The 288,358-nt window shown below is 39.6% G+C and overlaps 7 protein-coding genes across 11 annotated transcripts; 3 read left to right on the top strand and 4 right to left on the bottom strand.

Annotated features, from left to right (window-relative positions):
- Positions 1–54,985: 54,985 nt before the first annotated feature.
- Positions 54,986–75,498, bottom strand: SUCLA2 (succinate-CoA ligase ADP-forming subunit beta). Its single transcript, XM_032677789.1, has 11 exons — positions 75,318–75,498; positions 73,777–73,960; positions 65,094–65,193; positions 64,732–64,894; positions 61,931–62,059; positions 61,373–61,511; positions 59,952–60,113; positions 59,728–59,870; positions 57,229–57,349; positions 56,861–56,949; positions 54,986–55,797 (listed from the first exon to the last, which is right to left on the bottom strand). Exons 1-11 carry the CDS (start codon positions 75,402–75,404, stop codon positions 55,723–55,725), a joined length of 1,392 nt encoding a protein of 463 aa, XP_032533680.1. The 5' UTR covers positions 75,405–75,498; the 3' UTR covers positions 54,986–55,722.
- Positions 75,499–81,715: 6,217 nt separating this feature from the next.
- NUDT15 (nudix hydrolase 15) lies at positions 81,716–84,268 on the top strand. Of its 2 annotated transcripts, none has more exons than XM_032677792.1 (3): positions 81,716–82,126; positions 82,206–82,396; positions 82,654–83,097. In XM_032677792.1, the coding sequence occupies exons 1-3, from the start codon at positions 81,972–81,974 to the stop codon at positions 82,719–82,721; spliced, it is 414 nt and encodes a 137-aa protein (XP_032533683.1). In that variant the 5' UTR covers positions 81,716–81,971; the 3' UTR covers positions 82,722–83,097. The 2 variants fall into 2 exon arrangements, with proteins under 2 accessions (XP_032533683.1, XP_032533682.1); XM_032677791.1 differs by having other exon boundaries at positions 81,851–82,126; positions 82,987–84,268.
- Positions 84,269–86,823: 2,555 nt separating this feature from the next.
- On the bottom strand, positions 86,824–93,937 carry MED4 (mediator complex subunit 4). The gene is made up of 7 exons (XM_032677790.1): positions 93,776–93,937; positions 91,570–91,636; positions 91,037–91,207; positions 90,600–90,657; positions 89,560–89,646; positions 88,677–88,808; positions 86,824–87,582 (listed from the first exon to the last, which is right to left on the bottom strand). The coding sequence occupies exons 1-7, from the start codon at positions 93,874–93,876 to the stop codon at positions 87,410–87,412; spliced, it is 789 nt and encodes a 262-aa protein (XP_032533681.1). The 5' UTR covers positions 93,877–93,937; the 3' UTR covers positions 86,824–87,409.
- A 28,822-nt stretch (positions 93,938–122,759) lies between these two features.
- Positions 122,760–150,059, top strand: ITM2B (integral membrane protein 2B). Its single transcript, XM_032679077.1, has 6 exons — positions 122,760–123,037; positions 139,898–140,026; positions 142,033–142,239; positions 144,194–144,304; positions 147,905–148,055; positions 149,334–150,059. The coding sequence occupies exons 1-6, from the start codon at positions 122,939–122,941 to the stop codon at positions 149,420–149,422; spliced, it is 786 nt and encodes a 261-aa protein (XP_032534968.1). The 5' UTR covers positions 122,760–122,938; the 3' UTR covers positions 149,423–150,059.
- Positions 150,060–157,025: 6,966 nt separating this feature from the next.
- Positions 157,026–228,368, top strand: RB1 (RB transcriptional corepressor 1). Its single transcript, XM_032679336.1, has 27 exons — positions 157,026–157,159; positions 157,401–157,518; positions 165,022–165,134; positions 166,713–166,847; positions 168,061–168,099; positions 168,757–168,824; positions 170,370–170,480; positions 172,658–172,806; positions 173,529–173,606; positions 176,869–176,978; positions 178,416–178,493; positions 180,742–180,829; positions 181,288–181,404; positions 182,080–182,136; positions 182,223–182,254; positions 182,332–182,408; positions 182,625–182,827; positions 220,169–220,287; positions 220,661–220,806; positions 221,486–221,631; positions 222,195–222,299; positions 223,329–223,442; positions 223,527–223,693; positions 224,588–224,618; positions 224,946–225,088; positions 225,372–225,421; positions 226,413–228,368. Exons 1-27 carry the CDS (start codon positions 157,071–157,073, stop codon positions 226,484–226,486), a joined length of 2,757 nt encoding a protein of 918 aa, XP_032535227.1. The 5' UTR covers positions 157,026–157,070; the 3' UTR covers positions 226,487–228,368.
- LPAR6 (lysophosphatidic acid receptor 6) lies at positions 198,914–200,650 on the bottom strand. The gene is given in 2 exon segments (XM_032679337.1): positions 198,914–199,075; positions 199,078–200,650. Coding segments are annotated over 2 exon segments (924 nt in total). The 5' UTR covers positions 199,955–200,650; the 3' UTR covers positions 198,914–199,028.
- A 1,647-nt stretch (positions 228,369–230,015) lies between the features above and the next one.
- On the bottom strand, positions 230,016–264,189 carry RCBTB2 (RCC1 and BTB domain containing protein 2). 4 transcript variants are annotated; one of them, XM_032679637.1, is made up of 13 exons: positions 264,014–264,141; positions 255,242–255,302; positions 252,584–252,742; positions 251,956–252,106; positions 249,749–249,915; positions 248,906–249,064; positions 247,260–247,367; positions 245,164–245,306; positions 243,206–243,396; positions 240,048–240,174; positions 236,884–237,020; positions 236,174–236,304; positions 230,016–234,486 (listed from the first exon to the last, which is right to left on the bottom strand). In XM_032679637.1, the coding sequence occupies exons 2-13, from the start codon at positions 255,278–255,280 to the stop codon at positions 234,346–234,348; spliced, it is 1,653 nt and encodes a 550-aa protein (XP_032535528.1). In that variant the 5' UTR covers positions 255,281–255,302; positions 264,014–264,141; the 3' UTR covers positions 230,016–234,345. The 4 variants fall into 4 exon arrangements, 3 of the variants coding, with proteins under 3 accessions (XP_032535528.1, XP_032535530.1, XP_032535529.1); XR_004355336.1 differs by lacking the exons at positions 230,016–234,486; positions 236,174–236,304 and adding an exon at positions 238,105–238,276 and having other exon boundaries at positions 236,912–237,020; positions 264,014–264,186; XM_032679638.1 differs by lacking the exons at positions 230,016–234,486; positions 236,174–236,304; positions 236,884–237,020; positions 240,048–240,174 and adding an exon at positions 240,181–242,783 and having other exon boundaries at positions 264,014–264,189.
- Positions 264,190–288,358: the final 24,169 nt, after the last annotated feature.

The raw sequence follows: 288,358 nt of genomic DNA, 5'->3' as shown, positions 1-288,358 counted from the left end.
AGTGTGAACAACCATTCATTTTGTCACACTGGCTCTCTCTTGACTTTAGTCACTACTGATTAAAATCGAAGTCATTGAAGCCCTTCAGTGTTTATTCGCTTGTGTGACTGCCTCTGTTCACCAGTAACATGTTAATCTCCTTCCACCACTTCTCTCCCGAAACAGAGCAGAATTACAAGATACTTCAGAAATGGAGAAGCCTTTCTTCCCTCTGTCTCTGCAAGTGTTGTCCTTGTCAAATCAATTATCAATTCTGCTCCCCTCTTGAGTTTCTCAAGCCTTTTTACATGCTTCTTGGAAGAATAGGCAGGTACAGACATTTTCTTACATTATAAAACAGGGAAACATTGCTAGAAAATGGTAGTGAATTCCCCTAGTAGCTTATTGTATGGCACTGTAGTATCACAATGGAATGTGGGGAACTTTTTAGAGGGTTAGAAGATGGCTGCTTAGTAGCATACCAAGATCTACACTGACAAATATATCTAAAAAGTATCTTAAGAACTGGCAATGAAAATATACCCTCATAAGCATACTTCTTACTTTACAACCCACTTTACCATTCATTTAAGTTTACACCACTGTGAATGTTCAAGGAGGTGAGAAGTCACACATGCATTTCGAGTATACACCCCTGGGCCTCTGGCTGCTGATAGATGCAAGTCTTCTGTAGGTTTTTTTGCCATTTGTCTTGGGTTTTCAAGGGCATCTAAGGAAGCACTACATGCTCATGTCTGGGCACTTGTTTGAGGCACTTGTCTCATATGTAGATATTTTACAATGTGCAGCACCACTTCACTATTTGGTTATTTGGTTATTTGAGCATTAAGTACATGTTTACAGCTGCTGACCTCAATGTACCAGTGCCTTTCTAAAAGATTTCTACATGTCTCAAAATGCCTGGCTGAACTGAGATTCATGAGAACCACGTTATCCGAAAGTATCGGCAATAGGTTTGTTGAACTGTTTCAACAACAACCGGCCATTAAAAGCCCCATAAACAAGTCAGGAATGCAGGAATAAACTAACAGTTCACTTTTGCAAGTCCATGCACACACTTCTTTCCTCTCCTGTTGGGATGTCTAGAGCGTCACATAGTGGAAGCTTGCAGCCCACAGAAGTCACTTGCAGTCTAGAATTAAATAACCAGCTAATTCCACAGGCAATGGCCTAGCAGCAGTTGCCTGCCCAGCACATGCAAACTTCCAAGCTCTTGCCTAGGGACACAGGCAGATGTGACAGCCTGCCCCCAGCGACAGTGCTGTGACTGCCTGAGTGAGCTACATCAGGAGGAGACTGAGTCTTTTTCCAGGATCTGCCATCTGATTCTGGGATAACGGAGGACATTCACTCTCATTGGATTTGCCTGTGTGGAACAGGGCACTGAAAAATGCCATCATTAGGTACATTTTCTACTCAAAAAAAATCTCTTCCATTTATCCTCTTCTTTTTCCTTTGAAGTTCATTTCCATTTACTAAATACCGTAACACTATTTTGCAATGCTGAGTGCTTCAAACCTTTGACTTTGAGTTTACATGTTAATTTAGCACATCAAAGCACATGTTTTCAGCAACTGCAAAGTTGTAGAATTTCTTTTACAAATGTTGCTCAGCTGTCTGAGTGCTGGCCATGTCTCTTATTGCTTTGTTTTATTGCCATGGTGCTGGCAGCAACACCCCACCAAATATTGGCCACTCCATCATCAGTCAATGCAGCTATATAGCAAAAATTAATTCCATTCTGGGAAGACATCATTCAGCCAGGCAGTATGGTCTGGGACTTTTTTTTCTTATAGATAATCGAGAGTCTGATGTAATGCACTGCATCTATCTCACCTCCCAATAAATTGAAAATAGGGATGTCTTCTTGTTCTGTGATTTTTGTGTACTGCATCTGTGCTACAAATGCACTGCAGAGATGCAATAATTTGTAACTCGAGGGCTTTAAACTACAATAGATTATTTTTTTTAAGGGAAGAAGCAATGCTGGGAGCAGGATTTGTTTCACCTATCTCGAGTTTCACAGACATGCAGAGAAAGGCACTTGGTCAGAAACCCACAGACATCAAGAGAAAAGTGGTGACTACCAGCATGCTCCATACCAGCTGGTTAAGACTAAATATTAGGTAACATTTCAAGGCACACAGGGAGAGCTTGAAACCCCTGCTCATGTGCCAGGGGTTTATAAGAACTGCTTCTGGGAAATGCTAGAGTGGTCTTGCAGAGGAGTAGCAGTGTGAGGGCTGAATGTCAAAACCACTGGGGTACATACTGGGAAAAGCCAAGTGAAGGGAAGTATAAAAGGAAGCTTGAGGTATTATTAGGTGGGAGGAGACATCAGACTTATTTAAACAGATACCAAGTGAAATAGTGTAGACAGAGAAAAAGTGGTGTACTTGCAGACATGAAGAGCAAAGGTTATGGCTCACTCAAGCCAACATGCACACTGCATGTTCATTTTCTGGTCCAAATGTGAACTTGGTCTAAATGGTCTAAACCAACACCTCAGGGCTAGAAAGGCCCTGTTGAGATAGCCAAAAAAAAGACAGGGGAAAAAAATCTTATGTTTTCTCTATTGGTTCCTTCTCCTTATCAAATCCACCATCACCATAAAGTCATAACCTACATTTTAGAGTACATAATCTACAAACCAGGGCCTCTGAGTCTAGTACCGTGTCACCTGGACAGCCTGCATAGCTTGATCAGATAATCTGAAACTTGAACCATGAGAGACTTCATACAGTTTCCCACAGTTACAACTTCACTTTGCACAGGGCTGACTGAATAACACAATATCTGTCTCTGTACATGCAGAGGCACGTTTAGTTTTTAAGCCCTGAGAAGGTAAACCAAGAGTTTAGATAGTCTCCTGCCTCTTATATTGTGTTAAAAACCTGTCTGTTTCTTCCATACAGGGGTTTATATACCTGCAGGCATTATTTATAACACTGGGTCGTATTGCCTACTCATTCCGACAAATGCAAAATAAATAACACATTTCTCCAAAAAAGGTTTTTGCTATTTTTGGAAGTGAAAGTGTAGGGAAGATTCAGAAACTAAAAAATACAGTGTACCCTTAAGGATAAAAATTAACTAGCTAGAATAGAAGTGCAAAACCACAGCTTTAAAATAAATGGATAAGGGAAAAAATATCTTGCAGAAAAAGACCTGTGAAAGTCTTTAGAGAATGTTAAATTAAATTCCCTATGATCTAACGTATAAATTCAGAAGGTCTAACTATACTAAGAGAGTTGGTCCCTTCCTTTTTTCAGTTATACTGTGATACTTGTAAAATTCTCAAGCACTGTGAAAGCTGATTGGAGATGATCATTTGATTAATTAGCGATACAAATGCTCTGTGGTGAGATAATGAAAGGAACTTGAAATATGTAATTTTGACTTCACTGTTAATAAAATCTTTTCACTAGATCTTGGCCAATATAAGGAATCACAGACTCCAATTAAGCAAGAGATTTGGATGTGTATGCCTAACCTGGAGATATGAATAGCCCTATTAACTTCAAAGAAGCAATCTGATTGAAGAAAGTTATTAATTGGCCTAAAGTTAGGTATATGATTATGTACCTTACTGGATGAGGGCCACGGCAGATCTGATGTGTCCCAGGATAATACTATATGCAGTAATAGACTTAAGCATGGGTTAGCTCCAGACCAACTTACTCCAGCATATTTTTGAGGCTCACAGATGTGAAACCACCATCTCTATTTCAGCACATGAAAATAAGCTGTCCCTTCAAGATTCAGGGAGCCCCAAGAAACTTCAGACTCAGATTCTGCATTTCTTGTGCCATCTTATACGTTATTTGAACTTCTAAACCTGTTCTGCCACAAAGAATGTGACAGTGGTGGTCAATGCTTGTAGGTACAGTTGATAGATATTGTATTACAATGGGAAGAGGGCTTGTACAAACACACACCTCCCCTCCAGGCTTAGCTCGGTTTAGAGGCAGCATCCACTCTAGAGTTTGAAATGCCTCTTATCAGGATGGGGACAAAAGGGATCAAATTCTGCCTCTGAAAATCCTTCTATAGTAAAGACCTAGACCTGGGCCAGTGTGGAGGGGAAAACAAACAAACAAAACCCAAAACCAAAAACAAACAAACAAACAAATCAATAAAAAAACCCACCAGCTCACAGATCCATTGGTATCTGTGGAATCAAGTCAATTTGTTGCCCTTCATGGTCTGACCTCCACTCTCTAAGAACACAGTGAAGCAGGACTAGGCAAACAAATAACACACATGCTTTTCCACAAGCAGCTTCTCCTCTTGGACTCCTGTCTGAGAATGAGGCTTTCATCCTTAAAAAATTGCTTTGTTTTTCTGGAAATATGCTTACTTGTATGACAGAAATACTTGTAAATGCTGTAACTACATCTAATTGCCTCTAAAAAAGGGGTCATTTAGTTCCATTTTATGTTCTAGTTAATGGCATAAGTCTTCAAATGTCACTTTCCTTGTAGAAAACTTTAGAAGCTATTTTGCAGTGCTAATTAGCCCTAGAAAGCCTTACCCTTGCTCCAGTACAATGACATACCATACAGGGCAACTCTTCTGTCAGTATAGAAATTCAGATTGGGTCTTGAAACATTATGGCATTTGCAGATTATTGCAAAGTCATTTGCGTGGCTCACTGAGGCTTCAGGAAATGAGACAAAGCTATTTGTTGTCAAGTAGCTATAAGGTCTATCAGGAGGAAAGCTCGCACTGATAGGAGAAGAGCAATGATACGAAACAGTTGGAAATCAAACCCAAAATCTAACATTTAACCCCAGCAGTTCAAAGAGAATGGAACATCTTCAGTGTCCAAAAATAACAACGTTCCTATCACTCGTGATTTTTAAGAGAAGGAAGAAGTAACCATCTGTTGCTAACACTAAAGATAATCCTAGCTATGCCATGTTTCAACAAGCAAATAAACCAAACGCCATTCCTCTTCATAACTGAGTGGAAAAAACTCCTTTCAACAACAGTGTGTTAAATAGGCTCCCATCCAAATAAAATAAATGTTTCATAGCATAAGCAAAGCACAGATAATAACAGGACATCACATTTCTGAAATGATTATCAGTAAATCTATAGCATGACAAGAAACACGGTCTGCAGATCTATTTTAATCCACACAAATGCACAAGAAGGTAGTCTCTGGGACATTGGATCTGGAGTTTTTAAATAGTCATGTATTCTTCTTGTTCATTTTATTTTTGGTCCTTTCAAGAGGTGGGATGCAGACATGAGGCAAGCACAATTATGATTTAGTGCAAGGAGGGATACCCACAAAGCGGGGAGAAAGAGGGAGGCAACAGAAGGTTCCAATGTGGAAAAGAGTAGTGAAACCCGGAGAAAGAGAAGCAAAGGGCAGAAATCTGAGTGGTATTTGAGACAAAATATTTTTCTGATTGCATGTGGAAAGAAGTTGTAAATAATCATAAGGAGGGAGATTTTCAAATGTACATTGCCATCTTGCATTGGCTGTTATGTCAGTGATTCAGGGAGAGAAGAGGGAGGAGATTCACTAAGAGAAGAGAATACCTACAGTCTAGGTGCACATAGAACCAGCTCATTGCTTCAAGTGAATTTGTTAACACTGTGGATGGCTGTGCTAATGAAAGTCTTGGCTGGCAGTAGGAAAAACAGTGATGCTCTAAGCCTCTGGGACAGAGGAAGGTGGTAATTACTAGAGCTAATGAGTCCTGGCTCTGATTTCAGTAGCATGTTATTTTGCTGGCATATACCCCAAAAATGAGATACAAACTGGGGAGAAAAACATGAAGCAAGAAGAACAGATGCAGGAAAATAGCTGTTGTATATGAAAACTAATAAATGTAAGACTACAATACCGTTTACATAATTAACAGCAGCACAGTCATAAACTAAGATAAATCCAGTAATCTAAACATGTAACTTTGCAAGTGCGTCATGTAAGCAGGAGTGTAAGAGAAGTGAACAGTAAAGACAGTTTCCTAATGGAACTAACTGTGTAATTCACTTGAAGAGCTCATCAGTTCACACGCGATTATCTTCTCTGCTGGATCTAAACATCAATTTGTCTCAAATTCATCTTTCAAAGGGAAATACAGCTTATTCCTGCAAACTGAGGTGGAAAAGTGATAATTTGGCTAATCAGTCAGGCAGAAAAGGTCTTTAGATGGGTATGAAAACCTCAGCAAGCAGAGGTCCAGAGCAGCGTAGGTACATGCAAGATTTATTCACTTACTGCTCTGTCCAGGGATTGCTGCAACATGCTATCCCATTCTGCTTGCTTACATTAATACTTTCTCAACTATTTGGAATATAATCTGGTTTTAAGTCAGAACTAACTCTTTGTATGCAACTTGGACCAGGTTGGATGGGGCTTTGATCAACATGATCTAGTGGAAGGTGTCCCTGTCCATGGTAGGGGAGTTAAAAATACTTGAGCTTTAAGGACCCTTCCAACCCAAATCATTCTATTAGTGGGACAGAATCTTGTTCTAAGAGTAATAGTGCCTTTCAAAGGCAGCTCTGCAGGGCTGGCACAAAGGGTCCAATGAGGATATATACTTTTTCAAATGCAGGGAAGGCTGTTCAAATGGTACTTACTGATGCCCTTTGAACATTTGGCAAAATGTGGTGTGTTTTCTAGGCACTGAGGGGGAGCTGCACACACAGCACTTGACACCAGCAAAACCATGAAAGCTTCTTGCAGCCATCAGTGAACCATTTTACTGATATAAAACAGAGGATGAAATAGTCTTACAAAAGCAACCACCTTATGCTGAAAACAGGCAGCCCGGGTTCAAACAGCAACATAGTCTCTGGGAGCAGGGTGCTTGTGACAGCTAGCGTCCTTACATGGCTTTTTGGAGTCCCCACCAGCCCTGTACTGCAATCACTAGGATGTGAGCTGGCTAGCTTGACACTGCAAAAAGTTACCTGAAGCAGACACAATCACAGATTTTGTTCATGGAACTCAGAGAGAAAGGCCAATTCTGAGGCAAAACATTAAGCTTTTCCCTAGTGTAGCCAGATTTATTCTCACTCTGGAGTATGCGCTCAAATGTGGAGCTATTCTGAAACTCCCTTCCAAAAGACATGTGCAGGTAAACATGCAAAATAATTTCTTTTTTTGTCAACCAGGTTCTTAGGAGTAAGAAATTACCCATAATAATGTAAATCTGAGACAGAGGTAGTCAGACAACAGAAGCAGAGAGGCTCTATGATATACAGTAGGCTTTTGTCCACTGCCCTTAGTAGAATACATACTTCAGCTTTGTAATTTCCCTTCTCAGGCTGTTCATGGTTTGCTTCTGTTTTATTGTAGCTCTATCAAGGGATATTTGAAAGTCCCTGACAGGAGGAGAGACCTCTGTGAAATACACTGAGGTACAAGCATTAGGGAAAGTTTGGATGACAGAGCAATAGTTATAAGACATCTCATATATGAAGAGAGGAGAGGGATCAAAAAAAATTTGTATTCTTGATGTTTTAATAAAACCTCCAGCAGAACTGAGACAGAGATTCCAAGGTCTTAAGCAATAGCTTACTAATTTAATCACAACAGTGTCTTCTCTTTCACTGACTAATGCATCTTTTGAAACAGAAAAAATTATGTTGTTACAATGGCAGATCCTGGGGCTTTATCCTCAGATCCATTTCCAAAATTACTGCTGGAGCTGAAAGATAATGTCTAAAGAGTAACAAAGAAACCCAGACAGTTAATCAAATATTCAAAGCATCTACTGATAGCTAAAGTTACATGTTTTTCTGTTTAAATCTCCCACTTTAAGATATTTTCAGGTTTAGGTTAAATATTTCTAACCTAATATAACTAAAACAGCACTAAGTGACCAGGTGAAAATCATCAGCTGAAGTTACATGCTTCAGAGCAGGCTGCCCTCATTCTTCTTAGCATGAAAAAAAGAAGGATGCACCTAATCTAAAGAAGGCCAATGGCATCCTGGCCTGTATCAGCAATGGTGTGGCCAGCACGACCAGGGCAGTGATCATCCCCTTATGCTTGGCACTGAACAGGTCACAGTTTGAATCCTGCGTTCAATTCTGGACCCCTCACTACAAGAAGGACACTGAGATGATGGAACATGACCAGAGCAGGGCCACGGAGCTGGCGAAGGGTCTGGAGCACAGGTCTTATGAGAAGCAGCAGACGGAACCGGGGTTGTTCAGCCTGGAGAAAAGGAGGCTCAGGGGGGACCTTGTCATTCTCCACGACCGCCTGAAAGGAGGTTGTAGCCTGGTGGGGATCGGTCTCCCATGTAACAAATGACAGTACAAGAGGAAATGGTCAGAGAAGGTTTACATGGCATATCAGGAAAAATTTCTTTAGGGAGAGGGTTTTTAGACACTGGGACAGGCTGCCCAGGTTGAGTCACCATCCCTGGAGGTATTAACAGATGGTAGATGCGGCACTGAGGGACATGATTTAGTGCTTGGCTTGGCAGTGCTGGGTTAAGGGTTGGACTTGGTGATCTTAGAAGTCTTTTCCAACCTAAATAATCCTATGATTCTATGATAATCCCAAGAAGCGGTCCTTCTGCTTCTGTTTCATAAGGGTCACATTATGCTACTCCAAGCTTAGCTCATCCTTTAACTGGCAACAACACTGCTCCAAAAACCACAGAATCATAGAATAGTTTGGGTTGGTCATCTAGTTCCAACCCCACTGCCAAGGTCAGGACACCTTTCACTAGATCAGGTCTCTCAGAGCTTCATCCAGCCTGACCTTAAACACTTCCAGGGATGGGTCATTTACAACTTCTCTGGGCAACCTGTGCCAGTGCCCATGCAGGGCTACAGCCATCAAAGGTTTCCAGCCCTGAAATACTGTTTTAATTATGTATTCAACTATAGCGAGTCTGTACAGGGTCTTTTGTATTGTAGGGGAGTGTTTTTTGTACTTATAGCTCCAGGACAGAGGTTAGTTAGCTGGGCAGGGGGAATATTCCTCTAAATTTCCCACAGTGGATGAGCAGCTTTGTGTTAGCTCATGGCTGGCCTGGGCGCCAGCGAGTACCATGCATGGCTCTATCACATGGGCTCAGGGGTCACTGGGCCCATGTGATTTAGGATCATACAAAATCAGAGTTAGATGCATGGAAGATTGTCTGTCTAGTAGTGCTGAGAGGTGCTCGTTGTGTTACAGTACAGTGACTGTTGGTGTAGCTATAGCTGGAGAAGTAACCTACTTTGGAAATATTTTCACCAGGAAATTCTCAGTCTGATATCTCAACCAAAGGGCAGATCAAAAATAGCAATCAGCACCCTGTAAGCTCTCTTGTTTGCATTTGATAAACTTATAGTTTCTCGTAGTACTAAGTGTAGGGATGGATCCGGAATTGGCCAAAATCTCGACAACATTACTTAAAATTTTTGAATGTTTAGCACAATTTTCACTTGCTACTAGCTAGTTATAAAGTATGTAATTATATCCCTTGGTTCAGCAAAGTGAAAGATAGTCATTCCAAGAAGACATTAAAACAATTCACCTGTATAGCTGTGAATAAAACTGCTTCATTACCCAAAATAGAGCAGCAGCTGTAAATTGATACAAATTGTTCAGAAAATGACCAGGTTCTTGTTAAAATTTAGCTCCAATGCCTGTCAGCAAAGTGAAAGGCAACTGCATTTACAACTCACATGCCAGTCCAACAGTTTGCTTCTTCCTTTAACATCCTTCATTCTTTGATGCCTTCTTGTGTTCCAGTAATCCAGTTTCAGCGATAAATAAAATCTAAGGGATCAAAGGCAGAGAAAATTTCCTGCTTTAATTGTATTCTTGAAGCATGTAAAAATACTACATTTCTTCTTTAGAAAGTATAGTAAACCCATAGCAATTGCTTACTGTATCATTTAATTATCCTAATTGTTGCAATAAAAAAAAAATCCTCTTTTTTCCTAGAAAATAATTAGGTAAACTTAAAATGCCAGGAAAGAGTTGGTACTTAGATCTACACTGATGAATCAGTCATAGCTGGAGTTTTGAGGTTCAGGTATGTTCTTCAAGAGACTTGGGCATCTCCAAACTCCATTTTGAGAACATAGCCTAAAAGGATGTATATGCAATGACATGTGCTAGCTATGAATACACAGAGCTTTCCAAAAATATGTATACATATTAAAGGATCTAGAAGGATCTGTTAGCTTCACATTGAGACTGATGGAGACTTCAATTCAGGAAAGCACTTGATGTTGAAGTTTTGATTCAGCCATGTACCAAACCAGCTGAATTCAACACTGCTCAGGAATGCACCCAAAGTTTAACCCATGCCTAAAATCTTGCCACAGACATATTTTCCACTGCTGCCATCATAGTGATAGATTATCTGGGCGCTGGCAGTGAACTGAAGAACTGTGAAGCACAAACTGATCTCCAAAGGCTGGTGACTAGTTTAAATGAACAAGGAGTGTGGAAGTGGCTGCTGGATATGCATCTAAGAAACAGAGCTCACCCACTAAAGGCATAGAAAATGCTGATGGATCTTTTTCTAAGTGTGATTTTAAAGTATCTTTTAAAACAAGGATGTACTTTTAAAAGTTAATTATATATAGAAAATATAGAAATAGAAATTTATCTGTTCTAGTGGGATGAAGTATTATCCTACCAAAAGTATGACTAGTATTTTGTTGAATATTAAGAAGAAATAAATACATGTTTAATATTCAGATCATTAAAAAGAAAAGTAAAAATCAATAGAGTTCAAAACTGAAAGCCTGAAAATTTGGCTTCTAGTACTCGTGACTCCCTGTGTTGTGGTCTATATTGCAGTAACAAAACCCCCAGCTTCCTCCACATACAGATGAGTTTGTCAGAGTCAGCCCAGTTGGCTATCCCACAGTGCATGTAATCGTACTTGTCCACCTTCTGTATAAAATTATATCACCTTTATAAAGTTAAAAATCCTTATAGCACTTTATCTGCCAGCTGAGGGCTAGGTGAATCACACTTCTCCTTAAAGAGGGTACTTCCCTTGAAACATATTTTGAGGAAGGAGCCTATCATAGAAGAAAACTGTCAAGGGTCTTACAAGGCACTCACATCTTATACATACACAAAGAATAAAAATTGTTATATTTTTACTGTTGCTTCCCTCCCCTCAGCAATGTTGCTTAAGACTTCTGCTGAGAGGGAAGGAGGCAGATCTACTCACATACAACTGAAGTTATGCCATTACATTGAGATGGGCTTTTTGATACCCTCCATCCAGGTTCTTTTCCATTGTTTTCTTTCTGCCTACAAAGAAACAAATCACCTATCCTGTCTTTCAGGCTGTTTATCTGATTTATCCTGATCTTCACAGAATCACAGAATATGCTGAGTTGGAAGGGACCCACAGAGATCATCAAATCCAACTCCTAGCCCTGCACAGGACTGTCCCCAAGAGTCACACTATATGCCTGAGAGTATCATTCAAACACTTCTTGAGGCTTGTTGCTGCGACCACTTCCCCCGGGAGCCTGTTCCAGTGCCCAACCACCCTCTGGGTGAAGAACCTTTTTCTAATATCCAAACTAAATCTCCCCTGACACAGCTTTAGGCCATTCCCTCCAGGGTCTTTTCACTGGTCTCCACAGAGAACAGATCAGTGTCAGCCCCTCCTCATCCCCTCACGAGGAAGTTGTAACTGCAATGAGGTCTCCCCTCTGTCTCCTCTTCTCCAGGCTGAACAGACCAAGTGCCATCAGCAGCTCCTCATACGGCTTCCCCTCAAGACCCTTCACCAACTTCGTTGCCCACCTTTGGATGCTCTCTTACAGCTTAATATCTTTCTTACCACTCTTCAAGTCCAGGCTGCCTCCAGACCCTTAGGTAAGGCAAGGCGAGATGCTTTTCCTGGCAGAGGACAATAAATTCATATGAAGAAAGAAACCATTAGAACTGCTGTTTTTTAAAGTGCTTTCTGCCTTTGAAAATTTGTAAACACAGTATCCGCTAAGATAATCACTGCTGTCTAACTGAAACCTGCAATGTGTTATTTTCAATGTAACTGGAATTTTTTTTCTGATCTAGCTTTGAAGTTAGCCCTCCTTTGAGCAGGAGATTGGACTTGATCCTCCCAGGTCCAAGCTGAATTATTCTGCAGCTCTATTTGTTTGAACTTTGCCATTAGAAGTATCAGAAAATCTCATGGTTTAACCCACTAGCTGCTCACTTACTCACTACCCACCTCAGTAGGACAGGACAGGAAACTGGGGGAGGGGGGGGGAAAGATGTAAAATTCCTGGGTTAAGAAAAAGACAGTTTAATAGTACAGAAAAGGAAGAGAAAATAGTAATAATAATTATAAAACAAATAGAATACACAAAGCAAGTGATGCACAATGCAACCACTCACCACCCACCAACCAATGCCCAACTCCCTGAGCAGGGGCCCTGGGACAACTTTACCCCAATTTCTTCAGTGAGCATGATGCCACACTGTATGAAATATCCTTTTGGGTAGCTTCGGTCAACTGTCCCAGCTGTGTCTCCTCCCAGCTTCTTGTGTCCCCCAAGCCACTCACTGGAGTGAGAGGCTGAAAAGTCCTTGACTTAGTGTAAACACTGCTCAGCAACAACTAAAACATCAGTGTGTTATCAACATTATTCTCATATTAAATCCAAACCACAGCACTGTACCAACTACTGTGAAGAAAATTAACTCTATTCCAGCCAAAATATCTCCAGGACAGGAGAAAACTACAAACTATAGCAATAGGAGACTCCCTGCTGCAGAGGACAGCAGCCCCCATCAGCTAGGGATCAAGGACCGTTACAAAAAGATGGGATCTGCATAAATGGGGCAAAAGTATCTTTGCCAGCTGGCTGATTGACATAGTGAGGAGAGCTTCAAAATTAAGAACGACAGCAGAGGGAGATGATGATTAAAGTTAAGTGAGGTGGTGGTGGATGAGCAAGAAAAGAGTTCAGAGTATTATGAGCAAGACACCTTCTATCTGACAAAACCGGGCTGAAAGGATCCCACTCAGAGTGTACACACACAGATAGGGAAATGCCTACAGGCAGCATCGTGCAGAAAGTTCTCAAGTCTGAAATGACTGGGTGTCTCTCTGAAGTGCCTGTACGCTAAGGCACAAAAGGTGGGAAACAGAGGTGGAATTACAGCCTGTGTGTGATTAAATGGCTACGATCACCTTTGGACCACAGAGATGTGGTGGAATAGCTCATGTGACTGGAGTGCTGTAGTGGATGGATACACTTTTTATGGACTATGGGATGGTGAGAAAGGGGAGTTGCCCTTTATGTGAGAATATAATAGAATTTTTTGGAGCTCTACCTAGTGATTAATGAAGTCCTAGTTGAGTATTTATGAATTCGGATTAAATAGAAGCACAACATGGGCAGTGGTAGGACCTGGGGACAAAGGAAGTGGAAAAGTCTGAGGTACTCAATGCTTTCTTCACCTCAGTCTTTACTGTTAAGACATGCCTCAGGAATTGCAGGGCCCTTTCTCCTGGGAAAGCCAGGAGGAAGGAGAACTTACTTAAAGATCATCTAGTTCCAACCTTCCTGACATGGGCAGGGATGCCACCCACTAGGCCAGGTTGCTCCAAGCCCCATCCAAACTGGCCTTGAACGCTGTCAGGGATGAGGCATCCACAACTTCTCTGGGCAACCTGTGACAGTGTCTGACCAACCTCTGAGTAAAGAACTTCTTCTTAACATCCAATTTAAATCTCTTTTAGTGTAACACTGTTGCCCCTTGTCCTGCCCATGTAAAAAGTCACTCTCCCTCTTTTTTATGAGCCCCTTTTAAGTGCTGGAAGGTCACAATAAGGTTTCCTCAGAGCCTTCTCTTCTGCAGGCCGAACAACCTCAACTTTCAGCCTGTTTTCAGAGGAGAGGTGCTGTTTGTGTCCCTCCTCTGGACCCGCTTCAACAGGTCCATATCTTTCCTGTGCTGGGACCCAGAGCTAGATGTGGGGTCTCACAAGCATGGAGTAATGGGGCAAGTTGGCCAAGCTGCTTTTCATGTAGCCCAGGATGCAGTTGGCTTTCTGGGCTGCAAACACACTTTGCTGCATCATGTCCAGATTTTCATCCATGAGAATATAAGAGAAAGCAAGTTGGAACAGGATAATTAGGTGAAGGTTCATTTCTGGTTTGATAATTATAACAAAGTACATATTCTGGAGCATAAGAAAATAGTTCAACAGCACTGCTGAAAGACAAACTGGAAGAAGTACTTGTTCAGTAATGCAATAAGGATGGATGAGTGGTACAGAGTTGGAAAGCAAATGTTTGTCCTGCCTATGGACTGGCCATGTCAGAGCTTTGAATTAGTGCTGATCTTGCTGAAGCCACCAACAGGATTGAACCTGTTTCAGATATGCTTTTTTGGTGGATCAGATAGATGAAAAGAAGTGTTTATTCTAAGCAGGTCTGCACTAAGAAGAGCTAGGACAAAGACAATGTCACAGCAACTTGCAAGTTGTTGCTAGACCTATGTCAAGAAGGATAATATGCAATGTCCAAAGTGGGACTGTTATGAAATCTTTTCCAACCCACTTAGTCTCTGATTTAAATTCTTTTTGTTATAATACAGTTACATTTCATCCATGGTGGTTTCCTGCTATACTCTTTGGTCTTCATGAAAAATTACAGATAAAGCCCAAAAATAAACTTCCTGAAGAAGCAAAGTACTTTCCTCTCAAATTGTTCACTAAAATAACAATACAGATGCTGCAGCATTTAATGAGATGGGAAACAAGACCATATATGTCCCTCAGGTCTAATCTCAATCATTTTTAATAACTCTTTTCTGGGATACATGGGTTATGGTAGAACGCACCATCCTGCCAGCTAGTGCTTTGCAGTCCATTCACAGGCACAGACTCTCCTGTTAAACTAATATTATTCCCTCATCTTTGTCTTCCCTGTCTCTCCACATTTATCCCTACTCTAAATCTCCAGATAGTGCAATGCCCAGCATGCTTTGGCACAGCTGTTATATGGCAAAGAGAGAAGCGTTTGTTGTGTGTGCAGGCAGCACTGTGAGAAATGTGACACAGCGCATCCCCCTCCTTTCAGACATCATCTGTCATTCAGTGGGAAAAAGCATCAGCAGTAGCTGGGAGGCAGAGAATAGAGCACTGATGGTCTGTAAGTGTTAGCAACAACATGCACCTGATGGGTCCTGCATTCTCATTCTCAACTAGGGAAGTTCCCCACTTCCATGGACCTTTAAAACAATGGACCATCAGCTTTTTTAATCTTTTGTGCATACTGTTTCTTTCCTAATGTGCCTGAGTTCTTTTAACCCCTCGCTCAAAACCTCTAATGAAAAGTGCTGTGGTGTGAGAAACCCCCAATATGACATTAAGACAGGGAAAGTTCATCAGACCCTCTCCCCTCCCTGCCTCAGCTATGCCCTTGACTGTAAATGCTGGCAGAGGAACCCAGGATTTCAAAAGCAAAAAGTTTCAAATGCAATTCTGCTGCTTTTTTTTATCCTGGGACACTGCCAAAATATCATATGGGAAGCAAGCCAGTAAATTGCTTTCCTGCTGCAGGTACAAGGAAGAGGGGAGAGTAAATTGACAGCACCTATCACCATTTCTGTCACCAAATAACCTCTACATAAGGTGCAGCCTTCACACGTGCTCCTAACCTGACATCAGAATTGATTCTGATTAGGAGATTCACAATTATTTTATGATGCAAAAAACAGTTCAGTCCATTGATACAGGGTAATATGTAATTAATGACTTCAGGATGTGCTGCTTTTGACTGGGGTAGAGTTAATTTTCTTCACAGTAGCTGATGTGGGGCGTGGTTTGGATTTGCAACCAAAGGAGTGTTGATAACACAAAAATGTTTTCATTACTGCACAGTGTCAAGGCCTTTTCTGCCTCTCACCCCACCCCACTGGTGAGTCGAGTGAGGGTGCACAGGATGTTGTGAGAGGACACAGCTGTGATAGCCGACCCCAAATGACCAAAGAGATATCCTATAACATATGGCATCATGATCAGCATATAAAGCTAAGAGGAGAAGGAGAAAGGGAGAGGATGTTTGGAGTGATGTCATCTTGTTTTCCCAAGCCACTGTTATGCATGATTGAGCCCAGCTTTCCTGGGGATGACTGAACACCTGCCTGCCAATGGGAAGTGGTAAATGAGTTCTGTTTTGCTTTGCTTGCACTTGCGGATTTTGCTTTACCTGTTAAACTGTCTTTACCTCATGCCATAAGTTTTCTCACTTTTACTCCTCTGATTCTCCCCTCAGTCCTCTGGAGGAGGTGTGACTGAGGAGCAGCACGGTGCTTAGCTGCCAGCTGGGGTGAAATCATAACACAGGACAACCAAAACCTTTCCCTCATTCTTCACAAAGTCATCTCCGGCACCACCCACAGACTCTGCACTTCCCCAGTGCTAAGAGGCGAAGGTTGTCCAAAGCCAGGGAGATCTCACTGTACCCTTGGAGGGGCCACAGGCCTGTGAAAGGTCTTAAAGTACCACACATACGTTCCGTTTTCTCAAACCCAAGTTATCGTCTCTTATAAGGATGTAGACACTTGGAAAAAAAAACCCTTCTGTGGTCTGGAAACTTTTCCCACACATGTATTTACATGCTTATAAACAAATACAACTGTTCACACCATTAATATAAACTTTGGGAGAAAGCATAAAATACTGGGTATTCAGTTGTGTTAAAACTTCCTCCCTGAGGAAGCTTGTAGACTATTCTCTGTGGTTTCAGTATGGCATATACTATGCCATGGCATTTCTGTTTTTCCCTTTCAAGTCCCCAGGAAATAACCTACAGTCTTAGTACATCAGAAAAGTTTGGGATATGGCAAAACAGATTGGATGGGATTAGGATTGTTTATGAAATGAAGTGCTCAAAGATAAACCCTTGGCAGGGCAGTGCAATTTATACTATTTATTGGGTAAGCAAACTTGGAATAAAATGCTGTTTGTGTCCCAGTCCATAGAATGGTCTTTCACAGAAATGTCAGCAAACATTTTCATGCCAGGTTTTTAGCAACTGCTTTGAACTACACCATAGAGCAAGGGACATTTTAGCTGTTACCCTGAGTAAAGTTACGCTTTGTACCTGCATACTTTTGCCTAAGCCATTTCACTTGTGAGTTGATGACATGAGATAATAGAAAGCATGTATTTATATGCACATATTAATCCTGCAAGGTCTGCACTTGATGTCTTCTGAATGTGAATGCCACTGAGATTTGCAAAATAGACAAATTCTTTAAATAAAAGTGTAAAGGTCAGAAAAGGCCACAGAAGCAGCACAACTTCATCTGCTTCTTTAACACTGAGAGAGAAATGGATGAGGTGGTGAAAACTTATTTTCAGTTACTGCTTAATATTATACAGTAGGACAAACAACGAGGAAGAATCTCTGTGCCAATAAAAAAGTGTCACTTCAGGGAAGGCAAGATCCTTCTGCTATTTCCAACACTGCATATTGCTGAGTCATCTTCTCTGCTGTCCTGTCCTTCTCATTTGCCCCTTATGAGCTCCTAACACATTTGCAGAACCCATTGTTTTCATCCAGTCAGAGGCTCTGCCATGTCCGCCTTGGCATTCGTATTTGTTTCTCACTTCTGATGATTTTAGCAATCCTATCACTTACCTTTTCCTCTTGCTTGCAACTGCCTCACTATAGCCTATGGTGACATGAGGCTAGACTAAACACCAGTCCAATGTACTTAAATAGAGAGGCAGACTTCCTTCTTTACTCTGTGTCCAGCAGCTCTCTGTCTGTATTACTTTAGGGTTTATGCTCTAGATTTTAGTCCCTTCTGTGGTATCTAGATAACAATACTTTAAATTTGTTCTCAATGGCATTGGAGTCAAAACCACTTCATCTCAAGTACAGCTGCCATTAGCTGCCTATGCTATGCAACAGCCTCAAACTATTTCAGTGAACAGGGGGAAATAAATGAAAATATCTAATCAATATAGCAGGCTGAACTTGAAGCACCCATCCTTTATTTAAGCTTCTGTGTTGAGAGTCAGTGTTTTATTAATCTTAATCCTGAGAACTGTAGTAAGTTGAAAGAATGTAATTACTAACATTCACCACACTTAGCCAGGAAAGTACTTCCCTGTTGGGAGTTCTACAGGAATACAGACATAATCTGAGGAACAAGGAGTCACCAGTAAAAGATATTTTTCATTAAAAAAAGTAAAGTATCAGGAATGAAAACCAGCATCAGGCTGCAAATAACCTGAACGTGGTGAGACACATGGGAACATGTCCCATGCTCAGAGGCTGTGTACAGCCACAATGCTGCTTCCAGCCCTACACAGCTCCCCATCTGGGAAATGTTGTTCTTGGGATCAGACCCTGAAGATTAAAACAGAGAAAAATGGCAGGCACTCAGGTGCGTAACTTCTATCCAGGTGCTATGTCAGTTCAAGTTTCTCTGGAAAGGTGTGAAACTACCACACCAGAGGTGGGCAAACCTAGAAGTAAGTATTTGTGCAGCTTATGTTTGAAAGTAAGAAGGCTTTTTATCACTCTTCTCTTTCTTCTCAACTGTGCAAAAGCAGAATAAGGTCTTCATCTAGACATTTCAGCCCATGGAAACACAACCTACTCCGTTGTGGCTCAGTCTTGAACATAATGTCTCTCATAATAATGAGTGGAGGGATTGCTGTGTGTGGCTACAAAACATAATAATTCCACTAAATATCAGTTTGCAGAGGAGATGTTCCACACTGTGATTTGTTTCTCCAGAATATTAATCTATTGTGGTGCAGCAGAAATGCTTCCAAAATAACCAGTTACTTATCATAGTCATTTCCACAGGCAGCTAAGATACAGGATTAGGAAAAAGCTGAAACCTGGATGACCAGTGGCATCACTGCCATAAACCAATAAGATTAGGTCATCTATGAAATAATATAACAACATAAACAGAGAGCCACTGCTGTTATAGCCCCCCACCTCTGTCACTGTCTGTTTGGGATAGTTAGATTTTTTTTTCCTGGTGTTTCTGGGCACTGGTGCCAGGTATTTATTTACCACCGCTGCGGCCCGGGTTCGATTCCCGGTCAGAGGAGTCCCCCGGGCAGATGGAGCTCGTCAGCCCTGTAAGGCCATCCATCTAAGAGAAGGTCACTCTAAACAAACCTACGTCCTGAGGACCTCACTGCCACTGTCCAAGCTTGCTCAGCCCCGGCAGATGAACCTCAGGATTAAAGGGTGGGCTCAGCTCAGCGCACACTGTGTCTCACCTAAAAAATCCACTGCGCAGGCTCGAAGGGTAAAGACCTTTCCCAAATCTTCGTTCGCGAAGACTGGCCATACAATACAGAGCACTGACTGAGCCAATGCTCCAGCACTGGTTATGAGTGTACAGGGGTAGAATTTAAACCGAATACCTTAAACACTGCTGGAAGTGCTTTCAGTTATGTTTGTCTCATGCCTTCATAAGTGATCTTTTCTACTTTAATAACACTGATTTTCCAGACAAGTTGGAAGTCACGTAGAGGAAAGAAGGGGCTGTCTTTGCACACCTATAAGCACAAGGAAGCATTGGTGCCCATTCCTTTTCATAGCACAGCCTGTGGTACTCCTGCTAAACTGTGACTGGTGACAATCTGAACAGAAAAGATGCTGAATGATTTGTATTCCAAAAGGATCTTGAAAGCTTGAAAGATGTTACACATCCTTTTTGTATGGATGTGTAACAATCCCTCAGCTGTTATCCTAGTGCTCATTTCTCTGGTAGTACTGAACGCCACAGCTTGATGATCAAAAAATTCCTGTGAGCACTGAGCAATCAGGGATGGAACAGGTTCTCTCCTGTGTGAAGTCTGTCAGATGACTTCACCCCATGCAGGACTTCTGAACTGCTGGAGCCTTCAGCCACACAGAGCTCGAAGCCTACATGGCTGAAGCCTGCTACACTTTTCATTCTTTCCATCCTGTAATCATGAAATATAACTATTTGTTATTGACACAATATTAAGAATAAATTCAAATATCTCTGATAGAAAATATAAAGTCAGATGGCTTGTTTCCTACAATACAAGGCAGCAAAGCAAAAAGGAATCCATCCCTCTGCAATTGCCATGAAAACTGAGAAATCCTTTCCTGGTTGGAAGTCCTAAGCAAGGATGTGTGTACTTTGAGTGCCAGAGACCCATAGAAAGCCTTTTCTAGAAATCCCTTTTTTTTTTTTTGGATTGCTAGTGGAAATACATTCCCATGCCTAGATACCTGGGACTGGGAACCAGCTAATTTCACAGAATTCAGTCCTAGCACCACAGCTGTCTTTGCAACACAAACAAAACTCAGAAGCAGGGAACAAGATCATCAAAATTCAGACAACCTTTATTTGTTTTGTTTCACTGTGGAATTCATGTTTATGCATTTGAATGCAACTTGAATACTGTCTTTGGAAAAAGGTCTTATTCAGTGTCCTACTGCTCCTGGCAAAGGCTGGTAAATAAACCTGAGGGCTATGTTGAAGCAGACTCACAATGCCATACCCACAAGGAGCTTAGTGCTGCAGTACAGTGCCATACAGCTCTGCTTGTGGGATGCCGAATTCCTACCTTGCCTGTCTGCATGCAGCTTGCAGGGCTAGGAAAATACCTCCTCCATGGGATGCTGAAGACACAATTTTCCTTCTCTCCCTATTCTAGCTCTCCACATGCTCCCACTCACATTTCTCACATTGCGCTTACCACCTCTTCTCCATCTCACTGCTGCTGCCGTTTCTAGTTTCCTGCCTGGTCACACCTGTAGGAAGAAATATTTAGGCTCTTCATTAGCACTTCCAGAAGCCAGATCTATGTATTACCATGGGTGTGAAGTACCTCACAGGATAGTGCATCTGAGATCCTGGAAAAAGGATGAGAGCAGCAACAAAGACAATTGCCATGCCTGCAACCTCATCCATATGTCTACAGACTTCTGGATTGCAGAAACCCAGCCCTGGTGTTGATCAGTATTCCCTTCACTCATTGCCTAATCCCACAAGCTTCAAAGAGTAACAAATCTCTTTCTCACTTCCACTGTACTAATAATTCTGCTTCTCCATATGCTGAATGCTTCACACCCATTCTGGGATTCAGGAACTAAGAAATGTGACACATATATAAAATATCACACAAAAAAAGTTGGAATGCCACAGAAGCCAGAGCACAAGAGTGCCCTTCTTTGACTGCCATGGGAGCCAGGAAGGAAATGTGAAGCAAATGTAAACTTTCCAAAGTCCCACATGCCGCAAAGTGAGCCAATTGCTCTATGGGGAAGCAAAGCTAAATTCAATTGCAAATTACAGGACTTCCTGGAGGAGAATGTGATGACACTTTACAGTATCCGGTGAATAGAACTGCTTGAAACACCGAACCTGATGCTTGTAGAGCAACCTGTCACTGATGCTTCATCCAGTTCATCATCATCATCATCATCATCATCATGTCTAGGTTTTGCAAACGAAGATTTAGGAAGGGTCTATCCACATTTATTACAGGTACACTGGTGGCTAATGAGGCCAATATGAGATAGACATGTTTGATCGCAAAAGGCACAGCAGAAAGACTCCTTAGGTGGTATATTCTGCAAGGCACGATTCTTTCTGCGTTGTCTTTTCTCCTCAAGAGTGATCCTGTGTGAGTTCTCAAAGGAAGCAGCAGCGTTATAGATGGTGTGTCTCCAAGCCTCCCGATTTGAGGCCAGAGTAGGCCAGTTATGGTGATCAATATGGCCAAGGCTGAGATGTTGTTTCAGGGAGTCCTTGTATCTTTTCTTCGGGGCTCCTCTCTTGCGGCAGCCAGTGGTAAGTTCACCATAAAGCAAGATCTTAGGGAGGTGGTGGTCCTTCATCCTTGAGACGTGTCCTGCCCAACGCAGCTGTGTTCTCAGCAACATGGCCTCAATACCTGTGACTGCTTTCTGTTCCAGAACAGATGTATTAGTCACATAATCTGACCAGCGGATGTTTAGACCTTTTCTGCTCACAGTATCGAAAGCCTTGGTGAGATCAGAAATGTTACAAAACATCCTAAATCCTAAATCACAGGATTTACCAATTTCAACCTTATTTTGCTTCCTTAATGACAGTGCAAGGTGCAAACTCATTCCAGCAAGCTCAAGTCTTTTTAATTAGCAGGCTAATGAAAAAGCATGAGGTTCTTTAAAGGACAATTCAAATCTTCACTGAAGTGAACTGCAGTCCCTAGAGGGGCAGAAATAGCACAAGCTTTCATAAAATCTCCTGCAACAGATTAGGAGCTATTGTCTGGAAATGATCTAACAAATTCACCACAAAGAATTGTTATCAGCATGAAATAAAAATGTGATAAGAAAAGCTATAGTAGCCCTCAGCATGTTTATGTTTAATATCTCTTACATCCCTACTTGCTGATTTTATTTTTGATTCTAAGTCCTTTTTCCTTGTCTCCCTCTTCCCCTTTCCCTCCTTTCCTTTCTGACACTCATTGATTTCTGTCACTAAATGACTCTCCAATTTCTTATGTTCTCAGACTTGCCTCTCTCCTCCCCTCCTCCTTCCTTTTGCTGTGAAAGCTGAGGGTCTCAGCCTGAATGCCCCTCTTCCTTGTGAACAGTGGTCTTTGGTAATGTACACTAGAGAATACACATTCCCCTTTTACAAAGCACACACGTGGAGAATGAACAGGAGTTATAGGTAGAGGTGCAAGATGAGAGGTAAGCAAATTTTGTTCACAGCAGTCGGGGCTGGTGTCCTATCCATTCACTGTCATTTAGCCTGAAGCATGACCTCTTCATAGTTCAAGAAGTAGATTCTCCATTTTTCTGTCATTCATGTCCCACCTTTCTCATCTTCCTACCCAGTCCATCACACTCAAAGAATTTCTGCCAAGGCATTACAGGCATGCATTTATGCAGGATCCCCACAGAGCACCAGAATACAATGAATCCAGTTCAACTGTTCATCACCAACATCTAGCCACTCTGTGGGAATAGCTTCATTCTGGCAGGCCTTGGACTTGCGTCAATACCATCAGCTCCTCTTTCTTTATGGCCTATAAAATTAAATCAGATGGGAAAGATCTTCTCCTTGAGGAATTTACAGACCACTTCAGGGAGTAGAAGGTGAATCAAAGCATCCGAGGGACAGAGCAGCAGTGCTGTGGACAACACCACCTCTCATATCAACAAATAAGTGGGTTTTGATACACACAAGCATCCTGAGAGTAGGCAGGTCACATCAAAGGAGCAGCGACTGGAAAGCGCCCTCACTATTGTAAATAGATGAGCTCAACCCACACAGAAATAAGGGAAGAAAGGCAGTAAGGCTGGTCATATCAGTGGTAACAATGGACACAAACTAGAAGGAACAGGAAGAAGGTGGAGAAGACAGAGACAGGCATGTTGATGGTGAAGCTCTCAAAATTGTTGCTTTCAAGAAGGCATGCAAGGAAGGGAAACTCCAGACTAGGTCTATCCCACAGGAAGAAGAGTCTATTCATAATATCACTGTGTACTATATGCTGATGTTAATAGTTACTCCATCACTTCACAGAGTGGTGTGACCTCTTGTCTTAATTACTTGCCAGGTGCTACTGATTCCAGTGCAACAGAGGGAAGATATGAGAGCCTGTGGTTAGTGGGGTAAAGATGTCTACGTTCATTTGCCTCACAATGCAATAGCCACCGTGTTTGCCAGATGGACAGACATTTCTCCCTGCCCTCTCAGCTTATAACTAGCACATCCCAGGGAGAGCGCATAACATCTCTCCTGGCAATGTCTGTGAACTTACAGAGGGATCCTGCAGTTCCCAGCAGCTTTGTGCTCTGCACTCCTCAGGAAACTCCCTAATCCCATCTTGGAAGAGGGTAGGAGGCAGCATGTCCCACATACTGATCATAGTTGAGCCTTCAACAAGAAAAGCTGTTTGAGGAAGCATTGGCTGAACTGGGTTTTTGCTACCTTCACTGAAAAGCCTCACCATGGCATTTGCTCAGGCTACAAGTCATAATGGAAATGATCAAAAGGGAAGAGCTAGCAGGAAATTATCCATCAGTACACATCAAAAATAAATGATCAGGAAAAAAAAGCTTACCTCTTCCAGTGAGAAAATAATGATGGATGGTCAGAAGAAAAATGAATAAGAAGACAGAAAAGAAATTTTCAGTCCCTTCTGCAGCTGAGGAGTCATAAGTATTCCATTAATTTTAGTAATAGAGAGATGATGTATTAATTAGGTTTTGCCCAAGGCATGTCACTTTAATTAAATATCTATTCAAACTAGGAAAACAGGAAAATGGTTTATTTTCTTTCCTAATTCCTCATCAAGAGCTGAATATTTTCTTACATAATTTCAAAGAATAGCAAACAGTTCTTATTAGGACTAAAGCCTGAAATTCTTAATGAGGCATGGAAATTAAATCAAAGCACAGAGTTGTATAATATATGGTTTACAAAGATTAGTCACATATTAGACTGACAAACTCATCATCATGGCTAGGCTTCACAAACGAAGATTTGGGAAAGGCTCTATCCACATTTATTACAGGCACGCTGGTGGCTAATGAGGCCAATATGAGATAGACATGTTTGATTGCAAAAGGCACAGCAGAAAGACTCCTTAGGTGGTATATTCTGCAAGGCACGATTCTTTCTGTGTTGTCTTTTCTCCTCGAGAGTGATCTCGCGTGCGTTCTCAAAGGAAGCATCAGCGTTACAGATGGTGTGTATCCAGGCCTCCCGATTTGAGGCCAGAGTAGACCAGTTATGGTGATCAATATGGCCAAGGCTGAGATGTTGTCTCAGGGAGTCCTTGTATCTTTTCTTCAGGGCTCCTCTCTTGCAGCAGCCGGTGGCAAGTTCACCATAAAGCACAATCTTAGGGAGGTGGTGGTCCTTCATCGTTGAGACATGCCCTGCCCAGCACATCTGTGTTCTCAGCAACATGGCCTCAATACTTGTGACTGCTGCTTGTTCTAGAACAGATGTATTAGTCACATAATCTGACCAGTGGATGTTTAGGATTGTACGGAGGCAGCGTTGATGGAAGCGTTCTAAGAGTCGCAGATGGTGGCGGTAGATGACCCATGATTCGGATCCATATAAGAGAGTAGACAGCACTATGGCTTTGTAAACACTGATCTTGGTACTTTTCTTCAACTGTTTATTATGCCATACTCTTTTATGGAGTTTTCTAAAAGCACTATATGCCTTTGCTAACCTGATCTCTCCATCAATCTTACCATCCGAGGAGATGAGGCTACCTAGGTAATTAAACTGCTGGACTGATTTGAGCACTGATTCACCAATGGTGATATGGGGATGATGGAAGACTTCCTGAGGTGCAGGTTGATAGAGAACTTGTGTCTTCTTTAAGCTGACTTCCAGCCCAAAAAGCTCAGCAGCATCTGCAAAGCAGGATGTTAAACGCTGCAGAGCTGGTTCTGTGTGGGCAACAAGGGCGGCGTCATAGAGCATAGAGCAGTTCCCAGACAAGATGTTTTAAGGTCTTAGTGTGGGCCTTCAGTCACCTTAGATTGAATAGGCTTCCATCAGTACAGTATCGAATGTAGATACCGTCCTGATCATCGAGGTCTGCCATGGCCCTTTGGAGTATCATGCTGAAAAAGATTGTGAATAGAGTTGGTGCAATAATGCAGCCTTGTTTCACACCATTGGTATTAGAAAGGGCTCAGAAAGTGCATCACCATATCTGACTTGGCCACGTTGATCCTCATGAAGTGAGATGATCATTTTGAGGAACTTGAGGGGACATCCTAAACGTTCCAAAATCTGCCAGAGACCTTTTCTGCTCACAGTATCAAAAGCCTTGGTGAGATCAAGAAAGGTTACATAGAGACCTTTATTCTGTTCCCTACACTTCTCTTGCAGTTGTCTGAGAACAAATACCATGTCTGTGGTACTCCTGTTGGCTCTGAAACCACATTGGCTTTCAGGTAGAATTCCTTCTGCTATAGCAGGTATTAATCTGTTCAAAAGTATTCTTGCCAGGATTTTGCCAGCAATGGAGAGCAGAGTAATACCATGGTAATTTGAACAGTCTGACTTAACTCCTTTCTACTTATACAAAGTGATGATGACTGCATCACAAAGGTCTGATGAGAGTTCACCTAGTTCCCAACAGCGCACCACAAATTCGTGAAATTTAGCATGGAGTGCTTGGCCCCCATGTTTCCAGATTTCAGGTGGAATTCCATCAACCCCAGCTGTCTTGCTGATTTTCACGTGCTGTTTGGCCTTAAGAGTTTCTCCCAAAGTAGGGGCAACATCCAATTCATTCTTCACTGGTTGATGTGAGATGGACTGAATTGCTGAGTCTTGAACTACACAGTTGGTACTGAAGAGAGTGTGAAAGTGTTCAGACCATAGATTCAAAATGGAGGTTTTATCTGTCAGAAGCGTTTGACCATCTGTGCTGAGTAGAGGGCTGCTTTTCTTACGTGACAGGATGGCAGCGCAAGGTGTGCTTGGTGAGCAGTTCTCTTCTTCCTCAACAATTCCTGGATCTCTTGATTGTTTTCATCAAACCAGTCCTTGTTTTTCTTGAAGGAGAACCCTAAGGATTCTTCAGAGGATTGCAGGATGCTGTTTTTAATATGGTGCCAAAGTACTCAGGAGAGGGATCTATAGAATCTATAGAATGATTTTTGAACCTAGGTTGAAGATTTGCCTGGAATTTGTCTCTCACTGTGGCTGATTGGAGATTATTAACTTGGAATCTCCTCCTTGGGATACCACCCCTTTTAGGTTTGAACTTAAGATGGAAGTTAAGTTTGCAGGGCACAAGTCAATGGTCTGGTATTCTGCGCTGGGCATCACAAGGGTGTGATGGACATCACGGACATCTCTCCATCACACCAAGACATAATCAATGAGATGCCAATGTTTAGATCTAGGATGCACCCAGGTTGTCTTCAGACTATTTTTCTGTTGAAAGATAGTATTACTGATGGTGAGCTGTTGTTCCGCACAGAATTCTAGCAGAAGGCGACCATTATCGTTGCAGTTTCCAACAGCATGCTTGCCTAATACTCCTTTCCAGGCTTCAAAGTTCTTTCCTACTCTGGCATTGAAATCACCAGGGATAATGGTCTTATCATCTGTGGGAACCTTTTGGGTAAGGCGGCACAGGTCGGTGAAAAATTTATCTTTTTCGGCAGGGTCAGCTTGGAGAGTTGGGGCATATATACTGAAGAGGACAACATGTTGCTTGTTGTGTAGTGGAAGGCGTAAGGAGATAATGCGGTCAGAATGACCTGTCAGCAGATTTTCGAGTTTAGGAACAATAGAGTTTTTGATCATGAAGCCAACTCCTGAAAGATGCCTTTTGGTTCTGGGTTTACCTGACCAAAAGAGTGTGTAACCGGCACCATGTTCTCTGAGGCTGCCTTCCTCGTGGAGACAGACTTCACTGAGAGCAGCAATGTCGATGTTGAGACGTGACAGTTCGTGGGCACTTAGGGCAGAATGACGCTCAGCACGTTCGCTATTCACAGAATCAAGCATGCTTCTGATGTTCCAGCATGCTAGAGTCAGTTTGGTTACACCTTTGGAGGCAGGTGTGTGCCTTTGTCTTTTGATCTTTGTGTGACCACATTAGTAGAAGATGCCCGTTGGCAGTGGTTAACCAACCAGCTGAAGGGGGAGATGAGCTTTGTTTAGGCCACCTTTTCTAGGCCCTCTCCATGTGGAGCAAGCAGTGCTCTCCTTGAAAAGGCGGCTTTGTCATTCAGGGTGCTGCCCCAAGAGACTGTCATCTCCAGTCAGTCTCAAATGACCAATATCCTGAACCACCTGCATGCAGGGTTGGGTCTGCAGCTTCCAGTGCATCTTTCACCTACCGTTTTGACCCTTGCCTGTTGCTACAGGGCTTTGTGAATGTGGGTAAGGCCTTCGAGCCTGTGCAGTGGATTTTTTTAGGTGAGACGCAGTATGCATGGAACCGGACCTACCCTTTAATCCTAACGTTCATCTGCCAGGGCCGAGTGAGCTTGGACGGTGGCAGCGAGGTCCTCGGGACACAGGTTTGACTAGAGTGTCCTTCTCTTAGATGGATGGCCTTACAGGGCTAAGCGAGCTCCATCTGCTCCAGTTTGGGATTAGAGTTGCCCTTCTCCTAGGATGACTGCCAGAAGGCTAATGAGCTCATCCTGCCCAAGGATGTATTGTATCTGGCCCTACAGTTTTGACCTGTCTGGTATGGGCAACCCTACTGAAGGCACGTGCCATTGCCAGCATAGCTCACAACCACATAGGGTTACACAGGCTTCATTCCTATTAAAACAATTAGGGCAAGTCTTACACTTCCTACTTTTCTGCCACCTATCTATATTCAATCCCAAGGAAGTACCCAGGAACAACCCTTTGTCCTGACCACCCTTTCAGGATGTAATGAATATATCCAGAACATACCAAACCTGGGCAGTAGCCGCAGGTGAGTCAAAAACAAATGAACAAAACCAGCCCCCATACTCACCCAGGGCTCTCAAGGCCCTAGCCTGGCTGAGACCCCCAACCCCCCAGAGGAAACCATTATCCACCCTGACCTTATCCTCCCCCCACCATGTTACCACATATCTTCCCACACACTGCTTACCTGCGACACTTCATGCAGGGCTGCCTCGTCCACCCACCCACCGGTCCGAGGACCCCCACGGCCCGCCCAGCACCCTTCCCCTCCCCCAAACCGGACCAGCAAACCTCTGTGTGCTCCGAGCCTTCCCCTCTCCTCTCTCACAGGGGCGCAAAGCCACACTGGCGAAGCTCCCTCTCTCCTTTCCCCCACCAGGGGCGGCCCCACACCACACAGGTTGGGGGGAGGGGGGCCCTGCAGCCACCACGCAGGTTCCTGCTGACAAAATACTAGCCTGTTTAAATAGTTCTATATTTTATATTTGACATGAATCGAAATCTCCCACGTGTATTTGATATATCACAGTACTTCCTGTGAGCCTTGATTTGAAGAATTGCATAATGATTGGTGCCATATAAATGCTTCCAGGAGGACCTGCTTCAAAATAACAAGGAGACAGCTTGCCAGGTAGAAGCAGAGTTCAAATTGCCAGGATATGACTCAGCTTGTTAATTCCTGCTGCCCTTGGCTATAAATACAAAAGGAGTGAAGCAATCCATTTCACATCGAGGTTGTAGGTGCTTGAACTAGCCTCCCAAACTAAATGCCAGAGCTCCCAAACTAGAGAACACACAAAAAAAAAAAGCGTGTATCAGAGTCAGGTGTCTTCAAAGGTCTTCAGAGGAAGAGGATTATGCCTACACATGTCTGTCTTATCCAGCACTGCCATCACACAGAGGTAATATCACTGAAGATACTCAAATTAGAATATTGCTTGATCTTTGGGACTTCCCCAATCCCTTTGCAAGAGTACTTTGATATAATCTCTGTTCAGCAAACAGAGAGAAGAGTGTCTCTGCAAAAGCAGCCTGCCCAAAAAGGCTGTTCCTGCCTCCCTTGCCCTATACACCATGAGATACTGAATAGTTACATATCCAGAATATCCAGAAGTTACCCAGGGGGAGAGGAGAGGAGAGGAAGACACCTGTTCAGAGGAATGTAATTGCGACAAAGGCAGTATGTGCACAAAGTGCCCAAAAGCTAGACTGCTTCATGAACTGCTCATCGGGTTTTGTTTTGTAAACTAAGAAAACTGTTTTGTCCTCCTTTGATTTTACACAGCACCTTGTGTAATGGAGCCAGGAATCCTACATCCACATGAGGTAAGCAATGAAGTCTTGAACCTGAACTTTCGCTGAAATTTTCAGTTCACTTTTAACATATTTCCACTGGCAGGACCATGCAAAAATTTTAAATAGAAAATAAATGTGCTTTCTGTCTGTTCTGTTCTCAGGAAGAAAAAGAGAGGTAAAAAAAAAAAAATAAAAAATAGATTAAATGTAGAAAAATGACTGTAACTGGGTAGAATAAGACTCTTCAAAATGAAAGCTGAAGAGGGCCGATCCAAGGATGCTGGTTATAATGCATGTGATAAATCGCATCTTTTCCTACTTTGTATTTGTTTTTGTAGTTTAACATCATTCATTTGGCCCTGGCTATTCATGCTTTTCAAGTGGCAGTTTGATTATTTGTGTTTATTTCTGGACAGGGGGACTTCAGTAAAGTTCATGAAAAAGAAACTAATACAGTGGGTTTTTTGAATAACTTAATCAAATCTGTTCTTAAAAGCTATGTATGAAAAAAACTGGCAGCTCAAAGCTTATGAAGAAGATTAATACATTTTCCTCAACACATCAACCACTGACACTTTTCCCATGCATCTATCAGTAAGGAAGTTGCACAAAATCTTTTTTTTTTGTCAGTCTTATTAAATCAGCTAACAAAGAAGGTCACTTGTTAGCAATGCAGATGAGCTCCGAAACACTCCGTCGCCTTCTCCAGCCATTGCAGTACTGTGAATTTTTGCAGGAATTTTCATCCTGAAGAATTTTAAATACATATATAAAAATACTTGTTCTCAGTAGTGCTAACCATATGTTATTGTGAAAAGAGAAAAGCAAGCAATACCTGTTCTCTCATGAATTTATTGTAGAAAGACATTTTATATGTGTTTGGTGCATATAATGGTACAAAGTCACACCTCTGCTCTTAGGTTTGTTCAGCTCAGTTGTGTAGAGCACAAGAGCCCCAGAAGCACTTAGCCAGCAAGTTAACTAGGGACAGCTGTCCCTATTTCTTCAGGCTTTTGGTTTTCTCCTCTTTCTCTGAACTTCGGACTTTTCAGATTGGTGAGCAAATCAGTCTCAGCACTGCTCTCATCTCTCTGACTCCAGGACTAACTGGTCCGACAGAAAGACCCTTCTGTTATTCTTCATTCCTCTTCTCTCAACTACATCCTACAAAGCATCAATAATGACAAAATAATATAAGACCTCAATAGCATTGCATATATCTTTAGTCAAAAGAAGGAGAACAACTGAGAGCAATGCCCATGTAGAACATGTTTTGGAGCTCTGACTAGTGCAGAGACAGCCTGGAGTTTTCTCAGGGAATGTTTGGAATCTGCTGGAGGGACTTCCTTGGGAACATCTGAGAGAAAAGTGCTTGTGACCTGTCCTTCAGGTAGCAAGCCAGGGAGGATGCACAAGTGGACAGTGACACCAGGGATATTCCAAAGCAGATAAGGTTAGGAGCCAATAAAAGAACTTGGAGAGTTCCTCACAGAAAACTGGTGAAGGGCTCTTGTGGGAAGGGGTGAGGTGGTTGTGTGACAAGCAGCAAATGAAGAGAGCTCCCAAATGGCCCAAAATGGCAGAACAAGGGATATTTGAGCTGGTGATATGATATGGTTCCCATGAAAAATGACTGGCTGCAAAACATGGCCACCTACCAGCATAAAAACAGGTACAAACCGTAGGTGTGAAAAAAGATTAATTATTATTCACTTCACATCCTGAAGTGTCATTTTCTAAAATCTTTCGGTAGCATACACGCATGCAATAAATCACTAAAGTTACTAAAGATATTGTGCCTACCTGGGATCTCAGTGGGAACTCATACCCACATGGCTTTGCCCAAAACACCTTGATTGCCATTTCCAGTGTTTCAAAAAGTGCTGCAAAACTACCATGGCTTTCCTGCAAGAGTGCTGTTTTAACACGACATCTTTTCAGAAGGAGGAAGGACCTGGCCAGCATGACAGGACATCAGTTAAACCCAGAAGAGCTGTTCTGCACTGCAAAGTGAACTCAAAGATTGATATTCAGTGCCAACAGCTGCACTCAGCTTCAAAGAGGATTTACTCACCTACTCACAAAATCATTGCATTTGTCCTCTGGTATAATTGTGTGGGTGATCAATGCCAATGAAAACCCAACAAGATACCATGAGAACAAGCGTGTGAGAACTTGAAATTGAGCAATCTCTGAGTGAAAGAAGATAAAGCATCTTCATTTTAATCATTTTAATCTTTGAACCTCACCAGATGTGGTGAGAAAAGGCTAAATTGAGTGTTGGAAGGTTTTCTTTTTCAAAGCTGATTGATCGGAAAAGTGTGGAATTGTCTCATAGAGTTTCCTGTATTCTTTTTTGTTCTAAAAGCAACATCCTTTGGAAACAACTCTCTTGGCAATGATTCAGTGCAAGGAATTGCACAGTTAGGGATATAATTGTGCTCTCTGAAAAAGATACAGGGAAGAGGGAGAAAGATAACTCTTCTCTTTTGCTTAGAATATCTGCTTTTAAAATTATCTACTATGTATAATCAAAAATCTCTAATACAGAATAGCACAATAGTCCTAGAGATAATAGTGCTTACCTCTTGGGTTAATCAAACCAGGAATGCTTCCCACTGAGTGAAATATAGCAGAAGTGTGCCTGATATTTGCAGAATTTACTTGGACTTGACCCCATAGATGTCTTAGGCTTATAATAAGAAATAGATTGCTTGCTAGAAACTACATAATACATCAGAACTGCTTTTCTTACTGGGCACTATTCATTACCATATATAATCAAAGCTGCTTCTTCACACCAGATGTACAAGAATGCTCCACTTCAGATGTATAACTTGAAAAGTGTTAGGGATCCAGAATCAAACCCACTTTTCTTGAAACAGTTACCATCTATTCCTTCACCTCGTAAGACACAGTTGTCTCTTCACATACTGTCCATCTCTGAGCACCCTGTATTGAAGTAAAACAAATGAAAGACATGGCATGTCCTGCAGCATTTTTCCCCTAGTAGGGGTAGGAGTTTTATTGTAGAGATGTGAAAAATTTTCAAGAGCATTTAATAAGCACGGCTATCTTGTTTTTCTGTGGCCAACTCAAGACATTTCTTACAATTCAGACCAGAACATTTTGCTTTAGAAGTCAGCCTCTCCAGCAGGTCACAGGTAGGAAACATAACTGGTGCAATGGAAATACCTGCTGAATGGCAATTGTTGCTGTCCCATATGCTTGTCCACACTTCTGCAGGGAAAATGACCAGTCTCAACCATAACAAAGAATTCTTTTTAAAGAATAATCAGTGAAGGAGAAAAAAAAAGAATGAACAAAATTGTGTCCCATATGAAATTGATGTTGACCACAATTTTAGAAGTAGGTTGGACTAAAGAACTCCTTAAGTCCCTTCCAGCCTGCATCATCTATGATCCTGTTCATAGTTCCTAGTGATACCTCTGCTCAGCTCTCATGGATATGAGACACAAAATGGAAGAAATTCACCTCAAATAAGCTCAGAGCAGCAACTCTTGCTAGGCACAGGACTTACCAATGCAAATGGAGAACTGGACAGAAATGGATGAGATAATTAAGCCAGGTTATGGAAAATCTATGGAGCTATGGAGATCTCAAGAACTTGAAACATATTTCCAAGATCATCTTGCATGAGTCCCCTGACTGGTAAAATAGTCAAGGGAGAGACAGAAGAGAAGAAAGACTGCCCTAGACAGTGCTTCAAACTCTAACACTGATTGACACCTACCTCTAAATTTCCCTGTGAAGGGCAGGTGCTTTGTCTTAATTTGGCACTGCTTAGTGATCTGTAGTGCTGACCTCTCCAAAGAGTGAATTTCATTTCAGTAACAACTAGCTTAAAGAAGAGAAAATAATCAATATGCCTTTATTTGAACACAATACATCTTCCCGAACAAAAAAGATGATTCCATAAAATCCATGGCTTTACTGCGGGCTTCATGCTGCTCTTCCACTTCAAGTTCTGTTTTACTTGTTTAAGTTTCATCCACTGGAGAATAAATATGTGTTTTAAGTGAGGTAGAAATTAAAGTAAGGATTATTAAACAACAAGATAGCTTCTGATTTTTGTTCCAATCAATCTGAAGAAGGATGAACACCTATGTGAATACTTTTGGTGAGAAAGCTTTCAAAAGGAAATAACTGAACATATCTGGTGCAGTTTAATCCCAGTTAGCAATTAAGTATCATGCAGCTGCTCACTCACTCCCCCCATGCCCTCCCCCAGTGGAGAGGAGACTCAGAAGGAAAAGGTAAACCTTATGGGTTGTGATAAGTGTAATTTAATAACTGAAACAAAATATAATTATTATAGCAAAAGTTGGAATGATAAGAAGAAGGAAAGAGAGTAACAGAAGCAAAACAAGTGATGCACAATACAATTGCTCACCATACGTGATGGTGATGCCCAGCCCAACCCCAGTGATCAGCCCTCTTACAGGTAACTCCCCCAGTTTATATACTGGGCATAATGTTCTACAATATGGAGTATCCCTTTGGTCTGTTTAGGTCACCTGTCCTGACCATGTTCCCTCCCAGCTTCTTTTGCAGCTCCTCATTAGCAGAGCATGATACAGTGAAAAGTCCTCAAGATAGAATAAGCCCTACTTAGCAACAATCAAAACATCAATGTGTGAACTGTTGTAGTCTCTTCTTGGAAATATTTCTATAGAGATCTTTTGGAGCAGCCAGCATGGCTTAAAAAAAAAATTAATTATTTCTCCTATTTTAGTAAATCTCTCTTTGTGCCTGGGCTGCAGGATGCAGATGCTTCATGCTCTGTTATGCCAGAGAATGCAGAAAGGATGCATGAGCATGTTTCAGAATCAGTCATCTGAAGCTGGGGCCCATCAAGTACTGCAGGTACCACACGTCTGCAAAGTGAGGAACTGATTTGCAATCCTGAAGGCCTCCTTGACAAAAATATGTCAAAAGGGCATCATAGAAGATTAGAAAAATTTTAAGAAAAACTTCTGAGATATCATAAAAATATATACATGTTGGTTTTCTTTTTATTTTCCTAATTTTCTTCCCTATTCCACCTCAAGGAGTTGAGCAGCTAAAGTTCAGGGTGTAAACTAAAGGGTATAACAGGGCTATCTCAAGGATACAGCTACAGTGTAAAGCATGTTTGGCTTGGAAAATAGCTGAGGAATACTAGTTTAGACCATCAAACTCATTTGGATGCATACTGAGAAACAGTGATGGATGCATCAACCTGTGTGCTTTGTCACAACAGGCAACAGAGAGAAAGTCAGAAAAAAAGCCTAGGTCTTATATTTTCTTAGCTGCCTTGATTGCTGTTCTTCTTCTGGTTTGTTATTAGAATTAAGTTAGAAAACTCCATTTTAAGTGTGGGTTGCCCAGACAGTCCAATCTGCCCTTGAATTGGTCTGGTAGCAGAGTTCACCTGTTGCAAGTGAGGTGGACACCCCATGAAGAGATTACTCTGATATCTTTTTCCAGCATCTTTTTGAAAAGATGTTGATTTCAGAACGGTACCTGGGATGCCAATGTGTATCTGACAGCTCAGGCAATGGTAGAGACATGTCCCGATTTGCTGGTGATGTCAAGGATAACTCAAGTTCTTATCCCTCCACTTATCCATGGACCATGATGGCTTAGAGCCAGGTTATTCCTTTCCTAGGAAAAAATGAAACTTATTCTTAAAGTGTTCCTTTGTTATCATTAGTAGTATTCACTGTGGTACTCTAGTAAACATTTTAAAAAGCATTAAAAATAGAAAGAAAACTTGTAATTTCTAAAATAGTCAAACTATGACAGTGTGTACTGTAGAGCATCATTTCAAAATGACAAGTCAGTAAGGGCTGATGCATAGGGCCTCGTGCACTCTTCCATCCCATCCTTAATGAGGGACAAATCTTTACATCTGGCTGCGACAATATCTGTCCTTTTTTTGTCCTTTTCCTTGAAGACATACTGCAAAAACAGTCCATTTCCTCCTCCTCTCTTAAGTAGTGTTTCAGAGCAAGTTGTAGCATGGTGTAGCTTTATAGGACAGCAACTTTAGTGAGAAGGTTTACAGCAGATGGAAACCATGAGCTCTTTTCCTTTTCATATCCTTATTTGGAGATTCAAGAGTCTTGCTGTAAAATACAAAGGAAATAATAATCCAGAAGAATTTAGTCTTGTGCCATCATGGTGACTGGGAAAAGGAAAGAGTAGCAAAAGTCACCAAGGTGAAGAAATATACAGTGTTTTTATTAAAAAAAAAAAGACTTCAGATGTGAATGGTCAAAATAAAGTCTAAGACCCATATACAATCATGCAACCATCTGTTTGTAGCCATAAGAACATAGATGAAGTCAACACAAAGTAAATAAAACCATAAACTAACATCAGGGCACACTTCACTTCCTCAAACGCCTGTTATTGCCCTGAGGGAGAACAGCCAGGGAACATGCAGCAGCATCCTGGGGGAGTTGTGGCAGATAACACAGCAAAGACAGCCTTGTGCAGGCTGCATTTTACCCCTCCTGTTTACCTGTCATGTTAATATTTAATCAAGAAAGTTTATGGGGCTTTTTTCACTTCCCTCACTGCACACACTGGAAGGTGTTCAGCTTATGAACAGCAAGTCAACGTGTTGTTCTCTTCCTGTTGCCCTAGGTTCACTCCTTGATGCACAATGGAGTTTTTAAGCCCTCCTCTGATGACCAAGATGTTTGTATGGACCCATCATTATCATATTAATTTCGTCACACAAAGCCCCTTGCTTCAAGGGAGCGTTTTCCCATTTCACAGCTGGGAGGAAAAGCCACAAAACAAGCACCAAGGGATGTTTGCAAATTCTGAGTCCTCTGATTGGGAGATCCAGAGTTAGACCTTTGAGCAGTTGGTATTAAATAGCACTTTAAATGCACAGTCCGAAAAAAAAATCTCCCTGACCAAAGTTTCAGCTCTTAGCACACAGGCTCTGAGTCACAGTTCAGCTATCCAGAAAATAAGGAGCATGTGAACAGGGAAATGCTCAACTAAAAACATTCATGTGTTGCATCTATGGCAGAGGCAGAGTCAGGATTCAGCTCTCCAAGGAAGCCCTCAGGTTGTTGCTGCATGCTCCCTGCTTTGCTCATTGCACACCAGCCAGTGTCTCTCACAAAATGTAGTTTATAATCCCAAATTTGTAGGCTTTTCAGAAAGCATTGCAGAGATTTTGTCTTCAAGGTTTTATATGCGAAATTTGGCAGAGAGATATAAGCATCTTCTTTCAGTGATGGCTGCTCAGTTCTCGCAGTGAGATGATGTCTCCTAGACTGTTTAGAGATGGAAAGAATCTTAATGTCCATCCTGAAGACACTTCAAAGTCCTCTCAGCACACAGGCATTTGGTACTTCTGTATCCAGCAATCTACCAGTGTTTGAGTTAAAAAAATGAGGCAAGTGATTACACTTCTGCAATAACCCAAGATTTGACTCTTGCCTTGGCAACTGCAGGAGAGTGGAGGCTTTGCCTGGACCTTAATGTAGTTTTTAAGTTGTGCAGATACCCTGGGATTTGTGTGCTGTAGTAGATCACTTATTTGTTCATCCATTTGTGTGAATAATACATGAGTGAAGGACACTTGAGGGTCCTTGTGCCATAATGAAAATAAGTCCATTATAGCTTGCTGATTGATTCTTGAATTTCAGTCCGACAACCCAAACAAACAGGGTAAACAGTGCAAAAACAATACCAAAGCTCATCAATTGGTACTCCTCCACTTCCTGCCTCCCTGAAACAGTGCTGACATGTATGATTATTGCTGCAAGTCTCTCTCAAAGCCCAAATCCCAAATTATTATGTAGACTTCTGAATGCTTTCAGTGCTGCCTTATTATTCACAGAATTAACTACTGAATAGCATCCTCAAATGCCATTGTATGAACTTTGCATCTAAAAGCATCTATTTATTCAGTCCAACAACCCACATAACAACGCCTATCTTCCCGGGTTCGCAACAAGAGAGACACAGGAGAGTTACTTTGAACTGTCAGCCTTGGATTTCCATGGCTGCTGTAGAGTCCTAATATGAAAGCAGGGAATTGTATAATTCATGGCTATGAGCTGTCTCCATTTGGAATTTTCTCCTGAGGACACTACTCCAAAAACAACAAAAAAGACAAAGCAGTTGCTGTTGCAAGAGCTCATCTCCAGGCTGGATGCAAAAGGTGCTGATCTCCCTCACTCCCCAAACAAAGGAATGAACACACAGAAGCTGTGATTTCTCAGGTCCTTGCATGAGCCACTTGCACCATAGGTCTTTGTCCAAAACAAAAAGGACCCACTTCCTAGTCATGTGATGTGACTTTTCTAGCTACTCCACACTGATTGCATTCTTTGGCAGGATTGGTATCCAAAGCTGCACACCTTAAATCAAATCATGCTACATGACCAATAAATGAAAAATAGCACTGAGCAATGGGTCAGTGAGCCCACAGAGCATGCTGTAAACTAAACATGAGTTTATAATCCTTATGAGTTGCAATTGTGTAACATGTTTCTGTTTTGAAGGTACAGTCATGCAAATGCTTTCAAGCACAAGATGCTGAGAAGCCATGGGCACTGCAGAAGTGAGTCATTAACTACACTCATCTCACCTTCCAGTGGTAAATTTCCTGCCTGCGAAAGCAGGCCAGCGTATGGCTGCATGTTGTACCACCACTTCTTTGATCACCCACAGCCAGGTTGCTGCTTTTCAGTCAAATATTCTTGCCACAGGATGCTCTTTGTTTAGAGGGAGCTTGGTACCTCAGGAAGACAAGAATTGCCCTGTACACGGGATCCTTGCAAGCCTGAGCAACCAGAAAAGGGCACAGGAGCTGCAAATTTGGGAGAATCTCCCAGCGTCTGCTTCTCCCTTGTGCCAGCAGGTACCTGCATCAGGATCAACGCTTCCAAGCAGCTGTCAGCAGTATCTTCCTTCTGTGGAAGTGTCCAGCTTGCAGTCATGCAAGGCAACAGCTCCTGCTCAGGTTCATAGCAGCTCCTGAGCCAAATCCTCATTCCAACACTGTACCCTGTATCATATTCTGTGGCTCAGTCATCCTGTTCTACATCCTTAGAACTTAGAGCCTTGAGGTTTTGGGTTAAACATCCTGATGGATATAGATGTTGAGGAAGGTCTGGTCTTCGTTGATAACACAGAAGAGAGTAGATTTCCTGCAGGCAGCTTTTGTCTCCTGCTGTCACAGGTCTCCACCTCCCGAAATCTCTTTATAGTTGCAACATTATCATAATGCAGCCTTTGGAGCCAGCCTTTCCATGGGGTAAATGGCTAGCCTCAAGTGGATGTTTTTGCAGTTATTGTTGTCTAAAAGTTTTAGCAAAGATGAGAAAAGGACAACATAGTTTCAAGTCTTTTCAGGTTAAAGAAGAAGAAACCATGTATCTTATTTCCTGAGCAAGAATGCAAATAAACTTTACTAATACAACCTTTTCTTACATCTTTTCTTCTGAAGAGAAGAGAAGGCCCCAACTTATATATATCAAAGAGCAGGTATAAATACAGCAGTAGCAGGTAGACGGTTATTTCAGGAATATCTTCAGTTCTTTCTCATTTCCCCACTCAGACTGATGTAGGATACTAATCCCACTCTGAGGCACCCAGCTCTCCCTCCTTCACTGGTTAGGTGCCACCAAGCCGTGTGAATTCCCCTCCTGGAGACAGCAGCTCTGTTCTGGGCACTGCAGCACTCAAATATCACACCATGACAGTCCGCTTTTCACACCTTTCTTCAAACAGCTACAGGAACAGGGTTTTATTTTTGATGCTAAAGATGCTCTAAAGGCTTCTGGCTTGAAGCATGTTGGCAAGGGCTACCAACCTTCATGGTACAGGGATACCAGTATAGAATATAAAAATGCATGAAGTTGCTGAGAACTAGAAAAACTGCTTTAAAAGGAAATGAAGAAGCTGGTCTAGGAGAATTCCCTAAACTCTTCTGGGTGAGTGGACTCTTGCTGCAATTTTGAAAAATGCAAATTTTAGATGTAATTTCCAGATGTCAGGAAAATAATGTTGTAAATGTTAAGACTGCTGACCATGAATGGGGCAGGTGGCAGAAGGAGGTAGAAGAGGGAAGAATCAACAATAATCTTTTTATCAACAATAACCTTCAATAAACATAGCAATTAAGAAGCAAGGACACCTAATATGCTTATTTGAGCTCCCTTTCTCTCTTGTGCTGTGTTACAGCATAGCTGCACATTTCCTAATGATTCCTTCCTTATGCACTCCTTTTTAAATAATACTGTCTCTACCCCATGGTTTCAGTTTTCATTAATTTCCTTCCTTTCTCCAGAGGAAGTTACATTCCCACCGCCTCTTTTCAAAGCATGCCTTGGGTTATTGTGCCCATAATTTTGTATTGCACTAGTTCTTTTGGACCGTGACCCATAGCCCCCCTGGAATGGAAGAACTCTTTCAACCATGTTATTTCGCTTTTGCTTGGCTGCACTTAAAGAAAAGAACCCAAAAGAGCACTCAGTCTTACCTCATACCTTATGTAGTATTTCACTGCATTATTCATAAATAACGACCTCCTGCAGTTTGGTCAGGAGCAGAGCCGTACAGATAATCCTGAGATGTGCCATAATGGAGTAATAAGGCTTCAGCACCACAACCTTTAGAAAAACTTTTAGGAGGTGAACTGGAAATTTGTTCATGGACAAAACTGATAGGGGGGAGAATAGTAAGAATGCTAGAAAGTGAGATAACAGGAAAACGTAATGAATTAAAATTAATTCACTGGAACATATAGGAATTTGATCCCCCACATTTGACTATTTCTTTCCAAGAAACCAGACACCTAGGACTTCTCATTTCTTTTACTAACTATGGATCTTTTACCAATTGAACAAAAATTACATTGACTTTATATACAGAACCCCAGAAACCCTGTGTGCCCCGTAACTCTAGCAGAACAGGGTAAAAATCCTCCAGTAATACTAGACATATTAAAAATGGAGATTTTACTGAATAAAACATGACAATGAATAATGTAGTCTGCACGGTATTTCTTGTGCTATTAATTTGATGGTAAGTTTAATTAACTTAATGCTGCCCTAAATTTTAATTTTCCTTCTACTGCAGAATCTTAGGCTAGAAATGCCAAAGGGCATTACAGAAGCTTTACAGAAAACACTGAGTATTAGTGAAAGTGAAGAGGGGATGGCTGGAGTTCTTGGGAATGTAAGGCATGGGCAGCTGTGCAGGAGAGTGGAATACAAGCTTTGGTACCTGAGTCTTCCAAAATCACCAGTAATTAGACAAAATAGGAAGGCAGGGAGACACACACCACAGAATTTATTTCGTCCACAGGCTCGAGTACGCTGGGGCACAAGGTAGATTGGCAGGATATGGAGTGCCCTGTGAGCCTATGCTTAAAGAGGGTTACCAACTGAGATGTATGTCATTAGACTCACATAAAGGTTAATTTTCCAATGAAAATTTAAATTTTGGAGCTCAGTTTGGTACTGACTCATCACGTACTCCATAAAGCTGGCAGGTGTTAACAGGTAGCATAGAGGAGAATCTCCAAAAGTAAGCATGATCTAGCAGCAAGTATTATCATTAAAATGGTCTCTTCCTTGTAGCTTGGATGTGAGCATCCTGCTGATGAGGCTCCTGAGCTCTGAGCAATGCTGTGATCTGACAGGTTTTATTCCCCAGAGGATTTACCCACAGGGCTTCAAGCATCTTCCTGCAGCTGGCACTGGTGTCTTTGGGTACTTACATCCAGGCATTAAAGGTCTGCTGTAGGGAGGACTTTTCACTAGCTCTACAGACAGTGAGATGCATTCCAGGAGGAGACATTCAGGAAATTACATTTTATCTACACATTTTTTTGGTAGGGCTCCAGGTATACCAGTTTAGAACCAGTATACCCTCACACGAAGGGCAAGAGCCCTTTATGTATGTCTTACATACAAGAGGTCCAAGGTGGTCCAAGGGCTGGCGCTCATGAGAGAAAGGACTAACATAAATGCAGAGTTACTCTGTGTATTCTAGCTACTAGATTTTGTATGGTTCAGTAAATGCAAGTACACAAAATATATTTCTGTGATCCTTCAAATTTTCCTCAGATTTTCTGTTGCAAGAAGGAGAAACACAGCCTGCTGTATTGCAGACCTGCTTTCTAGCAAACTTTGCCCATTTCTTCAAAGTTTTCACTGGTAAATTCAGAAACTGTTCTGCTGGCCAGCTGCCAAGCTGCTCTTTTCATTCACAGCTACAAAATGGGATCCTCCTAAATAGGAGCTGTCACTGACAGTCAAGAAATTACTTTCGTCTAGAAAACAGCACATTTGGCTCTTTGAAGAACCAACCTTTTTGCCCTGTTTTTCCAGGTCGATGGATTGCAATTCCAGAATTCTCATGCACATCTGCCTTGGTGGGTTTTGATTCCCACCCTTTATCCTTCCAGCATCAGAGCAAAGATACTCGATCTTCAGTCAGATGGTGGGTCCCTGTCTCCCAGGTCTTCCCAAGAGGAGGACCAAGACTAGAGTTTCACCATGAAGGAGAAAAACCACCACAATTCTCTCCCTGTTCTCTTCTGTCATGGTATAACTCCCTCCGAGACAGAGATAACCTGCCAAGAAATCACTTACACCCAGCTGGTTGCTGCTTCCATGAGCAACAACATGCCTGCTCTCAGCCAGAAACTAGTAATAAACCACTCACATGAATTTCTTGTATCAGGCATGACTGACATCTTGGGTACACTAATTGGACATACAAGTTTGAGCGCTTAGATATGTCTCACTTTGCTATTTCCATCTCACCTTCTCAGGGAGAGAAGAATCTTTCAAGTCTTGCTGGATTAATTATTTGTTCATGATGTCATCAAGATACCTAGGCGATCTACACAGGAGTATGAGCACTTCCCATATGGAGGAGGCATGACCTTAAACCACCAGAAGCTGATGGTTTCACTGTCAGTAGTGTAGTTGAAAGAGGGAGCTGGGGAAGATTTAAATCCAAAGGGGATTCCATGAAGACCTCAAAGAAGGATTTAAATACTAGCATATTTAATCAGTCTTGGCAACGCAGAGTATGAAGAAGACATCATCTTAGAATAAAACAGCTAAATTTAGTTTTCTCTTGTTTTACAAATTTATTTTTATAAATCCATATGACAAATTTCTCTAGTTTAGGTCCATTAACTAGCTATTTTTTATTTGCTTTAACTAGAACCTGGCTTCACTTTTAGGGAATTTCATTCCATCTCCATCAGCAGAGAGAGGAAGTAACACTTTGAGGGTGTTCATGCAAAGCTCCTGAGGTCTCTCCCAGACATCCAAAGGCATCACATTACATCTCCACCCAGCTAGATGATCCTTAGGGTTTACCCCTGCTCCTGGTATTTGGTGTTCCCTACTTCCAGTAAGTACCAAACATTCCTTCAGTAACTGGATGGAGTTCATAGTAAAACCAAGAAAGAGCAAAGGCGCCTGTCTGTCAAAGATGCTTAGCTACCCAAGGAAGTTGCCAGATGCTGGTGGTTGCTGAAATCAAAGAGAAGCATTACGTCTAATGCTGACAGTCTCTCACATCATCAATAGAGATGTTCTTCTTAAGTGCAGACTTAGAACAGGGGCCTGACTTAGGAAATCTCAGACACATTTGGAAAAACCTGAAATGAGGCTGCTCCTGCCCTTGATCGATCTCAAATTTACCCCCTGATTATCAACAGAACCAGGCACTGGCCTCTTGCCACTGAAATTAGCTTTTTGTCTCTTGATCCTCCCAGTATGGCAACTCGCAGGTACAGGCAGCAATACACACTACAGCTCTGTGCAAAAAGCCCTCACATCTTGAAAGCAGACTTCCAAAATCTGTAATGAATATGTTTTAACTCAATAACGTTTAGGCTCACTCCAGTACTAATTCCAGCAGAGGCAGAGTTCCTTCCAGAAAAGATCTACTCATAGCACAACTTTGCTTTATGTATTTCAAACTATTCTATTTGCAGAGTTATAATAGCACTGGTTTTCCTTAAAACAACTGACTGTTACTTCTTTTAAAATTTATTTTTTTCATTTAGTTCCTCTTTCATGAGGCTGGTGGATATTCCTTCTCCTCACCACTTCCACAGGAAGGTGAATAGCTCCCTCAAGTGCCCCATTCAGTCCCTCACACGACAGAAGAGTAGAGCTGACGTTTTCCTTGGGAATCCTTCTGTCTGTTCTACAATGCAAAGTGCTTCTTATAAGCCATCAGAGAGAATATGAATCAGAAACACAGCTCAGGATAGCAACTACCATCCAAGCTTCAGCCTTTCTCTCCCTCCCGTTTACATGCAATAAAAACAGGGAAAATGCTCATACAAAAATATGGAATTTTGCAGAAGGAGAATCGGTCTCTAGGTAGGCAAAAAAAAAACCAACTAAGAATATGTTTTAAATAACTGTTTCATTGCAAGCTAATACTGGGGGAAAAAAAAAAACAACACATTAATCTCATTGGAAAAGTATTCTTCATTTCAAGCTCAATTTGCCAGGATGCCAATAACTATCACAAAGATTCTTTTCACCCAACAACCTCAGAGGTTTCTCAGTATATGTCCTGGCAGGTTTTTAATATCTCCAAGGCTGAACCTCTCTGGGTAACCCGTGCCAGTGTTTGACCACTCTCACAGTAAAAAAGTCTTCTGCTCAAACAGAATTTGCTATGTTTCAGATTGTGCCCATTGTCTCTTGCCTTTTACCTAAGCACTAATTAGAAGAGCCTGGCTCTATCTTCTTCACTCCTCCCATCAGGCACTCATCCACATGGATAAGAACCCTCAAGCTTTCTCTTCTCCAGGATGATGCCCCAGCTCTCTCAACCTCTCCTTAAATGAGAGATGCTCCAGTCCCTTCATCATCTTTGTGGCCCCACACTGGCCTTGTTCCACTATGTCCATGTCTCTCCTGTACTGGAGAGCCCAGCACTAGATTCAGCACTCCAGACGTGCCTCACCAGTGCTGAAGAGAGGGGAAGGATCATCTCCCTCAACCTGCTGGTGACCCTCTCTCTATTGTAGCCCAGGAGGCTGTTGGTCTTTGTTGCAAGGGCATGTTGCTAGTTCATGGCCAGTTTCTTGTCCAACGGGAGGCCCAGAGCCTTTTCGGCATAGCTTTCCAGTCAGGCTTCCCCCAGTGTGCACTGGAGAATGGGGCTGTTTCTCCACAGGTACAGGACATCACATTTTGCATTGCTGAACTTCCAGAGGTTCCTATCAGCCCATTTCTCCAGCCCATAGAGATCCTTCTGGATGGCAGCACAACCACCTCAGTTATCAAATGCTCCTCCCAGTTTTGTGTCATCAGCAAACTTTGGAGGGTAAGGAGCATAAAAGCAGGCAATCTCATGTCAGTCCAATTCAGAGCCAGAGGGAGGTCCTATGCTTATTTCATTGACTGGTGTGTATGCGGCCACAGGGGTTTTAGGTGTGCTGTAGGGGAGTTTTCCTGGAGCAGGCATAGTTGCATGCTGTTCAAATACCCCAAATAAGGGGACAAGATATGTCTCTGCTTTTTCAATTTGTTCCTAGCTGCTGTGTGAACTCAGGGCATTTGTGTCATTTTCACTATCACTCCCAAAGATAGTCCATTTGCTCAGCATGTGCATGGGAACGTCTCTATGGATCAGACAAATGTATAATATCACGAAAAGGCAGTTGCTGACAAAAATCTGACCTTGGAAAGTGATCAGAAGCTCAGTCTTGAATTCAGTCAAGATTTCAGATATTTGAACAAGACAAAAAGATGCAAAGTAGGCAAGTATCAAAATTTACTGCTTCTGGCCTTAGTCAGCTTCAACATTTATATCTGCTAACATTAAAAATTCATTGGAGTAGCATTGTGTTTTGAGTTACTCAGCATCATGTCATCTCAACTCTTGTCTTGGGGTCAGAGATTCTCTCTTCACAGCTGTCATAGTTTCACCCCAGCTGTCAACTAAGCACCACGCAGCTGCTCGCTCAATTCCCCCATGTCAGAATCAGGGAATTAGAAGACCAAAAGTGAGAAAACTCATGGGTTGAGATGAAGACAGTTTAATAGGTAAAGCAAGAGATGTGCATGCAAGAAAAATAACCCAAGGAATCCATTAACCACTTCCCATCAGCAGGCAGGTGTCCAGCCATGTCCAGGAAAGCAGGGTGCCATAATGATGACTTGGGAAGACAAATACCATCACTTCAAACATGCCCCCTTTCCTTCTTCTTCCCCCAGCTTTATATGCTGACCATAATCCTGGGATATCCCATTGGCCAGTTGGGATCAGCTGTCATGGCTTGTGTCCCCTCCTAGTTCCTTGTGCACTCCCAGGCCCCTCGCTGGGGAGGTGGAGTGAGAGTAGAAAAGGCTCTGACTCCATGTCAGCACTGCTCAGCAGTAATGAAAACATCAGTATGTTATCAACACTGTTTCAGTCAAAAATCCGAACCATATCTCCACATGAGGTACTGTTAAGAAAATTAGCTTTATCCCAGCCAAAACCAGCATAGCAGCCTACTCGATTCCTTCAGGATGAACTTTTAACTCCATAACGCTGCTTATGTATTTCACCCTGGCCTGCAGGAAGTGTGGGATCCTAGCACATAGGGCTTGCAGGATGGCTGCCCTCCCAGCAGGCTGATGCTGCAGACAGAAGTGGTTTGATAGCACAGACCTTCCACAAGATACAGGCTGGCACTGTCAAAACTGTTCTCTGCAGCCTGGTTTCTACTGCCAAATACTCTGTTAGGTTTCTAGGCTTCATCCAGCTGAAAAGGAAGACAGCTTTACTTATTCCAAAGACCTATTGCCATATACTTGGTGTTAGTTCATGCTTGGATCAGGAGGTATGGCCTGAAGCCACCAGAAAGCTCCAGGACTTGGACAACTTCCTACTAACCAGCCACCATGAAGTCCTGCAATACCTCTGCCCTCTTGAAATGGGTAAAAATCTTTAGAATGGCCACATACTGACTTGTCCAAACTAAAAGAGGACATGAAGAGCTGGTGAAAGTGGAGGAAAATTAACTCTGAAAATAGATAAGAGCCTCAAATAAAGGTGTGGCTGTGTATTAATCTAATGGATGAGATTATAAGGTACTTCTGAATGTTAAACACAACATCACACTGCTCCAGCAAGTTTGGGCTGATTTAACTCTCTCAGTGTCCATGCCAATTAGTGAGAATCATTAAATGAAGAAAACTACAAATCTGGTACAATAAGCTGTGCTAACGCTGACAATACAGGAGTCATGTAATTACAGGCAGGGACCAGTAACACTAGGATACATCTAACCAAGTTGCACTTTTCCAAGCAATGTGAATGGGTAGACGTGTAGGAAGCCATGTTAGCCTGTGTGAAGTATGCAAGTCAATGAGAGGGCAAATGGATACCACAGAGCAGTGCAATAGAGATGGTATAAAAGGGGGAGCAAACCTCTCAGTTTTTGGACTGGTAGCTGATAGAAAATGATATCATGTTCCCCCTGCCAGTGCTCTTGATTGCATGCAGCAATGCTTTGCACGCCAGGTGCACTACTAGAACAAGGGAAACCTGAGCCCAGCAGCAGTGCTGTCTGGAAGGGTACATGACCAGAGAGAGCTGAGGGCAGAGGCAGGTCCTAGGGCAGAGCCAGCTGCCCTCAGGCACAGTCACGGCTTTCCCACAGTGAAGGACAGCAGAATAAGGTGAGCAGGAAATAACCTTAGTAAAACATTTGGACAATACAACCCAAATACAGTGCTGTTAATCCCAAGGGTCATCCAGCTGTAGTTCCAAGCCCGCTCTCCTCAATTTTTAATGCATTATTTTCTTTTTACCATCACAAAGATGTGAAAGAAATTAGTATCTGATGGTGAGGGCAAGCATATGAAAAAGAAGAGAGAAAACACTCCTAACACCATACCATCTAAGTCTGCAAAACTCAGGCACAAACTGAGATGGGCAGGTCATGTTCAAGTGTGGATCAACTGATATGAAAATAAGCAATTCAGATCTTAATGGCTCCGTCTATGCCAAGTCTGAGGTCAGGGGAGTTAAGTGGTCATTTTCCCTTGAAATACTCAGCCTGTGACTTCAAAACAAATAGGCAGCACTTGTGTCTAGCATTTTAGCCACTTTACAAAAATCTAGGTGGGAAACAGGCATCTTTCTCTTGACCTGAGGATCACATCAGCAACGACTGTGATAACATAACAATTAAAAAACAAAAAAAACCCCAAACACAAAACCAAATCAAACCAACCAACCAACCAAACAAAAAAACCCGCCACCAAACCACACCAAACTAGGAACACATTTCAAGTAGGATCTCTCCACAACTACATAAGCATTCACACAGCTGCTTGCCCAGTCCCCCTCCCCAGCGGGATGGGAGAAAGAGCAGGAAAACCAAAAGCAAGAAGACTTTATGAGTCAACATAGAGACAGCTTAATGAGTGATGCAAAGGCACTCACTCACAAGCAGACCAATGCCCAGACAGTCAAGGAGTGACAGTCAGCTTGGAAGGCAAAATCTCCAGTGTTGTTTTTGCTTAAGCATATGTCATATAACATAAGATATCCCTTTGGTCAGTTGGGGTCAGCTGTCCTGGCTGTATCCCCACTCCACCTTTTGTTAATTCCCCTACTCGCTGGGCAATGCAGACTAAGAAATAGTCTCCACACTGTGCAATCGCTGCCCAGCAATTGACAAAACATCCTTATGTTATCAATCACAAATCCAAAGCACAGCATTATATGGGCTGCTCTGAAGTTAGCTCTATCTTAGCCTAGTACATCTTGATAACAGCGATTTTAGTTTAAAAAAAATCCTTTGCATAAAGAAACAATGCATTAGGTACCACCTAAGGATATGTATGCAAGGATTCCCTAACCATCGAAAGAGGCATTAGTTAAGAAAGTGGGGTTATGGCATTACTTGTAATAGACTTGATGTATGAAAGCACTGCTTGACAGACAGCTCTGGAGAAAATCAATCAGCAAAGCAACACAGAGGATGCATAGAGGCAAACTGCCAAAAAACAGTGGAAAAGTCAAAGGACAAGCAAAGGAGAGTAGTCTGCTTTAAACATCCAGAACATGCAGCTAAACTTCCCTAGATGCAAGAAACCAACACCAGAAAATAATAATATGGGAGGGGGGTGGGAGTAGAGAAGTTTTTCTTGTTTTCCTTTTTTGAAGCAGAGTAGTATCAAGCTGTCAGGGAGTGTGTCTGACATAAGAGTTGTGCTGTACTGGCATTAGTTACCTGCCAAGAACACCAAGAACAGGAGCTGCTTTAAGTCCGTTTTCTTTGAAATGGATTTGCTCCAGGTGATTTTTTTTTTCAAGGACTCTGCCTGATTAGAGGTCATGGCTGCAATTGCTCTTGGAGGAAAGGAGATGGCAGGTGTCAGAGGTAATCATCTGATCACTGCAGACACCGGTCATGGGGCTGCTATAAACTGCAATAAACCTGTCATGGCACTGATAGGTTGAGGTCATGCCAGGGAGACCAGGAGGGCAAAGGGTACATTAGTTTTGTGACAGCAGTGAGGGCACTATTCAGTATCCCACAGCTTCAAGTTTCACTAGATTTTGCTGCTGCTTCTTTTTTTGTTGTTGTTGCTTCTATTGCAAGGACAATACTGCAGCTTGCTTACCTTTGGGATCATGGTAAATTAAAAGGAATATAAGAAAAACATTAGAAGCATACTTGCTATTTCCCTGAAGAAGTTAAGATGATTAGTTCAGAGAGCAGCTAGTGAATACTGAAAATTGCTCCTGGAGCTTGCCAGCCAGGAAGCAGCTGTGGGCCTTCCATCATCAGCCAACTTTGCAAGGACCAGAAATGCTCTCCACTTGCCAAGCCATGGGTGGGTAGACCCAGCCAATCCACCAGATCGTCTCACATAACATATCTGGTATAGGTCCTTTTAGTGAAAAGATCTGATGCAGTCTAGTGAAGGAAAGGTCAAAAGTGTGGAAAAAGAAGAGGAAAGAGTTTTCTTACCGGTAGATCATAAGACTGAGTCCCCCCACGTCCTGGTGTTGTCCTTCATGTATGATGTTATTTTCCAGTGAATGCATTCTCCCTACAGCCTGAAATTCCCAAATGCTCCCGAAGCTACTGACAGCTCTGCCTACCCACACCTTCTGCGAGCAGCATTTAATTACATAACAAAGTTAGTAGTAGCAGAGAGATGCAGTGCAACAATCACCTCTCTCTCATAGGTAATGCCCAAAACAACAGGCAATACTGTCTCCTTCCCCCAGTCAATAAATCTTTTCTGTTGAAATGGACCACGAATAATAAGAACACTTACAAATAATATAAACTGTACATTGTACTGCAGCAAACTCATAAACTGTTCTCAAATTGATATATATTAATCTCACTCTCAATATGTTTAAACATACACATGCACAGACACACGTGCACGTACATACACGAGACATACACATAACTATAAAATTACTGGCATGCTCTCACTGTCAGAATCTGAGTGAAGTACAAAAACAACAGAAAAAATAAAAACAGTAGTTTCAGTTATTTGCTATACTCATTCAGGTCCCTTCTCATTTCCCTCGACACGTTGCAGAAATCAGCCATCATCGCAAAGGAAAGGACAGACTGGCGAAGATTTCAAGCAGCAGCAGAAGCTACAGCAGGAGACAGAAACTGTAGGAAACAGGAGTACCGATAAGGCCCTTCACAGTGTTTTTGAGCTCTGGTACAGATGGAGACCAAACAAGATCCTTTTAGTCCAGAGCATAATACAAGTTCAAAAGAAAGTGAGAAGGGGAAATCAAACCCAAATAAAACCCACAAATCAAACAAAACAACCCTCAACTTTGCAGATTTCCCTTAAGGAAACTGAATATGTTGGAGCATCTAATACACAGGACTTCAGGCTCTCCTCCTGCACTTCAAATTTCTGCTTCCCTAGAGCAAGGGGATAATTACTGCCTGTGAAACCAAAGACACCATTCCAGAAATAACCTGCCCTGCAGACACAGACGACCACAACTCTCTTTTAGGAATAAACTATCCCCATGGCTGTTTGTCTATTGCTCACACACCATTCCCTCTATCTCTTAGAGATCTGTAGAGTTTCTTATATTTTAACACATGAAATTTGGAGCCAGGTAAAACCAAGTAAACATAAATACTTTGTCAAAAATCAATTCTCAGCAAGTTCTGTCTTTCAGATTTTATTTTTGTGAGTAAAATTGTTTACCAACCCCATATCAGCCACCACAACTAAGTAACTTTACTTCTCTGTTCCCTGTTCCTCATGGGATAAAACACCCGACTGCCTCAGCATTTCCTGCTTATGGAAGTAAGTTGGCCCAGTTAAATGGAACAGGGTTAAAAAAAAAAAAAAAAAAAAATCACAAATACAGCAGTAGAACCATGAGTATAGGCCCTTCATTAGGTTTCTTGCACCTTGAAGAAAAATTTCATTACATTTTAAGGAATGCTTATTTATAATATACCATCTTAGAAAACTAATTATCCCAATTGTCTTTAAGAAGTGTAATTTGGCTTGCAGAGTATTTCAGCTACTCACCTTAAATGAAGACAACCACACCTGATGTTCTAAAGCACACCTGCAGACTAGGAACTGCAGGGTGCAGCCACTGACAGTTTTGAGTAGTTTTGCCTCAGTTGTGTCTACCTCTGACTAAAAATACTCCAAACCCCAAATCACTGCTGACTGGGAGAGTGTATTTGTGAGGCATCATTGTTATTTACCCAGATCGAGTACCTTTGCCAGGCATCCCCTACTAGGTGAACATTTACATTTACATTCCCCGTCATGTAGAACAGCAGTAACTGAATTTCAGTGATATTTACAGTTCATATTAAATGTTTTGCAGCCAGTAGGTACCAAGGCTGTCGATGTCTATCCAGACTGGCTGAAACAGGATATTAAATCTAGGAATAAACTCTTCTCCTATTTCTTCCTCAGGTACTTGGTACTTCACCTGACTTCCAGGTAACTTCTTGGGAAGAACAGTAAGTTGATGCCTCCTACTTTCCCACTCTCCATTCACTAGGGAGATTGAGCTGCACTTTTTTCTCCTCCCTATCTGCCCTCATGAGAAGAAAACCTTATGACACATCTTTCTGGAGACACCATCCAGTACAGAAGTTTTCTTATACTGAAGCCTCCTGTGACTGGGATATAGCAGATATTAAAGACACCACCTGCAGTGATTAAGAGGTTCATCAGGCAGATTGACATAATCATTTAGAAGCAAGCCTTGGTACAGAGGCACAGGTTCCCAGCTACAAAATAGCAGCAATTCACTACCTTCTGCCTACAGCCCCCCCACAGCTCACAGGTGACCTGTTGCCTCATGCACATCCTACATCAAATTTCTCTTTTGCTGGTAACAGCTTGATATTTAAATTTAAATTTAAATGTTTTACAACAGTACACTCTTAGCTTGCAATTAAGCCTCCATTAAATCTGGGACTACTTTCATCTGCGTAAGGTAAGAAGTTTAGCAGTTTCCCTTTCATGAAACTGGAGTTTTTCTCCTTGCTGCAGGGAGTTCTTCACGGTGTTACTATACAGGCCTTCCTCACATTAAATGCATCAGACCCATAAGTAATTTGAAACACAGCTTTATTCCTGACTCCTTTAGAGTTTCATTTTTTACTTCTTTCAAATTGTTCAACATAGAAATGCTAGCATAAGAAGTGTTTTAACCAAATTTGATTACATCCCCCAACAGTATCTATATTAATACTACATAGAATCCTATTGTTTGTTTTTCCATGAAGGTCAGCTATTTCAGCGAAGTATCTCAGTAGAAAGTGGTTTAATATATTAAACAGAAACTGGTGGAGTAGATAATACATAAAATATTATACTTAATATTTTTAAATATTTATGGAATAATTTTCACCCTTAACTTTCACCAGAGCTGTCCTCAAGCACGCTGGCCACAAGGTGTCCTAACACTTGAGGTTGATGAGGAAAACGAGACTAGCAAATTTCTGAATTTCAAGACTGGTAGCAGTTATTTACACTACTCTAAAAAAGAGGCATTTGCTTTTATGGTATGCTAAAAACAGTTCCAAAACCCTGCTTTAATAACAAATGCATCAAAAGGCAGTCAGTCATCTAATATAAATTCCTGTCATTAAAAATCCTGCTCCTTTGAAGCTCTCATCTGTAAGAGGTTGTTTATGCATTTTTCATGTTTTGTTTACTTTGTTAGAAATTTTGCTTTTGTCTGTATAGACTAATTTCAGCAAGACTCCATTCTTACACATATTTTGATTATTAATATTACAATACAGTATGGGTAAGGAGGTTGTCTACAAGGCTTTAAATAGATTTAGATAGTTCTTACATGAACTTTGGGCCTTTAAATTATCAACTACACACCAAATGGATTTACATTCCTTGGTTGCAACATCCTTTGATTTAGGCAAAACAGTTTGAAGGATTATTAAAACATATACATAATTAAAAGGTTCCATAGCACTCTTGTACCTTGTTAATTAAACAATCTCCATGTGCCTACTTACTTTAAGATACTTAACATAAATCACTCAATCGCTAATTCTGTCTCTTCATCAAGTGAAATAACACAAGAAATAACATTTCCAGACCCCTGTCTTTGGAAAGGGGCATGACTCCCATCTATATATACCACCTCTATATGCCATCCTGCTCACAATCCTTCATATTACTGTTCACACTCCTCCCATGTCTCCCATCCTGTCTGTGATATCATATTCAACACCTTACACTCAGCCAATTCCAACGGGAAATTTTCCATTCTTTTCCTATTAGGAAATACTTGGATTACAAAGCCAAAAGCATTGCTGAAGTAACACTATTTTCCACTCTACAGATTCTTTTAGCCATGAGAGTGATTTGTTACTTTCTGAACACTCTGGTCAGCAAATTGTATGCAGCTACCTTCCTATGCCACACCTATTCTTCATCTGTTGTTCAAGGAATACTGTGGGCTTCAGAATTCCCCTAATGGCAAAACGCTGTTTTCTGCCATGTCTGTTATGTGTAAAGACTTCAGTGAGAATGTCAGTATTTTACATTCCTCTCAAAGATGGACTTGGCTCCCTCTCCCCAACTCAACTATATTTAACAGTTCAAAAAAGGTGTAAGCAAATTCTGGATCGACAGCCAGATCTATTTTTGCCCACACTCCACACCAGGTTTGTACAAAAAGACCATTTTCATTTGTCATTTTTTTCACAACATCAAGTCACTTTTGGCTTGTATGTTTACGTATGATTTTTTAAAAAAAAAAAAAAACCTTCTTATGAATGTTTCTTACCTGGAATATTATCAATTCACACAGATTTAAAAGTAAAAAAAAATAAAGCTAGAAGCAAACCCACATACTAAAAATTAATTCTCTCCTCTAAATTATTCAGTGCTTAACAAATGTATTCAAACTAGTTATGTTCACAAATCAATTCAAGGCCATTGAAGAGAAGCAATTCCTAGCATACTCAGAAGCCCAATTTAGCATGATGGGTCAACAGCATACAGTACTCAGTTGTAAAAGACCAACTAGGATCAAAAATAACCCAGTTTAAATTCAGAGGGAATTCAATTTCTGCCGATTTTTTTTAGTACTGCCAAAAAATTACTGAAATACACTGTCCTAGTATAAATTTTCTTCATATATTACCCCACCTACCTCAAAAATACATTTTATTCATGTTTCCTGACATGCCTGTGAGTTTCCCTACATTTTATACAATCCTTCCAAGCCCTTAGTTCGTGACTATATGATTTCCCATTCTGAAATCCCACCATAGACAAGGCTTCATTATTTACAGATAAAACTACACTACCATTAGCCAAGAAACTAACATTTTAAACAAAAGCAGTACAAAACACAAACAAAAAATGAGTACTGAGTAAACAGATCATCATCCAAGTTCCAAGTTCAATGTAATGACAAAATCAACAGCACTGGTGGTGTAAGTAAGGTGACAAAAATTAATGTTTAATATTAGATTTGTTAGAAGTAATATTTCCCCAAAAAGCAACACTTTCCTGCATATTTATTTGTGCAAAGATCAGTTATGGACTCTTTAGTAGGATGTTATATGCATGATATCTGTCCAAGCTTTTCAACAGAAGTTCACATGGTTTTAATCACACAGTGCATTTCAAGGAGGAAAAAAATTAACATATATGCCACTGTAACTGTACTCCTAAAAAGCTTTTAGTTTGCTATCTTAAATTATGGTTTAATCCATGAGTATACGCAATTTTTCAAAATGGTAACAAATAAAGAAAAAAGTCAGTAAAAGTTTTGGGAGATATTTTATTAATGTACAATTTTATTAGCAATGTACAAGAGACATTTTAATTATCTATGTATCCTGTCTCCCTGAAGTTTGGTAGATGCTTGTTCATATATAAAACTACACAATGCTTTTTTGCGAAGACTGGAAATTGTGAAAATCTAAGTGCTACAGTATATTTTGTAGTGATTTAACACGTTGTCCAGAAGAGTTACCAGTTACTTCAGTGAAGGACTTCTAAAAATATTTCTGATCAAGTTCAAATGCATCTGTTCATAAATAATGATTGATTTGCTCATGTCTATTGTACTGCTAAGTACAACTGTCTCCAACATAAAATACCGTTTCAATACATTTCTCCACATGGACAACTAGAAACTCCAGTCATATTTACTTTTAGCCAAGTCTAATACAAATTTACAAGTAAAGTAACTTCAAAATTTATTCAGAATAATTATTTTTCAACCAGAAGCTTTACTTTGGACAATGCAGAAGTATATTGCAAGTGACATTCTGCAGCAAAAGCTGGAGGCTTGAGAATAACAATGAAGAGAGACTAAGTATCAGCAATACACGCTTTTACAAGAATTCTGACCATTCTGAATGTTAACATTAAAGACCAGATACTTAAGTTTGTGCGCCTGTCAATCCATACCTCCACAAAAAGAAAAATTAAAAATATCCCACAGAACACAGTATTTCAGAGAACATGTTAGACACTGGCATGACATTTCTCAGATCAAATTGGCAACTGAAATTTAACATCCACCTGAGCTTGCTTTGCTAAGGTTACTATTTCAGACAGCTTCACCACCTGAAAAACAGAAAATAATGACTTAATTTCAAAACAATCCTAACTTGACTGAGCTGGATCAATCTTTTTAAACAAAGTAATGCCAGAGAATCATCAGTAAGATCTTAAAGGGGGAGGTGGATGTAGGATTATTACCTAGTTCAGTACTTCTTAACCACTTTTAAATGAAAGATAGTCAGGTCTTCCAGAAAACATCTGAGTTAATAATGTTTGTTTCTCATTTACAACCAAATATCTTGATAACATGCTAAAAGTTTTAAATTTTATGTGCCACCCTATTATCCAGGGAGCTCACAAGAAAGTCTATATATCTAGAACTATTTCTTCTCTGAGTTCTTCTTATTGCAAGCATTTCTGGACCTTATGGAGCCTCATCTTCTCTTGCATAACAACTCTAAATCCCTCTGAATTACTTCCTGCTTAGAACGAATTGTTATAATTGAGTAAGTGGTTCTGCAGAAAAAAAGAAAGAAATGTGTTTCCCCATGATATAAAATCCACCAGATGCTTTCTAACTTTCTGCAGATCAAAAATTTTCATCTTTCCTGTTGCTACACATTCCTAGTGTGATTTGCAAAAACAAAGCAAGGTAAATACACCAAAAAAAAAAAAAATCACAAACAATGTGTCTGCATGTCTGACTTTCTAATTATCTTATGAGGCAACAGGATGATCAACTCCAGTTTTAATCATGCACACTGAAATATAGTGGTGTATCAAAGGAAGTGCTACACTGCATTTTTTCATCCACCTCAATTTACATATTTTCTCAAAATTAATAAAGCTAAGCTCTTAGCCATTCCCATACCAAGGGGAGCGACTGATCCGATCACCGGTCTGGTTTTCGTTTGTGGGGTTTAATAGCTTCTGCCTGCATAGTTGTTTCCCTGACAAACTATGTACTTACCAAGTTGTTAAACACTTGCTTCAGGTTCTGATAATAATAACTGGCACTGTGATTTATCCTAAGCTACCTTAAGTTGATTGAATGGAGTTTCAACTTTTCAATACTCTGCAACAGATGCTGTGTTCTGAAAAGAATATTCATAACCAGCTATCTTACCATTTTTGCAGCTTCATCCAAGTCATCACACGCAAGGATTTTGAGGCCGCTAGCTGTTATTAAAGCTTTGGCATCATCAACTCGTGTACCTTAAGGAACAGATAAAATGCCACTCATTGAACAGGAGAGTACTACTACTAGGGAGCCTCTTCCAAAAGTTAGTGAATAAATTTAGAAGACACCTTTAGTAGTTTCAAAGCAGGAAATCTCTTTTTATTAACTTGCCAACCCTTACCATCTAAACTCAGGGTTTGCCTTATTTTTCCATAGACTTCAACTTACAGGCAACTTGCTACACAATATACAAGCTCAATAACAGTTGTCAATATGGACAGAAATATATTCAAATATATATGAAGCACGCTCACCTTGCAACCGTACCACAATAGGGATTTTTAGCTCCAAATCCTTTACTGCCATAACAATGCCTTGTGCTATAACGTCACATCGCATAATGCCACCGAAAATATTTACCAGAATAGCCAGTACCTACAGAATCAATGACAATATTCCTGTTAAAAACGGCCAAAGGCACATCAGATAAAAGCAGAACTCAGCCTTTCAGCCTAAGAAAAATTCAAGCTCTTTAAATGTATTAAGGGACTCTGCAAAAGACACGGAACATTTCTGTTCTAGAGAACACTGGCAACAAAAGTACAGTTCTATAAAGTACAGCAAAACATACAGTATAACATAGAGCAGAATAGTTGCTTCAGGAAATCAAATTTGTCAACTGCTTGTCATTCCGTTTCTAACAGTACTCCAGCAGAGGTACCTCCCACACCAGTACCTCCACATACTGAAGAAGCTGTGCTAAAGAACACAGAAAATTTAAAAAATTCTTACACAAGGCAATGTTTATACAGTTCACAAAAAAAGCTAGCATGCTTAGAGTTAAGCTATCTGAAATAAATTTTATTCAGGAGGACTAAGCCAGCAGCTAAGGGATAATCTTTTTCCTACTCAAGCAGTGGAAAAGAAGGGTAAAAAGATCACAGTCAATGGTGAAAAAATGAAATAAAGCAGAAGCCAAAATGGATAAACAGCCTTGGAGGACAGAATAAACTTAACAAGACAAAACATTCCTGTGCAACTGGTTAATACACAGAAACTTGGTTCTCATTATCTTGCAATTAGACTAGCTCATCTTGTTACATCGTTATTGCTCCTGCTACTGATGGGCAGAAGCAACCGAGACTGACATCCCAGAAGGCTGTTCCAAACTACCCCTGAACTGAACCCTGAGTGCCAGTCAGAGTGCAGTCCACGACACCAGCAGGCTGCACTGCTTTGACTTTCAGCACCAGCAATACCAGTTATAGTTTTTTGATAAAAGAGTGAGCAGCTGAAAGAAGGCAGAAAGGAAAAGTTATATTAAGTCTGTTTGGACACCCTCTATCCATACATCAGCAGAAAACTGGCATTGCAAAAACTGGTCCCAAATCACCAACCCCCAGATTCTTCCTTGTTTTCTTCTTTTCTCTCTGCAATTTAGATGTTCTGCGCCTGTGTCCCTCACTGTTCCCTCAATTCGCTGGGAGAATGTGAAGAAAGAACAAGTCTTATGAGGAGTGGCTGAGGGAGCTGGGGTTGTTTAGCCAGGAGAAAAGGAGGTTCAGGGGGACCTTATGGCTCTCTACGACTACTTGAAAGAAGGTTGTAGTGAGGTAGGGGTTGGTCTTTCCTCCCAAATAACAAACAGTAAAACAAGAGGAAATGGCTTCAAGTTGCACCAGGGGAGTTTTAGATTGGATATTGGGAAAAATTTCTTTCCCTCAAGTGTTGTTAAGCATTGGCACAAGCTACCCAGGGAAGCGGTTGTCCCCAACCCTGAAGTTATTTAAAGGACTTGTGGATATGGTGCTTAGGGACGTGGTTTAGTGCAGAATTGGGTAGTGTTAGACTTCTGGTTGGACTCAGTTTTCAAGGTCTTTTCCAATCTAAATGGTTCAATGATTCTAAACATTCTTGCAGAGTGTGTCAGACTCTGCATTTGGTAATAAAAGTCTTTCCAATGAGGCAGAGACTAAGCTCCTCTGTTAAATCACTCACTATTTGTTTCTGGTCCCTTCCAAAGATGAGCAAATGGTGCCCAACATTCTGGTGCAAAAGTAGCATATCATTACCAGGTTCTGCAAGTCACTCCCATCTTTTTCTGTTACCCCTTTTTTAATATTTTTCTTTCTTTTTAAGAAGTCCCAAACTGCCAAGTTCCCACTGAGATAAGCACCTCTTATGCAGACCATCAATCCAGTTCTCACATTATATTTCTGGGATAGTACAGCTCTTCCTCTAGTTTCAACCAATTTATTATTTTAATAACATGCAAACACTTCTGATAAACTTTTAATAGGATGAAACATTAATGCCCTTCCAAGCCCATTACAAAGTTATCTTATCTTACATTACACATAACCAGTACTTTAGAAACTTGTTTGTGCACAGCACAGCAAACTTTCATCTCTACAGCTCTATGCACGAAGCAGACTCAGCTGCAAAATGGGTCCCAGAGAAAAAAAAAGTGGAAACCCATCCAAATACTGCTTTCTGTTTGTGGGCTGTGGGAGTTTCCAACTCCAAGATTTCTGGAAAGATTCAAATACAACTCTAACTTCAACCAGAAAACACAAAACTGTCTACTCAGTACACAGCCAAAGAACCTATTTTTTAAAAAGGGAAAAAATGCAATAGGTTTTCATGCCTCCTTCATCCGCACCAAGATTAAACTAACATCTCCATTTTTTTCCCCTTTCTAATTATATTCTTATAAAAACATGTTTTCTGGAGAGCATGCACTAAGCATTGTCTTCCAAATCCCAGCCTGTTTACCACTGTGTAGGACCTTGATATGCCAACTCTTCCCTCACCTTTTTATCAGAGGTAATAAGCTTAAAGGCTTCTGTCACTTGCTGCACTGTAGCACCACCACCAACATCAAGGAAGTTTGCTGGAGTTCCGCCGTGAAGTTTAATTATATCCATTGTGGCCATAGCTAAACCAGCACCATTGACTACATGAGAATAAAGATAACATTTAGGACTTCAGTTTATAAATCCATTAGGTCATTTAACATTCATTAAATAGAACATACCTAAGCAGCCTATGTTTCCATCCAATCCTATATAATTGAGATCTGCTTTTGCAGCATCCTTGTCTCTTTGGTCTTCCTGTGTCCAATCCTGCATATCAAAGATCTTCTTCTGACGATAGGCTGAATTACTGTCAAAGTTTATCTTTGCATCCATGCACATCACTGAAAGCAAAAAAAAAAACCCCACAACTAACCATCATTTAATATCAGAATAACAGTTCAACTGCTACATGAATGTGTTAAAGTATGTTAAGTCAAACTAGGCAGCTAGGTCACACAGTCCAAGCACAAAGTTTTACGGAAAAGACACACTTAGCACTGCAACTAAACACAAGATTCTCTCCAGTTTACCCATGCAATCAGTTAAATACCTTTAGCTGCACAAAAAGGAGAACAGCTATTTCTTGAGACACTCTAAAAACAAAAAAGCTTACAACAAGCTGTTTGATAAATCTGGGCAAATTATGCTTCACTAATTAGCATATAATTAATCACTACAGAAGATCTCTGGTTTGAGGTTTTTTTAATCCCTCTTAGTTTTTTGCTTTTAGATTAAATATATATAATGTGGGTGCATGCATGTAAGCACACAGAAACACAATGAAAAAACATGTCTGAGTTGGAAGAAAAGGTGTTGGGAGAAAACACAAAACTAAGTTTTACTTAGATATAGCAGGTGACGTGGAAAACCTAGAGTATTCTTTACCTCAGAACTAAGTTTCTGTCTGTACAAATGTATCCCCTGATTTCTGTCCCTCACTACAAATAATATAAAAATGACAAGGTACAAGAAACAGATGGGAGAGACTGCTCCATACCATTAATTTAATTAATTCTCTACAGATTTATTTTTTACTGAGAGGGGAATTGGCTGTGATTGAATAACTATTCTGCAATTGCATATGCTAAAAACATGATAAACATCAAGATATTATTTAAAACATCAATAATGTCTTTCAATACATCAAACTCAATCATTCAGTCATTCTGATGCCTGAATAGTAAAGGCAGGAGACTTCTAGAAGGTGCTACTATTCTGGTTACCTTTACAGTACCCATTTGGATACAGGAGATGGGTCTAGTTTCAATTCATGAATTTTGAAAAGACCTAATTTCCACGAATGCCTTATCCTGGGTAGTCACTCAAGAGTGGAAGATGTGTTCTTAAAAAAAAAAAAACAAACCTTGAAAAATTAAAAAAGGAAGCTACTTAAACTTAGGATCCTACTTAGCAATTTAGAGCAGATATCTACTATGTTTAGATTAGTCAAATTTATATGCTTTATAAATTTGTTTTTCACCACACCATGTTAACACTAAATCCTCTTGTTGTATACAGCTAAAGTTTTAGCAGTGCAAAGCAGGTAAGATTTACAAAAACATCAAGGTTGTACATGAAGAATATGAGTAAGAAACATTACCAACTCCTGATGCATCTTCCACCATAGGATTTATTTCTATCATGGTAGCATCATATTTCAGAAAAAGATTATATAACTTGATCATATTTTCAGCTGCTTCATCCACCAGATTAGGAGGAAATCCCATTTTCTGGGCAAGCTGAAAGAAAAAGATTGGTTATCAGTTAATTCATGTTAGAGGTGTCTCAGTTTAGCTATTATTTCAGTGTCAATTGAATTTACAGATGCAGAACCTGTCCTGTCTACCTGGGGTAAACAAAAGAGTAACTCTTAGGTTTGAAAAGATTGTTTTCAATCCAAAACACTGCACTTATCCTAAAACACAGCTAGTAACAATTTATCATCACATGCCTTTACAAACCCATATAAAAGCTAGATAAAGCACTGCCAAGTAGTTGGATTTACACTATTACCTGAAAATACTCAAATATCTAGTTCAAATCTGTTTCAAAAAAGGGTTTATGACAACTCAGTAGGTTGAATGCATACACACTTTACAAAATTTAGAAGCAACCCTCCCATCCTTGATAATGTGTACTTTCCCACATTAACAATTACCCTAACAGCTTGCTCCTTTTTTATGCCTTCTACTATATCAATGGGTTCCTTAATTATCGCATCAGGATTCTCTGCAGCAACATCTTCAATATTAACACCACCCTGAGAACTGCCTATCAGCACAGGACCCTAGAACAGAGAGGGGAAAAAAAAAGTATAAGTAATTTTATACCACAGAATTGAAACTCTGCCCTTCCCATATGATACCTCACAGCAATAAAACCTTGTTAGAACTTTTTTTTTTTATTTGAGCATTTTACTTGTATGCTCTGAGGAGAGTGTTGTTATCTACTCAATACTTCTATATAAAATCTTTTAATAATACTGTCCAAGTTTTAAGGTGTACATTGGGTCTAATTTCTTTTAAAAAGGAAAACTGTCCTTTGTGTCCACTGTAGCAACAGAGCAATTAACACAGACATACTAGTTTTAAATTTTGATAGAAAGATTCAACTTAGTAATCATATGAATTTTATCTTTTAGGTTGTCACTAGAAAAAGAACAACCTTCTCATCTCCATGTTCTCCATTAACCCCTATACAAACACTGATCAAACACCAGGCACTCATTTATTCATTCTGCCATGCTCCAACTTCAAGGACAAATGTAAGTGTGCAAAACCTAGTGATAAATTACTGCAAACCATACCTGTTCAGCAGCTATAGCCATCACTGAAAGTTAAGTCATGGAGTTCTGACAAAACAGCACTGAATTATTCCATAATAAAAGAACCTAAGAAACCAGAATTGATAGCATTTGCAGTAGTTTTGTTGTTTGGGGTTTTTTTAAGCTGTCTAAATCTCAACAAAAGCATCAAGGACTTGGTATCATCAAACCTAAAAATCTCTCCTCTGGTTCACAGTTAAAACATACTCACTTGTAGCACCTCAACCTACCTTCCCTTATCAGCACCCATGCATTGATTATGACCAGGGGTGTACTAAACCATAAGTGTACTTATCAGCAGAGGTCTTAAATACCTTTATAACCGTTGACAATTAATTATAGAAAATGTGACTCTGGTACAGAGAACATGCTTAATAACCACACCACTCTCCTCCCATTACCATCCTTCCAAATGGAAATATATAGCTGGCAAATTATCCTGCATCTAGTAACAAGGTTCAACACAAACACATCATAAAATAACAACCAAAGTGAACATTTTTGCCTAAAGCATAAACCCCTGTTGGCGAATAATATCCACGTCATCAAGTTCCAGTTTCAGCTGACTATTTTAGTCTTTCCCCCCCCACACTTAAAGGAAGAAGTTTGCAACACCAGGAATAAACATTGTGTGCTATTCAATCCTCACACTTCCTTCTTTTGAAAGGCATTTCCTCATCATGAGCATCCTATGCATGTTACAGCAACTACAAGCACATCTAAAAACATAACTTATAAAGTCAGCAGTAAAAACAAAGCACATTCCTATCACAAGGCAATAGCCCACATTATACTCAATATACACGAATAAGATTTATTTTTTTATACAAGAGCAAGAACAAGTCAGGAAAACATGTTTCCCTTCTTTATCTAATTTGCTTAAATCAGTTACAGGAAATTTTATTTCCACAAGGATCCTTGCTTGTTGCTTACACGATTTTAAGATTCTAAATCTGTTAATTTACAGCATTTTAGCGCCACCCTGTGGCAAATCTGGGGTTCGTACAGCAACATTTCGCTCTTCCCTGCTCTATTACAGCAAATATCAGAATGTAGGTGCCTAGGCCACATAACTGTACTACAATCGAACACAACGGATACTTTCCTACCAAAAAGAACACTACAGAGGAAGAGAAAGAAGCAAATACAATATTTAATTCCTAATACTGTTAAAAAAAAAAAAATTAGAATACAACTAGTTTTCTAATTCCTCCACAGAATATTATTTCATACTCACACCAGAAATACTCCAATTACCAAAACCAGTGCCCCTGCAAACACTTAAGCATCTGAATAGATGCATCTGAACAAAAACCCAGTTTTTGTTGAGCTTCAGAAAATAAAGTTCCAAGACCTGTTTTACCCCAGCTTCATTAAAATTATTTACCAATTCATGCTCTATGCTCCACAACAGAACACTTGTCTGTCAGAAAACACTGACTCACTTCAGTAACGCGGTTTGAATTGTAGCCTAAAAAACCACATACCCCCACACACAGAGCTCATACAGGGAGAAAAGACTGTGGTATTCATTTTCCTGAAAGCTCTGAAGACAGACCTCTAGGCCCAAATCTTCTTATCAATTCCTGAAGAGCACTGGCATAAGAAAGCTACCAGCACACTCAAAATTGAGGGACACACCCATACACCTCTAGAACCTTCCCACATTAGAGAAAAAGGATGTTTGATTTATACAGGACCATTTGCTCTTCCACAACACTTTTACTTATCTTGTTCCTGACACTCTTAAACAGTGTGTACATGTACATGCACACATATAGAACTTACTTTAAAAATATAGCTAATATGGGCATCCAGTAGTAAGTGCAAACTAAAACCGAAGTGAAAATAACCCCCTCGTTCCACCCATCTCCTCTTCAGCCATGTGACTCTGAACTTCAGTTGGGACTACCAATGCTTATTTATTATCCCGTAAATTTAAATTGTAGCATTTCAACTTAAAAACTGAGGCAATCATATAGTCAGAGATATTAGAAAACAATTTAGCTCATGTGCAGTTTCGATTTTCAAAAGCAAGCAAGTGAATAAACAGTACAATAAACAGTTTTGTTGATTTTTTAAAAATTCAGTTAAAACAAGTTAACTATCTTACTTCTATTTCTCATATTACTCACTTGAAAAGACCTTTCCATTGTTATTGCAAAATAGTATTCTCTCCTGGGATATCTCCGCTCACAGATAAATACTTGATTGCATATCCTGCCCTTTTCTCCTGTCTGCTTGGTAAACAACTTCTTTCCAATCATTTTGGAGGAGATATCTTTCGCTTCTTCTGGACTAGAATAAAAGAAGCTCAGAATGTGACATAGAAACTGCTGAAAAAACAGAAGTAGCATTAAAAAAAAAATCTTACCTAATTTTTGTTATTTTAAGGTTAAGAATTAAAATACTTGTTTTAAAGAAAGCAATAGGTTCAATTCATAATGTGAAACTGTTAAGTTTTTCCACTTGGTTGGATAATTTAAAAACAACTTACGAAAAAACTATTTTCACTCCTCCTTTGAGGCCACCTTCAAATGTTCCTTTTCCTCTACCACCAGCTAAAACCTGTGCTTTTACCACAAGATCCTTTGTACCTAGAACAAAAGAAAACCCAAAAATTTGTCACGTGTAACTACTAAAACAAATTGCCCCAAGTAGAATAATAAAGGCTGCTTTAATTTTATCCCGCCTTCTCCACTCCCACCATTCAAAATACAACCATGTAAACTAAAGACTGTATTGTAGCTCACACAGATTATTCCAAAAGTCTCAAATAATCCACACATTGCAGCTTTAGGCTGCTCTGTGAACAAACCTTGGTGAATTAGTATTCAAAAGTGTTGGTACTTTGACTGTTCTGATACATCTTTAACATATGTTTGAATCACAAGTGATTAAGCACCTAGTAAGAAACTGTTAGCATCTCACAGACTATTAACATGAAACTGAATACCTGACACACTGTAATCCAAGATTTTCCTCAATCAAGTACAAATACCCTATATCTGTAACCACTATCTTCCCACCAATGATGCGTAACTATAGCACTTATTCAAGTCAGCTTGCAGGTCTACAGCTTTCAGCAGAGCACTGATGCATGAGCTTGAGTGCTTTGCAGAATGCAGAGGCCTAAACAAATCCACTGCTTTTCCAAGAACAGGCAGAGTAAGCACTTTAGTTGGCTTTAACTGTTTAAAAATCCTTTACAAAATATTCTTCCAGGTAGGGGAGACTGTGCATTTGGGTTTAAAAAGTAAAGTATGAGAATATAATTAAAATGGAACTGGGATATTCTGAAAGATTAAAGGCAAAAAAAAGAGTTCATAAAGTCATTTAAGGTGATAAAGGAAGAAAAACTAAGTCCTGAGTTATTATTCAAGTTCACTTAGAGTACAGAGAGCAACTACACGGCAAGATGTTAAGAGCTGGCCCATTCACACTTGTTCAGCACATCCCATCTCTTCTCATGACACCATTAGTTGAGCCACTCTGGTCTTTCTGAGCAAAGAAAGAACTTGCTGTTCTCTTGGATGTGAAAAGGGAACCATGGAAAAGCTTAAGAATAATTACAGTACTCAGGCAAAACTAGCCACTACACATATTGAGTGGCAGTGGAAGATCATGGCAGACATAAAGAAGTTGTGTTGATTCCTATTTTGACCTGCATCCTGCTTGGGCAGGTAAAATTAAACTTGCATAATATCACAAGCTAGGGAGGCTATAAACAAAGGGAATACTCAAGTTACTACTCCCAGCTAGCTACTGGTTGATTTTCCTTCTTGACTGTCTACCTATCAACAGACCTCTGAATTCACAACTGATTTAAAGCCTTTTTTTTTCCACAAGAAGCATGAAGGTTATGAACACACAAGTATATGTCAACTTACTACAGTCTATGATTCTAACATTTAATTCAGTTCCTGAAGATAACCATTTTTTTATAGCTACCAAGTATTGGCAATCGAGTAAGATAACAATACTTGATAAAAGCCACACAAGACTTAATTTTACGCAGCTACTCTAAGTACCAAGCCTGCTTTAGGAAACACTAAGTGTCATGTATGAATAAGACTGTAAGTAGCAGCTTCATGGATAAATGAAGCCATGTACTACAATACGCGAGATTAAAGTTCCATCCATCTGAAAACAATTTACCTTGTATGTACAAGGAGCACGACTTTTCAGTGTTAGTATAAAAGAGAGGAAAATACTTTCTTATCTGTGAAGAGGTTAACAAAACCCACCACCTCACACTTGTTCCCTTGCTCATAGAGGACTTAGCAGGGCTCCTCCACAAGGATCTGAAGTGCCTCAAATATTTAAGATCTAATATATTCACAGCGTTATTTTACTATTTTGAGGTTTCCATGGAAGATCTGACAATGTTTCAGAAGCAATATACTTATCAATCAAGACTAAAAGATTTAACTTACAGTCCACTAGTAAGTTCAGAAGAGAGGGTCCTATTTCTCCGCTCTACTTTTCATTTCCTACACAAGTCCAGAAGCTAAAAAGCTGCTACTACAGAGAAGTTTTCAGGAAAGCCAAAAGTTCACCCACAGGCACCTCTTTGTGGTGGTTATTCCTCCTAGCAATAAAGACCAGAATCTGAACAAGTGAAAATTAGATCCCAACTAATGCTCTGGCAAGACCTCAGCTGGAATATCACACTTAGCGTTGGGCATAGAAGTTTTTTCTGGCTACTAGGATGATCACTGAAATTAAGAGATACCCTCAAAAGAAGAAACTGAAGGAGTTTAGCACTTTAAATCTATCAAAGGAGAAGAAAGCAAGAATACAACTACTGTCTTCAGCCATACCTGTGCAGGATAGAACAAGAACACACAACTGTGGTGTGACTCTTGGGGATGGTTCTCTGCAGGGCTAGGAACTGGACTCAATAATCCTTGTGGGTCCCTTCCAACTCAGCATATTCTGTGATTCTGTGAACTACATGTACATCATTCATTCCAGTTGCTGTTCTACACCAGCCAAAAACAAAAGCCACCTACCAAGGGAAGTCAGTTTTAAAACGGTGCAAGAGAAAAAGACCCTTCTTTACACAAAAGATAATGAAGCCTGCCAGGAGATGGGAAAGAAGAACAGAAGAGTCAAAAGGAACTGGGTAGAGATGTTCCCTCTGATATTTCTAAGACAACAAATACGAATGCTGAGGGGAAATGAGGGGTAATGGACAGCAAAAATAGGCAGGCTAACAACTGCCCTAAATACTACGTTCTTTTGTCCTTAGGTAGAGTATTGGGCTAAATGCATCACTGCTCTGATTCTGTAAGATGTTTCTTTAAAATGTCATTATTATGCATTATTAAACTTTGTCAACATCTGAAAAAAAGTGTGAGAAAAAACAACTTTTAACTTTTCACAATCAATTTGGCCGTAACATCATTGGATTATCCCTTATGCAACAACTGTGTCATTAAATGAGCAGGATATTAATGATTTGTAAATTGTTTTCCTACAGCACTCCAAGCAAACTGCTTAATTGCATAAACACATAATACTTAAAGGTTTATTTAACCAGCTATGTTTACAAGCAATTAAGCTGCACAAATGTACCTGAAACAAAATTTAAGATAACATGTCCCAAGGAAACCATAACTTAAGCCATCATGCAGGAAGTTTATTGTTCAATAAACATTTTTTCCCACAGCTCCTATATAAAATTACCCTAAAACTAGAGGACAGAAATGTTTGCTCATACACCCCATGTGCAGTGTTAGAGCTGCAGCACTGTCACAATCTGACACAGAGAACTGCTGATAAACGGTAATGCAAGGAAAAAAATTGGAAACCAGCAGCTACTATCGTTTTCTGCTCAGTATCAACAGCTGTGCCCTTGTGTTTTGCTTATATGGCTTTGAAATACTGCTAGGCTTTTGTTTCAATAAAATACAGCAGTTTCTGCCCTAGAGCAGGCACCCACATACAAAGCCCGGACAGTTTATGTCAGCAAACACAATCCCACAGAAGTCCTATACTGCCTTCTGTCTTCAGCTTTTCACTCCAGTCTTTTCTTGTGCCAGCATAAGCATTTGTGTGATCATGCCTTGAGAAGAGCGATTCCCTGAAGGTAAAAGCTCATACAGCAGACAGTACTTTTGCAGACTTATGTGCCATGTGCCATGCACATGCACAGGGGCACTTCAGTGAGCAGGACTTCAGCTTGCAGCAGCAGTAACACACCATAAAGCCTTAATACAGGGCCCCAGAACATCAGTACAGACAATGTCCCAGGTAAGCAAGCTACAGGCCAAGGCACAAATCTCAGAACAAGCATTTGTTAAGCATCATGTTTCCATGTTAATGGCAGTCAGCACTAAACACACATGTAAGTAGCACAGCCTGAAAAAAAAAAATCAGGAAATGTTTAGAAAACTAGGAGTAGATACCAATGAGGACAGGTGTCTGAAATCAGCACAATGCTGACTTAGCACTAATGTGTTCAGGACAAACTGTACAAAAACGTTCTGCTTTACAAGTTTCCATTCTGACTTTTGTCAAATCGCATTAATAGGCACTTCTCTGCCCAACACTAACTGTAGCAGCAGTACTGCATTCCACATATTACAGATGCCTTCATGATAACTATGCAAGCCTGATCTACTCTGACAAGACAGACAACAATAGAATGCAGTGACAGGTTAGTAACACAAGTGTCAACCAAGTTCTCAACTACCATTCAACTGCAAACTTATCCTGGGAGAGAGACAGAGACACATAACTTTTGCCTCAGCTAGTATTTCAAAGTTCTTGTACCAGAAAAAGTAACTCTTCAGTTATAACACAAACTATGTTTTTTATTGCACAGATACAATAACAGCTCTAAGTTTAAACAATATAGTTTATTTACTGGCATTAGGAAGCAAAAAGATGGGCTTGTAACTAAAACCAGAAGCATCAACCCAAATAATATGCTGACCCTAACTCTGTCAACAGAGGCAGAGAATCTCTTCAGATATGCGGTCTGCATTTTGTTAGTAAGTACAGTTATTTAGAATTCAAACTTAAAAATCACATTTTTTTCAGCATTTGAAACTTTTGAGTGTTCAAAGACTCATTGCACACAAATCAGATGTATGATTATTGAAATAATTATGTGCCAGGAATCTTCAAACTTTCAGTGAAAGGACCATACCAGTCAGGAGAGCAAACAGATGTTTTGCTACTACAAAATAGTTTCTACTCAAATACTTCCTGACATTATTCAACTGCATCAAGTTCGTCATCAGCTCACAAGACAGGTTTGGTTTCGACAACAGTCTAAGTCAAGCAATTAAAATACAGAGGTCAAAATCTTAATCTGCTGGTTAGACAAGTTTATTTTAATTAGTGAATTATCATCAACAACATGTTTTGGTATTTTAACTTCAAAGGAGTAAAGCACTACAGAAGAAAGCAAAAGCTATAGCAAAATGTAAGCTTCAGATGCCAAAAAGGTAACATTTGCCAGAATTTAGGTACATGTTTGGTTTCTAGACTACTACCTGCTACTGCTGGTTATCTAGAGATTTTGACCAGGTAAGTAGAAACATAACTGCATGATTTTTTTTAACACCTGGGAGATTTCTGCACAAATTTGCCACCTTAGATCATCATCCATGTCCTACAGCATCTAAATAAACACTCTGGAGTTTCAGACTCTACTATCTAACGTCTTTTAGGTTGTCTGTAGAGTCAAGCAGGTAACTGACCAACGGGGAAAACTGATAATGGCGAAACAACCAAAAAAATACCAGGAACAAAATCTAGACATGAGCTTTCAGTATGCCACAGAACATATAAAAAACCCAACAACTTAACCACAGACTACAAAGGAAGGTGTGGCACACACTAGGGAAGAAAACACTCTAGCTTTTGTGCCACAGTGCCTGGAATACCTTTCTTTTGAAGACCTAATAAAGAAAAAGCACTTTACCTAAAAAAATTATTTTACACATTGTACTACACTTTGATTTCTGACTAAATCAAGCCTGAGAGAAAAATTTCTATTTATAAATCTACCCAGGTTTACACATCACTATTTTGTTGTTTTGTTTTTTTTTTTAAAACAGATACAGGTTGTATACTTAAGCCATAGACAGAAAAATAAATAATATCTAAAAGAACTTAAGAGGTTTCAATAACATTGAAAAGACCTTAAGAGATCTGAAAAAAACCATCTATTAATCATGGAACTTTCAGCAGGAATACAGCCAAGCCAATTATTTGAGTCGTTCTGTAGAAAGCATACCAAAAATAGAACATTCTTTGTAAACCACACAGATATGGAGCTGCACTAGATCTCTTAAACTGCAATAGCAAAAGCAGCAGACTCCATTGCTTTCAGTCTCCTTTCAAAAACTTTGAAGTAGGAAAGTGAAATGTTATGCACTCAGTTCTTAACACCTCCTCCTATTCTGTACACATTTTTGTTTTTCTAAAATTTGACACTGCCATTAACATAAAGCTGTGGGATTCACTATCTGAAAATTCGACAAAACTACTGGAACACAAAAGCTTCTTCAAGATATTAATGACTTAAAAAGTCTTACTTCTCAAATCATCATGATTAAAAATAAAAGAAAAGCAGGCTTTGCTACAGGCATACAATATGTCACTCCTTTCCACACACCCGTTACCGGAAGAAGGTGTCAGGAAGCATCAAAATCTCAGTTACAGCAATACATACACTTTCATAGGTGCTGTCTTAGCTCAGTAGAACACACTATTTGAAATGTATAACATTGCTGTTTGTTATCTGCTATCACACTGACAAAGTATATGTTCTTCAAGAAATAGTCTTTAGGTTTATTAGTCATGTTCTTGATTACAAACACATATCAGCTTCTAAATCAGAACTGCTCACAGTGCTAGCTGGAATGCACACTTGGCTGAGAGCAAACCATAAGCTTGGAGGCCATCATCAAGACGTGCTGCAGCCTCTTATCAACACTCAGGAACAGAACTCAGCTCATTTTTTCAAAATTTAAGCGAGATGTTCATGTAACACTGATTTAGCTACAGCCACAGCTAACGATGATAATCACTGTTAATAGGAAGTTTGTATTTGTTATACATTGGATAAAAAGTTACCCATTTCTAAGTGAAGTATTTGCAAAAGAAATCCAATCCCAAACTCAACCTTTAGTCAGAAATCTGCTCTGTGTAAATTTATCAGGAGCATGTGGTTCAGCACTAGGGAAACAGAGCAAAGAGTATCACCAACTATCTTTGTAACAGTCTAGGCATACATTTGAAAAAATAGTTTTAACACAAAAAGAAACAAAAAATGATTTCATATCTACTGGCAACTACTCTTATACAACAAAAATAAACAATGAGCAGGTGGACCAAAAAAGTGAATTTTTTTTCATTCTGCTAGGGATTTGGTTTGTTTGGTTTGGGTTTTGTTGGGTTTTTTTAAGTACATACTAAATGAAAACTGGTGGGTAAATGGCAACAATAACAAAGAAAATCAAAACACTGGAGCAAAGGATAATCTGTCACCATTCAGAATAAGTTTATGTTTGAGCAATGCCTCAAAAATTCAAGATCTTTCAGTGTGTTCTTCCTTTTGGGAAGTCTTCCTTTCCTCCTCTCAGCCACAGTGTTGAATACACACTAACTTCAACGAAGTATTTGGCTGTCAACCAGAAGCCCCGAATTCCTTTACTGAAGGATGCTAACTCACACACGGCACAACTTCATTTTTCTGATCCACAAGAAATTGCACAGAGTCACATACTCCAGATAAGAGGAATACCTGTGACATCACATGGATGACACAGAGCTATAAACCAGCAGTTGGACGTACCTACTTTGCTACAGGATTCCACTCCAAACAAGGAACAAAACAAAGGAACCCTGACCTATGAGTTTCTGGGCTGTTGATTAAAGAGCCATAGACAAAGATGGTCTGTCTCATGTGCCACCAGCAAGAACTGTGCAAATATTAAAGTAGAGCAAAGGGGTATGCCTGATTTGTGAAGTTCTGATCATGCTACAAGCTCACTCTTGACAGAAGGTGAGGATCTGAATTTCAAACCATTCTCAGAAGTACTTTAGCATCTTCCTTTCATATTAATAAAATTATTATAATTTTGTATCATTTACTCTCTAACAGAAACAAGATAAAGAAAGCAGGTAGACCATACTTGAATTTCTGGGACATCAGATCTAAAGGAAAATCAGCTTTTCAATTCCTTACTATATAACAAAGTAGCATAACTTGCTCTAGAAGAAAAATTACCTTCTTTTTCAGATTTCATTTCTTAAATTAAATCTACACATGAAACTGAAATTAATCTAACAATACCTATAACCTCAGGAATTACTACAAATATATCTATCTGAAGGTGAAAAGAAAGTTGGGCATGTACATAGGGGAGTAAAATACAACAAGCAACAGTCTTCTTTAAAACTATGTGACAAGCCTACTACACCTTTCTGAGGGAAAAAAAAACCAAATTTTAAACTAAAAAATAACCCAAACACGTAAATCAACTAACCAAAAAAAACCCCCCACCTATTAATGCCTCACACAATAGAAGTTGATTCTATATTACATTCAAATTAAACAAAAAAATGTTACTAGTACACTAGTTGGTAAAGTGGCAAATTAATAGGCAGAGTCAAGTCCAAATTAAAGCTCAGCCTAAATAAGGTATTTAAGCACCAGGCAAATGAGACTGGATACTTTTTCCACCAAAAATCCAGGAAATAAGTGTATAACTACAAGCCATCAAAGTGCTCCCCCCCATATGAAGTAGGTGCATTCTGCCAGAAAAGCACGCTCACAAAGGACAGGATTTTACTCTTCTTCTGCAGCCTAAAGGTAGGTATGTTTTGCATCTTCTGCTCTCTATAACATCTTGTCACCACCACTGAAACTCTTCACACAAGACTTCCTTTAAGCTTGCTTGAAAGCAGAAAGAAATCCAGGATTTGCAGAATCTATTACTCATCTCAAAGAAGGTTAGATAGTTATATTAGTCTAGGCTACTACAATTTATACCTGACCTATTCCTTCTTAAGAGGAAGGTTGCTTCACAGGAAGGGTTCTCTTAAAGAGAAGGTATATTCAGAACTCCAACGAATGCCTTACCATGAAAGAGAAAAGTAGTTACACCTTGTATCAATCCCATGCCTATTTGTAAAAGTTCTCTTTAATAATATACCTATTTCTTTTGCTATTTTGTAAGCTTCGTCTGGCGTCTTGGCAACTACTCCATGTGGAACAGAAATGCCAGCCTCCTTCAACAGTCCCATGCTCAGGTATTCATGGAGCGATAGCCTCCTCTGTTGCTGTTGTTGCACTTGAAATCCATGATTGTTGAGTATTCCTGGACCTCCACCAAGTGCCTGAAGGAAAAGAATTAAAAAAAGAAAACAAAACCAACAAAGAACATGACTGTTGTGAAAAACTGCCCTCTTTGTTTAGGTTAAAAAAAGTCTACATATTAAACGAGTACAGTTCAGTGTCCTAATGCAAACACCTGAACACTTAATCCTACCATTCCACATTAGTCATTCGTGTCCAGTCAGGTATTTGGATTTGAAGGCTTTATTGGGCAGTGGGAAAGAGCTGGTGAAGCTCCTAGCACTGACAAGGACTGGCAGGGTTAAAACACCCTTGAGTGTGCAGTTAACATTTAAGTACTTTAAGGAAAACACCTGTAAGAAAAAGAACCTCGAGGAATTTCAGAAGCATATTGTAACACATAAATTAGTAGCAACAAAACTGAAAAACGTTTTCTGCTTTTTCCGTATTTCACTACACAGGAACAAGACCTTAATTTTTTTACACACACGAAACAGCAAGCCCACCGAATTCTGCTAATCTGTGAACAGAGATCACCTTTTTTCATGGCAAAAAGAGTACAAACTTTTCCATTAATTTTAATTTTTTTTTAGCATGCACCATTGGCACAAGCACCGAAGCAAAAATCAGCTTCTATTAGAAAGTTTCTAACAGACCGGATTTTTAAGGGTTTTTTTTGTTTTGCAAGTAGACAACACAAGAGCTTTACTACGACATTCCAAGTTAGCGAATCGGCAAGGCCTGTTTAATCTCCAAAGGATTCCTCCTGTAAGCAGGAGGCCCTTTCCTTGGCACAGAACCCAAGGGACAGGCGCCGACTGACCGCCGGCCCCGGGAGGCCGCGCGTAACTCGAGAGGGGCGCTCACAGCGACCCTCCCCCCTAGGTGGCAGGAGGAGAAGGTGGCACCGAGTGTCACCCACTGTGTCACACACGGCAGCCCCCGGAGCTCCTTCGTTTGCACCGCCTGCCAGGGGTGCTGCAGCCAAAACCAAGCCCGCGCCCCGCAGTGGCACTCACAGGAACCAAGAGCAGAGGCTGGCGGAGATGCGAGCTGCAAGAATTTAACTGGCACAGCCCGACCTCTCCTGTGGGCAAGGTGACGGCGGAGATGGAAACACTGGGTTTTCCAAGCAAGTTAGGGGAAGGGGACGCTGAAAAGGAATGGAAATGGAAGCACGCCGGGAAGAGCTGCCACGCGCAAGAACAGCGGCTGCGGGGGGGCGAAGGTAAGCACAGGGCTGCCAGCCCTGCCAGCACCGCAGGGCAGAACGGCGGCGCGAGTGGGACGAGACGGCCGCTCCTCCCGCCGGCGCTACACAGGGAGCGACCGCGATCCCCACCCGGCTCTGCCTCGGCCCCGGCTCCGCCCGCCCCGTCTCCCGAGCGGCGGCTGTACCTTCCCCGCGGCGGAGCCCAGCGCGGCGCGGAACCCACCGCCCCTCAGCCCGGCCGACGCCCGGCTGCAAATCATGGAGGCCGCCATGGCCGAGCCCCTTCGCCCTCGGGTGCCCCTGGCAGCGCGCACGCGCCGCTCCCGGCGGGGGCGGGGCAGGAAGCGTCTGGCGCGGCGCCTCTCCCGCGGTGACGCCGCGAGGGGAGGAGCGGTTCTATGGCGTCCTGCTCGCCCACTTGTTTTTCAGCTGTTCTGGTTTTAATAAAGGTTACTTTTTTTCTGACAAGGTTCCTAAAAAGGGTTGTAATCCACCAAAAACGTTCTTACCGCGTCGGCTTCGGCTGGCACCGCCTGTGTCAAAGGGGAGGAGAGGGGCACAGCCCCCTTCTGCCACCCCACCCTACCGGTTCAGCCTCAGAATGGAAAATTTTTCTATATTTTTACTCTGAGGAATTTTTTTTTTTTCTACTTCAGGGTATTTTCATGCAACAACTCAAACGCACCCATTATTTGATAGGACAAGAGGAAATGGCTTTAAATTGATAGGGGGCAGGTTTAGATTAGACATTAGGAAGAAATTCTTTACTGAGGATTGTGAGGCACTGTCACAGGCTGCCCAGAGAAGCTGTGGATGCTCCATCCCTGGAAGTGTTCAAGGCCAGGTTGGATGGGGCTCTGAGCAAACTGATCTAGTGGAAGGTTTCCCTGCCCACTGTAGAAGGGTTGGAACTAGATGATTTTTAAGGTCCCTTCCAACTCAAACCATTCTATATTTCTATGACTGCAGTCCCAGTCTTTCTAGGTATTTTGCAGCCTATCTTCCCCCCGCCCCATATCAGGCCTCTCCCCCACCCTACACCACAAACCCCATTTCTGCCTCATGCAACTCCAAGCTGCGACTCCCCCTCTGCGATTCATGGTCTGTACCTTCGTGGCCTTAAGTTGGTCACTGAGGAATTGAAGCAGAGGACAGGCATCTCTGCAGAAACTAGTGACCAGACCTGTGATTCACAAGGAGGTGAAGCTTTTTCCTTTAAAACAAAATGGTAATTGGGAAAAGAGTAGTGGCCTAGGATATTGGAACAAGAATGTCCTCTACCAATAATAAGGAAAAATGCAGTTATTTCTGTATGTTATAAACATCAAAGCTAGATCTGATTTAAAGGAAAGCCATGCTGGAGCTATGATTCTCCTGAGTTTTGTAGCTGGAATTATCCATTAACTGGACAAGTTACCTCTTTTTTGTTCTGAAACTGAAAATGCACTATCATAACTTCTCCCTGGGTGAGTATTGCAAAAGATGGAGTTACCATGGTTCAGTTATTTCACTCCTGATCCTCTGCTGTCCTAGTGTTGTCACCCCTTAGCACTGCAGTGAGCTCAGCAGAATGGTTAGCTCTGCACCACTGTGTTCAAACATGCAAGGTAGGAGGATATGTCACTGAACCTGTAGGCAGCTGCAAAATTTTAATAGACCATCCAAAATTTTCCACCACAGCTGATAAAATACTTCCTTCTGCCAAGGGCAAGGGAAAACAAAGCACTTAAACTTTGTGCTCTTTCTCTCCTCTGTACATACAGTGGCTCTTCTCTAGTCACTGGGCCTGCCTGCAGTTCCATCACAGGACTACCCATATGCCATTTCCCCATATAAACTTCAAGAAAACTCATAATTCCAGGAGAGTCCCCAGAATGACCTCTACCCTGGAAAGAGTATGCAACAAAGTTTACAAGACCATGTAACGAAGCTTAGCAAAACTTTAGACCTTAAGCTTAAAAGCTCAAAGCTACTGTTCAGAGAAGTACTGGCTGCAGGTCAGGAAACCAGACTTATATCCTGACTCAGTTACTTGCTACTGCAAGAAAATTGGTCAACTATCTCTAGGCTTATAATTAATCCTTGCCTTAGCAAAGACTGTAAGACATTCAGAGTACAATTACTACTGTATCTTCTTCTCCGTACAGGTGACTTACCTTTCCAGTTTTAAGATGAAGATGGTTTTTACCTTATACATCAAAAGAAGAAATGTTACATGGTTGACAACACTTCAGGACTTCTAGAAAGATTGATGCCATTGTCTTTAGTCTGATACACAGCTGTATGGAGAGATGTATCGTCCAATTTCTTTCCAGCTGTGAGAACTGGTTTAACTGGGATGCACTGAAAAAAGCATGGATTTCTGTCTGATCAGCAGTGCCACCATATGGTTCAGACTGTCAGCACAAGGTGATTGGAAATTGGTACAACTCAAACCTTAAAACCAACAGTTCTTAGAAATGACACATTGACCATTTCTTCACCTTCTTAGAGAAACAAGAAAAGATAACAATCTTGACTACAAACAGACAAATTCCTAGTGAGTCCAGTTCTTCTAACTCGGGTTTGTACAGGCTCAGTCTAATTCAATACCTATACTGCAAACACAGAGATTGTGCAAGGAAAGGGAAAGTAGTATTCTGGTAGACATCCAGATGTTTTGCTAAATCTCCAGAAATAGATTCCTTCCTATTCTAAGTTTAAAATTGTGAGATTTCTTGCTGAAGTCAGAGTAAGCTTTTTAACACAGGATAGAAGCCCTCTCTGAAGCTGTATTTAAAACTATAAAGAAGCAAGGAAAAGGTACATTGCAAATGAGATAGAAGGAGCCAAGATGTTTTAACAGACAAACAGCTGCTTGAGGCCAAATAAAGCATCCCAGAAGGCTCAGGCATTAAGAAATAGATATTAATTCGCTTTATTATGGATTTACCACATCTACATAGTGACAATGGGACAATTTGATTTGTTTCCCAGACCTTGTAAGCTCTACTGGTTGATATTTAAGTTGAAAAACATTAGGCAGAGGGTCTTGCGAGAAGAACATCAGAGAAAGCCAAAGCCTCTGCCAATGACTCTGACACCTCTCCTAACAAACAGGCATTTAATGTATGCAGTCTCAGGTCTGAATGGGTGCAGTTTTCTACAGGGGACAGTATGAACATTAAGAACCAGCCCACCATCTCTCCCAATAGAAGAACTGTGAAACACCAGGGGAGGCTGGTAGGTGAAAGGTTCAATGAAAGCAAAAGGATTTTGTTTGCAAAAGTGATTCTTCACATAGTTAAGCTGTGGAGCACCTTGCCATGGATGCTGAAAATGATGGAGGTTTACATCAAGAGGAGTCTTGGTGGGTTTAAAGAAGAGAAACAAGAAGAGGGTTAGTAAATACATAGAAGCCATCTCTGCCTTGAGAAGTCACTGAGCCACAGATGGCTGTAGAATAGTAGTCAAAAGCTCCATCATGGTTTCCTGCCTATTATATTCCAGACATCCACTCTAGACTGCCAAGTACAATCCTAGGTAGTACTGGATTTTTGTTCTGAGCTAATGGATAGTTTTATATTCTTCTGATTCGGTCTCCCCTGGGATTGAATACACCCAGAAGTTTCACAGAAACTGAAGCACAATCCATCTTCTCCAGTTGTCCAAGGTCACTTAATATGTTAGTGGCAGAGCTACAAACAAAACATTTGTTTCACCACCTACACTAATTCTGATGAGTCAGTCATTTCTGTACAAATGAGCAAAGGAGAGGAAAGAAATCATTAATGAGCAATGAAGACGGCACACCTACAGCACAGCTCTAATTTGTCCTATTGGTCCTGCGATCAGAACTTATTTACATTTTAGCATAAAAACAACGCATCGTACATTGTCTGATTTCCACTAACGTCTATAAAGCTGTAACATTACAGCAAGGAATGAATTATTGCCAAAGACAGCAATTTAGTGGAAGCATGAGGTGTCATGGAAATACTTCTGCTAAAATACAAGTGAGGAAACAGTTAACAATGTTAAATTTTCAGTATCAAGGTTTAGCACAACAACCAGCTGCTTGAATGCAAGTGAAGGAAAATCCTCCGAGCTCAAGTTTCAGCAAGGTTGCTGGCAGGACTTTGGTGCCATGCATTGCTGTCACATTCCATTCAGCTTCTGAATGACAGCTTTCCAATGTAAAATATTTAAATATAATCCTTGCATCTTCCAGTTTATACTTCAGCTAAGCAAATGTGAATATATAGTAAGTTCCACAGCCAGGAAACCATGTGCATTAAACTCTCAGTAAGATGGATGTTTTGTGGTTGTGTGGCTGCTTTATAAGAAGCTGTTGTACACTGTGTGCTTTTGTGACCTGCTTTCTCTATGTGTGTTCTTCTTAGGGAATGGCTGTGTAGTCATTCTAGGCCGTATAGTCATTTTAATGCCTCTTAGGCTGTGTAGTCATTTTAATCTGACATAAATCTGGCCTGTCACTGACATCCTTAGTCCCACCATTCTTTTTCTCAGCTGCTCCTACTTGCTGCCTCCCTCATTTATGTACCTGATCTGTAAATCGCATCAGGGAACACATCCCGCTGAAAAAATAGTCTGTCTCCCAGTGTGCTGAGTCAGGTTTGGCTTTGTGCTACGTTTAATGTGATTAAACTCTGTCCCGTCCCCTCTCTGTGCCCCCACAGAATGCTACAAAACAAATTAATTTAAAAAAATGGGTTTTCTAGATCCAGATCGGTTTCACTCATCCCGTTCATTGCACAGCAACTGCAATTAATAACAGTGTTAGCATAAGGGACAAGGGATTGGGCCTGAAAAGTAGGTGCCTCCCTTTCAATAGCCACCTGGACACATGCGGGTTTAAATACACTGAGCTGTTTGTCTCACAGAAGTATTTTGTCAGATGAAATATTAATAAACAAGTTACAAGAGCATATAAATCATAACCTTGCAAGCTTTTCATCATACTCCTATGGCAGAAGATGCACCTTACCACTTTCTCATTCTTGCTTATTCTTATGTCTTTCTTCAGTGGATGTCTGTTCACTGTCAAACTCAGAAACACCAGCCTACATTTACTCCATAATCTGCAAAAGCTGACTGCACAGCCATGTCATAAATAAATCCTAGACTTAAACCAGTTAAAACAGATTCAGTCAACGAAATGTTTATTTTCATACAATATTCTTTATGATAATGTTTACAAATGTAAGGTGAAAAAATTGAAACAATTATATCTAAACATCTGTATACAACCAGATTTCAAAACCTTAACAAAAAACCAGCTATTTTAAGGTCCTATAAAGGAGTAATATTTCACATCCCTGTTGTGATCAATAGGATACTAGAGAGAAAGAGAAAATCTTAGCCTACTGATAAAAATTACAGTTGTTTATAAAAATATACTTTTTACATTCTTCCTCATCATCTTTTTGTAATATTTTCATTGAATTATATCCTGCTAACATTCTAAACAAGCATAATGACTGTATTTTTTTGTATTTAAAAATGTATCCGTAGAATGACAGTGGGTCACCCTCAGTCTTGTTACTAAATCCTGTTTGGCAAAAGGTATGGGAAAATGGTGTACACAGGAAGTAGAATGTTTTTATTGTTCAGATGAACAGCCTTGTGGTGTTTTAATGTATTGGACCAGAATGAGCTTCGTGGCTGAGGAATCTTTCATAAGATTTGTAAGATGTAAATACAGAAATGTAAATGTAATGTAACTACAGAAGTGACATTACTGACTGATGTTTCATCTGGAGATTAAGATACTCCAGCTGTACTGGGGGACAGATACAAGTGAATGAGCTTGGCTTACAAAAAGTCAGTTAGCTTGTTAGCTTGGCAATTTGCTTATTATCATCATAATTTGTAACTAATGTCAGTAATTTGGAGTGTGGACTGACATCTGCTAAACAGCAGAGGCAGCCACTGCCATAGGGCAGCCTTGCTTCTAGCATGCCCAGCCAATCACTTCTACAATTTCCTTCATGTCAGCATTGGGACTCATCTGATGCTGTACTGAGCCAGTTCAGGCAATTAAACCTCAGAAAACTAATCCTACAAAAAGTAGTGATTAAGCTTCAGCCGTTTGGCCCTGTGACCTTCACATGTAAATAAATACATCTGTACATAGGTATTTTAAAACCTTACAAAACACAACAAAAAAACCCCAGTACTATTTGAAAGGTCTGCAAATAAGAAACTTCGTATCCATTGGGATCAATAGGCTGAGGAAGGGGAAAATCTGACAAATTTTACAGTTGTGTGTAGGAAAATGAAAGTTTGTATATTCTACATATCTCTGTAATTTTAAAAAATGTAAAAATCAGGTAAATATTTGCTAGCAGAAACTCTTTATTTCTTCTTTATCAGCCAGGAACTGTTATTCTGCCTCTGGAGCTCTGCTCAGCTAAGTTTGTAGCTTCCTTTTTAAATAACTTCAGCGGAAACTGTGGCCTAACCAAAGAAGGGCCGCTTTTTAAGACCTAAACAAATCTGTAGTCAGAGACCAACTGGCTCCACGACCTCCAAGAACCCGAGCTGGATCTTCCTCGTTTTCAGCTGCCCCTCATTTGCACAAACGCGCCTTCAATTCTCGGCGCCTCCCCAGTCCCTCTGCGTTCAGCGGCCAAAGAACTCCACACAAACAGAAGCACCGCTCCCTCCCCAGCCTGCCTGGGAAGCTCAGCGATGCCACCACCACGTGCACCTTGCGCGCTCCCGACACACCCTCCGCGCAAGGGCCTCCCAAAACCGGCGATCCCAAAGCCTGATTGGCGGAGTCGCCCTCGCCCGCCCGCGGAGAGAAGGAGCGTCCCCAGGCGCCCAGGGCTGCCATGGGTGAGGAGGTGGCGCAGCCCCGGCGGCCTGGGATCGGCGTGGGGGTGGTGGTCACCAGCGCCGCGCACCCCAACTGCGTCCTGCTGGGCAAGAGGAAAGGCGCCGTGGGGGCCGGCACCTACCAGCTCCCCGGAGGCCACCTGGAGTTCGGGTAGGAGCCCTGCGCCCTCCCCTCCCCGCCCTCGTGTGCCGTGCCGTGCCGTGCCTTCCCTTCCCGTCCCGTCCCGCAGGGAGAGCCTGGCGGAGTGCGCGGCGCGGGAGACGCTGGAGGAGGCGGCGCTGCCACTGCGCCACGTGCGGTTCGCGTCGGCCGTGAACGCGGTGTGCGCGTCCGCGCGGTACCACTACGTCACCGTGCTCATGAAGGGCGAGGCCGAGCCCGGCGCGGAGCCGCGCAACCAGGAGCCCGACAAGAACGAGGGTGAGTAATGAATGTGACGTAACAGAAGGGACTGGGTGGAAAGGGACCCTAAAGATCATCTAGTTCCAACCCCCCTGCCACGGGTAGGGGCACCTTCCATTAGATCAGGTAGCTAGTGGAAGATCTAGGTCAGCTCTATCCAGCGTGGTCTTGAACTCTTCCAGGGATGGGGTATCCACAGCTTTTCCGGGCAACAGAGAAGTTGCTCGGACAGAATGACTCTGCATGCAACTGAGAACTTGGGTTTATGTTGGTAGTTTCTGCACGATCCACCCTGACTTGCAGAGGAAGAATTTTTATAACACAGAATCACAGAATACCCTGAGTTGGAAGCGACCCACAACGATCATCAGAATCCAACGCCTGGCCCCGCACAGGACAACCCCAACAGTCCCACTATGTACCTGAGAGCGTTTTCCAAACGCTCCTTCAACTCTGTCAGGCTTGGTACCGTGACCACTTCCTTGGGGAGCCTGTTCCAGTGCCTGACTACTCTCTGTGTGAAGAACCTTTTCCCAAATTCAGCCTAAACCTCCTGTGTCTTAATTCTATACTCTGATTTTTTTCCTCTTCTTTTTTTTCCCCTGCAGGCTGGGAATGGGTTAAATGGGATGAATTTCCTCCAGCAGATCAACTATTCTGGGCCTTACGCTGCTTAAGAGAGCAAGGTTACAATCCCTTTACAGAAGAGCTTGATCATCTAAAGGGATACACAGGAAGTCACCAACTAGGGTAAAACCAAATTGTACATATGTAACACACTAAAGGACAGAGCTGCTTTTTTCGATGTGAAAGAAAAAACGGGTTTATCGTGCTCATGCTGCCCATGTGAAAATATTACCCTTTCCAAAGCCAGAAAGATGCCAAATGTTTCAGTGCTTTTACCATATTTCACACAACAGTGGTCTCTCTTTCCAGAGTTATTTCTAGCTGTAGTGGTTAACAATTAATATTTGCTTTTATAGCAAACTCAGAGTGTTTTGTATGGTTAATCTTTATACAGATGAACAGCCCTTTGGAAGTTAGAACTAGCCAGAGAAGCTTACTCGCTTAGAAACAGTTGCAGCATCAGGCCCAAGAAAACTTACTTGTTTAAACCACTGCCCTGCTTTATATGTAAACTTACTTTGTATGTCATGCTGCTTTCCTGTAATTATTGGACCACTTTTAAAACTTAGCCTTGTCTCTTAACTTTAGTTATGAAGTTACTGTCATGAAAAAAAGTTACATTTCACAGACAATGCCTCATTCTCCTGCAGACAGCAGTGTATACTTGAAAATCAAGGGTATTATAAATATGAAGAGGTTATGATGGCTTATTACAGGGAATGACATTCCCTGATCCTTATTGTCACTTGCTTTTGTAACAGTTCTGTTTGCGGCCTCAGATACATTCAGTTTATCTGTAAAAATGTCACAGATCTCTGCAGTTGATCTGACTTAATGTTACTAAACTCTTATAATGGTGCCTACAGTGTTCTACTAGGCTGACGTAAATAAAATTATCTCATTTATAGGTGTAGCTCAATGGCAAAAGTCATACTTTTTTGCTAAAGGGAGTAGTCAGTATTAAACAACTGAATTGGTGGTGAAGATACATACAAAAGATACATACAAAACCAATGCATTTATATTTTTAATTTTTCTAGAATCTGTAACCAAATTTGGTTATTTTCCAGCTGTAGTCACTAGTACATCAGCAATTAATTTTAGGATATGACTTTTAAAGAAATCACTAATTGGCTCATTTTTTTTCTCATCAGGGTTCTTTAACACAGTTCTTGTCTGTTTCTTTTAGATATATTCATTGTACAAAAATGTTGTGAGATATCTTTAATTTCTTTTTAATAAAACACAAGCACAATATTGAAAGATTAAAATTGTCTGAAATTATGAGTTGACTCTTCAGTTCTTAAATAAGCTTGAAGGGTTTAAAGCTCTTCCTTACTTTACACGTACATTTTCTTAAATGGAGATGACTCTTTTTTGCTGAGAAGCAGGCACAGTGATACGAGGTATAAGCACACTACTCCCGATGGCAAGCCTCCTGCTTAGAGTTTGAAGTATTACCTATGTGCAATTTTCCTTGCGACAGACACCCTGTCTCTGAAGTGAAGAAAGAAGATAATGTTATACAGCAGCTTTGGAACTGGACATATCACCCAAAATTCCTTTGCCACTGTACCTGTATAAAGCTTATTTTTTTCTATTCAAAAGTGGAGATTTGCTTCCTGAAAGCAACCTTATGTACACTGAAAATTATTCTACCCAGCAGTCAACAAAGAAGCTGTACGAACAGTTGACAGATGTCCTACCCATCTGTCACAAAGAATAATGAGGAAAAAAATATTTAAATTATTTAGTACAATTTTAAATTTTAGAAGGCCTCTAGCTCCTAATGAGAAAACAGTGGCCACTGTAAAATGCCTTGTCATGCAATAAGTACTTTCTTACCCTATTTTGTTAATGGTTATATTTATTCTGTCTCTTTTAAATACACAAATAGTTACTGAAATGAGGACACAAACAGTATCTCCATATGTCAGCCTTTCTGTATCCTTTTTAAGTGGACTGATTAAGTGACTACAATGCATTACTGCAACCAGCTGTCAGCAATCCCCAACTTAAATAACCGTCTGTACGTATCATGCATTTGTATTTCCCATCCCCACCCCACCCCCCAAAATCTGGTTTAGTAGATTTTAGCTGCTAAGACTCAGTTCTTTCAACTAAGTCTTCACTTTGCTTTTTGGTACTTTTGCTTAACAGAAAAATATGTACATATCTAAACCACTGAATAACAACACTCTGTTATAACTTTGTGGTTCACTAAACTGCTTGTAACAGGCAGAATTCACCTAAAATGGCATTATACTTAGCCAGAGTTGAGAAACATACTCATGAACCGTACACAGTTTGGAGCACTGATGCAAAAAAAGTGATTAGAATGCATCTTATGCCCAGAGTCTGTTTTTATGCTAAGTGAACTGTGGGCAGAGCTGTTGTCTTACCTATTTCTTAGATGTAACACATTGGTCCCATTTAATCCTTTCATAGAGTAACACACAACCCAGAAACAGAAGCAGTCTTTGCTTCAGTTCCTTCCTTTCCTGTCTGGAAACAATCACCCTCTCCACAGTATTTCAGCTAGTGAACTACGATACAGCCATAGAAGAGTTTTGGGTAGGTTGCAACATTACTCTTTGCATGACTTAAGTATCTATTTTTGTATTTCATTCCAAGAAAATGTCCTTGTAAGTTAAAAGATAAAAGAGACTAGTGAACTGTGTGTGTCATGTGCTGAGAGAGACATTTAGAAAGAAAATGCTAATTCAATGATACAAAGCATTAAGAAACTCCATTTTGCAATATTGTGTGTGATTCTGATCACATGTTTTAAGAAAAAAAACCATGAACGGTGTAGGTAAGGTTAACTAGGATGACTGAGACAGGGCATGTGTATTGGGATTAATGTGAATTAAGGAAGTAAACATCTAAGAGGAAAATATGATACTGAATAAAGGTTAAAATATAGATGCATACGAATAGTTTTAGATTGTGAAAGAGGTGACAGTTTAGTAACTCTGAAGATACTTCCAAAAGGAACAGCTGAGACAAAAACAAATTGCCCATTTCTCTTGAAACAAAATACACTGCCCCATATTATGTGATTGAACCTGACTGAAGTCCTTTTCCTTTCTGCATCCCTATGGGATTTGTACATATTTTGGTCATATGTGGCAGCATTACAAAGACTGTCTGAGCAAAGGAGGAAGTACCTGATTCATCAGATACTTCTTGTAAGGAATCTACAAAATGGAAAAGTGAAAAGAACTGTGATCTGTGCTGCAGGACAGAAACCTGTAACTGCCAGGGGTAACAGTTCCCATTAGTTTTCTGATTTGATCAGAAGGTTACCAAGAGAAAAGCAGCTGTCACAAAATGACTCCTTACTCAAAATAGAACAAGGAAAGGCAAGCCAAAGGAAGTGCTTTTGGAAAGACAAAATAACACTGTAGTTGAGGCAGGACATGCAACTGACCAAGTAAACAAATTAGCAGGTTCAAAGAACTAACAAAAATTACAGATGACAAGAATAAAAGAATCTGTGAGCACTTTGAATGGAAAGGAGCTGAACCCACAGTGTGCCTCCAGGGTCCCAGGACGCTTAGCCAAGTGTTGGTGCAGCCTTGTGAATGGGCCCTCTGCTGCCTCAGGGTCTGCCCAGCTGCATGTGTACCTGATAGGGCTCACCCAAAAAGGACAGGCTTTCTGTTTCTGACTCCTCCTCAGCCGCTTCTAACACTGAGTGGGCATTTTGCAAAGGCAAAAATGGAGTACAAACTTCTGAAACTCAATCAGAATTCAATCACGTGCTGGGATAAAATGTTGATGTTACAAGGTAAGTCAGATTCAAGTTTGGAAAATTAAAGTTAGATCAAAGCTGAGTTTATTTATAACAAATCATTCATTATATAATACAATAATTACAAACTTTTTTTACACCTTATTGCCGTATTTTTGTTCTTGGTAAACAGATGATCAAGAACATGGATTTAGGCAGTAACAAAAAACCAGATACTAAAATTACAAACTTCATGTCTCATTTCTGTGGCATAGAAAAGGTTATCATCAAAAGATTAAAGTTACTAACAAACATACAAGGGGATTCCCCTTACACCTTTTTTCCCAGGAACTTTTGTCATCTAATGTATAGTGAATACATATATATATACACGTGTCTCTTGCAAACATACACATTCATACAATCACTGAAAATCTTACATCTCTCCCCAGCAGAAAGCTCCCAGTCATTTTACCTGAATATGTAACGGAAAAACAAAATCTACAGTCTGTGGTTTTAAATTAGTCACCCTATTTCTGAGCCAGCTGTTATCTTCTCCCTACAAAAGGTTGCCGGCGTAACAAAAGGACATTGCAGTTTGTGACAAACAGCATCCAACCTTCCTTCACCACAGGAAAGGTCTACTAGGGATACTGTCCCTCTTGTACCTAGTCTGAGTCACTGCTGCTGCTTGAGGAGTCTGTTGACATAACTTCTACATCATCTTCATTCTCTTTATTGTGTCCTGGAGGCTCCAACATGAAGTCATTACTATGATTAGGAGGTAGCATGTTCATTGACATATCACTTGACTGCCAAGGATACTGAGGAGCAAGCACATCTGGAAAAAAAAGGGCATAACCAACCAAACTATCAGTTTTGTATATCAAAAAAATTCAACGTGACAGCTCAACCAGAACTTCAGTTGAATTTTGGACAGATAAAATCCTCCGGTAACAGCTGGAAAACATTTCATGATGGAATAATTCTCTGACTGTAAAAGTCTACTCTGCCAGAGAGGCCCATTTATGTAGATGGCTCTTGATCTCATCATCCCACTTCAAAACAGTATATATTCATACAGAGCTCAAAAGAAGAGAAAAGACACGTGGACCCATCCTCAGCATTTCCCTGGTGGGTTGCTATGGACAGATGTCGGGGTACTACTCCTATTCAGCTCACCAACCCATTTTATCCAAGGTCAGAGGTTTACAGATCAAGCGGATGCAGAATTTCAAGTCACTTCCTAAGAGGTGACAATAGAATTAAGACAGATGATCAGAAACACAAAAGCCAAGTTTACTATTTCTCCAGTGGAGTTGTAATAGTTTGGGTTTTTTTAACAAATTCAGCATAATTTTTGAAAGCAAGCTTTCCATAATGCCTGAAAAAGTGGCTTAAAAGACAGGTAGGAACTGTTTGTGATCTCCTATGAATCCAAACTAAGACATTTTCCACAATTTAGTCCAATCATTGTAGATTAATACTGAACACATACAGACCAACTGAAGTCTTGATTCAATTACTGTAATTTAGTGCTAAATTCTATTTTAGCATGAATGAATGAATCCCACTGAAGTCAATGGAAGTGCCTATTTCACTAAGTAATTAAGGGATTCAAGCTCAGTTCCTACAGTCAGTTGTCCCTTGCCATGTCTTTTCAATCCAGAACTTTTAAGCATAAACTTAAAGAAAGGCAGGGGATAAAAATAAACCCCTTTTCTTCCAAATACAGCTTTCACAATTCCATACTTTGTCATCACTACTAAGAAAATGTTGCTATGAAAATGCTTCTTTCTAATATGATTTAATATCACTTAGTTTAAAGCCATTTAAAATAAATGAACTCTGATTTGCCTTTGCTAAGGGAAATGTGTAATTGCTGTGACTGTACAAGGAATAAAGAAAAGCAAAACAAAACTGAGTTTCTCTTACCTGGCAGTCTGCCCGCTGCAAGTGCATCCCCTGGTAAGTGTCCGTTAACTCCATTGGTGGATGGGTTGTTCATCTGACCCAAGAGACCACTCCTCATTTCCAGATCTGTAGGATATGGCCTACGTGGGTCCCCTTAAAAAAAATGTTTTGAAATATTTAACAATTGTCTTGCAGACATTAGTTTTCTCTTCAGTGCCAAGTTTAATGACCAAAAAACCCCATACTCTGCTTAGTAAGCAACAAGCATCACACCTGTTTTATTAAAATCCAAGCCTGGCTTTCACTTAGACTTTCTTTGGTCATTCAAACTTGGCAGAAAATGCACATTTAAAAAGAAAACAAACAACCCCAAACAACTATAACCAAAAAACCCTACCACGTTTAGAAGATATCTTTGCTTTCCCTGGTACTTTATATCTAAATGGCAAGGACAGGAACAGGATCAAACACATTTTCATTTTGGACAACAAGGGAGTAGTACCCAAAACTGAAATAGTCCTGAATGAAAGTCCTGCTTCTGACTCCATGGATTACCAATATCCTCTGAAAAGAATCCTGTAAGGGGCAAAAGGGAACAACCAGGCATGCATAAAAGCCTTTAGCATACTTGGGTTTAACTTACAATCCGGGCCAACATTCAGGGGAAAAAGGCAAAGGAGAGCAGAGGATGCCAGTCAGTTAATGGAAATACATAGTTCCATAGCCTTTTGAATACATGTGAAGTGGATATCCATTTTTGTTGAAAATATTAGCTATAACTGCTGAAAACAATATTACTCTAATAAACCCCAGTGGTTTTCACCATATAAAAACATTATAAGAATAGATATTAACCATGATTTATTACAAAAAAGAAATCTATTGTCATAAACACGATAGTTACCTGGTACCCATGTCAGAGGGGCACAAACAGCATTGCTAGCACTGATCCTATGGGCATATTTAATTATTTCTTCAGAGGAAATGGCACCTGGAAGAATGGAAAAAAAGTTGCTGCATTCTCAAGAGATTGCATCATTTAACTATTTCAGAATATTGGACACTAATATCTAAAAGACTAGGAATGTGATTTTGCCAAACATTAAGAGCCTGGTTCAAATGCAATGACAGTTCAGAAGATTCTCAGACTATGCAAAGATGAGCTTTGCAGTGATTTTACAGCCACAAGTTTGGTATACCTTCAATGTCAACAGTTCTCCAACCTTGTGAAAAACACAAACCAATCTCTTAAACAGTGTACTTGACAAACACAATTTGTAAGACTTCAGCACCTGATTTTTTATGGAGTCTTCTGTAGTATTTTTTTGTTTGTTTGTTTAGTAATTGTAGAGCATACCTGTAGGAGTCCTTCAGAATACGTGCCTCTATGAGAGTAATAGAAACTTTAAAAAAATTCCTTGATTTTTTTCAGATGAAAGAGGTGTAACAAAAGGATAAAATACACTGTAAAAAAAACCAAACCAAAAACCAGAGAAAATGCCTCCCTCTCCCAAGAAAAGGTCAGTTCAGCTTGGCAAGTACCACAGTATGGCAGGAATTGCTACAAACTAGTATCAGCAGCTAGGCAGTCTTTCAAATACAATGCACATACAAACAAACATTCTCTCCCTCTCCTCAACAGACTAATTGAGGCAATTTGGTGAGACACTTAGATAATCACATATACTATTACCAGTCCAAGAAGACTGTTGAGACACTTATATTATTAAGATGTTTCCCCAAAAAATATTTATTTCCTGCTTTTTTATTCTGAGGAAATGGTTATAGTTTCATAATGAAATGGAAATTTGTCTACATATAAAGCATCCAAAATCTGTGATAGCAGAATTAAAAAAATAAAAACTAAAAAAGCCCCAGTTTGAGCTCACAAGCAACTTTCTTTACAACTGCATTTATGTAGTATGTACAATCACTGATACTCACCTTTCCGTGCCTTTTCAATTGATTTCAGTTTTTCCTTTGCTTGATAAACAGCTGTTGCCTAGTTGCAAAAAAAAAAAAAAAAACAACCACAAAGTAAACCAAACCTTCAATGCATCTTTAATTTGTGCACATCTACATAAAGTCAGCTCTGTGAATAAACCCCTTAGTTTAATTGCATTTGAAGAGAGAAATTATTCAGTGAACATTTTCAAAATATACAGAATAAAGTAGGTTTAGAAGAAAATTAGCATTATAAAACAAAACTCAATACCATGATAACTAAACAGCGTTTGACTACTGTGAAAAAACCCAAACCACTAAGCTCTTATGAAGTTTTAAATATTTAAATCTTCTCAAACTAACATAACACCACTTTCCCCAGAACCACCTTTTCCACAAGTAGATGCTCAAAAGAAAACACATCATTATGAACTTACCAGTATGTGCTCTGCTTCTTTTAGTTGTTTCTGCAGCTGCTGAATATCATTATCCCGCTTTTCTACTACCTTTTCTAAAAGCTGCATTTCGTGATGGATTTTTCCCTGATCAACTGCCAACTTCATTAGCTCTTGAAACTCTCCATCTCTCTGAATCAGCAGTTCCAGGATCTATTGAACAAGAGTTTTGTAGAACTTTTAATTTGGCTAGAGTAAATACGCACCCTCAGCCATGCTACAAAGAGGAGCAAATGACATCCATAGGAGTATTTTTGTTTGAATGAAAACTGAAACAAAATTTCTTTCTGTTTGCAGAAACAGCCTATGAAGCATACAACAAAGGAACAACAACAGGAGAACCAAGAATGCCTTTGTAGCAGGGCCAAAACCTCATCATCAACATTAGCTTGAGTATAGGCAAGGACAAAGGGAGAAAGAAAGAACGAACAAAAGAACGAACGAAAGAACAGAAAAAAATTAGAAGTAAGGCATTAGGTTTACCCAAAGAAACACAGTTTAGAAAGTCAGCTTACCTGGCTCTCCTCTCCCGGTTGTGGAAGCTTTTGGTTTCTCGAAATTGCCAAAATTTCTATTAGTTCCCTGAAAGGAGAACTCTGTTAGTGCAATTTTCTAGGGTATTATCACATCAAGTCCTCATAAAATTATCAGAGTATAATTACAAAAGTATTCATGGACTTGAGTATTTCAGAGTTTTATAGTACAGTGTAGGTAGGCATGTCTCAACCAAGACAGCACATTTTCTTCTTTTTTCTTGGAGTTCATGAAGTACTTGGATATTTGTACTCAAGAAACGTGCTAAGTTCCTGTCAAACTATAAAAGACATAAGCAGAAGCTGAGAAAAGAAACAGTATAACGAAAGTTGTCTTCACCATTTTACTTCTCTACTTTTTCTCCATTTTTTTGTCAACTGAGCAAGTTTCACACGTGTGTTTAGAGCAATTAAGTCCACACTGCAGACTCTGTTGTGAAACTACTTTTACAAGTATTTCCACAATGGTATATTAGTTGTGTATCAAACACACAAAAATACCAAAAAACTAGTAATATTCTGGTGGTAGGTTAGAAGTGCTTCTCCAACAAACCTCTTGATCACACTTCCATGTAGCCAGCTACTTTGCCACTGTTCTGAAAAGCCAGTAAGAACCTCTGAGGGACCACAATACAAAAAGGCATTTTCTGTAAATTCAGCAAAGTTAATTAGCTTTTAAGGCTACGGATGGCAATTCAACCCTATGCATGAGTAACTCTGAATCTGAAGACACTGTCCTTGGAAGGACTGATTCTTTGCTTGCTCCACTGTCAGCAGCTCAGTAGGATGTATGACTGATACAGCAGTGGGACCAGAACCTTAAAATGAAAACAGGTACTTTTCAAAATGTCTGAAACAACCCTCACCAGTAAAGCTTTAAATAGCACCTTGGTCTATGTCTCTTGCTCATTCCTGAACACTACAATGATTTTAAACAGTTAAAGAAACTTGCCATTGTCACTAAAGCTTTATTCTACCTGGCCAATACTGGGCAGTACCAAATTAAATCTGTTGCAGGTAGGTCAACTACTGCCATCAAGGCCGATGTCATGGAGCACTATAATTCTGCCCTGTGTTAGCCAGACATGCACAGACACAGATTCAAAAGTATATGAAGGCCGCACATTAGACATGTTGCTTTATTTTTGCCCCCCCCCCAACCGATATTGTGACTGTGAAAGGCCTAGCTCCAGGGTGCTGCAACACTTTGCTGATCGACAGGAAGATTCAGTAAATGCTGCTAAGGGTTGCTCTGTATTCATTATGGTAGAATATTAGTTCCAACATTTAAAAAAACGTTTACATAAAGAACAAGTGTTTGTTTTTCCCAAAACTACATGTTCTTCAGCAACCCTTGTGTCACAATAAAATCTAAGACTGAGGATAAAACCTAACTAGACACAACAAGGGCAACTGACCAATACCTTGTCCTACTAGTAGCAATCACAGAGCAAGCCAGCTATATGGATAGTATTATTCCCTCTGAAAATGTTTTCCTAAGCTCCTGCTCTCCTTGAGAGGTGGAAAATAATTAGTTGAACTTCACTGCCAGCAACAACGGTGGACAGCTTGGATAAGGGCTACCAGTCTGGCCTCAAGAGCATGGACTAAGTATCTAATCTGAGCACTTATAACACTCCAAAGAGGAGCCCTGCAGCCTACCTGGAGTCATTTAACACTAATACAGGCAATGAGCAGAACAGCTTATTTCATGCAACACCATCTACGCATTTCTGACTTCAGCATAATTTTTAGTGACTAATGCCTAAAATCGGTGTGTGACGGTGCATTTCACAGGAAATGCAGGTGTCAACCAAAAGAGAATGACAAGTGGGAGAATAAGGAACCTCCCCTTCTCTCTGAAAATAGGAAACGAAGCATCGCCGGCGCTTTCCCACTGGAGTGAGTGCCGGGGAGCAGCGCAGAGCGGGGCCGGGCCGTGCCCCCGCGCAGGACCAGCCCCTTTCCCGGGGGAACCGGTCTGGGAACGGCGGGAGAACAGGAGAACGTGTACTCGAGCCGGACCAGCGGTCGGGTCGCGCCGATCCCCTCCCACCCCAAGCCCAGGAGCTCCCGCTCCTACTGCCGCCCCCGCCGGAGGCTCCGCGCACGCATGGCGCCGGCCGCACTCGCCCCACCCCCGGTGCCCCGCCGCCACCTGAGGCCGACGGAGGGCCGAGGGTGGTACCTGGCCAAGAGCTCCAGGTCCTCCAGTGCCGCCAGGAGCCGGTCCCGGGTGCTGCTCCGCTCCCCGCCGCCCCCACCACCAGCTGCCGCCGCCGCCGCCATCGCGCTCTGGGCGCGGACCCGAGCGGGACCCGCCCCCCGCGGGCTCGCGGCAGCGCCCCCGCCGGCCGAGGGACCAACTGCAGCCGCACGGGGCGGCGCATGCGCAGGGAGGCTGTGGGGGGAGATGGTTCCCCCCTCTGCCGGTGGCGCCCGTGAGGCGCGGCGGGACGGGACGGGTGGGAAGGGCCTGCGAGGGCGAGCGGGTCTTGCAGAGAGCCGTGGGCGAGAGGCGGGAGGAGGTAGCATCGGATGTGGTGAGGCCAGATGAGCGTCTGTGAGCGCCCTCTCCTGCAGCCGGGTCGTTGCACGAGGGTCTGCGCTTGTTGCTCTTGGAATCACAGGATCAATTAGGTTGGAAAAGACATCTGAGATCGAGTTCAACCTATGACCGAACACTGTCATGTCAACTAGACCGTGGCACTGAGTGCCATGTCCAGTCTTCCCTTAAACACCTACAGGGACGGTGACTTCACCACCTCCTTGGGCAGCCCATTCCAATGTCTAATCGCCCCTTCTGTGAAGAAATTCTTCCTAATGTCCAATCTAAACTTCCCCTGGCACAGCTTAGGACATTGTTCTGTCATTCTATTGCTAGCTGCCTGGGAGAAGAGGCCAACCCCTACGTAGCTACAATCATTCCAGCTGGAGTGCATTTCTAGTCTCCGGGTTTCCACTACGAGCCTCCAAATGAGACTCAGACATATGCTGAAGACACAGAAAATAGGCTGCAAGGAAAGGGCATGCAACTGAATTACATCTTGGATTTTTCAACTCAACTTCTGAGTGTCTTGGTGTCAAAACATCCCTTAGGAGCCTTCGATCAGATGGAGGATGAAATCACAGAATCACAGAATGGGCCAGGCTAGAAGGGATCACAAGTCATCTGGTCCAACGTCCCTTCTGAAACAGGGTCGTCCTAGAGCATACAGATTCTTGAATATCTCCAGTGAGGGAGACTCCACAATCTCTCTGGACAATCTGTTCCTGTGCATGGTCACCCACACAGTAAAGAAGTTCTTCCTCATGTTCAGGTGGAAATTCCTGTGCATCAGTTTCTGCCCATTGCCTCTTGTCCTATTGCACGGTACCACTGAGAAGGGCCTGTGTCTGCCCTCTTGGCACCCCCACTTTACATATTTATACATGGTGCTTTACTGATGGCCAGAGAAGGTTAAGTGCTTAATACTGAAAATGTAATAAAACTCCAAGCTTTAAATGAGACCAAGCCAAGGGCTTTACCTGGGCTGGCTGTCCCATGAGTGACCGAAGCCAGCAGGGACCCATCTGACACTGCCCATGCAGACCTGTATGGCTGAGGAGGCTAAAGGCAGCTTGGCATCCATCACAGACCTCCACGCACGATAGTGAGGCAAGTAACAGGTGCAAATCCTGCCCCCAACCCTGCCAGCAGTTGAGTTAAAAAATATTGTTTTATTGTGGGGGATTTTAATGGTGCTGTATATGGGCTGGTGCTGTAAATAGGCCTCTTGTTCTGGGTGGGGTCACATTGAAGCCAGTGGAATTTTATATATTCATGGAAGTTTCAGTAATGTGAAAAGACACTGAGAGGCCAGGATGGAGGGCAGATGAGGAAGTATGGAGAGAAAGCTAATCTGGGGCCAAGGTTTATTAACTGAGGCAAGCACTGCCACAAAACAACTGGGACCCCCAGACCCCGTGTCCTTCTCTGTCAGCAGGCAGCTGCAAGGCCTGCCAGTAAATAGCAACTCTCCCCTGATTAGAGAAAGCACTAGATGAACAATAACATCCCTGACTGTTCCTATATTTACTCTGATTATCTTTTACCTTTCACAACAAGTATATTCCTGAGAAATTTACACTTATTAAAAAGAAAAAAAAGGCAAGAAACTCATTAGTCAGTGTTTCTTTGAATTGTGGTTTAAATAAGCGACTCAACATTATGAGATTTGTGATAAAGCAATAAGATTTGGCAACTCTGACAAGAAGAAAACTCTGCCAACAGGAGTTATTTAAAGTTCATTTACAATACACAACAACTCCCAACATTCTGACTGTAAATAGTTTGGGAATTCTCTTTAAACAGCACAGTAGATAAAATCTCATCAAACAGTTCTGCCTTTTGAATAACTTTTGCTTCCTTGTTTTTTTCTCTCCTATATTTCCTCACTTTTGTTCAGGGAAAGATGTAATCAGTGATGCTGTCTGGTTGTGCATCCAGTTCACTGATTGGTTAGTGCCTGTATGGGTGCATGAACAGAAAGAAATAGCAACTTCGAAAACAAAGCAATCCTTCCGCTAAATCACTTTCTTCCTCATACTCATTTTGACATCTGAATTATTTAGATCTGAAATACTTCTGATACATTTCAGGGCAATAATGCTAGTTTCACTAGAGCTAAAAGCTTGCAGCATTAATAGGACCTCCAAAGTTGACAGGTGTGGATATTGGTTATAGGAGGCTCCTGTAGGCTTATCTTTCCTTCTTCTTGTGCCCAGGAACTTGTTCCCTCCCTTCCTCTTGACAGCAGTACTACGCCCACCCAATCAGGCCAATACCACCAATCTTTCACTGGAGCAGCCACCCTTCTCTCCCAACTTCTCAATTTTCTGCCCCTTTTCCAGGCAACATGTTCATCTGTCTGCTTTCTACTGCCCAGTCCTTCCCTTCTAATTGTCCTGGGGATGTAGCTATGGCTGGGAAGTGCAGGGGTATAGGCAGAGGCTTAATTGTGCTTGTGCCCCTGTGTGGGAGGACAGGGTGAGACCAGAGGCATCAGGGAATGCCTGCCCATGCCAAGACATAGAAAGTCATTCAGACTATGTCAGAGGGGTCATCTGCTTCAGGGCAAAGGGAAAGGCTGAGTGAAATGGGCTCATGCCCCAAACTTGCCTGATGGGCTGATTGCTTTAAGACTGAGTAGATAATTTGCTGAATAGACTTCTGGAACACTCGCCCATATAAAACAACACAGCCTCTGTTTCTCCACTGTTGGTTCCTCTGTTTCCTCAGTTCTTTAGTGCTTTTGGCCTTCTTTCCCCTGAGTAAACTTTTTTTCATAGTTGTGTTGGTTTTGAGCCAAATCTGCTTCTTTAAAGATCATGCCCCTTCTGAATAACTAAGCATTGTTCCTCATTTTTTTCAGTAGTCTGAGAATGTTTTAGATTATGTGGTCATAAATGTATCTTTCCACCCACAGTGAGATTATTAGACATTTCAGAGCTCTTTCATGTCACATTGTCTTTTCAGTAGTATACTAAATGTATTGTTAAGAACCTGCTAGCACAAGCAAAAATAGCTTATTTTATCCTGTTCAGTTGAGTCTTGTCTCTTCCAGAATGGGCCTTGAAGTGATGATCTCCTCTAGACAGATCCATGAGCAGCTGAGCTGATCTAATAGTTCACCAATGCTGAGAAGCTGAGATGTTGCTGACTCCTCATCTCCCAACCACAGATTTTCACTCTCTCTTATCCCCTTGGTGTTTGCCATATGCTTCCATAAGCCACGTCAACTCAATAACAAGACTGAGGAATATTTAATTTGGGAGAGGGTGTTCATTTCCTTCTGGGTTAGTGAGTGAACTCAAACCTCATCATATAGAACCATGCCTTCAGGGTGCAGTTTTAGTTACAACTAATTTAGTATGACTGTGGGCTAGTGCTGAAAAGTGCAGTCTTCCCCATCTCTCTTCAGCCATGCTCCCCCCTTTTATGAGGTCCAATGACTGTGAGACTGCAGAATGTATCAAGTGAGCAAATGTGTTCAATGGAAATCCATCATTTTTCTGGTGGATTTGTCTTCTGTCAGATGAGCATGTTGAAGTCGTTGAGTTCAGGGCTGGCCATTGCTGGGTCACTAGACATAAGGGAGTTTGTGGCCAGGGGAGCAATGAGCGATGCTACTCTTACTAAAAATGAAGTGCAATTCAGACCTAGGTTTCCTCTGGTGCAAAGCCTTTTCTTCCAACATACTATTGTGATTTCTTAACTCCTGGTGTTCCTACCTTACTTTTCATGAACTAGAGGATCACTTTGGAACTTGGAAGTTGAGCTGTAGAGAGTCATCTAAGAAGCCCAAAGCAGATATGTGTTTCAGTTAGTCTGTATCTTTTCCATGCTACGGTGCTTTTCAGCTATCTTCTTATTTATACATTCCAGACACCAGACATCAAGTGTTCAGTTGGCAAGTGTTGGGTATAACATACCTTAAAATAATAAGGAAAAATACTGACTACAGAAGATACATAAGTCCCGAAAGCTCTCAGGACCATGTGTAATAAAATAGTGCAATCACTACAAATAAAAAGGCAGGAGAATAAGCAAAGAGAGCAAGAAGAAAAAGGACATAACAAATTCTCATTTCCACTTCCCCTAAAAAATGTAAAAATAAAATCCTTTCTGTCAAATATCAACTAAAATAGAAATCAAACATCTTGAGCACTGCTTGGAAGGATTCCACAGCTGTACTTTGGTCTGTGGAGATGAGAATAATCATCCCTTATTTGTCAAGCTGTCTTTACACAATTAATAGTTTGAAATGCCTCTGATAAATCATCCATTTCTTATGGCTATTTAAAAAGAAATTTTTATTTCCTTGCTCACTTATGTTAGATAGTGGGTTTAGAATGAGATGAGAAAGGAAAATAAAAAAATAAAAAAGTAGCTTTGCTTAGCCAGTGTAATTCTAGAACACATTAAAGATGAGGTAAAAATATATAATACTGTGAGCCAAAGCTTATTTTTTTTGGGGGGGAAGGAGTGTGAAACACTAGTACATATGGCCAAAACTAGCGTGTGGTGCACCATTCCAGACTGTTCCAGAACAGAATTAGCTCTGCTTTGAGCTATATTAAAACTGAGTTACACTGATTTCTGCTGGTGTAAATTTGGGCACAGAGCCCTCAAGACAGGAAGTCACCCAGGCAGAAAGCAGTCCAGGCCTTCAGTCTGCTGGAGGGCTTGTGGGGACCAGTACTGCCTATGAAGCAGGAGGCGTTGAGTGGGAAAGAGAATCAAAACTGGCCCTGCATAGTGAGGGGAGGGAAAAAGGAAAAAAAAAAAAGTCCTTTGAAAAGGGAAAGCTTGTTTGACAATTTGGCCACTAGAGATATTCACAATCCTGCCAAGTGTTCCCAGGAATAAAGGAAAATTTGGGGGCAATTAAATATGAGATCTTTTCCCTCATCAAGCTAAAAGTTAATGCTGACTACTTCATGAAATAAAACATCCAATTAGGGATAATGAGACTCCTGGGGTAACCCCCCAACACATATTAATTTTGAGTCTTCATTAAGTTAAATGTGTTTATTTGGAAAAAAAATCTCATTTTCCTTGCGGCTCCTGCTGCAACCTGTTTACCAAAAACTACTGGGACACCCACACAAGCTTCTGTAGAAGCCAGGGTGAAATTTAGAGTTGTTTACTTCCCCTCACAAAAAAATCCAAGGGCAGTGATGACAGCAGCAGTCCCTGCTCTCCCACACGCTGAATTCCAGCTAGGCTGATAGGAGCGGTAATCTACTTAGAATTAATCTCTTCCCACATCTCACTCACCCTTTTATTGTGCTCCGTTGCCTGCTAAAGATAAAGCCGTCATCTATCTTTTAACTGGGTGAGTTCATCTTCTGATCTCCAAGATGCTACTCCGACTTTCACCTGCTTCACAGTAATGCAAGTTCCAGACAGGTTTTCAAATACCTGCAACTGACATCAGCTTCTGCCCTGAGATCCAGAAAGAGCAGAACACCAGCCAGAAAGGGAGGTAGCTGGCTTAAATGAGTTTTAAGGACTGAGTTCTAGGGTGAAGATAAAATGTAGGATTTATTTTGAAACCTACAAGACTGAAAATGGAGAAAAAAAGTGTGTTTTTTTCCTAACAGTTAGAGATGGGCAGAGGTAAAACTCCTTATGAAAGATGAGTCTTGGGAGAACTGAGGCAAGTTTTTCTTGGCAGTTGAGAAAACAGTATGATACACTATTCCAAAAGCAATTACAAAATTGTACTCAGCAGCCAAGTTGGATCCCATGGGAGATTCTGCAATCTAACAAACTACTAACAGTGTTGATTCCATGTGAATTGAGGGGAGAGTTCATAGCTATTAAGCCTGGGAAAGACTATTACAATCAGTAGTAGCCTGTCCTGTGTGAAGCAGGCCTTTCATGGTTCTCTGCTTCAGGACTGTGCTGTTTATCTGGATACTAGCATATAATGTAGAAAGAAACTCCACTCCCATTTAAATACTGGCAGATTTATTATGCCTGCAAATGAGTTGTTCAAAGGTTAGTGGTTGGGCCAAGTGAAGAGTTGTTTCCATAGTTTTGATCATCCACAAGCATAGATACTAAAAGCACATTGGACATAGACTTACCTGGATGCTTTCAGGCCAAGAGAGGTCATTAGAGAGTCACCTTATCTGCTTCGGAAAGGGATGAAGCCATTCAGCAGCACTGTCATTCCAGAATCAGAGACCATATCTCAAAGGCCAGGTTGGGTGGGACCCTGAGCCACCTGATCCACTGGAAGATGTCGTTGACCATGGCAGGGGCATTGGAACTATATGGTCTTTAAGATCCCTAACAGTCCAAACCATTCTGATTTCTATGATGATTTCTGTGATTACTGTGATAAATTCACACCAAACATCTCTCCAGTAGACAAATCTTAACTACAGTTCATGTTTACTCATGTCATTTCTCCTTTTTAGCCCAAACTGCAACACAGTACTGACATGAGATCACTAAAAGCCATGCAGTCTTACCATGCCACCTTGTGCTAGATAGGTGGCAGTCAATGAAAGTAATCTGCCAAGAGTTCATACATGATTAAAATAAATGTATCACTGATATCCAATGTATTTTGAAATCACCCTGGGGTTTTTGTCTGTTTAATGTAAACTTCTTGTGCCAGGACTCATCTCTTGTGCCTTGTAAGGACACAGAACCTTGCTCAGCTCCAAGCTGCTTGTCAAAATTTTGTATGTTATACATATGGCAACACTAGCACTGGAAAATGCTTCGTTAAGAGCCACTTTGTAGGCATGAACTTGGGCACATAAGGCATATATGCAAAATGCACTCTGAAATACAGAATATGAAAAGCAACGAGCACAATCTGTCACATCTTTACAGACCTTGAAAAGTGCCATGACAGGAGAATAATTTACATGTTGTCATTTCTCTTAACCTCACTGAATTCCCCTCATAATCCCTACCCTGTCCCCATCCCAATAAGAGGTATGTCGTCACTACAGTAGGAGGGAATGTGGCCAGGCTGGCATCCTATGTAATTCTTGTCTCCAGGTGCTTCATAAATCACACTTAGATTATCTGGTAATAAAATTGGCAATGAAAAGAATGTCATAGCAGTGAGTTATAAGCATGTGCAGGTACTGTGGTGAGGAGTTCACCCCAGGGAACCCTCTTACTCAGTCATCTTCTTCTTCCCCCACAGTATCCCTTGTGCTTTCTAATTCTCACTTGTCTCTGATTTTGTTCTGATTGCTCAGGGCCTGAGTCATACACCTTGAAATAAGAGTCACCCTCATTTCCAAATTCAAGCCTCAAAGACACATCAACAATTATGGTACTTCACGAAATTAAGGTTCAGTTTTGCTAAGGGTTGCCCTTGTGAAGTGCTAAGGGCTTTTTCCCTCAGTTCAATAGCATGCCTCTCCCTGTGCTTAACTTTGGGCTTTGGACTCATTGCTTCCAATTAAGAACATATTTAAGCTGTTTGGTAGATTGTAGCCTGAGTATAGATTACCTGGAAGATTCCAGTCTTGCAGGACAGAGTACTCAGGGACACATTTGTGCTAGGACTGCACAAGTACGTTTATTCTAAGTGCTGATAATGGCCAAGTGCTTCTATATTCCCTGCCTTCCAAGCTGTGACACTTTATATTTATACACTTTTATTATATTTAAAATATAATATAGTTCTGTTGTTTCTTAAGCATTTCCACAAGGATGGAGTTGCATCCAACATGGATGCAGGCAGGATGCTTGTAGATTTGTAGGCAGTTGTATAAACTAGTTGAGTTGCTTCTGGTATGACTGTCACAGAAGAGTGTCCTTCCACATTCACCCAAGAGCTCAAACTCCCTACATGACCAGTATAAATTAGAAGTTAGTGCTGGAGATGGCAATATGCTGTAGTCTCCCTGCCAGCACTGACTATACCTTTCTGTTGTGTGCACCTGTAAGCAAAATCAAAGAATCTTATGGGATAAACTCCAGAACCCAGGAGTGCCTCCACGGTAGTCCCAAGTCCGAACATATGTCTCTGGTATACCAGGGTGAGCCTTGGGTGTGCACCAATCTATCCTTTTACCTCACCCACTTCTTCTCACCTTTGATTCATGGGAAATAAACCCACGCCAAAAGACAACTGTGACACATTCTTCTAGACTTCCGAGCAAGACACATAAAGTTGAGTATTCCAGACCTGCATTCTGCATGTAGCCACACGTCTTGTGTTGTTTTAGGTCTTCTTTCTCTGTTATTTCACATTACCTGTGTGGGAATATAAGTGTTAACATTTCTTTTTCAGGAAACAGGTATTTAATAAACAAGCTTGTCTTTGTCTCTGTGAAAAGACTATCCTATCCCTACGGGATTTCTACTTCTCTCAGGCTATCAGTTGCCTTGCAAAATTGTCCCTTGCTTATTAGGCACTCACATAAAACTCCTGCCTTGTGAATTCACATGTGCCATTTGTTCTGTCATCTTCCTAGACAAACAGTTGCCTCTCTCTCACCAAAACAGATAATCTAGGTACTAGGCTGCAGTCTTACAAGAGAGGACCATGCCAGACTCTGCAGAGATAAAATCCTAAATCCATAATCCTCCTTCTTACCCAGCTCCTCTTTCTGGCCTCCACATAGGTGCCAAGAAAGAAAAGAAGGATTCAATATAGGTTTTTAAGATTATTTATGCAAGGAAATAATATAGAAATTCTGTTCAGACATAAGCAGTTAGAAAACGTTTCAGGCTTTGACAAATTCTGCCCCTAAAACATAAAAATCTTTAAACCGTAAAACTTTCACAGAGAGACTTTAGTTTTGCTTTTTTTACATGATTTTGGTGTCTGTTTGTTGCAGTCCTTATACAAGTATTTGGTATTAATCTCATGTGCCCAATTACCTCGAGGCTTGTTTTTATCAAAACAAAATGCTGTGGTTTGTTTCAACATCTGAACATCAGAGGTAGGTTAGCTGGAGAAGCCAAGCAATGTCCTTAGTTTCTGAGTGACCTCTGGCAATCCTACCTCCTGGTGGAACAACAACCTATGTTCACTTCTAAACACCTGACATGCAGTAATCTTCTAGAAATAACAGTATGTGGGAAGGGAATCTAACTCTCAGTCAAACCCCATTTCCTCTATCTTTTGGAGAGATGACAAACTTCTATTAAAAGAAGAAGAATTGAAATAAGTCCTTTCCAATTCAAAGTTTCACACATTTAGAGGAATATGCTAACCCAAGTTTGCTGAAAATAAAATGGAAAGTGATGCGGAAGCTGAAGTAACTGCACGTGCTATATTCAAAGCCAGACTGTGAATGGATTTCTTGAAATATCAAATTTTAACTGTAGAAAAGCTGTCAGAATGCATCACATATGAACACAGAAAGACATTACAGACTGCAGGCAGATGAATATCTGTGATGAAAAAAACAACCCAACTGCCATGTAGAGGAATGCTTGAAGCCTCTTTTGTTATGACTACAGTAAAAATACACATCTATTTTCCTAGAATAACAAAGCATTCATTCTCCCTCCTGCTTGGAGCTGTTGGGCAGTTACATCATGTTATTAGCAACTGTACAAATGTCTTGTGTTTTGAAAAATCAAAGAATTTAGTGCGTAAGGAGAATTAATACCTTCCCTATAGCCCTGCCCCTGGATTTGCTTATATGTTTTGCTTTAAGGAGTCATTGGATGAAAAAAATGTAATCTCTGCTGAAATCAAGGACTGGCACCCAAGACCTCCACCTCTCAGGGGAACACCTCTACAATTAAGGTACAGAGATGGGCTTCCTAGTATTGCTTGTGCTTTTCCTGGCTTTGTGATTCTTCATTGCTTTTTTTGTCCAGTGGTCTCTACTGTAGGAGGGAAGGGTTGTGCAGCTTAGCCTCCTGGCTCTGGCATAAGAGGATCCCCTTTAAGATGGGATCTGCAAGTTTGAACACCATCCCTCTGAGGAAAACCCTGATCTCTTTTTTCTTTGGGTGGATATTAAAACCACTGCATATTCTCCTTGGAGACCGCTTTTCAACAAGACACATCTGTTTCCCAGGGCAGAGCTAGTTACCTAAATCTAGAAATGAATGAAAGGAAGGAGGGATCAAAATACATTCCAGCCTGACACACGCAGAAGCCTAAAACTGAGAACAGGAAGAATCTCAGCTCTCCTCTGCCTTGTCTTTGCCTTTGGCTGATTTCAACAGATGCTGCTCTCCCTCATTCATTGGTAGGAAAAGGATGCACCACTGTCTAACTCCCTCTGTTCCTGGAAGGGGAGAGAAATGCCTAAATCAAGGTCATGAGTTACAGCCCTTGAGTACCTGCCTAGACATAAAATACCTTGAGTCCCTTGTGAATCTTCCTCTTTTGTTCTTAGTGCCTAAATTTGAAAACACGCCTATCGCACATATTTAAAAAATAACAGGCTGTTAAAAAGGCAAAAGTATCCTTCTTTCCTTTGTTTATGCCATCAGATAAATATTTGTACCCTTTCCCTTGCATGAGATGGACTTGTGTAGTGGTCTGATTCAGAAAATAGATTCCTGAGGAAAAAACTCACTCAGGACAGGCTAGTTTCTAGTTAGATCAGCTTCCTGAGCTTAGTTCATCTTCTGGTTCCCCTGGTGCCAATGCTATGCAAGACACAAGGCAAAACGTGTGGGAAAGAAAGAAATGTGTGAGGAAGAAGGGGAATCAGACAGCAGTAGCCCAAACTTAGAGCAGCTTATGCTGTGCTGGAATCATACTCCAAGGTATAGTTTGGGCTGTTATCTTCCCAGTGGGTTGCCATCATCCATACTTCCTGTAAAATAAATTTGTTTGAACTGCACACTGAGTTCCAAAATACATTACGTATCACCCGTGTAGGGTTTTGCAATTATAAAAAAAAAAAAAAAGAAGACAGCAATGAGCAAGGCCCATGGGTGGGGTTTCATGGGATGCTGAATGCAATTTAAAAGCTTGCTGCTGCTGGAATGGGGGCTGCTCATCTTTTTTTCTCCTGCATTTCCTCCCTCACAGGCACATGCCATTAATGCTTGCCTTGCACCAACTCCAGCATTCATCTTGCACTTAGTTTAAGAGTGGGTCAGTTTGTCTCACTAACCACATAAGAAAACATAGCCAGCAAAAAAGTGAATGGTGTACTGGGCTTAGAAGCTGAGCTCCTCCGATCATGCCAGGTGACCAAAAAAGCTGACCGGCTTTCTTGGTCACCTGGCATGATCGGAGGAGCACCACACCAAGCAATTCCAAGGAAGGAGCAGAAGACTCCTGTAGGAGTAGGACCACAGACTGTTGGGAACACCAAGCTGCTAGGTTGGCTCAGTTTCCTGCCAAATTGCAGCCCAGCTCTTCTTGGACTTTGCTATCCAAAGCACATTATTAAATACATGCAACTCCTCTGTCAGAGCCCTGCCAAACTTTTACTGCTATGCACTATGGGTCAAATGAGTTTGCAGATCCTTGTAGATCCAAGAACCAGCTTTCTCCTTGGCTCTTGCTGGCAGCTTGGGCAGGTTGTGGAACAGTGGTGCAATGTGCTTCCCCTTCAGGAAATTCTGCTTACTAAGGCAGCAATCTAATTATGGGTTTGAAGCTTTTGGAGAATCTGTATCACCAGCCCCTGGAGGGGAGCAGCAGGAATCCAGATGCTAGGCAAAAATAGTAGGAAATGCTGTGATGAAGCCTGCATTCAGTAGAGAAGAGTGTCACTTACATGACAAAATACCTACTTGATAACTTCCTCTCTTTGAGCATCAGTCTAGCAATTCCTTTGTTAAGAAGACTTGACATTTTGTTTGCTGTCAGGTCACAGGTTTTACAGGCAGCTGTCGTAATGGGCCCAGCCTCTGTCTGCTGGAATTTATAAGCCAAGAGATTCACAGATCTGTTTCATAGGTCATAGCTCTGACCCTTTTCTGTTCCCCAAACCAAAGTGATTTCAGTTGGCCAACAGTGAAGCAGAAGGGAGAGCTCTTTCATCCCTGAGGAGCAGCAGGATACAGTTTGAGTGATTACAATCTGCAAAGTCATCCACACTCTTTGGACAGCAAAACAACTAACTCTGTCCCTGAACCCCAGACACCCAGGCAATAGGATCTGCTCAGAGCAGTTTAGATGTACTGTGATTTTGTAGAAGCTGTGGCAGAGACCTGAGAACCCTTTTTTCCCTCCTACACAATGAACAACATGAGCTTTCAAACCCTCCTTCAAAGTGAAGTCGACTCGCTTCAGTGAAAATTCCTCTGTGCGGTACATACGCCGAGTTCCTATCAACAGCATGTGCTGCTGAGCTATTGTTGAGTATGTAATGGAGCCATAGGAACCCTAGACTCCAGATTATTCCTCACAGAATCATTTGATTTATGCTGCCAAGACCTGGAAATAGGATGCATACACTTTCTGACAGAATTTGGGAAGTGCAGGTATTGCAGTAACATGGCCAGGGATTTCTGAAGAGGAGGCATCCTGAATTTCTTGGCAGGGCTGAAAAAAGCAGATCTGAATCACAGGAGGTGCAGTAGAGCTTCCATATCTTCATTTGTGATGGTGGCTGCATTTTCTTCTTTCCACACTAATGCCACAGTGTGCATGGTCTTTGCACCCTGTTTCAAGATCTAGTTGTGCAAAGGATGATTTGTTGTGGCTGCGTTCAATGCCTGGTGTGGAGCCTACTTTCTGAGAACATACTTGCCTTAGGCTTGTAGCATGAGTGTTCAGATATGCTTAGCATTAAAATGTGGTTAACTCAGTTTCTAGCCCAGCTGAACTTTTACAATTAAGGAAGACATTGTGCAGCAAAATCAGACTTCTGTGTTTATTTATTTTTAGCCTCTGTGGAAATTGCAATGCTGCAGTCTTGCTCTGAGCATATGTGTGCTCTTGTGTGTCTGTCTGTCCTCCACTTGCAAACAACCCCTGGCCATTCTGAGCCCAGTTTTACTCAAAGACAGCAGTTTCAAACATACTGGGTCCCTACATGTATCATGAAAACAGACAGTTGAATATACCAGAGGGAAAGCCTACAGCCTTATACAGAAGAAAATGTACACCATCAACCCAAGCCATGTTAGGTAAGAGTAATCTACACAGGAGTGCAATATTATATGTCCCAACCTCATAAAGAGTTTTAATCAGAAGTGGCACCACTATCAGATGGTGGAAGATCCACCATCAGATGAAAATGAGTTAGAAACCAGGTTTCATTTGCTGTGTGGCATATGGAAATACTTGATTACTAAGGTAAGTAAAAAATAAATACTAATTTTGTCTCCCACTCTTTCCTGCTCTGTTGCTTTGCTTCTTTTGCTGCAGGCCTGTACTATAGAACCAGATCCTGTGTGGCAAGGAAGTGAGGGTTGATAACTATGCATAGAAGGCTTAATTTTAAGAGAATGTTCATGAAACTTATCCATTGAATTTGCATAAGGAAGATTTTACTCCTCATGGTCTTGTTCATCTTACCCTTAACCCACTATTGGTTAGGTCTTAGCAGGTCACTGCATGTTTGATATGTCCTTTGCAGAAACGATAAAATATATTATGCACATATTATTCCCCTTAGGTGAATTCAAAGACTCTATTGGAGAAAAACACAATGAAACTGTTCAAGCTTTAAAATTCTGGTAGGGCTCCAGCTACTTTCAACAATCCATACATCTCCTATCTTGTGGTGAGGGCCTTACCTCCTCCAAAAACCGAATCATTCATATTACCAATTTTCTGAATCAGGACATAGTGAAGTACTAACAGAAATATAATATAAATTGCTGTTGCCAGAAGAAATAAACTACATGTTGTAATGTGCTTCCCCAAGGGTTTTACTGTCTGTCTTTGTCTCGACCACAGTATGTCAAACTCTTAAGTATGCAAGTAACTCTATGCATATAAATAGCCACCAGACCTTCTCAAGTATTCAGAGGTCTGTGGCTTCACAGAACAAATACATATGAGTATGCAGAGACTGATGATGTAATAATTACTAATCATATTGTAGTTTTACATAAATCGTACAATGTACTAGATCTATGCCTTCATTATTATAAGTTATTCTATTGACTTCAGCTCATTTATTCATGTTAGACAAATGCACTGTTCTCCCTACACTAGTGAAGGAAATAGTAAATGCCCCTCAGAACCAGAATTTGAGCATTCAGACTATTAAAGTGGAAGAAGGATCCCGGCAAGGGATCCTGTCAGAAGGATCTCCCGACACTTGAGCTAGGGTGTGCAGCCCCTCCCCACACAGTCCTGAATGCTCTGTGGTAATCAGTTATGGACCATTTGCAATATGCAGTTTGGATGCAGCCACCCTGTTCGGGGAGACAAGAGAGTTTAACAAAATGAGTAGTCGCAGTGGGATCATAAGTATATTTCATTTGCTAGCACAGGCATTGCCTTAACATCTTGCAGTTGCTAACATGGATACAGCTTATGTGAATTTGTGCATATAGAAAGAATCTCCTTTAAAGCCTCATTATTTGCTACTCTTGCCTATCCATTTTGTTCTTTTAAAGATGCTTTTAACGTCAGTTCCTTCTTCACCTTTGAGGCCTGACTGTCAGCATTTCCTGTTTCTACAGCTCACCCTTAAATTAAGGTAGACTCCTCATGCTCCCCTAAGCAGCAGTGGTGCCAGCAAGTATTGCAGAAGCAATGCAGAGCCAGAAAGAAAGATCTGAATTCATCTTTGGCAGATTTAAAAGCCTGTTATCTTTCAATGCAAGAACAAGCCTGTGTAAGGGAGGATTAGCTCAGAATGCATTTTACATTAAAATTCAAACACTGTCATAGGAGAAAGACACTCTTCTGCTGCTTTTTTTTCTTTTTCTCCTCCAAAGGAAAACATTCTAGTGCATATTATGATTGCTGTTCATTCTGTGTCTGATAAAAGTCTATGGAGGAAGACTCAAAATAACAAAATGCTGTTTAAAGAGGGCAAAACTTGAGTAATTAAGAAGTCAATATATGCGTTTTATTAGTCATGGATGTATATGTTTTAACCATGTTAAAACCTGCTGTTTAGTCCTCAATTACTTTTCATTGCCTTTCCTTATAGCTGCTTTTTAATATTGTCAAAGGATCTAGAGGCCCAGTCCTGGCTGAGGACTAAGGTCATCATTGTGCTCATACATTGAACTTATGCTTGATGGGTTTATCTTTCTTTCAAAATGTTTGCTCAACCATGGTTATCACTCAAATGATGCAATACTATGACTATATACGTAGGATTATCATAGACAGATGGTCTTGAATCAGTTCACTGTGTTTTGTTGTTTTAATAAATTGCATGCTTTAATTAACTAAGATCTCAGCCAGGCATTTCCCTATCAATTTTCCATAGGCTTCCTTTGCCTTTTTAATTGTAACAGCAGCCATTTCACATTCAGATATTCAGAATATATATATTTAACACTGCCTTTCATGGATAATTTTGAAGCCACCTGCAAATCAAGTTCTTATAGACAAATAATTATTCTCCCAGTGCACTTGTCTGATCATGAAAAAAAGCTGACTTTGTCAGCATTCCTTGCTTTGCTATAAAGTATTATTCCTGTTTTACAGAGGAGGGCAGTAAGAAACACGGTTTAATCCCTAATTTCTGATATCTGATATCAGGAAATTTGAACACTCTGGGTGCATCTAAAATTGTGGGACAAGAGACCTCAGTGCCCAAAATGTACCCTGGCCATGCTGTAACTACATATGAGGATAAGGTTCTGATGTACCATTTTCCCTCCTTCCTGTATTCTGTTTTTCACTGGAAGAAAATTCAGGTGTATAGGAAAAGAAGGCTCTACAGTGTGCTCCAATTCCACTCCAACTGAACAGGCACAGGATCACAATGAAAGGGAAAGGGAAGGACAGAGGAGGGACAAGCACTGAAACCCATACTACCCCACACATTGCCTGTTACCAACGAGGGTAGATACGTAGAGTGAAAAAATTCCATTAGCACTGGAGTCTAGATGAAGGAACTTGTTGGCAAGTATGGAACTAGGCTACTTTTTTTTTTTTATTTATTCAGGGTTATGGTCTTATTCCAGGATCATTCTTTCCCTCATTTATGTTTGAATGCTGCTACAGAATCACTCTGGATATTATGATATTACATATTCATATTACAGTTGCAAAATAATACTCTGTGCAATTTAAACTCTCATTTTTAGAAAGCACCTTGTGATAGTAAATCTGAGAAACCAACAATTTTTCTTCCTATGATCAGTTCATCTATGACCTCTCTCTGAAGCCACATTTTTCCGGTTCCTGAAACTCACCTATAGATCACTTTTTTTTTCCAGATCATATTTCATTATTACTCTTCATCTATGAGAAGTATTTCAGTTTCCCTGCAGCAGACTGGCATTTCTTCTGGGATGTTTCAAGGGGAGCTAATTTGCATCAGGAAATTGCTTCAAGGTGATCTATCTGGGACAATCAAAAAGTCTGCATACTCTGTATGTGCTATGGAGACATATTTTGTTATTTCTTTTGTACTTCAAAACATGACCTCTGGCTCACAAGGATCTCACCACTATGACCAATCTTTGCCTTTTTCATAGTAAGTGGGCAATAAATGTGTAGTTGCCAATTGTGGCATCCAAGAAAACTAGGAGGGAAGAATCTGTCGAAACTTAATCAACAGCTGGAGAATAAAGGGGACTTCCATGGGTCAAGGCTGGCTTTCAGCCCTGAGGGAAAAAGTGCTAAGGGGCAAAACTGGGTCCCTTCTTTGCCTGAAGATATTGTGAAAGAACTGCTCAGAACGTCCTTCCTTTCTGCACAAGATTAATTTTTTTTTTCTAAGTAGAAAACTTGTTTACTTTCTACCATGTCCCAAGCTGGAAATGCAAAATGCTTCATTTACCACAGAGCCACTCAGCATCAAGTCAAGGGGCTCCATACAAGAACTTGAAGTGGATTGAATAAAAGCAGTTCCGGTGGGGAATTTACTGACACATCCTATTTTGTTGACTGACACTACTCAGTTCCTCAGGTTCCCTCAGGCCCATGTGTATGTGCCCGGTCACAAGACAGGCAAGACATTTCATTTCTGCAAAGGTCCATTTCTCTCTCCCCATCCAGCCTTGATCTCAGCCAGAGAGGAATAAAACAGGATTGCATCTAAGTGGGGAGTAGTGTGTGCTTGCAATATGCTGCCACATTGCTACCCAGGCTATGGCATGGCTCTCATTACACAGCAGATGTGGCTTTTCTTCTTTCTCTTTCCTCTCTCTTCTCTCTATCCAATGACTTTTTTCATCATTTGAACTGATGAGGCCAACAAAAAGCCAGTTTAAGAGTTCTACACGGCCGTATCAAATGTACACACTGCATCTGCTAATGCTGTGGCTCAGTTAGACAGTGATCTTCAAGCTTTCTGCCTCCTACATCTGTCTCGCAGGAAGGCTTTCTCCAGAAACATCAGTAAGCTGGTCATCTTACACTGTCCCTAAAGTATTTAATTACACTTCTCAAAACTATCCTTTATGAGAAGAGTTGGTAACAGTGCAGAAACTGCCATGCAGGTCTGTCGTGATTTCTGAGTTGTTTTCCTGGTTTGTCTGTTCTGGTCTGTTGTCTTCAGTTTTAAGCTTAACTCCTTGGTCCTGAGAGTTAGAGACCTTCTGTCCTGTGTATGTACAGCACACAGCACTATGGTGTCCTGTGTCCTTTGCCTCAGGTTTCTAAAAATGGATGCACTCTGATTGATCCTAATTGCTCTTCTCCATTTCTAATGGTTAATCATATTTTGTGTAAGCCTACTCTCCCTGCCTGAGTATGAAATTATACTCAGAGAAGTAAAATCTGCAGGGACAGAGAACAAAAAACTATTTCCTTGACTTCTCATTAACTTTTGAGTTGACAGTATGTCTCCTCAAGGGCTCCTACACAGGACTTTTGTGCCCTAGGTCAATGAAAGTGCCATAGCCACACTGTAACAGGCCACTCAAACCTACCACCCTAAAGGTTTCTACTGCTTCACCCCAAAATGAGCAGCCTCTGTCTGTAGAACACACTGGCAGTAAAAGTTCCCAGCCAGATCTGCCTTTCCTGTATCCATTCAGCCAGCTTGAGGTGGTACTGAGAGCATAGTCTCACTCCGGTGCTGGTGCTTCTTGAGGCAGATATGAACCTGTCAGATAAAGTCAGTGGTTATAACCACAGTGTCAAAAAAGATCCTGTGTTGCCAGGTATTGGTAGCAGCTTTGTGGTGGAGAGGAAGCTGCTTGAAGCTGTGCAGTTCAGGGTGCGTTTTAGTAAGAATGAAAGTATATATACGAACTGAAAGTGTTAGATTTGAAAAATATACAAACCTTATGTGACAATAATGTAAAAGAATCTTGGAAAGATACTAATGCTTCTACATTGGCAGACAGAAAAAAATGGGGCATACTGGACTATGGGTGGACAGGCAGTATGTGCAGGGTTAGAGGTTTGGTGGGGAACTGAGAAATTGCTCCCTGTAAACTGTCTCTTCATCATCTGTTCATTCTGTTGCTGCATGAAGGCACTCCCAAAGTGCTGGACAGGCCGAACACAACTTGCCATCACTCATTAAAAAATTGCTGTTCAGGCCATGAGGATGTGCTGCCCTAGCAGTGTGTGTCCTTGCTCACCCTTCTCCAAAGTGGCACATGGCTCCCTGGAGAAGATGGACAGCCAGGAGGCAAGTCTATGTTTGTGGTGGCTGTGGAAGTGGCTAGGATTAACTTTCCCACATGAGAGCCTGCCTGGCAACTGTTTCCACACCAGTGACTGAAGAGCCCTTTGAGGATACCAGGTTCCTATCTCCGGTCACCTTAAGGCAATGTGGGGGAACTTATGCAAAGGGACTCCAGAGGAGCTCATTCCTGGAAACACCCAGCTTAACTGGAATCCTCATTTGTCTTGCCTCATTCTATGAATCTGTAGGATTTTTTCTTTTTAAAGCCACCTTTCATACTGTATACAAAACATCTCCCTATGTTACACCTCTCATTTCAGTTTCAGGGTTCCCTTAGGCCCATGTTTCATACCTAAGATATCATGTGGTTATTATTTTACTACCCTGCTGGTCAATCAGTGTACCCTCTTCACTTGCTTCTGCTGAAAAGGCACTGCAATCACTCCCACCTTGAGACACACATCAGTGTAGCCCAGTTTTTCTGCTGGGATCTCAATTCTCTTCCCATGCCAAAGAGTCTCTGTCCATATCATTTTCCCTTGCCACCAACCTCCTACCCAGTGCAAGCATTTGTCTTCCTCTCATTTTTCCCTCTCTTAGCTGAACCTGATTTCATTATGCTAAGGACTTGATGCCTTTTTTTTTTTTACAATTCAGGTTCCCCCCCTTCCCTCCTTAACTCCAAAGATGGGTTCATATCCACTCCCCCACTATTATTATGGGGGTTTATTTCTGTCTGGGAGAGGAATTATTCTGAGTGTGAATGTGTCCCAACCGTATTGACAGAACAAGCAGAGAGGATGAATGGGCCCTGCTATCTAGGATTTTTGGTTCGCTATACACTTAGAAAAGTGCTTAGGACTTTAGTTCTAATAAACATAAGAAAAAGGCCTCCTACCCTCTTTATTTTTTGTTTCTTCTTCATTATTAAATATTTACTAAAATCAAGAGAGTTCTGCCCATTTGTGCCAAGAACACATCCTGAAACTCAAGAAATAAATGGAAACTGTGTTCAGAAGTTACTGTTTTAGAAAACTGAGAGGTACCATGAGGATGTGTGCAGGGCTCACAAACTTCATCTGCGACTTGTACAAGACAGAGGAGAAAACACAGTCTAGCAAATATGATAATGGGATTTATTCAAAGATGTTTTCACACTGAAAGACATCTCTTTAGGTCTCCTAAACCGAAACAAGGTGATAACCCCTGTACATACTGAGAAAAGAATGATATACCAAAACATGCCTATGCTTTTTTTTTTTATATAAAATACTTATCACTTTCCTCTTAATATGGGTTTAAAACTATCACAGAAATTGTCTTAATCTCCACACTCCCAGTCTCATCAAACTGTCTACTTCTCTTGCTCTTTTTTCTCTGGATATTTATTTTTGGCTCCTCTGTCATTCCTGTGTATTCGTTTGTGTTTGTTCTTGTTTTTCAAATATGAGACCTACTTCTATTGTCTTTACTCAGGCAATTCTTTATTGAAAGCAAATGGCAGTCTTACTGGAAAAAAGGCAGTGGAAATAACCCACAGTTTTCATATTAGGATTATTGTGGCTTCTGTGACAAGCTGCATGATGGTAGGGATATTCTCCAATATACAAGTAGCCTCAGATTTGATCACAGATGAATAGTTAAATAATATGTTTCAATTTACAATCTATGTAAAGAATGAATTGTTCATAAAATTCACTATTTTTAACATATTTTTAAATGCTTTCCATTCAGAAGGGGCAGTATTATTTAGGAATCTAATTCTTCTGCTATGAATTATTGAAGACTGAAGGAAAACTAACTGGTTTGCTGGCAAGGTACATATGTAAAACATTGACCCATGCCTTTGATTGATGATGGCTTCTTGTCAATCATTTCAGTGATGCAATTTGTGCAAAAAACTCTGTATTCTTCATTGTTGCTACCAGAAATGGCCAGGTGTTTCTTGGTACTTTTGTACATTGGTACATTTTGTTAATCTTAAAAGGGGATTGTAAGCTCCTTTTTTAGCACAGTGAAGGTGGCTGATTTACCTCTAAGGCAGTCAAGACTCATAATTGCACATCTTCATTCAATGGGAATATTGCTCTTGACTTCAGTAACTACAGATGAAGTCATAGGCAGGAACACAGATCCTTCTTTCCTTTTTTTCTTTTTTTTTTTTGTGTTGAAGCCTCCCCAAAGGAGACAGTTGATAATTTTTCTTAGATTGAGACTACAGTTTTCTCTTTGAGTCTTGATATTTCTTTACAAATTACTCTTACCTTTATCTTTCCTGCATAATTTATCTCCCTAGTGCAGAGTCTGAGCCACTCTGAACAGGGAGGTAGTCACATTGCCACAGCTTGTTTTAGCCTGTGCTAGTGTGATCAATGCTGTATTTCAGTGGATAGAGAAGATTATAACAACCAACCACAGGGATTTCCTGAGAAACTAAGGACTATCTCTTTCATTTCTTTCAGCTTCTTCAGTGTTTCATCCTTGTAATCATGTCACTACCCCACTAATCAGCCTCAAAAATATAAACAAAACTCAATTTGTTTGCTCTGTAGCTTTAAATAATCCTGAAGAGAAAAATGTTGGAGAGAGACTGCATGTTATTTAATTTTTTGTCTCTATAATCAAGCAGAAGTTGAGGTTTTCTGGAGAGTAAACATATTTTCACAAATCCATTCAGGATTTGAGAAGGTGGTCCTTTAGGAAATTTTCCTGAAGGAAATTTTAAAACAGGTTTAAATTATTGGCAGATATCTAACTCTCTTTGGCCCAGGTACAGTACTTAACAAGGAGTATGATGCAGCCCACTCCAAATTCTGCTGTCATTATAACCCATGGTTTTAACTGACTTTGCCTCGCCCCACCCTGCCTCGCCTCGCCTGAGCAATACTGGAAAGTCTGGGCTGTGTGATGTGAACAAGTCATAGGCTGGGGATGCATGCTTATTGCTCTGCTTTACTAAAACTACAGCATCATAAAGGAAACCTCCCTCGTTTTGAGCATTCCTGGGGAAATCTTTCCTTGTTCTTATTAAGCCAAGTGACCTTATTGAACTTATAGTTGTTTTTAAAATATATATAAAATGGGGTTGGGTGTTTTACAAGTTTGTAAATTGAGTAGAAAAGTAATGTCCAAGCAGCTTAAAAACTTATCTCAAATGCAAAAGTAAGGATACCTCTGATTACTGCCATGGGACAACTGGCAGATCCCATTTTCTGATACCAGTATTCTCCTGCAGGCCCTGCTCCCTCTGTCTTTCCAGAATGCCCTTCCTGTCACCCAAAAAAAAAAAAAAAAAAAAAAAAAAAGACCTGATAAACAAGAGCTCTCAGCCGTTTTTGCACGTACATACACAACCCCCAACATCTTCATTGCCAGGCTGACAATGTCAGTTTTCTGACATTAAGAATGAGGTTTCATATTACATCCAAAGCAAAGTGACTGTGGCTGCTGCCTGCCCGGAGCCCTTTAACTGCTCCTTCCCTTTCCTCCCCCACCAGCCACCTCTGGCTGCTTCCCTGGAGGCAGCTCCAGGGATGGTGCAGCTGAGCAGAGAGTGGCTCAGAGCTGATCCAGCGAGAGCTCATCCACCAAGCAAGCACAGTAATAAAAAAAGAAGCATTTTAGTCTTCGATCCAGCTGATCTCTGACCACACCAAGGCCTGACTCATAGGAAGCAACACTGTAGCAGATACATGCAGTTGTCCAAAATTCAGTGTAACCTGAAACTTCTCCCGAAGATACCAGGCGAAGTTTTAAGCAGGCACATCTGGGTTCAGCTCCTGCTGTTGGGGAACGTTTGTCTTAGGTGTGGCAGAACAGCTAGCAGAGAAATTAACCCTCCAACACAATATATGGTTTACTGTTCTTCGAGCAGCATTAAGAGCCAACCACATCGGAACCTGTTTAAACAGGACAGAGCCTTTTGTGCTTTGTATTGTGCAACTCATGCAGCTTTGCAGAAGTTTATCCTAAAACCCATCAGTTGCGAGGTAGAATTAATCTTACAGCATCAGGCTAGAAAGGTCAGTTCCTCCCTTCTTTATGAAATGCTGGTAAACACAAAAGAGATTTAATATCCACAGGGCCAAAAAAAGCTTTAGGAAGAAAAAAAGCCAAACACAAACAAACGAAAGAGCTTGGCTAATAGAAATTCTGACAAATTTGGTAAATGAGAATTTTGTTCCAGTTACATGCCACTGATATTCCACCACCCTATTGCTTCAAATATACAGTAAGAATGCTATTGGAATGGTTTGTACGACAGGATTCCCTAGGGGCTAGTTAGATGGTGTCAAAAAGCACTGTGTGCATGGTCATACTTCCACCGCATCTATGAAAAGACAATCACAGGTCCAGAAAAGCCATGGAAACGTAGCGATATACAGCAAATGGGGGGAAAGCGGTGAAAACAAGGGTGCAGAGCAATGATAGGATGATTTGTACTAGTGAGGCAGTCTATCACTTCCACTCAGCAGGGCTGTCATTTTACCTGTACATCAGTGCACAGGAGGCTGTATCCTGAGTCCTGGAATTTCAGAGGACCTGTAGTAGTAGGGTCTCAGCATGTGGGTCCATCCAACTGACTCAGTGCTTCAGGTGTGGCTTCTTTTTCTCCTCTGTAAAGACACCGTTTGCCCCAAGAGAGAACAATGCTTTAAATGCATTAAATGCAAATATGTGAGATCCTGGTGGTCTGGCTGGGAAGTTTGAGATAAGGGCAACTTTACAAACCTGTGGTGTCCCAGCTGCCATAGATGTGGCTCTTCTGTTGGGCTAAACACATAGTTTTAGCAGTATATGGGTTTTGATGGACAGGACAGCTCCTTCCACATATGGGTGAGCCAAGGTCCAAGAAAAGAAAGTTTGCACCAGATCTGTAGGACCTGCCACAAGATCCAACGGCAAATATGGACAAGGCCATGTGCTGGCCAGGGAAGGCCTAGAAGGCCAAGTGAGAAAGTTTGCATTTGAGGTAGCAGAAAAGGAAACAAAAAGACAAGTACAAAAAACTTCTGAGGCCTAAATAGAAAATTGAGACTGTGACACTCTGTGCTAGGATATATTGTAATGGAGCAAGCCGAATTTCTCTTTAACTTCCCAAAGCAGGTGTCCTGGGGTAAATTAATCACACGCACCCAACAATTCTGGCAGTCTTGAGTGCTAAAGGACAAAGTGAAAAGGAGTGATAGTGTCAGTTCAATAAATCCTAAAAGACAAAAGATACTTGCAACATTTAATGTATAAAAAAAAGGGTAAATGGCATGTGTTCGGCTGGTAGGGAGAAGGAAGCAGCTGCTAGGATACTAGAGGACAAGGGCTTGCACACATTTTTTATTTCTGTGAACGGAAATGAAAGAAGGAAAACAGCTTAAGGGAAAAGAGAGTGAGCTTTCAAAGTTATTCTGTGTCCTTAGCTTCCCTGAGAAGTTTTTCTTTCTGTATCTGATTTAGATTATAAAGTCCCTAGGGCAGCAATAGTCTTTAATTTGAGTCTTCTTCAGTACTGGCTAAATCATGATGCTTAATGAGCAAATAAAGTGTTGATAAATTCATACAGAGGTTGCCTTTCTGGAGTCTGGCACTTAATATAAGACACCCAGTTAGGACTGAAGTAAAAACATTTGTACTGAACCCTCATACAGGATCAGCTTTAAGGGAAGAGGATGAGAGTCCTTTCACTGCCTCCAAACGAGGGAGGTTCTGGTTCGTGTTGCAAACGATTCTTTGAAATTAAGAGCATGCAACCGGGTACTGTGCATATAGGTACATTTCTGCATATTGCATATGGTAATTTCCCGCCAGACAAACTACAGACCCAGTCAGGCAATCTGCTGTGTCTTGATGGACCTCAGGGTTCCATGTAGGTGCAGAAGCCGGCCATGCAAAGCAGCTTGCTGGATTATGGCATAATTCATTGCTGTGGTACAGCTTACTCACTCTAAAGGGCTTTATTTACAGCAGGGATGACTGAGGTGCCAGGAGGTACAGGCCAACTTGTCAGGCTTATTTCGTGCTTTGTTGTAGTGGCTATATTTTAGACAGATTGTGAAAATTACGTTATTCTTAAGATTTAGATTACAGTACTGCCTAGAAATGAATAAAAAATGGAGATTCTGCTGCAAAGGTTGGATCCCAAATTTTGTGAAAACACCAACGGTCTGCAATCCCATCCATCTGCAAGCTAAAGAATGGTAAAGATTTATGCACCATTTGGTTTGCCAACTTCAGCAAGCTCTGGGATATTTAGAAGAATATGGACACTGATAAACAGACTCAAATGGCTTTTGATATGTTTCCTTTCTTGTCCTATTCTGTTTACAATAGTAAGTGCCATCTTTTGTTTTCTGCTTTAGCCCTCCGGAATTTAGGCTACTCTTTTTGTTTTGAGTTGTTAAAGGAAAGGTAGACTTGGAGGTGATAGCAGATTTAGCTCAGGACAAAGTTAAAAAATGCTACTATAGCCATATTCCCCCCTCTAACCAAAACAAACAATCCGGAAAAAAATTCCCAGATCAACACATTAAGCAATGGGAAAAAAATGCATTTTTCTGATAAAAATGACATTCCTAATAGAGGCTTTTGTCACTGGAATTATACAAATAAAACTACTAGTCTTACCTGTGTTCTAATGTATCTAAAGTCTACGCTTAGTAAAGTCCTTGTGAATTAATTTAGGGATTGCATAAAAGGGATGGTATGACAGCAAGCTTTTTGTGGGCCATTTGGCTAAGAATCTGGCAGATGAGACTTCTTTCAGGTGAAGCTGAGGGGGCCGTGTGGAGAAGAAGCAGGGGGTGGAAGGCAGAATAAGGCAGAGAGGAAGAGCTAGCCATGGTGTGAAAAGCTTTGAAACAGAGTAAATGGATTTCAACTTCTAGCTAAGAAAGCAGGCTGAAAAAATGCCTGTCACAGAAACACCTTCCACTTGTCTCCTCCCTCCCCCTGCTCCAAGAAATAAGAATGATATACATAGTTAGACAGAGACAGATAAATATATATAGGGAGAGACATAAAACTGGGAAGAGTGGTTGAGGGAAACCTTAAGACACACCATATCACAATGTAATTCAGTTAACAAGAGACAAGGAGTAGCAGAAACAATTAAAAACCACCATGATGCCATATGGAATTTTCCACTTTCAATTGCATTTAAAAGCTTTATAAAAGAAACTTTAAAAATAACCACATTCTCCTCATGTCAAAATAGTGTCCTTTGTTGGCAGACAAAATCGATATTTAACAGCCCCCCCCAGTTTTACAACTTTGAATCCAAAGCTGTCTAGCGCAGGCATTAGAATCTTATAATCCCAGTGTAAGAGATAGCACCGAGCGATTTTGAACTGTAGATGGGCAAGCAGAGGTACTGCTTGAAGCACTGTGGCATTTTAAGAGTGACATCAGAAAGAGAAAGTAGCTCCCAGTCCTATGGATGTAATAGCCATTTTCCACTCAGAGTAAACAAGGAATCAATGAGTTGTCCACTTTTTAGTGTCTGCTGAAACGATGGAAAACATCTGCCCAAGGACATAAACAGACAGATCTAAACAGCATAGATCATCTCTTCCTAGAGGGGGTCCTGATATCCAATATATGATGTGGCAGGGAACTAAAGGAAATGAAGCCTTGTACGTGAGAGAAAAAAAGCAGAAACCTGAGACAGAATGAGAAAGTCATATGGATATAAAATGAGATTCACCTACTTGCCTGAGAAAAAATGACACTGTGGTTTTGAGAGAGGTGATGGGCTGGTTTAATACAGTTATCCATGCAGAAGTGGGGAGATCTTCTTCCTCACTTCCTCCCTCCTCCCTGTCTTGGCCTCAGGCCCACTTGATACTGGTGCTGGTCCTTATGTCTCTCTGAATTGACTTAACTTACCAACCAAGCAGAAAACTAACACAGAAAAATTTAGATATGCAGGGGTCATACATGTAGCACAGGCAATCAGTGGAATTGCTGCTGGGAGGAGGAAAGTATGAAGAGTGAGGAGGAAGATTAAGGACAAGAGGATGAAGAAGGTGAGAAAAGATTTCCTTTTGGAGGAATGGAGCCATCCAATCAGCTCAGCTGCCTGTGAAACCACAGTCTGAAAGCAAGCACATAGAAGCAAAGCACAGTCTGGAAGTAAGCAGAGAGATTCTTTATCCTTACTCTGGGCTCTAATAGAAATAGTCCTAATATCCTAAATTCTCACTAAGAGAAAGGTCAGAAGTGGCAACACATAGGGGTGCTGCTCTAATCCAGCTTCAGTAAGATGCCATGGTTTGTAAACATGATTCAAGAAGCAGACAGAGCATATTTGATCTGGAAAGATAAGTGTATGCTGCCCGGGGAAAGAGTCAGATGTACTTTGACACAGATAATAAGATGCCATGCCTTCGCCTTGACCGTTTTTTGCATACCCATCTCTTTGTGAAGAATATCTGAAGATGTCATTAAGGAGAACAAAGGAAAGCAAAACTCTGAACTGCAGCTTTTGCATGCTAAATATTGTCCTGAATACACAGTGCGTCTGCACGGATTCCCTTTGAAATGGGAACAGAGGTGTCACCTGGTGCTTTTCTCAATCTGAGAGTGAGAAAATAAAGTCCCAATTCTAAAAAAAAATTTAAAATCCATAGTAGTAGTCTGGGAAAGTGTAGCTTATGATAGCTTTATTAAAGTACTTTGTCGTTTTCATGTAGGATGCTCAAATACTTTCAGTGAAAGTTCCTATTAAAGTAAAACCTCCAAGGTCATACCAAATATGGTTGGAAAGTGCCTAGAGAAATCTCTGTGTTTTGTCTTCCTCGGCACCCATAACTTTTTACACTTCAGTGAAATATCTGCAAATGATTCAGTTAACCTTTCTTGGATTTTAAGGCAGTTAGATTGAATTTTGGAATACCTGGGGCAATTTGCAGTCTTGGGTGCAAGCCGTATGATCAGCTGTTTTATCTTGAGGTCATGTAAAATTACCATGGTTTGCTTTGTGGATTTTTTATCTTTATAAAAAAAATAATTAAATGATCCATAGTTCTTTAAAAACTTTAGGAGGATAGCATGATGCAGGTTAAGTTTGCTTTTCTGTCAACAATTTTAAAGGACACAGATGACCAGGCACACAGCATAAGGACAATTCAGTCCTGGTGCCATCTAATGCTCTAGGGAGAAAGACCAGATTTTGCCCAAGTCAGCAGCAGAGCACCTGCTGAATTCAAGGACTGCATTTTGCTTGCCAGGTATCTCACTAAGAGTGATAGAAACATTACTCTGCCAAGCTCTTGCCAGGAAATCAACTGTACCCAGGTGAGTCACCAAAATGAAATCCTTCTCAGAGCAGCCTACAATCATCCCCACAATGTAAATTCGCATAGGTGCATCACATAATTTTACTGTAGAGCACCCTATTAGGATGGTGTGCTGGGTTCACTGGACTTCTAACACCCACTGCACCGGACAGGAAGGGGGAAGGTCACACCTCCACTTCCCCGTTGCTCCTCGTATTCTTCCCGAGGAGTTTAACAACCGCTGGACTTCACCTCGACGCTGCCTATATAGCATTTCGGGGATTTTCTTCCCGAACACAAGACTCAAACATTTTAACAAAAATCAAATTAAAATGGCAACCAGAGAAATGTTGGCACTGCGGTGGGTGAACCGAACTGCTTGCGCCACCCATGCCCCGGGAAGCGCAAGGCTAGCAGCGTGTCGGCCCGGGGCGAGCCGCGGGCCGGCCCCCGGGCCTTGCAGAGGAGCCAGATGGGGGCTGGGCGGCCGGACCCCCGCGGGGCTCCCCACCGAGGCCAGGGCGATGCCGCCCGGGGCACAGCCAGGCACCCGCTGAGCGGCGGCCCCGCTGTCCTCGCCTACCGACCAGCACCGGCAGCACAGACCCTCCCAACCGGGACCCCTTCACCGCGCCGCACCGGGCCGGCCCGAGCGGGGCGGGGCGGGCAGAGGGCGAGGCCCCGCTGCCACCACCTCCCCTCCGTTCATCCTCCCCGTCAGGCACCGCCTCCTCTTTTCCTTCTCCTCCACCTCCTCCGCCGCCTGACGAGGGGACGGGGGTGGCAGTCGCTGAGAGGAGGCAGCGGGGGGTCGGCGAGGCAGGAGACAGCCTGCGAGGCTCCGCCGGTCCGGGCTGCTTCTCGTCCTCTTTCTCCTGCGTGCAGAGCGCTGAGAACCGGCCATGGTGAAGGTGTCGTTCAACTCCGCGTTGGCGCAGAAGGAGGCTGCGAAGAAGGAGGAGGAGAACAGCCAGGTGCTGATCCTGCCGCCGGACAGCAAGGTGAAGGCGCCGGGGGGACCGAGGCGCCGGGGCCGGCCCGGCTGCTGTTGGTACCGGGCGCTCTGCTCCGCTCCGCGGGGCCGCCCGGGGAGGGGAGCGCGGCGGAGACCATGCTGCTCTTTGTACGCCCCTTGCCCGCGGCGGCGAACCGCGGGCGGGCCAGCGGGGAAAGCTGCGCTGCGGTGCCCCCCGCTCGGCTCGCGCTTCTAAAATGGCTGACAAGGAACGAGCTTTGCAGCTCCGCTTCTCCCGACTCTGGGGATCTCTGTGGTAGTTCGGGTTAAATTTTTCTTGTTGTTGTTGTTAGCTCCGACAGCGCATGGACCGCGGCCAACTCGGGGTTTAGGGCCGGCTGCCCCACGCTCGGCTGCCCGGCTGCCCGCCCGCACCCTCAGCCCCCTCGCTGTGCTCGGCTCGGCGATGAGAGCTGGTTTGTGTGGAGAAGGCGCATCGTGCCTGGTCTTACCACCGCGTGCGATCCCCCCTGGCCGCACGGCTCAGTCCGACGGGCTGCGAGCTTGCTCCCGGGCCCCAAATGCTTCGGAGCGAGGGAGCGCTTGGCCAGGGTGAAGTTGGGGGTTTGGCCGTGCTTGTGCCGCATCGTGTTCGCAGAGCCTAGTGGTTGTGCGATACCGAGAACTTCGCCTCGGAACTTGCGCTGGCTTAAATAAAGGAACAAAGAGCTGCCTCCCAACGCCCCAAAACAGCACCCAAACTCCAGGCGCTGCTTTCGCCTCCCCTCTGCAAACAGCAACAAAGCACAAAACAGCAGCGGCTTTTAAAGTTTTTGAAGTGGAAAAATGCCTAGAATATAAAGGGGTTTGGTTGCAGTTTTTATGCTCCGGTAATCAAAACTACTCCTTAATTAGGAGTAGTGTACTTTGCTTTAAGCTCTTTGAAAAGTGAATGAAAACTTAAAAAATGGCCAGTTGCACATTAACAGCATGTCTTGATGTTTTCATTTGCTTTCACAATTTGTTGTGCATCAGGCCTGTAAATTACCAGATTTGCTCTGCAAAAGCAACAGTGTTTATTAATTTCCTAAATCTTCATGATGAACTTCTGCCTAGGAAGACAATTTGTAGTATGAAGTTGTGCCCTCGTGCAGGTTTTTCTGTGATTTTGATGGGGCCAGGTCCTTCACCTGCAGAATCCGTTGCCATTTCAAGGCCAAGGGGAACCACCAAGGTGTTTCTAGTGACATCTTCCTGGTACAGCAAGTGGTTGAATTTCACACTTCTACTGAACATACTGCACTTACAAATAAAACTGACCAAAGTATTTAAGTGAGACTTAATAAAACAGTGTGCCACAACAGATCAGACAGTATTGTTACTCAAATTGCCTGCAATTATGGGAAATCTGTTAAGTGCTCCGTGTTTGTAGCAGGAGTGCCATTCTCAAGGAAGTCATGGCTTCCCCGAGCCCAGATTGAGCTGTAGAGTTCCTGACCCCAGGTTTGGTGGTCAGTTTAACACCAAGCACGTAAGGGAGAAACAAGCTACATGTTTCAGAACATGGGGTTTTCATACTATCTGGGAATCCAGACCTGCCCTGGATGATGTTTGTTTCCAGACAGCCTACCAAATTGGGCTTGTTTTTCCTACTGCTAAACAAACAAAATACATCTGGCTAATTGTACACTAGGGAACAAATCCGCCTGACCCTGTCCAGATACTGACAGAAGCATGTCATTTGAATATGATTTCCTTCATGCAGAGCTGTAAATTTTTGCAGCTGAGGATGAGGTACAGGATCTGCCTTAACTTTGCCCAGGTCTCAATACTGCTTTCCTTGCCTAGAAATGAGACTTGTAAACATTTATTAACCAGGTCAAGAGGTGGTCTGGTCTCACAGTAGCTACTTAAAAGTTCTTGTACTGTTGTCAGGGGATGAACATGCCTTAACAAAGCTTAAACCAGTCCTAAAATAGAATACTAGGAGTGGATGCTCAGCACAGATGAAAATTCGAAAAGCAGATGAATGCTCTAAGGGACATTGAGTCTTTGACATTCTCCTTGACACATTTCTGTCTTTTCTCTGCAGAACTGCAGACCCACACCTACCAGTTTGCAAAATTCTCTTGACTAAGGTTTTTTTTTAGATTATGTGTTTTGGAGCATAAATAAAAGTATATCTGAGTACAGTAGTGTCATCTGTAGTTCAGTAAAAAAGGCTGTGCAATCCATACAGGATTAACAATAGTGAAACAGATTATGTCATGTAGCTCTAGAGGTATATGGTTCTTCAACTCTGGTAGTTTATTCTCAGATCTTGGGGGGAAAAAAAAAGAACTGAGTGCCCTTGTAAAACTTGATACCTTTGAGGTAAGTGCAAGATACGCTCTTTGGACTTTGCCTTCTCTAATATAATTGCATTAGAAGCAGATCTTGCCTCTGCCGCTCCACAACTTCAGCTGCCTGTGCAGTTCTTTGAAGGAAAGGGGAAAAATAAACTGCATCTGACAGATGTATTATTCATATCACTTCATTGCTGGAAAAGTGAGGTTTGAAGGCAGTGTGGAAATGTGTATTGGAAGAGTGAATTCTAGTGGATTGAAAAAGTCACATCTCCAAAACAGCATATATGGGACATTTGTTTTTCCCTCTCCTACATTGTTTCTGTAGGAAAATAAATAGATTTGGATTGCAACTGTAAACATGAAAAATATAACAACATTTTGTGAAGCTTTCTTTTATGAAGAAAGTCCTTTGAGGCATTCTGGACTGAAGGAAAGGGAAAACCGTAAGAGTGGAAGAGGATCAGCAGAATTGTACATTCAGAGCTTTATTATCAAAAACTTACCAAAGATTTGAGCAAGAGATCTTAGTAAACCAGTTGATATTAGTGAAAACAGAAAAATGCTCTGAAATGTCCAGAAAATAAAAATTAATGGAAAGAGCTTTTGAGCTAGTTCTTTGACGGTCTCTTTCTGCTGCTTTTCCCAGCACCATGTCTTGATGACTGCAACTCTGCCATCACAGAATTACTCTTGAATACATAATCTTCCAAGGACTTATTAAAGAGTGCTTGCAGCCAAAATATGCTGATGAATGTGGCATAGAAATACTCTGATCTTGCCAAAATTTGCCCAGTAACCTCTGATGCAGATACTAATAGGAAATAAATTGGGGAAGGTAAGAGAAGAAGATGCAGGAAGAGTAGAGGATGTGTCATGCGAAAAACAGCTTAAAAAAAGCTTTTGCGGAAGGCAATGGTCTTATGCACTGGAGTATGTTACTTTAAGAGGCCTTTAAAAATCAAGAGTGCTAATCCTGTCTCTGCATAAATCATGAGTATTACATGGTGTGATGTGAAAACGTCTCCATACTTAATGTAGGCAGCCATTAAAACTCACTCACTGACGTTGGGATGGTAGTTCTATGCCACAGTTCTTGGCCAAAATACAGAATACTCTTAGTGAAGGTTCTCAGGCCACATTTAATTTTTCACTTTGTTCATTGTCTTTACAGTAGGGTATTTTATGACCCAGTTTCCCAACAAACAAACAATGTGTGGTATTTTAACATTTCTCCCTACAATAGATCTTTGGAGAGCCAAAGATGGTTCTGAGCATAGTTGAAATCTTCAGACATTTTGCAGAGTCCATTCAATAGATTAAGCCCTCCTCGAAGATCTTTGTGCCCTGGATAGCTCTCAGGCTGTTGCTCCCTTCTGTGTTTGGAGTAGGTGGCAACATTTTGAAACTGTATTTTTTCCTTGGGGCCTCAATGCAGTGCATCTTTACCGCATACAGCTTTGGGCAGGGAAGCTTCGGATTCACCCGTATGTACTGTAGCTGACCTTTGGATAACTCTATCTGCAGAGAGTTCGGTGTGAAAGTGTAATATTAAGAATTTTAAAAGCAGCAGCTTTTTGCATTTAATCCTTATGAGAACATTATTACTCCAACCTTTAAAATTAATATTTTTTTTCACTTTAGCTTAGTCTTTCCTGAAGCATACTAAAATAGGCATTTTTAACACGGAGTGAGGGGATCCACCTGGGAAGTACGTTGAGCAACTGATAAGCACTATTTTGCTATGCAGAAAACTCCTTAGATTTCATGTAATTGGTATTAGATGTTTCTGAAATAAGGATGTTAACTTTACAGTTTATATATAAGTACTATATAACATATTTATATGTTACAGATGTTAGTACACACACATAAATAAATAGTCATTTCCTTATTAGTTTGCTGTCAGAAGAGCAGTGGGATGTGTCTGTAGTTAAATGGTTAAGGGTTTTTTTGGTTTCTGTTTCTTTTTTCTTGGAGGAGCTTCCTTATTCCCTTTATAGGCTTCCTCTAGCCAAATTTTCTATAGGCCTTTCACCAGTCACCATTGAGGAAAGAGCAGTCTTTGTATTTTCATGTATTTTCTGTGATGCAACTAGGTCATTAAACTAATCAGCTTCTGCTATATGTCAGAGCATTGTGGATTATTTAAAGGAGGACCAGAAGTAAAAGATCCTAACAAACTGAATTATCTCCCCCTTCTCCTTCCAGGCGTTGCTAAGATTTTAATGGAAACCCATCAAACCAGAGATGAAAAAACCTTCCAGTTTCAGGCACAAGGATACCCAGGGTTCTGTTCCTTCATTTGACTTTATACATACCTGCAAACATAAATTCGGGTAAATTGAGTTTATTGAACAAAATTTGTGTTGTTAATGAGGAACTCTTCATAAGAAAAGAAGCCTCGTGGTTGATGTCATTGGCTGCATCCTTTTACATGGTGAATCTGTGCTACTGGTTAAGTAGTACGGCTTCCTGATAATAAGGTAACTGTGATCTTGAGATATTTGGCTCTTAGAACTATTCCTTAGAGGTTGCCAGCCATTGAGAGATACTAAAAACCAAGATTTTTAAAGGTTTGTGGTGCTCCTCTGACAATCTCTTGCTATTTTTAAGTGAGTTTTGGAATTTGGGATTAGAAGCTAAGAAGTTCAAAAAGTGATCTGGAAGAGCTTGTGCCATCCCCATCCCCCAGCAATGGAAATGAACCTGTAGGACAGAGGAGTTCTGTCAGTGCTCTGTATCTCACTTCCTTTTCTGTTTCTCATAACTTCCTGACCTGAATAACAAATACAAAGCCTTGGTTGGGAAATACAACCATTTCCCAGAAGAATGATATTTGATACTAGACCTTTGTGATAACTGCTGCATCAGTTATTTGTATCATTTGCGTTTTTGGCTGACTGAGCAGGAGCTGATGGCTGTACCTTACAGCTCCTGTGAATTCAGTGCAGGGATGACTATAGAGACAACACAAATACTTTATGCAGTTCTAAATAGTTTCTCTTTCCAGATTAACAAAGTTTTACTTGGCTGAGGCCCATTGCCCTAAAAATACATTTGGAGAACTTTTTTTCCCCTTAACATTGTCATGTGGAAAAGTCTGTAATTAGATGAAGCTTTATATATATAGTGCGATATTTAGAAAAACTACCCTGCACTGTAATGTTACAGTAAATGCCATAATTACTCCTCTTACGTTCACTTCTGTCTTTCTGTGTTGCAATACTCTTGTCTTTCTGATAAGCTCCAAGAAACTAGTTTGGATATTAACATTGTGTAGTAGTGTGAAGAATACCCCTTAAGTGGCTGTTGGAACCAAAGTTCTATTCAGTAGGAAAGCTCAAATTAAATTAGTTAATTTCTGAAGATGTGGGTCAAAATGAAATGCTGAGCTTTTCTGTGAAAAACATTTGAAAGAAAGTTTTCTTGGAATCAACAGTATTTTCAAGGGAAATGATTTAGACTCCTTCCATTATAATGAATATTTAATCCAAAATATGAACATCTATTTCAAGAAAAGTTTAATTTCAAAATATAATGTGTATATGTTGTTTTCCTGTTAAGTGTTTTAGTGAAACATTTGCAGTTGCCAGTGTAATCTAACAGTTTTGTTTTTACATACTCAAATTATATTTTTTGTTATTTGCATGGGTTTTTTCCCTTTTTTTTCTTATCAGCATTTTAATAAATGTTGATGCTAAAGGTCTTTTGGGGACAGTATGAGAGTGGTAAGCGTAGTTACCTCCAGTAATGTTTTCAGTTAATTCTTCTGCAGTTGCAGTTTTGGAATATTTGTTGGCATTATACGTATTTTCTATCCAGTAGCCACTAGCTACAGGCACCACTAGCTACAGGCACCAAATAGCTTACATACAAAGAAAATAGTCTTCTCTATGACTCTCAGGAAATATCTTCAAAAGCAAATACTGCATTTTTAAGTCCTAGTAATTTTAAATGTTCTCTATTCTGTGCTTCCAAAAACATTATGACATATTTAAAACATAACTACAGCTGGGATAAGTAATTATATGTTTTGTTAGCTGTTGCACAGATTCTTTTTTTTTCCCCCTGTTTTTTCTCTCCATCCCCCTTTATGCTGACAAAGGTTAGTATTATCTGCTTTTACTCTCCTGATCTGTATGTATAATACAACATTCATTTTCTTACTATTTATGTACTGCTTTTTATCCTCTGTGGAAATTACTTTGAATCTACAGATGAAAAGCATGCTAATTTATAAAACTCGCATATCTGTCCTAATTTTACAGATGTGGTAAACCAAAGGAATGAGATAATTAACGAGATTAAGCTCTGCAATGAAGTCAGAAATGGCTTTGTGGCAGACATGACGTGGCCTAAGTAGGGTTTGGACAACAATGGACATACAGAGAAATGTAGGTCCTTTCTGAGTGATCCAAGTGTCATCTACAAGCAAAATTCACAATCAAAAAATGGCAAAGTAATATTTGCCCAACAGTTATTATAGAGATGGTGGAAAAAATAAATTGATATCTTGTTTGTCCTTTCCATATAATAGTGTCAGTATGTGTATACAAATATTTTTATAAGATTTATATATTATTAAGTATGTGAGATATATATATATACACACAAAAATAAAACCCACAGGCATTTTAAGAGTAGAGTTCCTTGAATGCAAATCCTGGATTAATTTGTGGTTATCTTCTTCCTAGGGTTCAGCAAACAGCTGCTTTTGATGGCAGCTTTCTGCTCCTTTGAGGGTAGAATGAAACAGTGGAATGACTATGGAAAAAGAATATGCTGGGGAGATCATAACTGAGAGGAGTCTGTGATCTCTGGGGTGGATCTCATATAGCTGCTGAATCACCAAGGCCTATTTATTTATTTATTTATTTATTTTAAAGATAAAGTCTACATAAAAATAGAAAACCCTTGCACTTATGCATTTGAAAATGCAGTACCCTGTGCAGGGTGGGAGGCCAAACACAACCTTTTGAGATTGCTGCAGAGGGTGATGAGTTGTCTTGCCTAGAGTTTGAGTTTTGTGAAGTTCTCTTGGTGAGGTGTTTGAACAATGGCCAGGATCTGTGATTCTGCAGGGTGTGATGCAGCCAGGTGCTCAGCACTGGAGTGTATGCTCCACCTCAGGCTTTGAATAGTCTAATTGCAGTGAAGCCCTTTAGTTGGTTACAACAGTTTTTCCTAGAAAGAGGGCATAATTAAATATAAGCCTTTCAAGGTCAGCTCTTCTGTGCTGATACTCATAAGTGCTACAATTAAATGCTATTCTGTATTTGCATATAGAATGGTTTCCACTCAGAGAGCTCTGCTTGCCATACAGGTACTATGCATCTTAATTTACTAATATATGTATTAGCAGGGTATATTTGTTTGAAGATGGGGCTCCCATTCAGAAGAACACCAACAGGCTACAGTAATGGGCTGAACAAAATCTCTTGAGTTTCAGAAATAAGAAATGCAAATGCAGAGTCCTCTACCTGGAGCAGACTCTTTCTCTCCATCAGGACAGGCAGGGGACCACCTGGCTGGGAAGCTTGAGAAAGACCCAGGGCTTCTGGTGGACCATCAGCTGGGCACAAGTCATTGGCATCTTTGAAGGCTGAAAGCTTTCTGATCCAAAGAAGACAGTCACAAACTGGTGCAAGTCCAGAAGGGGCCACCATGATGGTCAGAGGGTCGAGCGTATGCCCTGTGAGGAGTGGCTAAGGGAATGGGGCTTGTTCAACCTGGAGATGAAACTGCTGCAGGGGGGATGTCACAGCAGCCTCCCAACACCTGGGGAGGTGACTGAAAAAACAGTGGTCGTATAATTGAAAAAGGAGAGCCTCTAACTGATATAAGCAAAATATTTTTCAGTCTGAGGAGAACTGAATGCTTCTGAGGAGGTTACCCACAGAAACTTTGAAGTGTCAGCCTAGGAGGTTTTCAGATCTTGGCTGGACAAGAGCTCTGAGCAACCTGCACGGGCTTCAGAGTCCACCCTCCTTTAGAGGAAGAGGCTGGACTACGAACCTCACAAGTGGTTTCTGTGATGCTGGATTCTGCTTTTAAGAGAAACTGAGACACAGCATTTGTAACTTGCTTGAGATGACATACCATCTGTGGCTGAACTGGGAATAGAGTTATTAAATTCTGAGGCTCAGTGGCGCATATGTGCATGCTAATGAGATCTCTTGGGTGAAAGAGCCAATGCCGCTTGGGAAAATAGCCTTGAGAGAAATCTAGGTTAAATCCACATGGTGTTCTATCATACTGATGTCTGAGATTCAGGCAGTTGTAGGAAAAAAGCAGAGAAATTTCAGATAAAAGAAGTGAGAAGGATAAGGAAGAGACAGGAACTAGAACAATCAAGGTCAAAGAGATAATTTTGTATTGATCCATTTTAAGTGCAATAGGAGCCTTCTAAGTTCCTGTTTTCAAACATTGATTAATTCAGGATAAAGATGAGAGCAATACTGCATTAAAGTTATAGATTGATTTAGTGTAGTTTTTATAAGAAAAGGAGAATGTAAGTCAGTTGTAAGTCGAAGAATGCAAGTGGGGAAAGGGTTGGATTTTGCGATGTTTAAAAATGAAGTGTTTTTCAGAATTGGGCAGTTTAATGAAATGCTGTGTTTGACATGCTGTAACCGTAAAGAGTGTAGTGATTTTGTTTTCTGAAAGCAAAATGCATTCTGAAAAATGTCCCATATGACCTCTTTGGTTTGAGGATTTTGTTTAAAATAAATAAACATCCCTCAGGCAGCTCTTGCCAGATATGTGTGCAAGCTTTCACCTGCATGCTTTGGTGTATGACTTGCAAACTTGCACCAGAACTCTTCTCTTTTTTTAAAATACTTGAGAAAAATAGGTATTGAATGCAGAACAAATTTCCAGCATCCTAGTTAATGAAAATGTATAGATAAATTCAGCAACATTATTATATCATATAAATAAACGTGACTTCCACCATCTCTTCATTAGCCAAGCTTATGAAAACTCTTTATATTCAGTATGGGGCAGTGGCAATTGTGGATTTCTCTTACTGTCAGTGGCACAAGAATTTTTGTGTTCAGCATCCAGGCACTTAAAGACAAGACGTTTTCCAAATGTAGGTTTTGTTGAAGTTTCATATGGGGGTGGGGAAATGGCAGAAGAATGATAAAACCCCAAAGCAAAGAAAATTAAGTATATGGGGAGCTTTATTGCTTGTCTAGCACAGATACAGCAGTCCTGGAGGGTATTTTTTCTTTAATGAAGCCAATTGTTAAGGTTGTTTATTAATCCTTACCCTGTATGGTGTGAGTGTTACTTAAAAACTGGAGATGTGTGTCACAGAATGGCTGGCATTGGAAGTGGCCTCTGGAGGTCACCTGCCCACCCCCCCACCCCCACCCCCCAGCAGGGCCACTTGGAGCTGGTTGCTTGGGACTATCTCCGGTCCCATCGGCTTCTGAATATCTCCAAGGATGAAGACTCCACAAACTCCCTGGGTGAGTGTGGTAACATTTGAGCATTTGTGTAACACTCAGTGTTGTGTGTGAGCATTTGGTAACACTCACAGTAAAAAAAGTGTTTCCTCATGTTCAGAACGAGTGTAAGGGGGTATTAAAATCCTGTTGTACTAATCTCTGTACAGAAAAAAAAGAGGGCAGTCCTGGCCCCTGTGCATTTATAGTAAAGAGGCACAGGAGTGCTGGCTGGTGCGGCAGGTCAAAGTACAGAGCACTTCTGTGGCCACAGCCCAGCTCCTCTTCACCAGAGCATAGCACACTGATGTGGTGAATGGTTTATCTTGTGGCAGTGATGAAGGGAGGAAAGGGAAACAAGGTGTGCCCAGTTACTCAGCACATGGCAGAGACTGGAGAACTCTGCTTTGGGGTGGGGAAAGATACAGGGGGCATAGACACAGGACAAGGAGGAAGTTATAGGAAGACTTGAAACCACTAGGTTTGGTGGCAAGAGAAGGAAGTTGGTGGATCTTGGAACTGGACAGAGAAGAGGAACAATCTAGGGGAACACAGTTTGAAGAAAACAGTAAAATACAGTGTGTGTGGTTGGTTGTACGGTCATTGTAGACAGCCTGGTTCAAGGATGTAGCCAAAAGCTGTGCATGTGCATGAAGAAAGTCCTTGCCTGGTCTACAGGGACAGAACTTTCAGGCCATTTAAGTGTGTCTGGGCATGTCACACACACTCTACCTTCCTTCCCCTCCCCCTGCCACTTTCTAGTTTGTGTAAGAGCAAAGCTAACAATAACTACTCTTAGCGCTACTCCAAAGTTTAACCAAAGCAGCAGTATAAATAGTTACAGGTTTCTTCCTTCTTTACCCATCCTCTTTAGTTGTTGGCTGCCATCAAGTTTTGCAGTCTCTTTTCTCAGAAATGAAGGCAGTGTTTAGGTAAATCAGGATAACTCAGTTGCAGGATTACTCTTCAGGACACATTTCTTTGGTTGTCCCTCTATCACATGGCTGTGGGTGAACTGCTGATTCATGTCCTTTACATTCACTTTACAGTTGTAATTTTCCTTTACTTCCTGCAGAGAAATTGAACTCTTCATTTTCCACCATGTTTCTCTCTAGTTTTATTTCCTGCTCCCCTTCTCTTGCCTGCATTCTGATTTTTGTTCTCCCTTCACCTCTGTCTTTCCCAATACATGCAGCTGCAGCTCCGTTCTAACCCATCAGTGCTGATTCCCCTTCTAAGATGATTTTGAGCTGGCTGCTGCTTATACTAATGTTTTTATTCTGTTATAGTTATGATGTTTGAACCATGAAATGAGTCATTTGACAGACACCTCATTTTTCATAAACTCCCCCCATCATTTGATGAAAGGTAGCATACAAGTTATATGAAAATGACCTTAAGACTTTGAACTTGGTAAAGCTCTTGGAATGTACTTTCTTCTCACTTCTGGATATTCTAGTGCTGTAATACAGATTTTGTATTTACAATATTATTTCAAAGACAATATACAGATACTAGAAATACAGGAAGAGGTTAATAGTATGAACTGCCTAATAGGTAATTCTAATTAATATCCTTGGTTTTTCAGGCTACGTGACTACAGCAAACAGCAGTAGAACTAAGGTCTGGTTTTCATGCTATTCTTCAGACAGAGAGCCTTTGGCCAGATGGACAAGTCCCTGTCCATTGTGACAGAAGAGGAACTGGCAGTGCTGCCACAGAAGGGTTGCAGTGTTCAGATCTCAACTGCACGTAAACAAGCATAGCTTGTTTGCCAGATAAGCGAGAAATCTCTGAACCATCTATTGTATATAGAGTGGGTTTTTCCAAATGGCAAGTTAAAAGATCATTATACTTAAAATTTAAATTTGATTTTATTAGTAAGCATAAAATTACTGCTTGAGAGGCGGATCACTGCTATGGCCTTCCAGATTTGCGGCATCTGCCAAGTGAGGAGTCTTGCAAAAGCCCGCCTTAATTTCCCATCTGCAACAAGTAATAAATAGAATACCAGGCTTAGAGCAGTCTTCAGGCAGGAATGCCATCGAAGGAATGCAGAGCTCTTCCATAGTTAAGTTCATTTTAAATGGACTGTCTTTTCTACAGATGTCAGATTTACAAGTCGGGAGGCAAGCCTGACCAACAGCACTCAGTTTATACAGCCATTGGGCAATATTTTCTTTCAAGACTTTCATTAAAAAACACTTTTAGGGAGTCATCATTAACTTCCCTTTTCCTGTTCCACTAATTAAAGCTGCAGTTGGTCAATATTTGGCTTTAGGAAGCTCAGTCCGTTCCACTGTATTCTGTCAATCCATGTGAGCTAAGTGGCACACAAAGGACCTCAAAAGAAAACTGAACAGCTTCCAGGCAGTTTTACCCACATTAATTGTAAGCTTTTATATGTGTGTTTATATATATATATATATATAAAAAAGGTGTTATTCTCACATGCATAATTATGAACATTTTGTGTATTATGCTGTAGCCAGCATAATCACTATGTAATAGTGATACTCTGCATATGTTTTCTCTGTGGATCAAAGACTGTGTGTTGGTTCTCAAAGACATTTCCCCCTCACAAAATTATTTTTATTGCTATCGTATCTATTTTTAAATTTGGGACATTATCTTTTGCATAGCTGTTCAGCAATCATACAGTATTCTGGACTTCCCACAGCATATTATCCATCATATCTGGTTTAGGTGGATTCTTACCTAACTGATTCATAATTGGTTTTTTTGTCATATCATTGATGTGTCCTTAATTTCTGCCAAGGAACAAGGTCTGATAATCTCACTCATTTTAATATGAACTAGACATATGCCTTGTAAGTTTTTAGACTGCTTTACTTTTATAATGTTAAAACAATTATATTCCACTATGTAGAAAAAGCCACAAGGGGAAAATCTAAGTAATTACCAAGTCTAATTATTCATATTTGTGGCTCAGTGTTGGTGCTTCTTAGAATAAATTTGTCATACTACCCCAAACATGAATTTGGTCATTCTGAAATTCAGAATTTATTTAAAAAAGAAAAAAGTAGCATTAAAATTGAACTGCAAAGATCAAGAGCATATATGGCCAGTAGCCATTAATAACTGCTAATGTTTGCACGTTTAAGGGGGGTATTAACTTTTTTTTCTTTTAACTTACTGCAGAACACTTAATGCTAATTATCTTAAAGATGTTCTTGTGAAGAACTCTCTATAGTTGAATAGTGCTTTGGTAAATAGTTTATGGTATCATCTGTCCATCTGCAAAGTGTTTAATGGTTTCAACAACAAGGCAGAGCAGCTTGACATTACCTACTGTGGTCATTGATGAAGGGATCTGTACTGAAAACTGCAGTAACTTCCTTGTGAGAAGACTCTAGATATGAATCTTGCTAGTCTCAGATAATATAGAATTTAATACTTCTGATTTTCTATCTGCAGGAAAATTGTTCCGGCAGAGCTTGAAGCTACTGAGTTTGGGAAGTTCTGAACCATTTAATTCTAACACTGTAGTATTTAGTGATCAAGTGGCAGAGAGATGCTTCTGTTTCATGTCTCGTCCATGGGAAATAGGCTAATCAAATGTTTTCCAATTAGAACAATCAGCTCATCAAGGGAAACAAGCCAGTTTTGGGCTTGCATCCAGTTTCTCCTAAGGCATTTTGCATCAGAAAAGATGAGTTCTGTGGCATCATCTTAAGACTGAGGATTCAGGAGGGAGCTGAAAGTACACAGGGTAGGGATGAAGCAGAAGAGGGGAAAGAAAAGGACCATAACAGTAATGATTAATTATTGCTGCTTACAAAAGTAGTGAGGCATATTTTTAGAGGTCAGTCTTCACCTCAAGTACATGAGGCTTTCTTTTGTCAGATACCTCTGTCAGTGGAAAACTGGCCTAGAAAAAAATTAGCCAGTGAGGCTGCAATGTCACATTGTGCTCTATGACAGTTGTAACCATGTGGGGAGAAGTGCTAATTCAGCACTGTCCCTCTTACTGGGAATCTGCTTTCACTTAATGTGTTTTCTTTCAGAACATGAGTTACCTGGAAGGACAGTGAGCATCCATTGCTCTTTGTTCTCTTGCAGTGCAGAGCATCAGATTTATATAGCAAGGGAAAAATTATTCTTTTGGGTCAATACAGCCCAAACTAAGCTGTCATGGCAACAATACAAAAGCTTAGAGAGCTTAGCCACGGTGCAGCTACTAATATGAGTATAATTTAGCTTCAGTAGGTTATTTATAATATTTTAATTTAAGCTGGTCTTAAACTGCTTGATAATATACTTAGTTTTCAGATTAGGAAATCAATCCTATGTTCTCTTTCAGTAGCATAAAATGTTTTCAGTGTTGTCATTTTCAGGTTTTCTCTGTAATGAGGTACTGTGCTCTTATGCATTCTCCTAAGCAAGAGCCTAAACTGGGCTTGAACTCTTGTTCTGAATTCCATGGGCTGTTTTCAGTAGGCTGGAGACAAATCAGTGCAATAGGCAACTACAAATACAAAATAGATTGACGTGCCACCACTAGGGATTCTTTCAGAAATAATAGTGATAACATTTAGCTGCTGGTAAAGGATAAGAGAGTTGTATTAAACCTGTTGTTTACACCTGTCATCTTATATATCAAAGCAAAATTATTTACATTGGAATACTGATAAGCTTGTCCTTCAGATTTCTTCTGGCATGGTGAAATGTAAAAGTTACCTTGTTTTTCCGATTATTTTTGGCCTCTGTAAAATTAATCTAGCATTAATCCCAATTTCCAGGTAAATGCTCACACTGTGTGTGCCTTCTGCACCATTTCCCAAATGCATGTTTGTTAGTGTTTCTGAACTTATAAAATAATGTAAAAATGGAAAAGGCAGTTATTCCGCTAGTGGATAATTCTGCTTGGAGAGAAAAAAGGTGTGTGGGATAAAAGCAGTACTGAGAAAGAATAAAGATAATCTTTATACTCAGTTTTAGGGAATATTTTGACATTGTATCCCACAGTCAGTTTGCTATCCCTTTTTCTGACATTAACTTACAATGGTTTAAATGACAGCTATTTTAAAAAGTTTCAATGGAGTGTCCTTTAAACTTTGAAGTATCTAGGGAAATAGTTACCTAATGATACAGGGCAACATAAAAATCCTTGATTTACCTGGTTTAGATTTATAATTGAGATGATTTATAGAAGAATCCACAGTGACTCTCAACCTGACCTGAGAGTTAATTAGATTAGCGTGGGTATTATGTCCTGTTCTCAGTCTTTGCAAACAACCAGGTTAAAAATCAGGCAGCTAGAAATCCTGTAATTTTTACACTGAATTCCTTAAATAATTAGTAATGTAAAACCTATAAAGAGTTGTTACTTGTCTTTACATTCTGCCTTTTCAGTCAACAGCAAATGTTTTCTTGCCAATCTCACTTTGTCTTGTAATGTATCCCAGAAATGTTGGTTGGAAGTGGCCTCTGGAAGTCATCTGCTCCAGCCTCCCTTTAGAAACAGGATGGTTGCCAAAGCAAGATTAGCCATGGCTTTCTCTGGTTGAGTCTTGAAAACCTCCAGAGATGGAGATTTCACAATCTGATTTACTGCAGTAGTTAGCAACGTAACGTAAAACAAAATCTGTGAAATATCTTCAGTTTGACTCTAAATATTTCTTAATCATATTTTGGCAGCCATTGCCTGGCAAAGAAGCTGCATTGCCACTTTGGTATGAAAGATAATTGCAGTGTACTGTAAAGGTGGGTTTCACATCACTTAGTTTTAGCTGCATATGAATTAGGTACCTAATTTGTTAACCAAGGAATTTCCCTCTATAATCATTGAAAAGAAGTGAGTACCTCCCACTTCTTCCTCTCTAGGATAGCTGGGATGAATCATTCTTAGGAAGTGCCACCTTCTCCCACCATTTACAGGAAGGGTCCTCTCTCCGTTTGGTGTCCTCAGATAAGGGGAATTACTTCCTAACTGGACCAAGACAGCATGAGGACTACACTCACAACTTTGTTCAAGTGGGAAATCATCCAAATTAGCAAATACTGCAAAAAACCCAAAACCATGAGGCAGAACGCTGACTAACAACCATAGCTATCAAAGCCTTCTCAAGCTCATACTCTTCCTCAGTTTTCTGGTTTGATGTTTTTTATTCATTCAGTCATAATGATTTTGCCCTGATCATCATTCTATGCTATTGTTTTTTGGTTGCAAAGATGTAATGAATTTCTTTGTATTTACTTGAATTCAGATATTTTCCCAGGATTATCATGGCTTGGAACAGGGTGAATCAAAGTTGGATTTTATTTTTTTTTTCTTTTTTTCTTTGGGTGTGAGTTATGCAGACACTTGGAGGAGAAAAGAACATTGAAATGTGGCTGATAGAGGAAAGATTTTGCAAGCAGCAGTTTATTGCTCAGGATGCCTGTGGGGACTGCATGGTTATGCAAACTAGTGCCCCAAAGGGAAAACGTCCTGTCATTCCTTTAGTATTACACAAACAGAAGATAGAGGCATGGCAAATGCTGTCTTAGAGCAGAAAGCTTCTTTAACAACAGCTTACAAAGCATGTTTTTTTCATTCCCATTTTTACCATTCTGCCAGCCGAGCTGTGGTAAAGCCTCTTTTGACCTGATGGAACAACATAGGAAAGGATGTATTCTGCTGCTCTTATTGCTTTTGATATTTTGTTGGTTCTTCCGGTTAATTTAAATTGCATATACTGAGGTAAAAAGGAATCTGACCTTTCTGAATTGACTTCCTCACTCTGCTGTTGTTGCGCAGAGGTTGCCTGAGAATGGATATTTTTCTGTCTGCAGTCTGTGAAACAGCTGGCTCACTGTGTGTTATTAGGTAACTGGGGAGATTTTGTTTTATTTTTCTCTTTAGTCTGCTGATTTAGTCACAATAGCATTAAAAGTGACTGATAGTACAAGTTTTACTAAACCTCAACTCAAATAGACCTGTTTTAAACTTTGCCAAATACAGTAAATTTCCAAACAATTTTGATAAAGTGCATACAGCCTTTTCTGGGAGATACAGTGTTTGTACTCGCTGGGCCTGAAGCATCTGCTCTCATACGTGTCTTGGGAACAATGTGTTGAAGGTCCCTCTCTGATACCTTGCAGGACCCTGAGGATGCTGTGCCTGTTGGGCAGAGGAGGGCCTGGTGCTGGTGCATGTGCTTTGGATTGGCCTTTATGCTGGCTGGTGTGATCCTGGGTGGTGCCTATCTGTACAAATATTTTGCATTCCAGGTAAGTCACATACTTGTAATGAGAGGGTTGTGTTTTCCTCTGTGGAAAGTGGAGTGACAGACTGTTTTTCTGCATTACATTTAGAAGAGGAGCAGCAGACTAACCAAAGGAACAAAATCTTTTTCTCTTTCCAAAACTTCAGCTTTTCTAAAGGCCACGGATAAGGCCTGCTCTGAAGTTACCAATCAGCAGAGGAGGGCGGAAGTGAAGCTGACAAATAAAAGGGAGCAGCATTTTTGAAAACCTTACTTTGCAGAGAAAAGATTGTATCTAAATAGGACTTGGGTTTGTGAACCCCAGTGGTGTCCCAGATTTTCATCTGCTCTCGTTCCTCTTTTGCAGTGCCAAATGTTGGAGGTGGTTTAACCCCTTGAAAGCCTTTGTTTGATCCCAGGTTTCCTAACACATGTGGTACTGCTAATACACAGGAAAGGGACTGCTTGTCAAAGCAATACAGTGGCTCTCCTCTTTCCTAGCCTTCACAGGGAAAAAAAATATGGGCCCTGCAGGGGACTTGGGAAAATCGCAGGCAGCGTGGTTAAACATGCTCTGTCAAGTTGAATCCACACTGACAAGATTAGATCTCTAACAAAATGCATTTTCCGTCTTCTAACAAATGGCACTGCTGCAAGAGGAGCCCTGTGAAGGCAGTGGTGCCAGGGAAATGGAGCATTTACCTAAAACATGGGAGATCTGAGTTAAACTGTCTCCCTTGCAGGCAGTTGCCAGTGGGCAGTGCTGAATGTGCTGGGCTGTTGCCCAAGTGGTGCGAGCACACCCTCCCTGCCTCAGAAACTGCTGGGGTTGCAAGATCAGAAAGGGAGACTGTAAGCAAAACATGAATCCCTCTAGCCCACTGGTAGTGCACATAAGACAGAAATTCTTGTTCTTGTCCCTAATACCAGGATGGTTGTTTTTTCCCCATTTTAGTAGCTGCTGTCTGGAAGGCAAAGTGATTAAACTTGAGAAATTCTAGCTGAATCTGCAGTTTGTAGTGTCTTTGGCTATCACATTAACCAAATTTACAGAGGAGCAGTGGCGTTGCAAATGATGCCTAAACAGCATAGTGTATCTTGGTGGATTAAGAAGCTGAGTAGCTGAAGGTGTGCTGCATTTCTAATGCACTGGGCTGCTCCACCTTTCACACGCCAGTAAGATGAAATTGAAAGTGCTGTTTAATTCAAACCTGTGGTACTTGTCTGTGAGTCAGATCTGGGTTGAAGGAAGCACTCAGGAATTGAGCTAACATTGCACTGAAGACATGTTTTTAATGCAAAACTTTAAATTGATGGCATGTGTGTATGCATAAGTTGCATATTTCTAAAACTATCTGGCCTATAATTTTGGTATATGACTTCCTCTCTGACTCAGGACTTTATGGTACACTTCTCTTAGACAACTTGCCATGTGTACTGTGACAGAAAGACACAAATTGGTTGCTTTAATTTCTTTTTATTACCGTTTTGTCTTTTAAAATTGTTAAAAAATTATTTTGGAAACTGACTTCCAAAACTTTTGAAATCTTGTAGAACTAAGCAACTTCACAGTATAATTGAGATTGGAAGAAAAGTCTTGAAGTAATCTGGTTCAACCCTCTGCTGCAAACAGGACCAAATTTAGAGTTAGACTTGCTTTTTAAAGGTGATTTGGATGACCAGTTTTAAATTGTACAGTTAGATCATAATTTAATAATAGGGATGTATATGTAGGAACTTTGTTGTCTTTCTAAAAACACATGTAAGACTAGATTTTAAGAACCTGCTTATGGGATCCTGTTTTCCTTGAATTCAAGGGAAGAACTCCCTTTGGGTTGAGTACAATCAAAGTTTCAGCCATGGTCCCATTGTAGATAGCAACTGGCTCCTACTTTGGTGTACGAATTAAATTAAAAGGAAAAAATTTTATTTACTCCAACAAGTTTTTTTTCTCCGCAGTACTTTGAATATCTTAATTTTAATCTTCTAGGTTACTGATGCTTTTGTTGCTGGGTTGTTAACTATTTTTAGCAGGGTGATGTGTATTTCTGCGGAATAAAGTACATTGAAGATGGCTTAAGTTTACCTGAGGCTGGGGCAGAGGCTCAGCGTGCTCACTACCACACAATTGAGCAAAATATTCAGATCCTGGAGGAAGAAGATGTTGAGTTTATCAGTGTGCCAGTCCCTGAATTTGCTGATAGTGATCCTGCTGATATAGTCCATGACTTCCACCGGGTAAGAAATATTTCTGAAGAAGTTTAAAGCATTTAAAACTTGAAAAATGTTGCCCCTCAGTCATCCTGATAAAGGTACTCCCTAATTATTGTAGTTGGGGAAAATGAAGGGTGGAGGAGGCAGCAGAAATATTTTGATCAGCAGTAGGCTGCAAGCAATTATTAACTGGGCATACAAAGTACAGCATTATTCAGTCATCATGAGGTAGTATCTAAACCATCATTTGTTTTTAGAATGGGAAAAGTCTTAGACCTATTTCCTTTCTTAGTATGAGGAAGTAAAGAGAATATACTTCTTGCTTGGCAAAGTTCACTGGGCCAGAATTTGACCAACTGCTGTGGTTCCGAGGGAAGTTTGGAACGGGCTGTCATAGCTTTGAGGTCAGCTTGCAGGGGCTGATTACATCTCATGTCATGAGGTGTGTTCAAGCACCCCCAGAGGTGCTCTCTTAGCATGGCTCAAAACCCCAAAGCAGCAGCAGAAAGGGAAGGAAATGACAAGTTGACCGACCGTGGAAGAGGGCTCATTTTCCAGATGCCATAGGAAGCCTAGCCAAAGTTTAATTTCTTTGTGCACCACAGGCAACTATGATTCCTAGAGGCACTGAACTAGAGTATCAAAGCACTTTTAGCTGTTTCTTCCTTTTTTGAAGAAATAACTTTGATTGATGGGAATCATGGTAATAAGTTTTTGTTAAGATAGTTGACAGGCCTACAGCTCTTAGTATTAACAGCAGCTGTGAAACAAGTAGAAGCCCTCCTTTTCTGTATCCACATGACTGGAGCTGATACATGGCAATGAAATGTACACCTGGTTTTCAGGAAGCTAAATTTCTGTGAACATTTGAAGACTTTGCTGAACAGCTTTTTTAGCAAGGCTGAAAAAGAAGAATAGGGAAATGTCCTATTTTTTTTTTAATGCAAACTTCCGAGTTTAAAGTTTTTCAGGCAAAACAAGTGCTATCTATCAAATATTCATAACCAGATTTAGAGGAAAACATTGCTTGCTTGAGCTATGTAATTAAAAGTATTTCTGAATATATTTAGGGAGCATCTGTTAAGAGTTAGCACAAAGACTCTAAAGAGGGAAAACTGGAAAATAAAAAAAGCAGCATCCAAGAAGTGAATAAGAACAACATAATACTAGAAATTTACTTTTTGATTCCATAAGATAAAGGCCTTGCTGTTATGGTCATTTGCCATAGGTACAACACTTGCTTCCATGTAATGAGATTAGTTGCACCTATGATTGCTGTCCTGTACTATTTTGACTGTTGGGCTCTTGGTGCTCAGTATTTTATATACATCCCCAGCCTCAGAGCTTTCAGCAGCTAGAGATAATGTCTTCTTTAGCAAGAACAGGTGCAGTGAAACACAGCTCAGTGAACAGAGCTACAGGATTCATCAGGATAATTCCCTCAGCTTTTTATCAAATAATGGCAAAAATTGCAGTTCAGGTACTGTATAAAGTTAATAATTCATTAATCCATCAAGTCAGTTGTATTTTTGAAAATAAAAGGACTTTTGATACATTATCTGTAATGGTATTTTTTTCTTTCTGTGTTTTGTTCACACCGGCACCTTTAGACTATAACAAACTATAAAAGCAGGGAGATTGGAGCAAGGCTTTTGCCCTCTTTGCACTAACAATAAATAAATACTGTACTTATTTCTGTAATAGTTCAGATACACTTTTGTAGTTTCATTGCTGTAGTGCATTTGAGCTACTCATCGCCTGCTGCCTTGCTCAAATCCCTGTTGTAGATACAAACTCTCATCAAGGCTGTCTTATAATTATGCATTTACCTACTCTCAGATTGGAGTTGTTGGACAGACTTTATAATTTGATAATTATAATTTGAAGAACTGCATGAGACAATAATATTTCAACAAGATCTGTATGTCAGTATTTTGATATTCTTGTTATTTTGATTAAAATAAATATTTCTCAACAGAGACTCACTGCCTATCTTGACCTTAGCCTGGATAAGTGCTATGTGATTCCTCTGAACACTTCAGTTGTTATGCCACCAAAAAATTTCCTGGAGCTGCTCATCAATATCAAGGTATAGTTATAAGTATAAGTTAGTAATATAAGTAATTTGTTCTTAAGACAGGAAAAAAGTAGATGTTTTCCTTTTTATTTTTTCCTTCTTCAGAACTCTGACATTTACACAAGGCGCATATGTTAGAAAGTTAACTGATCACTAGAGATCTTTGCAAAGAGAAAAAGAGTCTATAACCTACTTAGTTAATGATCTACAATCATGAAGGAATTATTAATTCAGAGGAAGGCAAACAAATGTGATTTTACTTTTTGATGCTGTAAATTTGGCTGACAAAATTGTGTAAGTGTGGTATACCTGGATTATTTGATAGTAATCTGTGTATTTTTTAATTTACAATCTGTTGTGACTAAAATTTCTACAGCGTATGTAATGTGCTGGACTAAGACTGGTTAGGTGAGAAGAATGAAGCAGATGACTGGGAAGTCCTTTTAACATGGGCCTTGTTTAAAGAACTGGTCCCTAGGATTGGTCCCTACTTTGATCCAGTGGCTTGAGGGTGAGGTACGTGAGGCATGTTGGATCTCCTGTGTATGCGCAGGGAAATTGGATGTGGCACTTAGGTGTGATGGAAATTCATGAGACTTCCAGCAGCCTTAAGATGGATCTTCCTGTTTGCAGGAAGGTTTTGTAGGAGTGCTCAGGATGTGGGTTGTATGACTAGCAAAGCTAGTCTAAACAAGAGGCCATATTCCTGGTTCTGTGAGCACCAGACCTTCAGAACAAGATTTGTTGTCCTTAAAAACAAAGACCATGGAAAAGACTGAGATGCCACAATTCCTGAACAACCAAACATGAGTTTTCAGTATAACGTTGTGGAAGCTCCTAAACACTTCCCGGCAGGGTTTGATAATTGAACACTACTGCTGGACTTACAGTGCTGCCGCTGCTGCCTTACTTGTCACCATCAAAGGGACACACTGTTCTGTTAGTCGTGGTAACAGGGTGAAACGTAATGGCCTGTGAAATTAGAGAGGCCAAAGCAGATAATCTAATGGGGTTTCTTACTAACTTAATATGAATTTTTCTTTGTTTTTTTTTTTAACTTTTACGTATGTATGCTTTTAATGCAAATTTAAATAGTATTTGCCTTGGTTTTGAGCCTTCTGGTTTCTTCACAGAACAGCAAAACAGTTCAGATGGGGAAGAGAGCTGATTAACTTGTGTCTTAAGATTTGGGGAGAGTGTTTTAAATTTTATTTTACTGGGCTTTTTAAATTTAGAACTGTTACATCATCTTTGGGTTTGCATCTTTCAAAAAAGGCTTTGGAATTAGGACTCCAGGAACCATTTTAGCCGTTTCTGAGTAGTTTGTATATATAAATAAATTCCATGTGAAAAATTACTTCACAAGTAAGTCCTCTGCTGCTTTTTTGCTGCCTATTTTGAGATTGGCTATTTAACTACACTTTCATTTCCTGTATGTAAGGATGATGTGGTGTCTGTAGAACTCAGTGACCCCGTATTTTTTTTTACTTTCTCTTAGTTTCCTAGTTTGTCTTTAGTACCAAATCAAATATGCTTGGTTTACAAGGCATCATGCATTTAACTGAAAATCTGTGCAAAAGCAAACTGTTTTGATCAGTGTCCCCAACAATGAGTGCCCTAATTTTATGAGACATCTGTTTAATTCTCATTGTATTAACAAAAAGCTGTGGGCATTAGATGTCGCAGAAAATCAGGCTAAGTGTTTTGTAACTGAAATTTGGGAAACTACGCTGCCGATGCACAAAGTGAGCAAAACCTGTCCTGCAGTGACACTGGTTACACCAGGAAAAAATGTATGAAATTGATGTGCTAGTTTCATTAAAATGAGCTGTGACTACATGCAGAGGGCATTTTATGAAAATGGAGGTTCTCTGGGCTGGTTTGTTTTTTAAGAAAAGCTGTAATTTTAGCTTTGAGAGCCACGTTTCTATATATTGATGCAGTTTGCTTGAATGTGCAGACATGAAAGGCCTGCTTTCTTTGGGAAACGAGGCTGAAACCCAGGTATATTTGCTCATCCACCTTGTTCCTGAGTTGTTGAGCCAACTGGCTAATTTTAACTGTACACGACGCACAGGATGTCTCAAAGATGACGATATTTGCGGCTGTGCTGGATCCCAGTGCTGGGTAATTGCTTCTGCGGTAGCTGGGCAGAGGAGATTCCTGCACTGAGCTTCCTCTCCTCCTGGTTTGGGACATGGCTGGAGGAGTCCTGTGATGTGGAGGGCATGAGCCCAGGAGTGTCCCTTCAAGCTGTCCCCCAAGTCTTCAGCACTGCTGCCCACTCTGTCAGTGCCCTGTGCTGCTGCTTTGCTCTGGAGCTCCCTTAGGGCTCTCTCCTGAAATTCGAGGGACCAGGAGTTAAGATAGAGGAGTTTACAGTGATTTAATTATTAAAAAATAATGAGTGGGATAATTTGGGGGAATGACATTTTCTAAGCTCTTATTTAAAGAAAAAAAATTGCTCTTGTTTTCCTCAATGTGTGCTGAAGAAAATATTTGTCATTTAAAGTGAATTTTATGCAGTCCTTTATTTACTGAGGAGAATAGCATTTAATCATGTTCTCAACATGTCGCTGGGGCTGACACGATATTCTTGTTTTGCAATGGAAATTTCAAGTTGTTTATTGTCAATAAAACACAGAGCCATCTTTTGCCACAGAAGCTGAATATGTTTTCACAATAAGCAATCATTCTATTTTTAGAAAGCAAGGAACACCTTCTCTAGTGCTATAAATTAGAACCACTCTAACAGGATTTCCTAAATGAAATAATATTTTTAAAATTTGATGATTAGTTACCAGTGGTAGTATTAAGAAATTGGCTGGTAGCTAAGTCTGTGCATCTTCAGCAGTGTACAGTGAGCTGTGCACAGAGCAGGATTCCTCCATCATTTCATCTGATGCAAAATAACACTGAAGGGATTAGAAAAGGCTTGAGAAGCCTTTGCGTGTCGTCATGGCTCTTCCCTTTTTTAGTGTATTGCCATGAAACACCTGATGTATCACCATGGCTTTCTAATACCTTTCCAAATAAACGATTGTGGGAGTCACCGTCATAACTTACGTGGCTAGATGGTCTCATCTAGGGTTTGGCTTGAGAATTGTGACCCATGCTATGAATAAGTTCAAGGCTTCCCAACCCCATGGACTGCAGCTGGAGTACACCGCAGCTGGGCTGCTTCGTCAGCAAGAGTCTCTCCGTGTAGATCATGCTTCTGCCAGCTCCTACCTAAGAGTCATTCCCACTGAGGTCTATTGGGCCATTACTAATTAACTGAAAACTTTGGATGACAAGTGCAGGACTGATCTGTGACAATAGGCACACCTGGAAAAAAACCTGCCGAAGGCTGATGTCACTGTGTCAGGAGGGCGGTGGATGTATGCATCAATGGAAGTTTTGTGACTTTTTTGAATATAATCATTATGTATTTCTGTAGTGTAGTGAAGCTTGCACATTTGGAATAAAATTGCATGGGTAATAGGTCTTTTGAAAGAATTCAAAGAAGGTATGTCACAGCCATGTTAAAGAAAAATATTACAAAGTGTTTCTTGTGTACTTAGACCATGAAGAGATGGATTTTGACAGAGCTGTTATATTTTTGTTTAACAGGCTGGAACATACTTGCCTCAGTCCTATTTGATTCATGAACAGATGATCGTTACTGATCGCATAGAAAATGTGGATCAGCTGGGATTCTTTATTTACCGCCTCTGCCGTGGCAAGGAAACCTATAAACTACAGCGCAAAGAAACCATGAAAGGTAAGTGTTCCTCCCGCAGTCTTGTGTGTTGGCAAAATGTTCAGTGATGTTTGACTTCAGTAAGTAGGCTTGATTTTGTTGAAAGGAGTGACTCTAATTAAAGCAAGGATTGCTTATTTCAGTAATTGCTATGTGGGACTAAGTACAGCTGATATTTTCTTGTGTAGGTATGGAAATAAGTCACTTCACTGCGCAAAAGTGCTCAAGGCTCCAGTGAGCCAGGAGTGCCAAAATGTATGTGTGCACACGGGCTTGTTTTCTGGAGTTCAGCCTTTCATTCATACTCTTCTTTAATCTTGTTTCTTGACCCACCCCCACCCAAAATCAAAGAAAGACCCTCTAGTATGTGAGAAGCTATAGCCTTGTAGTCCAAGTACAGAATTGCAGGGTTTTCCTGTCATTAAAAATTGTTCCACGGTTTCCTGTTTGCACCAGCGAAATGTGAATAAGAGTTATCTTCACAGGAAAATTGTAGTGGTTGGTACTTCTTCATGGAAAATGTTTGAAAAACATTATTTGGAAGAGTCTAAACAAACTATTAAATATTGCCTTAAAATTTGCATTTAAATGTTACTCAGATTTGCTTTTTGGTTGTTTTTTCTGCTATTTGATTGTTTGGGGTTTTCTTGGTTGCTCTTGTTGTTAGTGTGTGGTGGGCAAGTGTACACCAAAGCAGTTTGATTGCTTTAGTCATATTGTTGGACCTGACTGCTTGGTAAAACAAGGAGAAGAAATATATTTTATGAAAACAATTTAGAAAAACATTTCAAAATGAAAAACTCTTCATAGCAAAAGCTCAGTATGTTTATTCTGTAGTAATAAATGATGAGCATAGGTTGACAGTGAGCATTGGTTTGGCTAAAATTTAGTTAAATTCTTTGTACAATTCCAAGATAATGTTTAAATACTACAAGTCCACTCTTTTTTGCCTATAGCTGTTTATTCCTTTGCTGTTCCCTCTCTCACATTCCCACAAGCATTTTTACAGATGCACAGAGAGGGAGATTGGGAACTGATCTGAGTTAAAAACTAACCAGGGTAGGATTTGGGCAGGTTGAGTATTCCAGTTTGGTTCACCACACCTTCAAGATTGTTGCCTGCTTATTGATTCTCTGCATCTGAATGTGTACCTGTGTGTGTTTCTCTGAGGGGTGGGTTGAAAGGGGGTAGTTCGGTTTCTGGTGACATCTTATCATAGCAAATGTTAAACCATTATATCTCTGATGTACCTCACCCCCTCTTCTGTTTACCCTCTGTTGTTCTTTACTAATACAACAGGAATTCAGAAGCGTGAAGCCGCCAATTGCCGAAAGATTCGACACTTTGAGAACAGGTTTGCTATGGAAACGCTCATCTGTGAACAGTAATGAGGAATATTACTGTTACAGAAGACTTAAAAAATTACAGTATGACCCCACCCTTTGTATTGTGTGCAGTGATTATTTTTTAAAATCTTCTTTTATGTAAGTAGTGGACCGGGCTTTCTTGCTGAACACCTTCCATACTTTTCATCTCATGATACATGTAAAATCAATATGTTTTAGTTTTTTCCTTATTTTCAGGTGTGGTGTTCTTATATTTGAATAGCAATTGTATAAAGACTTAGTTGCTAGTACATTTCACGTGATGAATCTTGAATACTAGGAAGAGGAGGAAGTCTTTGAAATATCCACCAGTTTTTAAACAAGTAAAATTGAAAAGAATTATTAATGTACAAATGGACTGCAAGAGCTACTTCTAACTGTAATATTACCTGCTATATAGTTTGTTACAGCATATAGACAAATCTGTATTTGACTCTCCCTAACCAAGTGCAATTTGTTTTGGTTTTAAAATATTGTCATATTTACCTTTTTAGGTTGATTTCTGACTTGATGTTTTGAAATGGCAAGTGTTTGCTGTAACAATCTTTTAGAAAATTAAGAAGTAACTTATGTTACTAACTTGTATATAATCCATGTATGTGCAATGGAAAATAAACCTTATAAACCTGTTTGTCTAAAAGCCTTGTGTTTTTTTCTGCTATTACTGGGGGTTTTTTTAGAGAAGGGGACTACAATTAAAATTAATGCTTTTTACTTGAAGTGCTGCTTGTAAAGATAGAATAGGTGATGGCTAAGAAATTAAATACGAAAACAGAAGCATGTTTTTCTGTTCCTTTTCCATTTAAAGGTAATATTGTGCTGCTTGCCTAAATTCTGGGTTGGTACTTTCACAATACATATGATCAGAATGGAGACCCAAAGCTGACTTAGCATTTTGTTCATGTCTGAAATCCCTGTTGTATGTGTCAAATGACAGGCATCATCCAGAGTGTGCCGTGAGTCAGGCTGACCCGGCTGAGAGCCAGGGACGTTCACTACATGAAGGACTTTATCACTCCCTTTGTTCACCTTCATGGCATTTCTGCCAGCCTGTGCCCCTGAGCTTTGCTGGTTAATCTGGAGCTCACTCAAATAGCACTAGTGCCATTCTGCATTGTGCCATTTACACTTAAAAACTACCATTCTTAAAGCAAGACTGGGTTTGTTGGGTTTTTTAAAATATGATTGGGACCTTTGTAACAGCAACTTTTGTAGGGGAGAGTGCAGAATAAGATATAGCATAGTACCTGCTGTTCTGAAGGTGGTTGTGAAACAAAATACAGGACATGAAAAAAGGGAGTAACACTCAAAAACAAGGCTGAAAAATCTCCCCCAAATCCACTTATGAGCTTCCATGATATGGGAACTGATTTGTCTTCTGACCAAATTCATCAGGAAAGTAGGACTGTTGAATAGAGGACTTACAAAAAAAAATAGTTTAAACCTATTTTTAAATAATATGCACCGTAGGTGACCAAACAATTTGTCTTAGGTTAATTCAGTTAAGAGGCTTTGTACTAATCTTATTTTTCATCTTTTAAAGGATCTTTTCTTAATATAGTGGGAGGATGCTTTACTGGTTTTGGAGCTATTATACAATTATAAACATGCTATCATCCAGCTTCCTGCTATTGTGAATGTTTGGTTTGAGATAAAATAATTTGTTTTAAAGGAAGCTTCCTAAATACACAATACTTTTTTTTCTTCTTCTGCGTGTGGCTTGATTTACAGTGTAAGTGCATTATATGTAAAATGAAAAGTATAACTGCTGTTTTCCGAAAGCCAGACTTTTTTAATCCATTCTTGATGGTGCATGGAAGTCATGAGCATCAAATAAAGCCTCATGTACGTATAGGTTATATGTTCACGTATAAATTATATTTATATAGCTGCACTTAAGTATAGATGCAAGCAAGCTGGAAAACCTGCTGGGAAAACTTTAGGTGCAGACATTCAGGATGTTGCAATTGTATGCTTGCAACAGAGGTCAAGTCTATGTCAGGACAAGGTTATTGGTGCATTCTTTGGAGCCCTGTATGACGCAAGATTCACGCTGAAGTACTTTTAAGGATGTTTACTACATTTTCATGAGTGTACTGTTCCTATTTTCCATAAGTTAAGCATGAAACTTGTTAATTTTTAAGCAGACTTTGCATTGTCTTTAACTTGTTTTCAAAACAAAACTCAACAGCCAAACTTGGTGATCTGTGGTGTGTCCTTTAATAGAGACACCAGCAAATGACACTAATGAAAGGGTGGTGGAGCAGGGGGAGAAGTAGATTTGTTCTTACAGACAGGCGGTTTCTAAGATCATGCCACATGCCTGTGTCCCTTATAGCTTTTGAGCCTGTTGGATGGTGGAAGGAAATTTACTTTGGTCAGTGGTATGAAAATAAGCATGGGGAAGGAGGGAGAAACTTGTGTGTACTGAGGGAAAGCTCCCAGCATGTACTAATGCCATATTAAATGCCAGGCAGTTTGTATGGGAAGATGAGCTAAAACACCCAGAGTGCAGCGAAAGCTCATGCTGGAACTTCTGCCCTCATAGACAAAGTCCATGAGGCATGGAATGAGAATCCATGGAAAGAACTAGGAGATGCTTGGGCTTTTTTTATTTTTAAATAGATAAATAAATAAATATAATAAATACAAGTATAATAATAGTTAAGAGTCTAATAAACAACATAGCTGTGCTGTTCTGAAGAAAACCATGTTTCTAGCACAATGAATTCCAGAAAAGGGTTAGTATAAAAATTACTTCATTGGACAATTATCTTTGGAAATATTTTTAAAACTCCTTATAAGAAAGAAAATTATTCCTAATGCTGAGACACACCTTGTCACTGATGTAGCAAAATCACTAACCTATGTTTATTTGGTGGAGGGGGCTGTGTTGGTCTCTCCCGGGTCCCAAACACCCTCATGAAATTCAGCTGGCCTTTGCCTGTGTAGGGCTGTTGTGACCAGTCGATGTGTATGATCTGGGCTTGCAGACCATGATAAAAGCTCCGAGTCCTCCCTCCTCTAGCTGAAGCCTTGCAGCTTTAGTAAAGATGCATGGGGCAAATTTTGGCATGAAAAAAATACTTAAGGCCTGCAAGATAAAAAATGCAAGAATTCAGCTATGCCAGCTGACGTCTGGCAAGGTGTGCACATACTTTTGTTCATGCTGCTTGGGTGGGAGGATGGAAGTCTGACATGTCAGTGTTAGCAGAAGCTTGTGGTTTAGAGAGATTAGAGCTGCATTCTCACTGACATTGCATATTCTAGTTGTAGGAGGATATTTTACTGCTATGGAGGAAGCAACATAGAGCCTATAGTATTGTCATACTATTAGTTTTTCTGGAATGCTATACACAAATGTTTTCACCTAATTAGGGTGTTTCACTGCCATGGCTTAGTAAAGAATGTCATTAGCTTGGGCACACTTAAAAAAGAAAAAACAAGATCATGGGTTGGTTTAGTTCCGAGAAATGCCTGTGTCTGTTCACTACAGGCTACGGTTGCTAATTTTCAACTGGGTTTCAGGTTGTTGGTTAAGATTAATTTGATTCCTGAGACCTACTTCCAGTAGAGCGCATTCTGCTTCTTGTGGGCTTAGGAAATCTTGGAAGTGGTGGCATGGGAAACATCCTCACTGGGGAGACCACCAGCAGCAGGACAGGGTGTTCCCTTACCGGAGCATCTTGAGAGGAAGCAGAACCTGGAACTGAGCAGGACAGAAGGGGAGGGATCATAATGGGGTCATTGTGACAGTATAATTGCAAGCAATAAGAGGGTTGTGGTTTGTTTGCTGACCTTTATTTCATTACCAGTTGGCAGTACCAACCAAAATGAACTGCCCTGCAGAGGGGACACAGGATGCCCTGCATCCTCCAGGGGCAGAATGTGTCTGGGCTTACACCAGTAAACCATTTCCAACTTCCAGGGCAGAGCTGATGCCACTGTAACCTCAAGGCAGCATTACCAGGAAAGGTGATACTGGAGAGTGGAAAAGGCCTGTTCAAACCATGGCCTGAGAGTGTCCCTGAGGCACTCCTGAAGCAAGACCAGCACGTAGGTCTGTCTGTTGTGCCAGGTGCTGCTCCAGGGAACTACTTCTTAAGGCCTGGGGCCTATGGGGCAGCAGGTGGAGCACAGTTGGCCTGCAGGGAGCTGGAGCACGTCTGTCGCTCCTGTTAGCACTTGTGCTGGGGCTCTGAGAGGGATAGCTGGGCTCCAAGTGACACTGATGGCAGGGGGCTAGAGGCTGCTGCTCTGAAAAGGCTGACCTGGAGAGGCTATGTCCCCTCCCTGGTTAATTCTGCCTGTTACAGACAGGGAAAAGGTGTGATTCAGGCAGACATCTATAATCCATGAATTTTACAGCCTATGAGCTTTATTCAAGAAAAAATTCTGCAAATATTTAGTACTTGCACTAATATCCAGAGACTCCCAACTTGGTGGTTTTACATGGCATACATTTTTGTCATGCAACTCCAGAAGAACTGATTTTACTGTAATTGTAACAACTTAAGTGACGGAGGTCCGTGATACTGTAGGAATAAGCAGCTAGTCTTGGTAGACCATGAGGTGTACTTAAATCAAGTTTTCCTCTCACAAATATTTCATTTTTATGAAAACTAAAGGAGTAGCAAGCTTCTAGACTTGGTTTCATTTGCAGTGAAATCATGGCTTCTATTCCCACCGGCAATTACCATGAAACTAATAGCAACAGTTTTAAGTGAAAAAACTAAGATAATAAAATTACCTAAGTTTTTGTAGCAGCTGGAAACAATGTGTCAGGACTGCCTGACTGGGCGATGTTTCACAGACTTCCAACTGCCTATGACCTATACTTTAAAGGCAGTTGTAGCGAGATGTTTAGAATAAACATTTAGATATTGTCAAGTCAAATGAGAAAATGATCATTAATACTTTATTTGACCTTGCAGTGTTTCCTTTGTTTTTTTTTCTTTTTCCCACTCAGAGCTGATTTTCTTCTTTCCTTTGTCATTTTATTGAAAAGTCTAAAGGTTCCATTTAAAAGAAGACGTTTTAAAATACAGGATTAAAACATTCAAATCAGTGCCTCTAACAAGGCGGGGGAAAAGTGCAGAACTTTACATATGTTTTTACACAAGCACATGCCTTTCTTTGGAAGTATATATGTACATTTTGTTTCCTCTTACTGCAGTTCAGATGTAGTTTCTACATCTGAGACTCCAGGATGGACAGTTTAAGGTTATTGTTGCTTGATTCATCTGCTGCCTCCCTTCTTCTCCCTCTAGTTGTAACTTTAAGTATTCTGAGATTATATTTTGGTTATACCTGCTCATGGAAGGGAGCCCTAAGAGCCTTGCTTGATGAAAAAGTGCATAAAATTTGACTTGAGAAGGTGCTTGGCATACTAACAATTTTAGAAAATTAGTATTCACACTGAGGCTGGTTTGTGAACTCCTTGAAAAAAGCAAGGCACAGAGGGCCAAGAGACAAATTCTTTGTCTATCATTTGGATGATCCGGGGCCTGGCTCTAACAGCATGTTAAAGCAGCTGTGAGGGAAGTGACCCAGGAGGGTGTGTTTCCTTCTTGCTGACAGCTGGGATGGTCTCCACTGGCTGTGACCAAGTTTTCTGAGATGCTTTGCTCTCCCTTAAAATTCTTTTGTCCTCTTAAAACCAGTTGTGAGGAGAAGGCAATGGACTCATTTGTGGTTTAGCTTACTTTTCCAAGCTGGTAAATCTGTCTAATTGTCTGTGATTCAATTGTAGATGACAGGCAGTCCTAGACTCCAAACCTTCCAAAGCATCTGATATCATCTGATTACAAGAAGTATTTAAATATACTTAGAAGCAGGAAAAATGTATTGCCACAGTTGTACTAGTATCATAATACAGAATGTCTAAATCCCAAGGCAGTCTACAACTCAAAAATTTAGTTTGGAATTTATGTACATTGATTTGCTCCAGAAATCCCATTTTTCTGTAATTGGTTTAATTCTAATTATATAGCAGAAAAACAGTCTGTTCTCCTGTTTTAAGTTAATGATTATAAAGGAAAAACCTGAAAAAATTAACAAAATGTATGAATCTTAAAAATACTAGTGAATTTCAACTGTATACCATAGTAATACTCATCTTGGGTTTTGTTCAGTTTTGTTTTTTTTAAATCCACTTTTGACAGCAATCTCACTAAAACTAGTTGCTTTACAGGCAACAGATAAATATGTGCATGTAGTAAGAATCCCTATGTACAAATATTTTTCCTTTTTCTAAGAAGTTGTCATCATACAAATGTGAAAATAAATGTGCTGGTTTACAACAGTGATCTGCCACCTAAACATGGGTATGCAACTGCAGACAACAAAGTCGATTTTTAAGATCTGTGAATCAGGGCACTGGGGATTTGAATCTCATTGGCTTAAAATCCAGGGGATGCCCATAGACTGAATGTCTTATGTTAAGCGCAATTTTAATGCACAGTGCTATAGTAACATTTCAGTGAGGACTTGGATGAATGTTAGATTGAGAGATCAGAGAATGATTTAGGTTGGAAAAGACCTCTAAGACCACAGAGTGCAACCTCTTACTAATCACCACCTTGTCTACGAGACCATGGCACTAAGTGCCACGTCCAGTTTTTCCTTAAACACCTCCAGGGATGGTGACTTGACTACCTCCCTGGGCAGCCCATCCCAATGTTTAACAACCCTTTCTGTGAAGAAATTCTTCCTGATGTCCATCCTGAATCTCTCCTGGCACAACTTGAGGACCTCTTGTTCTGACACTAGTTGCTTGGGAGAAAAGGCTGACCCACACCTGGCTACGACCTCCTTTCAGGTAGTTGTAGTGAGCAATATAGTCACCCCCGAGCCTCCTCTTCTCCAGGCTAAACAATCCCAGCTCCCTTAGACACTATTCATAGGACTTGTGCTCCAGATCCTTCACCAAATCTGTTGCCCTTGTCTGGACTTTCTTGTAGTGAGGGCCCCAGAACTGGACACAGCACTCAAAGTGTAACCCCACCAGTGCCGAGTACAGGGGGACAATCACTTCCCTGCTCCTGATGGCCACACTATTGCTGATACAGGTCAGGATGCCACTGGACTCCTCGGCCACCTGGGCACACTGCTGGCTCATATTCAGCAGCTGTCGATCAGCACCCACAGGTCCTTTTCCTGGGCAGCTCTCCAGCCACTCCGCCCCCAGCCTGTAGCGCTGCATGGGGTTGTCGTGGCCAAAGTGCAGGACAGGGCACCTTGCCTTATTGAACCAACGCTCATAATGAATCTGCAATTCCTGCCCTGCTCTGCACCTGTATAGTTATTTATTTATATATATAGGTCTGTGGTTCTTCCCATGTCACGGAAAAGATGTATCGACTGCCCCGTCAGCTTGTTGAGTACCTGACGTATCAGGCACAGCTGGGCTGCCGTCCCTGTGGTGACTGAGGGGCACGGACGGATCTCCAGCACCGGCAGCCCCGGTGGTCGCTGTGTGAGGGACTGGCACTCGCGGCCCGGCCAAGCCTCCCTTATCCCTCACGCATTTCCCGCTGTCCCGGGGGCGGGGCGGGGGCGCGGCCCGGAAGTGACGGCGGAGAAGTTCGGGCGGCGGGGGGGGCCGGGAGCGGGAGCTGCGGTCCTTTCGGTGGCGGTGCCCGGAGCCGCGATGCCGCCCAAGCCGTCGCGCAGGGCAGGCGCCGCCAGGAGCCAGCGCGCCAGCCCCGACGGCGGCTCCGCGCCGCCCGCCGCTCCCCGGTAAGCGCCGCCCGGGCCGGGAGCCGCTGCGGCGGGACGGCTGGGGGGGCGGGTGGGCCGCCCTGGGGCTCTCGGCGCCAGGGGGTCCGGGCTGTGCCCTCTCCCGGGCTGTGCCGCCGGGTGGGGCGGTGTCACCCCGGGGCGGCTCCGGCAGCGGGTGGTGTGAGTTCCCTCGTCGCTCCGGTGTGCGGCCGGTCCGCCGCACCGAGTCCCCGCTGGCGATGTCTGATGCTTTTCCTAGGCTCGAGATCGGAGAGGCTGACTTCGTCGTGCTCTGTGATGCCCTGAAAGTGTCGGAGAACGTGAGGGAGAAAGCGTGGAAGACGTATGAGAGCCTATCCGCAGTGGATGGAGCTCTGGTAAGTACCTGCTGCTCATGGCATTGCTCTGTGGTAGTGTCTGTCCTGTGCCCGGTTCAGATGATATTGAGCCATTACTTTGCTGCACCGGGGCCCAAGTGTCTCACAACCAAAGCTCGTGCAGTGTGACTTGAGTCTCACTTCACTTGGAAAAAAACGAACTTGGGTATTGCCATATTCGTGTCTATATAAACTGGCTTCCACAGATTCCCCTTTCTTGTTAATGTTTTGCAGTAAAGGTATGGGCTAAAGAATTCTTTTAGATGACTAATAAATCACAGTAGGAAAAAACACCACGTGATCAGCTAAATATTCTAAGTGTAAGTTATTTCAAATATGTCTTGGTCAGCTTTACATAGGTCATCTTGTTGTTTCTCTGTATCTTTCCTGCTGCCTCCTTTATGAGGCTGCAGAAAGGATCTGGAGAAGACTAGTGTGAAGAAAGGAATGTTAAATTCTTTTTTTTCCTACTGTATAATGATAACCTGTATGTACCTTCCATTGAGGTATTTCTATTCGAAATTAGTCACTGGGCATGTGTAAACAAATTAATAAAATGTTAGGCCTTTTTGTGATTTTTGCTTTTCCTTCTCAGTATCACTGCTGTGTCAAGAAGCTGACTCAGAGAACAGCTGTAATACAATTAAATCATGTCAGAAACTTGTTATACGAACACATCTTAGGTTTGTAATACCTAGCTGCGGTATAACTTGCTGTGTGGACTTGCATTTATATATATGTTGCACTTCTGCTTACTCTTCTGCAACTTGAGCTGACCTACCAGGGCTACCACAGAATAGTTATGGTTGGAAGGGACCTCTGGAGATCATCTAATCCAATGCCCCTGCAGGGTCACCCAGTGCAGGTTAAACAGGAACATGTCCAGGTACGTTTTGAACGTTGCCGGATAGGAAGACTCCACAATCTCCCTGGGCAGCCTGTTCCAGTGCTCTGCCATCCTCAACTTAAAGTAGTTTGTCACTACTACTACCTGGTTGTCTGTAGCTTTTAAACTGCAGTGTGGATTTACCAACTCTTACTGCTTTTGAGTTTTGCAACCAAGTTTAGTAACAGCATGGGAGAGAGACTGTACAGCTCTTTCAGTAACAGACACTTTTCTGGCCATAGGTGTTCACAGGAAGCATTTCCCAAAATGCATAGTCTAGCTCCCATATATGAATGAAAACAGGAGTAGTCAGTTCTCTTGAGGGGAAAAAAGCAAGGCAGATTTCAGCATAATCCTACAAATTTCACTTACCGGCCAAGTTTGCACTGATTTTCACTAATTTGTTTTACCTAGCACTGGCCAGATAAGATATAGGATACTCAAAACCCTTCAGCACCTGAAGATGACTTCCTTTACCTATTCATAACAGGACAAGGATCAGACTTTCATTATGATTTATAGCTAATATTTGTTGTCATAAGACCAATTGCTAAGAGCCTTTCAATGTATAGGAAAAAAAAAATCTACATTATATTGTGTTTCAATCCAAGTCCTTTTCCTCAAACTTTCAAATGTATCAGCGAGGTGTTGAAATGAGTAAGCTCACAAGTGTGTGCCTCTGTGGGGACCTGGAAGGCACTGGAGCTGCTACTTCTAGCTGAGAACAGACTTCACTTGACAGTGAAGTCAAACAAAGTAACAGCCTGGCTAATTGCTGCTGCGCTTTTCAGGTCAAGCTGTTATCGTGGTGCGCCTGGCTTCTCAGGGTGACACTAGTTCAAGTTGCAGGGATTCGGGAGGAGGCCGTATTTAAGTGCCTACCCCTTTCCCTCCTCTGGTAGAGGTGATATGTTGGAGGGGCTGTCGCAGGGCTTGTCCTGCAAGCAGCAGCTGCGTGTTTTAATCAATAGGGGTCAGTACTAACCAGTTCTGCACTGGAACAGAAGCTGCTTGTGTAGCAACTTTCTGTTCTTAAGTAAAAGAGGAAATGGCAGGCCACTAGTTGAGACAAATACCTACCAGAACACTTCTGTTTAACGTTGTAGTTGGTTTTACTTGAAGAAGCTTAAATCATCAGGCCACTGATGGAAACAGAGGTAGCACCTAATGATCCCACTCTCAAGCCATTTACAACATGCAAAGACCTGAAACATTACCTTCCCTGGCCTTGTTCTTTATGGTTGATCTCAGAATTGTGCCTGCCAAGCCTCTGAGGATGTGGAGGGGACTTGCAATGTTAACTAGGAAGCAGCAAGGCCCATACATTAGGTACTGTGGTAACTGGCAGAGATTCGGAGTGCAAATGTGGGTGTGGACATAGTCTGAACATCTGCTGTATCCTTGCTTAGTGAATATTTAGTGACTTAAAGTGAAAACATCTTTTAGTGCTGTCCTTTTGGAGTCACTTAGGGTACATGTAACCATGTGCAGAGACTCTTCAACCGTGTACATGCATCTTAAAAGTATAAAAGCATTGTTTTTGGCAGGTGTACACAAAAGATTGCTATACTGTAGTGATGTATCAGCCTAAATGTGCCTGCCCTTTGGTGAGACACTTTGCTGGCCAGGAGGCATCAGTCAGGAAGGAGAAAGTTTGGTATCTGCTGCTCCCTGGAATGAATGCCAATGCCCACTGGAGCCACTGGCACCACCAAAACTAGCTGACGCACTGCTTTTTTTCCCTTCAGGATGTCTCACCTTTCCACACTGATATTTTTTCTTTTGAATATTTGAGCTACTAGTGATGCTACTTCTCTTTGAAATTTCAGCTTTCTTATCTTGCACAGTTGTGCGCTGTACCTTTCCTTACACTCCTGTCAACTTATCTGTTCCCGCAGTGTGTGAGTCAAGGATACACAGCTGCACTCTCTTGCAACTGGGCCTTGGGTCCTTGAAACAGACTGAACTCCTGTGAGAGGTGTGAAGGAGGAGAAGGGTGATGAGAGAGATGGTAACAGTCTTTCTGGAAAATGTGGCTGACTTGTAATTGTAAAAACTAGATCTGCAGAGGGGGATTGTTCAGATCACTACAGCTGCTGTAGTGTTTTCCTTTGTAGTGGGAGAGCATTAAAGCTTTCCTCTGTGACAGCCAAAGTTTAATGACACTCTTACAATAAAATTGTAATTCAAAATCTCTTAGACAGAATCCCAAATGCTGATTCCAGAGATGTCGTACTGAATCAGCACTCTTGGTGCTGAAGGTATCTGATGTGTGATCAGAAAGGTGTTTTCTTTTTAAATTCTTTTTATATCTGGCCAACTCCCACATAAGTTTATTGTACACATGGAAGTGTTTATCTAAGTAAGAGCTTTTACATTAGTGTCATACAAATACTTCTGTTGTCTCTATCATTTAAACTGCAGTGTGGATTTACCTAAGTAGTTTGATTGTAGTTTTTACTGTCTTAATTTCAAAACTCTTGCACACTGGCAGTTGTTGGCTTAACAGCTGGCTCTGATACTCGCTTGTATCTCTTGTATTTTAGTTTTTTGTAACTCTCCTGAAATTCGTATTATGAACCAATAGTGCCTGTAAATTCTAGATGGAGTGGATAGATTTAGTGGAATTACTAATGTACTTTGGTGAGCAGCATTGTGATTGTTGGTGTAAGAAATACTAGAAGAGGTCCAGGAAGCCATACTAATACTGCTATGAAAAAGCTCAAGGTGTTTGTTATGTTCTGATACTGTATATTTTGGTAGAGAACAATAAAATGAGAATCTAAAATAGAATACTGGGTGATATAAGCAGAAAAAAAGTCTTGAGTGAATTGTTGCTGAATATATTGCAAAGAACCAGTGTGAGGAACAGATGACATGCTGACTAAATTGGAACCAAACTTCTGCAAAGAAAATTGAAGTGGTTTAGGAAATTGATAGAAATTGGAGTCTGCCGAGGACCTTGAGGCGTAGGGTCTGGTGTGCTTCAACCTCAGCAGCCCAGTTTGCTCTAATATATAGTACTTGGGTAGGAGCTCCATTTTTTTGTTTGCTGTTCATAGCTCTGTTTTGGAAATGTGGCTCACTGTTCTCCTGCTGCTGCTCAGCTGTTCAGACTCATGAATTCCTGAGCCATTTTTATCAAGTGTTTGTCTAACCTGCTGTTAAAAAATTCTCATGGTGAAAGATCTGCGGTCTGCATAGTTAGTCCTTCCTAGTTTAACTTTCTTTGTCCGTGAATTTTTTTCCCCACATACTGTACTAATTTGCTTCTGTGTTATAATTCAAGCCGGTGGTCATTAATGTATTTTTGCTGCCTTTTTTTTCCTCCAGAAAGTCTCTAGCATCTAAAGATGTTTCAGGCATCTTTCCTTGTTTCTAATTACTAATCTTACATTCTGAAATTCCAACTGGTGATTTACACTGGTATGCAGATACTGCAGAGCACTTGATTCAACAAGAGTTGAACTGTTTTTAGTGAAGAAAACTTAAAAGGTGAACTGTAGCTTAAGTCAAGGAATGAAATAATGAATTAAATATAACAAGATTGCTCTATATAGACCAAAGAGCTATTGATCAGCAGATCAGATGTCCCCAATTCATAAAATTTTGCATTTAAATTAAATCAGTTCCTTTTGGTTGTGGTTTCTTATTAAAAAGAGAACATTGTAATTAGCAAGCCATCTTATCCTCATGCAGAGGCTTCTTGGTTTTGGCAAAAGCATGAAACACATGTGAGATAGTAAAGTATTTTCTGTTTAGACCTTTTGTCTCTTATTTATAGAACTGCAGCTAAACTGAACCCGAATCCACTGAAGTGTTGGATGGATGAGCAAAATTGCTGATATTTTAGGATCCTTTTAGGATCCTCTGTTGTTAAACAAAAAACAAAGAGCTACTGAAAGTCCCAAAGCAAACATAAATCATCACCATGGTCTCTTGTTGATGATATTCAGTATCTTAGCAACAGATGCATTGCTTGTATGTTGTGCCCTTGCACTTTAAAAGCTGAGGTGACTGGCATACTGTTTCTTTTTTTACTCATCTTCTGCCCATCCTGGGTAAAGATGGATGTTCCCTCCAGTCTTGCTACATGCAAAAGTGTAATGGGAACTTACCATATCAGATGAACTAATTTCATCAGTTCAATACTTTCCATTGACCTCCATTACTTTTAGATAGTATTACATTTTAATTTAATCTAAACTGTTGAAAACTGAGTAATCTTACATCCCAGACAATATTCAATAAAAATTTAAAAGTGGTATGGCTGAAAAACCATCTTTACACAGAACTTCTTATCTGTAGACAATGGGTATAATATTCACTTTCAAAAATTTTTTTTCCTGGAATATTTTTCCTGCAGGTTTTAATTCTGATCAGTTTTCTATTGTAAGTGCTTCTTGAGTCTTTTCTCCAGTCATCTTCCACCCACTGTAATCATAAACATACAGAATCATAAAATGGTTTCGGATTGAAGGGACCTTTAAAGGTCATCTTGTTTCAACCCTCATGCCATGAGCAGGGGCAGGGACATGGACACCTTCCACTAGACCAGGTTGCTCAAAGCCCCACCCAACCTGGCCTGGAACACTTCCAGGATTGGGCATCTACAGCTTCCCTGGGCAAGCTGTGCCAGTGTCTCATCACCCTCACAGTGAAGCACTTCTTCCTAATATCTAATCTAAACCTGCCCTCTTTCAGTTTGAAGCCATTCCTCCTTGTACTATCACTTACATGCCCTTGTAAAAAGACCCTCTCCAGCTCTCTTGTAGCCCCTGGAAGGCTTCTGTAAGGTCTCCCCAGAGCCTTCTCTTTTTCCAGGCTGAACAGCCCTAACTCTCTAAGCCTGTGTTCATAGGAGAGGTGCTCCAACCCTCTGATCATCTTCGTGGCCTCCTCTGGACTCTATTGAACAACTACCTGTGAATGTTTCTTGTACCATCAAGCTAGGTCTCTACATTGATTGGGGCATATTAGCTGAGATTTTAGTAAGCCAAGTTCCACATCGTTCTCCTCAAAAATCAGGTACTTGACAGGTAGACATTCTATATCCCATTTGATTCAAATACCCTTCTGTGTTTGCATATTTCTTATATACGTTTCTCTTGACCTTCTTTTACACTCAGCATCGTTTGAAGTTTCTATTCCTGGATCACTTTTGTAGGCTGTCATCAAAATTGTCACCAGTGCTGGCAGGATAGTAAAACATCTCTAACTGTGTACTAGAACTGAGACTTCCTTTGACCATCTCCTCCTTGTTACTAGTTTAACGCCGGAGAACAGAAGTTATTTCTGTTAGTGCCTTTAACACCTTGCAACTACATCTGAAAAGAAAAGAGGCAAGAATCCCATTTCACAGGAGTTCAGTTGCATGAGCATTTTGAACCCATGACTCATCTAGTTTGTTTTCACTAGATTTAAACTAAAACCAGATCAAATAATAGTAAGTCCAGAATGAGAAATTAATATTTTGAAAGAGTTTGTAAGAGTTGTATATTGATTCAGCTGAACTGACCTACATTTTCTGAAGTTACAGTGTTGGGTCCTTAGAGTCCTAAATAAAAGATAATAAAAGAAAAAAAGAAAAATCTGTATAGACTAATAGGTGTTAAATAAGCTTTGGGCTAGCGATTGGTAGGTAGGCTTTGCTTTGTGATGAATTGAATTAAGGTCACTGCAAGTCATCTTACTGAAAGTGAATGACAGCCAAAGGCAGACGCTGAACTGGTGCCGTGCCCGTTTTCTGTAGTGATGCTGTATCAGCAAAGATCTTGAGTCAGACTGGTCAAGAAGAAAACGCTCAGAAATTAATGTGGCTGTGAATTTGCCTTGAGTTCATTCCCATACATTCAAGTCCATCTGGGATGAATCATCTGGCTTTAACTGTAAACAAACTGTGAATTTGTGTCATACGATTGGCTCCCCTGGAGTTTTGATGCTGGCAAAATAGTGTGTGGCTTGTTGAACCATCAAGAGTTCTATTCCATGTGGGTGGCATGTCTGTCATTGTGTATTGGCTTCTTTTGAGGAAAGATGATTGGTTATAACTTGCACCTTCTGAGTAGCAGAAGACCTTAAATGTAGATGTATGGTAGGAAAATGCCTGTAACTGCTTGTTGCTATCATGCTTTACTAAACAGAGAGATGGATTTGTGGCTCAGCAGGAATAAGTGGTTGAGACACAGCTGTACCCAGTTATGAGTGTTTCTTGCCTGTCATTGTAAAGATTTTATTTACTATTCTACGACTTGGCTTCTGATTCCTTAACCTTCAGTGTCTTATTAAGGTCAAATATGGTAACTTTAAAAAAGATGATCATGGCTTCTGCTTTGTGTAAATGTTCCATGGAACCAAAGCTTGTATTTCGGAGCTTTGGTGAATTGTATGAGTTAAATTGATCTTGTGCTGTAGGAATAAGTGTTGAAGTGTTTGGTCTTTCATGTATATTGTAAAACTTGTAATCATTTTCCATTATCAGATAACTGGCTATCATAGTCAAATGTTTGAGGATGTTTTGTTTAACCATTTCTGATAATGTTTGGACAAATTAATGCTTTCTATATATTACCCATTTTTATTGAATAATGAAAATGGTTTCCTCTCTTTTCTAAAAGGCTTGTAACAAGAAGAAAAAGGAAACATGGGGAGTGTGTATCTTTATTGTAGCAATTGATCTGGATGAAGTGACATTCACTTTCACTGAGCTTCTGAAAAGTATAAGCATAAGGTAAGTGAATTTAAGTATGTAAATTTAGATTTCAATAATTAACTCATCAACATTTTTGTAAAGAAAATATTTTTAAAGCATTGTGAATCTTTGTGCATATCAGGCTAGTTGATTTTACAGTGAAGGTTATTTATAAGAATTCTGAATATTTTGGTAAACTGGAAGTCTTGCTATCATATTCTAGTTTGAGGGAGCAGTGATACTTGTTTGATTTAGCTGTGGTTAGCTTTGACTGTATGACTCATTGTATGACTAATTCTTGTTCTTGCTTAACCTAAGGTATTCAGCAGTTTTAATTGGTGTAAATTGCACTTAAGACATGTCCCTTTCTTCCCCTGTATCAAGATTTTCTATAAAACCTTTTTCCCAACATTAGGCTTAGGCTAAATCAAACAGTGGAAAAAAAGGTTACTCTTCAAATGGTTTCCAAGCATGCTGCTCTTTTTAAAACATTTTAATGCCAGTCTAAATTTTGTACTTTTGTACACACCTTTTATTGGGGAAGGTTACTGTTATATTTTATATTGACTAAGTTCATGAGTGAGAAACTAAAATTGTAGGACAATATCTGCTTTTAAAGTAAATTTAGGTGTCAACAGCAATAGGCATACCTTGTGTTAGATTCATCAGTCTTGTTAGCCCTGGGCTTTTTGTCAGCTATAGGGTCAACTGGCAGAGATTTCTACCAGTCATCTTATCCTTTAGAGCCACACAGATGTATTGAAAAGATTTTTTTATTCCATGGTAAAAGAGTTCTTAAATGAGCTTCTATCTGGTTTTATATTGTTTCTTTAATCTGACAAAGATCAAAAAGTCTCTCAGAATACTATATTCTGATAAAGGATCAAAATGTATTTGATACAGTTGAAATAGTTGAATATATTTGATAGCTTCCTCCTCTTTGATTTTTAGCAATCTGTTCATTTTGCTTATGAACATAACAACAAAGTGCTCCCTTGATGACCCATCATATTACATGGATGAGTAGGAAGAACTTTGGTCCCCTGTGTAATAGCATTTCCAAAGGGTGGGAATGTCCTTGCCCCAGTACCTGTTGCAAGACTTGAAATTCCATATAATTCAATGCATTCATCTCAGTTTTCACTCCTAGGTCTTTATTTAGAATGGATGGAACCAAGGTTCATGTTTTGGAGCAGTAAGAGCATTTCTGAAGTAGAACAGAAGAGTTGAGATATGTTTGTTGGATACTTGTGGTTTTACTGGCAGAATAAGAAGAAAGATGTGTCTAGTTAGGAAATTCTGACTTCCAAAGATGGTGTCTGTGCTAGCCAAGAAAATTTTCCTTCTATAGTGGTGACATACTTCTGTTACCTGGTTGAACAGTATTCCTATATCTAGAAAATGTAAAGGTGAGGCTTGAAGTAAACAAGTAGTGTTTCCCAAGGCAAAGTTCTCTGTCACTGAGAATAAGAATAGTAGTAGTAAAAGTATGCTGGAGTCTAGTGAAGTGAGGCAATGAGTTTTCGTGGGGTTGTGTTTTTATTTTTTTTTAAGAGCTATTTCAGGATACTCATTCTCAGAGTTGTGATAAGCTGTCATCTTTTTCCTTTTTTTCAGTGTATGCACGTTTTTTCAGTTTCTGAAAGAGGTGGATGTTAACATGGATACTGTAAGCACTAAAGTTGATAGCACTGTATCAAGGCTGAAAAAGAAATATGATGTATTAGTTGCACTATACCACAAGTTTGAAAGGTAGAGTACATTTTTTCATTTTGAAATTATGATTTCTTTATGCCTGTCAACAATTAAGTATTTGAATTTTTCAAACTGTGTATTACAGGAGTCCACTTAAACTCTGTGTGCTAATATTTACAGAACAGTGAAATGGAACTGTTAACATGCATTGAATAAACATGTCTTATGTTTTACTCCCTAACTATTACAATGCTTTGTTAAACAATCCACTTGTTGCAGCACAAACAGTAGTAAGAGTAGCATGACAAGTGATTGCTACTCACTTTGAGTTTTTTACAGATGTGTAAGAGGATTGGTTTACTATCTAATATTTTTTTTTTTATTTGACATTTTTTCTTCCAAAATCACAAAATATCCCTTAAATGACCCTTGAAAGGGGTAGTAGGTGACCCCTTGGTAGTTTATAGGATGGAGGCATAAATGTGATATAAGCTTTATTTGTCTTTTGGAAGTTCAACCAATCACACTTAACTGTTATTCTGGGCAATACGTATATGACAATACTTCTGTACAGTTATAGTTGCCTTAAAGCTGTGAAATTCTGTGAAAGTTGTAAATAATTTGTTTTTATTAATTGCAAGTCTTTTCTGGGCTATAAGTGTCATTGCAGATATACACAGGCGTGTTCTGGTTTGTTGTCCCTCCTCTAACTTTGCTTACTTTTTTGAACCTTGGATTGCAATAACAATTTTTTCAAGCAGGATTTGTCTTAATTTTTTGTTTTCCTAATTTGTTTTTGAATAAACTGAATTTATTTCTTGAAATCGTGTACCTAGAATAATTGGGAAACAACCTTATACCACAAGACTTGCAGTGGCACTGCGGAAACACTAAAGATTTTAAAATACCCTTTTATAGTGTTCTATGCAGCTGTAGCACACTTTGCTGTGTTGTATGAAACACTGAGTGACAATGTATGTACAAATCTTGTCTTTCTGGAAGAAAAGAACAGATTTTATTATAGCAAGGTAAAATTGTTCTGCTGTTTAAGCTTTGACATAAGTATGCAAGTGACAACATAATTTCAGCTATGGCAGGCCTGTAGTTGATCTGTTGTTAATCTATTCTCTGATAGCCAGCATATTTTTTTTTTAAGTTAGAATAATGTTTTGTGAACTGGTGTATTTTTTCACTACATTGAAGTCAAAGATACTGCAGAGTTCACTTCCAGAAAAGTGTTCAAAAACACGAATTTTTTTTTATTTTATAGGACTTGTGGCCTTATTTATCTGGAACAACCTAGTACTGAGTAAGTTTGATTTTCCTAAATTGTGTTTGTAAAGATATAAAACATGACAGCATTTTATCTTTTAACCCTTCAAGACTGACTTAACTTGTAGTATGTCATGTGTTTAATTTAGCCTTAGTGGGGACTTCGAATTTTAATGAGATGATGAGAGATTCTGAAATTATATATCTATATATAGCTATATATATTATATATATCCTTCATGAAGGATTGCTAACCAATGGCATATGTCTTGACATGGTGGAAATAAACATTTGGAGAGTGAGCTTCCTAATCACAGCAAGAAATGAATGTACTAAAAGATGCCTTAGCAACTCCAAAATGAGCTTGAGTTCATGCTGTGACTGGAGAATAGGGCATTAGTCAAAGACACAAGAGAAAACAGCTTGTAACAGTTAAGTGAATTGCCTACGTTTACTGTCTTCTCCAAGGATGATACTGATATTTCGTGATTCTTGAATGACTCTACGGATTTAATTTTTTTAGATGTGTGGTCATAATTACATAGGGAATAGAATGAGATTTTTAGTAAACTTAACTATATGGGAAATGTTGCTTATTGTCTTAAATAATTCCATAAACTGAAGCATGTTTTCAGAAATTATAGTTTAGATTATTATAGAGCTGTCAATGCAAAGTATTTTTGTCTCTCTACAGGATATCTGCTGAACTCAGTTCTGTATTAGTCCTAAAAAATTACTGGATTACTTTTTTGCTGGCAAAAGGTGAGTTTCGATTTAAAGACAGTTATTTGGATGAATATTGTTGAAGTGAGTTTGTTTTCTATGTCCAGTATGAGACTAGCATCCTTATTAGAAATATACATCATATAAGCTCAGAATGTTTTGAATACCTGGCTTTTGTAAGTACTCGGTAATATTTTTTTAATGCAATTTGGCTATTGTTGTCACTGGTATATTAAGTTCTGTATGGAAATATATGTATTTAAGATTTCTAAGATTTTTTTTCTTTTACTTTAAAGGTTGGTATTCTGTATTTGACTCTATTCTGAGGTGCTTTATAAACTGCCAGTATTTTAATAATGGATGATTAACTGAAAAGACTGGCAGATTTTTTTATATTTTGTATATATAATTATATATTAAATAAATATAAATTATAATGATATATGTTTATAACATATATTTATATGTAATATACATAAAAATAAATTTAATAATAAGATATCATAATAAGTCCCTGAAATCACATCCTTTGAATAGTATGAGTCTTTCTTGAAAAGGCATAAGTTAAAGTGGAGTGATAAAACAATTGCAGTAGTCTGTGAAGTCCTGTCTCATTGTACTACTCCTACAAAAGGGAATGAATCATATATCTTAATTGTTGCTTACTCAAGGTGTGTGTTCCCAGCGAAGTGTACACATCTGTGATATCAAAATCAGTCTTGGATCAGCTGAGTTTCATGGAGCTTTTTCACTAGAATTCTCCAAGCATTAGCATAAAGCGAAACGCAAAAAAGTTTTTCTAGCCTGCCTTTTCTTGAGAACAAAGAAAACTAAAATTTATCAGCATATAGTTGCAGGAGAGCCTGGGCGATGCTTGCTAGTTCTGATAGAAAATAAATACAAAAATTGGACGTGTAAGTAGAGCACAAATAGGGATCTGTAGCTGTTTTGAGTCGTTATTGGCTTTCCAAATTTTTTGTGGCAATGCGTGCTCTCTTGGAGATCTTCTCTGGCATATGGAGTAATGCAGCTGGAATAATGCAGCTTTAAAAGTGCTCTTCATGCTAATGTTTGTGTGACTTAAGTAATTTCATATGTATTTGACAGGCTGAGCATACAGTGTCTTAGCATGTTTTGAATTTCTCTGCTGTATAATAGCAGCTGCTGCTTTCTGAATATTTAGCAGCTTCCACAAAGCTTGCATAAGAGCACAAAAAAGAAAGGGAGGAGGAACTACACAGAAATAAGAGGTACATGTAAGTAAAATAGCCTACAGCATTACAACACTACAGTAAAATGAAAAAGAAATCAGGAGGGAGTACTGAGGGCAGGAGTTTTGTGCACAATAAGTTTGTGTATGTGTATCTGTATATGTTACTATCTCTAAAGCAACAAACCTCTCTAGAGCCATGACTTTTAAAATCGATAGCCTTTAAAGAACACTGGCATCCTATGTGATGCTTTATGAATTCTAATGGTAGTGTTTTATTATATGAACTTCAAAACCTTTGTTTTTCAGAATTACCTCTAAAATTAAGTCAAACATTTCACAGAGTTTTTCTTCACCCTTTTAAATATTTGCAGGTAAAGTGTTGCAAGTGGAGGATGACCTGGTGATTTCCTTCCAGTTGTTGCTGTGTGTCTTAGATTATTTTATCAAACTGTCACCACCTGCTATGCTCAAGGAACCATACAGTAAGGAGTTTAGTTTTTTGTGCACTAAAGTAGAAATTAAATTGATTAAAGTTCTATTAGTCATGCTAACATTGCTAATTAACATTATAAAACTTTTTAAGCTTATTAAAATGGATTTTTTATGTTTTAGTTCAATTTAGATGATAGTGAACTTGAATTCAATTATCTGAATGTGGCAATGTACTTAATTTTTTTTTTTCCTGCCTTCCATTTACTATGTCCTTTGCCCATGCAAATTGTTTAGGGACTTGTTAAAACAGCACTTTTAATTTGGTAAAAGAATTCAGGTTCTGGGTAGATTATAATTGAGAACTATTATTTAGGTTTGTTTTGAGTTACAAAAGGAAACGATGGTGCTATTACTCTCTTAGTTCATTGATGTGTAACAGTATAAGGACAGCAGAAATGTGCAAGATACTGGACTATACAGACATTTAAAACAAATATGTGGTGGATAGAAGCTCAAAACAGTAGAGGTAACATGTAGATAGGTTTGCTTTTATTACAACCCCTTTGTTATTAGCAAGTGTCACTATTTTGACTAAAAATATAATGAGTTTTCACTATAGAAACTATAAAAACTTCAGCAGTAGGTTTTTGTACATTCAGTTTTTATACCTAAAACTTGAGAAACCTCACTAAAAAGGCAGAGAAAGTGAATGTTTATGGCAACTTTCAAAAGTAGAATTATATTTCAGTTAACTATTTTCTTCAACAAGCTAGGGAATTGATAGTGAGTTAATCCTCTGCTGAGTTGGGATGTGACCCTAGTATTTTTAACCTAATTTCTTTGTTTCACAACTAAACATCCACTTGGGTTATAATGTCATAGAATAGATGATATAGTCACTGCTATATTCTTTAAATTCCATGTTTTGGTGGGTATTTATCTGACCTAGTAATCATTTGTTGCAGATGAGAACAAATAACCTTGCTTTTATTCTAATGCTAGTGTAAAGGGTGAGAAAGAGCAGTCTTGGGATAAGCAAATCACTGCCCTCCTTCAGTACTGTTTTGAATTTAAATTTGTCCTTTCTAATAGGACAGACATGTGCTACTGCTTATTTCAGATATTATTAAGCAGAAATTTTTCAAAAAACACTGAATTGAAACTACCTGGTTTTGAGCTCTGTATTCACACTGATTTAGGAGCTCATTGTTAGAAACAGTTTGGTTCTGTGCATCATATCCTGAAAAAAAATACTACCACTTGAGGCTAAATTTCAGATACGAGTATCCCTGTCGTAAGTACGTAGCATTAGATTTCTAATGTGAAGCTGTGTATGATATTGTAACTATCAAACAGCTCTTCATTCTTTTAGCAGATAACACAATGTCTTGTTCAAATCGTGACCAAGAAGCTTCCTGTGCTAAATGATGTCAAGCTTTATGATCTGACTGAGGCTGAGGGGATTAAGATGCAACCACCCCAGCAGTGTAGTATGTCAGAGTTTCTCAGAAAAGTTGTCAAATATAAATGAAGTTACAGATGAGAACAGCATGCTGATTAGTGTGCCAGGTTTAAACCAACAATATTTAATTATAGTAATGTACATTATTAATATAATTCACGTATTTCAAGGTGACAGTATTGAAGCCATCTACTTTGAGCTTAACAAAATGAAGTATTTTTAACTCAAGGTATTATGTTTTTTTCATATCTTCTTCAAGGTGAACTTGTTTGTTTCTGCTTGTTTGTTTGGGGGTATTTGGGGAAAGAAGAAATTTCCTGCAGGGCCATATTCCAGGTTCCCACCGGCACTTAAGTCCTGCATTGATTTATTAACCTTCAGACATGTAGAGTGAAGTTCATCCTTCAGCTTCCTGCTTTACACTTCTGTAAAAATAGGAAAACCAGTTACTCGTCTGTGAAAAAATAAGGCTTTCCCAGTTTGCAAAACACGTGCTCATTCAAAGCTACTTACAAAAAGTGCTGTTACATTCTGTGTAGAATAGCTGTTTAAAAACAAAATGTCAAATACAGATACAGGAATTTAAAAATTAACTTTATTTTTGTATAGGTTTTCTGTAATGAAGGTTTCTTACACAACTGAACAGATAAAAAGGAAGACATTTTTAAGAGGAAAACCTGAAAATGTAATTTTTGGTTTAGTAATTTAAATATCTTTTTTCTTAAGATGACTCTAACCTTGTGATGGTTCTGAATATCTTTCCAGAGTCTGCTATGACTGCAGTGACTGTTAATGGTTCAGCTCGAACTCCAAGAAGAGGTCAGAACAGGAGTACACGTACAGCAAAGCAACTTGATACCGATACAAAGATTATTGAAATCCTTTGTAAAGAGCATGATTGTAATTTAGATGAGGTAATGCCTGCATTTTAATGTCTCATAGGTCTTGCTGCTAAACCCCATCTGAAATATGTATTTATTTAAATAGTCTTGTTTTAAATGTCGATACTCATGCCAACTTAACTATTCTCTCTAGTTTAATAGTGAAGGTATTCTACCATTCAATACTTTCTCTAGTAAGTAGCTTAAAAAACAAGCAAACAAAAAACCCCAAAACAAGCTCTTTGGTATGGATGATAACTTTGCTGGGGAAACTGTGAAGAGTGCAATATGTAGTTTTAGGCTCATCATGGCATGTAACATGTAGATGAGGGCTGCTCTGATGGGGTTTCAGAGCTGCATCCCATGAGGAGAAAATGTATACAACAAGCACATTGCTTCTGTGGGGGATCTTAAAAAACCCCATTCCCTTTTTCCTTGGCTGATAAATCTGTTCCTGTCAAAGGACTGTTTTTTGAATACCCAGATGGATGATGGAAGTAGAAATATGAGAGGGCTAGGAAGAGTGCAGTTCTTTCCCAGTTTAGTCACTGAAAGCTCAAACAGTGGAGTATTTGCTGCATGCTTATATTATGTATCACTGTGTTTTGGATATGTAAGGAGTTTCATTCTTGCTTTACTGAAAACAAAACACTGTGCATTACAGAAATGTCTCAGTTTCTTGATTTCAAGATGCAAAAACAGTGTGCATGGCTGACTCTGTACATTGCTAATATTACATTTTTTCTTTTTGTTAGGTCAAAAATGTGTATCTCACAAGCTTTATTCCTTTCTTGAATTCTGCTGGTATTGTAGCTTCAAATGGACTACCAGAGGTAAGTGGAGGAATTTAAGACAGTGTGATGGTTTGACCCTGGCTGGATGCCGGATGTCCACCGAACCTCCTCTGTCGTTCCCCTCCACAACTGGACAGGGGAGAGAAAATATAACAAAAGGTTGATGAGTTTAGAAAAGGATGAGGGAGAGGTCACTCATTGGATACTATCATGAGCAAAACAGACTGAACTTGGGGATATTCATTGAATTTATTACCAACAAAATTCCTACCAGGAAACCTGCTCCAGTGTAGGCTCCTCTCTCCATGGATCTGCAGGTCTCTGCCTGCTCTAGCATGGACTGCCCATGGTTTCACAGCCCTCTTTCAGGCGTCTACCTGCTCCAGTGTGGGTCTCCGCCACAGGCTGGAGGTGGATCTCTGCATCTCCGTGGTCCTTCATGGGCTGCAGGGACACAGCTGCTTCACCATGGTCTGTACCACAGGCTGCAGGGGAACCTCTGCTCCGGTGTCTGGAGCACCTCCTCCACCTCCTTCTCCACTGACCTTGGTGTCTGCAAAATTGTTCCTCTCACACCTTATCACTCTTCTCTTCTCTGGCTGCAATTACATCTGCCCAGTAACTTCTTTTCCTTCTTAAATATGATATCAGAGAGACATTCTCTCCATTCCTAATTGGCTTGGTGGTGGATTCATCCTGGAGCCCTCTGGCGTTGGCTCTGCTGGACATGTGGGAAACTTCTGACAGCTTCTCACAGAAGCCATCCCTGTAGCACCCCTGGCCACACAAACCCAATATTAACAACAGTTCTTTACTTATGCCAGATTGCTTAAGATTCCCTTTACACATTGATGTAGTTCTAATAGGTTATTCTAAAATCATGTAGCAAAATGCATTGTTTTTTAGGAATGTGGCTTAGCAGGGATTCCAGTATTCATGAAGTATGTTTAGCTGTTATATTTGAATTTAATAAATGAATCTCCTGAGGCTAAACCAGTGCTTTTGCTCAAAGCAAAACATCACATAAGCATTGTATATCCATGATCTTGGTAAGGTTGTTCATCTAAAACACAACTATTACAATATTAGGTTTCTGAAGTCACTCTGTAAATACAAACAGTCTTAAATTACATACCTAAATTTAAATATAAATGAGACATGTTACTGTAGTGATGTTGGAAAGATATCTAAAAGGTTAGGCTCAGTTTCACACCTTGGCAGAGTTTGGCCAGCTGTGTCCATGCAGAATTATTTTCATCTTGCGGAGCTGTAGCCTGGATGCAGAAGATTACCTCTATACAATTGCATCCAAGAGTGCACCTTAGTAGGTAACTTCTTGCAATGTGTTTTCCTTTCATCGTTCTTGAAAGAGTAGGTCTAGCTGTGTGTCACCAATAGATGTGGTAACCTGAAAACAAGCAGCTCTGAAGCTTATCAGACTGATAAGTCTGCAGGGTTCAGCTAGGTGTATCTTCAGTTTCATAGTGTGTTCGGTGGGGAACGAAGTACAAGACTCACTAAAGATCTTAATCTCTTCCTAAATTAATTTCAGAGTATCAGTAACCTGTTTAGACTTTTCAATTTATGTGTGTATATATAGTTGGGAAACCCTGTATGAACTTCCAGGCAAAGGTCATTAAACAGCTTGTTCTCAAATCAGAGGGTTTTCATCCAAGGGTGCTCAACTTAAGCACAGTACCAAAAGTACTAAGACTCTGCTGGTGAAAATTTTATAAAACAATGCATTTGAAAGAAAATCCAATCACATTATCCTTGCTCCTGAAACTTGAGCACCCAGAGTGGCAAAGCAGAAGGTTACAGCTATATTTCAGAGATATTTGGTTCATATATGTAATCGAATTAACCATCAACCATAGCTGACATCATCAGTACAATAGCTAGTAATGTGGCACATTTAAATTCACTTTCATTTTCATAACAAAAACACTGAACTTTTGATAAATTTTAATATTACTTCCAAAGCAAGAAAAGCCTTTGAGACTTACAGTTGGTATTTCATTTGTCTTTAGTATGTGTTTGTTGGTCAGGCTTTATGCACTGTTGAATAGATTCATGCAGAACTCTTATTTTTGGCTGAAGGTTTCTTCCCAGTTATCCCAGTACAGCCATTTTGTCTAACAGCTACTGTTTTTTCTAGAAGTTTATGAAATACTGAAATATTTTAGATAAAAAGAATGCATAAGCCATTAGGAAAATAATAAAAATAAAGTTAACTTTTTAAATACAAAAGACAGTGATAATGAGAATTGAAATATAATCTTTTTATAGTGGTCCCCATCTCAAAGTTTTTTTTTGTGAGATCAGTTTGGAGCAAATCCATTTGGTGAAGGTAAAAGGAGAGGGTGAGGAGCAAAGCTGTGTAGGAGATACTTGCAGCTTTCTCTCTCTTGGGGCTGAGAGGGGACCAATTTGGTTCATATGCGCTGTTGCCTGTTTTTCTAACAGGAATTTGCCAGAGCACAGCATCATTTAGTATGTTTAAGGGCTCAGGGAACAGATAATTGAGGTGACTGCCTACTTCCACAGGAGCACAACAGCAGATTTGGAGGCCTAGATTAAAAAAAAAATGCAGACTTCAAGTTAATGCTAATCAATTAAAAAATAAAAATAATAATAATTAAAAACAAACAAACAAACCCACAAAAAAAAACCACCAAAAAATCACACCATCCAAAAAATTCAACAAACTTTTCCATGCAATATGAAGTCATATCACTCTGGGATCTAATCAACTAAGGAACTTTTAACAGTTATTTAAAGAACAAAAAAGTGGATTTGAAATGTCTGTATTTTTACAGAAATAGGCACATCTCTTAAGAACTACACCAGTACAAATATATTAGTATGAAATGGGGAAAATCTTAGAACAAGAATGTTTGAGCATTGGCCTCCATCTCCAAACCATCAGAGACGGACCAAACTGATTGTCCGACAGCTGTTCTAAGAACAAGCGTTTTATATTTCCTGCTCCTGGAGACACCCCTTTTTTCTGGAAGGAAAGGTTTGCAGATCTGTTTCCCATTATAGCTATTTTTAGCTCTTCTACCCTGTCAAGACCTACGTTTCTTCAAAAAGATCTTGGATTGTTTTCTCTTGTAAACAATCATTTTCCTCTGGGTGTGTTTCAATTGTTGTATAAGAACTAACTTTGTGAGCTACAAGGGCATTTTCTTAGCATTTCAGTGTTGTATTTATGAGGTAGGACTAACTTATATTTTTCAATAAATTGTCAAACTTGTTCCTATAAAATAAATTTGGGTTTTTTCCAATTTTTTTTGAGGTTGAAGTTATATTGAAACAGTATGACGAACTCTATCTCAAAAACAAAGATATAGATGCAAGATTATTTCTGAATCACGATGAAACTCTACAGCCTGATGTCGTAGCATGGTAATATTTCCTTTTACTGCTTTCACTTTATAATAGAAAATTTGAACTTGTGTTGCTTTCTGCCCCCTTGTGTTATAAACGGGGATCTCTGTATCCTGTTGACCTTCTACATTTGTCATTCAGCTAAGGTATTTCTGACATAACCAGCCTTGCTTTACATTATCACTTAATTAAAAAACATCTGCCTGTGACTCTACCGTAAAATGATTTGGAAGCTCTGCTCTAACTCTTACTGTATGCAAGGCCCTGTCATCCAGGGAAAGCTGAGGAATTGTAAGGAGGAGGCAGAAGCCATGTCATGCTAGTTGATTAGATGTACCAGAGGCAACGTTATGGCTCTGGAGCCAGCTGGCATGAAATGGCTTGGGACCTCACTGTCCACATTCTCCTTCCTGAAAATGGATGGTGGCATTTGGAAGCTACCTGCTGGGAGCGGCCTTGAGCCCATTCTGATTTCTGACCTGTACCCACAAATTGGGAAATGGTAGTTTGCATGGAACAGATGATCTAGCAGAATAAACAGTGTGCGCCCAGGCACACTCCCTGGAGCTGTTGGGGTGAGCTCAGAGGAGGGCCATGAAAATGATCAGAGGGCTGGAGCCTCTCCTTATGGAGGATGGCTGAGAGAGTTGAGGTTTTGCAGCCTAGGGAAAAGGAGGCTCCAGGGAGACCTTAGAGCAGAATTCCAGTACCTGAAGGGGACTTATAATAAAGGTGGGGACAGACTTCTTTTACCAGGGCCTAATAGTTGTAATAGGACAAGAGGTGATAGTTTTAAACTTAAAGAGGGTAGGTTTAGACTAGCTGGAAGGAAAAAGTGTTTTATTATGAGGGTAGTGAAACACTGACACAGGTTGCATAATGAGGTAGTGGATGCCCAACCCTGGAAACATTCAAGGTGAGGTTAAGTAACCTGATTTAGCTGAAGATGTCCCTGCTTATTGCAGGAGGTTGAACTAGATGACCTTTAATCTAGATGACCCTTCCAACCTGAAGTATTCTGTGATTCTGTTTGATTTCTTTTTTAGTTATACACCTAAATTCCAGTGATTCCTAACAGTTCAACATTTCCATAATTTTGTGTGAGCTCACTGTGTGAGCCTGAATATATACTAGGAAAATACACTCATTTAAAATTTAATTAAAAAGGAAGTAATATCATCTCTACGTATAAATTAAGCTGTTTGTAAATAGAATTCTAGAAAAGGAAAAAGAGGAAAACTTTGGAGGTCATCTAGGCGAACTTCCTGCTTAAAGTATGTATACAGATATACTTGGGAATTTAAATTACATTGTTTAAACAACTGGAGTGGTTGGACATCTAAATCTTCTAAAAATATGTTCCACAGTTGCCTCTTTGGATCGATAACTTGTTATAGAAAACATTGTTTTTTGGATTACATTAGTTCTGCATAAGTTTGTTTTCCATTTCTGTAGCTCACAGTTGGAGAGGACACCACTGAAAAACAGTCCAGAGGAGGAAATTAGTCTTATACTTCCACAGACTCCTGTTCGGTATGAGCTTTTCTTTTAAGGTGTTTTACCCTAGCTCTCTATTTTCTGGCTTCCTTTTGTGATACCAAACTGTATATGCACACACATTCCTTCTGTGATCTTTGGCTTTTTAGTATTATTTTTTCTATATGGAAAGATTTAGCATTTCAGAGTACTTTTGATATTTTTCCTGTATTGGGAAGATGAACATTTCAGAGTGCCAACATACTTCATTCAGTTGGGAAAATGGACAGATGTGTTAGAAATGTAGTATTAATTGGAGATTGTTTGATCTGTAATCAAATGCAGAAAAACTGCAAACTTGAATTCAGTTAACCAAAGGAAAGGAGAGTTGTATGTACAATTTCTCCCTCATGCCACATAATTTTTTGACAAAATCAGTGTGTTTTTGCCTGATTGTGCTTAGAAATTCCTGGACACTCGAGCCAATCAGATGTGTGACGGCAATGCCATGTGCTATGTAGGCAGAGAAGTGTCCTCACAGGTAGTCATTCTTAAGGTGTCAGGTTTAAGAAAATCAAACAGTGAATTTTTGTTCTGTGCTTGATGTATAAATTCCTTTCATTTTAACATGCTATAGAGAAGTTAAAATACTGTACCCTTTATTATTATTTCAGTTTTTTCAAATAAGTAAAATAATTTTTGTTTTTATGAATAATACTTCTGCAGTGGAAATTGCTTGGAAAAGAATAAATTAGGCTCGGGCCTTGTGTGTCCACTATAAATCTGCTTGATGCCATTTGCAGAAACTGTTTTCTAGCCAAAAGAGCAACAAAGTTCTGAAAAACTCCTTCATAAAAATAATAAAAGGAGACATGCAGCTGAGATAACTATTTATCAGTATATAGAAGAACTTCTAATTACCTCAAACTGCGAAAGGCTTTATTTGATTGCCTTGTGGTCCCTTTTAGTTTTGTGCTTCAAATCTTTAACTGCCAGTCATGGTTTTTAGCCACAAAGGAATCAGTTTGCCTTTTGGTTCCCAGACTGAATGTGTGATGTCAGAAACTAGACCACCTATGACTAATAAGATGGTCATTGACAGCAACAAATCCCATTTTTGACAATTATAGATAGACATTGACACTTTTCAATTACAGCAGAATTCAAGCCCTCTAATACTGTGAAAGATGCATCATTAAAGTTCTTGACATGAAAGGAAGTTCTTGACATGAAGAAAGTCCAGAGTTAAGAATTTGAAATGTGCTAAACTGACTTTGATCTGAGAGAAGGACTAGTGAGATATTTAGATTCTCCCCATCCACACTTGGGCTTTGCTCCGAGTTTTCCAAAACTGTTGCCATTTAAGGCAATTCACATGAAGGCCTATTCACCAGCACTGATTTTGGGCTGTAGTAACTGTTTTTCATAAAGTCACAGAAGTGTCAGTAGATGGCAGCAAATATTTGATCACCAGCATAAAGTGGAAGGTGTATCATTAACTCTCCCTGACTTAAACAGAACCCCCATAGGATATCCTGAAAGCACCATACTTATTAATTTGACTCTTCTTATAGTGTCATATTTCTGAACTTAGACACTTAAGATCTGCTTTAAAGCCCCCTAAAACTGGAGAGAATCTAATAGTTTTTATCAGTGGATTTGTATCATGTCATTTGTATAGAAAGTAACAGAAAAAAATCAGTATAAGTACTAGTTCAAAGCATAATGAGAATCAGTTGTGTGTTTTCATTTTATTTTTTTGCACTGTCCTTATGTTTTTCCTTATCATTAGTAGATTTCTGACAGAAATAATTTTACCAAAACCTTCTAAAAATAGATTAAGGAAAATTACATCTTTACACTGCTTCAATAATAATGATTGAACACATTTTTCTTCCTTTTACATTTGTCTGGTGATGTGAGCCAAATTGAGGTTAAATGACAAAGAAATTTAAAACAGGCAAACACACAACTCCACAAAAAATCAGAATGAAAAGTTCAGAAAGTAACAATACCATAGAAGAATCAAGCTGTTTCTTAGGTGTTAAGAGAGAAATGCATACACTAATTCTTTTGGTTATTAAAATTATTGCAATCCATAAGTAAACAATTAGATTATTGGATTAAAAACATTATTAGAATTCACAATAGTTAACACAGTGCAATAGTTTTCCCTAGCAGGTTGTTTGATAAATGGAGTGAGAACTAAAATAATTTTTTTTTTTTTGGTAGAATTGCTGTTCAGTTTCTGCAAACCATCATGCCAACCCTAATGTTTAGTATGCATTTTATTGTATTTTTCCAGAGCGGCAATGAATAACATTCAGCAACTGATTATGATTTTAAACTCAGCACCTGATAAACCATCAGATACTCTCATCACATATTTTAATGTAAGTTACTACAAGGAAGCTTTGTGAAAGATTCTTGGAATTACCACTCAACCAAAATATACACCTGTAGATCTTATGCACGTATTTTGGAAGGTCCTTTATTAACAACCAGTTTTTGAAGAAGTACATTTTAATTGGAATGATTTACATGTAGTTAATTGTTTTAGAAAGCACTTCTAACTGATGTGTACTGGAACCTTATAAGTGCTTTTTTATTTTTGTTACTGCACTAAATATTAAAATTAATTTATGTCCATACTGCATGGAAGAAGAAGGGGGTATAAAAAGGAGAGAAGATGATGTACTCTTCTCTTTTAAATACTCCACTTTTATTTATGCTGGCGAGCTGATTGAGAGGTGTTACAAAGTAAAGCAGGATTAAATCATTAAAATTACTTTGAAGTAAAATGTCTTTCCTTTACCTTTCCTTCCCTACTTTGCTGCATGTACTTTATTAGAATTGCACAGTGAACCCTCATGATAGTATCCTGAAAAGAGTAGAAAGTCTTGACCACATCTTCAAAAAGAAATTTGCTGAAGCAGTTGGACAGGGATGGGCTGAAATTGGCTCACAGGTAAGTAGCATTTGCATTAAGGGTTACTCCTTTGAACACTGTTAGTACTAGCTAATGTGAGACCTGAATTACTGGCTGTCCCCATTCAACGCAGATCACTAATGATAAAAAGTAACTGTTCTTTTCAAATTGATAAGTATTTTTTTCTGAAGCACTGTAAAGATATTTAAATTCCTCTAAATATATAAGGAGCAATATGAACCAGGTGGAAATATGTTGGAAATCCTTTACTGAAGAATGGGAAAATTGCTGGGCAAAATACATTTAGTGAAACATCTGTTGGCATTCATTAAGGTAACTTGGCCTAAAACAGCAAAAGGTGACTCACTTCCTTATAAAATCAGTAGGGCAGCTGTGCTTTCAACAAGGATTTTGGAAAATAAATCCGACCAAGTTTGTATTTGACAGTCTGCTTCCTGTCTGTCAACCCTGCTTTTTATCCTGTTAGCAGTTTATGTTGTTACACTTGGTTAAGTTTTCACGTGGTTGGGGTAGTCACTCGCCTTAGTACTTTGAGGCATCTCCAGTCTTACTGGCAAATGGAACTGGGGTATCACTTCTTTATAGTGGCTCTGTCAAAAACTGGACATGTTCTGCACTGTTAAAACACAAGAATCTGCCTGTTGTAGTCAGTTAAAACTTCTTGTAATACTCTTGAATTTCTTCTTCTAACAGAGATACAAGCTTGGAGTACGTCTCTATTACAGAGTAATGGAGTCTATGCTAAAGTCGGTAAGTTTAGCGCTGGTAGCTTAGTACTCAGTGCATTTAGAAATACTAAGAATATTCACCAGTTTGGTCTGATTTATATATTTCAGGAGGAAGAGCGCCTCTCAGTGCAGAATTTCAGGTACTTGCCCCTAACTTGTTATTGAAGTGTGCTATTTTAGCCTTAGGACAAGTACTAATAACTTCCTTTCTCTTTAGCACACTTCTGAATGATAACATCTTCCACACATCTCTGCTGGCGTGTGCTGTTGAGGTTGTCATGGCTACATATGGCAGTAAGTTAAATCTAAGGTCCTAAATAGCATTGTTATTTATTGATAATTATTGCCATCTGTTCTAATATATAAAATAGAGTAAATAGCAAAAAGAAACAAAAAACCAACTCACAGAAATGTCTGAACTAGCAATGATTCAATAAATACAAAAAGGAAAAAGCATTAAAAGTGAAAGAATGTAATACTTGTGATAATTTTTGTCCATTTTCCCTTCAGGAAATGCTTCACAAAGTGATGGTACCAGTGCTGAAACAGACTTGTCTTTCCCATGGATTCTTAATGTATTTGATTTAAAAGCTTTTGACTTCTACAAGGTGATCGAAAGCTTTATTAGAGCAGAGCCAAGCCTAACACGGGAAATGATAAAGCATCTAGAACGCTGTGAACATCGAATTATGGAGTCTCTTGCTTGGCAATCTGTAAGTAATACTTTAAAGTAGTATTTCCCCTTGTATAATATGCATACCTTGAAAAAAGAAATCACACTCAACTGTATAAAATTAAGGTTGTGGTCTTGTTGAGATTTATTTCTAGAAAAATAAATTACAAGAGCAAAACAGAATCAGTTTTGCCATGTCTTCAGGTTTTGGAAAAAAAGGAGTATATCAGAGGAAGGAGTCAGCATAACTCTGCTGATTTACGTGATTGTAAGCCAACATCACCTTACTAGTCTGACATGAATTTTAAGGCCAAATAACCTTAAACAGTGTTTTCGTACCAAAGTCGAGGCAATAAATTCTATGCTTTTATTTGAAAGTTAATTTTTACCCAGTTGCTATTCCTACTTGGCAAAAGGGCCTTAGTTCTGGGCATCTGATATGTTTGTTAATAGTACTTAAAATATTGTTTTGCATTGTCCTTTGTGCTTCAGTCACTTTGGTATTTTTGGATACCATTACAATAAAGTGCTGGAAGGTTGGGTTTTTTTGGCTGGATTTCAGTAAATCAAATATTTTTATTATTTGTTACTTATAAACCAGAAATATGCTATTTATGCCACAAAACATGAGACTATAGAGACTGGTAATTTTGATCAGAGACATAATGCAACCATTTAAGAACCCATCCCATATCTTTTAGTTCTGGAAAGTTTAAAAATATGGTATGCCCTAGCTAATGGAATAGTTTAATCATGAATTGAGTTTTCAGGGTAATCTGTGTTTGGTTTGTGTATGGTTTGAGAGTGTAAAGTTAACAGTTTTCTAGTATGAGTGATACTTTACCAGGCAGTGGGGTTATACTCCCAGAATCAAGGAGTGTTGGTGGCCTGAGCAGTGAGAGCCCCATCTAGCCCAGGAGAAGCATACTACCTCAGGGTAGTATGGAAGTAATTGCCTTGATTCAGAGTGAATCTAGTGGACCACCTTTTGCCTACCGGCCCTTGCTACTCGATTTTCCTTGCTGACAAAATCAACAGCCACATGTGGCTCTCTGAATATGCCCTGTTGTAAAAGTGACCTTTTCACTGGGGGAGCCAAGACTTGTGTATCCAGCTCCATGCTCATCACCACAGCACTGTATGCACCCCAGGATTTCTGGCGCAGTGCTACAGCTGCTGTACCAGAGTGTAAATTTTTCCCTTTTAACATTTTTGTATGTTTGATGTCTTGGGAAATGCACATTGCCTCTGCATTGCTGTGGAAATTTCTTAGTGGTTTTGCTCTTTTTTGAATAAGATGGCCTGAAAGCCCTTGAATTCTTTTCATCAGAGCCTACAGAAATGGAGAAGGCGGCAATATTTTAAGAGGCAGACAGTATTTTAGGAAACTTGCAGTGCTTTGCTTGAATGTGTTTTAATGTATTGGATCTCTCTTCCTGAGCTTCTACAGGCATATGTTTGGTACTGTTTTGGGGTGGAGGTGGCTTATAGAGCTGATTTGAGTGTTAGTAGCATGGAATAGTTCAGTTGGAAGGGACCTACAATGATCACCTAGTGCCAGCAAAATATGTGGAGTGGAGCCTAGTGGAGGGAATAAATAGGAATGTGCTGCTTCGCTGACCTACACGTCATGTCTCACCTGGGTCTCCCCAAGCTCAGGACTCAATAGGAGACAATTGTCTCCTATTGTTGGGGGCTTGGCACTAGAGGGCACAGTAGGTTTTCCTCAAAAGCTGAAGGCAGCTGTGGCAGCCAGGACAGGCACCCCAAGGTTCAGTGCTGTCCTCCACTGCCTCCTCTGGCTACCCGTGAGGGAAGGGCTGTAAATTGTGAACAGCAGAGTGTTTAGTGGTGGCTCAGGAGAGGAGTAGTAGTGAAATGTTATCTGTGCTAAAATGTCTTGCTGAGTCTCTGGGTCCCTGCAGCAAAGGAGCTGAGGCCCCACATAGAAATGGAGAGCCATGAGTCCTCTAGGGCAGAAAATCCACCCCTTCCTCTCATCTAAATATTGGCTGGTTTTGTTGGGAAACACTTAACCTGTTAGAAACAGGAGAAAATGCTACTGTGGTTGACTTATGAGGCTGTTGAGGTGTCCCAGAAAGGCTCAGCTAGTGAAAAAAGGAATGGTTTACTGTATTCTTCTGCAGTTCTTTACCAGGATATTGTTTCCATCTTGTGGTGTACAAGGTTTACAAGTGTCTGCTTAATTAGCAATTCCCTCAAGAATGGGTAGGCAGTTAGAGAAGTGTAGTTCATACCAGTAAATACCTCTTAACCTCCAAACACTTGATAAAGAAGGAGAGAAAAGTCACATGCCTTCTTACTTATAAAGATTGTCTCACTGTAACTGATTGCTTTGGGTTAATTTTAAACAATGATAGTCTGAGGAAGATGGAATCTCAAGAAGGCTCAAGTTTGCTTGTATGGTTAGAGAATGTATTTTTTTAAGTGTTAAAATGAAGAAGAAAAGCATGGAATGAGTAAAGCTTATGCAAAAAAAAATCTAGCTTGATAAATAAGAATAGAAACTATTGAAAAATATTTATTTACAAATATTTGCATAATGCAGCTCTGATAAGTAGGGTAAATAACCCTACTTATTTACCATGTGTTTTTGTTTAGTTCTTGCCTCTTCCCCCTCCCAGGTAGTGCATTTCATTACAAGGCTTGTCTGCTTTTTGGAGAGTCAGGTCTGGTTTTATCCAGTCTTTCCTCATTCTCCTGACTGCTTTAGGAAGCAGGACTTCAATGGAGATTTAAAAGGACTAAGCATTTTAATACAGAATAGCTTGAATTTATTGTAGTTTTACTTGTCACAGAGCTTTTGTGAGGAAAAATGCCTTGCATAATTTCCCTGAAGAAAAGTCTTAAGTGCATCTGACCTTTAGCTGACTTTGAAAGCTGTATCAAATGAATGTGAGATTTCTTACTGGTATCTGAAGATAATATATTACTCCTTAGCTAGTCATTATGAATATGTTTATTGCTTTTGCATAGCTAGCTGACTTGGTTGTCTGTGTTTTAGGAAGGAAATGAAACTTTTCTAGGTCATCCTTTCTTTTAACTAAAAAAAAAGAAAAAAGCATGGCCAGACAAAATAAAGGGTGGAAAACAGCTGAAGGTTCTTCTCAATAATTCTTGATTTTGAAACGGGGCAAATACATATTGACTAAATCATGTGAAAAGTACTTCCTTTTCCTTAAATTTTTATTGAACCTTTTATTGAAAAGGAGAAGCCCCATTTACCCACTCAGACGTTTACCAGTGAGTTTTTGATGCTTCCAGAGACAGATTATGTGGAGTTCAGTTAAGAATATGTTGATAATGCTGCATAACTTTTAGTTGCCAAATAGAAATATACTGTACAGTATTCTTTCTTTACTGTAGAACATTTGTGCTCACAGTAGGCACTATTTTGATTTCGTAACTTTAAATATAGGGAACTGAAATTACTTTAGACTCAAAGATGATGATAGCCTTTGCTCATCTTTATCATATTTCTATAAATATGATTTAAACCCTGCCATAATTGAAATCTGTTTCCCGTTAAAGGGATAGCTCATTACTGAAACAAGAGCCAGGCCTAAAAGAGTTAAAAGCAACCCCCCAACACCTGCTCTGCCTGTGCTACTAAAGAGCCCTTCTGTTCTATTCACTGGACCTAAACCTAGAAGAATGCTATACAGTGAACCTAGGGGTAATAAATTAGGATAAGGTAGACATTTGAATAGAAGAAAAAGGCTTGGAGCCAAGACTTTCTGCAAGCTTCAGTAGTCAGGGCAAGAACAATGGAAAGGTAAGAAGGTCAGAATGGGAAAGATGAGAAAAAGACCCCCAACTTGAGGCTGAAGGGCAGATGTACCCCCGAAATTCAGTACCAGGTCTGCCTAGACTCCACCTATCATTAATATGTATAGTAGGTGTTGCAATCAAATGAATATGCAAGTAATCATGTATGTAAGACTGTATAAAAACCTTGATTTTGTGTGGTGCCTTTGAGTGAGTTTGTGCAGGACGACCTGCCTCGCTCCCAATGCTGCAAATAAATGCCTTTGCTGCTTAAAGATACAAAGTCTCTGAGCAGTTCTTCATACCAAGTTTTTCGGCATCATTACCTGCCAACCTGGAAGTTCAACCTTTTCCATAATTCTGTCAAATTCTCTTTTGGCCAGCCAAAAAAGTAATTGTTTTGAATATCTCAAATGAAGATTGTGTGAACAAATTCCAGAATATCTGAATTTCCCTTAGAGAAAGCCCTGTCAACTGCTGTGTCACATCTTTGACTAAAGTGTTGCTGTTTGCTGCACTGTGTTGGGAATAAACAAGGAAGAGGTGGTTTTCAGTGCAAGCAAATCAAATGCAAAGTCTATAATTTTTCAGTCTATTTTGAGTGAAATGTCTGTAGTATCTGAAATGCATTAGTTTCAGTGTGACTTAAGTTTGGGTTTGGGTTTTTTTTTTGTTCTTTTGCTATGTCCTTCAAGAAAGTAAACACCTGTGATCTTTGTTATCTGTATTTGCAAAGCAATCTAGTTGTATTTCCCTTCCTCTCAGCTTCCATTCTGCTCACAAGCTCTGAATGGAGAGGAACAGGCAAGGTGTTAAATTTTTCATACTGCTGCTTAGAGAATGTTCTTCCTGCAAATGCCCTTTCACACGTTCAGTAAGTGGAGAGTGTGGAGCGTACACATGTTCTAAATCATCACGCTTGGCATACTTAAAATAATTTGGGCCGTGCTACAGAATACTTTCTCTGCAAACCAGCTTTTGATGGGCCCAACACAAGATATGGAAAGCCCTTCTGCTCTGTCAGGGTTCAGCTGCCCAGTACTGGAGTAGTGAAAGGGTCTTGTTCTTCTGCACTGGAGTTGCAGGCAAACTGCAGCCTTGTGTAAAGATAAGGTAATTTATGCCAACCCAGTAAAGGGGATTAGAGAAAGAAGCACTCCACACTTTTTTTTTGTTAGGCTCTACAGATGGCAGAATGTTAACTTGTTAACTCATCTACATGAGCACTAGGAGTCGAGGGGTATTCCTCATAGGACTGCAGTTTTAAAAGATTATGTGGTAGCTTTTGCTGTTAACAGGGATGAGGTCAGCTGCACCACCTTCTGCAACCCCACAACAGCCCAGAACAGAGCACGAAGCTTCACTGTGGCAGGCAAAAGGGATTTCATTCACAGCCTGATTTGGTCTGCTATCTTTCGGTGTTGTTTTTTTGTGAGTAACAAACGGATGTTGAACTAAGTCAGTGCATTGCACTGCAACTGTTCATACTGTCGCCTTCTTTGGCTGTATTGGTCTTTAACACTTGCTGTCCTAATTAGTGTTTGTATTTTTAAAAGGAAGAACCAACACCAGGATTGACATATGTTGCAATTTAGAGTTGTAATGTGTTTTGGAGTTTTACTGACTGATGCAAGATGAAAATGGCTCTCTGAAGTTACTTCTCTTAATGGTTAAAATATGATCAGCAGTAGACAAGTGCTTTGCTTTATTTATAACTTTTTCCATGTAGCATTGCCTAACCTGTGCTCCATAATGCTTCTCCTTTATTAGCTGCTTCTTTTCTGTGATTTCTACTGTCAGTCTGAGATTTGCCATGAAATCTGCAGTACCGTTTTATCATGTATATTTGATTTAACATAACTCAATGTTTGCAATAAGTATTTGTCAACTAACTATGTAGTTAATGTTTATATCTCATCCCACAAGACTTCTGTTGGTTTTAACTGATGCAACTCATTGTGGCAGAAATGCCATCCTGATGAAAACTGTGTATTCCTAAAGAATACATTATTGCATTTATATGATGAACTCACTGAGCTGGAATAACAACAGACTGACTTTGATCATGCAGTAGAGGAGAAAAATATTAAATAGGTATGTTTAAGATTTGTGTAAAAAATGTTAAATCCAGGTCAGGGTAAAGCTATGAGCAATTATAGGTCAGCAAGTATTCCTTAGTACTTTGGTTGTACAAGGACACAGTTATTGTGGAACTCACTGTACTCGAGTGCTTAGTGCCTGTTTCACTGGATGCAGTGTACAATTTCAAGTTAGGTTTCTGTGCCACTTGTAAGGAGGAATTGAGCATCTAGGAAAGGGAGTTAGTACATTTTCTTGTGGTGTGTACCCTTCTCAGTAATGATTTCTGTAAGGTTTATCTGAAGTCCTACAACTCTTCTAGAAATAGGTGTCTACGTGCAGTTTGAAGACCTCTTTGATTTCAACATTTTATGTAATTCTTTTTAAAACAGGAAGAAATAGGAATGGTCATACTGTCAACATTTTATACATTAGGTTACTGAATAAGCTGTTTACTGTTGTATTAAAAGAATGAGTCTAAAATCTTGTTGATAGGCAGCCAAGTAAGGTCATGTGGCAAGGACTAGGTGTTTGGGGCTGAGTCTGTGCTACCGACTTTAAAGGGACAATAGTTTGGGCTTGAGTATTGCCCCACATCAGTGATTACCATGTCATCAGTGATGTTTTGTTGGCATTGTGTTCCCTGACCTGTTTTGGCCTTTGTCAGCTCTCCTCTGGACAATGCCTAGGCAAGATTTGGGGCATAATGCAGCTCAGGGACTATTTTCAGCTGCTGGTATGGATTAGCAATGATGAGTGTTCAGTGGTGGTGCATGTGGGTGCAAGCTGTGCTTTGCCACTTGCCCTTGAGGCCTTAGGACATGCTGTGGCTCGTGTTGCTAACCACAGATGTAGCCATGGGTTCAACCACGAGTGACTGTAGTGCTGGCAAATGAGTCATGGCGTTCCTGCACTGTCTTTCCTCTAGGCTCCAGGACTCATAGGTGTTTCTGCATAGCAGCTGTCTTCTCTTGGAAAAGCTAGTCTGTTCCTTTCATGCCTACTAAATTTTGCCTTTCCTCAGATATAGGAATATCTAATTTGTGAATGAGGGACAGCCTTAAGCACAAAAATAGTGCTCGGCATATCCAGAATGACAACATTGGCAAGCACGCTCACTGTCAGGGTGCAAACTACTTAGGGAGCTTCACTGGTGTAAAGACAGGCACCTCAGGAATTGCAGACAGCAGATTGCTCTTGCAGACATGACTCAGTTCCAGTGATCTTCTGAATTTTGGGCACCTAGTATCCTGTCTCAGCTTGGAAGTTGCGATGGATGATGATATATAATATTTTCTAGGGTTTTTTTTGCGGGAGATGAAACATGCTAAGGGCCACCAAATGATGGCTTTTCATGTGCTCACCGTGCTCCTTTCAACAAAGTTACATTAGGAGAGTGCAGCTTCAACATGCAAAAAGGAACTGAGAACACATTTGAGGTTTTCTGTCTGTACATACATACTAAATATATTTCTGCTTGCATCATGAATGTGTTTCAGAAGCATGTGGGATGAGAGGGAGGTCACTACCACCACTGCTGCTCGGCGTGATAGTACTAAAGGATCATACTAGTTCTGCTGCATGTGCTTTTAAAAATGTTTTTAAGGTTATGACATTTCAGTTATCGCAGCTGTGGCTGGAAAACCTTCTATGATTTTGCCTTTATCATATAGGGCACATTCTTAGAAGTCTGTAAGATGATTGGTTTTTGGGTATTTGTGAATATACCATGTAGTATAATATAAATATATATATATATTTATGTTTATATGCTTTTTTATTTTGAGCATATATATATACACACTCTTTAATAAATACTTACATAAAATATGTAAGAGTATTTCTCTCATGCCTTTCTAGTACTCCTGAAGAGTTTCCTTTTATAGAAATCATGCTGTGCTTTTGAGGCTTGAAACTTTTATCTGCCTGAACAGCTGAAGGCAAATTGAAAAACCAGGAAGAACAGGGAACTTTAGATTTCACTGTCTGTACCATCACTTTGAAAATCTTTCCTGCCACTCCTGTTTATCATCAAGATGACTAAAGCTGTTATTCATGCTTGGGTGTTACCATCCAAGCAAATCCTCTAGGCTAGTGGAAGAGAAACCAGAACACTTAAAGCCGAGGTCCTGTGTTTCCTGCTTTTGTCTCTGTTGACAGTGTGTTCACTTCTCAGTAGACACTCAGTGTACACAACACTCACTAGGACTGTAAGAGATGGGTTACATTAGCACAGTGTTAGTGGGTTTATCTGTTGCAGGTATACCAAATCAGCCCAACCCTTAAGATGCTTTTTTGACTCAAGTACAAACATGACCAAAAAGATTACCTAAGAGACAGCAACTATGTGGAGATTTCATTCTGTGAAATTTAGATGCCTTTTTTGATTAGGAACTTAAGTTTCTCTCTGCTTCATCTACTGCTTTAGAGTTTCTCTTATTAGGGGAATATGAGTCCTACTTCAGTAGCTTAGATATTTAGTCTCCCTCTATACTCGAGATGGAGCTGCACTTCCAGAAAGCAATTCATTCTATTTATTTTAAACAGATATTTTACAGTGGGACTATTCTCTTTCCCTAACTGTAAAGAGCATCTGTCTCAGTGACAAACCTAAACTAGATCTATAATGTTTGTCTGTTAAGGTTAGTAAAAGTGAGTCACATGCTTAATTCTAGTCATCATAACTGCATTTCCCCCTTCCTTTCAACATGAAGGGGACATAAGCAAGAAGGTTGTGTAATTATGCCCAGTTTTGCTTTGGGTGGCTACTTATGCTATATATCTTGCCTATAGTCACTGTTGTGTTTTCTGTTCACACAGAGGTCATGTATAGTTACCAGTGTAAGTACAGAAGCAGGGTCTGTGTTAGGATCTCTCTGGTTATAGATTTACAGCTGTAACAGGGAACTGGGGTTGATAGGCTGTACTCAGTGGAGCTGCCAACTCCGTTGGTGCAGTATAAAGGTGTCTTGCCTGTCTTTACACCAGTCCCAAGTACAGAGTTAGTCAGAGAAATGTCTGTGTTAATATGATAGACTTTTTTTTCCTTAAGGTTGCCCTGATTATAAGTAACATTTTAACAGGAAATAGTGAAATAGTTTTCTGGGAATACTTGTTTTCCAAGTTGCTCTTTTTTTATTGTCCAATGTTTTGGTGGTCGTACCATGGCTGTAGGACTTTCATTTTAGTCCTACTATGTTTCTAGGTAGTTTAAACTTCAGCTTTTCATCCTGCAACATTGTGATATCTGCATTGTAAATGCTTTGTAGGAACATTTAAAGTTTGCCCATGAGGGAAGAATATGTTAGAATTCAGAGACGTATATTTGCAGTCCTTTCGTTTTGTAAAATCTTGCTGAATTGCGGCAAATTTGATGTGTCTGTCTTCTTAAATACAAAAGTAAACCATGCTTGGGTTAAATTCTGAGGTCGTATCCCTGCTGCTTCTTCCTTGTGTAGGATTATGTTCTCCAACTTTGTACTTTTATAAATCTCTGTAGTGAAACAAAACTGGTGAAATGAATAGAATGAAGCTTTGTTTTGTTTGGGGTTTTGGTGTTTTTTTGGGTCTTGCTTGTTTTATCTGAGCCACAGTTCTGAATAACTGTCATAAGTTTTTATTGCTCTTTCTATCCTTATTGCTGTGTCATTTGGGCCATTTCCTTGCTAACCTTTCTACAGAAGATAAAGTTAGCTTCTGTTAAGAAGCAAAGTAGGTACCAAACACACATTGTAATGTGAAGGTTTGGGTTTTTTCCCAGCTACATGTTCAATTTTCAAGCTCTTGAGGGAATAACAGTATCATGTCAAATTCAAACTGTCAAATTATATGCTATTGGAAGGAAGGTTTTGTCTCTCTGCTTGCTGCACTTTCTTTAAGTTATTGCATGCATAAATGCGTGGGGTTTGTTTAGAAGTGTTTTTTTTTTTGTAGGCTGAAAAAGTTCTTTTGTACCTGCTTTTATATGATATGAATACATAGTATTTCAGTAACATATTTGTATCACTTGAGTATGTGTCTTACAGTAACTTTCCTGTAATAAAAAGTCCCTGTCAGGGATGTGGATCCCCCTATTCACAGCTATTGAGTAGGCATGGTGTTCACCATCCTCTAGAAAGGTAATCCCTCTGGGTTTTGTTGAAACTTTTCATTTGTGTTGGAATTGCATGTCAGAATTGGTCAGGCACAGGCTGATAAGTGCCTATGGTACAGCTAATCTCAGGACCTGTGTACCAGGTGTTCTCCTGAACCCCCGAGCAGAGACTTGAGGTTCACACAGTTAGACTCTGCCTAGTCTAAACTTGGCTTGGGTAAGCACTTGGCCTGTCAGCACCCTGTCCTTTCCTTTCGGGAGTTAGCCTGCCCAGACCAGAGCCTGTGCTTGGCATGCTCCATCTGTGTCTGTTGCACCTTCCAGCAGCTCAGAGGAGCTCACAGATCTTATCTGGATAGCAGAAGGTGCTGATTTTACCACCCATGGGAGCATGTGAAATACAATGTGAGGGTGCAGTATGTGTGGTAAACTTTGTTTCGCACGTAAGAAGTGTGAAATAATTCAAGCAAACAAGTAGACCAGCAGTTCTCAGATTTGATTTCATTAATGAAACATGTTTTTTCTTAGGGCTGAAAAGGCAGATATTTTGGTACTTGCTTCACCATCTGTATTCTCATTTTTCCCCATGTATTGCTGTATACTTAACAAATGTCTCCATTAAGAAATATCTGCAATGTCTTGGGTACTTTTTTCATTACTTTATAAGAGCATCAAAGATTTTTTTTATAGATGGTTTCAACTTTAGTCAAGTGTAATTCTTGATGCTGCTGATGAATGGTAAATTTTTTGTAATCCAGTATCACTCCTTAGTGACCAGGAATGTCTTCAGTTTTTATTACTTAAACAATTGCTTTTAGAAAGTGCTTGCCAGGACAAACTTCAAAAAATTATTAGATCTTATTATGTTGCATGATTTTACAGAAGAGTGAAGACTTGCAACTGATCTGTCAAAGTGACTTCCTTTTATAAAGCAGCAGTATTTGCAGAATTCATCTGAAAAGCAGAGGACTTAACATAGCCACAGTTGTTTTCATTTAAAATAGACTTAATATTATTCCCAAGATAATGGCGTTAATTTTGAGTGCCTCCTGTTGCTAGCATTGTTAATTAAGAATTTTGTTCTTTATGGCAGGAACTCACTGTTAAAAAAGGTAGAGTTAGGGCAAATCTTAAAACTGTGTATGTAGAAAAATATTCTTTTTATCTCATCATAAAAGGATAAGAACTTCTTGCTGAAGGCCTTCCTTTGTCATTGCTTGTGATTTGATTCTCAAGTTTAAACTGTAGAGAACTTATCTGTCTTAGTGCAGGACAGCTTTTAGTTTTGCTAGAACTAGAGTGGGAGACTGTTTCTTAAATAGAAAAAAAGAGTTATTTAAAATCTAAATTCTCAGCTCTGGAATTTTTAGTTTTCTAACAAAATGGTCGGTTTTATAAAAGTCCAGAAGATGTGCGAAGAGTTCTTTTTGTTTGGTTTAATTTTGTGGTAAGTTCAGTTTTCTTACGGGAAAAGCTGGGCTTACTTTATAAACAGCTGTGTAACAGGAACTGGATGGGGGGAGGCAATAAATGCAAAAGGCTTCAGTGTGAAAACAGAATTAGACAAGTAGAACAAACTTCTCCATCCAACTTCTTGCAGAAGTATTAGACTGTGCAAACTTGGCTTTCTGAATTTGCATTCATCTTAAATGCGTTCTATTGAGTACATTCTGTAAATGTACTAATGCAGTGGCAGTTGTGTTTATACAATGTTTTCAACATTCTGGTAATTGGATAACCAATGCAGCCCAGACATTTATATCTTCTAGATTTAGAATAATTCTGATTTACATTTTGCCTTAGCTTTTGAAACATATCCTCTTTGATTTTGTCAGTGGTGCTCAAATGCCAGAAACCCAGAAGTCTAAATTATCATAGTCTGGCAAAAAAGGGAACCTGTCAGGATTTACAGGTCTGCCTAGGTGCAAGAACCTTATAATATTACATTTACTGCTGGAAAAGTATGAACAAATTGCTCTTCATTGATAAAACTCCTAGAAAATAACTTGAGAGAATAAATAAGGCTAGAAGATAATGTGCTTGGGTGGGATTTTCAAATTACCAGTCTCAAAGTGAACCTCACGGGGTTCTCTGTAATTTTAGCTGAATTCTTTGTGTATTTCTAAAAGTCTCATCTTTGCTTGAAATTACAAGTGAAAATCACTATCTCATTTGCAAGAGATAATGGAAGACCAACTAATCAAGAGTGATATGGAAAGACTGAATGACAATCTAGTACTCTCTGGCTCTTTCAAAAGAAGTGAGGGGGCAGTAATGAAACTAGTGGATTTGAAACAAAACGATGTTTGCATTTCTTAGTTTTATTCCCCCTCCACACATGTAATGTGAACTTTTTACTGCTGTGAATGTTAAAAACTTTACACATGTTTGAAAGAAGACAGGAGAAGCTCACAGAAGAGAAATTTTTAATGTTGCTGAACACACAAATACATCCGATCCCAAAAGTCCTGAGATACGACCAGGACACACTTGAGAAAGTCTTGTGTGCCTCTCCTACTGTTATCTTCTTCCCCAGGCATCCAACCTTGGCTGCTGTTGGAGGCAGGACCGTAGATTAGCTGAATGTTTGGGGTCTGACCCAGTACAGCCATTCTTATCTCCTACCTGGTCTCAAAAGGTCTTTCTCAATCTTTGCATTTCTATGTCTGAGGTTACCTCCTTAAGAAATGAAAGCTTGGAGGTTGATTCCAGTTAAGAATTCCTTATCTGTCTACAGTATCTTCCATGGGGTTTTTTTACACATTTTTGGATGAAAAGTATGAAAATGTGTTTGACTTGGTATTGGTATTTTTTTAAATATCCGAGACATGTATACTAAGGGGGAAAAAAAAATTGACTTGCATTCTGTTCCTGAAAAAGCCAGAAGTTAAAATTTCAAGCTGAGTATAGAAAGTATAAAATGGGAGGACATCTTTTGATTTTTGAAGCAATTATATGTTGAGATAAATCCTAGGTGTTTATCATAGGTTTGTTTCTTTTTCCTTGTCTTTTGAAACTGCTGGTTAATTATCTAGTTATCAATGTCTGCCTGCCTTGATTTAGATCAAAAACATGTTTGAAATCAACTAAATTTCCTCTGCTTTTATTTTTATAGTAAGTGTGCATTTTCTGCACTCTGTAGATGAAGAAACCAGACTGCAAAGAACCGGTTTTTTTAAGTTTTGATTCTAGAACTGAACTCCTTATGCCCCCTGTGTAGGCATATGAGTAAAAATAATTCACTTTTAGGAAGTACTGGTTGCAACACATTCAGATCCTCAGGAGCTCTGACAATATAAGCCTTTTTTATTTGAGAGCTCTTGGCATGAATTAGGATCATAACTCCTCATCTAGGTTTTAAATTTAAATTTTAGCATAAGACTTTACCAGAGAGGCACAAGAGTTGGTATCAAAGGCAGGAGCACAGGGAAGGAGTGCATCTGTTCAGGAATGTGCCAGTGAAAACATTGCTCCATCCACAACTCTCCAGGATAATCTTGTTGCAGAACCAGAAAACGTGGAGAAAATCTCATTCAGTCCTGAATAGCTGGTACCTTGGCTTTATATCAGCTTGTTGTGGGTGGTACAGATTCACTCTTCTTTTAAATCAGTCAGATCAGGAATTTTTCAAGTAATGACCTGATTCTCAAAATTACAGATGATGGTGTTTTGACTGTGTTGGTTTTTTGTTAGGGTATTTGGTTCTCCCGCACACACCCCTGTGGAAGAGTGAAGTAAGTTTAATAATAAAAAATACAAAGTTTCCTCAAATAGTTTTGGGATGTCAAGCTATTAACTGGTTAGAAAACTATTGTATTGTGTGGCACTGTGCTGTTGCAAAAAGCAGAAGCTTCTGCCCTGGAGAGTAAGTGCAAAGCAGAAAGACCTCCTGTCTGTTCTTCTCCAGCCTACTCAAGCTAATACACCAAGGAAGTCTGGTTTAAAGGGGAGTACTCATGCATGTGACTTTATCTGCTTGTTCTGCTTGTAAGTCAGTGATTTTTTTTTTTTCTTTATTTCCCCCCCCCCTGCAGTTGTGTAATCTCAGACTGAGTAGCTTCTCTTTACCAGGGTGAGACTCCGGGGTGCTCGCTGCTGTAGTGCAGAGATGTTGCTGAACAAGTTGTCACTCAAACTGAGTAACAGCTTTGACAAGCTCCATGAGAGTAGTAGCCTAGAAACATAGCCCCATATGTAATTTAAAGGCTTTTGTCTCACAGTCTTTAAAAGGGAGTCTAGTATTAAACAGGCTTTTTAGAGAGGAATTCACTGAGATGTTAGAGATGCTTATCTGGTTTTGAACTTTGGATTTGTCAGTGGGATATGGAAAATGTGCAGAATTTCTACTCTATGCTGGGGCTTTTGTGCGTTTTTCTGAAGTTGGATATGAATCTTAGAAGAGTTTAGGATTCCCAACAAAGATAATTGCTTATTTTCAGATATTATGCAGATGTTTATATCTGTGATATGTTTGTAGCTTAAACTCATACTATTTGACTTTTCCTTTTATAAGTTGTATGGATAAAGATTGAAAATGCTCTTAAATTTAAAATTCAATCAACATTGCTTTCTGGCAGTCTTTCAGTAACTCAGTTACCCAGTCATAGGAGGCAATGTACTGTTGAGTTGTAAGAATTAACAAAAGCTTTGCAAAGGGAAGTAAACTCAGCCAGATAACATATGATATACTCTGACAGCTCAATATGCCTTTTCTCCAACATTGATTCGTGCTTCTGTATACAGCCCTGAAGTAAAAATGCCTCAGTGCTGTATCTGTGTTGCAGCTCTGTCCTAAATCTAAAGTGCAAATTCATGTAAACTCAGTTCTTATTCTTGACTCCATTGTTTTTGAGGAGGAAAAAACAACACTTACTTTTACACCTTTTATAATTTTTTTATTTTACAGTGATGTTAAATTAATTTTGAGGAAAATGTACACAGTGTTCTGGAGCTGGGAAACGTATAAAGCAGGATGTTTTAAAGCACTTTTGTCTATGTATTCTTGTTTGTAACATTAACATATGTAGATTCCTCCTTTTACATAGCATTGACCTCTCAAAATGTGTTGGTTAATTTTGCCAGCACGTAGCCCCAAGTACTGATTTTTATTACTTTTTGAAGTTTGAAAGAAAATAGCATTTGAAATTTTAAATGCTTATTTTAAAATTATTTCTAGGACATGAAAATTGAGAGGAAGTTGCACTCAAAATCACAGTGTCTTGAATTTCTTTAGGAGACACTGAATAGTTTTCTGGAAGAAATATTTGCATTGATGCAGATGTTCATTTCTAGTTGGCAAAAGTCATGTTTTTCTAAGAAACTACTACTTTGGATCGAATTAACTTATTTGGAGGACGTTATTTTCCTCAAAAGTCATGTTGAGTTGGAGAACTTCTCACAAAAGAGTTTAATACAGTGTTACTGTACCTGAAGCACTAACTTCAGTCATCAGAAATTACTTTGTTTTAATTACATAGGCATCTGAGACAGAGGTGAGAAGAAAAACCAGTCTAAGTCATTTCCGAATGCTCTAAACTACCAGAAGACTTAATTACTTCATGGGGGCCAGACTTGTGGAGATAGCATATATTTTAATGAGATAAACCTAGGAGAAACAAAGTTCTTATAACCCATGGATTGAAGCCTCCTATGAACATAATGTTCCCTAAGAAGGAAGGTGGAGGGGAAAGAGTAAGAGGGAGAGAGAGAGAAAAGAGGAAACCTTGGAGCAGGCACAGTAGCTTATAAAGTGATATGACAATATGGGGCAATTTTCCTGAGTGACTGGATCCTGTAGCGTAAAGTAGGCAGCTTCACCCCCATCCTCAGTAACTTGGAAACTGATATAATTATTAAAAATGAGCAATTGTTTTAACTTCAGGAAAGAAAACCAACCTATTTTTTTATTTGTGTTTGACTTGACAAACAGTCTTTGGACTTTGGTTAACCTAATCCAAACCTAAAAGTTCATTCCTAACATGCAATCTGTCAGAACAGACCTTTGACGTAAATTCTTAAAATACTTTTCCCGTGTGCTATTATGCTTAACACTTTTACAGTCTTGTAATAAAGTTTTCAGATGTGAAGGAAGCATAACATTTACATATGGGAACATATGTCCACAGCTGAAGAAATGTGCAGGCTTCTAATTCCAGTTTAGTCCCAGTAGTCTTTTAATATAGTTTATATTGTAGAGTCACTGTCAAATATTTTCATTTTTATGGTCTGAAGGCTGTGTTGAATGAAGTTTTCTGAAACTGGCCTTTCAGAGAATCTGACATCACGTGTTCTTGTGGACCGGTTCTTTTTTATCGAATTTTGGATTGTATCTGATGTGAAGTAGTAGACTATAGGGTCAAAACAGCAGTTTGAAACGGCGATGCACAGAGTGATGGGGTACATAGTCCTGACTGCAGTTACCACTGAGCAATTAATCCAGGTCTGTGTTCTCATAAGGGAGTAAAGTATTAAGGTAATGTTATAAGGCACAAAGCAGAAGCAGAATATCACCAAATGGACAACAATCATTTTGAGTACCTTTTTCTTGCTTAATTTATTCCGGCTTAATGTAAGCGGCTTATTCAAAGTCCGTAGGACCATAGTGGAGCAGGTAACATTCAAGATGAGTGGAATAAAAAACCCAACTGTTTCAATGAAGATAACAATCCGAGATAGGTAGGTTTTCCACGTGTCCTCTGAAAAGTTTTCAAAGCATGTCCTTTGTGCAGTATTGTTATGGCAGTTTGTAGACTGGAAAAAGCTTGCTGGTGTGCTGCCTGCTAACACAATTATCCACACTGCGACACAGACAATTTTTGCATTCCTCTTGGTTCGAAGAGTCTTAGATCGGAAGGGGTGTACGATAGCTAAAAAGCGATCTACACTTATGCACGTCAGAAATAAAATGCTCCCATACATATTTGTGTAAAAGAGGGTGACAGAAATCTTGCAAAGAATGTCTCCAAATGGCCAGTTTCTGGTTACAAAGTAATAAATCCTGAAGGGTAATGTAAACACGAAAAGCAGATCCGATATGGCTAAATTAAGCATGTAAGTTGTAGTTTCATTTCGCACTTTTAAGGTACAAGTGAAAATGTAGATCGCCACACAGTTTGCTATGAGGCCGAGAACAAACACCATGCTAAAGATACACCCATACAAAGTATATTTAAAGGAGTCCTCAGTGGAACAATTAGAGCTTACCATTATAATGGTATGTTTAAAATTCCTGTGATTTGGAGGTTTCTCTGGTATTTTTACTGCAACTCTTTTGGAATTCCAGAAGAACTCGCAGATCAGATGTATTTTGAACAGTGTGTTTTGGCAAATTTGTTGTGCTGTGAAGCTTCAGGGAAGAAAGGCGAGCTCTGTGGCAGGGGAGTACATCTCCAGCAGAAATCACCAGAAGGTCACTCTTTTCTTCCGAGTACTATTTGTAATCACATAGCCAGTCGGCAAAAGTCAGAAAAGGCATCCTCTGTGGCAGATGAGATCACCTCAAAGCTTGCTTAGTTCCATTTCCCACCTCGATTCAATGAAGCCACTGTAGGGCTTTCTGCCTTACTCCTGGCTGCAGATCGTGACGGCAAAGCCTTGTCCATCCGAATGTACTGGGAGTATGTGCCTTGCGAAATGATTTCCTGGACGCCACAATGTGGGCACTTGCATTTCTCCCTCAGCCTTCTTTCTGTACAACAAGTTTTTCAGCTTGCTGGCTGGTCCCATGGGGCAGGAAGCAGAAGCAGAAGGGAGCTGCTTGCCAGGGCAGAAACCAAATTCCAGAGCGTGTTTGTTCCTGCAGCCCACAGCCCTCGGCAGCCCTCCTGCAGCCCAGCTCCTTCTGGAGAGGAGAGCAGAGCGCTCAGGCAATTTGTAGCATGACATCACAGGAAGAAGAGGCTGGGCGCTGAAGAATGGTTTCAGTTTGGTTTGTTTGCCTTCCCCTAATCTGATAACGTCTCTGCTGTACCTAGCAGACTGTAGCTTGCAGTCGTGCAAATGGTCACCAGCAGAGTGCTCCAGCTGCCTCTTAACTCTTTCCATGCTTCCTGAAAAGTCCTTTGTCAATGTTGCCAGGGCCTGAAAAATCTTTTTCTTTAGTCATGAGAAGACTTTGCAGTCTTCTGAATAACCTTCATGCCTTAAAGTTCCTGTTTTTCTTTGGAGATAATAGTAATTGTGGGATTTTATACGGGATTGAATTAGCATCATGATTTTTGTTAGATATCTTTCCTTGTAATAAAGGGCACATTAATCACCAGAAATCATCTGAGTGGTTCTATCTAAATTCCCTCAATACTAAGCTCAGGAGGGACACAGTAACATTGTTAGGTAATTAAATAATTTCACCAAATAATAACTGAGAGAGGATTGCTCTTGGGTATTCCCAGGACTGAGATGTGTTACAGTGGGAGGAGAAATTTTTAACTTATTCCATGTTAGAAAGCACACCCCAAGCTTTATTACTAGCCAGAAAGGTGGGTCTTTAAAAAAAAAAATACACTTCAGGGTTTTTTTGAAATATTGTGATGTGGAAAGCATTTTCTTCAATATGTAAGCACAGAATTAATACAGCAAAATGCATAGTGTACTGTGCAATTGTTTCTGGTGATTTAAAGGGACCAGTTATCGCATATGCACAAAACAGTCCCATTAGTCACTGATTAATGAAACAAAAACATGTTATAACTAATTATATTGTTAAGTAAATATAAAAAAACCCCATCTCTTATTGCCTTTGGGGCAGATATGAGGTAAATCTCAGTTTAGACAGACTCATTTATTTAACAACAGCTTGGATAGACTCACTTCTGGCATCAAAACCAGTCTATTTCTAAGTCTGAGAATAACAAATCTCTTCATATCTGGCTGGGTGGCATGGTTCTTTTGAAGTAGATTTTAATCAGTTGTACTTAAGCAAGGCTCTGGGCAGAGCCTTTATAGTGTGCTGTGAAGAAAAGTAAATAATAGCGCTTCACAGGATTTTGGCACGATTTCTTGATGTAAGCTATGTCAGACAAAATTCAGAAACATGAAAAAGTGGTTCTTATTTTATTTCAAGTTTGCTTTATAGTTTTTTGTTAAACATTTTCACCTTGATTTTGAGTTGAAATCAAGCAGTTTAAGTTCAATAGGCTATAACCACAAGAAACCTTCTTGACTATTTTTGAAATTCATGCTTAATCGTAAAGCATAGTGCATTTTGCGCTTCTAAGTCAGCCTGAAATGAAAATTTGAGCTTGGCAGAGTCTCTCATGTGTCCAATTTAACTTGTACCTTAGAGTAAAGTTGTCTTCCCTGACTTTACTCACAAAAGCACACTAAATTTTGTTTCAGTTCCTGGCAACCTTGCATGGTGAGAGAGGGGTTTTCCTGCAAGTTCTGCATCAGGCTGTGGGAGCTCTGATCTCAGTTTTACTGCTCTGACTTTATACAGGAAAACTATGCAGGGCAGGCTCAGTTACTGGAATGAAAATCCGTGAAGTACAGAAATTTGATGTCACATGTCAAAGCCTCAAGCAATAATTCACGTCTAGAGAGAGAAACTAGTGGAAATGAGTATGTCTCTCATTGATCAGTACTTGATTTTGGCATTTGGGCGAAGGTGCGGGTGCACAGAGGCAGGATGGGATGTCTGATCAGAGGCACTGTCCATTTTACCATGATAAGTGTGCTTTAAAGCAGTTGTGAAGGGGCATCCTCAGCCTTTGCTTCATCCGTCGGAGCCCCTGCCTTGCTATGGCCTGTGTTGTTGCTCCTGTTACATATGTGGATAGTACTCATATCTCTATTTTAGAGTATGATGTGTATACTTTTGTTGTCTTTGTGACTCTATGACCCCTGTACCCTTTTGGTGTAGTACAGTACATGCACTTTGCATTAATTGAAGACCTAAGTCATATTTGTGTATGTCCAGAAATACCATTCAGATGCAGGATTTCTCCACCTTTGGATGAAAATTTGAAAACCCCAAGTTGACCGGTTTTTCATTGCTTTCATGTTTCAGCAAGGAAGGGTTATGACTGAGCGTGCAGACTGAGTTATTTTAGTGTAAAAGTGTGAATGGCAAAGGCAAATTGTGTATCCTTTTTCTTAATTTAGATGTAGCTGATTGTTACCAAGCAGTGTTTAAATTTGTGTGAGCTTCTCCAAGCTGAAAAGCCTGTACTAGTGCTCTGGGAACTGCTGGGAGTCAGGAGTAGCCTCCCTTCTGGCCAGGCTCCAGCACGAGCAGGGGCAAAACTTCATTGCACACTCCCTGTTCACTGGATCTTGTTCTAAGATGTTGAGCTTTGTGCTGACAGGTTCAGAAAACAGTTTAGTAGACCCCAGTGCTTTAAAAATTTTTAAAGAAGTTTATCAGTTATTATGGGGAAAGAATTGACATGGTAATGACCTTGCTTATGCTCCTTCACCACAAGCAATTTTGCTTTGGGATGGGGAGAGGAGGTAGGCAGGAGGAAGCAGCTGCAGGGAGGGCCCTGTACGCTGAGGGGGGTTTTTTCTCCGAAGGAAACAGTGCTGTTGCTGCAGGGAAACGCATATGTAAGTCTGTCTACCTTTCTGCGTCAGGCAGGAATGAGTTAGGACCTGTCATTTGTTGCTAGTGCTAGATGAGCAAAGCCTGCATTTCCATTTACAGCCTTTCTCTGGCTCTTGAAGAGGCACCAAAGGCAGGGTGAGCATGGACTCCTTAAAGGCAAGAGCTGCTGAGATTCTTGAAATCATCTCTAACTTCAGCAGCAAAAGATTTCATGCACTGCTTCAGCCAATTACCACTTAACTCTGCTTATACGAGTTTAGATATCTGAGTTGAGGTATCTAGGACTATTTACACCCTTAAGTGATCTTGGATTTGTGTGGCAAACTTATTCCAGCATTGAACAGGGGGTCAGAAGGAAAAGCACTTATGACCCTAGCAGTTTGCTAGTAGAGTGGCTGTAGGACACTGCTCCTTCCTTGTACCCCTGGATGCCACATAGTGGAATACTTACTTCCATTTATGGCATGGGGGCAGGATCCCTTAAATTCAGAAGTCTAATTTGAATGGTAAAGAAATATTTCACTGAAATAAAATATTGGAAGGCTTCCAAATATTGGAAGGCTTTCCAAGCCTTTGGAGTTGTGCTGACCAGTGTTGGGTGTTCCTCTGGTGGTGTGTTCCTCACCTTCAGTTCTGGTGGGTGCTTCTGAAACAGAAGTTGTAGTCAAAGGTGAAAGAAATTTTGAACTTGTCTTATGTACTGTGCTGATTTAGTCTGTGCTGATGCTACTACTAAAAGCTCTTTAGAGGAAAAAAACCAACTACAACATTAATAGTGTTGTAATAAATTTCTACAGTGTTTCCAAGGCCAGAGTATGCACTGTTAAATGATGCACAAAATGCTCTATGTAACTCCATTATTCAATAACTAATGTTACTGCTTTCAGAGACACATCTGTGTCACGTGCAGGCATTTGTTCATACTTTGCTTAAGCAAGCTTATGCAGAAGAACTTGTGCTATCTGTTGCAGTGAAGACAAACTGTGGCAGGACAGTATTTTCTTTGCTCTAAGTTGTTATTTATCCAGTTGTTTTTATGGGTTTAGGCATTTCTTGTCTATTTACTGGAGTTCCTCTTTGAGCATGTGTATGTACAGAAAGGAATTTATTACGATTGAGAAGTAGAGCTGGGAACCAGGAAGTCTCTTTCTGGCTGTGCTACAAATTTTCTGTTCCAATCCTGGCAAAGTTTTCTGTGACTTTGTGCTCTAGCCTTCCCTCCATGTAAGAGTTCATTCACTTCACACTGGGTAATTGCTAAATATAGTTTGAAGTCCTTGGATGGAGAACCCTTTATTAAATAGGATCTTAAGGTAGTGAATGTGGTGAAAATATAGAAAGATTAAAATTTTCTCTTTTTAGATTAGCTTCCAGCCAAGCAAAAGGATCAACTAAGAGACGTTCAAATTACAAGTAAAAGTTGAAAGAAAACCTTAAACATTTTTTCCACTGAAAGTTTGACCTTCTAGAACCAGTTTTCTCAATTAGTTCTTCTTTTACTAGCTGTGTTCTAATGCATAGCAGCCAAAAATCTTCTAAGTATTAAAAAAAAAAAGGCAAGAGAAGTGAAAGTATTTGGGCTGTAGTCTATTAGGTTGTGTAATTGCTTAAAAAGGGAAAATGAAGCTCAGAATAAAACTCTAGAGTTCTTCATTCTTGCCTGTTGGAAATGCTCTTTTTTCTCTTCAGAATTGTTTCAATTTCCTTTATAGGAGATAATACAACTGCTCCTCTCCTGCTTGTAGAAAGAGGAAACAATTTCTCTCCTTTTGTATGAGTTTTCAGTTTGCTAGAGTCTTTTCTTTTCCTCTCTACTCTTGAGTTGATGGAGGGATTTTAAAATCCAAACATACATACAGTAAAGGTATTTTGAATTTGAGAACAATAGTTTGCTTTGGTTCTTTGTTCTTAAAAATATGTGAATATGACAATCATACTCTAAGAAATGCCACTTTTAGTCAAATTCTGGTTCTGAAACACTTCTTCACAGTATTTATTGTATATCTGTGTGTACACAAGCAGTTTCTTTGAACCACTGCAGTTAGTTATATGAAGTCCCTTCCCGGCTGTTTCCTGTACTGTCCATGATGTACCTAGTAGTATAAAGAGAAGTGGACTAGAGAGAACATGTTTTGACTTAAGGAATAATATGTAAAAGCTGATACAGGCAGAAAGGAAAACCAATGTGTTGATTAATAATTTTTAGGCAACTAAGAGGCAAATAAGAATATTCTGTTGCTTCTGGTGTAAAACCTTCTCCTTTGAAATACAATTGCAGACCTAAAGTGTTGCTGTTAGGGACTGTGTTAGTCATTGCAGTATACCTTAACATAATAGTATCCTTCAGAATATTCACAGGTCTACTAGAGGCTTTCTAAATACTCAAACTTATGGGAGAACAACTTAAGAGAATGAGAAAATAAGAGAACCTTTAAAAATACTATTAATTTGACATATTTTTTTTGTTTTCTCTTGATCTTGTGTAAAGGTTTGTTGGACAAGAGTTTTGGAAAAAGCTTGCCATGCACAGTAATGGAGAAAAGTGCAGAACTGTGTGCTGGAGTTTGTCATAGAAGTTCTGAAGATATTTTTAGAATATTTCAGAAAATATAGGTACCCTTTGCTTACATTTTAGAGCTTGCTCTTGGCATTATTTGGTTTGTTGCCCACAAGAATTGAGACAGATTGAAAATAGGGGATTAATTTTTTAAAGTATAATACTGCAATCTTGAAAATAGTATCCATGATAGCACTAATAGAAAAATGCTATGTCTAAAGCAAAAGAAGCTTTTTTACAAGAAGCTCAAGGGTCCAGTTAATGCTGATGAACACATTAGGGTTACCCAGAACTATGTAAACGTTGTCATGGAATATGCAGATTGGTTGTTTGCACTGTAAATACACAGGACCAGTTACAGCAGCGCTTTAGGCCACTGACATGACTGATAAATTCTTGAATGAATGTTCTGAATTTACATTTTTTGTGTAACTCATGGAAAGTCCCAGGAGCAGTTTTTGCTTACATTCTCAAATATTTTGATGTGCAAAGCAAATTTTTCTGAGAATGCAGTTATAAAGATATCTAGAGGAAACAATAATTACATAAGATATTGTCAACATGTCCATTTGTTACCTGATATATTGAAAAGGGTGGCCCCCACCTGCCTCTAATACATGCAGCAAGAACATGTAAGAAATGGCACACCTGCTTACTCACCCCTGCACCTCAACTTTAAATTCTTCATTTTCTGTTGCTATGAACTGTGTGTGCTGTGCATGTGTGTGTTAGGAGCTGTTGATTTAAACCTCTGACCCTTTTTGTGGTCTCATTTTAAGGGAAAATTTGCTTTGCAGGATGAACAAAATCATCATTTCCATTGCATGTTAATAAGCCCACTTGGCAAGATAAGAAACTCTTGAGAGATGATTGAAAATGGTTCTGCTGCTGTATAGCATAGAGGTCCTACAGTATGTGTAGTAGACATTGTACAGAGATTTGTTAGGGACAGTGACCTGGAGAATTTATAACAGGTATCCAGACACATCCTGAGGTGATGTTCAGAGTTGCACTTTATAGTGCATAACTTTTTTATGTATACTGCAGTGTATACATGTATACCTGGAGAAAAGGCAGCATGGCATCATGCCTTAGAAATGTATGTTAGACATCAGGTGATTGTGACATATAAATAAGTCTAGTTGGTCTTACAGTAGGCTAGTAGAGGCTAGATAACAAGAAATCTTTTTGAGCTTTAATCTGTGGATGACTACAAATTTTTACTCAAAATACCTTTCAAGTATAAAACGTGACTCTTTTAAGAAAAAATAAATTTAAAAATCAGTTACTATATTAAGCAAATACTAGGAATGATAGGAAGGAATAAGCCTCATTAATTATTTTGGAAACTGTTCCAAAAGATACAGGGTGAAATGGTCATGATAACAGATCTTGTAAGAAAAACATTTGCAATTTGTGTCGTTCTAAAGCAATTACTTGTTATTTTTCAGATCTTTAACCTAAGTTTTTGCCCAACATGTATTCTCTGGCCGTGGTTAAGGTAGTCTGATTCAATGTCAGGATTACTGGTGTTACTTCATATAGTTCTTGAGGGTATATTTTACTTTCATGACAAATTACTTACAACCACTGCATCCAATGCTTGCAACCTCTTTCAGTTTTGGCCAAGTGGAGGCCTCTGAATTTGTACAGAGGATTTTGACCTCTACTTGCCAGAGGCAGCACAAAGCCCACAGTCGCACTCCTATTCTCTTTCTTATAAAGGATATCATTATGAAACCATTGAAAAAATTTACCAGTCATTCAATAAGATTTATGAGTTAATATTGTTTAAAAAACCAAAAAATCTATGATATTAATTTGGTTTCCTTCAAAAAAGCAGAATGTAAGAAGTTAAGGGGGGAAAAATGTTTCATAAGAATTGTTCAAGCTGGTAAACTAATTAGATAAATACTGACATGAAAATGCTTGTCAGGGGAGAACTGCTGCCAAGAAGCAGAACTTAGGTTTGATTAATGTGAAGAACTATTACTTTCTAAATCTGTAAGTCAGCAAATAACCTTTTTAAATTCTGTATGATAAGATCACTTAAATGATTACCTAGCATATCATTAGTACCGGTAAACAGCATTTAAAAATACTTCAGCTCACTTTCCCCTATAGCTGCTCTTTCCTTCCAGCTCGTATCCTGAAATTTTATGAAACCAATTCAGGACTTTATGAACTATTTTATTACATTGTTGATCACATTTAGCAGTTGCTTTTTTGGTGTGACCATCAGCTAATACCTAGAAGGTAAGAAAGGAAATGTCAATTGACAGTGGACAAAGGACTTGCTTCTCATGTGATAATTTAATTGTCTGCTGCAGTCTTGGATGAATTGAGTGATGTTTTCAAATGCAAAACATTTGTCATAAATGATCCATTTTCACTTGAATCTGTGTTAATAATCTTCCTGGAAGTGGCAAGGTGTCTCTCTGGGAGACATTGGTTTGACCCTGGCAGGAGAGGGGAGGCTGGAAACCACGTCCCATGCCCTGAGCAAGTGTCTTTGTTATGAGGGATTCTCATCTTTTGCTGTAAGAGAATGAATCCTCTGAAACAAGATACTCCATCCCTGAAAATATTCAAGCCCCGGGTGGGATGGGGCTTTGAGCTACCTGGTCTAGTCAAAGGTGTCCCTGCCTCTGGTGAGGGGGTTAGAACTAGATGATAAGATACCTTCCAACCCAAACCATTCTATGATTGTATGATAATATATTTAGCCTCAGAAGGAGGTACTACATGAAAACCAGAAGCTTTATGCTGCAGTTCCCAGTGAGACATCCATGCAATAGTATTTGGCTCCTACAGGGTACTTCCAGTGATGGTGGTAGAGGAAGATCCAGGTAGTATTGAGCAGCATACGCTGTCCTGCACACTCCTTACTCAAATCTCTGGGTTTTGTTGAACTTTCTCAGCTGTTATCTATGGTGGTTTAGTGGTTCAGTGCTATAGCTGGAAAAGGTTAATTTTTGGCTATGCAAGTCTTTAAAATCTGAGGTAGAAGCAGTAGTATTGAAAGTCATTAGCTTTAAGTTTCAGTAGTTATCACTTACATCGTCTCTGAAAGAAAAAAAGAAAATCTTCAATGAGGGGACAAGGGATAAGAGTGAGTGGATCAGGTACCGATTGTTGTGGAAAGATCACAAAGGTCCTACTTCTGCTTACAAATATTACCTTAAATTTCTCTGTACTTCTGTAATTCATTGGGTTCTGATACAGTTTTTATGGTTGACTTAAACAGTTTGAATGTGGGCTGTTGCTTGAAGTAAGCCTACCGCTGTCCGTTTAAGCCTCTGTGCTTCTTCCCTTGTGCTGTGTGTATGTGTGCGTATACACGAATGAGAAAAACTGTTTGGTTTAAAACTAATTCTAAAAAATACATAATTTGAAGTCATAGCTGTGCTAACGGTGAAGCAAGGGATGAAGCAGAAAGTGCAGATGTCTAACTTAGAGAAGCGCCAGTGCACTTTGACTGATTTAAGCCACAGGGAAACGGTGCTGGAAGTGTTGTAGCAATGTTCAACTTTGAGGCTTTAAAATCTGTATTGTTTTGACTCTTGGCCAGACATTAGCTTAGTGTTTGGCTGTGTGAGGTTTAAAAGGCTCATCTAAGCTCAACAGTGAGATCTATGCTTCTGGTCTACTACCCTGTAATTTATTTCCATATAAGTAGTTTGAAATAGTGGTATTTATAATGTAATAAAAGAGAGGAATATACACCTAATTGATTTTTCCACAAAGGAGGATAAAAATGAGTGGTAATACAGACATAGTATGCATAGTCATGCTTTCCTATTTAAGATTAATAGAGGTGATAAAGGATGTCAGCTTTGTAAGGCAAATATCCAATCCAGAGTGAATTGAAGATGCTGTTAGTTTTCTTACTGACTTCAGAGTTCTTTGGGCCAACTGGCTTCACTGCTGGTATTGGTTTCCATGTTTCTTGTCATGCTGTGGTCTATAAATAAGTTTTTCTTAAATTTCAGGAAGAAAAACTAGAATCAAAAGACTTGAATTTTCTCAAAATAGGATAGAGCGTAACGATTTTCCCAGAAAAATTGAACTTGGGGTTTGCTTTGTTTACAAGTGACTTGAGAGTTTCTCATCATAAAAATGCAAAGCTTTAACAGAAAAGCACATTGTTACTGAAGTATTTCACCTTTCTCATTTGTGTTTTCTAGCAGTGTATTTGTAATTTAATGAGATCAGGAGAAACATAGGTTTTGATCATTTAGTACTTGAATGGACCTTGTCAGGTAAGTCTGTTTTACTGCTTTTTTGATAGGTGCTCTTCATATATTCCCTAATGTCACTGAGTTATTCCTTCAGGGACAGTCTCATATGTTCTTTTTTTACATGTTGCAGTTTTTAATTATATGCCAATGGAAGTACAACCAAAAGATAAATGGTCAAGGAGCAGGTGTTGCACAGAGGAAGGAGAGAGCAGAGGCCATGCAAATTTCTTGATTTCCATACACACGTCCACTCCCTATACACAGGAGTATCTGAGCACCAAAAAAAAGGCATCAAAAGCGTTCTCAAAACTTTGACATTTTTTTAGGATATGTTACTTTTGAAATTTTGTCATTTTAAAAGGAGACTTGTCTTCCTCTTTATCTTTATGAAGGCCCAAGATCCACATGCCTGTGCTTCAGCTGGGCAAGCTTTTGCTTTTTAGTCCCCAGTTGCAAAAGCAATGTTGCAAAAGCACACAGGGTGTGTGCTTCTTGGCCAGCGTGGCTTGTGTTTATAGCCTCCAAACCAAGTTTTGGCTTCAGGTTGCAGAATGGGTGGGCAAAGGACTGCAGATGGGATGCTGAGCATGGGTCCCTCACTGCATAGACGTGTAGCACAAGGGCTTCCTAAAGGGAGAGAAGTTTTTGCGTCAGTGCTATTTAGATGTGAAGTGGGGGATCTGATATGTGGTGTTTCAGAAAACAAACCCAAACATGATCTTTGTCTTTTTATAGCTCTTGACTTTAAAACTTGAAGACGATTATTGTTGCCTTCCTAGATCCCTGTGATGCCTAAAAGAAAATTCAGGGAGAAAAAAACTCCAGGACAATTTAGTTTCGAAAGTGAGATAAGGGAAGGGGTTTAATTTGTGCCTAGGCATAAGGTTACAAGACGCGCGCTCAAGTCCCTCTGTACAGATGTTACAATTTGTAATACTGCTTGTCCAGTCCGAGGTTTTATCCTCCCTCTGGCTTTTGCCCTGGACCACCCTCAGTCACACCCCTTGGGAATTGGGGCTGGGGTCTCTGAGACCCTCTCTTCATCAGTCTTCATATTCTTCGGGGTACAGGGGTCACACAGTTACCCAGAGTTTGACTGTACTCTGCGGTTTAGGCCAAGGTACAAGTGTTCTCTAAGCAGAATAGGCCTATCTTAAAGAGAGACTAAACATTTCTACTGGAATTCAGGGGTAGAATTGATATGGGGAGCATAGAATGGGGTAATAGGGTTGGAGAGTTTCTGTGCTAAGGATAAAGGAATGAAATGCTGCTGCTTCTAAATCTACTTCTGCTGTATAACTACTTGTAAAACTTAGAAAAATTAGAAAAATCAAAAAACTTAATGGACCTTAAGGCATCACTGTGAAGTCATCCAGATGGAAACACACTGAATTTTAAACACCCTACTTGAGCAGGTAGGTTGGACCAGGTGCCCCACTGTGATCCTTTCCAACCTTAACCATTCTATTCTATAATTTCCTGCATGATTCTGCTCTAAATATCTAAGAGGGAAGTGTTACGCCTTCCAGTGTTGTTTTTCCAGAACCTGAGCTAGCCATCACTTATCAGTCTTCAAAAAAGATTCTCATGTGTGGCCATGAGAAAAGGCACTGAGTATCACGTCTTACATTATGTTCTGAAAAATAGTAATGGTCTTATTAGTGGAAATGTGAGCTCAAGCTTCTTGCAGATGTTACTGTGGTCCAAGTTTACCACATACACACACTCAGATAAATTGTTTAGAGCTTTTTGCCCCTTTTTATTGTTTTTGCCCTTCTTTGCTAGCTACATTTTCGGTGTTAGAAAAAAATTAAAGCAGATATATTGCGTTCTTTTAAGTTTTCTTTAGTCTATTTAAAGTATCCTAGAATAACTCTGTGGATACACCACATGTTCTGGTATAAGTATCTTCTGACTCCCATCATTTACTAAGGGATACTCTTCATGTTTGATAATATTAATTACATTTTTTGTTCTGCTTCAGATCTATGCAAAGTTAATGCTGACTTACTAATTCTTTAATTGTTTCTCATATGGTTATACAAATTTATAGTTTGTAGTTGTAGAAGCCAACTAATGCTGTAGATTGGTGAAACTGCCCTTGAGAGGAGTGGTGGGAAGTGGAGAAGGGCACTTTTTCTTTCTTTTTTTCTTTTTTAGTAGAAAGCACTGTTAATATCTTTTACCCTTTTTTATGAGAGCGTGCAGTGAGAGGACAAGAGGGAATGGCCTTAAACACAGGACAGGTTTAGATTAGATATTAGGAAGAAATTCTTCACTGTGAGACTGGTAGGACACTGGCACAGGTTGTCCAGAGAAGCTGTGAGTGTCCCATACCTGGAAATGTTCAGGGCCAGGTTGGATACGACTTTGAGCAACCTGGTCTAGTGGAAGGTATCGCTGCCTCTGGCGGGGGGTCCAGCTAGATGATCTTTAAGATCCCTTTCATCCTAACTCATTCTGTGATCTGCCTCAGAATTAGTTGTAACACTTTGAGAGAAAACAGTAGGGAAAATACTTTGCAATTGTTGAAATACTAGATTTATAAAATTACTAAAAAGTAAGTATGAAATAGGCATAACATCATACAATATAGGTGTCAGTGCTTTCCAAGTTTTTGTTTCAGGTCTGTTCAGACAAGTTGTTGGAAAGTTTGGGGTGTTTTGAGTGGTTTTTTTACTATTCTGTTTCACACTGTCAAAATTCCATTATTTCTTTTCCATTGGAAAGAATGTTTTTTTAATGAACTCTGAATAATAGCCCAAGACTTTTTTTAACCTTCTCTTGTTAATTTGATTTCCAGTGCAGCTTCCTTACCTCTATTATACTGCATTTTGACTGATTGTTAAATAACTGCTTGTAAGGCAGAAATGTTTAAATGGAGGCATCTTAAATTCTGCCAACTGAGCACTCAGAAGGTCTGCATATGCTTCTACTTTGAAAGCCAAGTGCAGCAGGATGACTGCCAGGTCTTGTCTGCCTTGAGCTAATACTAGGTATAGACTAACTGAGCTTGAGATATTCCATAATGGTAGTCATAGAAGTACTGGCTCAAATTAAGACCAAAACTCTTCTCAAAGGATGTGCCCAAAATGTTATGACTCTGATTTTTGTTACAACTTCAGTTTTTTCCTTCTTCTTTGTCATGTGTAATTTTCTTTACATTGTAATGTTTTCTAGAAGTGGTTGATAAATCCATCACATAAAATGGTTTTCATGCTTGTGTTGCCATGCTTTGGTATAAAACATGGCACGTTGGTTTTGCAACTCCAATTTCTTTGTGCTATTTTTCTATTTTAGATTATATGAAGCATGTTGCAAGATATTTATGGTTATTTTTGCTTTTAAATAATCATAGAGTAGTCTGCTCTTAATAGTTTCAGGACATATACCTTCCCCTAGCTAATATTAATTTTTCTAGGGAATTGGTCTTTCTGTGCATGTAGCTTATTCCAATCTGCTGCAGATTATCTATTATATCCTTTTCTGTTCAATTCCTAATTCATTGACTCCTTGATTATGTTGGTAAAAGATACTGTCCTGCTCTTTCAAAAACTTCTGTCTACAAAGTTTCCTAGAACACTTACCACATTTAGGTTAGTAAAAGAATTGTTTGGGGCGCTTTGTACCTAAATTTGTCCAGTTAATGAGAAACTGGAAAGAACAGAAGACTTGAAACTGAATTACTGGCTTTAAACACAAGTCTCAGAGACACCTCATTGTCATGTTTCCACTTGTACTTGTAAAAATATTTCCCAGAACCTGTCTTAATTGTTCTGGGAACTGGGTCTGTGTAAGTCAGTTAGAAATGAAACTGATGTAAAACGTGATGTGGTATTGTAACGGCTTGTTTGATTGTTACAATAGTAATTACCTAAATAAATTCTCTTTACTGAGATAGGCATTTTGTGACCCAAAAGTTCCTCTGAAGAAAATAAGTACTTGAGTGCTGTTTTGCTCCTGAGTGTAATAATTTTTCATGTATAAAAATAACTATAGAAATGGTCTAATACTTTGTGATGTCAGTTAACATAATGGTCCCTTAAAGCATCTCTTCTCTATTTCCTGTACTGAAAATATTTATACTCTGTAGTGTTTTCACAGTTTAAAGTTGTTGCTATAGTTCTTAACCTCAAGATCTTTGGCGGAATGTGTTGTTACTGACTGATATACTGTCATTTCCAACAGTCACATGGTTCAGATCGGGTGCATTTTGGTTTAGTGTACACAAATTCTGTCCAGAAAGTGAGGGAAAACTGGTATCCATTCAGTTGTCTTTGAGACCTTTGGCTTTTGCCTAAAAATCTTGAAAAGTAAGGTTTGACCAAGAATGAGTCATATTGAAGCCTGGTTGCTCTGGGGGGATAGGTAATACAGTTGCTAATTACTTCAGATACAGATTGTTTCTGCAGCTGCACTGCCAGTGCAGACCACAGATTCATCTGGAAGATGCTCACAGCAATTGCTTTGGGGAGAAAATGTGTGGTAGATAAGCCTAAAATGATATTTTCTTGGATAATGCTCAGCAAAAAAATACATGGAAAGGGTTATTGTATTCTGTTTTGATTTGTGTACTTGCATGTGCAGTTGTGTGAGTTGAGCAGAAAAACCTCTTGAAGGAAGTGGTGCAAGATTTGACTGCAGCCTGCTCAGGGTCGTCCTGCGTAGTTAAAAAAAACCAGTTCTATAAATTTGTAGTTCTGCTTGTAGACTGTCTTTCAAAACACCTTTCAAACCGATGTTTAAAAAGTTAATCTCACAGGCTTGGCAAACAGGAGCATTCCTGATGACCAGGGTTCATTTCTCCCTTCAACTGGTAATTGGTTGCAGAGCTATAAAGCAATAACTGTCAGAAATTTCCCTGTTTGCTCAGTGTTATCACTGGTCTGTGTAATAGTTTTGAACATAACCAATAGTATCAGTTCACTATGTTAACAGAGAAGGTCTATCATCTTTATATTTAAAGTTTAAAAACTGTTTTCACAGACATTCTTCTCCTTTGCTAGGAAGGATACTTTAATGATGCTCTTTTATCGCTCTTGTGCAATGAGGTCATCCCATGGAACTTTTTTAAGAGACCCTGTAAAACATAAAGAATTGGCTAATCAGTCTTCATTTGGTAAAGAGTAATTTTGGGAGTGGAGGGGTTGAAAACTATGGTATTTATTTTCTGAAATAATGTTTTATTTCCAACAAGATTTGCCAGGTCTCTCCAGAGACTTTTGAGGAAGAATAGGTTGTCGCAAAACTCTGAGGAGAGTGGATTTGCAGCATCGTTTAAAGCAACAAAACTTTAAGATTCACACCCAGACTGTGGTGGCCTGGCTTTCCTTCTCTGACTGGAGAGATTTAACTTCTTTATCACTAGATAAAAGAAGATCCTCACAAAGCTTGATGACCCTATTACTTCATCTTAAATGCTGGATATGAGTAAGGACTTGTATTAAACATGCACATGCTGTAAGGAGTTAAAACCAGATCTGTCTGTGTTCTTATATGAATTTATGTAACTTATATGTGTGAAATTAGGGCATGATCCTTAATATTACTGGTTTTTTCATGGTCAATACTGTTTCAGTTTAGACTGTGAGATGTACTTTGCTTTGGCAGGCCTAAATTATTTCAGAATTCTGATAACTAATTATCATGTGAAACTTCTGAAAAGGCAACTTTCAAAAGTTGCAAGCAAAGTCAACTTTCTGGGCATGCAATTCTCTCATGAGGAAGAGGGTTGGAAATAGCCTGTGCTGATCCAGTCCTTGCACTTCCATTCCAAAGCTGTCAGTTCTAAACTGGCTTTGTTTTACCCTGTAAATCACAGCCATCTTTTAGTACATTATGAAGAAGAAAATTGTTTAACATTATGTATTGTATTGACTGATTCAATAATTTGAAAACCAAAATAAATCCTCCCAAAAATAAATAAAAAAACACCCAAGGGACCTTGGCATTAAGATATATGCATAGTTAAGTGCTAAACACCGCATTAAAATTTGAATGAACAGATAACTAGAACCTGGAAATGTATTAGCAAATTTTTATAAAGAATAAAAACATAAAGCTTATAGAAAACAAAGACAAAAGCAGTTTTTAAAAATCTGTGAGCTACTAATAGCACTGCTTAAAGCTGCTCAGGGTCTTTCTCTATGGTCAGTGGAGCACATCCAAACCGCAGAGTAGCTCTTCCCCGTATTTAAGGATGTAGGTCTTTTGTTTAATCTTTTCATGGAAACCAAAGTCTAGTTAAACATGTTGTTGAGGTAGAGCCAATACAAAGATTGGGAAGCACCTGTGTGTCCTGTAGTTTCACTGTAGCCAAATAAAGATTAGCCAACAAGAAATTCTGCCTGTTTTGTCCATGAAAGGAGCTTTCAGATGGGGAAAAATCACTGCAGATGCCTGTGATGGAGGTGTTGCTGCAGGGAAGCATCCTACAAAGCTTCACTTAACAAAGCCCCACTTAATTCACAGATATAGCATTGGGGATTTAGTTAGCCCTGGGTAGTGTGAGAGGGGAGTGAGTCAAATTTCAGTCTTATTCTTCATTCTGATGCCAGTGGCCTTTTGACCCTGAGAAATTTTAAGCCTTCATTGCTTTCTTCTTTTTTTACACTAATAAAATGGGGTTTCTGTAGCCATCACAGGGAAGTCTCAAATGAAAAGCAGCATTTTGCTTAATTAGTAAAATTTATTCTGTGGCTGCATCTAGTAACATTAATCACTTACTGAGCATTAAATTAAAGTAAAAACTGCAAATCTGCTTTCATGTGAAAGGAACACATTGGAAGTGACCTATTCACCTCAAGTGCTGCTTAAAAACTATAAAAAGCAATATAAAATTTGTACAAGATAGCATGAATAACATCACTTTAGAAACAAGTTCCCAATAAACATTCCTGTTCGATTAAGCTGGACCTGGGGGTTAAAGTTCTTTGTGACTATTACTTAGAGGACTGGTAATTGCCTGGTTAATGATGTTATACTTTGCTCATTTGAGTGTTGAATATCAAATAGTGGAACTAAAGCTGAAGTTTGCCCTGGTGAGCTTGAAAACTCCCTACAAGCTGCACAACGTGCTTTGAATTCACTAAACAGAATTATTTTCCATGAGTAAATATAAAGAAAGGAGACAAGGCTGTAATTAAACCCATCAGTTTCTCAGGATGGGGGGTAGTTGTATTTGAGAAAACTTGTCTCTACATAATTCTACATTATGGCACAGACTTTTTTTGTGAGGCACCAGTCTTGTCAGTGTAGCTCCTATTCATCCAACTACGTGACCATGCATTTGGAAAGGTACCATCGAGAGTGGTAGGGCTCCCCGGGGAAAGAACGCAAGAGGGCTGCATCTAAAGTGGGAGAGGAAGGTGGAAATAAAACAGAAATTTCGCCAGGTCTGAAAACTAAATGCCCTCTTCCTGCTCATGCAGCCAAAGGGCTAACAAAGGCTGTGCAGGTGACACAGCTGTGGTTTGCCCAAGGGCATGTGTTGAATCAGGCTGTCTCACATCCTGCCATTACTGATGCTGGCAGCTCTGTGCTGCTGGGGCCGACTGGGTTGCAACATCCTGTTTATCTTGCCATGTTTTTAACTACAGTGTCAATTAGTATTTGTGGGAGCCAAAAAATATTGGACTCACTGCATCTTGCTACTGAGTCTCTGTAAGTAGATGTTTCTACACAAAGAATATCCCTTTGCTGACTGTGGCTCACCTAACTGATGGAAAGCAGCAGTAGGTTTTCTATATTCCTGTCAGATAAATTTCACTTGCCGATCAGTTTATGGAACAGGTTGTTGTCAGTAAATGCAGGACATCCTGTACTTTGTTCTCTGCTCTTTTGTGCTTTGCTCCCAGTGTTGCTACCTTGTCTGTTCTTACTGATTATTCTGGCTCTGCTTGTGATTCTCTGCGAAGTGGACCTAAATCTGGGTTTGCTTTCTCTGTTAACTTTCTGCTGGCTTAGTGCATCAACTCCACTTACATGAAGGTCAACTGATTGTCAAGACTGGCAGGTAGAAGAGGAGGAGTGGAAATTATGAAAAAACAAGCAGATTTTTTTTCTCCAGGCCTGAGAGAGGACCTGGAACTGCTGGTCTCAAGTGCTAACTCAAAAATAATAATTTTTGCTTCTACTCCTAGACCTCTCATTCCGCTTTATCAACCCTTTTTCCTCCTACTGATGTTTCATTAAAAACAATACTTTCCCAGCCATAAATAGCTAAAATATGAAATGAATGAAGCAGGGTTCACTCTTAGTCAAGATATCTCATCAATAGTTTAGTGATTGCTCTGGGAAAGAAACTTGGATTCTTTCACTTGGAGCATAGTGAATGGTGGGAATAATAAAAAGGAAGAAACCAGAAGAATGAGAAATGGAGAAGGTAATGTGTCTGTGCTTGCAGCAAGTGCAATGCTGAGAGAAACAAGTGAGGAGTGTGTGCACTACTAAATGCAGGGGAAAATTATGCAAACCAGCCCAAGAGCTGAACTGGTGGAAAAACAGTAGAGAAATAACTATGTGGTTATGAATCAGTAACTGATGTTTTTTACGTTATGGATGAAACACCTCCAGTATTGCCAAAATCATAAATTAAAAATTGCACAGTGTGAAAAATTGTAGATCTCATCACTCTCATCTTGTTGCTCTAAATTTTTATTTGATGCACTTCAGAAGAAAAGTGTTGTTTTTTTAGAAATAAGTCTAAATGAGGAATGTCTTAATGCTAGTTTTAATTCTCATAAATCTAGTCTTGTTTTACTGGGCCATTTCTTACTGCCTTAGCCAAGTGATGCTGCATACTTTAGATGCGTGCTGTGCTCTTGTCTGTAGCTACAGATTTATCATCTGTGCCATCACATTTTAGTATTAATAATGTGCATTTGTAGGTTCAAACAGACCGTAGACCATCTGATGATGCGTTGTGTACAAAGCAATGTATTTGTAAAATGACTGATTTTACTACTGTCTTTTGGGGAGATCATTTCAGGAAAATGCTGAATGTTTGGTTTTGCCCACTTCGTCCTCAGTTGGTACTATGGACACTGCTTCCCCCACAAGAAGGCAGATATTTGCTAATCAAATGTTCTTCTGTTGCTTCAGGAGTTCTGATACTGCACTTTTGAGAGGCAACATTGTGCTCAAGGATGAGTCTTCTGCGTTTTCAAAATTCATTATAAATACGGTCCCAAAATATTTTCCCATGCAGTCTTCTTGTCTCAGCATAATTCTACTCTGTTCATGACACACAAGCAGCCTGAGATTTTGTTTCTGCAAGACTGCTGTTTATTACTAACGTCAGCAGAAGTGCTGATGTTGCTTCACCCAGAACCTTCTCCATTCTACTTACATTCTCCCTGCATCACTTTCTACTTCAAACTCTTAATTTCCAGTGTACTCCCACTGCCTTGCCTAAAGTATTGATAATTAACCTCAAATCAAAATGTTTTTTGTTTTTGGCCATGAGGGCAGAGACTTAATGAATCCAGAATCACTTAAACTCTTGCCAGAGATGGTTCTGCAACATGATACAGCAGAGACTAAAGTCTCCAGTGCAGTTAAATGAGTTATGACCATGGTTTGTGTATTATCATATGCAAAATATTGGGTAGATGTTGTAGCAGAAATAGATTGACAGCAGGTACAGCGGTAACTTTCAGTCACCAATGGGTTGCGGTTTCCTTTGATTGTTTTTTGGTTGGTTGGGGTTTTTTGTGTTGGGGGGTTTTTTGTTATTTTTTGAAATGCAACGTTTTATGTATTTTCTTGTACTGTTTGCTCTTCTTTTCAGGAATGGCTATTTAATAGGAAGTAGTAAGGGATTCCAGAATACAACTGTGTCTCGAATCTGCAGTTAGCCTATATCTAGTGGATTGCTGATGAAACAAGAAAAAATGTGCTTGGTGTATTTAATAGTTAAAGGTTATCTGGCAAAATATGAGTGTTCTGAAGTACTTCAACACTTTAATCTTCTATTGACTATCATATTTTGGTGAATTTTTTTGGAGAAGAGGGAAGAAAATCCATTTAAAGTGGTTGTCTATTCTTAGTACAGTGTAGTATTCCTGTAATTTTTCTAGGGGTCGCCTCTGTTTGATCTTATCAAGCAGTCAAAAGAACGAGAAGGCCAAACTGATCAGCCTGAGACCACTTCTACTCCCAATACACCTTCTCAACATAATCACACTGCTGCAGACCTGTAAGTGACATGCATGCCTGAAGTCTAGGAAAATGTGAAGTTAATATCACCCTTAAAATTCACCTCTGTTCTGTTTTCCTACTTGTTAGGCTTGGTACTTAGGTTTTGTTAAACTGTTGTATTTGCAGATGTTAATTACTCGTATAAATTTAAATCAAATGCTGAAATCTGTTTTTCTAAGATCCATCAAAGCTGTAACTGCAAACTGTTATCTCATTTGCCTAGGAATAAATAAGTCCCTCTATCAGGTATTGAGGATAACAGGTCACAATAGCAATTAATTTCTTAAGGAAGAGTTCCTGCAAGTATTATTCATGTAAAATTCTTCTTTTATCCTGTGGTATTAAGTGCTTAATATATGTTGAATCTCCAGCTACCTTTCTCCTGTGAGATCTCCTAAGAAGAAAGCTTCTGGACCTCCTCCAAGTGCTAATTCCACTCCAGATGCTCAATCTGGTGCGACCCCGCAAACACAGAAACCACAAAAATCTACCTCCCTCTCTCTGTTCTACAAAAAAGGTTTGTTACTTCTGTATGTGCTGACATTTGCAGTTATCTCATGGTATTTATCCGTTTTGGTGCTCAAGATTTCTTAAAAGATTATTGTAGAATCTGTAGTGAACAGTGTGCAGACCCTCTGGAGGAAACTGTAAAATGGTGCCAGCAGGTTAATGAGTGCGTTCTGCACGCTGGAAGTTTGAACTGAAAACTTACCTACTGACTGTGAGAATGTCTGTATGGGCTCAGATGGAGGGTTCTTCTTTTCCCAGCAGTGACCATAAATAGGTATCCTGGGAAGCTAAAGAACTGGGCAAGCATGGACGGTGCTTCCCCTGAATGCTTTCCCAAGTTTTGACTTCGTCCAGCTCGGGGTTTTTTCTGAACCTTTTGCACTGTGTCGGATTAGTAACTCTCAGCAGATTCATGTTCCAAGTGCTTGTTCAGGCTCTTTTTGAATTGACATAGATATGCATGTGCAGCATTGTTTGGTGTGACCTTCAATATGTCTGCTGTCTCTTGTATGAAGAATCTTTTCCATTTATTTTAAAACCGGCTTTTACTACCTTCATTTGATGTCTCGTAGTTTTTGTAGTTGGAGACAGCAAACATTCAATTGCTGTCAATCCTTCATTGCATTCTTATTGTGTATGCCCCTTTTATTACAATTCCAGTTTATTTTTCCTCTCTGTTTCTGAAGTGTATCTTCTGGCCTATCGTCGGCTACATACCCTGTTCCTTCAGCTTCTCTCCGAACATCCTGACCTGGAACCCTTGATCTGGACCCTCTTCCAACACACACTGCAAAATGAGTATGAGCTAATGAGAGACAGGCACTTGGACCAGGTAACGTGAACAAAAAAGTTTCGAAAAGCTTAAAAAGACTCTCCTGAACAAAATGTTTCGTAGACATTCTTTAGCCATCAGAAATTGTACTCTGAGTTTTTATTTTTCTGTTGATCACTGAGAGGAGAACTTAATTTAGACTGAAGTCTCTCATCTCAGTTTTTTAAGCACTGACAGTTACTCACTATGGCATTGTCAAATACCATTTTCATCTATTTTCAAAATAATGAAGACACACCACAATTTCTAATAATTTGCATAAGAAAATAATGATTTTCTTTGGGGAGATCACATGAGTGGCTGATAAATGTTTTGTTATTCTACTCTAAAATTGCAGTGTGTGAAATGAGTTTTAGAAGATACTATCAGCTCCAGTTAGTTGATTGTCATACAGAAATAGAAGTAACAGTAGTTGACTTACGTTCTGGGAGTTCTTATGAAGTTGAATTGCAGGCTAGTTTACAGAACACTAACAGTAACAGAAAGCTTATTTCTTAACTTGAAATGACGAAGCTGATTTCATTTTCTGCATTTTCAGTTGTCTTGTCTTGTTTCTTTAATAGATCATGATGTGTTCCATGTATGGCATATGCAAAGTAAAGAATATAGATCTTCGATTTAAAATAATAGTTTCGGCGTACAAGGAGCTTTGCAACACAAATCAAGAGGTATGGAAGTTCTTAAATGTTATTCCTCCATAAAAATGTTATAAACTAATTCTTTCTCTCTGAAATCAAAATAGAACAAACTACACTTGAACATACAAAAGAAACTTCTGCTTCACTGCATCTCCATTTTGTGGAGGAGAAAACAGACTCTAATACTAAATATCTTTTTTAAAGATTTTTTAAAAATTTATTGCATAAATTTAACTTCATTCCATTTTTTTAAATTTGGTTTATGATTTTATTTGGAGACTAGATGAAAGATTTACGTGTAGAGCTAATAGGATTTTCAAAAATAACACAAGTTCCTTTAGGAGTTATCTAACTTCCCGTGGAGCATTAAGGGAAGAGAAGCAGATAACTTTCTACAGAAGCTTTCAATAGAAATACGGTTTGATATGAAATAGAGATGTATGCTTATATATCAAACAGCTGAGTATGAATTAAAGTTGCAGGCTTAATTCTAACATTAAGAAGTTTCTTTCTTCATAGGAGCTTTCATGTACTGAAATTTTTGCACAACACAATAATTAAATCAATAGAAAAATCCTCACCAGTTAAAGGAACTGTAGGCATCCTTTGAGTAGCAGAGTTTCTCATAGTGTATTTGTGGATCTTGGCTAAACTCCAGACTTTGTCTCCAAGCCTATAGAACTATTTTATCCACATCAGGTCAGTAATGAGTTTTTTTAGCCTTCCACAGCATGCACAGTAGTCTAGACGTTTTGACACGTGTGCGTGAAAGCAAAAGGAGCTTAAATTTGGAAAATGTTAGAACTGTGTTCGCACTTAAGGGACTGTGCCAGCTAATGAAGTAGATGCTTCTACTGGTGTTCATACATGTTTGGGAAAAAAAACTAACAGTTTAGAACAGTTCTGAATAGTAGGTACAATGGCTTGCACACAGTCCACATGCCATCCTAGCTATTATCTAACACAGACTTTATGAATGGTTTTATAAGTTTGTCCAATGTAAAATTTTCATTCCTTTTTTTTTTTTTAACTTGTGTATGATTTTCTCACCCTATGTAGACTTTTAAACGTGTTCTTATCCGGGAAGAACAATATGACTCCATTATAGTCTTTTACAACTTAGTGTTCATGCAGAAGCTGAAAACAAACATTTTGCAGTATGCTTCCAACAGGGTAAGCCATTAGCTCTGTTCATTATTCAATGGACTGGAAATATATGGACAATAAAATCTTATGATTATTTTATTTTTCTTATAGCCTCCTACTCTGTCACCCATCCCACACATTCCTCGCAGCCCTTACCAGTTTTCCAACTCTCCTCGGCGTGTCCCTGCTGGCAATAACATCTACATCTCACCTTTGAAGAGCCCATACAAATTCTCTGATGGATTTCAGTCACCCACAAAGATGACTCCAAGGTCAAGGTAGGTTGTTGACAAGCGTTTCTTTGACTAAATTAAAGGTACTTGGGGGATTTTTAGTGGAAGTAAATTAGAAAACTGCAGTCTGTTTTCTCAGTAGTCTGTGGCTGTTATATCTTTTCTGGTTAAAAGTTTGTGTCCCCTCTTTGAAACCTTTATTCATTTTTGAGTGCTTTTCTGTTGCGCTCAAGGAGGTTTTTGTTGATTGTTTTTTCCCTTTTTTTTTTACGCCCCTAGAGAGGAATTTCCTGACCTAGTTGCTTAAATGTTGTTGGCTTTGACTCTGGATCACACTCCTGAAAAACAGATGAGCTTTGTAAGCTTGTTCAAAGGGAAAATACTTTTTGGAACAAAATGTTTATTTAGTTGGCTGAACAGAACATTTCAAAGTGTTGGTCAGTAGTTCTTAGTGGGTGAGGATGACAGCAAATGTGCCAGTTTTCCAGTGGCTTTTCAAACTAGGATCAAGTGAGTCCCAGTGCATCTGGCCCACTGTGTACCAAAGTTTAAATGTTACTGTGTATTTCAGGTTGAAGTCCCGCATGGTTTTGATTAGCAAACACTTAAAGATGAAAGGATGATTGTCTAGGTACCCAGCACAGAAGGGTCTTCCTGGTGATGAGGGACAGACTATGGGGTTCTCTGGTTCTTTTAAGCCACAATTTCGTTTCTGTCTGTGTGATACAGTTGATTTGGTGATTCAGCATTCACTGGCCCAGAGAAAAATATCTCACTGCAGTAAAGCACAGTATGTTTGCACTGTTAATGCAGAGAGAGAAGGAACCGTGTTAATGCCTCGTGCTAAGCTCTGCAAATTAGTGGATGCTTCTGTCATTGTTAAATGTAGCTGTCATAGGTTGAGATTAATCTTAAACACTTCTCTTCTTCATTTGGCAGAATTTTGGTGTCAATTGGAGAATCATTTGGGGTGAGTTTTAACATGTTTAATGTCTGGTCTTAAATGCATGTAACTTTTGGAGGAATGAGACAACCTGCTCACATCTTTGGAACTGGCCAGTGAGTGTGTCTAATTAAATGTAGTAATTAACGGGAAAGTTCTTTTAACTCCTTCCAAATATCCAGATGCACTTTTAAAATGTGTTGCAGTTTATTTTAAGTTGCTATGGCAGAAGCCAGAGTTCTTAAAACTCCACAGAGCTTTAGAACTCCTAATTTTTTTAGTGGATAATCTGGAAAGTTGGAATCATATCAGGATTCATTGACAATTATTTCTCTCATTTTCTTGTCACTTCAGACTTCTGAAAAGTTTCAAAAAATAAACCAGATGTTGTGCAACAGTGACGGCCAGCTGAAGCGCAGTGCAGAAGTAAGTGCTGCTCCGAAGCCACTGAAGAGGCTGCGTTTTGATATAGAGGGGCAAGACGAGGCGGATGGAAGGTGAGATTGTCCTTGGCTTTTCAGTAATCTTACCTATATTTAGTTCTTGGGGCCTTCCATCCTAACTTCTTCCCGATATCCTGACTTGTGTTAACTTATGAACTTCAGGAACTGTATTAAATGAGATGGTAGCATCATGCTTCTCAACTAGATGCTTTGATGTCAGAAGTGAAGGATTTATTCAGCGCGATAACACTGAAATGAACTAACCTTAATTTAAAGTTTAGGTTACAAGGATAAAGAGGTATTTTTATTGACTTAATCATATGGTTTCTGTCTGCAGCAAACACCTACCCCAGGAGTCCAAGTTCCAACAAAAGCTTGCAGAAATGAGTAAGTATTATTTTCCTCATAAACTGCACAGCAGTGAGTGCCTTGGATAGAACAGTTTGGGCCCACTCAGATGAAAATGTTGTTCAACACTGATGTCATTTGGGTAACTTCCTTGGGTTTTTTAAAAATGCAGATTACAAAATGGAAATTTACATACACAGGGAAATCATTCATGTAGTTTTGTTTGTTGCTTTGCTGTCTTTTATACTAAAATGTCTGACTGCTTTTTCTTCTACTGTGGATTAGCATTTCTTTCAGATTTTATGGGATCAGTTTTCTGTTTTTTCAAATGAAACTCATATCTAGCTCAGGGAAAGCAAATCAACCCTACCCCCACATGAGTTGTATTTTCTGCTCCCGAGAAGGAGCACACTTAGTCTGGCCAGGCATTCTCACTGTCTAGTGGAATCCGAGCTCTGTAGCTGAGCAGATTTGCCCATTAAAAACTCTTACCTTGCTCATCAAGATAGATATGAGTGTGGATCTGAGCACCTCTCCTTTATTTTAAGGTAGGGGAAATATTTCAGTGTTTACTTGTGTCAGAGGTTAAGAAGGAGAGTTCTATCTCATGTCTGGTGGTGTTAGTGTGTGTCACTGAGGGGAAAAGGCATTTCCTGGCCAGCTGGCTTTGGGATGTGGGCACTGCTCAGCCCACAGCATCTGCCTGGCAACAGAGCAAGATTCCCTGTGTGATACAGACCATCTGCCCACCTCAAGGATGCAAATGGACACAGTGAGGGTACAGAAACAATGAGAACTTGAGTAAACAGGTGGAAGAAATTTTCTAAGATGTGTAAGATTTAGCAACAATTGCCGAAGCAATGCAGAATTAGGTGTTTATTTTATAATGAGGGATTTGGTTTATTTAGAATTCAGAATAGTGTACTTCTATTCCATGTGTCATTACAAATTTTTACAATAATTAGTCCAAAGTAATTATGAAGAAAATGATTTCATTTCATTCTTTTTGGTTCTGGGTTTTTTTTTCTAGCATCTACTCGAACAAGAATGCAAAAGCAGAAGCTGAATGATGGAAATGATACCTTAGCCAGTGAAGAAAAGTGAGATTCTTCTCAGGACCAGGGGCTGCACTGCTGGCCCTCTTAGATTGTTTTTGTTTTACAACCTTCATTAATAGAGTTGCATTTTTAGTTGCTTTTTATTCCAAACTGCTAGTTTGAAAGCATTTGTACTTCTTAAATTGTTAAATGTTTTTCATGATACCTTTACCTTATGATGTAGCATATATACAATATAAGCCACTGAATTTAATTTATATATATTTTTGAGGGTTTCAAAAACAGAGTTGCAAGGTTTCTGAATTTCCTGTTGCAGAGTTACTGATATAAGCCAATTCAGTCTCCTTGGATTGAATTCTTTCTGCCTAAAGATGAAATGTTAGCTAGTATGATATGAAATGCACTAATTTTGTTTCTTAGATTTGATTTTTAGATTTCCATTGCTTGCAAATTTTTAAAATGAGGGGCCAGATACTGCAAAGATTTCTGTCTCTGTACATAACTATGTCTCTGGACATAACATCAAGTTCCCGTTCACTTAAACTGGACAGCAGCCGTAGGCCTTGCGGGGTGTGGGCCTCGCCTCAGAAGTACGGCCTGAGTTCAAAGTGAGATCATTATGCAGCCGTACTACTGAAACCAGTACTTGGCATTTTGCAGTTTTCCAGTGTAATTTCAGAGGGCAGTTAGACTGTCCATCATTTTGAAGTTCACAAAATATGATTCCCACAGAGATTCATTCCAGAATCCTACAGAGAATCTTCCCAGAAGCTGAAGCCTCTTCCCATATGCAGAGTAATTGATGTGCACTTTCTTATCTTGGAAAATCTCAAAAGAAAAAACAAACAAACAAACAAACCTAAATCTCACCTGGTACACATAAGAATTCAAAATTCTAATAATGTAGAATTTTCTTGATTTTTCTCAAAATTTTACCTAAGTGTAGCCAAGCAAAACAGCTTGAGAAGCAGCTGAAGGCTGAGTGACTCCATTTGGGTTCCAGGTGAGAGTAGCCTCAACTCTAAAAGCACAGGACATCTCCTGTTGGCCTTACTGCAGCCTGCACAAAAGCTGAATGTGGTGAACCCGTGTTGAGAAAATTAATCTGCCTTATTTTACTGAAAAGGCAGTTAATTGGGCAATTTGTGAATGGTTGCAACTAGCAAAAAAAAAAAAAAACCAACTCAACTTTTTGTCATCTTTTGTATTTGTAAGTTTCTGATTCAGATACTGGAATTTTTCTTTCAATGACTAAGCTTTGTAAAATACACATAACAAAAGCACATTTTTTACTTCCAGTAGATTAAAATATAAGCAGATGTCTTGCTTTAAAATGACCGATTTTTATGGAATTTAGCTTTTGCAGCTACTTAAATTAAGAACAGTTACAGTAGAAAAGCATGGTGTTCATGACACAAACGTTCTAAACCAACATCTTCTCCAAGTAGCTTATTTACAGGTTGTTTAGCTGACCCTAGAGTACTTACAGTAGGATTTTTTTAAAGATCCATTCGGAGCTAATCCTAGAGCTACTAAAAATTCTATGAGCAGCATGTGTAAATGAATTTTAAGATAATATCGAGGGGTTTTTTACACTCAGTACAGCTTCAGTGTTCTTCCTGAAAAATGTACAGAAGTTTTAAGAATACCTTATGTTTATTTTCTCACTTTTTGCAGAGTTTTACAGAAAGAATGTATCTTAGCTTTGGGGTACACTGACTTAAGCTCTGTTACAGTAGTCAGGGTTCTTCCTTTGGTGAGGGGAAGAATACAGAGTCCAGTACCTAAACAGATTCATTATTTCTTTACTGTGACAATGTATTTTTTTGTTCAAACAGACTGAAGGCTTTACATGAAAAGTATGATAATATTTTATACAACTAATCAGTTTTTCTCCTTTCAAGATAAATAAAATAGCTTTTAAAAGATTTATAGTCAGTAGTTTTCTTTTACTAGATGGGAAGGTGACTTCATATGGTGATGATGTCCTCCTGTATCACACCATGACTCTGCAGCTGAGACAAGCAGAGGTCATTCTATCTCCAGTGATTATGTTTGGGTGCAGAGGTCCAAAGAGTAGCATGTTTGGGCTTGTGGTTACCTTCAGAGGCTTCCATGGGATGTTCTGGAAATAGTCTCACCAGACCTTGTAGCAGGGTCACTGTTGGTAATACTGGCAGATGCAGGCCTGTAGCATCTGGGTCATTGTCATGGCCCTTGCGTGGTCCTTCAGGAGGTTGATGTCTGCATCTAGAATTGTTCCCATCATGAGTTGAGGAAGGTTTAGGTTGGATAGCACGAAAAGATTCTTCACCCAGAAAGTGGCTGGGCACTGGAACAGGCTCCCCAGGGAAGTGGTCATGGCACCAAGCCTGCCAGAGTTCAAGAAGCGTTTGGATAACACTTTCTGGCACTTGGTGTGACTCTTGGGGTGTCCTATGCAGTTCCTGGAGTTGGACTCGATGATCATAATGGGTCCCTTCCCACTCAGCATATTCTATGATTTCACCACCCTGCTTTTCATAAGCAATTCCTTTGCTCTCAAAACTGCTGGAAATAGCCAGGGTACCAAGCTCCAGTGTCAGCCACCATGGCTTTGGTGTCTGGCTGTGGGCACATCAGCCTCGCAGGCTCCCTGTCCCTACTTTTTTAGAGTCCAAAGGTGCTTGTGACTCATGACACTGCTGAGCCTGCAGGGCTGTTTATAGCATCAATGTTCAGGACAATGCTTAGGGCACAAAGTGCACTGGCTAGCTTGCCAGTTCCTGCCCCCTCAAAAAAAACCATTTTCAGAGTCTTTTTTTAAACAGATATGTATGCAAATAAGCATATGTTGAAACTAATGGCTTTTTATCAGATATATGGAAACCTTACCATTTGACAGCACTTTTCTTAGAGCAAGACCTTGTGCTAAAAATGGCTTGGAATATTGAAACTGTGTTCTAGGAAAAAAGAAAATTAGGATTCACAGCAGAAGAGTTGGACAAAAAATGTGATGGGCATTTTAGGTGCCTAACGGTAAGCGCTGCACCACTGGTTGAATGATAATCGCTGTGGAGAAACATAAATTTCAGAGAAAATATGTCCCTGCCTAAAACTTACATGTAAGATGAGGTCAGGTGAATTGGATCTTGGAAAGGCTTGTTTCTGTCCATTGATGCTTAAAGGAATTTAATCTGTTGGCTTGGCTGTGTAGCCAGCTGAAGACTGATGAGCCGATTCCCAACCTCTTCATTTGCTGTTCTATACCTTCATCTCTTCCTGTTGTCCACTGTTTCCAAATGAATGCTGTTTGTTCTTATGTGTCACAGGAACTTATTTTTTCCTCACTGCATTTGACTTGCAAGTGAAGAATTTTGTGCTTAGGCAGTGCTAGTCCAGAAGGGCTGTAGTAATGAGCAAGTTCCTCACAGGTGCGGGAACAGCCACGGGAATGTGTAAAACTGCACATTTTCAAGTACAGGAGTGGCTGGAGAAGGTGATGGCTGTGTGATACCAGTACAAAGTACCAGCTGGAATATTTTAAATTGTAACAAGCTGGTCATAATGTGCATTTGCTTAAGAAACAATGATTGGTGTTCTGAGGACCATTTTATTAATCGTTAAGTCACTAGGGCATTAATTTCTTTGAAAGGTGGAATACACTTGCATAAATTCTCCAGCTTACAAATGTGTTATCTCGTGATAATGATTTCCTGAAGAACACAAATAGCCTTTAAGGTACCTCTGTGAAATATTATCTGGTTTAATTAACTACATAGTCAACTTAGTCTACAAGCATCAAACTTTCTTCATTTCTACTGAAAAGAATAGAAAAAATCCCACTCATACTCTTTTAAATATTATGGCATTTTTATTAATGATCTATTAAACCAGGTAAGTTTATAAAGAAACAAAAATTCAAAACATATATTTAGATTCAGGCTGTAAACCTTCTACATCATTACAGAATCACAGAATATGCTGAGTTGGAAGGGACCCTAAGGATCATTGAGTCCAACTCCTGGCCCTGCACTGGACTATATCCAAGAGTCACACCATGGGCCCAGGAGTATTGTCCAAATGCTTCTTGAATTCTGTAAGGCTTGATGCTGTGACCACTGCCCTGGGGACCCTGTTCCAGTACCCACCCACCCTCTGGGCGAAGAACATTTTTCTAATATCCCACCTAAACCTCCCCTGACACAACTTCAGGCCCTTCCCTCAGGTTCTGTCACTGGTCACCACAGAGAAGAGATCAGTGCCTGCCTCTCCTCTTCTTCTCATGAGGAAGTTGTAGACTGCAATGAGGTCTCCCCTCAGTCTCCTCTAGGCTGAACAGACCAAACGACCTCAGCCGCTCCTCATACGGCTTCCCCTCAAGGCCCTTCACCACCTTCATTGCTCTCCTTTGGACAGTGAGTCCTGCCTCTATGGGGTAAGTAAATGCTTTGTTTTACAAGGAAAGCCCATGGCAATTGTTCGGATCATACAGAAACAGCAATTTACGTAGTTATCAGGCATTGTAACAAAACTCTACAGCTGGCTACTATATGACAATGCAGTGCTGGCTTGTAGCTTCAGTAATTTAGGAGAACCTTTAAATGACCCTCCCTCTGTAATTTCTTTTTCTTTCAAATTCCATTTGACTCCCTTTCTGCTAAGTGGAACACTGCTCTTTATTTAAATCCCAGACACAGTTTATGCTTGACCATATTTTCACTCTTTAATAAATACCTTTTGTCTGTGGCATCCTAAAACAGAACAATACTTAATTGTATTAAGTAATTTACCCAGCGAGATCCACAAACACAAGTTTGTTGCAGACTATCTCACAATCATAAAATGCATCCCTACTTTCTTCCGAAATGTCCCATGGTTAGGTTTCTAGGACATATTTACATACATGCATCCACATTTAACCACCTAAGCCAGTATGTTTTTTTAAACATTGAGCTTTAAGTGCCCAGGAAAGTGCATGCAACAAAAGTTAAAAAATTAAATAAATAACTGTCTCTAGGAATGTAACACTATCACATCCAGGTCACATGATACAGATGGTATGTATAAACAGCAACACTGCCACATTGAATCTTTAGGATCACCCTCATTCAGTCCAAAATTACAGGCTTTGTCAATTACTTTGAAATTGCATCTGAGCTTTAACGTGTACAGTCATTTAGAAATTATGAGCAGGAAGGAAATAAATTGGAAAAAAATGGCACTATTGTTTATATTAAGCTAAAAATGCCTTTTTTCAAGTAGCATGTCATTTTGATTGCTGTAAGTGTTCAACTACTGTGTTATGAACTTGAGTCAATGCAGGAGAGTGGTATCCCTCTCCAGCACTATCATTCAATGGAGTAGTATCTCCAGGGAGCCAGAGAATGTTTTTTATTAGATGTTGAGTCAAAAACCCCATCATTTCATATTTACAGTTTTGGTTTGTTTCTTTAAATAAAGCAACAGAAACATCTGCGGAGACCTTTTATAGTACATGTCTTAGGGAGGCTGGAGTGACCACAGAAAGGCCATTACCAGAGGCATGGTTGCCCAGCTGGTTCCAGTTCCCAGTAGACTGGCTGTGTGCCATCATAATGCCATCTGTATGGAACAGGGTCTGGTAAAAGCTGCTGCCTGAAGGCTGGGCTATGGTAGTACACCCTCATTCTGTGTGCTGCTACAGCTAAGGAAGTGCTGGGAGGCGAGTCTGGCAGTTCATATGCCCAGACCTGAAAAGGGGAAACTTCAGCCATCCCAGGCTTAACCAGAGTTATACAGCCTTGGCTTACACAGGATCCCTTGTGTAAGGGATCAGTGTTTGGTATGATCAGTGCTGGGCTATAGCACACAAGGTTTGCAGTAAAGTTGTGCCCTCCCATGATACTGTTTTACTGTCTGCATTAGCCTCTATTTGTGTATTGGCATCAAGTGCTTTTCAACACAAACTTAGCAAAACCGATCTCTTCCCCCAGCAAAGTTGTGGTTTTGATGAAACTGCAAAGGATGTACTGGAAAGGTTTTGAGCGCTTCTGTTTGAATACAAAATACAGACACAACTGCTGAAGTACAGACTTACCCTGCTGGAGGAAGTTGTACTAGTCACAGAGGGGGTGGCAGAATTTGCTTGTTAGCCATAGGTGATCCAATATATTTCTAGTGAAAGTCTGAGGCAAATGTCTCAAACACAAGTAAATATTTACCACAACATTTTCAAAAATATTTGATCATCGCCCTCTTCATAAGTAAATCCTGCTGTCTGCATGCTTCACCCTTCCAACTCACACCCACAAGGTCTGATGTGAAGAGGAGCAATACTCATTACTTCTCATCTTTTCTTCTGGAGTTATGTGCTGCTCCTTTTCCTACTGCTCCTCAAAGAACAGGATTGTTTGAGAAATGAGCCTCCACTACAGTAAAGAACAGTTATTTCTACTTTAGAAATGAGGACGTGATCATTTAAGAGAATTAGTTTCTTAGAAACCACATCTGAGGATTATAAAAAGTCATTGAAGGATTCAGTGGAACAGCAGTGATCTGCAGGAAGGTCACATGACTGTATTAGTGTACTGAGCCTAGTCATCCAGCTTCTTCCCCATTTGTAAAATACTGCAAAAGGCACTTGAAGTCACTTCACTCAGTCAAAATTTTAAGAGAAATAAATGCTCAGGGTTAATTCACAGTTACCTCTTGGAAATTAAAGCAAATGCTCCATAAGCTTCACATCTTTTGTAATGGGGCAAAACTTCCTCTGTGCAGCACTGAGTGGGGTTTTCATCTTAACTCACTTCAGTCAGTTAGAAAATAAGCATCTACACTACCTTAGCCATTGCTCATCAGTGATGGGAGAGAGGCATGTCCAGAGGGCAACTCCTCTCCTAAACAAACCTGTTAGCTAAGTGGTATGGTCACCTTGCAGCACTGACCAAAGGAGAATTTGAAACAATGTATTTGGACAAGGTGTCTTTATTGCCATGTGGAAACTGCTGTGAGTTTCACTCTTAGGATTTGATTGTAAGGCCCATGTTACCACTTCGAAACCACCTTTTTCTCAGTTTTTCTGAAGAAGGTCTATCTCAGGACAGATAGCAAGACAGGCATAAATAAACCTCAAGCGGAACTCCTTTTCTTGAAATTTTGTTTGGGTTTGCAACTAAATTATTTTCTTGGTAGTAAAACTCATAGCACGAGAGTTCACATCCAGACAAATATAGTGAATGCTTCCTGGCCCCTTCCTGGCCCACTAGAGTGCCAAGAACTGTGTTCAGTGTAATGGAAAGGGAGATTCTTTTCATTCTGCCTAAACAGTGGACATAAATGCTGGAAACTCAAAGCTGTAATATCCTGCTGAAGCTCCTCATAAATAAATTCCAAATAAACAGCAACTGAGATATATCCTCCTGCCAGTCAGAAAGCCTCATGCTAAAGAATTTACATTACTTTATCATATGTTCAGAAAAACAAGTTTGGATCTTCACTGGATGATAAACCAGACAAAAAGAAGCCCACTATGACATATTAACTTACTTTAAAAAGTACACTACGAAAGTTTTAGCAGCAAACAGGTTACTGTCCCATAAAATCCAAATGCACATTGTTTAAAAAAAAAAATTAAAAAAATCAAACCAGACAGAGCAGATAACGATAGCTTTGTTTGCTTGACTTTGAGTGGGAAAGTAGTAGTTTCTGCATTAGATTTTTGGGTTAAAATCTCATGGCTGTTGGCAATGAACAGTTACCACACATCTATGCTGTAGCCGTCTTTACAAAACCTGCATGTTAGTGGACTTTTACACATTTCTTAAGCTGATGGACACTGAGACTTTCTTTCCAAACCACTGCACATTCTGACCACGGAGAAGTTCTCCAAAGAAGTGTTTCCAGGAGGGAAGAGAACACACTCTTCAGCTTTGTGGTAGTCAGACCTCAATTTCGGAATGCTCCCACTCTGCTTGCTTTGCTAATGAAGTTTTTCAGGAGGTCATGGTCCATTTCTGCAAAGCCTTGAGTTTGTGTAACAACAGTTAAATGGTTTATGCAAAATCTGAAGCAAAACTCTTCCAAGTCCTAGGAACAAATTGAGATAATTTGTAATATGAATGACTGATAAAAATATTATTATTTGTTTCAAAAACTGTCATTTAATTAGTAGAGAACATACCAGACTGTTCATACCAACCCCTTTTCTAATCTGTTTGATGAAATCACAACTGATAGGATGAAATTTGTTCACAGAAATTATTCAACAAACCCACTTTGAGAAAACAAGAATAGCCACCTAAATAAAATCAAGAACTTCATCACATTTACTGAGGTCATTAGAAAAGTTACCAGTAAGTGAAACCATCAGTTTTTACCACATAGAACTACTAGAGCATCAATAACTCCTTTCTTTTCCTTCCTGCCCTGAATTCAGTAGTGGTCCTTTAAAAAATAGCAGATATTCTAGTCTTGCTGCAAATAAAAGCAAAATATGATGCACTCTGAAAGTACAACTCCTCTTTGCCTCAGTTGCTCATGCTTTCTGTTACTGATACCTTGGTTACAAATGCAGCTGACAATCTTATTATCTCCTAACCTCTTGTTATCCCCTCTTTCAATTTACAGAACTCACTGACTTCTGGCCTCCTCTTTGCAAGTCCTACACAAATTCACCTCCTCTAGTCACCATACAGCACTGACTACTGGAACATTCTTAACTCAGTTTTTGTTTCAGTTTCTTCTTTCTATTTGTTTCCTACACCTGGAAGGTATAGGTATATTGATCCACCATGTTATGCTTCTAGCCTCTCCTCTTTTAAAACTTCATCCTACATTTCACAGCCAGGCAAAGGCAAAAACCCAAGTATTTTTTAAAATAAAAACATTGTAACCAGCTACATATTCTGACTCTTCTAATAGCCAATCTTCCGTTTGGCTATATCAATTTTATTTTTGTAAAGCAGAAGGAGCCCTTAAAAGAAAGATGAGGACTTCTCAAGCAACATGTTCATTCATAACAATGTCTCCTAAGTCTAAAATACATAAGCAGACTTTTTGAATAATAAAACCCACCACATCATTATTTCCACAATCAGCATAGCATTAAAAAGTTGAGAAAAGGAATACATCTTTGAAAGCTTTTGTTTACAACAAAAAGTGCTTGCAGTGCACTGATAACAAGTTGAGTGCTAGTGACACATTCCAGAGCCAAGGGCAGACCAGATGACAGGATATGGGGAGAGTAATAACAATAGGTAATTTGTTGTATGTCAGCACAATTCACTGTAAGAAGTACTGCAAAAGCACTTTATTTAAGCATGAGTTTAAATAAGGAAGGACTTCACAGGTAAATTCTCCCACTGCCTGTAAAAGGCAGTACCAGAATGACTGTACCAGACAGTGGCAGACAAAATGATCAGCTGTGGAACTTGAGGAGTGAAAGGCAGTGCAAAATCCAAAGGCAGTGAGAAATTTGCATGCCATGCCCTGACATGCCAGGAAGCAGATTAAGAACCCTGACTCACAGGTGCAAGTCTGGAGGCCAGAAAGAAAACACTAGTACCTGGTTGGCTGGGTTTTTTTGTTGCTGTTTTTTGGTTTTCTTGGGAGGTTTTTTTGGTTTTTTCATAGTTTAAAAAGGAGAAAACAAACATCTCGGAAGGCAGAAAGGGAAATTACAGTAATCATGACTCATCAATTAAATGCAGCTATGTTTATATTAAGCAGCTTCATTTCTCAGAAAACAACTGCTTGCCCGAAGAGAAATTCTTACCTGAGCTTCGTATTTGACAGCAGCAGAAAGAAGAGCAATGGCATTCTCTTCACAAATGCCTTGTTTGATCGTTTGCTGGCAAAGCTTTTTCAATCTGTTTTCTCTATACAGTGTTGCCAAATCTAGTAGCCCTGTGAAAATTCATTAAGTTAATCAATTACCATATTATTTTAGACTGAAATAATCAAAGACCTGTTATATTTTTTCCCTAGATGCATTTTTTAAGGTCCTCTATAGACATATCAAAAAAGGAACCATTTTATTACTACGCCAAGTGTTCTGTTTTCTTGTTTTCTTGTTCACTGTATTGCATCTCATTCTAGGCATCAATTACTGACTGACATCCTCTTAAATTCATCTGGGGAACAGCTCCCTTTTCATTCATGATCAAATCACCACAGATACTCAAACAGAAGAGTTTTAAGATGGAATTTGTGCCTTTTTAAGGGAAAAAACCAGTTCTTAATAGGAGAAACAATGAGTCCTTAGTGAACATTTTGCATCTCTGATCTTATTGCATCCCCACTGCTCATTCTCCTTGGGCATGTTTTCTGCTATTGCATCCCTTCTTCCTGACACGTGCCAAAGTCAAGATTTAAGTGCTAATAAAACTAAAATTAACAAGCCCTGCTTTCCTCACCCTATTACGATACAGAGCTTGAACTTTCCAGAAACAGTAACCTAGAGCTATTTCCATTTATGCCAAATACCTATTGCATCTTCAGGAGGGAGCCTAATGTTGTCTGTATACAGGTATTCCAGGAAGGCTCGGTAAACAGGATAAGAAAATTCACTCATTTCTATAATTTCATCATCACTATTCAATGTGGAGCGAAAATGTTCACACCTACAAAACACAAATAGAGATTGCATACTGTAAAGAGTTAAGCTTGAAACATATTAGTAAAGAAGTTGGCAAAAAAAAGGCAAGAAGTTGGTAAAAATATCAGTCATAACAGACAAAATACACAAGCATAAACTCTAGCTACATGATTTCTTGGTTTGAACATGTTAATTTTTTTAAGCCTTATAAAGGCTAATAAGCCTGATATATATAATTCAGATTTTTAATTCTGTTATTAATATTTCATGGTAAGCTCTATTTCTACTTATAATATCTACAAGGATGACCCATGTGTTTTTAATGCCATTTTCTAAAACACATTATACATTAACTATGAATTTTATTACCTGGTTCATAACAGATAACAGATTAATTTACACAATTCTGAGATTTGACCCCAATTTCTCCAACATGAGCTAATGCAGAGGGAAATTATTAACAATTTTAGATATCATTTATTCCAGAGTCCATATACAATTTAGCATTAAACATTATGTTCAAGGATTAAATTATTTGAAGACATTCTCAGATCTTTCATCACCTTTTTCTTCTAAGTCTAAATACTTTGTGACAGATACAAACAGGGACAAAGCACTACCTTTAACAGCTGTAATCTGCAACTTACAGTTCACAGTAATTTACAATGCACTGTAACTTACTGTTCCTTAAAAAACATCCTAATACATGCATTGTTTTCAAAATTTTTTGTTGAGGCAAATGAACATCACCACTTCTGATAACCTTTCCTATAACAACCACAATTTAATCAGACTTTTTTATATTACACTAATTTATAACTGTCTCACATCTGAATTTTCTCTTCTTTTACTAAAACTTTTCTATAAAAGGTAGGATGGTTTTCTTTTAGTGTCCCTTGGACAAAACTACAACAAAGACAGTATCACTTAAATACAAATGAAAAATAATTATTTAACTTATCGCTTAACTTCTTCACATTTGATTTTACTGGTTATTGAAAGAAATTATTTTCTTAGTATTTTGGGACTTCTAATAAAATAAAAGGAACCTCAAGTCAAAATCATAAAGAAATAAGAAGTCATTATCTAGCTTCTGGCATGTCTTTTACCACATTCTGGCATTGGGAGAGGCAGACCAAACCCCACTGTTTTGCTTCCCAGGGCCTCATGTTAAGTAGTGGTGACCATGCTATCCATCCAGCGTGGAACAGGCCTTGGGAATAGTCTGTTGCTCCAATGGCACCACATGGAAGTCAGAGAGAAGGTGGTGCACATTGCTCCCTTAAAGATTAATAAGTAAATAAATAAAAATTGGTTAGTACACATCCTCTGGTCTGCAAAGTATCTTGGAGTGACTCATCCTTTGGAGTGTCTGTCTCCCTCTCACTATCTCTCAGTGGAGACAGACCAGACACCTAATTTTGGCTGGCTTAAATGCAGAGCTGATGAATCCCACCCACATGCTCATAATGTATCTGTTTCTGTGGCTTGGGCTGCCTCTCACTGAGTGGGACATTCCCTGACATTTCTCCTCCATCGCAAGCCAAGAACCACCAACAGCTGGATCTAGTTCGAGAATAGGAATAGAATAAGATGGAAAAAATTCCTCTAAAGCAGTACAGAAATGACTGGATAATGAAGAGGAACTTTACCAGCACTGCATTCATGACAATGCTCTGAACAGGCCAAATGTTGCAAAATACCATTTTAAATACATTATCCTCTGATCCAGTTGCATCTGAGACTTAAAGAAAATATTAATTTTACAGACTGTGCCTGATGCTTTATTATTCCTCCATATTATTTTGATAATCCCATATATTAAAATTCATTTTAGAATTAGACACATTTCCTTCACAGAATGCCATATAGTCTGAGAAAAGTAGAGCAAGAAAAAGGAAATAAGGGAAAGTTACATATAGTCAGATTATCACAAAAAAGAACCTCAGGAACATTTTGGGGATAAATGAGATTTGCCGAGGTATCTGATGGAGGACACACATGGCATTCCAAACAAAGAGGGTGGACTATAGGCACAAGTGTAATGTACAAGCAATGAATCCAGTAAAGGGAAGAAAATAGTAATACAGGTAATTGGAGTAGTAAGAGGAGAGCAGAAAAGACCAAAAAAATGGACAGGCAAGAATTGACAGGGAATTTTAATTTTACGCAGAGTAAAATTAAAATTAGTCCACTAGTTAGTAAAATTAGTCCACTAACAGGACTCAGGAGCAAAAGTAGGAAGGTAAAACTGGTAATAAGCAGGATGAGATAGCCAAGCACTTTGAGAAAGAAGATAGCAAAGAGAAAAAAATATTGTAACAATGAGGAGGATGAAGCAGAAGCAATTAGCAAGGCAGAAGAGATCTAAAGCAGTGTGTCTAGAATATCCCAGCAGAAACTGTTTCAGCAGTAGCAAACTAATCTCTGCATGTTTATAACAACGTGATTACTCTGTAGATCTGTGTATGTTAAGTCTCACTGTAAAGTTGAAAAACCAAAAGAGAAGCCATTTTAAAAGTCAGACTGTTTGAAAGAAGCAGAATGAGAAATTTGATAAAAAAGGGGGGAAAAAAAGATAATCTGAATAGCACCTACAGAAATTGTTGAAACAACTGAAGGGTCCTGTGGAAGGAAAGAAAGGCAAGAATAAACACAAAACCCTCAAGTCATTTCACTGGAGGAAGCCAAGCACATAAAGGAGGAAAAACTGAGTCAAACTCCTGAGAAGACAGCAGAAGGAAGTGAGCCTTTTCCTCAGTAGAAAAAGGTTATTGGAAATCAAGGTCAAAGTTATTTAGGTAGCACAGAGGATAAATGTCAGATGGAGGGAAGTGATGAAAAAGCTGGTAGTAAAGCAGCATGTTTGATAATCAAAAGAAGCGATTAAATGAGGAAAAAAGACTAACAGTGAAGGATAGCAGGTGAATCCCATGGCTCAGAGAAAAGAGAGTTTGTAAAAATAAGTCAAGAATTTTTTGCAGTAATTACTCAGCACACTGGACTATGCTACATAGTTTGGTTTATATAGTTTATACGGTTTGTGCCTTACCTAATTTTGAGAAGAACTTTATGAACATGAATGTATTTTCCATCCACTAGAAACTTCAGGTCTGCAGTTTCAGGGTTGTCAAATTCCTTTTTTAGTGACTGGGCTACTGTTAGGTGGTCATCAGGCTCTAGAATAAAAATGGGACTTAATAGTAAGTAGTAATCACTCCACCTATCTCCCATTACAACATCATGGGTATCTGTCAGCAATTAACACTTTTAATAAATATGACATCTCCTTAAGGCTAGTAAAAAACCCCAGCAGATGATGTGTTCTCTATGAGTTCCAGAAAAGCAAAGAAAGGGCAGCTTTCTTCAGTCCTTACTAGTTTCCTAATCCAAGTAAACATCTTTATTTAAAAACCTGTAAATTCCATTCCTCTAACTCATCTATATAATGCCAGAAAAAAAAGTTAACAGTCCCAGGAGTTTACTGCTGCATTTGATAGAAAAATGTTATCATCCATTACTGAGTAAATTATTCCAAATTAAAATTGTTACTTATTATAAAATACCCAAAAGGTCAATAAAATAATCACAATACAATTTTCTAAAATGCTCCCACAAGGAGACATCTTACAGCAAAAATAAATCTACTGCATAAACAACATATTGATTGCAGTGAAACTGCCCAGTACAATATCCCTAAAAGTAAATACCAACACTAAGTTGGTATTTCGACCAATCAAGTCTATTCAAAAAGAGTAGTTTTCCCTAGATTTAATAGTGCTAGAAGCACTCTGTGTGAATGTCTGCATATTCCTGTGTGTCTTATGTATATTTGTATGTATATTCCACTCAGCATGTGACAGCTCTGAAAAGTCATCCCCTATCTGCATACAAACTTTTACCTCCGGAACTGATCCAGATCTCCATCATATTTGGCAGTATCAGAGAACTATCCTCTTTAATACTACTAAAAAAAGAAAAAAAAAAATCAACAACCCACCCCCCAAACCTCATTCTTAATCCTGAAAACATTTTGTCTTCTTACCATATCAATACATATTATGGGTTTATACAGATCTTGTGAGTCAGTAATTAGTTGTTCTCTACAGAAAATTATATAAATGCTAGGTCCTCTAACCTACCAATCTAGAAATCAAAATAGTAATCTGCTGGAAATGGAAAGACCTTCTCCACAAGCTCTAGAAAAAACTTAGCACATACACACACACACTTTGATACTGTTACACTTTGTTTAGCACAATCATTTTTCATTTGATTTAGAGGATGTCACTTATGTTCAGCTATACCCAGTTAGGGTAATATTATCGAACTGTGGTGGCTTACAGTAAAATGATTGGAGCAGGTGGGGGAGAGAAATCCAGTGTAGTGATAAAATAAAATATCTTTCTGAAACAATGATACTGTAAAATGCTTTGTTAGTTCTTATTTTGTACAACATGTGGTTTATTTATTCAGACCTCTGCTATCCAAACAAGTAATCATTTTAAGCACTAATGCAAAGCTGAAGCTCTCCTTCAAAGTTAAGTGGCAATCTGGATGTCCACCGACACACATCTCCAGATGACTTCTACAGCCAGCAGAGGAAAACTGAGTAAGACTTTCAGCTTTGAAATTCTTAGAGGGAAAACAGATGCTTTTATTTGTTACAGCAGCTAAGGGGGAGCCAGAGGAAGGAAATGAAGAGACCGTTCACACTGACAAGGCACAAAGCCGAGAAAACGCCTTAACAGTCAGTGCTAAGAACTGCATTAGAAATGTTAGAACTGCCACAAACAGGGAGTGGATGGGAATGCCTGGGTGTGGAAGCACCAGAATAAAACAGACACAGGCGGGCTGTAAGCATGGCAGATGTCCATGGCACCTAGTTCAGCAAATTTAAGATCCTAGGATGCAGCTGCCTGAGGATTCTCAGCACGCATAGATCAGATGACAAATAACAGTGAGTCAGTCCTGACAACTTGCCAAGGGAGGACCAGATGAAGAAGTTAGTCACTCTCAGCTCCCAGAGCATGCAAAAAGGCACATCCAAAACCAGCAAAGAGTCACCTAACTAAAAGGAATCCAGGAGACAAGAAAAGGGCCTGATAGCCAGCATCCTTTATCCTGTGTCATCACAAGGAACCCTCAGATCACCTGAATACACATTTTAGTGCTGGGATGCTGGACAGACCATTTGGCACATATGAGAATGTGAGCCACAAATTTGAAAGTGCATCTGAAACTAGTTTTGTTTAAAAGTAAAGTAACCTTTTCCTCCTGTAAGTTTTTACCTTATGCTTTGGCAGAATGTTGCTACAGTGTCTTAGTGTTATTTCCAAAGTGACCAAGACATCAAGGTCAAAAAAACTCCCCAAAAAACGGGCAGCTGCTACAGTAAAAAATTACTCCCAAGGTGCCATACAGCAACACAAGAGCAATAATGAAGGCATTACAGAAATGGGATGAAGCATGATGGACTCAGTACAGTTCAAATTACAAATTAAAAAATTGCCGCATTCTAGCTTTTAGCTTAAGCTCCCAGATGACACCCACAGACAACCTAATCTTTGATTAGGTCAGCAAAACTTTATTAGCAACCATTACAAGATTGAACTGTAGCTGAAGAATGACCCTTCTGTTAGACAGTGGTATATACTTAACTCTTTCTAGTCAAGGCCAGCAAGACAGACCTTAATGTTAATCAAATATCTGTGATCCAGCAACTGGTCTCTTCAGAAGCCCAGGTCATGATTACTTGTGATGAGACTCTAAGTGCCTGTGGCTAATTCTGAAAATGGCAATTTGGGTCCCTCGGTTCTTAGTAGTCTACTTATGGGCATAAAAGAAAGCTTCAGCATTCCTCAGAGTTCTGCATGGCTTCCTCAAATCTCCAAATTCAAACTCGGCTTCTCCACCCACACCATTGGACAGTAACACATAGAGGTTATACACGCATCCCCTCCTCAAACCTAAGGCATTTCCCCTTAGAAATGAACCACATCAATAAAACAGACAATTATTTAGCTCTGCCATCAGGCTTAAGCAATTTTTTACAATTCCATTTACACATATGTAATATGTGATTATGATCATGCTTTCCAGTATAAATTTTTGCAAGAAACTAAGTTTAGGCTTCAATTACATGCAATTGTTTTACGAACTAATGATTTTATTTAGAAAGATGTCAGAACAAAAAATATTTAAGCTCACCTACTGACAGCAGACGCCACATAACGGCAGGGGTAGCAAAGCAAGCAAACACATCGTCAGTGCAGGCAAAGTGAGTGAGGTGGGGGAAGGTCACAGACTGCCCTCGGCACTGGCCCCACATGTACACCTGGCCACTCTGGGTCTTGGCAGCTGACGTGTTAGCAGAGTGGCAGGCTGCAATCTCTATAACTCTGAATTTACAAGCAAACAAAGAAATTAGAGCAAGTCACTGTCATAAGAACAAAATGCAGTAAATACAGTACTTTCTCCTCTCTTTCTCTGGTGCAAAACGTATTTTCAAGCATGCATGTAAGCAAGAACATTTTCTGATCAGACACAGCAAAATTAAAAGGGCTATCAATGTTTCTTCAAATAGCGTGCACTCAGAAAGTGTCTCTGTGGAAAAGAAACTTGGGAGCGAGCAGACACTGTTGCAGCAGAGCTGTGTATCTGCTGCAGGATATGCTCTGCTGACCCCCTTGGCTCCCTCAAGCAAAGCTATGATGAGTTTCAGGTCTCTGAATGTCCTCAGTGGTGCTGGGCAGTGAGGTGAGTGCCTGCATTAAGCTGTAGAGAACAAATACTTGGAGAAGGAAATGAGGAGGCATTTAAAAAAAAAAAAAAATTTGCATTTTGCCTTATAATTGAAAGTTAATGAAAACCTTTTCTTCTGCTTGCTTATTGGTAACAGTTATAAACTAACAATTTAAATATACTTCTTTTAATTTTTAATACTGAAGTGTCATTACTCATATAATTATTATTACTTATGTTGAATGGATTTTCATTTTGAAAATTAAAAATTAGAACCAAACAGCACTTACAGCTGTTTCTGAGTGTCTTTTAGCTGGGCTATCTCTCTAATCCTAAGGTTGATTTAGGACTTCAAAACTCCCACTGTGGACAACATTACACAATCCACTGTTCTGCAATCTGAACTATTGCTTGTTTACTTGTTTTCCCAGCTGCCTGGGGAAAATGGCCGGGAAAAAACTTGTTTAAAGCTGCATGCACCAATCTTGCAGGCTTTAGTGAGGCAATATTCTCACTGACAGAATGCATATTCTGGCCAACAAAAGGGAAAGGCAGCATACAGCACTAAAACTTGTACTAAATTATTGTAACATTTTAATTGCTGTCAAAGTGTCTGGAAAAAAAAATCAGTTACATTTCAAGCAAAAACATAAACACACACAAAGAAATAGCAATGTTCAAGATCAGGCCATGTGTCATCACCAGAGTGGAGATGCCACTTCCTTACGATAATGTACACAGACACAAGGTTAGGAGGGACATCTCACTTGTCTTATTATTTACAACAGGAGGTCAAAATCAAGACCTCAGTCTAGAACAGACAAAGATTTCTGGCCATATACATACATGGCTTTACAACAGCAATAGAAATAACTGCCCTGCTACTCGTCAAGGACTTAAAGGAAAATATTTAGCTTGCAAAAATCTAAGCTTAATTTTTAGACAACAATACCAAGAAAGAATTCCTCCCTTTCTCTCTCTCCTGGATTATGAGCCAGATATAATGGCAGTAACAACACATAACAATTGCAGATGTCCACTCTTCATTTTTTCTGCACACTTGTCAAAAGTAGCATATTAAAACACAATTTACATTCAGAGACAATAAAACTTTCATCATTGACTTCAAACCATGAAACTACACCACTGAAGGGAAACTGCAATTAGGGCCTATTAAGTACAGTGTGAGCCAAAGCAGAAAATAGCATATTCAGACTCGGAATATCCAGTTTCTCTTTCACAAGGATGGTTATGGGGCAGATTCGAGAACTTTCAGTGAAAATTCTCTTCACATTGAGCAGATGAACCATTGCAAAAAAATTACAGGCTACTTCTTCCAAAAATAGATTAAAAATACCATAATTTTCTGTAGCTCTTCTGAGAGTATGTCAACTAATGTCTGACTGCAGGACTGTAAGTATTACCTGTCCTTATCCACAACAACTGTTGTAGGGTAAGACTGGTTACTTTTATTCCCAGTACCTAACTGGCCATATGAATTGGATCCCCAGGCATATATCTGACCTTCATCTGTTAGCACTAATGTATGTGCATGGCCACAGGCAACCTACAAGGAATAATAAAGAGAAAAAAAATAATCTCATTTTTATGTAACAGTAAGTTAATACAGATAGACGCGTTATGCTATAGGTTAATGTTATTGATACTACACCAGTGTAAAAATTACAAATAGAGATAAGTTTATTTAAAAGGAAAGGAAAGTAGATGAGGTGACTTTGAGGAAAAAATACACCAATGAGACACACTGACAGATAATCTCAAGAGCAGAGCAAAAGAAAAAAAACAAGCTGGAAATTGAGAAATAAGGAAAGCTATATGACAAATACAAAAAATATGTAGAAAAATAAAGACTGTCTTGCACTGACCTTGCTTTATGGGCAACTGCTCCAGTGCGAATAGCTTACCACTGTAAAAACAGCTGAGGTCTCCCTGTCTGGTCCCCTCATCCCTGACTTCCAGCCACACAAAACTACCTCCTCCCTGTGCCCGCTCTAATGCTCACTGGACCCTCTGCTGGGGGTCCAACCCTAGAAGTGTTCAAGGCCAGGTTGGATGGGGCCCTGAGCAACCTGTCCAGTGGAAGGTGTATCTGTCCATAGCAGGGAGGTTGGAACTAGATGACTTTTAGGGTCCCTTATGGCCCAAACCATTCCGTGATGCTATGAACTTACATTACTGGAAAAAAAACTCTCACAGTAGGGTCTGAGGACCACTGGTGCCCGCACAAGATAAGCAATCAGCCAGGAAAGAGAGGGAGGACATAAAACTCCCCATCTTGATGGCAGCACACAACTGTGTGAGCTCACAACCTCTTGTAGAAATCCACGCCGTCCTGCTGAGTTGCCCTCTCAGGTACCTCACATAAGGTTGCTCAAATATCTACTTCACAATCTACATATGCAGCGTATGTCCCACATACAGACAGATACACAGTGGCAACATTAGCAGCAACAGTCTTGCTCTGATTGAGTTAATGTAACTTAGTACAGTTAGATGGCTATCAAGAACCAATTTACATTGTTCAAAACTAGCCCACGTATCTTTATATAATCTGCAAAGCATATATACTGCAAGTACATTTAGTCCACTGACACACATGGAGCATGTGATGTGCTTTAAATGAAGTAAATCCTTGATTTATTTACTGATTGGAGGTCTTCAACATGGTACTAATCAATATCAAGCAAATGAAGTGGATGGAAATAGGACCTAAGCCAAACTTACTGGAGCACTCACTCTCTAAATAGGAGAATAAATACAGGGGAACATAATACTCACTTTATTACATTACTTGCCATCAGCAATTGTTACCAGAAAAGCTCCTGTCTACATCCTAGGTACTGAATGTAAAACTATGTAATTAAATTAGTTTCCTTTAAAAGATCTAAAAAATCCCTAATTTCCCTGAGCAAAAGCAACAAATATGATCCAAAGTTCAAAACACTTGTAAATTTTTGCTATCTTCAAAACCACTGTTTTCTAACAAACAGTATCCTCTATTTTGCTTAAATCAATTAAAAACTTTCAGTACAAATTCTGTAGATACTTCAAATATTTCTTATCCGTTAAAAGAAGTTATCAGTTTGCTAGTTACACTGCTGGCAGCCCAGTTATTTGGTGAAGTGTAATAACTTCCAAAGACCAAGACCAACCATAAAATCATACCAACTATTGACCAAAAGCAGTTTGAGACAATTTGTTCACTCCAAACACCAGTTAGCCACTGTGGCTGGACTGCATTTCTAAAACTGAAATTCAGTCTGCAAGACAAACAAAATGCTAAACTGCAGCAATTTTCCAGAAATGAAGGCAGGAGTTAAAGAAGAATGGGATATCCTAGAAAGACTCTTAAGATACATGTTTTTTTATTCTGACAAACAGCACTTTAAACAGAGAGAGAGAGAGGACTATGTAGCAAATGCCTTTAGGATGTAGCATATGCTTTTAGGATACTTTCAGTGGTTCATAAAGGGTTTGCCATGGAGCATCACACACGTACCCTCTGCACACGAATGCCCTGCAAAGCTGCGATTCGGCACGGTGTTGGCTGGTTGCCACTGCTGCCCAGTCCAAGCTGGCCATTCCCATTGTAACCCCAGACATAGACCTTAGAAGAGAGACAGAGATTTTTAACCATTTGCTACTATCTCCTTCTTTTGAAAGCAATATAACTATTTCAGAGTCTGAATACTAATAATTTTCTTCAATATTTCTCTCCCCACATTTCAGAATCTGTACTTTACATGTAGCTACACAGACACACACACATATACATACCTATATAAGCGTACATATATACACACATACATGTTTTTCTGCACTGCAAATTTTGGATGCCATTTCTCTTTAAAATACCAACTCAAGTAGAATTCTGAACTTCCACATTCACTTTGCTCTTTAAGAGTTAGATTACGTAAGATTACAATATTCTAATAAGAAGAACAGAAAATAAGTGATTCATATGCCTGACTGCCAGCACAGAGCAAATTCAGCATAATACTTCCCTTTTTCACAGACCTAATTTCTCATTCCAAAATCTTTTAACAGAAAAGAAAACACATGAAAACAAGTATAAACTGGAAGCTTGCACAACAGTCTGAGTAGGCAGCTTTACCCTGAACATAAAAAAAAGGGAAAATCCTGAGCTCTGATAATTTCAGTGACATATGTTCTACTGTAAACAATCAATAGTTACTTAGTTTTAAACTGAAATACTTGGAGAAACAGAGCTAGAGAGGATGTAGACTGTCCAAAATCTTCAGCTCACATGAACTGAAAAAACAATAACTCTACAACCTCTTTGTATCTTTGCAAGGAGAATAAAAAAGTATGACAGAGACACAAGGGGTACTGCAGTACAACAAATATACGCAATATACTTTTATTTTCTTTGTTTTCTCTTGAAATAAGGTGTGTGTATATGAGCACTGAAAATTAAAATACCATTCACTGATTATTATCACACTCAATACTTAAGATTCTAGCATAGACAATAATTTGTCTACGAATGCTAAAGACAACAGTAGGATAATGCATTAATCAGCACCTTAATTTTTACTAGAATATAATATTGGCTCTAAAAATCAGTAAATCAGTGATACAAACTTAGTTACTCTTGCATATGAGAAAATGCAGCTGGCATGAAATGCTAAGTATACATACATATATATTCAACGATTTAATCCCAGAATGTATAAAAGTCTGACCTTCACAATGCTATTTTTACTTTAGAACTGTATTTTTAATTAAACTTGAAATTTGATACTTGAACTCCTACAGCTCAAAGCCAACTTCAATAGTTGATTGATATAAAGTAACAGCTGCTAAATTTTATGAGGAAGTACAGAAACTGAAAAGCCTTAAACCAAATGTTAGTGAACAATTTTACTTGTTTCACTCTACCTCCTCTCTAAAGAAGAAACCACAATCAGCATGGATAGGAAGATGTGTTTAAGTATGTTGGAATGTGCAGGACAATTCATGACAAAGACTTTTAGGAGAAGTACAAGCAGGTAGACTTGAGGGAGTCTGGAAAGGTATACTTTTCTGAGAAGTAGCTCATTACTACCAAGTTCAAAATTATCTACATGTCAAATTATTACATAAAATAAAATTCAGCCCAAAAATTCACTTCAAATTTCTTACCTCTCCATTTTCCACCACAGCCATGGAACACATCTGTCCACAAGCTATATTAACAACTATTTTATTTTGTAGGCAGCTAGTAACTCTTCGAGGAATTGGCTGATTAGCTGTTGAACCAGATCCAACCTGGCCTGAGTTATTATAACCCCATGTGTATACCTGTTGCAAGACAATTGTCATAAAAGACAGCTACATAACATACAGTTCAAAGTACATATTCAAGAGACATAAAAGCAATATGCATAAAACCCAATATTTTAAGGTCAAGTGGATGTGTTCTAGTACTAGGAAATTACTAGGAAGATACGTAGGTTTACAATTCATTAGTTTCTAACAAAAATACGCCAATCTAAATATTTATATATCCCATTCTTTTATGTTCCTCCACTCAAAGGTAAGAGGCAACATGACAGCTGCATTAATGCTGGAACAATCCATTTCTAGTTTTCCAGAACCCAAAGTAGAATGGCTAACTGGCACAAACAGCACCTCAGAGTACATGACAGGAAACTTTTTACTTTGGCAAGTAGAATTCCTTATATAAATGTAATTTACATTAATGTCAGCTTTAATGCCATTAAGCATTTACAGTAGAATGCAACACAGGAAGGAACTGGCTTCCTTCTACAAAGAAATCATAATTTGGTATTACAAGAAGATGTGGCACAAAAACCAATATTCCCCGTGCACTTTAAATCAATTTTTATCAAACATTTGTGTTGCATCAGCACAGTGAAGACAGTAAAAAGCAAGCTTTAATGCTCTAGGTGCAGAATGTTTTCCTGTTTCTCACATATGTGAGTTTCATTACGAGAAAATAGGTATTACTCCCGCTATTCTCACCTCTCCATCAGATGTTAACACCATAGAATGATGAGAGCCACAGGCAACTTCAATAACTTTCTTGTTCACCAAGTTAGTAGAGACTTGACAGGGAACGAAACCATGATTTGTTGTACCATTGCCCAACTGACTATAAGCATTGTGACCCCATGTATACACTTCTCCTTCTACAACAAAAACGTAAAGAGCTGGTTTAAAAATCTCTATTTTTCCAGTAAGTACACAATGTAAAACTACAAACTGAAAAGTCAAAGTCAATTACAATACACATATTTAAGTGTATAAATATATATATGGCCTGTGGGGCTCTTCAGCCCATGGACATATCAGTGCTACCTTCACATAGTGTTAAACACAAATGCAAAAGGATAGTATCACCATAATCATAGTAAAGGAAAACATTGCTACAAGAAAAGGGATGATGCAATACAGAAAATAGAAGTTTCCATTTCAATTTCTTTGTTACTGACAATCAAAGTTTCTTGTCTATGCCCTGGCACTGTTTCCCACTTTGGAAAATTCAAATAGCAAGCTTACAATATGCATGAGGATGCTTGTAAGAAAAACCTATTAGTATTTATTAATAAAAATTATATTATTTACTTGTTATTTAAACATACTAGTCATGTCCTGTATTTTGAAAAACACGCTAGTAAAATTAAGACTGCAAGATATGTCTGTGTTAGACCAATGGCTGACCCAGTGTAAAATTCTGTCTCCAACTGGCAATAGCAAAAAAAGCTCCTGTTTACAGGAAACACAAGCCTGGTCACTCTTTGCAGTTCCCAAGCACTGACAATCACTAGAGTACAGATATTACAAGGTATTTCCAATTCTCTTTAATATACATATATTGGCCTCTTATCTATGAATTTAACACCTTTTCATATTCACTTTCCTTTATCTGTTTTAAATCAAGTGTCCTCTAGCTACAGTAGTGCAGGACTTGATGAAGAGCTGTCCCACATTCATCTTGTCTATTATCATCATCATCATCATTTTCTAAACCCAAATTATGCCATTATTGCAGGAGAGCTGAGTTTGATATACAACTCCATCAGATTTCTAAGGAGATCACCAAACTCCTTATCCCTAAGAAGATTTCCCTCAGAACTAAACCGATATTTCTATATAATAACTGGTTAAATCTAATCACTTTATCCTGTAAAAAGTCAACAACATTTTCTTTGTTTGACCAAATACAAATTTGTTTGACGTGAATACAAATTTCAGTGAAACAGCCACACAGAAACATACTGGAAATGACAATAATTAACACAATACTTGTGAAACATATAATGGCTCTCTGAAAGGTAGGTTAAAAAAGGCTATGCTGAATGGAAGTGATTCACATGAATGGAGTTATGGGTAAAAATGATCAGGGATCAGTTCTGAACCTGCTCTTTTGCAATACTTTATCATCTGGGCAAGAAGTATGAGTGTATCAGTGAGAACTGCTAGCAACAGAGCTCAGAATAATACAGACACATATATAAAAAAAGGATGCAGAATGATCTGCCATGAGGACTAGAGAAAATGGTGAAACATAACTGAATATAAAGAATACATTAACAGCATCATTCCCCTCACCTACTTTTAGTCATCTAATCTAGACTACTCAAAAACACTTCTATTAATGTAGAAAGAGAGACAAATGTGAATATCATCAGGCAGGCTCCAGCAGAACCTCACTGGGAACACAATATTTATAATTTGTCTTTGACAATAATGTACTTAATCATGAACAGAGGAGCCACTACCATGATGTGGATAATAGAGTGTCAGTGCAGGAAACAAAATGCTGGGAGGCAATATAACAGGTCTTAAAAGCACATCCAAAAGTAGGTACTGGAGAGAAAAGATGAATTTTAGCTAAAGAACAGTGTTGGCACAAGAACATATGGGCATAATACTGCCACTAATGCATTTCAAAAGCAATCAGAAGTTCCAAACTTAACTGAAAAGTGAAAGAAACCCCATCCTCAAGTAGTTACAAGATCAAAGTAGAGCTTGAAAAACTTTTGAAGATAACAAGCTACGAACAAAGCTAGCTGACATGTCATATTCACCAATGAAAATATGCTGGACTTAACAGTTCAGAATACCTTTCACAATTCTCTCTCTATGTTACCAGTACAGACCTTTCACACCTGCTGAATGAATTAAAGTGGACTATCAGAAAAAGCAATATTCAGATAATACTTTACCTTCTGTAGCAAGAACAACATGAGGGCCACTTCCATAACTCAGACAGGCTATCTTTTTGCCACATAGGGAATCTAACCTCTTTGGTTCAATAGTACTCTGCATGTCTCCTGTTCCCAAACACCCACTGCAGTTCATGCCAAGCACAAAAACCTGTTATAAAACAAGCACAGACTCGTAATTTAGGTTGGAATGGAGCCTCCTCCAAAGGTCATTTAGTCCACCCACCATGCTCAACAAAGACCTAAACAGATCAGTTGACTCAAGGCCGTGTCCAGTCAATTCTTGAACATCTCCAAGGAAAAAAATTCCACAACCCCTCCAGGATTTAACCCCTCTTATGGTAATTTTTATTTTCTAGTACTGAATCAGAATTTCCCATCTGCCAGTTTATGTCTCATTCTGTCACTATGCACTTGCAAGAAATGTCAAACTCCATCTTCTCCTTATCCTCTGATTGTGATAGGAAGCCATTAATTTAAACCCAAAATGTTTTAGTAGCAAACAAAACAATCAGACAATTTTGCATGAAACTTTCTCCAGGTATACTATCATAGTACTGGCTTGCAGAATAACTTGATACATAAGTGATTAAACATGCCATGTTCATACACACTCTTGGACAATTACCTCATCATTTTCAGTTGCATACAACACTTCATTACCAGCACTGCCAAATACACAGGCTTGACGAATTAACTTGAGCTCCTCTTGGGAACAGAGAGAAAAAATTGGCCATTTCCCAACATCCAGCATCTTCAGGGCTGACAATAATGTTGCCTCCAAGACCTGGTATTATAAAAAATGCTATCAAATACCTAGACAGAGAGAAATATATGCTTTTGCACAGTAAAAAATTAGAGAAACACCACTACCTCCTTTTTCAACCACAAATCAGTATTTTAATTCTAGAACAATACGTGAAAGGAAGATATTAAAATAAACAAAATATATCATGATGTAGAAAGAAGGGATCTATATTCATAGAGAAAAGTACCATATAAGAAGTTAAATGGAGAGGTCATAGTTTCATTATATTCATACAACATGACTGCTAGCTTATAGAACTCAATGTACAGTATTCTAATATAAATTATAAAGTATATATTCAGAACTTGGAATTGGTGTATTTTCCTCTAGGGCTAAAATTACTGTGAAAAGAAAAAAACAGAAAAAAAGTCTGCCCAAGAATATACTTATCTTTGAAAAATATGCACATTTGTTTTTATGCATTGAAAATGGAAACTTGAGAAAGGAAAAAATTTCTCAAGTTTTCGCCCTTACCTTTGAAATTTACTTCTGTGTTTCAACAGGTATTGAGTCTTTGGGAACTTCCTAAGAATATTTACATTTCAAGTAAGTAGACTTTTAATAAAATAAAAAAGACAATTGAACACTTCCCAGCTTATCCAAGGACAGATTATAAGTCTACAGTTAAAGGAAAGGAGTAATAGATCTGTCCCAACATTAAAATTAGTCAAGCTAATGTCTGAATCTCATGCAACATTTCTACTGCTTTGGTATAGCATAAAACAGAAAAATGCTGCAGTATCAACCTTTAATAACAAATTCTGCATGTTGTGTGCATCAGATTTTCTTCACTGAAATTGAAACAGGCTCTCCATGTGAGGGAAAAACCTTTACTTGCCAAATCAGAAGATAAGCAAGAATAGATTTTACCTATCACAGGTATGATCTCTTTTACCACATAACAGTGATGACTGCATCCTTAGTTTATTTCAAGCAGACTTATAAAATGATCTGTTACACTACATATTTTTTTTCTACCTCTGACTGAAACAAAGATGTGAATAAATTCTAATTTGGAGTCTGAAGCACATTATGTCAGTCATAACAATATCACTTACTATGAAAAAAATGTACACAGAAATAGAGATAACATTTGAAACTCAAAATATAAACCCTAAATTAATCCTGAATTAAAAGGAAATTTTTAATTTTAAAGAAACAAATATCACCTAATGACACATTTCTTTATTATATACTTCTGAGAAGAGGAAAGGAAGACTGGTCATCTTCACAAAAAAAGAAAAAGTTGTGGTTTTGATCATACCAGTTCTTCCTCCATCTCCTCACAGCAAATAACTGACCAATTTCAGCCAAATTTGCAAGTGAAAGGGAAGTAAGATTCTGCTGACACAATCCATTTGGCAGCAGTCAGCTGGACAAACAGACATTATGTTATTAAATAAGTCAGCAAGCAAGTAGGTCCAAGCTAGTCCGAGCAAATGCTGCCCTCCATGACGCATAGCAGGCTTATCAGAGATGAAGGACCAGAATCCACACGGAATCAGTCTTCATTCATCTGCTGTTTACAGAATAATTTGTTTTATGTCAAGAGGTTAGCATTAATTCTACAGCCCTCTTAAAATATGATAATGGATACCGAAAGCATCACAGACTACTCTTCCAATTGCATCAACAAAGCTGCATCCCACTTTTGCTCAAGACTGATGAAGCCCGAGGTTCAAAAGGACAGTCAGGGTGTCCTTCATTTGTACAGATTCCTTTACTAGAATAATACATTGATTTCTTTACAATGTGGGCTCTAAATTCCAAATGTTCAGTGGGTCAGAACCCATTCATTTTAAATAGAAAAGTTTTTTTCTGTAACTTCCTTCTAGAAAGCACTCAAGTCCTGCCTTTATAATTAGTAGGTTAAAAAAACCCCCAAACTGTAGCATTTCTTAACACTAAAATAATACACTGAAAGAAAAATCCCTAACTAATCTTATAATAAGCAGTGAAGGACACACTTATGATACTGATATTTTTTTAACAAAAGAAATAACAAAAACTTTATCAGAAAAAAAATATGCATAATCCAAATCATGTCTCTGGAATTATTAGTTACATTCAACTCAGTAAGAGTTACTCTTTCACCTTTCAATACTTTCTCCCCTTACACACTTCTCCATTATATTTTGTTTCAAGAAAATGAAAAACAGCTTGAACTATCAGCCTGCCAATATTTATATCCCATAAGTGATCAGTTCCCTCATTATATCGCATGAAGTCATGAAAGGCAGAGCTAGATCTGAATCTTAGAACACAGACCTGAATCATATGAATATATTGTTCTTCTAATATTTTGTGGATCACTTAAGCAAGATTTCTTTTGCCAGTATCCTTTCTTCTACCTGTAGCTTTTGTTTTGTGTCTATCTTGAAAGCTACTAGCATTTAGTAAGCTACTGCTAAATGGAACCAAGCTTCTCCCTTTTGAGTAGAGCAGTACAGAACTCTCAATACAAATTCACACTCTGACCTTGGCACTGACTCCTTGAGGAGGAGGCTCATCCTCCATATGGATTTCTGCTTGTGTCCCCCTGCAGAGAGAGAACTGTGGTTAAAATCACCGTATCGTATTGCCGCAAAACTACATTATGAAACTATACACACTGGCTCAATATTAAGCCAGAGCTATTTGATTCTGTGGAACGAGAAAACAAGTCATACAAAGCTCACTCAGTTCTGCTCTTACATTCAACTGTACAATTACCAGTTAGACAGACTCTGCACTTCTGTATTCTTACATAAAATATTAATTCTTGGACAAAACGGGTTTTCTAAAACAAGTAGTAGAACTAATCATTCTGTGATTGGAAAGAAAGATGTTTTATGAACACAATACTCCAATGTATTTTTATTGCAGTATTGAGAACCTTGCTGACATAATTCTTCAAGACATTTCTTTATGTAAAGAAAAAGCACACTGGCCAGAGTATTTAATTTCTGGCCTAAGCCTTCAAATGTTTTTATTCCAGTTACATTCTGAAAACCAATTTTAGAAAAATATTTGGGTCTGTTCAGGTTTACTGAGAGTTCTTAACATATTCATTCTATTTCAGAAAGTATTGCCAGAAAATAATGACTTAAAACTACATGTCTGTAAAATTCTGACTACAGGCAAAATAACATTCAATAAACCAGCTACCAACTTACTGAGTTACTTTTCAGAGGAATACCATGCTAAAAGGAGTATCAAAGGCAGCTGCATAAAATGACCTAACTTACTGCTCAACGTGTTTCTTATGTAGGACTTCATGCGATAAGACCTAAGCCAAGGGCATAAAATACATGAAATTCATATGATTTAAGTATTATAAATGTTAATGATTTAACAAATATAATTTAATTTACTGAATAAACAACAAAATATTTATTTAAAATTAATAAACCCCCAAATAATTGCTGCAGCTCAGCTATACTGAATATGCACACTATTAAGCTTACTCTTTAACAAAATTCACAAATCTACATACACACAGTGTATTTCATACACTTAGTTTGGACACGAAATGATAAATTCAGCTCGTGTGAAATCCAGCTGCTCTCTTGTCCATGTTGACTTTGAGCTTAAGGCTCAGACACGCAACCAAACAAATAACTTGAAGCTAAGTTATATTCCCTTTCAACTAGAGAAACTAAAAGGCTGATACAGTTGCCTACAGGTTAGCACCTACTGCTTTTGGAGATAACCTTGGGGATCCCAACACCAATCAGCGCTGGCAGATATGATACATGACCTATAAGGTATCTGTGCCAAGCTGGAACAGCAGCTAAGAATTAAATGGCACCAGGCAGTTACACAGGTGCAATGAGCAGAGCCCTAAATAAACACAGCCAGCCATTTACCACGCTTTGCAACTTCATGGAAACAGAGTAACCTGTTGAGCTCTTGCAGTTAAGCAATTTGTTATTTTCTTATTTTCTTCAACAACTTACTTGCACAAGAATTTGTGTACATCTTCTCTACTTAAACTAGAAACAACTCATCTCATCAAGGCCTTTGGCATGACCACAGCCTGAGCAGGACTGTACCACTGAACTGAAGTTCTGAAACATTTAATTTCAAGTATGTGAGTAGTCCTACTGCGAAACTGATTATCAACACTATCCAATATTTTGCATTATCAATTTACAGCACTGCCTAGCAATGCTGATATGGTACCCACTTCTTGGCCATCCTTAGCCTACGCTCAGCCTCCAAAGAAAAATTTATTAACAATTAATTTTCTAATTTAAATAAATGTAGAATTCCACATTTTCTTCCTCAGGCCATTTGATACATAACTGATATCCGTGATTTTTCCATTTCTAATATTTCCCTTCAATTGCATCTGTTCAGACAAAAGCATGGTTTGACTTTAAAAGCAGTTTATTTCTTAGTATAAGGAAAGGCACATTAGGGTCTAATCACCTCAGTTACTTAATAAAACGTGCTCCAGTTCACTACTTTTCAGTCCCCACAAAGATGCTGACAGTTCTGCCCTGACTTCTCAAGAATAAAGATCAATTACATGTCCTCGCAACTCAAAAGTTATGTTTTATCTTCTCTATAACTAAGAGAAAATTACCCTGCAACTCCATTTTCAGTTTGCTCTGCAAACACAGACACCTTATTTCTGAGCAGCACCATAGGAGTATGTGGGGTGACTCAAATTATACCAGTTTATTCTTTTATTCGAATTCATGTATTCTAATACAAGTATGTACTGATTGCCACATGTCTGCATAAACAAAGGTGTTCTTTCTAAAAACCTGTAATTGATTTAAGAGTACATATTCACCCTGGGATCCCAAAAATAAAGACAGACAAAAAAAATAATATTACATCTGTTTAAGTATTATCTTATCTGTATACCTTTAAAATACTAGTGATGATTCATATTTCCCTACTTGTAAGAATTCTCCCTCCAGAAAAATAACCATTGCATATGCAGAGTGAAGCATGGAAAAAACAGTATTTTCATCATAAAGAAGAGAAAACCCCTTTATATTTGAGTAAATCAGGTACAGAAGAAAAACATATCCTAGCCATTTCAGACAAGTTATTGGGTTCATTCATCTACTAAATCTTACAATATTCACAGAATTGCTAAAAAGCCTTACTTTAAAATAGCTAGCCACTACATCTAAAAAAAAAAAAAGCAATGCTTAGTTTAGAAAGTAAAAGGGTAAGCAAAAAATATTTCCCATGTACTAAAACTCTATATAATTTTCACTAGCTGCATTCCCGCAAAAAAAATTCTAAAGTGCAGATCTAAAGGAAAAAAATCATTATTGTAAACATCCACTTCTTGAGGAAGTGCACAGCATTTTGATAAAAAAATATTTATATTAAAATTTCACGATTCTCTTATCTGGAATCCAAGAACAATTAAGAATCTGTACAGCATACTCTGGCAGTCTGAGTTTAGGTCTTGGAATCTGATAGTTCTTATCCTCATTTCAGTCCAACCATAATAGATCTTGGGATAAATCACACATGCTTCTGCAGTCCAGATAAGACTGAATTAAGGAATATAGAAGTACTAATTCTAACAGCCAAGCTCTATAAGCAGTGTAAGACCATTTAACCCTAAATATTTAAACTAGTTCACTGACATTAGAATGTAAACATTCTTGTAGATTCTCTCTCTAGGAACTTGGCAAGCAAACAAAAATTTTCAGAACTCCACTTAGTATTTCCTCCCACTTAACTTGAGCATTTATGAATTTCATCTGCCAAATCAAAGGTCTGTCTGCAGCTTCTTCCCCAAGAACTCTAACCACAGGCCTAGGAAAAGGAAAAAGTCACAGAAAAAATGCAACTTGATGAGACTTTTAGGAAAGGAACCTAACTCTCTCTATTCCTGATTTCTCAGCAGTTTCCTACTGAAATAGTCATGACATGATGCTACCTTGTCCAAGCAATTTTGCAGGAGAGATAAGACCAGAAATATTGCCAACATGTGCTCTGATTGAACGGGTGAGATTCCTTTCTAGGAAGAATATTTTCAAAATTATCTTCCTTTTTCATGTACATAATATGAGTCTTTGGGATGGTGCTGTGCAGGGCTAAGGGTTGGACTCGATAATCCTTGTGGGTCCCTTCCAACTCAGCATATTCTGTGATTCTCTCTGTGAAATGTCACTACTTCACCCAGTGCTGACAATAAATTGACAGAACTCAGCTTGTCATTCATTCCTCCACTGATGCAGCATTTTCCATAAGCAAGAAATTGCAGACCCTGACAAACAGCGACTGGTTGTTTGAAAAACTGCTGACTCCAACTAAAGCATAATCTTCTCTTCTTCCCTTCTTGCTTCATGACACCAGACTGTGAATTCTTGGCTCTGGCTGCAAGTTCCACTGTCTGCCTACTACTTCACATCTTATCCTTCACTACTTGTATTCATGATTGAAGCCTATTTGCAAAGCCCTTCTTTCCAGTATCATCATCACCCCCAAACAAAAATTGGTTGCCATGAATACAAGTAGTGAAGGATAAGATGTGAGCAACACATAAAAGAAACATAGGCACATGAAAAGCAAGGAAGATAGTGGGAACACTGTCCTGTTACCCACACTTAGCAACATCCTTCAATAGAGGTTCAATATGCCTGCAATGAAGAGCAAATACATCAGCGGAAAACATTTTGAAAGAAGTGAGAAAATAGGATAGAAAACAGAGGGCATGATTTTTCAACTTTCCAATGGTTTAAAAATAAGTGTTAGAGTCCGGTGTGAAATTTCTGCCCTAAGTGACAAAATTGCTTTGAAAAATCTTATATAGATTTTTCTCCAAAAAATTTAACCTTGGGATTTTGGGCTAGCAAGACAATTTGTCTAATTTAATTTTTAGAAAGTCACCTAGGACTATTAAAACTCCTATATGATGGTAAGACAAGTGCTCATATTAAGTTTCTTTATTTTTCTCATTGCTATTCCAATTACTTTTTCCACTTTAGAACTGTTTATCACCATCACTGATGTAAAATGGTGGATTGTTTACCAGCCAGCAACAAAAATGGAAGCAACTGAAAAAAAAAATCATCATCACCCACAAGAAGGAAAATCTTTACAGCAGAAGAAAAAAATAATCTTGTCTTGTTAAATAATCAAACATTCTGTCAGACAGTCTCTTGAGAACAGGATGTCATTCCTGTGTCTAAATCTAACCTAATGCAGTCAAATTTAACCGAAATATAACCTGAGATACTAAAGAAAAACATTTGTCCACAATTTTTATGTAGCTGATCCAAGATTTTCAGAAAATTAACTTGAAAAGTTCTTTCTCTTTGCTGAATTGTTAGCCAAATTATAAATACACTTCAGTTCCTGCAATCTATACATACACCAAACATAATAAAATACAACTGATGCGACCATTGGCTCTTGCCTATTTTAAATGTTACATAAAATGTTGTTTACCATACAACTGATTTGGTAGAATTAAAAACTTATTCTTCATTTTGACTTTTCAATATGAAAGTTCAAGGAACTGGTTTTAGGGGAAAAAAATTATTTCAAAGACTTGATTTTAAAAGAACTTTATTAAAAATATGGACCATGTAACAGAACAAAACAATTCAAAATAATGCAGTAAATATGTGAAAGAAACAGCTATTATTTTTTTAAACAAAGTTAAAGAATTGTAGTACGGAAACTATTAAAGTTTTAGGAACTTAAGAAACACTAACAGGTCATGCAGTTGTTGAGGATAACCCACGTACAAACTTCAGATGTCAGGTGCCATTGTACCTGCATATGGAAGCCTGACTGAATATCAGTTCCATGCCATAGGAACTGCATGCCTGGAAAGATCCCTTCTGTTAATATGTAACCATAGATACTATACTGCATTAGCAGAAAAACAGCATGCAAATGCACACATTTTGCTATGCTCTCTCTAAGTAGATCTGACCTAGCCTAAATTGTTTGCAGCCTACAGTGACCTGAACCAGCCAAATACTGAGCCATACATCAGGTCCAGCTGTCCTTTGACCTCACAGTCTGTTCTAGCTGTTAAAGAAGAAATATTGATAGTTTCTACAGTTCTAACTTTTAAGCCCCTCCTTAGAATGACCCACAGAAGGTCATTCTATCCTTAGACTAAGTGCTCTGATTTATAAAATATATCTTCTTAAACATTCCAAACCTTAATAAAAAACCTAAACATAAACATTACTAAACCACACCTCGCTTTCTTTCGAACATTCCTTGTTTACTTCAGTTTAGCACAATCTGCACATTGGAGCCATGGTCTGTGACAGTCTCCTGCCTACACCTAAGAAGGCTACATACTGAGTCACCAAGATCTTTTTCAAGATGATGTCTAGCACAGCTCCAGCACAAATCTGGCTGTAGCATCCCTGTAACACTGGGCACTTGCCAGAGCACTTCCCATGAACCCAGCATGCAATGCCTGGGTGAGTGGGAGGACGGTGAAATCGTTCCTCGACACAAAGTCAGAATTTACGTAGGTATACACCTAAAACACACATATATAGAGGTATATACATCAAACACACACACACATGTGCATATCTAAAAAAAATTAATTTTATATATATATATATACACACACAAATACACACACATCACAGGTATGACACACCCAGAGCTAAGAATTCTGATAGTTTAAATTTTTATAGTTATAGCTGTCTGCACACAAAAATACCGTATGTTAGAAAAGAAATGCAATCTCTGTACATAAATTCTATAAATAGAATGTGCATATGAAGCCCACTTCCTCTACCAATAAATGACTCTGTAACTGTCCATTTCTGTATTTAACAGTCTTCTGATAGTGGAACTGCTGAACTTTAAGTGGCAAGAGCATTGGATCAGATATAATACATAGAGGTTTCCCAATTCTTAAAAATAATTAAGAGACAAAATGTTATTCTTTGTGGTATAAGTGTAGGCTTCTAATATTATTTCTACCACCGGAGTAGTCTCCTCCAAACTGCAACAGATCACATGCATCATAATGCCAAGGTCATTTTATCTCAACTTTATCACTCAGTGGTCTTACTTCTATTATTGCTTTTACCTTACTTCTATTTTACTTACATGATTAAAGAAGCTTTAAAAAACAATTGTCTATAACTAACTGAGAATTACTGATGTCAATTCTCACTGTAGAACTGCACTTTACCTCTTAATTTTTATTTTGGCTAACTATCCTTTTTCTACTCTTTATTCCTAAAATCCTTTTTGAGATGGGCAGAAGTTGTTTTCATTAGATCTTTTCTCTTTTTTTGGATATAAATTCCAAATAGATTCTACTTTCAGCACAAAACAGCTTTGTACCCTCTTTACTTCTTCTAGGGCCCTCAAGATTCCTGTACAAACAACATCACTAATCAATCCTCCTGATTTTTCTAAGTTTGCCCATCTAAAATTGAGAATTTCAAACATGTCTCTGTTTAGTCACCTATTTTACTTCTATTTATTTAAAAATGTCCAAGATACAAGATCACAAACTAATAAACCAGCTCTTCCTGGAATTTTCCACATTGCTTACTGAGAGCAAGTCTAAAACAATTCAGTGCTCATTTGGTAAGCTTATAGCAGCTGTATGTAAGATCAACTGCATTGCTATACGCCCAAATGATGCCGTTATCTGCATCTATCGGTTGTTCAGCCTGGAAAAGATGGGGCTCCAGGGAGATCTCACTGTGCCCTCTCAGTACCTAAAGAGGCCTTATAAAAAATGAGGGAGCGTAACTTTACACAAAGGTAGATAGTGACAGGACAAGGCAGAATGGCTTTGAACTACAAGACGACAGAATTAGATTAGATGTTAGGAAGAAATTCTTTACTCAGAGGGTGGTGAGGGCACAAGCAGATTGTCAAGAAAAGTTGTGGGTGCCCCATCCCTGGGAGTGTGCCAGGCCAGGCTTGATGTGGCCCTGGGCAACCTGGTTTAGTGAGTGGCATCCATGGCAGGGGGTTGGAACTAGATGAACTTTAAGGTCCCTTTGAACCTAAACCATTCTGTGATTCTATGATCTAAGAAAGAAATCCATCTGTGACATAATTCCTGATAGCATCTCTCAGTAAGTGATATTCTTATCCAAATCCAATTCCTGCAGTCTATGGCAGACATAATCAAAAGCTCTTATAATTTTATTTTCTCAAAGCAATGATACATATGCTTGACTCTTTTTTTATCCACACAATCTCTTCCTGTTACTTTTTGGTCCAGCATATCATTCACATCCCACATCGTTCTTACACATTTATTTCTCGTATCTGGACAGCATTACCTCTCCTACCCACATTCAGCAGGGCGATTGATTCTCCACATTTCCTTTACCCCATGCTTGCATTCATATCCTGCAACACAGAATCACAGAATCATAGAATGGTTTGGCTTGGAAGGGACCTTAAAGATCATCTAGTTCCAACCCCCCTGCCATGGGCAGGGATACCTTCCACTAGACCAGGTTGCCCCATCACAGCCCCATCCAGCCTGGTCTTGAACACTTCCAAGGATGGGGCATCCACAGCTTCTCTGGGCAACCTCTTCCAGTGCTTCACCACCCTTACAGTAAAGAATTTCTTCCTAATATCTAATCTAAACCTACTCTCTTTCAATTTGAGCCCATTCCCCCTTGTGCTGTCACTACACGCTCTTGTTAAGGGTCTCGCCCCATCTTTTGTCAGTTCCCTTCAGGTACTGAAAGGACCATCAGTTCAGCCCAAATGGTTTCTGTTGCTGCACAAGCATGACTTCCTACAGACCTTACTCTGTTCATAACCGGGAGTAAAATCTTTTTACTAATTGTGCGCGATATTAGGAATCCACCGATATCAGAAATTTCACCTCCACAAGGAAACACGGTTCAATCCGCCCGTCTCCCACACAATTAACGGTCCCTGGTTTCCAAAGTATTCTCTCTTTTCCTTAAAACCACAAATGGTCACCAAGCTCAGCTTGTCTAAGGTGCCGCCACCATCACACTCGGGTGCACCAGCGGGCATCGGGCACCCCCAACCACACAAACGTAACTCCTGTCAGAAGTGGAACACACGCACAGACACACAGCCCCCGCCTTCCCCGTTATCGGCCATTTCCAAACCCGGTGCCTGGGAGACGCAGCCCCGGGGAGCGCAGCACCACCCCGGCCCAGCGCAGGCAGCGCCCTCCCCCTGCCCCGCTCCCCACCGACGGCCGCACGGGGAAGCGAAACACAGCGAAGGGGGGGAGCCAACCCCCTTCCCTTCCCTCCCCTTCCCTCCCCGCCGTCCGCCGCAGCTTACCTTCCTTCCCCGCAGGCGGCGACGGCTCCTCCTCCCCACTCCAATGAGCCAAGGGAAGATGCTGCCACGCTCAGGAACCTCCTCACCACGAAGGCGGGGGGAGAAGGGGAAGAGGAAGGGAAGGGGGTTGGCACCTCCCAGGGATCCACCCACTGCAGCAGGAGCCTGGAAAGCGGCAGCTTCTGTCCTGCGAGCCCGGCGGGGGAAGGGCTTCTGTCCCCGCGGCAGAGAGGGCTGGCTGCTTGGGAATGCTGCAGGGGAGAGCAGAACTCCCAAGGCCTTGTCCCTTGTGATGACATGTCTGCTTTAGGAAGACATGGTCAGAGCGAGTACAGTGTCGAGGGAGACACCACTTCCCTCCTCAGAATCACAGAATCAATTAGGTTGAAAAAGACCGCTGAGATCATTGAGTCCAACCCATGACCGAACACCACCATGACAACTAGACCATGGCACATCCAGTCTTTCCTTAAACACCTCCAGGGACAGTGACTGCACCATCTCCCTGGGTAGCCCGTTCCAGGCTGTTGCCTGGGCCTAAGTACATGTGGCAACAACACATGGCACGAGACCTGTGGTCAAAGGCAAATGTTAGGGAAATGTTAAATATTGCTATACTGTTCCAATGTGCAATCATTTTTTTCACAAAGGAAGTGGGAGAATATTAAGTATTCTTCTATTTCTCCTACGGCTTATGTTTAAAATTAAGCACTCCCAAAGAGGATAGACTTGATAAGCTTTCCTTTTAGGAAACCTGCCTGTTTTGCTTGGTTGTGTCTCTTACCTGAGTGTGATAATACCCTTCCATCTTGCTGTGGGGGACATTCACACAACCACAGAATATGCTGAGTTGGAAGGGACCCACAAGGATCGTAAGGTCTGGCTCCAAAGAGAATGACCCATACAGGGATTGAACCCACAACCTTGACATTATTAGCACCAGGCTCTAACCAACTGAGCTAGTCTTAGGGTCATTGAGTACAACTCCTGCACAGGACTATCCCCAAGAGTCACACCATGTGCCTGAGATTTAAGAAGCCAAACGCTTCTTGAACTCTGTCAAGCTTGGTGCTGTGACCACTTCCCTGGGGAGCCTGTTCCTGTGCCCAACCACCCTCTGGGTGAGAAACCTTTTTCTAATATCCCACCTAAACCTCCCCTGTCATAACTTCAGGCCATTCCATCAGGTCCTGTCACTGATCACCACAGAGAAGTGATCAGTGCCTGCCCCTCTTCTTCCTCTCATGAGGAAGTCGTAGACTGCACTGAGGTCTCCCCTCAGACTTCTCCAGACAACAGACCAAATGACCTCAGCCACTCCTCATATGGCTTCCCCTCAAGGTCCTTCCCCATCTTCGTTGCCTTCTTTGGACACTCTAAGAGCTTAAAACCTTTATTATAATGTGGCACCCAAAACTGCACAGAATATTCAAGGTGAGGCTGCACCAGTGCAGAGCAGAGCAGAACAATCCTCTCCCTCAACTAGCTGTTGATGCTGTGCCCGATGCCCCCGAAGACATGCAATTCAGAGACCTTTGCTGTAGTATCCAATTATATTGTTACACTTTTCCTGTGGAAACCTTATTCAGAAGGAGGAAGTTTGCTCTGAGGTTAAAGAACTAATATCCTATCAAAAATTAAATTCCTTTAAGGAAGGAGGGTCTCAGTTTTTTTTGTGGGAATGACAGCCTCATAAGAATTTCTTGACATTTTAAAGATTGATATATTTGGATGCAAACCTTTGTCTGTCCAAAAATTAGGTTTGTGTAAGTAAAAGTAAAGTAGCAAAAACATGTCCTCATAGTTACCAAAGGAGTAGAGGCTCCATACTTGTATGTTCTCCCTACCTACTACGTTGTGTGAGAGTCTCAATCACTAGGCTACACGTGGCTTGCATCCCATTCCTCACCTATTTAATGCATGATGTGCCTGTAGTGCTGTACATTGTAGACTACCAGTGTTCTTCCATAATATGCTCCTCAATGCTTACGTGTTTTTGGCTACTAACTGCAGTGTTTTCTGGAGCCACTATCTCCTTTTAGTTTGTCAGCTATTTTTTACACTTCAGAATGCACTCAACTTCCTGTGCACGCATCCAGAATGCATTGTCATCTGCAAAGGTGTATGTTTACTGTTTTGTTAGCTCAGTCACTTTGGTTCCTCCAAGATGAGAGTATTTATTGCTTGGAGTGGTTTCCGCATTTCAAATTCATTCATCCATAATGATGTGTGTAAAGTGTGGGATGGAAAACAATTAATTTTTGGAGACTGGGCTCATTAAGGACTATATGCCATTTCCAATAGTTTCGTTTTATCTTTGTGTAGAATAAAATGATTGCTCTGTAACACAAAGCAACTTGTCTGTTACCATGTTCCCTCCTCAGTTTTCTGTTTTCTTGCACACAGTTCGGGGGGAAATATTATCATAGAATCACAGAATGGTTTGATTTGGAGCAACCTTAAAGATTCTCTAGTTCCAACCCCCCTGCCATGGACAGGGACACCTTCCACTAGACCAGCTGGCTCAAAGGCCCACTCAGCCTAGCTGGATCTCAGATACATGTGTAAGTATAATAGTATACCTGATACTTTCAGCCAAGCAGACAGTGGTAACAACATCCAGTGGAAGCTGAAAATATTAATTTTCAGATTGGCAGTAAAGGGTGATTGTCCCCTAAAACAAGTTTTATCTTAGGCTTTGAGCTATATATTGATTCTTCAGTGCACATTTAAAAAAAGTATTGGATATTCTTCCAAAAGTTATGCTCTATTTAACTCAAAGTGCTGTGTACTGTGTTAGGCTGAAGGTTACACTTAGAAGCAGTGGAACAGATGGTGTATTTGATCCACTGAAACAAAATGCAGTTTGATACAGTGAAATCCTTAAATCTAGAAGCAATGGATGTAGACCTATAAGCAGAGAAACTGAATTCTGCAACATTTAGCTAAAGGATTGAGTTCAGTGAACAACAGCCGAAAGTGTAACAGCAGAGGATGTAAAAGTGAAAAAGGCTAATTTCATTCCTGAATGTGCGAAGAGAGTAATCAGCAGTAGTTAAAAGGTAATTTGCATCCAATGATTAGTATTTTAAGCCAGCTAGTAAGATGCTGCATATAATGGTGTTTTACATTTTGATAAGGAAGTTGAAAATGTGATAGGCTGAATGAAATGATAAATAGTTTGAAAACAAGAGATAGCTAAAGAGTTATTTGTTTAGTTTATTGAAAATGGTTTAAAAAAAACCATTGCAGTTTATAGCTTCCTTACAATGACAAAATATTAGGTACTGAGTGGCATTTTAATTTAATGGAAAAAAAGACATAAGAAGCAATGGAGAGAAATTAAAGCCTGAAGAATTCAAATCAGAAACGTGGCTCAAATTTCTGACAGTGAAAGTCTCCATTTTTTAGCCTTCAGGTAAAACCTGGTCTCATTATTTCTACCTTTCCTTACATGCCAGTTCTTGAACTCCAGTCTCATTTTCTTCCTTTCATTTGAACTGTCTCCAGTTTGTTTTTCTTCTTTCCTAAATGTAATTCCAGATTTAGAACTCAGCAGCAATGGAAGGGAATTGGAATGGAAAGGAATGCTCATTGCAGGGCGGTTGGACCAGATGACCTTTAAAGGTCTCTTCCAACACAAACTATTCTATGATTGTACGATTCTAATATGTGCCTGTCTCATCTTACAAACACTCTTATAGTTCTTCCCAGTATTTCTATTAATGACTTCGATGATGCTCATTACATTTTTGTTTGATGTGAAGCTGGGAAGGACTGGCAGTGCACTGGAAGGCAGTCTAATTTTAGCTTATACAGCAGCATCACATCATTGCAAAACAGGTAAACATCATACTAAGTTGTTTAAAAATAATATCTTAAGATAGAAAAGAAACATTGCCAAGTTCTGAGAAAATGCTATTACGAAGAGCAAAGAGAATTTTTGTTCACTGGATACTCAGGAGAAAAATTGAAGTAAAGGAGATTCAGCTTTGGCAATGGGGAAAACTGCCCTCACAGTGATAATAAGGAAGCTGAGAATAGATTGCCCAGTTAGATTGTAGTTTCCATGAATTGAGATTTATATCAGAAATAAAATAATTTTTGTTGATCCTAATTCAGGTCATGAAAGTCAACCAGATGACCCATTGAAGTCCTTTCCACTTTTAGGGTTCTATTACTAGTTCCATGGAATTAAAAAAAATATTTGCAATAAAAGTGATAAAAACTGCAGTTAAAATAGGAACAAATAGCAGTTTTTAATCAAAGCAAAATGTCTTTCATGTATATTGATTAATAAAAAGATTATTTCACAATAACCTAATTATTCAAAATACTCAAGCAGTTTTAGTGTCTGAATTCCCTTTAAAAATCCATTGAAGTTCACTATTCTTCTTTTAGGGGCAGAATATTTTAAGAATGGAATAACAGACTGCAAGTTAGTCTTCACACAACTGATAGAACAACAAGTCTAGAAAGAATCACATACTTTGCTTTCATATTCAGTAATGTCTTATAGGTTGGTCCTGACAAATCTTTGCTTATATCCAAATGTCAACCCCTTTATGATTTTGTGATACTACCCATTACATTTGTAACAAATCAGGATTTTCCTAGTTTGAAAAGTCTGGAAGAAGTATAATTCTTCATGATTTTTATTTTGACTATAAATTTCAGTAGATAATCCCTGGCTCCTCTTCTGCTTGAGTATCATTCTTTTGACATCTTCAATAGTACTGTTCTTCAGTCTAATTAACATTTTTTAATCTTTTCCAGATATATTAACAGAAATAATGTTTCACTATCAGTTTCAGTGAGTGAAGGATCAAGGCTCCACTACCTCCGTGATTACATTGCTTAGATCTACATAGAACAGATTTGCTTTAATTTTTTTTTTAATCTGTGAAGCTCAAACTTTAATGAATGTTTTTGTAAATTCTGAAAACAGTTCTTTTTCAAAGTTATGTCATACTATGTACAAAGGAAAAAACAGGACAGAAACTAGATCTGTGACTATTGCCATTTTCTATAAGCACTGTCATTTAATTCCTTATAAAGATGCTATTTCTGGCACCACAGATATTCTTTTTCCCACAAAAAATGTTACAGACAGGAAATGTTTTGGATAGTGTAAAAACATTTCCTGATAAACATTTTATCACAGCTTGATAACCATTTCCTCTTGGTAGAATTTGTTTTAACTATTGTCACTATGTTTGCTTTCTTGCTATAATTAACACATGTATGTGATCTCTCTAAGTGTGCTCATCCTGTCAAACAAAGGTTTCAGCAAGTCACACATTTAATTATAATGTCACACAAGATTTTATACTGTCCATTTCCCTTCATTTAAACTTTGTCTGGAGCGGTAAATGAAAGAGCAATACACATGCAGCATTCTGGGAACTGGGAAGTCCCAGAAGGGTGGAGGTTCCTCAATATTTCAAATAGAGCATTGTCTGCTGTGGTTTCAGTGATTTCAGTAAGCTTCTAAAATAGCTTTAAATAAGAAAGTGGGACTTCATGTAGGATCTTGTTGTTCAATGTAGATTTGAAGTTGAATTGACCTGGAAACATATCGGAAGAAATTTGTCACTTTCTAAGGAGCTTTGAAGCATTGCCATTGCAACCCAACATTAAAATGACACTATATTCAAGGATTGTATTATATCAGTGTATCACCTTTTCAGTCAACAGAACCAGTTTTACCATTTTTGTAGCTATCTACTTACTTTATAAGTGGTAAGATTATCACTTCCATACAGCCGATTCCGATTCTTATTCACACAAAGATTGGAGGCGTATTTAGTTATGCCTCTGCAAAATAGTGGGTGGCCAGGACACAGCCTCTGGCCCTGCCTAAGGGCATAGCCTAGCTCATGTCCATATTATTTAGTGCTGTATTTCCTTTAAGATCAGACTGGCCAATCAACATTACATGTCTTATGGCCCTGGAGCTCCTCTCTGTTGTTTGTCCTCTTGTGGCCCTCAGCCATAATACTTATTTATGCCTGCAGGGGGTCTTTTGCAGTTCATTGTGTTTGAAAGTGACTGTTTATTACCTTTTGTTTAAAAGTTTCACCTCCACAGTTTTCTTCCCCATGTTTTTTTGAGAAAAGTAAAATTATGTCACTTTACTGAAAGCACAAAGTATTTGAGGGTGCAATGCCTACTGAGACAGCATTGAGGGAGTCTGTAGGGAAAAGACTTGGAGCAGTGTTGTCCATAGAGCCGACTGGAAATAGTGTTTAGTGTGCACTATCCTTGAACTGTGCTAGTTGGCACAGGCCAAGTCTGCCAGGAAGTCAGCTAACAAGCAGTCTGGATGTTTGTTCAGAGGTCAAGTGGTTAGGTATGATGAGTTTATGGAGTCTAATTAGGCTCTGCCATAAATTTTATTTTTATTGGCAAGGCCTGAGTAAAGACGAGTCTGGAGGTCAAGGCTTTAGGCAAAAGCCCATATGCATAGATCTGAATTTGAAAAAAAAAAAGAAATATTATTAATGTATTGTGCATAGGTCTATTTTGCATGCACATCCTCAATGTTGTCTTGGAAAAATATCCAAGGAAACAGAATCTGAAAGGTGGTCTTGTTTTGTTGGTTTGTCTTTTTCGTTCGGTATTTTTAATTGTACTGAGAGTGGATGAAGTATTCTTACAAAGAGCAACCCAGCGCTGACTGCATAAGCAATTCAGGCGTCTGAAGGAAGGTAGCTTTAATGTAATCATGTGTCACTCACTGAGGATGACTGTAAAAATATGAAGTGTTTGTGCAACAGGAAAATAAATTCACCAGCTTGATTTATAATTCCAAAACAAAACAAAATTTGTTGCACTGAGTCCAGTAAGCATGAGGATAAAGTAGATTGCTTTTCTATTACTGGACTCTAGAAATAAATCATAAGAATGCTATTTATGGATAGTGTATCATATCAATTATCATCATCAGCTTTCTATGGAACAGACATCTCAGAGACATTTTCTTTGACCCTCATGAATAAAGCAGTTTTCTATACTAAAACTGAAAAAGTTGTGGTAGCATACATTTGATGAGGTGTAAAATTTACAGTAAATTGCCCTCAGTTCTGTGGCTGGTTTATTAAAAGACAAGGTAATTGCTAACTTCAAGCAGATGCTTCAGCACTGATCTTAGCTTTCTGGCAAGTAATATATATAGTAACCTTATAAGAGGTAATTACTTATATCTCAGATTCTGTGGGATTTATATTGCTTGGTGCAAATATTTCAAAAACAGTCTTCATTTTTTTTCATTGGCAGTAATTTGCTAGTCACTTTATGGGCTGTTGAAAAGCTAAATAAAATAAGGCAATAGCTTTTTGTTGAAAAGAATGTTACAGATGATAGCAGCATCCCATTTTATCAGAAGCCAAGAGCAGTAATATATTTTTTACGATTGCTATCAAAATGTGAACTTGTAATGCTAATTGTCAGAAGAACATAATTTATTTATTATTTTTTTTAAATTTATGGCATTAATCCTAAGAGTTCAAACAAAAAGCAGTTTTCCTCTTGCAATTCAACTGCCAGAACTTCCCCTTATAAGATTCTGGAAGTGCTAAAGTTTTTATGAACAAGTTGAGGAAGACTGAGATTGCTCACAAGAGTCTCCTGCTGAGGAAGTCTCTGAGCCATGGATGTTCAAAGCCTAGGATAATATTTAAAGGAAGTTTCATATTTACTTACCCTGTTCTTTTCTAACTCTCTGCCAGGGAACTGATTTTGTTAGAAGACCTGACCCCTTATGCCACTTTTTCCATTCTGTGTCCTTATGTAGAGGATGTTTAATTATGTGTCTAGCTTTTGAGATAACACTGATATGCACTTTTTACTTCCTGTGAGGAAATGCTCAATGATTCCTGGGAGTATTTTTTTGTGTTTTCTTTTTAACAGAAGTGTCGTTTCTGTTTGTTGATGAGAGGATTATTCTCTATTAAGGTTCAGAGGGACTGAAGATTTTGGACTAGTCTAAGAAATGTGATGCAAGGCCAGCTGGACAACCATGCAGGCCCAAACCCACACTGAATCTAAAATTGAAGTGTTTAATATACTATACTAAAACATACAGAAATAAATAGCTTTAAAAAGGAAGCATACTGTATATTCTGTATAAATATGTTTTACTACGTGCACATTATAGAGTACATACACCATATACGGATGTTGATACACTTAAAATGTAACACTAATCTGTGATATATCAGCTCTAAAGATGACTTACAGAGTGCCATACATAAGTGAAATAGATGTTCATGTTTATTAAACTGCAATATCAAAAAATAAAGCAAGAATTTGAAACTGAGATGAATCAATTAAGTGACAAGACTGGGTATACTTGAGGAAGTGAACATGTTATGTTTTCCCAAAAGTGGTGTGGAAATATTAGTTCTCACAATACATGGGGAAAGAAAAATAAAAAAGTTGCTCAGGGGGAAAAGCTGGAGCTGTAAACTGAACATGGACAATTTGAGTTCTTGGATTCATTTGCGATATTCCTGAAACCCTCAATGTTTTCCACAAGGTATTCAATTTTTTGTAGCCTGGAAAATAGCTCACACTGCACTTCACAGCTTTTTCATATGTTTCTATAACTGCAAGTCATGGTGCATGACAGTTCATCAGTTACTCTGTCAGCTTCTCTTCCACTGGAAAAATGAAGATGGCCCTAAAAAGCGTGATGGAAGCTCTACCATTTAGGGGAGCTTTTGCTGTCAGGAGGGAAGTTGGAAGAATAAGGAAGGTTTGCCAAAATGCTCATTATGTCCTAATCCTAATGTCAAAACCCTCTAATCTAAGAAAAATTAATTTTTTGGAGTCATAGATGCAAATTGTGCTTTACAGTTTAGCAATGAAACAGAATAACTCATCTGAAATTCTTGATTTGCATGAAAAGTAAATTAAATCTTTTTTTTGGTTACACTTCTAACTTGTTTGTCTTTCAGGACTATGGTTTTTCTCTTTCATTACTGCTACACATTTTATACAGCACACATTCAACAGTATTCCTTTCCTTCTCTTTCCCAAGTGTTGTAGTCTTCTTGAAAATCTCACAGATGAGGTAAAATTGCTTCAGTCCAGTCTTGCCCATGGTTTAGTGGTTAAATGCACAAAGCAGGGCTCTGACCACACCACCATCATAAAAGACCTACTTCTTAAAAACAATAGATACAGAAGTCCAGGAAGCACTTTAGATATGTCAATCACGTTCTTCAGTAGAGTGCCTAGCCCAGACTTATAAATAAGCATCAAGACAGATGTCACTCCTCTTTGCTACTTCTTCTGGGTCTAAGCATCTTGCATAAACATTGCTATACGAAAAAAATAAGTGAGTCAAGTTTGGGGCACACAACTCTCCTAAGTCAATGTTTAAGTAACACAAGTAGCTTTCAAATGGTCTATTCCACTTCTTTCAGTACCAAATGTCACATGGTTTTGTGTTCATCACAAGTTTACTGATGGTTAGTGGTGTTCTCCCTTTAATGGTATTGAGATGAAGGCAGAAGTGTCCCAATTGGTCCTGACTATTTAAGAAATGAGTCTGAATTGGGAAAAACTGTAATCACCCTAAGTAACTTATCTTCCATTAGTGGATTACTTATATAAAACATTTAGATCCTACAATATTAGGCATCCTTGCTGTGAACTATTTCTTCTTTTCTTTTAAAAACCAGTGCAGAGCTTAAACTACAAAATGCCTTGATCAAAATCACAAAGAGTTTCAGGTGCAGCCAGGAATGTAACAAGGCCTTGTGAGGAAGAGTTCCATGCCTTAAAAACATGCTGTTCAGTCTTTCCTTTGTTTTCTAACTTTAGGAAGGACTTACCAACATTTGGTACACTGCTTGGTTATGTAGATGTTGGTTCTACATATTAATTTGTAAAGAAGGTTAGCATTTGGGTAATGGGTCCAATCAGCTTAGCACAGAAATCCTTAAGAACTCATGTAGAGATGAGTTTCAAAAGTTCACTTCGTATATATGCCATCCACTGACTTCATTTTCAAAGGGTAAATTTGGGCTCCCTGCCCAAACCTTTCTTATCTGTAAATCAGATCTACCATCACTAAAGGTATTCTGTTCATGTGAAGGAGGACTTTAATAACAGAACAGCCTTTTAGCCCACAACTCAATAAATTATTTAAGGAGGGCAGATTAAAAAAACCCCAACCAAACAAAACTAAATTAAATCAAAATAATACATGTATTAAAGCTAACATTTGCAACCAGATGGTAGGACTCCAACTGCCAGGTATCTGGGTGCAACATCATGGCTTTATGTTAGCCCTGAAGTTACTTAACCCTATCAGATAGGAATGGCTCCTTCCAGGAGCATCAGGACACAGCTGGAGCATATCTTGATTTGCTCTTTCCTGATGAGTCCCATGGTCTGGGTCTCATCAATTATGCACAGATACGGGTGATCACAGAGGATTTTATGAGGCTCTGAAAACAGCATACGGGCCTACATACCAGGTCCAAAGCCCTCTACTCAGCGCAGATGGTCAAGTGCTTCACACAGATAAAATCTGCATTCTGAATCGTTTGTCTGAACACTTTCACACTCTCTTCAGTACCAATCGTGTAGTTCAAGACTCAGCAATTCAGTCCATCTCACAACAACCAGTGAAGGATGATTTGGATACTGCCCCCACTTTGGAAGAAACCCTTAAGGCCATACAGCAGGTGAAAATCGGCAAGGCAGCTGGGGTTGATGGAATCCCACTTGAAGTTTGGAGTATGGGGGCCAAGCACTCCATGCTAAATTTCACGAGTTTGTGGTGCGCTGTTGGGAACTAGGTGAACTACCATCAGACCTTCGTGATGCAGTCATCATCACTTTGTATAAGAAGAAAGGACATAAATCAGACTGCTCAAATTACCGTGGTATTACTCTGCTCTCCATTGCTGGCAAAATCCTGGCAAGAATACTTTTGAACAGATTCATACCCACTATAGCAGAAGGAATTCTACCTGAAAGCCAATGTGGTTTCAGAGCCAACAGGAGTACCACAGACATGGTGTTTGTTCTCAGACAACTGCAAGAGAAGTGCAGAGAACAGAACAAAGGTCTCTGTGTAACCTTTGTTGACCTCACCAAGGCTTTCGATACTGTGAGCAGAAAAGGTCTATGGCAGATTTTGGAACATTTAGGTTGTCCCCCCAAGTTCCTTAAAATGATCATCTCACTTCATGAGGATCAGGGTGGCCAAGTTAGATATAGCGACGCACTTTCTGAGCCCTTTCTAATACCAATGGTGTGAAACAAGGCTGTGTTCTTGCACCAACTCTATTCACAGTCTTTTTCAGCATGATGCTCCAAAGGGCCACAGCAAACCTCGATGATCAGGACGGTATCTGCTTTCGATATCGTACTGATGGAAGCCTTTTCAACCTAAGGTGACTGAAGGCCCACACTAAGACCTTAAAACATCTTGTCCAGGAGCTGCTTTATGCTGATGACGCTCACACAGAAGCAGCTCTGCAGCTTTTAACATCCTGCTTTGCAGGTGCTGCTGAGCTTTTTGGGCTGGAAGTCAGCTTAAAGAAGACACAAGTTCACAAGACAACACAGAAAGAATCATGTCTTGCAGAATATACCACCTAAGGAGTCTTTCTGCTGTGCCTTTTGCAACTGGACATGTCTATCTCATATTGGCCTCATTAGCCACCAGCGTGCTTGTGACAAATGTGGATAGAGCCTTTCCCAAATTTTCCTTCGCAAAGCCTAGCCATGATGATGATGAGTCCCATGGTCTGGGTGGATGAGCTGCAGCAAGATCAAGTGTAAAAGAAATGTAAAATTCTTATTTGGAGGAAGGGGATACAAAGTAGAGCTATGCCCCACTTCAGCTGTTGTGCTCTAGCCACCAGGCTCTTCTGGAAACCATCCAGATGGATGGATGTGAGGAGAAAGGCTCACTTGGACAATGGTTACTAGCTAGGAAATGCTGGGACTTCTTTGCATATTCAGCTAGAGAAACTCTATAGTAAGACCAGGTGTCTCCCCAAGGAACCCACTCTGTGCCCAGGCAAGGAGAAGAATGATTTTTGAAACTCAGTAACTTCTCAAAGTGCACAAAGGCCTAATTTCTCAAGGACTTGACTATATTTCCCAACCTGTATCCAAATGCCATTTCCAGATCTCTCAACTGACATCTGGGCTAATGAAGATTCCAGACCTCAGCTCTCTGCTTGCACCTGAGAGAAGGAGGTCTGTCTGGGAGCAGTGGAGGGCAGTACAGGCTGGAGGCCTCTTTGCTGATGCCAGATTTTTTTCGTCTTTCATGTCCCTTGCTACTTCCCTTTTGGGATGAGATGGACCAAGCAAACCCAAAAATCCCTGAAATGACCACCTGGAATTGCACCCAGCACACCAGTCTTTTCTTGTCCCTATGAGTGCTGGTCAGGATGGAAAAACAAAAGAGAACTCAGGTCTTTCAAGAGGGTATGTATCCAACTGAGCTCACTTTCCCAGAACACTCATATCTGAGGGTGGACAGTGACTTTGTGGGAGGTTTATAACAACATGAAATCAGGAACCTACATTCCATCCAGGTTCCAGTTTCAGTACGCAAGTTCTCTGAGGGTCTCAAAGTTAAGTGCTTGTTACTCTTTCCCATGCATCATTAATGGAAGCACTACAGTTTTATGTTTCTTCTGCAGTAGTTTACCTAGCGAAGAGAATAAAACAAGATTACATCAGCATTACAAGATTTGCTTCGTAAACAAAAAATATCTGGTTTTTTAGACAGATTTAAGTGAGCACATTGGTAATTAGGGAATAGAGCCACCCTTAGCACTTTCCCAAAAGACTTTTTTTATGTTTTGGAAGATTGATTTGTGTACTGCTTATCCATAAAAATGTAATAACTGCCCCTCAGGCACCTTTACAAAAAAAAGCCCCCACCTGAAACAGACAAAAGGAATGTGCTGTTAATGGAGAAACACAGTAACATTGGAAGCTGTGATTGGTATTGTTGTAAGATAAGCTTGCACTGGAATATTACATAATAAGTATTATTACAGTCACATAAAAATGCTAAGTAAAAAAATTATCTCTAAGTTGTGAATTAAATTTGTGAGATGCTGAGTACTATTTAACACTAAATATTAAGTTCTGATCACCTCACAGTTGTGGCCCTTATGACATTTTAAAGGACATAGGTAGAATATACTTGGAGAATAAGTTTGGATTAAGAGGGTTAGGCACAATGTAATTAAGGTACCTAATACTCAAGGTTCAGGGATGCACACCAAACCATAGCTTCTCAAAGCCTTAAAAATCCACCAAAGCTCTCTTAAGTCTCTGCCTAAGGGACTTAAACCTGAAACTTAAAGCATTTCTGAAACCTCTCCCTAAACATCCACATTTCTTCCATCCCATTTTAAGGCTGTTTATGCTTCCCATCTGCCCTAGCTGAGAGAAGGGCCAGTGTTCCTCCACGAAAGACTGTGGAGTGGTTTGTTTCTCAGCCTTGTGATCTAACTGAGATGGTTTGTAGAGGTCAGGCATAGCGGGGTTGGTTCACAGGGATGACAAACACCTTGAGAACCCCCTGATAAAGTAGGTATGGTTTTCCCTGGACATACAGTTTAGGCTGCGTCTGAAGACTTCCACAGGTAAATCCAGCCCCAAGTTAGGTTTAGTTTACTCTTGCAGGGCAGTACCGACTGATGGGGTAGGGTGCAGCTCCCCTCACTGTTTTGATGATGCTCACACTGGACTCCGGAGTGTCTTGCTACTTCTCTCTCTGCGCCAATTATGTTTAGCACAGCTTTGAATTGCCCCAGTGCTTATCAGGTTGCAATACAAATGCAATTGCATGAGTGCTACTGGAGTTAAGTGGAAGTACAAGCATCATGACTGAAGAATGAGGGTACTCAGATTGAATACTGAAGATTCTTTTAATACTTTGCTTTCAGACCATGAACAGGGTTGCATAGCCTGATTGCCTACATTTTCACAACAATTTAATGACCAAGGAAGTCCTTCAAGACTTCCATTCTGTGGTCATAGGATCACCTTACTTCATGCATGACTGTGACATGCAAGGTGGCCATTCTGCACACTACACTGGAATCAGGGAAAGGTTGCAGTCAGCTCAGAAGAGGAACAGTGCTGAATGTGGCTCAATCTTATTTAATGTCTCCCTTATCATCCTAACCAGTGCTATTTCTTCAAGATGGAGCCAGTCAGGATGCTTTAGCTGTGAAAAACTAAAAGAACAGTCAGGAGAAACTCAAAAGCAAGAAGTTTCCATGAGCAAATTCCAGCGAATAAACAAAAAAAACTTCAGCTTTACTTAGAATGTTTAACCTGATGTCTTTGTTTCTCTTGCCTCCACTACAGCCTACTTTTCAGGTTTTCTAAGCACTTCCGCAAATGCAATTCCCAAAAAAGCCTTTAGGCCAGTGGAGCCATGTACAGTTGTCTACAAAAGCAAAAAAGAAGGAGGAATGAAGCCCAGTGGTCTCTTCTACATTATAATAACAGCAAATCAATCACAGAGGATAGTCCACATCTCTCAATCCCTGGTAATCCTTCTTGGTAACCACCATTTCGTGTCTGTCTCAAAGTCCCTTGTGTCCTTTCCCCTACAGAAAATGTTCGGGGTAGAGAAAGTTTGCCCTCTGGTTCAGTACCTTGGTGTTGCCAGGACACAAGTCTATGCAAACATATTTTAAGCTCTTTAGAGCTAAGTAGTAATTATCCAGCTTTGCCAGATGACTGGTTGACTTGCTGCCAGGGGACTGAAGCAAGGCTTGCGACTTCTAAGCGTATTGCCTGACAAATGACAGGCAGCGGAGATAAGGGTACAGATTAGCACAGTTCAGTGAACAGAAAAAGAAGCAAAGTTAGGCTAAATGGGGTGTGGTCAAAATTGATATTTATTCATCTGGAAGCCATCTGGCTGCAAGCTTCATGTAGTAAATGTTGGGATGGAACTATTCAAAATATCAAGTGGAGTTTCTCCCAGCTCTGGTTTGCCAAAAGTATTTCCTTAGTGGGATTTTGTCCCCTGCAGGGGCTTCATATATAGGGAATTGTTCTTGAGAATTTTTCTTTGGCTTTTATTCTCCCTTAGTGGAATTGCTTTCTGAGGAAGAGCTATGGTTGCAATCCAATTTAACCCAGCTCTCTTCTACCCTCTACTCAATCTCCTAAAAGAAAAATTTAACCCTCTTTTAGTTTTTCTGCCTGTTTCTTTGAATCCAAATGGCTAACCAAATCTGAAATTTAACTGAGAAAAATCAGTTACAATGAAGGAAAAAACCAAACTAATATTGGTTTGCCTTTGGAGATACTAAATTAGGGATGCAGCTTAACTTCAGTATCTAAGCCTAAATTAAGGAAGTTTTAAATTATATTTGAAGCTTCAGTTTGCTCATTGCTCTGCTTGAGGAATGGGAACTTGGATAGGATGGAGTTCTATGAAGCAAAGTAATTAAATATTAACTTATGAACCAAAAAGTACTGTTCCAACCATACCTTAATCTTCCCAGCACATGCATGCTTTCCACCTACTGTACGGGATATATGTTTCAGAGACAGGCAAAAAATTACATAAGCATATAAATATGGGTAGAAATAAATTTATGTGAAGAATACCAGACTAAAAGTGAGTCTTTTTATAATGTGGGATATCAAGAGGAATCTAGCTCAATTCTGCGTAACCAAGACACCTCACAGAAGTATAGATTACTTCCCCTTTTTAATGAATCTAAAATATTCCTTCCTTCATGCTGTGAAAAGCTGTGATCTCTTAAGCAGGGACTGGAGTTCATAGAGATGTGAGCTGAGAGCAATGTCTGTGTTCCTCAGTGATGCCAGATCCAGTCCCCGCACAAGCAGGCATCATGGGTAGGGACACCTTTCCTACCTTTAGATAGCTACAGGGTAGACCTATGCAAACACCCATGAATCCTTTATAATCAGTGAAGAACAATCCTCATTTTGAGGGGTGATTTATTTTATTTTAGATGTCTCCTGTAGGACAAGATGAATTAAATCGTGGCAATGACTCTTTCTCTCTGCTACTGTAGTTGGAATTTCTGATTGTGACTAGCACAGAAATCCTTGTTTGATGGGGTAATCCATCACTGGCTATGGGCACATGGCTGTTTACAAAACAACAGCATGATAACTTACTGAAATGTACTGTATTGGATGATTTTTGGATAATCAGAACTTGAGGTTGCCTATTGGCAGTGTGTGTAATACTCTAGTGAACTACTATGATATGCTTTCAGTTGATTTTCATCACAACACATAACTTTTATTCACACTTTTTTACTCTGATCGGAACAAAGAATTAGAAATACCTGTTCTCTGCCTCCATCAGGAAAAGCCGAACATAATCTTGAACACACAGGTTTGATTTTAAATTGGTAACTTTCCTAGACATTTAAATTACATTTAAGATATTAAACAAGAGAAATAAAAAAAAAAAATCTTGAATCTCCTCTTTCGAACAGTGACATCAAAAATAAAAAGTTTCAATATGTACTGGGTTACTTAAAATGTAAATTGCTTTCTGGGTCCTTAAAACTGAAGGCCTAATTATTGATATCCATTCATGTCACTGATTAGCTCTCTCTTTTCTGGTCATGCTAATAATAATACTAGTTCTAATTATCACTCTGGGAATTCCTCATTGTCTACATTTTTCCTGGAGTTTTAAACCAGCTTTTCTAAAAAAAAACATAAAAGAGGTCTATATGATCATTTCATTTGCTGACCTCTCCCCATCCCATCTTCTCAGCAAATAACTTTTAAATTTCTTGTCCTGCTTCAACCAATGTAACAGAGGCATAGAGGTTTCCAAAATAATTACACTCCTATCAGATTTGTGGAGACTGACAGCTAGGAAGAGGAGAGTGCTGAATGAAAGCCTCTGCTGATAAGTAAACAAGCAGACCTATGTCATGACACTGCTCTGCCACCAGTGGGCACTTTGTTTGGTGGTACTTGGAGGAGCCAGAGGGGACTTGGGAGAAATTTGGCTTACTCTAGGATGAGCACATGGGTGCAGATGAAAGGAGGGGACCCAAATCAAGAACTCTGATTTACCTATTATTTGTGTCATTCATGAAGCAATTTCTATGATTTCTTTACCTTTCTCCCCCCTAATTTGTTTTTCTTTCCTTCACCGTCCTTGAGTGAACTGATAAGAACTTTCTAAACTTGTGCAAATAAGCAAACAGACTGAAAACAGAGTACATTTGATCTTGGTTCACTGCTTCAGAATAAGCTTTTTGGAATGGTTTTAAGAAAAACATGTAAAATTCCAGGAAAAGTGATCTGTAATCTCAAAGTTTTAACCTGAACTCCATGAACTCAGAAGCAGGGCTGCTATTTCTGTGCCAGATAATGACACACACTGTGTACGCACCACAATTAGTGTTACATTTACTCACATGTAGAAGCCTCAAAGAGGATTGTGGCCTCTGAGTTTGATGTTTTGCAAGTGTATATGCACAAGAGAGAGAATGAGACATAAACCAAAAGAAAAAAAATATTCGATAAAGTTTTCTATGAGGATTACAGACAGTCCAGAACCTTTCACCAAAGAAACTGCCATCACAAATTACCAATTATCTAAAATGAAAACTCCTTTTGCAAATGCATTAGTTTCAGCTTAATTTTTTTTATGAGATTGAAAAAAGTCCTGGACTTGGTCTACCCTATGCAGAAACCTGTTTTGTCTGGAGGCACCTACCAAAGGCACACATCTGTACACAGGTTAAAACCTCTCTGGAATTCAAATACTGGGTGTTGAAGCTCTTATGGTCAGTCCTGAAAGACTATCATGACCCCCTGTATGCCTGTGGAGGGATCCATGTGAACCTTGTTGTGAGAGCTGCTCCTTGGAAACACCTACAACCCCAAAAATGAGCAGACCGGCATCTCGGCTCTGGGACTTGGGCTCTAACTTAAACTGGGATCTCACATTTAGAGGGATTTCCCACTTTTAAGGGGGAGATCATGACGCATCTGACACTGTTAAGATTTTGTACTAGTGACAGGGTGAAGCCCTTAACCCTGTAAAGTTTTTAACACTCTACCACAGAGCTTCTTTATGCCATCTTGACTGTGAAAATTAGACATTTTGAAATTTTTACCTTGTTAAATCTTGAGGCAATGAAAAGAAAAAAATAATATTCAAAACTGATATTTTTTAGTCCTCATCACATACAGAACCATGCAACTTATTTCTTAAAAGATCAAAATCTGGTATTGGGTGCACTGGGTAATTTGCTGAGTGGCATAGAATCAAAGAATCATAGAAGCATTTGGGTTGGAAAAGACCTCTAAGGTCATCAAGTCCAACCATTAACCCAGTACTACAAAGCCCACCATTACGCTATGTCCCAGTGTGCCACATCTACCTGTCTTTTAAATACGTCCAGGGATTGTGACTAGGGGCAGTGGGATCAACACAATCTTCCAATAAAGTCGTGCTGAACTTTGAAGATTAACTACCTTTTGTCCTGTTGTTCTTTCATAGGAGTACTTACAATAATTTTAAACATAAAAACTTCTTTTTTTCCATAAATGGAAATAAGATGTTTCTTTCAGACAGTTTCATATGTTGTAATTACTTCAGCTGTCACAGTCTTTCATGTTTTGAACCACAAACTGTAAGGCTGATCATTTTGTTTGGACTGATGGACACCCAGACTTGCACTGAACCAAAGGAGATAGTATGATGAATGGGTTTCTGACCTCAAATTTAGTTCTTCTGGATTAGAAAGGAGACCCTAAGGCAAAATTATGTGTGCAATCATTGCAGCACCTAATTCCCTTAGTATGGATAACTATAGGAAGAATGAAGCTGTATGAAATTCAACCCCAAACAGTGATACTTATATGATTATACTCTATAAATAATGTTTCCATATACAACCGTGTATGTTCCAATATTCTGTGATGTGGGTTTTCCATCCAGAGCTGCAGGAAAAGGGAAAGATTAGAAGTGGTACCTCAGCAGCAGTTCCGGCCAAAGGCATTTTGTTGTGTGGTGTTGCTGCTCAACACCGTTTTAGAGATGAATTCTGCATTCTCTCTGGAAACAGCTATATTGAATAAGGGGACTTGTTTGTAACCTCTTTTTCAGCCACACATGGGACATATCTGGGTTGCCTTTAAGACAGGTGCAGAACGGGGAGAAGAGGACTGTCAAAGCCACACCTCTTCCTCTCACACAACCTAAAGGAAAACCAGAACCCAGTCATCACTGAGATATTGTTATTTTCCCCCCCAAAAAAGTATTTTTCGACGCAGATATGTTTTGATTACCTATTGTTCTTCCTAAATATACTGTGTATTGTAATATACTTGGGTATATATATAATGTGTGTGTGTGTGTATAAGCATATTGTGTTTAAAATAAGAGCTTACGTGATCTAAAAACCTATCTCTTACATTCATTGAGCAATTCTGAGTATAAAGAAATCCTGTATACAAACCAAAACAGAAAACTGAAAGCTAGCAAAAGAAGAAAGGCAAAGTACCATTACTAGTCTTTGGTTACCATTTTGGCCAAAAAGCTGAGTTTAGTGTATTAGATCTAGCAACAGACACCCTGAATACACAAGAGCTATCTCCACATCTTGCAACACCAGCCGTGCTAAAAGAGCATGAAGGCTTTGGACCCAAACTCTCAAAAGTTACGAAATGCCAGAAAAAAATGCACAGACAACCTTAATTTTCCCCCTTTGTACAAATATGTTATTATACAGTCTTTAGCTATTGGTTCCCTGACTATTTTTCCTCCAAAGAATTTCTGCCTTAATCTGCCCAAGAGGAAGAGTGCTGATTGTTCAAGAACTGCTCCTCTGCAGTTTGTTTTATCCTGCTTTAGCCTTCAGCCTTTGGCCTTGTTTACTGGCACTGGAATTAGGGGACGGATGTCCAAACCTCCCTGTTAAGTCAGTGGAGAGACATTAGTGCTTCCTCAGAGTTTTTCAGTTTGATGTACAATTTGAGTTACTTTCTGGAAGCTTTTCTTTATCTCCTTTCTGCAGCAGGGAGCCTAAGTGAATAAGTGCTTGTATCATACACTTTGAGTATTTATTCAGGTGAAATAAACTTGGTCTATAAGCCTTGTTTACAGAACCTTGTTCTGCTTCTTTTCTTCAAACAGTGTTCAATTTCCCTGTATGATTTGCCAAGATACCTGGTGCTTTCGTGTCTGAATGCTTTGAAAATTATAATTTTTTTTCAGGATCCTCTAAAATGAGAGGATAACTCCCACTTACCTATTGACAGCTGAGACCCTGAGTAACATTTAAAAAAACCCAGTCAATTTTGACTTGAGTGTATTATGCATTATTATGTAGATAAGGAGAGAGTTCTCATTTCCTTTGGCTGTAGCTCTGAGTCAATACATGATGTCCAGATCACCTCATAGTATTCAAGACAAGCCCAGAAAAATGCATTTTGTGAGATCCTGTGAGTGGCCTGGTGTAAACGATCTGCCCAGGACCTTTTAGGATGGTCTCTCCTGGAAAGGGGAGTTTCCTTCTCCACAGTAGCATTCCATCAGCTGAACTGTACAGCTATCTTCTCCTTTCCTTGTCTCATTCATCGGTTATCTTACAATTTCTGTTAGTACAGGTTTCCTGTTCCAGGTCTCCCTTCCTCTTGGCCCCCTTCACTTCTCCAGCTACTTCAATCTGGGCTTTCATTCTGCTGAGCCACACCAGGGACCTTCTCTTCCTCAGCTACATCAGTAGGGTGGAAGGGTCTCCCAGGAATAGCTCTTTACAGGAATCTTCTTGAAGATGTCTTGGCATTAAGTAACCATCTTGGCTCCCGTTAGAAAACTAGCATACCGAAAAGTAGCATATCCAGCAGTGCATAGATCAGCTCCAACACCATGTTGAGACTGGTTCAGATAAATTATCTTCCACTTGTGTAGTTTTTCTTATCACATTTTGGCTTTGCTGGTAGGGTTCTCCTCAAAGAAAGCCTGACCTCATTAAAATATTGGCCCTATGGACATGTCATTATTGCTATTACTTTATGCTTACCACTGGGTAAGCCTTCAAAGTGCAGAGGTGGAATCAATATGACTGTCAACCTTCCTACATTTCAGGTTTCCATATCAACATCTTGACCCAGGTCTGAATATTTAGCATATTTAGGGGACAGAAAGTCTGGAGGTCAACTTTTGGATTTAAATTTAATCCCAGTACACTTGGAATTCAGCACACAGAATTCCTGATTAGACTGAGTTTGGACATAGTGTCAGTAAAACACTTATTTTAGCTAGGAACATTTTGGATCACTCTAGGAGTGTAACATTGAAGTTGTAAGCTCAGTTAAACAGAAATCAGGAGGTAGAGATAACTACCTTCAATACGTCTGAGTTCAAGAAGCATTTGGACAATGCTCTCAGGCACATGGTGCAATTCTTGGGGTGTCCTGTGCAGGACCAGAGACAGGACTCAATGATCCTGATAGGTCCTTTCCAATTCAGCATATTCTGTAATTCTATGGCTGATGGCGCAGCAGCCACCCTAACTCTCAAATGCCTTATCACAGCCTCTGTGTCACTCAGCATCAAACATTATGGTCTCTCTCTAAATCCATTCACACTGAGAAAGCAATATATTACAAACTCCCTCACCTTTTATTCAACAGATGCCTTCCTGTTCATACTTCCCCTACAAGAACTGAAGTAGGGTCTCAGCCACCTTGGCCTTTTGAGCTGCACTGTCTGCACTGCAGCAATGACCAGCTGCATGGTCAGCAGCATGTGGCTCAAAACCACAGCCTAGTCAAGCCAGTAGTTTGGCAAACACAAGGCAGATGCATCATACTTTCATACTTTCACTCAGCCTCTCCCACACTGCTGGTAAACCTGGCCCTGGATGTTTCTACTATGCACCTATATGACCCCATCACATGACCTCGTTAAAGACTTGTGCCCTGGGTTTTGATGAGTGAATGAATGCATGTGACACATAAATCATACATAAGCCCTCTGTTAGACAGGCATTGAAAGCTCTCCCTGTTTAGGACCATCTTGTCTAGATGTTCTGTACTGGAACCACAGATTATATAACTTTTATGCCTTAGGTTTTTCCATTTTTTTTTTTTTTTAGATAATTTTTGGATTGAACAAATACTCCCTGAGCAACATGGATGTGCAGGCAGGTTTTAAATTCAGAAATCATGGCCTATCTAGTCTCATGGAAACATACTAGAGACTTCCTACCACACTTACAAAATTTATTGACTAAAACACACAAAAGAAACAGATAGAATCAAACCAAAAGTTATTTTGGAATGGAATTTAAGCCTGAGAGAGGGCACCTGATGAAGCTTCATGCCTTTGAGTAGTCATTTATAGTGAAAGGACAGGATAGTTTCTTTACTAAAGGTGGAGCTAAGAAGAGCAGTCAGTTCTGTCCTTAGCACAATAACACATGAAGAAGGGACGATTACAAAATCAGAGGTGTGTGTGTAGAAACACAGCTCAGGTAGGTGCTCTCAAGACATGGCAGTTGCAGATGGAAATTTCCAACTAGTGAGATATCCCGAATAACTGATCCTCTGTTTCCTGATGATCAGGCTGAGCAGTGCTGTGGCTCATTTGGTCTGGTCTTTCTCCTGCGTCACTCTATTAGCAGACAGGAGAAGCTGCAGCTGCTGTATCTCCTTGTTGCACTTATGTCATGGAACATCTCCCTCCTAAGCAATGGGGAGAGACTCTACATACTCATTATACACCTGAATGGTGACTGTTGTGTCAAAATTCAAGGTTCCATAATGTCCAAAGTACTTGTGAATACCAGACTGAATAAGGGTAGCATGAAGTGTTACTTCTCAACACACCACCAAGACCAACAGTGTTTCCACCTTTGCTCTCCCATCTGGAAATGATAATCGCCAGCCCTAAATGGTCTATTCCATGTGGCAAAGAAAGAAAACACCCATCATTCCTCCTCCTTTTCCCCCCAAGCCTACCCAGCAGCAAGCCACAGTCACACAGACCACTGCAATTTGCAGTGCTTCTGTCAACCATACACAATGCCTCACTGTGGTCCCTCCAGTGACAGGAAAAGTGGAGGCAGCCACTGCCTAAGTAAGCCCTAAAAATTTCACTTCATAGGGGAGACACATCCAGGGACTAAGTAATATGAAAAATATATGTAAAAACAGGATTAAAACACTTTGAAGTGTTTTTAGAATCACCGAGGGTTGGAAAAGTGGAGAACGTTCTTTACGGAAACTTGTCCTTGCAATTCATAAAAATCCTGTGGAAGCGAAATGCCCTATTACACTCCGTAAACTAGGTTGAGCTGCATTTTATGCTCCACTTAACTTTTTTTTTTTTGGTGGGCGTTTTATTCCTCTCCTAGATGGCGCCAGTGTCTCATTACTGAGACGGCTCCTTTCTCTTCATGAATCTTATTTTCATGATTTTATTTTAATGACTGCTTGTGTAAAAGACTGAAATAGGTATTTGTCAAGACCCAGGTTTGCACCCCGTTCTGCTAACTTTTGCCAGTGGCAGTTATTTTTCACACAGTCCTGACTGTATGGTATGGAATGCTTTCTACAGATGTTCGTGGTTTTAGTGTTTCTTTTACACCTGTTTTATGCTTTATATTGTTATATGGAACATGCCAGTTAACAAGAAATATGAAAGACGATTAATTATATTAGTCTAATTTTTCCATACTCCTCGGCCCTCAGGAGAGCAGCCCTGTAGTAACAGATACTCTCTAAGAGCAGGATGGAGCCTAAGGCATCCCAGTTTATCTGTAAGAAAGAAATCAGGGGGTTTGTGGTATCCTTTCACATGTAGCTGGTGCAGTTCAGCCTGTCTTCTGCTTGTTACTGTAGTTTTAAACACTTTGCCACGTAATGTCAATTGGTTCTTCCTGCAGGACAGATGGCTCCGGTAACAAAGAAATGTGATTTTCCACATTCCAGTTGTTTCAAGAAAAGCTGATACCTGATGGGGGGAGGGAGAGGGGGAGGGAGAGGGGAAGGAGAGAGGGAGGGAGGGGGGGAGGAGGGGAGGGAATTAGGGAGGGGGGGGCGAGGGGGGAGGGAGGGAGGTAATTAGCGAGGATGGGGAGGGGAAGCGGGGGGAGGGGGGGAGGTGTGAGTTGGGAGGGAGGGAATCATAAAAAAACGAAGAAAAGGAACTGTTAGCTAAGAAGAGTTAATTTTTAATAATGTTTTTTGTTACAAGGATGATGTTGCTTTGTAAAATCTGGACCAACATTTTTTTTGTGTGTCTACCTCCCCTGGCTAACAGATTTTTTATTACATCGCTCTGCTAGTCAAAATTCATACCTGTCACAA

This window comes from Chiroxiphia lanceolata, chromosome 2 (assembly GCF_009829145.1).
Source record: "Chiroxiphia lanceolata isolate bChiLan1 chromosome 2, bChiLan1.pri, whole genome shotgun sequence".
Classification (NCBI taxonomy): Eukaryota; Metazoa; Chordata; class Aves; order Passeriformes; family Pipridae; genus Chiroxiphia; species Chiroxiphia lanceolata.
The sequence above is the reverse complement of the archived record's forward strand: the minus strand, read 5'-3'. Positions and strand labels throughout refer to the sequence as shown.

Coding starts and splice junctions, on each gene's coding strand:
- SUCLA2 (XM_032677789.1), bottom strand. CDS start 75,404: ATGGCGGCCTCCATGATTTGCAGCCGGGCGTCGGCCGGGCTGAGGGGC. Junction 61,512..61,930: donor AAAAGGAGCAAGCTGTTAGG/GTAATTGTTAAT, acceptor TTTTTCTTTCAG/CTTGCCCAGAAAATGGGATT. Junction 55,798..56,860: donor TGGATGAAGCTGCAAAAATG/GTAAGATAGCTG, acceptor TCTGTTTTTCAG/GTGGTGAAGCTGTCTGAAAT.
- NUDT15 (XM_032677791.1), top strand. CDS start 81,972: ATGGGTGAGGAGGTGGCGCAGCCCCGGCGGCCTGGGATCGGCGTGGGG. Junction 82,127..82,205: donor GGAGGCCACCTGGAGTTCGG/GTAGGAGCCCTG, acceptor CCCGTCCCGCAG/GGAGAGCCTGGCGGAGTGCG. Junction 82,397..82,986: donor GGAGCCCGACAAGAACGAGG/GTGAGTAATGAA, acceptor TTTCCCCTGCAG/GCTGGGAATGGGTTAAATGG.
- MED4 (XM_032677790.1), bottom strand. CDS start 93,876: ATGGCGGCGGCGGCGGCAGCTGGTGGTGGGGGCGGCGGGGAGCGGAGC. Junction 89,647..90,599: donor AATTGAAAAGGCACGGAAAG/GTGAGTATCAGT, acceptor CCATTCTTCCAG/GTGCCATTTCCTCTGAAGAA. Junction 87,583..88,676: donor TGCAGCGGGCAGACTGCCAG/GTAAGAGAAACT, acceptor TTTTTTTTCCAG/ATGTGCTTGCTCCTCAGTAT.
- ITM2B (XM_032679077.1), top strand. CDS start 122,939: ATGGTGAAGGTGTCGTTCAACTCCGCGTTGGCGCAGAAGGAGGCTGCG. Junction 123,038..139,897: donor TCCTGCCGCCGGACAGCAAG/GTGAAGGCGCCG, acceptor GATACCTTGCAG/GACCCTGAGGATGCTGTGCC. Junction 140,027..142,032: donor ACAAATATTTTGCATTCCAG/GTAAGTCACATA, acceptor AACTATTTTTAG/CAGGGTGATGTGTATTTCTG.
- RB1 (XM_032679336.1), top strand. CDS start 157,071: ATGCCGCCCAAGCCGTCGCGCAGGGCAGGCGCCGCCAGGAGCCAGCGC. Junction 222,300..223,328: donor TTTGCAACACAAATCAAGAG/GTATGGAAGTTC, acceptor CACCCTATGTAG/ACTTTTAAACGTGTTCTTAT. Junction 224,619..224,945: donor CAATTGGAGAATCATTTGGG/GTGAGTTTTAAC, acceptor TTGTCACTTCAG/ACTTCTGAAAAGTTTCAAAA.
- RCBTB2 (XM_032679637.1), bottom strand. CDS start 255,280: ATGGAGGATGAGCCTCCTCCTCAAGGAGTCAGTGCCAAG. Junction 249,916..251,955: donor TGTTGTTCTTGCTACAGAAG/GTAAAGTATTAT, acceptor TTTTTGTTGTAG/AAGGAGAAGTGTATACATGG. Junction 247,368..248,905: donor CTGTGGTGGAAAATGGAGAG/GTAAGAAATTTG, acceptor CTCTCTTCTAAG/GTCTATGTCTGGGGTTACAA.